This window comes from Melopsittacus undulatus, chromosome 2, assembly GCF_012275295.1.
Source record: "Melopsittacus undulatus isolate bMelUnd1 chromosome 2, bMelUnd1.mat.Z, whole genome shotgun sequence".
Lineage (NCBI taxonomy): Eukaryota > Metazoa > Chordata > Aves > Psittaciformes > Psittaculidae > Melopsittacus > Melopsittacus undulatus.
In genome coordinates this window covers 100,987,649-101,270,471 of record NC_047528.1, presented here as the reverse complement: position 1 = coordinate 101,270,471, position 282,823 = coordinate 100,987,649, and the positions used below count along the sequence as shown (strand labels likewise).

The 282,823-nt window shown below is 45.3% G+C and overlaps 10 protein-coding genes and 1 long non-coding RNA gene across 22 annotated transcripts; 7 read left to right on the top strand and 4 right to left on the bottom strand.

Annotated features, from left to right (window-relative positions):
- Window positions 1–4,417: 4,417 nt before the first annotated feature.
- Window positions 4,418–10,430, top strand: GTPBP8 (GTP binding protein 8). 3 transcript variants are annotated; one of them, XR_004550515.1, is made up of 8 exons: window positions 4,418–4,715; window positions 4,795–4,893; window positions 5,390–5,520; window positions 5,829–5,928; window positions 6,331–6,449; window positions 7,073–7,199; window positions 8,844–8,917; window positions 9,713–10,430. XR_004550515.1 is itself a non-coding variant. In XM_034072500.1 (7 exons), exons 1-6 carry the CDS (start codon window positions 4,431–4,433, stop codon window positions 7,155–7,157), a joined length of 819 nt encoding a protein of 272 aa, XP_033928391.1. In that variant the 5' UTR covers window positions 4,418–4,430; the 3' UTR covers window positions 7,158–7,199; window positions 8,844–9,036. The 3 variants fall into 3 exon arrangements, 1 of the variants encoding a protein (XP_033928391.1); XR_004550516.1 differs by lacking the exon at window positions 9,713–10,430 and having other exon boundaries at window positions 7,073–7,239; window positions 8,844–9,036; XM_034072500.1 differs by lacking the exon at window positions 9,713–10,430 and having other exon boundaries at window positions 8,844–9,036.
- On the bottom strand, window positions 8,114–12,117 carry LOC117437871 (uncharacterized). 2 transcript variants are annotated; one of them, XR_004550518.1, is made up of 6 exons: window positions 12,059–12,117; window positions 10,806–10,892; window positions 10,226–10,331; window positions 9,862–9,976; window positions 9,055–9,152; window positions 8,114–8,390 (listed from the first exon to the last, which is right to left on the bottom strand). It is a non-coding gene; the product is annotated as an uncharacterized lncRNA (long non-coding RNA). The 2 variants fall into 2 exon arrangements; XR_004550517.1 differs by having other exon boundaries at window positions 9,862–10,331.
- Window positions 12,118–12,256: 139 nt separating this feature from the next.
- TAF13 (TATA-box binding protein associated factor 13) lies at window positions 12,257–14,637 on the top strand. The gene is made up of 4 exons (XM_005151608.2): window positions 12,257–12,283; window positions 12,435–12,513; window positions 13,022–13,119; window positions 13,997–14,637. Exons 1-4 carry the CDS (start codon window positions 12,257–12,259, stop codon window positions 14,165–14,167), a joined length of 375 nt encoding a protein of 124 aa, XP_005151665.1. The 3' UTR covers window positions 14,168–14,637.
- NEPRO (nucleolus and neural progenitor protein) lies at window positions 14,575–21,435 on the bottom strand. Its single transcript, XM_005151609.3, has 9 exons — window positions 21,332–21,435; window positions 21,051–21,205; window positions 19,907–19,983; window positions 19,668–19,799; window positions 19,245–19,322; window positions 17,961–18,322; window positions 17,189–17,250; window positions 16,548–16,798; window positions 14,575–16,053 (listed from the first exon to the last, which is right to left on the bottom strand). The coding sequence occupies exons 1-9, from the start codon at window positions 21,420–21,422 to the stop codon at window positions 15,657–15,659; spliced, it is 1,605 nt and encodes a 534-aa protein (XP_005151666.2). The 5' UTR covers window positions 21,423–21,435; the 3' UTR covers window positions 14,575–15,656.
- A 1,529-nt stretch (window positions 21,436–22,964) lies between these two features.
- LOC101877629 (protein spire homolog 1-like) lies at window positions 22,965–39,087 on the top strand. The gene is made up of 16 exons (XM_013129710.3): window positions 22,965–23,205; window positions 23,981–24,012; window positions 24,501–24,665; window positions 25,309–25,434; window positions 25,699–25,761; window positions 28,068–28,229; window positions 30,299–30,364; window positions 30,794–30,923; window positions 31,374–31,495; window positions 32,814–32,889; window positions 33,423–33,574; window positions 34,668–34,799; window positions 36,133–36,197; window positions 37,016–37,043; window positions 37,454–37,596; window positions 38,687–39,087. Exons 1-16 carry the CDS (start codon window positions 22,965–22,967, stop codon window positions 38,856–38,858), a joined length of 1,875 nt encoding a protein of 624 aa, XP_012985164.3. The 3' UTR covers window positions 38,859–39,087.
- A 67,639-nt stretch (window positions 39,088–106,726) lies between these two features.
- BOC (BOC cell adhesion associated, oncogene regulated) lies at window positions 106,727–161,305 on the top strand. Of its 5 annotated transcripts, XM_031051325.2 has the most exons (20): window positions 106,727–106,743; window positions 107,220–107,323; window positions 138,052–138,219; window positions 138,418–138,696; window positions 145,371–145,517; window positions 145,997–146,140; window positions 146,558–146,851; window positions 147,667–147,939; window positions 148,616–148,914; window positions 151,571–151,739; window positions 152,666–152,776; window positions 153,927–154,133; window positions 154,942–155,123; window positions 156,299–156,404; window positions 156,595–156,717; window positions 157,369–157,590; window positions 158,003–158,229; window positions 158,786–158,865; window positions 159,842–160,035; window positions 160,604–161,305. In XM_031051325.2, the coding sequence occupies exons 3-20, from the start codon at window positions 138,141–138,143 to the stop codon at window positions 160,786–160,788; spliced, it is 3,321 nt and encodes a 1,106-aa protein (XP_030907185.2). In that variant the 5' UTR covers window positions 106,727–106,743; window positions 107,220–107,323; window positions 138,052–138,140; the 3' UTR covers window positions 160,789–161,305. The 5 variants fall into 5 exon arrangements, with proteins under 5 accessions (XP_030907185.2, XP_030907186.2, XP_030907184.2 ...); XM_031051326.2 differs by lacking the exon at window positions 106,727–106,743 and having other exon boundaries at window positions 106,913–107,323; window positions 151,574–151,739; XM_031051324.2 differs by lacking the exon at window positions 106,727–106,743 and having other exon boundaries at window positions 106,913–107,323.
- A 1,322-nt stretch (window positions 161,306–162,627) lies between these two features.
- Window positions 162,628–207,458, bottom strand: CFAP44 (cilia and flagella associated protein 44). The gene is made up of 34 exons (XM_034074656.1): window positions 207,443–207,458; window positions 205,264–205,356; window positions 204,210–204,381; window positions 201,611–201,773; window positions 200,561–200,663; window positions 200,030–200,246; window positions 199,009–199,123; window positions 198,294–198,458; window positions 196,467–196,622; window positions 195,331–195,378; window positions 194,461–194,560; window positions 193,154–193,248; window positions 190,003–190,203; window positions 188,629–188,739; window positions 186,798–186,950; window positions 184,508–184,726; window positions 183,880–184,022; window positions 182,761–183,031; window positions 180,663–180,718; window positions 180,088–180,250; window positions 179,060–179,190; window positions 177,494–177,708; window positions 176,944–177,109; window positions 175,816–175,993; window positions 172,420–172,923; window positions 170,858–171,061; window positions 170,269–170,458; window positions 169,167–169,298; window positions 167,605–167,735; window positions 166,389–166,505; window positions 165,292–165,493; window positions 164,437–164,597; window positions 163,548–163,682; window positions 162,628–163,010 (listed from the first exon to the last, which is right to left on the bottom strand). The coding sequence occupies exons 1-34, from the start codon at window positions 207,456–207,458 to the stop codon at window positions 162,873–162,875; spliced, it is 5,364 nt and encodes a 1,787-aa protein (XP_033930547.1). The 3' UTR covers window positions 162,628–162,872.
- A 580-nt stretch (window positions 207,459–208,038) lies between these two features.
- ILDR1 (immunoglobulin like domain containing receptor 1) lies at window positions 208,039–226,017 on the top strand. The gene is made up of 8 exons (XM_031051447.2): window positions 208,039–208,127; window positions 210,946–211,116; window positions 213,280–213,429; window positions 214,156–214,275; window positions 214,427–214,573; window positions 218,837–218,968; window positions 220,414–221,216; window positions 222,243–226,017. Exons 1-8 carry the CDS (start codon window positions 208,073–208,075, stop codon window positions 222,282–222,284), a joined length of 1,620 nt encoding a protein of 539 aa, XP_030907307.2. The 5' UTR covers window positions 208,039–208,072; the 3' UTR covers window positions 222,285–226,017.
- Window positions 226,018–227,789: 1,772 nt separating this feature from the next.
- LOC101880497 (apovitellenin-1) lies at window positions 227,790–230,627 on the top strand. Of its 2 annotated transcripts, XM_031051441.2 has the most exons (4): window positions 227,790–227,830; window positions 229,279–229,377; window positions 229,747–229,906; window positions 230,499–230,598. In XM_031051441.2, exons 2-4 carry the CDS (start codon window positions 229,317–229,319, stop codon window positions 230,596–230,598), a joined length of 321 nt encoding a protein of 106 aa, XP_030907301.1. In that variant the 5' UTR covers window positions 227,790–227,830; window positions 229,279–229,316. The 2 variants fall into 2 exon arrangements, with proteins under 2 accessions (XP_030907301.1, XP_033915974.1); XM_034060083.1 differs by lacking the exon at window positions 227,790–227,830 and having other exon boundaries at window positions 229,277–229,377; window positions 230,499–230,627.
- Window positions 230,628–246,097: 15,470 nt separating this feature from the next.
- On the bottom strand, window positions 246,098–247,213 carry GPR15 (G protein-coupled receptor 15). The gene has a single exon (XM_005151611.1). It carries the CDS (start codon window positions 247,211–247,213, stop codon window positions 246,098–246,100), a length of 1,116 nt encoding a protein of 371 aa, XP_005151668.1.
- A 12,983-nt stretch (window positions 247,214–260,196) lies between these two features.
- Window positions 260,197–268,405, top strand: CLDND1 (claudin domain containing 1). Of its 4 annotated transcripts, none has more exons than XM_034059971.1 (6): window positions 260,197–260,254; window positions 260,771–260,948; window positions 264,489–264,787; window positions 265,983–266,090; window positions 266,468–266,605; window positions 266,714–268,405. In XM_034059971.1, exons 3-6 carry the CDS (start codon window positions 264,499–264,501, stop codon window positions 266,932–266,934), a joined length of 756 nt encoding a protein of 251 aa, XP_033915862.1. In that variant the 5' UTR covers window positions 260,197–260,254; window positions 260,771–260,948; window positions 264,489–264,498; the 3' UTR covers window positions 266,935–268,405. The 4 variants fall into 4 exon arrangements, with proteins under 4 accessions (XP_033915862.1, XP_033915860.1, XP_030907201.2 ...); XM_034059969.1 differs by having other exon boundaries at window positions 264,486–264,787; XM_031051341.2 differs by having other exon boundaries at window positions 260,250–260,287; window positions 264,486–264,787.
- The last annotated feature ends 14,418 nt before the right edge of the window (window positions 268,406–282,823 follow it).

The window sequence follows — 282,823 nt, the reverse complement described above, 5'->3', positions numbered from 1 at the left end:
CCTGTGGGCTCTGGTACACGACTCTGATCTCTTTTATCCCTGATAGAGGATAGAGTGACTCTAAGCCGTTCAAATAGGAACTGCAACAAAGGATGTGAGATACTTTTCTTTCTGGATGAAAACCCGACCAATCTGGAAAAAGGGAAATGTAATAAGTAGAGCTCAACAAGAACATATCCTGAACACCATCAACACCAGAGGGCTGTTGCTAACCTAGGGCACATCTTTGTTGGTATCCATAAAATTTTTACTTGCCCTGCAGTTTGTGAAGAGAGAAAAGGAAGATGAGTCTTCCTCTGTGTACTCACTTCGTCTGTGACATTCTTAGTAGGAGCCAAGCAGAGTTCCAGCTTTGGGGATGGTCTCAATCTAAAATAAGATTGCTGGTGGAGCAGCTATTTGCATGTAGATTTGTATGTGTAGGTGCTCAATGCTTGCTTAGCTGCTGCAGAAATGAGATTGATCTGAGCATGACTTGCATGCAGCCAGATGATGTGCACTGTGGAAACCCATTTACCACAAGAGCTACAGATATCAAGTAAAGTCAGTACTGTTTTCTGCTTGCTAGCCTTCTGATAGATCAGTTAGGTTACCACAAAGAATTAGCAGTAGTTTCTGAGGGCCTACAAATTGCTTATTCTTCTAGCTCTCGTCTCTGCATTCATTCGCATTGTGTCAGCTCTGCAGAGTTCAGAATGTGTTGTGACCAAACAGTTGTAGGTGACAACAGATGGATGGAATGGGGCTGTGTCTATAAATGTGACAGGAGCAGTTTCATGGTGCTGTGTCAGCAGCTTCATTGTCTGCATTCTCCAGGTGTCATTCCGCAGCAACCATGCATGGCAGCAATTTACACCAGTTTATCTGGCTGCACTGGAAAGGATGAGGGGCAGCAAGGTAGAGGCCTAAAAGCTGCACGAAGGAGGGAGTGCAGCAATATGGCATTTCCTATAAAGCTAAACAACGTTTCTGCATGTTAGTGTGCTGGGACTGAAAAGTTTCTTTGGTTTGATGTTTTTCTTAATTACCAAAGTTTATGTGAGGTTTTGGCCATGGCTCCTTCAGTAGCTGGTTCAGATGTGAAATGAGGCTCACAGACCTTGCAATGTGGCCAGTGACAAGTAGAAGCAATCAATGAACAACAAAGATCAGGATCATGTTCTAGCTCTGTGGAAGCCATGGAGTTCCCTGCTCTCTACCATCTCCTCCTTGTACATGTAATGCTCTAACTCAGCCTTAGACAGGTTCTGTCCTGGGGTTGGGGCAGTCACCCACCTTGTCAGCCTTAAACCTGGTCCATGTGCATAAGGCACTACAAAGGTAATAAATCAGGCTGAGGTTCATTGATGCCCTCAAACCAGCTGAGGTTTGTGGGCAACTGTGTAGGCTTGCCCCCTCAGAGAGCCCCAGCACCCAGAGGAGTTTAGTGCCTAGTGCCTTGTCTTCTGTGTTTTACCTTCTCTATACCATATTAATGTCCCAGTTCTAAGCCCAGGTTGCTGGTGGAGAGCTACTATCAGCTGTGTAACTGACACTCTAAAGGAATCAAATAGATGCTATAACAGATAATGGGAGGGGGAAAAAAAAAAGAAAATTAAAAGAGAAAAGAAAAAGGCTGCATTTGGAAGGGTTGTGAAGTCTGTAGAAAGGCCCAGCAGCTCTGTAACCTGGGCATGTGAAACACAGACACAGGAAAGCATGCCTGGGCCTAGCAAAGCCGCTGCTGCAGTACCTTCCCACTTCTGCCCTTATGTAAGCTGACGTCTCACAGGAATATCATTAACATCTCATTGTGGAGATGTGGCAGATTGGGTGGGACACAAAGCAGGTTGTATTCGTCATGTTGCTGTCATAGAATCATAGAATAGTTAGGGTTGGAAAGGACCTTAAGATCGTCTACTTCTACTGCCATGGGCAGGGACACCTCACACTAAACCATGTCACCCAGGGCTCTGTCCAACCTGGCCTTGAACACTGCCAGGGATGGAGCATTCACAGCTTCTTTGGGCAACCCATTCCAGTGCCTCACCACCCTTATAGTAAAGAACTTCTTCCTTATTTTTAATTTAAGTTGAACTCAAAGGGTCAGCTGGGGGGGAGCACTGCAAAGCATCAGGAAGGGCTGCCTGGGCCCAAGCTGGCTCATTCATTGCTGTTGACTCTTGTTGCTGGAGCTGCACTTTCCAAAAGTCGTTTTATCAAAGAGTTCCGGACAGCAACCTGCACCTTGGTCAGTGCAGTTTCTGCTCCAGTACTGGGTTGTTTGCTGGTGAAGTGCAAAACAACCATTTCTCATGTTTAGAGACCTGTCAAGATGCAAAGATCACATTCAGACCACTGCAGTGTGAGGCTTACCATAGTTTCAGCCACAGAATTTGTGGGGGACATAGCTCAGCACTAAATGGCAGAGGCAGCAAGAAACAATGGTTTGAGTCATACAAATCAGAAGCTTCCAGGGTCCTAATTACTTGGGGTTTAACTGTGAGGCACCTCAAAGTATCTAGGGTCATTTTGGAAACTAAGAAAGGAAAACTCCTGATAAATGGGAAGGGAGAATTCTCTATAGCAACATGTGGTGCAGCCTAGTCCAGCTATATTTGGGGTGAGGCCTGATTTGATCACAAATTGTGGGTTTTATTTTTTTTTCTAAAGTTTTTGGGGTTTTTTTTGCTAAAGATTCTTCTTGCACTCTGACAGTGAAAATTGTGTTCATGTTTCTTCAATTAACTTTTTGTGTTTTAACTCTTTGGATTACAGTCTGTCACAGAGTACCACCACCAACTGCGTGATATCCTGTTTCCTCTGTGTTGGTTCTTGCTTGCTACCTTACTGTTTTCAGCCATACTGCAAGAGCCCCGTTAAAGAGCTCTATAGGTACATCATGCCTCTAGCAAAGGGGCTCGCCTCCCCCTTGTCCCCACCCAGTTACTGAGGTACCAACTGCTGGTTTTAGCTACCCTCCTGTGTGTTTCAGAGCGTGCTGATGTGGAGCTGCTCAGTGGTTCCTAACAGCTCAGCCCCTGGGAGAGCGCAGTTCTGTAATGCTGGATTTGTGCTGCTGCTGCTGCACAGTCCCTCTGTGCAGGCTTTTTGCCAGGGCCTAGGCTCTAGCTGCACCTTCCATCTCCCTGTTCACATCACACTCGTGCTGGAGCCCTTTTACAGGGCTAAAGCAGAGCATGTACCTGGTGAGGGTAACTACTGCAGGGTAATTTCAAGCAGACAGGTTCGCTGTCAGCAGCGGTGAGCTGCGTGGGCTGCTGAGGCGAAACACTTGCTCTATTTCACATGTCACAGTTGGCACAGAAATTGGAAATCTGCTTACCAGAGTGTTTACAAGCATCACCTCTGGCCACTGCGGTTTTTCTGTTGCTAGACTCACCACAGCTTTCAATAAATAGGAAAAAAAAAAATAAATAGCAGTGCTCCTGAAGGAATTTTTGACAGGTTTATCCTTCTGCTTAAAACCGCAACCTATGGCTATTGCACCACTAGGGATGGCAGGAGAGAGACCTGCTCTGTGGATTTCAACTGGTTTAGACCTAAATAAAGGTAATATGTAGATTTATTGGGGAGCCCTTTTCTAAGCATGCACATTAGCAGCCTGTGACTGTGGTCTGTCCTGAGCCAGGTGCATTTGAGTACAGTTTATTTCCCCTGTGGTTACACCATTAGCCTAATTCTCACCAGTAACTGCTTTCACTGGTGATGAACTTGAGAAGGAGCATATGTATCTCCCAGACAGTTTGTTTTATTCCAAAAGACTGGAAGCTATGTCTGAGGAACATGCAGGTTGCTGTCTGGCCTTTTCTTAGGGGATAGAACTTCCTCCCTAGAGCTTTGCAACCAGGCTCAGTAAAAGAGAAGTGGGATATAGCCTGTGTTATCTTCTAATGGTCCTTCCTGGCCTTAAATCTATTCACTGCAATAATTAAACCTGCCAAACTTTCAGGGCTTTATACAGAGGCAGCAGAAGAAGAATGTGTGTCTGTCTCAAAAGAGAGGCAGCGTCCCCGAGGGCCCTCAGGCTACCCTGGGTGCAAGGTCGAACATCAGACCAGCTCTTAGGCAACGGATCGTTGCAGCAGAGAGATGGAGTCTGCTGGAGGCCATTGCTGCTTTGCCCCCTTTAGTGGCCAACCAGGGCTCCGGCGTACAGAGCCCGCAGCAGCCCAGCGATGTTCCTGGGTCTGTAAAGAACAGAAGACGGGCAAGAGCCAGACACAAAGAGCCGAGCCTAGGAAAGACGTGCTGCTCTCTCGGAGCCCGATGAAAGAGCGCCGAGCGCCCAGGGCCCCGACCGCACGCATCACCAGGCCATTCCCGCAGCGGCCGGGCGGGGGCAGCCGGGGGCCCCGCTCCGCCCTCCCGCCGTCCGCGTTCCGTGCCCCGGCCGGGCCTGGGCCTGCGCCGCGCCGGCCCCGCTCGGGATGCTGCTGCCGCGGGCGGGGGCCCGGACCCCGCCGCCGCTGGCGGCCCTGGCGCAGGTGCTGCGGCTGGAGCAGGGCCGCCGCACCGGCCTCCTGTTCCCGCTGCAGAAGCTGGAGCGGTACTTAGCTCCCGGCACCGACACGGCACGATTCCGCCTCTTCCAGCCCGGCCTGCCCGACCTGCAGCGCGCAGAGGCGTTCTTCAAGTCCAGCCGCGACCACCCCATCGACTACGTGAGCTCCGCCGTCCGCATGGCGCACGTCCCGCTGCTCACCCTGCCCGAGGTCAGGCACCACCGCACCGCGGCCCGGTGGGCTGGCGAGGGGAGGTGCAGCAGTGTGCTCACTGCCTCTCCTCCCGCAGGTGTGCTTCATCGGCCGAAGCAACGTGGGGAAATCATCTTTAATCCGGGCCTTGTTCTCACTGTCCCCAGAAGTGGAGGTCAGAGTGTCAAAAACCCCGGTGAGTGACCTTTGTAACTTCCCGCACCCATGGTCAGCGGTTGGTGCCAGCCTAGAGGATGGGGCTGAGAAGGGCAGGAGGAACCAAGCTCTTGGGTAACTTGAAGCAGCAGGAGAACGTGCCAGCTATGCTGACTGCCAGCCTGTGGCTGATGTGGGCTTTGCTGTAGCAATGGAGAAGGTGGAAGGAGCCTAGTTTAGCCCTACAGCCAGGGCTGGTACATGTGCTGGACGGAAGAGTCATGCAAGCTGAGCAGAGGACTCATGAAGGCAGTTTTAGTCTCTTTTAAGGATAGAGCCACAAAGGATTCCTACAAAGGCAGGAGACCAGGCAGCTTAAGCAGCTGTAGTATTTTTGCAGCCTTCTTTGGCCAGGGGATAGTGTGGTGTAGGATATAGTACAGATGAGTACTATTTTATGGGACATCTAGTCCACTGCTTGAAGCAACTTTTTAAAACTATCTCCTTCCTTAACCTTACCTGCATACTCTCCACAGGGCCACACCAAGAAGATGAATTTCTTCAAAGTAGGAAGGTACTTTACTCTGGTGGATATGCCAGGATACGGCTACCGTGCCCCGCAAGACTTCGTGGAGATGGTGGAGGCTTACCTGCAGGAACGGCACAAGTAAGGGCCCTATAGCGCAACGAAAACCTGATGCGGTGTCGTGTAATTAGATGGTAAATGCAGGAAGAGCAGCAGTGGTAGTGTCAATTAGTTTTGACATTGTTTCCCTGGGAATCACTGTAGTGTCACTTATTCATGCTTAGATCAAAATAACAGAGATTACAGTACTGCTCCATGCTGGCCCTTGGCTCTTGAGACTGGCTTTTCTTGGCCCTTCCTGTCCCCAGATTCTGTATTACTTGTTCTTGCTTATGAATTTGGAAGTAGCAGAGCAGGCATGAAACAAAGATTGCTTGTGTTTCTGGCAGCTTGAAGAGGACTTTTATGTTAGTTGATGGTGTAGCAGGGCTCCAGAAGACAGATCATATTGCAGTAGAGATGCTGGAAGAGTTTGGGATTCCTTATGTGGTAGGTAATGCTTTGTTCTTACCTTAGTTATAAACTATAGATCATCTATAAAGGCGTGTACTCTCTACCTGAGCTTATCCAAGTTATCTTACCAAAGTAATAACAGCCCCCTTATTGTTAATAAATGTGTTGAAAGGGGTAAGTGGGATTTAAGGGATTTTTTTGCTTGATTTATTAAATGGACACTTTCAGTGCCAAGCTTGAGGAGCTCGAAACGGTCTGCTAGTTATACAAGTTAGAGAAGAGTTTTGGTGAACTGTACGGTACCATTTTTCACCTCAGATATGCTTCGGAGCTTTCAGCCTACCTTGGGGGATGGTCCAGGACTCTTAGCAGGTTTCAGGCTAGCAGCAAAATAATCCTGTTTTCCTCTTTTAATTTTCCCTTTCTGGATCCATGCAGATAGTGTTAACAAAAATTGACCGAGCTTCCAGAGGACTGTTATTAAAGAATGTACTGGCGATCCAGGAGTATGTGAAGGAGAAAACTCAGGGATGCTTTCCTCAGCTATTCCTGGTCAGGTAAAGTTCTTCTCCACTGCAGCCGTTTCCTGTCAGGTGATGATTTCAGTGGGGCACACTCCCTGAAAAGGGTCTGTATGCTCTAGAGGTGACAGGTTTAGATTGGACATAAGGAAGAAATTCTTTACTGTTAGGGTGGTGAGGCACTGTAATGGGTTGCCCAGGGAGGTTGTGAATGCTCCATCCCTGGCAGTGTTCAAGGCCAGGTTGGACAAAGCCTTGAGTGATATGGTTTAGTGTGAGGTGTCCCTGCCCATGGCAGAGGGGTTGGAACTAGATGATCTTGAGGTCCTTTCCAACCCTAACTGTTCTATGATTCTATGACAGCTATCTGTGCCCCAAGATGGAGGGTGGGCGGCTGATAGTGGAGCACCCCACATGCATGTGCATGGAGTTCAGTTTTCAAGGCTGCTTCTTCCATTGGCTTTTCTCCGAGGAGGCAGCAGTCCTTGTGCTGCATGCTAGTGGGCTTTGCCATTCTATTTGGAGTTAACAGTAGCAAGTTGTAGTTGTTGTTTACTAAGGTTGTAGTGCATTGCAGGAAATTACTTTTAATACAGCCAGTGGCTGAGTTTGCTTGTATTGCTCCAAGTTGTGTCAACATCTCTTCTTTGTTTCCACAGTTCCCTGGAGTTTTCAGGGGTTCACCTGCTAAGGTGCTTTGTAGCCCATGTTACTGGAAACCTGCCCGTGGCAGAGGCCAGCTGAAAAGACTGGTTCCTCACCTGCTCAGCACCTCCAGAACAACAGGTAGAAACCCAAAGGTCTGGATTGTTGTAAATAACCCAAGGTACTAGGCTTAATATTTTTGATAAATAGATATTCATAAAGCTGAGTTTTTTTCTTTAAGAAACTCATCACTTCAGGAAGTTTGCACTATGAATTTATCCAGGTTATTACGAAACTGTTTTATAAAACCTCTGTGACAGTGCCAAAGAGAAAAAGGGAAAGAGAACCTCTAAAGAGAAGCTAGGGTTTAATGCAGCGTTTCCTCTCCTTCCAACAAAATGTTCAAAAAGTTACCACTGCATGCCTAAGCTCTACTGTATTCAAGATATGAGAGATGATATAGTAATCCCATTCATAAAAAGGCATTTAGTCTAGAGAAGAAAAACTATAGCACTAACATTAAGCAAACTATACTTGCCAAGTTGAATTGGATGACAGAGGTTTGCTTCTCTGTTTATGTAGCAGGGGCTAAACCACATCCCCTATGCAACTTGCCTGCTTTAAGGTGACCTTGAGTAGAGAGGAACAGCCACATTCTTTGTTGAAGGTGTGTTTAGGAGTTCTCATGTATCGTATTTTTGTAACTCTCCTGCATCGTGCTGTCAATAGGTCCATTGGATCTCCAGCTTCCACGTCTTATCAGTGATCAAACCTGTGACTCTCTTAATATTTTACCTCTAATACTAAAATGCTCCAGAACAAACAAGCCGATGGGATGCTTTATCCTTGGGGAAGTGCAGTAGTATCTAAACATAAGAACACATGCAGGGCAATACTCTGGGAATAATCTTTTCTTAGTATCTTAAAATGACCATAAATCTTGCCAAGATCTCAGCCTTGACTGAAGAGCCTCTGAAGATAAGCCTGTATATATAAAAGAAGGTTAGTTCTAAACAAAACCCCTTAAAGTGCTAGGAAATCTTTTATTAGTCACTTTAATACAGTAGATGTGTCTGGTAAATACATTTATATTAAAAATGCTTTGAAATGGCAGCAGACTGTGAACTGGACCCCATGAGCCTTTCCTTGAGGTGTCTCCTTAGCGGAGGTCGTATCTTTGGCTACTGCTGTACTAGAAACAGTAGGTACAACCTTATCCTGAAGAACCAGCTTTACCTCTAGACACATCTCAGTTTTCTGCTGTGTTGGTCAAAAGATCTTCATTTACAAGTGCTTCAAATACTGGAATCCCTCTTGCATTCGCTCAGCTGCCTGCAGGAGGGAACACCACAGTTGGTTACACTCAGGAATCAGTGCCCCTTTCTTCCCCCCTCGCTGATCAGTGGTGGGCCTGGCGGTGTACTGAAGCAGTGGAGATCATTTCAGTTTTAAAAGCTTTTGATGTCCTAAATTGTTTGCAGTGTATACACCACACTGCAGGCACCCAGCATTGCCTTGTAAAGCTTTGCCTCTTCTGCAGCTCTTACTCACAGAAATGATGTCAAGTACCAGCTTCTATGGAAAAGGATTTCACTTTGTGCATCTTTTCTGCTCTTTCAGCTGTACTTTCTCCTTTTTCTTCCCCTGGTATCTGGTATAGTCTGTTACTATAACCCTGACACTACAAAGCTGGTATTTTTGCAACAGTCACTATAGCATAGAATGCATTTTAGTAGGGACCTTGACCAGGTACTATGTCAATAATTCTATTTATGCTTTTTACAGCATTCTCCTGCTTAAGTGTTGTGGAAACAAAGTAGGACCAGAACCCATTCACAGAAGAGTGAAAGGAGGGAGAAGTAAGTTGTGGGTTTTCCCCATCCTACAAACTGGGTATGCTGTGATGAAAGGAACAGAAATAAGAAAAGGCAAACTGACCTTACATTACATCCCAAAATAAAAATGACTAGTGAATAAATTACAAGGTGTGACTTACCTCTGCAGCCCTCTAGATGAGAAGCCACTTTCTCTGCAATATCTATAACCAGTCCTGTAACTTCCTTCTCATCCGATGCATTTACAGCCAGTTGGTATCTAAAAGCACCACCAATGAAAAGTAAAGTAGGCATCCTTTCCTCAGCTGTACAAATGATATTAATACTGGTTGTGGTAACTGCAATTTGATCTGCTCCTAAGAAACACCTGCAGCAGTAAGCCTGTAAGCACAGCTTTATTTTAACACTAATTTAGCACTGTCCAAGCACTTCTTGAATACTGGATCTCTAACTACTTCAGACATAATTAGTCTGCTTTTAAGCATTTCATATATAACCACAGAACACTGGTTTGCTCAATAAGGTAATTACTGAGACCCATCAAGTGTTTAGTTAAATACACAGCAGGTTATTTTCAGGAAAGGTAGCTCACATTTCTGTATTCTGATAACCTGCAGTGGCATTTGTGCACTTGTGACATATTTACAAAGTGTATACAATACAAGAAATCCACCACTTGCACAGATGCAGCTACATGAACCAGTATTTTCTTTGAAAAACACTGAGAATGATGGAGAACATAGTATGCCAAGCAGTAAGGGGGTTTGTGGGGCAGGGAATAAATCTTAGTACTCTTCTTTTGCTAATGCTGTTCTCCAGGAAGTTCTCCTCCACTGGATCTTATGTGATGAGACTGTTGCTCTCACTCCTGATGCAAGCACAGAAGGTGGTGTGTAGGGATGGCACCAGCTCTGATCTCCATCAGGGAAGGCTGTTGAGGCTCAGACAACAGAAGGCACTGTACTCACTTCTTTTGATTTCATTCCTTGGGATCCTTCACTGCTTCATCAAGACTCTGACTACTCTCCAGTATGTTCTTGTTTCTCTAATGTCTGCATCTCAGCTGCACCCTTCTTCAGCTTCCTAGAGAAAAAATGTTGCCCTGTGTGAACAAGTTTATTACCTAGGAGAGTGAGCCTCCTACTGGAGACGTAATGTATTTTTCTTTATAAGGAAAAATTAAGAGGAAGTTTTATCTTAAACAAAACCTCACAAAGACACAAGAAACTTATGTTTCTCAGGCATCAGCATTAACTGCTCACAACAATTTATGAAGGATGTAAGCTGTTGTACAGTTCAGAAGTAGTATTTAACAGGGCAAAACAAACACACTCGAATCAAGATCCATGCTGATTCAGCAGGATGTCAGAACCACGGCTGCCTTTGTACCAGGACATGATAAAAGATGCTGCACGGATGCTTGGAGATTCTTTTTCATCTGAAAAAAAAAATGTTATTCGCCCAAATTACAAAAGATTTCAGAAATTCTAGAAACTGGTGATGTAAAAAAAATAAAATACGGAACAATACCTGCCAATTATGATTACATGTTCTATGCTCACTTTATCAAGCAAGGAGGGGGGCAACTTATCCCAAATCATGCTAAAAATAACACAGAGAAAAAATAAAGCCTAGTCTTCTGTCTTGTCTAAGCCATACTGGTGCTACATTCAAGCACTAAAACTGCTTGCAGTTTTCTCCCCTTCTATCTATATTTACTTAGCCCATATTTAAAACCATGGCGTTTATAAGGACAATGAGAAAAAGAATAAAACCCCTACAAGTTTACTTTCATCTCTTTTTGTTTTTTTAATGGTCTAAGAGCTATAAAGTCATAAGTATTTAGAATTCATGCAGATTACAAGGACATTAGTTTCTATGGAGCCTGACAGGGCAGGCACCAGTATCTTACCTTAATATTGTTGAGTTTCATCTTCAGTTTCTCCTGAACAGACCTGGGCATCAGCAAAAGTGTGTTGTCTCCCAAGTCACAGAGGATCTGAAAGGGAAATTCCAGGAGTTCATTTGGCATCCTCTTTCCATAAGACCCTGTCACAAAGCAGTGTACCATCTTTCAACTTCTTAGTACCAGCGAAAAACCCCAAACTAACAGGCCCGCTGACTTCTGTGTGACACTGTAGCTGCTGTTTCTCAAAAAATGGAAGATACAAATTGAAATTTACTTTGAGCTTTGATACAGCACATGCACTGGTTTTCATGTTTGCAGAACACACACATTTATGTTCAGTATGTAAGGGCATAGGAACAGTCAGCCTCAAGTCACGAATCAACTCCCAGTGAAAGGCAAGGAGGAAGTTGATCTCATTAGCTGTTCCATAATTACCTGTTACAATGATTAATGTACCTTCACAAGCTTTGGGATGAGAGGATATGCAGTAAGCGTGACTACATGGTGAGAAAATGTAACAGACTACCCAACAGGGTAAGAAAGTGGATGGACGTTTCACCCTTTTCAAGAAACTCCACAAGAAGTTTCTGTACCAGACACCTCAAAAGGCCCCTTCCAAACCACATTATCCTCATCTGACATCCTAATAATGGCTATCATCTACAGATTTGGAGAGGGTTACCAAATCAATCTCTGAGTAATTAATTTGTGCCACAGTTCAAATCTGGAAAAATACAACTTTTGCTTTTGTAAATTAAATTACAAGAAAAGGATACTCATAGCATCTCTGCTTCTGCAGGAATATGATTTTACAGGCTTAAGCATGCTTATCTTTGCATTGTGGGCAAAGCTATTTGCTTTACAGTTGATTATACAGTCAGTAACAATAGTGATTGATTCAAGGTAAACAACCCATACTCCATCTTCTCCCAGTAGTCTCCAAATTACCCCCTTCTAGGCCAAGGCAAGTGCCTGTGTGTGCTGGGTCAGCGACCCCTCTGAGTCCTTATGCTGACACGGGCTGGTGTCAGAGACAGCAGCACCCCAGCCAGGGAGAGAGAACTCTGATCCTACCCCCGTGTTCCTTTGCATGCATCAAACCGTTTCTCAGGCAAGGCCAGCAAGTGTTTGCCTACACTGGGAAGTGGCTACATAGGTAGTTGCTGTAGCTAGAGAACTAAAACAAGAAACAAGGTCTACACCTACAAAGGGGAATTAAGCTTTGCAGGGTTCTTTTCCTCCTAAAGAAAACTCACTACGTTAACGTCCTTCTGACACCACAGCCGCCGGAAACGACACCGGCCTTGAAAGCAGCAGCGGCCACGCAGGAAGGTAGTGACCGCCCCCGCTGGGGTACCAAAGGCAGCTGTGGACGGAGCCGCCCCCACGGGGGCGGGGCTAGAGGAGCGGAAGCCCTTCCGGCCGCCCGGAAGTGCCCGGCACGGTCTGCCATCATGGCTGACGAAGAAGAGGATGCGCCGGTGAGTGGTGGGAAGGGGTTGTGTGCTTCCTCTTCCGGCTGGACGGGACCCTTTGGGTCACATCCCAGATGTGGGGAGAGGGGGTGGGAGGGAAGGGGTTCCCGCCTCCCCGAGCGCTGACCGCCGTCTCTCGTCCGCTATGCTCGTCTAGTTCGAAGAAGACGCGGAAGAAGCTGGAGGTGGCTTGGACGGTGGACAAGGCAAGAGGAAGAGGCTCTTCTCCAAAGAATGTGAGTCGAGCCGGGCCAGAAAGCCCAGCGCCGCGCTGACGGGTCTGTTGCTGCGGAACTTACTGCAGCATTGCTTTAAGGACGATGTCCTTCCCTCAAACACAGCTAAAACTCTGAGAAGGCAGCTGTGGAGTTACAAACTTGTTTTCCTTGACAAAGCCGAGACTTCCATTCTGTGCCCTGGCTGAAAGTGCACAAAGCTGTTCTGTAGGCCCCCTAAAAAACATTGCTAATTAATTATATGAACCAAAGTGCACCAGCTGTCAGTCACACTTGTCAGTACCTGGTAGGCTAAATCCATATTTAAAGGTTGTCATCGGCCATGCTTATGTATATACAGCACTGGGGTTTTGTTGCCTTCTGTCTATCTGCTTATTTCCTGTATGTTTGTTCAAGAATCATCTGGCCCCATACACAAATGCCATCCTGGTGCGTGTATGTGTGGGCTCTAAATGCATGCAGCTGAAATGGATGAAAGAAGCCTCACGCTGGGTGTTTCTTTCTGCAGTAAGATGCATGATGTATGGATTCGGGGATGACCAGAACCCTTACACAGAGTCAGTGGACATTCTTGAGGACCTGGTAATAGAGTTTATCACAGAAATGGTAAGTCAGCTCTAGACAGCTTTGTCAAAACATCCTCAACAAAGGGTTAATACCTCTGACTCAAATACTGCATTATGCCAGGCCCAAAACTCTGATGCTGGTAGGAAAAAGCTAAACTTAAACCTTGCGCTTCCTAGATTAAAGCAAAATCCATGCATCTTGCTCTATGTGGATTTAAAATGGTGTCTGAAGTGCTTAAGTTCAGTATTGGAAGGGAGGGGGGAAAATACACAACTGGCTTTGGGGTTTGCTGTGGCATCACTGTATATGCAGCTGACAAAAGAGAAGGCTCAGCTTTGAAAGTCTGTTGACTTTTTGTGTTCTGCCAGTGTCTTTACATGGACAGGAATGTAGCTCTGCAGTACAAAAGAAATGCAGGTGGGGCTTGAAGTTGTCACTCTCCCAGATAATTAGATACTGTTTGAAAGTTTGTTTAAAAAACAAAACCACACCAGTTATTCCAACTGTGTGCAGATCCCTTTTCTTTGCAAGGTTGGTCTTGCTTTCCCCACATCAAAATGCCCTAAACTGTCCTGTGATAGTTGCCTCGCATTGCTTCCACATTCTGCCTTCTGCTGTTCACCTTCAAGCACTCTTCAGGCTGGGAGTCCTACATATAATCTGACTTCAATTTTGATGCTGTTACTATTACATCTATATAGTGGTATGTGTTGGGTATAACTGACAGGCAGACAGGGACAGCAGAGCAACAGTAAGTTCATGTTTTACTGGGAAGTTCTCTTGTGACTATCATAGTGCCCAGATCCTGCAGTTGCTTACTTTTGATTATAAAGTGTCAAGAAATAAAGTGGAATTGAGAGCTTAAAAAAGAATTAAAGAGCAAAGGAACACTGACTCTCCTTTTTTCCTCTAACAGACACACAAGGCCATGTCAATTGGGCGGCAGGGTCGTGTACAGGTTGAGGACATTGTCTTTCTGATACGCAAGGACCCCCGGAAGTTTGCCAGAGTTAAAGACCTCCTAACTATGAATGAAGAACTAAAACGAGCCAGAAAGGCCTTTGATGAAGCAAACTATGGATCCTGATTCTGTGCACAAGCTGTACTGAGGTATTACTTGGGCACTTGCTGCCCAAAAGGAAGGAGCATCATGCATGTTGTTTGGAGGAACTCTTCAGGATAGAGGTCATTGCTGGGATGTTTGCCCTCACTCCCAGCCTTTTCTGAGAAGTATTCAAGCAGCTGGATGTTACCTGATTATATGTGGTATACTTGGGCATTTTTGTATTGGTCTAGGAGTTGAGAAAAGAGCTCTACCGATTCTTGTAATGGCAGAAAGTCCAAAGTAAAACTGTGTTGAATCAGATATCTAAAGGGCTAATTATGCATGATTCTGTACCACTGTTTCTTACTGCTGGGTATTCTTGACAGGAAACCCAAAAAATGGATCTCAGTTAACAAGACAACTTGTCTTCAAGCCCAGTCTCCTATAGGAATTCTGCTCTTTGCTCTGTACATGCTCTTTGAATAAAATATTTTGTTTGTCCCCACTTCTCATAAGTGAATTGATCAGTTCACACAAGGTCTGTAATACAGGGGCTTTTATCACTTCCTTGGGTAGGAAGGTTATTTTTTCTTCTGTCCCACACGGCGTAGCTCTTTTGTTTTCTAGCAATATTAAGCCTAGAAAATGGCAAGTAGCTCTGGAATAGGTTAACTTCACTTACAGCCTCTCCTTACCGCTATTAGACAGGTGCTCTAGAACAAAGCAGATTTCTAGTCTGCATTTGGGGACATTTTTTTCTTAGTATTTCCTGATGATCCTGATCTTGGGACCTAGTTACAAGAGCATGGCACAAAGCATCAGCTCTGTTGCTTGTTCTAACATTATTTAGTAATACATGTCAGAGTAGCTGTGCCTTACATTGCCAGGCAGGCAGAAATTGCACTTAAAAGGTTTTGGAACACATGCACTAGTCAGGAGGTTACTGCTGCAGGCCATGGCACATGGCTGTGCAGGGGAGACCCTGGTTCTGGAGCAGCTTGGAGGCAGGTTCAGTTAATGCCTCGTTTCAGGACAAGGACAATGTTGAACAACAGTAATACTGCAAGTCAGGGCTGTCCCCTAAACAAACAGCACAGAAGGAATGGTGTAAGACTGCTTTGTTGGAAAAGTGGCAACAAGTCTTTTGTCCTAAGCAGCAGGAAGTGATCGGCCACAAACTTCTGCCATGCTTAGTAATTAATTGTGCTGTGGGTTTCACAGCAACATTTAACATGTGGTTGAACAACAGAGAAGGGATACTGAATAAGGATAACAAACTCTCTGTTCCAGGACAAGGCTAAGTGAAAGGATGACGATTATTCAGTTTTTTGGTACAACCTTCCATAAAAAAACCCAAACAAAACAACGCAACAGCTGTTCTACAAAACTATAAGAAACCAGTTGCCACTTTCTTAGCAGAATTCAGTGTGAGTTACCAAGACATCATTAGGGTTCTGATTTTTTTACTTAAAAGAAAATTCATATACATACTTGGAATGACTTGACCCTTTTCCTCCCTGCATATCCAGCATCAGACACCTATTGTGGCAAAAATAGAATCAATATCCATGTTCTCGGTAGTTTCTTTCCACATAGGGCCAGGGCTTCCGTCCAGTAGCAGCCGCTTAGGGGTCTCTGCTGTGCTTGGTTTGACACAGCCTCTGTCAGCACTCGAACGTCCTGCCTGACTCCAAAGCCCATCCTGGTAAGATAGGAGAATGGGCGATGCACTGTGCTCACAGACTCCAGCAAGCTCAGGAGGTTTTTGCCAAACAGTCTTCAGAGTTCTCTTCAAACGTGCGGATGATTTGAACCTCCTTTGACAGAACCATGCCCGGAGGTGCTGCTTTGGCCAGTGTGCCTTCTGTGACCCATACAGGAGGTACTTACAGACAGATGTTTTGACACAGCACAGTTTTTTCTTCAAGCTTAAGGGGAGGAAGGTGCACAAATCACAACTTTATCAGCTGCTCAAATATTACTTCATTTGGAGTTGGAGAGATTTGGTTTATTAGCCTTCTCTACCATTTTCCCAAGAAAATACAGTAGCACCTTGTTGTACTCTTGTACAATAGGAGCCAGAGCGAATGCCCCTTGTCTTCATCTTCCATGAAGAAATATGACACCCCCTGTATCATATCACTGTTACCATTAAACATGCACATGTTTAATGGTAACAATTTAAGTTGCATTTTCATCCTCCCTCTTAAGTACTGGTGCATCTGGTAGCCTTTAAATCCTTTCACAAAGGACTGAAGCTAAACGCATGTTCATGTCTGAGCAAGCAGTAACCTGAACTAGCGAAAATTTAGAACTTACAAAGAATGGGTTAGACCACTGTATTTCCCTACGCTGTAGCAAAATACATAATATTAAAATGTAAAGTGTCAGACCCAGAAGCCCCATACCCATGTAAAATTACCTGCATCCTTGAGCCTCCACATGGTGCAGCCGGGTGCTTTTCAACAACTTGTTACGCAGAAAATAAGCTTCTGGCTTGAATTTATTGCCTTTGCACCACAGAATAACTTTTCTGAGCGCCTCTGATAGTTCACCAAACGACGTAGCTCTTTGGACTATCTGTACAAGAAACCCAACATGCTCCAGTTTTGCTATACGAGAGGAAAGTGATGCCGACTTTGCTTTAAAAGGTGTTGATGCGATGCTTATACCCTAAGATAAAGAGTAACAGAAATAGTTAAGTCTTCTAAAAACATGACATGCCTGACCCTCTCTGCTGGAGGGTTGTTGTGAGAACATTCCATACTTCCTAAAAAGTGTAAGAGTAGTCTTATTTTGTGGAATACAACAAGAGGCAGATAATAAGAATTTGTATTGTTGTCTACCACTGGCTTGCTCTCTGGTCATTTCTCTTGACATACCAACAAATGCCCAAGCTCCTAAGCAGAAATTAGTAGTGATTTTCAGTGCAACACTTCCATGCTGACCTGGCTTGTTAGACAAGCAAAAATAAGGCCGGAAAAGGGACATTTTCAATCAGGGATATAATTTTGACTGTTAGGGTCTTTCAAGTTAAAAAGCATAAAATGTAACCATACAAACCTCTTGCGCTGGAGGTCTGGATGGTCTAAGTAAGCTCTTCACATGAAGCCCCAGGTGCTTCCCTACAAAGAAAGGGGAAAGTTCCCATCAGAAAGTGAAGACCATTTTGTCTTTGCACAGGCACTGCTACGTTCTCAGCCCTGTTGAGCTCTCATACCTACTGCCACCTCATCAGCCTCACACCTGCACTTAGCACTTCAATGGGACTACACTCAAGGGATGAAGAGGATGCAAAGATTTACAGATGGCAGCAAAACGGGCAAAAGCTCCATGCAAACACCTGAATGCCTGGAGTCACTGCCCACAGCCCTGACTGCAGGGGAAGACTTGGGCAGAGCCCAGAAGCAGTAAGCACAGGATACCTGGATCCTGTATTTACAGCTTTATCTACTCTTGTATGAACTGCAGACAATGTTCTTGGCTTCCCTCACTACTCTTGGGCCCCACCTATGCAGAAGCAAGAAAATACAAATAAATATTTACAAGACCAGTATACTGCATTCATTACCTGCTTCTCTGCAAGCATTGCTATGAAACAATGCATCATGTTTAATAAACACAAAACCCCAAAACATCACAACACTGACATTATCCACAGCTTTAGAAGGCAAGAGTGCATGCAGCATTCTCCTCCTCCTCCAAGGACAGCAGAGGAGAGTTTGTACTAGAACTGCACTTTGTGCGTAGTAGCAGTGCTTTGCTCTGTTGGACCCAAGCTGGGGTCAGTCTCTGAGATGTCAGAAACCAGGAGCACTGTGGCACAAGGCTTTACCTCTGCTAGCTCCAGTCATCAGAACTGGCTCTCCAATGTCTGTGGGGCATGGGATGCCACCGTTTTTCACAACACTCCTGCAAGTTGCAGAACTTCTCTTTTTCCCAACATCTGACACTGCCTCTGGCATTGTTGGGAAGAACTTCTTCATCCAGCTGGTAGGTTTCTTTGTTGTAAGCATTCTAGCCTTTTGCTTCTTCATCTCAGAAGAAACATTAACTCCAAGGAAGTTACAGATGTCAGATGGGAAGGTAAAACCCCTGATGTAAGGCATCTGTTGGGTCTCAGATACCAGATGAAGTGATGTTGATAACATATCATACAAGGACACGAGGCTCTGCAGTACACACCTGTACTGAATCCTGAAGAGAAAAAGACAGAAAATATGGAGTCTCCTCCAGCAAAACCTTGTGCTCACTGAACAACTACCTTCGGCTCAAGTAGAGAGCTGATAGAAGAGATTCCAAGCTGCCCTTTCCCTATTCCCTGTCAATACAAGCTTATCTTGTATGGTCCCATACATGATATGGAACCACACCACACTTCCTTAATGTTAGCCTGACCATTAATGAACAGCTCAAGATCAGAAGGTAGAATGACTTGACTCATAAATTCCTGATCAGGAGCTCCTCTGCTACCCTAAAGCTTTGCTGAGTGCCACACCTAGAACTTATCAGCTAGTCAGGTCACAGCCAAATCATTTGACATGAGGTCTTCCCCAGAAGCAACCTGTACCACCTCGGGACAATGGTATGAGCACTGATGCCATACAATTGCCTACTTGATGTTTACTGGGGAGACAGATTTCTTGCGCCAAAGAACGTTTTAGCAAGTTCTTTACATAATGCTGTTACTCCTTCAGCTACAAACAGCAGTTACTTCCTCAAACCAAGAGACCGAGAACACTGATTTTGCTGGAAAACTCAGCAATATCATAAAACAACTTTATCTCAGCCTTTCCATTTCAGGTTGAGGCAGGACTTATGCCTGTTGCAGAGTACCAGATGTTAGCCTTTGTGGCAGGCTGGCATTAACTCTAAGATTTCAGAGGTGCTACATAACATTTGCCATGAACCAAGAACAAAGCCTTCTGTAACAACATATAAGAAGTCTCTCTCCATTTATACAATTCTTCAGATGCTAGAATCCAGTCCAAAAGGATAGAGGGACTCCCCTCCTCCCAACTGAATAAAGCTCACTCAGCAGCAAGGACTAATTACAAGCCCTCTTCCTGACAGGCACATCAAACAGACAGACAACAAACAGACTTTTGAACACACAAACCATAGCCGGCTCAACAACCCTGAAGCCACAGTGTTCAAAAGTATGAATTCTTCTGAGCAGAGATGTTTAACGGACAAGCTGAAGATTATACCAGTTAAGGATAAAAAACAAACAGCATGTAATGAAACTTACTGAACATACCAACCAGAGGCAATTCACCAGGCAATATCCTGGATAATCTGGGAGATGAGTATCCAAATTTTGGGTTCCTCAGGGCCAGAACAGCAGCCAGCCAACAGCCCAAGGTTCCTACATAATAACTTGAAAATAAGGTGTTTGGCTATCAAAGAAACTTCAAATTTCACACATGAATTGCACAGTTGAGTATATCAGCAATACAGGGCCTAAAGCAGACCTAGTTCTGGTCCCACGAGGTGCTGCTGGTGAACTCTAAGAACATTTTAACTGTGAAAAAAAGGATACAGAAAAGCTTTACAGCAACAGTCCAGTAGACGCATTATGAGCTTGCAACCTCCCAATACCTTCAGAGCCACTGTTTCCAGTATAGGCTGGCTGGGAACCAAGCACTCTGCATGGCCTCGGGATGTGTTTTTCCTGTATTGATACACAGACGAGGAGAGATAGTTATGGTCTAGTATCCCATCCCTTTAGCTCTACAGACTGTTACTGGATAGTACAACATAGGGGATCACAACACTTACTTGGGAACCAGTTCTGCTAGGGTTTCAATGCAGCCCACCAAGTTCATTTTCCATAGGCGCTTCAAGCATTGCTCTACCTAGAAAAAAGAAAACCCCTTTGACTGGCATTTTGAGAGATGAGAGTACACTGGCCTAAGAACTGTTACTCTGTCAAGTGACACTATCGGTTTAACAGAATAAATTGCAGGTTTGCATAATGGGATATTCTGGTATGTTCCTGTATCTGCACTATGATGAAAAAGTCCCCTTTACCACACCACTGTCAATACAGAATGAGGTGAAGGTTTGAAGTAGGCCACTGTTAACTGGTGCTGCATACCTTTGGTATTGTATACCCTTGGTTTTGGCTTTCAAGAATGAAAATGCATAAACAGAGAAGGTAAGTTTCTTCATCAGGGACTGTTGCAATAAGACAAAGGGTAATGGGTTTAAACTTAAACAGAGGAAGTTTAGATTGCATAGAAGAAGTTCTTTACTGTTAGGGTGGTGAGGCACTGGAATGGGTTGCTCAGAGAAGCTGTGAATGTTCCATCCCTGGTGGTGTTCAAGGCCAGGTTAGACAGAGCCTTGGGCAACATGATCTAGTGTGAGATGTCCCTGTCCTGGCAGGGAGATTGGAACTGTATAATCTCAAGGTCCTTTCCAATCCAAACCATTCTGTGATTTGATAATTCCTGTTCTACTTAAAACAGTTATTTGAAGATACTGACAGTCCCTTTACTACAAAGCTGGCAGAGTTCTTAAACAGAACATGCCTAACAGAGCAGCCTAGAATTATTCTCCCTCCTCCCCCTCCATTATTACAATTAATTGAAAATTAAATCACTATATTACTCTATAGTATCATATATTACACACAGCCTGGATTCAAATGTATGCAATTGAATACTTTAAGCTACACCATGGGTATAAAAAGACAAGTACTGATTCCAGAGACCTGTAAAGCTGAAATTGCACCGGGTGCACAGAGCCTGGAATCCCACTGAACTAAACGTGAGGAAGGACATCGAAAAGGCGCCTGCTCCACGACACTTTTCGCACGATGCGCCACGCATCACGCACTACCCCAGGCAACTGCTGCCTGGGGCCGGAGTGCAGTGACCAGCAGCCAGGTCTCCGCTGCCAGGCCGGGGCTGCTCCTCACCTGCTGCAGGGCCAGGTACGGCCGGTGCCGCAGCAGCCTGCTGTGGTAGACGTAGAGCACGGCCCGCAGCACGCGTCCCTCGACAACCAGGCCCGTCCCCGACAGCCGCTTGCGGGCGATGACACACAGCCGCCGCAGCGCCGGTAAACATCTCACTGCGGGCGGGACACAAACACCGCTTCAGCACCAACCGTGTAACAAAACAGCCCCCCCACACCCCCGGAACCCCGTGAGAGCAGCTTAAAACATCCCTCCCACCCTCCCCGGCCCTCGGCGGGGACCTGCAGGGTGTTCGGCCACCAGGGCCACTGTGGCGCTGCTCGCGGGCCACGGCACCTCCAGCCGGTTCCACGCCGCCTCGGGCGCCGCCATCTTTCCCCACACGGAGGTGGTGCCGCGCAGGGCAGGAGGGAGGCCGAACGCGGGCGGGACGGTATTGGCTGGCCGGGAAGGGAGGGTGCAGGCCGGACGAAGTCACGCAGGGGGGATGCTGCTTCCCGTCATAGGGCTGGGGAAGGGGGGAGGCAGACGGCTTGCTCGGTAGCTGTTTGCGGGGGCTTGCTGCCGGGGTCCTCAGTGCCTGGTGAGCTCTCACCCTCTCCCGCACAACGGGGCTGCTGGTGGACGGGCCCCTGAGAGCCGCGGAGGAGAAGCTCCCGGGCCTTCTGCCTGGCAAGGCCGAGCCGGGGAGCTCACCCGCTCGGCCCCACTACGCTGCAGATGCGGCTGTGCCATGCACCATGACCAGGCTGATGCCGGGTGCCATGCCATGGGTCAGCCCAGAAAACAGTGCCCGGCCGTGGTGGTCATTGCTACTCGTGAGCGCTCACCACATGGCCTAGTGACACCAGGACACACTGGCCTCAACATGTTTCCAAGGACCGGGGCTCGACTGTGACACTGCATTCCTGGAATGTCATAAGTGAGAAGGGAAAGAAATACGAAATAGTTATTAAACCTCACAGTTCTTCACAAGGCTCAAGGCCAGGCTGGTTGCGGTTTTGAGCAACCTGGTCTAAAGGAGGCATCCCTGCCCATGGCAGTAGGGTTGGAACTTAAGGTCCTTTCCAACACAAACCATTCTAGGATTTTGTAATTCAGTGCCTGCCTTCAGAATTCAGCTGTTCAGAGCCAGGGCAGCAGCACCTGAGGTCCTCACAATGTGCTGCAGGCACTCTGACTGCAATAGGGGATGGCCCTATCACAAGCCATACAGCTGTCCCTTCCCATCTCACACACACCCTTAAGTGCAAAAACCCTGTGTAACTTATTCACACCAGTAGCAATTCCTGTCAGCATTTTGAATTGTCCCTGCTCTCAGTGCTCACCTGGCTTGCCTGGTCCCTGAATGCACTGGTTGCTCCCAGCCCCAGCTGTTGGTGTTTCTTCTGGCAGAGCCAAAGGGTCAAGGCCAGGCAGGAGTGGGCCCTGTGATGGATGCAGGTGTCCTGTGGAGTTGATTGCTGTAACTTACTAGTTTCCCATTAAATGGATTGACTTTTCATGGTTTTCTGTGGGTTATTCTCTCCCAAGTATAAGACTAATGTCTTTCCTGCCTTCTCCCCTCTGCGTGAAGTTGAATGCAGTCTTTTTTTACTTGCCAGCATTAGTATTCCACTTAATAGATTTATTAGGAACAATAGAGTAAAAATTGAGTATGGTTTTTTTACAGTCTTATGTTTAGAGTACATTTGTTGTATACTTTCTGTTTTCTGTCGAGGAGCCTCATGCAAATGCAGATTAAAGTGATGTCCCTTTAAAGCTATAGAGCAAAATTAGCATTAATGGTCACAGCTGTAAGGGAAGAGGTGAGAGCAAACCAAACCAGGAGGCAAAGAGGATAAAAGGCAGTAGCCTGACCTGGAGAGGGGAGTGGTGGGTTTCATAGATAGGAGTTGAGAGGTAAAGATGAAAATGGACTTTCTGTGGTGTGAGCAGAGGTTTACAAAGATTTCTCTAGTTGAGATTCTGAGGTGTTTTGAACATCCTTTGAGTGAGGAGCAAGCCTGGGCTGTCTGCTTTCAATGTTGCTGTAAAATGATGCAGTTAGCCCAAGGGCTATGTCCATCTCTCCATTCTGTATTCATAAATGGTCCTGAAAGCATCTTTATCCATGCTGATGGTACTACTTCTTTCATGGTGTACCATGAGTCTGGTAAGTGTGTGTAAGGGCTGCCAAGGCTTGTTCTTATAATGGGCTGGCATGTGGGGCATAAAGGGGGGAAATATCCTTCCCTTCTCCCCCTTTTCCTCTTTAGTATATTGTCATGAAGCTGTTTTGCTGCCTGAACTTAATTTCAAAGGACCATAGATGGGTGATAATACACACATACAGCCTACTAGCTTTTCTGGTAGTGCCCTAGTGAGTTATTTGTTCTAGGGTATAGATGGGATAAAATCTGGTTACTGCTTATATTGTTTAAAATGAATAGTCTGAGGCTTTATTAAATGTCCTTGTCTGTTAATCTTCCAAAGTATGATTCCTTTGTTGTGGTAACTCTCAAGACAGGTCTATGATTGTCAGTTTCCCTTTTTTTGTCACATGTAGCCAGGAAGTGGCAACATGCTTTTCTTGTGCATTGCCTGGTTCCAGTACTGCACTGGTCAATGCTGGGCTAACCCTCTAGGGTCAAGAGTGGGTAATAAAGAATGAAGAAAAACATCCTTGGTCTTCCTTGTGGTTAGATATGTATTAGTTAGATAAGTATCCTGCAGCTGTTAGTTTGGGGTTAATGCTCCTAACAAGGAGAGTATCCTGTAATGCTTTTCAGGAGTCTCTAAATATATGCCCGCATTCCCAGGTGGGACTGACATTAGACAGATTTGTTTCCTTATTGCCAAGAATTCTTCTAGTTTTCCTCTCTTGAGAGGGATTCCAAAAGCTCTTTGTCAGTGCCTATGCAGTTATCTTTTCATTCTTTCCCTATCAGATGTTGGCAGCATTCAGCAGTCAGAGGACAAGGTAAGCCTGTGTCTTCATGTTTGTGTGTGCAGATACAGTGCTGCTGTAGTAGGAAGGCAGTTCGGGAGATGCAGATGTCTTTTTAAATTATGAAAGTGCTTAAATTTGCCGTGCCCTGTGAGAGTGAGCATCCCTTGCAACCTAGAAAATTAAACAGAATGACAGGACTGAACTCCAGCAAGACAGTGAGCTGGGAAACAATGTGGACAGATGCTGCCTACTGTGGAATAGCCCACAGTCTTTTTTGTCTTAATAATGTATAACTTAGAGGTGCTAGATAAGGCTGCTTTAAAATCTTAAAGCAGCTTATTTAGGTAGTATCTCAGACTATCCAATGAGTATCTAGCTGCCTTTTGGGGCCTTCTCATCCAGAGGGAGGTGCTCAGCCCTGAGAAGCAGTGGAGGGTACACTCATGGTTGGGAAGTGATAGCTGTGAAGTTTTCCACAACACTTTGTACTAAACTGTTTCCTTGGTCTCTGTCTGCAGCTGTTGGAGTACTTGGCAATGGTGATCTACGAAGCCCTGGACTGGGGAATCAATGACCAAGTGGAGCGAGAGCTCAGTGATCCTTTGGAGAAACTGCTGTACCTCATGTTGAAATTGGATGATAGGGCAATGAAACCAGAAGTCACCCTGCAGGATGTTATCAAGGTTTCCTTTTTCTCACTTAATAAATATAACAACTTTAGAAGAGTTGAGGAACCATGCTGTTAACTAAGGGCAAGACCACTTCTGGAAAAAGGCTCAGCAGCTTGCTGGAGGGCAGAGAGGGAACATGTGTCTTTCCAATCAGAGGAAAATCGCAAAACAAGTTTAAATGCACTCAAGTGCCTATGGAAAAGAAATAAGAAGGAAGACTAGATGTGGCTCTTGTACAGCTGTGTCTACAAAACTCTTCTGTACATAGTCTTCAAATTCAATACCTAGAAGACTATGGATGGGGGGGAGGGGGTGATCACTTGTCCTTACTTTTCAGTTTTTGCAAAAGCTGGGACTTGAATATCTCAATTCAAACTAATATTTTCCTCTCAACTATAATTTAAAGGTATGAGAAACTTTCCATCTTATGGAGAACAAGATAAATAACACAGCTACTTACATTATTGTACATATAAGATGGGACATCTTACTGCTTTGTTTCTCCTCATCTGCAGCAGTTGGGGGCAGAAAGGTACAACGGGGCTGTGAGGAAGATGTTTTTTGACTATAGATTGAGAAAACTGAATCCTGATTTATTCCATCCAAACATATTTTTCATTTCAAGATTTCTCTTAAATAGCTTCATTTCTTTCAGGCCTGTGAGGAGCACTTGTCCAGGTCTTCTGAGGCTACCAGCCACTACCAGATTACCTGTAGGAGTCTCTTTACTGGATATATGGAACTTAAGAAGCTTATAACTGTCATCCAGACCTCCAAAGAGGTACATTTGAGATCACCTCTTAGCTGCCTGTTCCCTCTGCATTCACACACTCACGTAGTTCTAAAGTAACCTTCCTGCTGCACTAAAAGCTGAGTACCTAGCTGAAGGGTTTTTTCACAATATGAAGGTCTACTGTTTCTGCCCCATGTCAATAAGTTGTAGCTTTTGAAAGTTAGGTGTCTGAGGCTTCTAGGCTTTTCAGATTAACATTAGTAATTTGTACTGAACAGTACAAGATCATGACTTCATGTGCTTCCTTCTCAGAGTCTGAGAAATATGGATGTGGAAGGTGTGGTGAAAAAGTCCCTTCAGAAGGACAAACACTGGGTAAGGGATCTAATCCCTTCATTATGAGGGGGTGGTTTTTTTTGTTTACCTTGGCTTTGTGGCTTTTTATTGACTCCTCTATGAAAAGCAGAGCATGAAACTTGTTAGGTTGTTCAAAGCTTTAGTAGCTACAGAGTTGTCTGTAAAACAATCTGGAGATTGGACTTGAAGTTAAACCAATTTGTGTGTTAATCTCACATGGATATTTATTCCTTACAAAGATTGTCTTTGTGCTTCAACTTAAATGACTTCTAAAAATGAAGTTTGAGGCAGTCTTTGGAGTAAGTGTTTCTTCCTGCAGATGAGCCTCCAGCTCTTGGCAGGGACTGATATTTGCCAAAAGCAATCTCTTCCTCCCTTGTAGCTGGACCAAAAATTCCCAAAAAACTGTTCTGTTGGTAGTAGCGCTGGGGTGGACTAGTTCACTCTCTGTGGAGTCTGTGCTGGTTCAGGGCTGGAGGGTACTGAAGGCTAGTAGTTGTTGTCCATCTTTGTGGTTGTGTAGCTCCAGCAGCTCAAACACAGGGCTGAAGGAGATGAGGTTGGAGATGTACCTCCTACCTTCTGCTCACTGCCTTTCTTGTCTTTCCATCGTCTCCTTCCATAGATCTGGGACTCTGTTTGGGGCAAATAAAGCAACTTATTCTTTTCAAGGGTCTGCACAGTCAGGGCTCAATCAGAAACAAATAGCTCTTCTGGCTGGAGCTCTGCCCAGCATAAACAAATGCACTGGAGTCTGTGGAGGCAAACGGCAAGCCCCAAGAGACTTGTGGACTTGCTCCCTTTGTCTAAATAGCACTTGCTTTGAAGCTTGCTCAAACTATTTGTATGAAAATGTTTGTGAAATGTGTGTTTGGGCATATTCTCAATTTTGTGATCTATTAAAATAAACTGGCAAGCTATCTGAAACCACAAACTCATCAACTGCTATAGCTCTTTTCTGCAGGGAATACATGAATAAATACATGGGCTTTGCCATGTGGCCTGAAGGCCAGTGTATTTGGCCTCTGCTCCTTCAGGAGTCATGAATTCCAAAGCAGGATGTCTGTTGCAAGTCCTCTGCCTCTAGTTTCCAAGTCCCTAAGCACCAGTTGGTTGCATTGCTGTGGCAAAATAACAAGTTTAAAATAACCAGAATGCCAACTTCACTGGGATCCCACAGATTAGAGCTGATGCCTTGAGTGGTGCCAAGAAGATAATGCTCTCTCTGGGCCACACTTTTGTGTGGACTGCTACAATACAGGCCTTCTGAAACCTAGATCACAGCCTGATAGCATGTAGCTTCTGCCGAGCTTATCCATATATGTCACAAGACAATCCTTGCCTTGAAACCTAAGCAGTGAGAACACAGCTGTCTTGCCACTCATCTGTTGAACTGAAAGCAGTGGGTTTAGAGTGTTGCAGCATTTTGTGTGTGACAATCCATGGAATGGCTGAAGGGTTTAGGGAAGATGCTTCATACTGGAAGTGGAAAAGGGAGAGGAGTTTAAGTCAAACTTTGTGCTGAGGCAGTGGTCTAAAATATTTTGCTTCCCTTTCACTGTTTATAATACAATCACTTGTTCTCGCTTAGTTTGTGTTTGGGATCCAGATAAGCTGTTGACTTAGCATTTCCATTACAGTGTTGTTTAAACATGCTATTGAGTTGATTTTTATTAATTTTTTTTCCTGCTTTTAACTTCTGTTGGGTTATACTGCATGCCTGAGCATCCTCAGATATTAATACAGGAACAGGATGAGCAGATGTCAATCATCAGGTTGTGTCTCCAACTGAAACTGCTAATGTAGGCTGCTGGGAAGGTTGAAGTATGAGATCCCCTTTTCATTTATTTCTTTGTCTGTGGATCCTTCAACCCTTGGTTTCTGAAAGTTCAGAGGACTTTAATGGTAAGATTAGGTATTTAATTCCCAAGGTTTTCTTGGATCAAATAACATGAAAAAGCTCTGGCACCTGGAGCACTAGCAGGAAGCATTCAGGTATTCAAGATAATGGCTCCAGCTAGCTGGCAGCAGAAGCTGTGTTTTGCTGAAGTATGTTCATGAAGTTAATGACAAAATTTGGGAATAAGCCTGGTGAGCCAGCTCCTTTGTTGTAAATTAACTTCTGCAAAGATAAGCAATTCTCTGCTGTGGTACTGGACCCTAATCTGGCAGCATGTTGAAAGTAGTGTTAAGGACACACTTTTGTATTTTTTAATTACTTCAGCTGCTAAGTGTGTCCTATTACATGGAGGGAGGGTATGGGATGGGTTCTACTCCATGTGTTCTAGCCAGCTGTTGACTAGGCCCTAACTGGTTTCTCTGAGGCATTCCTGTGGCGCAGTGTTGTTCGGGAGTTGCAGAATGGTGTGAAGCTGCGTAAAGCTACTGAGCGACCACAGCATCACTTGCCTCCAGCAGAACGTATCCGTTCTCCCTATGAATTGCTTTTGGATGATATTCAGCGCAAGAGGTTCACGCTTCGGAAGGTTAGTGACTGGAGTCAATGGACAACTTTGAAATCACCTGTTCTACCTCATTTCGAAACAGTATTTGTTGAGATCTCTCCTCCAAAAGACTGGTTTTCTCAAAGGTACTTCCAGGTCCAGAAGCATCTGGACCTGGAAGTACCCTCTCAGCTGCAGCTCAGCATTAATTCACCCTGTTTGTCCACTCAGGTACTTTATTTCCTATAACTTTTTAAGTTGGGGGTATCCACTCTTTCCTAAAGCTGGACGGTGAACTTTGTATCCCTCCAGGGGTCAGCGACTCCCTTTCTTGGAACAATTGTGTTGCCTTGCATGCAGCAGTTTCATGAAATGCTTTTGCCTACTTATGCTTCCCACTTCGGATGCTTGTGTCCTCCCAGGCTCCTTGAGCTGAGCTGTACCTGGCATCTCTCACTCGTTTCCTTGCCTTCCCAGATATGGGATATGTGCAAGTGCAAAAGCGCTTTTGAGTCCTTCGCTCAGCCTCAGCCAGAGGCCTCTAGGCAATGTACATGAGCTACTGCAGGAGTTTACCCAGGGTAAAAGAACTGATGATTCCCTTCCAGGGGCAGCTGCTGTGCTGACTCATGTGGCAGGGGCTTCCAACAATGTGGCTGGTTGGTGAAGATGACCAGATACAAAAATGTCTGGGATGTCTCTAAAGGCTTGTGATGCTGTTCACTTGCTGCAGCTTGAGCTGGGAATGATGAGCAGATCTAAAACATTGGCATAAGGCTTTGTGGCATTGGCATGCTTTGCAAACAGACGCCTTGGCAGAAGATGAGACAACTCTACTTGTAATGAAGAATATTTTTAAAAGTGAAAACTTTGCATGCAGCAGTAGACATTGAATTTTTTCTCCTTGTTGGTGCTGCTAGAGGGCAGGGGGTTTAGAAGTCTCAGCTAAAGCCTATACCTTTATAAAATCCAAGCTCTTGCTTGTGTTGACTGTGACTCCAGCCTCAGATAAAGCTATGACATTTCTCTGGAGGTGATACCTTCATTGATATATAAATGAATAGTAGTGGAAAGGAGGCGGTACATTGTAACTACTTATGTTCCTGCAGTGCACTGTGCAGTACAGAACCATAACTCAAGGTGGCAGGATGAGCTGGGTCTTGATTTTCTTTTACTTTTATTTTTTTTTCTCTGTGGTTGACAGAGAAGCACAAACATGCTTGAAGAGTAGTAGTCAGAAATGCTAGAAGAAAGCATAGAGTGCTACTGCTCAGGTCTTTGTGAAGGCTCTTAAGCAAGGATTTCCCCATCAGCTATTGTAAACCTTCCCTAGCAAACAGTACTCTAATTTGCAAATGAATGAAAACTACCGCTCGTATGAGAAGCTGTAGTGTTGTTCTACCTGCACTCCCACCTGTTGGGAAGCTATACGCATCGGGAAAGTAAATGGCATAGCCTCAAAGTAAGAATAAGTGAAATAAGGCAGCTAAAGACATGCATGTACAACTTTTTCTGTCAGCTCTCTCCTATGCAGCGAGCACAGGGCTTGATGATAAAAGACAGTCTGCCTCCTGTGAATACCTGCTCTGCAATTCTATCTTGCTGTTGTTCCTAGTTTACATAGGACTGTAAGCCAGTCTCTGGCTTACATATAGCTTATGTATACAGCTTATGCATGTATATGTAGCTGTATGCATAAGCTACATTAAATATGTAGCTTATACATACAGCTGCCTGCTTCTACTGTTCCTGTTACAGTCTTGTTAACCCATTCAGTTACTCTCCTCCCTGGAGGTGAGTTGTTGCTGAATGCGATCCTGCTTGTCAGGCTCATTCCTGGTATTAAAATTTGAGTACAATGTTATTTAGAGGCTTTTCAGGTCAGTTCACAAGCTAGAAGGCTGTATGCTTCTTGTGCAAGCCTCATAAATCTGTCTCTACCAAACCCCATGTAAGTTAATCTCATGATTCTTCATTTCCCAACTGAGTTTTGTTACGCCTTTCCCACCTCACCAATCCCTGATTTGAGCCATTCACTGTGCTACTGAATGGGAGTGTGTATCAGAAGCAGAGAAAGAACTGTTGTTTAAGCATAATTTTCTTTCTTTCAGGTGATCAAGCAGAAACACGGGACCCCCAAAGCTGATGTAGCTGTCCCCAAGTCTCATCTGAAACCTGTAGGTGACCTGGTGCTGCATCTAGTGATAGCAAAACAAGATGATTATGCAGCTGACAGGACAACTTCTAGGAATATAGAGTTACTGGTTTGGGTTTGGTAGGAGGGTATATTAATCATACTGAACTTTTGGGCACACCTTACTGCCAAAATATGTGGTTAGGAAAATGGGAAGTGACATTGGCATAGAAGAAAGATGATCAATCTCCCTAATTCATCCACTGTTTCTCCCATTTGGAACATTTTGTGGTCCTGAAAGTACTCCTGGAGTTCTCAGTTTCAAATTTGAAAGCTGCTAAAGTATTCTAGTATGCATTATCTAGAATTTCTCTTGTGTGCAGGGCCCAGGGAGTGAGAGGCACTTGTTAAAACAGTGCCATTGCTGAAGAAATAGTTCTGTTGCCACTTTGCTCTTGACTTTTGCTTCCAGGTGCTGGAGAGGAAGCTGAAAGAGTGCATGCCGCAGGAGTCCAACTGGCACGAACAGCTTATGGCGGAAATAAAACAACCACAGAAGCTTCAATCATCAGCAGCAAGGGAAAATGGGAGCAGGCCCAAAGGTACCTGCTAAAAAGTGACCTATCAAGTATGCAAGTAAAGTCAGTGTTAACTATAAAAGTAATAGATGGCTTTTGAAATGAAAGGCCACCCACTTATCTTTTCCATAGCACGTATAATGCAAGGGAGGTGGGGATGCAAATTTTATGTGATTGAGGTGGTATGGCATAAGAATGGCTCTTTCTAAAAAATCTCTTTGTGGCTTATTAAGTCTCAAAAGATGTTTCAGCTTACCCTTTATTAAGTGGAAGTTAAAATTTGTCTGTCCACTAAATGAAAGAGCAAGATTTTGACCATTACCTAAAGCTAAAAGATTGTTACTAGCATGACAAAGTCTAGCCAAATATCAAATTCTGATGTGTGAATATCAAATTTGTTATTTTGTCACAGCACAATATCTTTATCTTGTCTGTGTGTGTATGGGGTTTTTTTTGTTCCCTTCTCCCATGCAGAAATGCTTGTGATACTAAATACTGCCCTGAAATCTCCAAGCAATAGTTTCCAGACATTCCAAGATGACAGTACAGGGTTTAAAATTGTTGACACAAGACAGCAGCTGGGATCAGCAATTCAGGTAAGGCTTTAAGTGAAAGGAGTCTGGAGAGGCACTAGATCTGCACACACATGTAGCTTGGGACATCAGGTTCAAATCCCAGTGTGGGCAGTCTTGTCTCTCCATAGTGAAGGAATGTGATATTATTAGGTTCCCTGAAGTCCTTCCTGCTACAGAAGCTCATGCCATGTTTAAACGCTTCTTTCTGTGGCATGACAGCAGTCTGTAGAGCCAAGGCCTGCTCTGGTCTCTTAAAACTAGATCCTGCAGAAGTTTTAATGTTCATAGGAGTTTGGTCAATATGGGTCAAAACTATTCCCTGTCTTTGCTCCCAGTGAGGCATTTGATGCTAGATGTATTGGTATGTTTGTATTTCATGAGGTATGTCAGCTTGTGGAAGGAAAGCCTAATGATTTTTTTTTTTTTTTTTTCAGGAAGCAACTTCTGGTGAATTCCCACTGCCTATGGAAAAATTTTGGGAGCACCATTCTTCAGTAAGCTATGACACATAATCTTTGGGTTCTTTAACTCCTGGCTTGGTCGTGAAAAGCTTGACTGCCTAGTTCTGGGATCCAGTCGGAGCATATTCAGAAATTCTGTGGAACAAAACTTAAGCTCTAACACATTATGTCTAGCACAGATGCACTGGCATACAAACAGGAATCTGTTTTCTATAAACACTTCTGTCTGAAATGCAGTTGCTTAACTGAGGGAAACAGATATGAATTAAAAATTTTAGCTATATTTGCACAAGTCTGTGCTATTTGTAGCAATGTTCCACATTTGAGAACCCTGTGGCCTTATGTATTACTGCTAAACTAGAAGGACCTTCATATGGAGATTATAATATAGCTTCTGCTTTTCTAGAGAAGCTAGAAACAGTGCTGTTGAGATACAGCTTTGGGTTTGAGTAGGGTTAGTGCGGCACAGTCTCTTGAACTGCTCTCTAGCATTGCTGCATGTGAGCTGGAGTCAAGAACATGGTCCAGTGTACTCACAGTTGTATAGGGAGGATTTTGTGAAGTTGGTTCCTGAACAGATGAAACTTTTGACTAGTATCTGGATTGAACTTGGGTGAGAGAGAAAACAGATGAATTTGAAATTTCACTAGCTTGGCTGGAGCTTCCAGAGGGGTAATTAACTTGCTATTACCTCTTGGAATATAGACTTGCTAAATATACCACACTGATTTCTTTTTCCACTCCACTTTTGGCCAAGCCTTGAACATTTCTGGTCAGTCCTGGTTATCATGGGTTTTGTTTGGCAGCAGCACTTCTGAGGAAGTGGACTTGGTATCTTTTGTATGTAGCTTAAGATTGTCCTGTCCTCTGGCCTACAGGAAACCACTTTGAAACTGCCCTCCAGCTCCTGGCTTGCCTCAACTAGATCAGCAGTAGTATCCAGCAACAGAGCAGGTCAGTGTAAATCTAGCTGCACATTTAGACCAGGTGTCAGTGGCCTGCTGGGTTCCCAAAGCCTTAGGCTGGGCTCACTGTTCCCTTTGATCACCTGAAAACACTTTAACAGGAGAAGCTCCAATGCTAAGTAATGCTTCTGGGGAGGTGTCCTTAGAAAACCATTGCCCTGCAGTTGACTGAAGCTTGTATAGCTCCTGCAGCTTCAAAACAATGATAGCATGTCCCCAAAGGCCTAACTGGAATCCACAGTAGAAGCTAAATGGATGTTTTGAATGTTCAAGTAGAAAGTGCACCACTTGATATTATTAAACTAAATAGTGCTAATGAAACCTTGTCACTGCCTACTGACAAGCATAATTACTGTAACCTCTGCTTTTTTGTTATCTGAGCTAATGGGTGTTGAGGGAGAGAAATGTAAACCTTGCTACCTTAAGAAGGCAGTGTAATGCTCTTAAGCATTCAGCTTTTGGGGTGAATACTTAGAAACTGCCTGCTGGTTTTCTATACCCTCAAACTCTCTTCCTCTCCAGGTCTTGCTGCAAGTTGCACATGTCCTCCTGTGAGTGCACCTACACTAGGAGACGTTAAACCTAATGGCTTCCTGAATGCTGGCCAAATGCAGCTGCCTCCTTACAGAGGAAGGTCCAAATCTGTAGAGAGAGGCCTTCAAAGCAAGGAGCTTGTAAGTCCAGCATGTCAGCTAGCACAGCTGGTCTGATACAGCTGGTAATGACCAGAGCTTGCACCTTGATCTCTGTGCAAGCAGTAAGCATGTTTTGTGGTTTTTGTCTTGTACCATATTGCATACTGATATTAAGCTGATATATTATTCTCTCCTTGGAGATGCTTTATTGAAGACTGGCTGCTCTAGTGTCTTTGTGGAAGCTTCCCAGTTTGTGTGATAGGAAATAGAGTTGCTCCTCATACAAGAAGGGAAAAGTACCACTGCATTACTTGAAAGTGTCTGTCAAGGTTTCCTCAGGCAGACTGTAGTTGACAGTGGGGCTGTTTATGCTTTTTCCATCTCCTCTCATTTATTTTAGATTCTGATACAGTCACAAACTTTTAAATATATGTGGTACTGAAGTTATCAGGCTTTGAATGACTGTTTTGGGAGCAATTATGTATTTTGTGTGCACCTGTGCAGCCTTCTGAATTATGCCCTTACCTGATGAAGTGTGCTGTGCCCTTGCCTCCTTTCTTTCTGCATCCCTCCCTGCACCACCCTGGCAAGTCTCTAAACTGGCCATAATTCTGTGTGACCTCTTCGTTCAGTAGTGGATGCAGGTGGGCTGGGCTCCCCACCTGGGGATAAAAGCGCTGTTGTCTCTCTTTCCTGGTTAATCACCAGACCATAGCTGCCATTGGTGTGGGGCCAGCGAGTCTTGGGAAAGAGCAGGCAAGAGAGTGTTATGCTGTGGAAAAGGATCCTGTACCGAAGAGGGGCCAGGAGACCATCTATGCTGTGATCTGTACCAAAGGATAAAATTCCCTGAAGGCTGGCTCTCAACATATTAACTACTGTGGGGACCAAGTGACCTGCTTACCTAATGAGGTGTCAGGAAGCTGCTGTCAGGAAGCAACCACTAAAACCCCTGTAGTAGTCCCTTTGCTAGTAATGTCAAAGAGTCAGCTTATGTTCCTCATCACTGGCAAAGCTGAGTTTTGGGGACAAATGCTCCTGAGCCTTTTGGGACTGAGTTTTGAGCATGACCTCCTCAGGTATCTACTTCCTTCAGCTTTCTCTGAATGCCTAACTTCTGTCTTTTTGATAGGACCGTCCCTTTCCTACAAAGGGGCCAACACCTACCATTGCTGAGCTGATTGGAACCAGATATGCAATGGTGGTGCTGGAAGGGCAAGGCTTCTTCCAAGGAGGTAGTGATGGTGTCTTTCCAAGAGCAAAGGTATGTTTCTTCTCTTTGTGCTGTTCTTGCCTTTTCAAAAGCTGTCTAGCTTCAAGGCCTTTAGTGCTGAACTCTGAGGTGCTCTGTCTCAATATATCCTGTTCATACACCTGATCCATGTTTGACCCTAGTCTGCAAAAATCTTTTAAGACATTGTGTGGTAATGGCTTCTAATCAAGCTTAAGCTGTGTGAGTTGCGTAGAAAGTAACCCAGCCTTTGCTTGATACTTCTTGTACTATTATTTCCATGCTAGGAGAGCAGACTGCCAAGTCTGTTGGCCAGCTCTGAAATCACAAAGTAACTAGCTGGGGTTTGGTACTGCTAAACAGACAAAGGCTCTTAATTCAGGCTCCCACACTGACTGTGAAGGCAGCTGAATTTCTGAGTAAAAGCAGAGGTCAGTGAGATGAGAGGGGCAGTTGGGACAGATGAGAGGGACAGTCCTGTTGGCTGTCCACTGTGCTCAACTGCTGGCTTATTCACTGAGCCCTTTTAGACGGAGTGTTGTAACCAGTCCTGCTATAACAGATGTTGTGAGTACAAGCCCTTTACACCACAGATGTGAGGAAGTCTGTGCTACTTGGCTTCAGGGTCAGCTTCTTGCCCTCACTTATTTAGCAGTACAGGCAGAGCCAAAGGGTTCTACTAGCAGAGCTGTGCTACTGCCACAATCTGTCTGATGCTGCTGAGGCTGAATCCTTGTGCTCTTCTTGCCTAGGACTTACTAACCCTTCTTTAACTTGCCTGCTGCCTCCCTATTCTGAAATGGCTGTCTTACTCTCTTTGTTGTTGCTGCTGAAGTTGTTTTAGCTTTCTCAAGCTCTGCTTCTCAAGATAATATCACTTCTGACTGCCAGCTGTGTATGAATGTATTCCTTTTTCTACAAAGTTCAAGTGACTCATCAGCTTCCTTATGACTCATTTTTTGCTTCAGGATTCGATTGAAATTTGCCCTAACTTAATCTCTTTGGGACTGATGCAGTCTACCTCAAAGAATGTCTCTCTTCTTCTCTCTGTCTTAACTAGCTACTGTTACACTCTTGCACAATACAGCTATTGTTTGCTCAAGAGAGCTTTTTTAACACTCCTGTTGTCTGGCAGCTGCCCCAGACCTCTGCATCATAATAACACTGGCCTACAAGTAAGATCTTTTTTGCCTTTTTAGCTTTTATAGTTCTTGTGTCTTTGCTGTCCTTTATTAGATCTCTGTTATTGTATGTGAATCTAAAGCCTTTAGAAGGTTGGTTTATATGCTCTCTTTGGCATGCAGTGGATACTGTTGGCATGAAGATATTTACCATTTGCATTCACAAGTAACTTTTCTTTCCACAGATCTGTTTCAGCTGCCATAAGCAGATGTTCCTCAAGTGGCCTTACAGCTGTTACCTCTGCAGCAGGTGAGCTGGTACAAAAGGACTGAGTAAGGAGGGAGAAAAGAGTAAAGAAACAGTGCTGAAAAATACTCTGTATTCTAACAGTTGTAGCACTGGATAAGAGCAGGTTGCTGAGCCCTTCAGTTTTGTCTTAATGCACAAGCCAGGCTGAAGTGTCTACAGCTGCAGAGGATGTGGAAAAACTTGCCTCTGAAGTGGTATCTCAATTTTACCTCTTAATATTAAGCTAGCAGTAACCAAATATATTGTGCATATATTAGATTAAATTTCTCTGAGATTATGCTCTGCATTCTGCTCTAAAGCCTGGATTTAACTTCTGTCAGGGGCTTGAGAGGGTTCTGGGAGGGACTGCACCAGAATATTCTGGTGAGGACTGAAAAAGCGAACGTCAGACCCTGTGACTTGGGAAGGAGTTGGGCCTACTTGTATCCACTTATTCGTCTGAGGGGTTTTGCTCATGGGAAGGCAAAAGAGGAACTTCAGGCTCATCAAGGCTCATCTTAAATCTGTTTGAAGCACTGAACTGATTAGAAGCAACGAGTAAATAACCATTGGAAACTGAGTAACTTGCTGGTGGTAGTGCTGGATGAAAAGTAGTGAGTGTTTGCAGTTAAAGCCTTCAAACTATGTATGTTTCATTTCAGATCTGCATTTGTACATAATTTCAGGTCATTTTAATTAGTATAAATAGGAGGGTCAGCAAACTGAATAGTTCTAAGCTTGCTTACTTTGCCATCAAGTGATTGTGGCACAGTCACAAATTAAGACTTCCTTGGGAGAGTCACCCTTAGCTGCAGTATTGGTATCTGTTTTTTTCTTAGTGTTGTCTGCTGTGACTGCTGCATCAAGGTAAGTCTACTCTTTAAACAGCATGTGGATGTTCTACATTTTCTGTTTTCCCTGCACCTCACCTAGTCATAAGAAGCTTTCTGTCATCCCATTCATACCTTAGGTGTACACTCTAGCTTGTTTCTGAGAACAAAAGAGAGGGAATACTACAAGGTGCAAAAGCAGCCAGGGTGCCACAGACATATCTTGTCATATTTGGCTAACACAGCTCTGGTTCCTTTTTCTTTCATCCTGTGTAAAGTGGTTGGGATTACTCTGTGCTCTATTTATACAAGGGTCAGAAAGTTCACTGCATTAATGTCTATCTTCTAAGTGCACTAATAAATCAGTTTTATGCCATGTGAATTTTCCTGCTAAGGAGGAGCATATGTTTTCCCTGAGAACTCAGGTGACTTGTGTTGTGATTCCAGATGTCCATGCCCTTCAGAACATGTGTACATCTCCCACTTCACTTTCTGAAATTTCTGAGACTCTCCAGAGAGGAGGACCCAGCTACTCAAGAGCAGAAGAGCTTAGAGTTGCTGCATGAAATAGAGCACTGGGAGTATTTTGGGTAAGCTAGGATAGGGATGTTCTAGTTTGCCTTAAAAGATGTTGCCTGTATATGCAAGTCTACAAACATGCTTACAGCAGTATGTAGTATTGTGCTGGTCAGCTGAATGTTATGCTGAATGACTGGTTTAGCCACTCATCTTAACTAGTCTCCTGTTCTCTGGAAGTATTATGAATTTTGCGTGACCAAAATGGAGGATGTGTAGGTGAAATCCATTTTGCTTTGAGCTAACAGGCTTCTGACTTGGGCTCAGAAGTGTCCATACTAGTCCAGACACAGAAGGTTCCTTGTGACAGCTTCATTTGTATGAGAGCTTCCAGACCCTATTATACTCTATCCCCTGCAGAGGTCTGTCACTACAACCCAAGAGTAGCCCACTTCTACCTATTGTGCTAGGTAGACAACCTTTCCTTTTTGTCCACAGAAAGGGAACTATTTCAAAAAGAGCTTTTGACAGTTCTGTGTGGAAAAGAAAGACCTTGGGGGTATAAATGCGATGTCTAGGGACTGAAAACATGTGTTATCTCTTGTCATCTTTCCAAATCAGTTATATATTGTACTGGAGGAAGAGGAATCTTTTTTCTCTGAACCCATTCTTTAGTGAGTCAAAGTCACAGCAGTTTCTTGTTCAAAGGCTTATACTTCAGTTACCAAAAATCAGAGGTAGTGTTCAATACTGTAGTTAGCTATGTGGCGTGGTGGTTTCGTCTGTCTTGTAATGCAGGTGCTGCAGAAGAGGTCTGAGTGACTGCATTACTGCTGTAATTCAGGATGGCAAAAAAAAAAACCACAAACCCAAACATACAGGCTAAGGATGTGGCCATAACCTTGGGTCAACCAGATACCCATTACCCCTCAGCCCTTTGGCCGGCATACTGTCAAGAGAGAGAAGGTGTCAGTAAATTAACCTGTTCTGGTGCTTAGTAGCCTTCCTAAGTGAAACTGGCTGCTCTTTGGAACTCGTGCATCTAGCTAAATCACTTAGCAGTGTTGGACCACAGAGGGGGGGAAAGGGTGGAAGAGTGCTATGTCCTGCAACAAAAACCTGTGCCAGCTTTCCTGCTTTTTTTTCCCCCCTCTCCCACTCCAGTGTACCTGTTACTTTGGAACCCCGTTGCCTAGCACGGCCTCTGTGCTGGTACACAGGGTCTGTGGCAGAGTGGCTGACTGCAGACATCTGTAGACAATGTGAGCAGTATCTGCTGAACATGGCTTCCAGTCAACAGCAGAGCATCCCTCGCAGGAGATCTTCCTGTCCTTGAACCAAATTGGAATGAGTCTACTAGACATTTCTCCTGTCACTTGTTCTGTACCTGAAGTAAATGAAATGGCTTCATGCACCCACAGACAGGAAGGCCTGAATACAAGACCTCCCTGCTGGTTAGTCTAAGTGGGAAGCACAATTGGTATGTATGTATTGTGAAGTATTATAAAGCTTTGTGGCTTTTAGAACTGTTTTAATTCTTTTTGTGTTTTTGAGGAAAATAAAAGTTGAAGCACTGTCATGCCTCTAGCATTTCCTCCTTTGCACCTGCAGTTGTTATTGTTCTGTGGCATTGTTTACATTCATTGCTGAGCAGACTTTGTGCTATGTAAGAACTCTTAACTTGAAACTGTCACAGAGAGGCTTAAGAAGTGAAGTTCTTGGTTATTTGTTCATATTACCATGCATTTTGAAAACACTTAGTCCTTCCTGGTAACTCACTGGAAAGCACTTAAAATTCACTGCTCTGCATGTAACAATTCTGATGGCTGTCAAGCAGCCTGCTCAGTCTGCTTGCTTGGGAAGCTAGCTCTTGATTTGGTTTTTGTTTGTGTGCTCTCAGTGCTTTGCCACCATAGGTTTCCAATACATGTAACTGAATTACATAGTATATCTCAATGCCATCATCACCTGAGGGGTAGATTGTTCTCAACAGATTATTGCTCTCTTATTGGTCTTAAGCTTTGCTGTAAGTTATACAATTATGATGTATGACATTCTAGAAGAATACTGGTAAATTCACTGTGTGGTTGAAACAAAATGCGATATGTGATTGTCTGCTTCTCAGGAATTGCCTGTATGGAAGCGGTATAGGTGCTCAGATGGAGTTCTCCCTGGTGTCTTTTGCAGGGCCTGGTTAGGCAGTGTTGAAGGATACAATGGACTTGTAGCTGGAATGAGTCATGCTGAAGAAAATGACTGAGAAGGGCCAGTCCTTCCATGAGATGAGAAGGGAAGAAAGACATGTTTAAGCTGAGCCCAAGGTCTGCATCCAAACTGCCAGAAGGGTCAATACCTCCAGCTGCTTTGTGCTGGCCTAACTCTGCTTCCTCTAATCTGTCTGCCTGCAAGCTAATGCCTACTTGCAGGTTTGGGCAAGCTCAGTGAGTAAACGAATGCGGGGAAGCTGGAGCTTGTGCTTCCTTTTGGAGCAAGTTCAAGTGTTCCTCTTCCTTGAGTCAATTAGGAGGGGTGCAGCCTGCCTGCCCAGGTCCTCTCCTGCATGTGCTAATTGCTGCTGCTGCTGGGAGGCACATCTGTATCAGGCAGGTGGGCTCCTTGCAGGCTGCAGGGAATGGCAGCCAAGCCACAGCTGCACTTGCTGGCAAGATGGGTACAGCATGGGGCCAGGGGCAGGAGGTGCTCTTGGACACTTGCTGAGTGAGGTAGTTTAGGAGAGCTAGAAATAAGTCTGGAGAGCAAAGGTGGTTCTAGGTTCTGTTTCTTGCATACCTGCTGTGGTGCCATATGGGCTCTTTTTACTGGTTTTTCTTCTTCCTGCCTTGTGGCCATGAGAGGAGTGATGAAATGTCCCCACTTGCAGAACAACCAGGCAAAATGGGGTTGGAGGTTGGATGCTAAGGGACAGCCTGACCTTCTCTGCCCCTGGTCTAGTGAGCTGTCAGTAATACCCATGCTCCCATCATTCCTCTTCCACTATACTGGTTACACTGGCATGTAGTGGGCTAGTGAAACCTCTGTCCGCCTGTACAGGAGTGACATCTAGTCCTCTTTCAACTCTGGTGTGCAGTCATTGCTCCTGACAAAGGTAAGTAATGAGAGTTTTTGGGCACACTTATTGGAAATGTACCTATCTTTAAATACAGCTAAAAGAGCCGTGGCCAAGGAGTGCCTATTGCAGGGAGCGGAGACTAGCTGGGAGCTGTGGCGTGATGGAGGCACAGGCAGCCTGAGGCTGGGGTGCAGAGTAGGAAACTACCACATGGAACAGATCTGGGACTGAGCTTTAAAGGCACCAAGAGCAGCCCTTTTCAGGGATGCAGAAGTGACTGTGTAAAACCTGTTCTGTTTGGAGTCCCTGAAAGGTGCTAGTTTAGAGGACAGGATTTGGTCTGCTTTCTAGTCTTCTGTGGGTTGCTCTCATCATATGGGCTAGAGTCTTCCCTGCTTAAGAATCAACTGGTTGTTGTTCTTAGTGTTGTGTTGGGATGAAATCTCCCCATGGACATGGGGACCTTCTCATATTCTTCCACCACTGCAGGAAGTACAAGCTCCAGTGCTGGGTCCCATCACATGGCTCTCTGCCTTAAAGCATAGGTGCAGTTTTTAGTCCTATCCCAGTAGTGAGTCATGGCTGAAAAATGGGAGCAGAAGTCTAATTGTTATTACTGGCAATAGCAATGAGCCTGGACTGGGGCACTGGGAGCAGAGGAGGGAGATCTGGAAGCCGTCAAGGATGGTGCTTTGAGCAACCTGATCTAGTGGGAGGTGTCCCTGCCTATGACAGGGGGTTGGAACTACATGAGCCTTAAGGTCCCTTCCAGCCCAAACCATTCTATGTTCTGTTCTATGCTCTGTCTAGGCCAGCTTACTTCCACCTTGTTTCCTCCTCTGTTCAGCTCTCTGTGTTTGAAGGTAGGGAGGGGCAGCCAGGACTCAGCTGGGACACCTTTCATTCTGGCTCTGCGGGGCCTCCGAGCAGTGCCCCGCTGCCCGTGGCGGCTCTCCCGGCTGGGCGCCGGCCTACAGAGGCCTCATCGCTCCTGCAGGCAGCATGTGCGGCCCGGCCCCAGCCTCCCCGCGGCTGGGCGGCTCCCCCTCCCGGCTGCCGCGGGCTCCGGGCCCGGCACCAGCCGTGCAGGCCGCTCCGGCAGGGGGCAGCCGTGGGCCGCGCTGCCCGCTGGGGCCGGCCTGGGAGCAGGTGGAGGTGAGCGGTGAGCCCCGGCTTGCCCCGCAGTGCCGAGCTGCAGGCTCCGGTCCTGCCCGTGCCCCGGCTTTAGCTGCTTCTAGGACATAAGAGGGCATAATCATCCTCGTCTGTCTTTAATTCTGTCTGTCCCACGGCACTGTCCTGAGCCCGGTACTGGGCGGGTACAGTGGGCATTTCCCACTGGCACACTGAGCGTGGGCAGCCACAATGGCTGTGGTGAGGTGGAAAGTGAGGATACATGGTACAAGGATGGCTGGGACATGGACACAGCAACACAGAAAGGAGGTTTTAGGTAGAGGTGAGAAGCAGGGGAGGCCTGACTACAATAACGTTGTGTGGCTGTCACAGTTGTTTGGTGTTCAATGCTTGAAGCCAGAGGGGAAAACCTCGCTCCTGTAGAAGTAGGTACAAACCCATTTGAATAACCTCTCCCAGGATGCCACTGCCAGCAATGTCTTGTTCTAGTGAAAGGTAGTTTTGAGAGGGATTTCACCCTGCATCCCATTCAGTTTGACTTAAGTTTTGTTTTCTTTTGTCATAAAGTACAAACATAAGGATATAATCCTTTCCACGTGAAATAAAAGCGTAGATGTGGTGTTGGGAGGGACTAGATTCAAAAACTCTGTGAGCAAATTGGGGAAATGGTGTGGAAGAAAGAGGAGGCAGTTGAATGAGGGTAAGTGGAAGGTCGTCCACTTGAGCAGCAATATGAACTCCCCAAGTACAGAGGAGGGAGTGATGGGTTAAGTAGCAATTCTTCAGAAAAAGGATCAAAAGCTGTGCACGAGTCAGCTATGTCATGGTGTTGAGGTGATGGAAAATAACTTGGGGGGAGATGTGGGGTAATTGGATCCAGCCTGGCAGAGAGAACAAGCCAAAAATCGAGAAACCATTACCTACCCGGGAAGCCTGAAAGAACTGAAATTCTCTAACCCAAAGGAGGAGAGAACTAAAGTCTTTAAGCACATAAAAGGACATAATTGTTGCTCCTTGTCTGGGATGGAGAAGAGAGAGAAAAAAAAAGTAAAAAGAAGGCTTAAGTCACAGCAGGAAAGACTCAATTTAGATGTTAGGAAAAACTTTCTAATGACAGGGATAATAAAGAATGGACTGCCTGGGGAGTGGAGAGCTTTAAGATCAAGTTAAGCAACATCTGTCAGGGATGTCCGAGGTTTAGGTGATCCTGCCTTGGGTTAGCAGGATGGACTGGTCTGACCTTTCAAAGTCCCTTTCAGCCTTCATTTTTCAGTGGTTCTGCGGGCCAACATTAATCCTCTTAATGGTATTTAAACAGTCAGCAGCTTCTCATAAGTAACTGCTAGCAAGTCTCTTCTCTTGCCTGCGGTTTAAAATTAACTTAATTTCCATGCATCACTTTCACCCTCCAGCTCCCAAGTCCTGCAAAGTCAACCAGCAGCTGAATTCCTCGACTGCTTGTCAGTATCTTACTTGCAGCTCTGTAGCTATCCACAAAGAAGGGATAGAAATGCTGCATATGGGTGGCTATGTCACCTGTGTGAGGGTGGCCTCCTTTTCTGCATTTATACTTAGAAAATATGGTCCTCCATCTGTGACCTGGATCTCATGTGTGGTTATTTCTTTTTGTGCTCTCTAGGGACCTGCCTTTCTGTGTTGATTGCAGCTTTCTGAGGGAGCTGCTTGTGCCCTGCCTCTGGCAAAGGCTGGCCTGTTTCAGAAAGGTGTCAGGTCATGCCAATGGGTCTTAACTGTTGGTTTGTCACAGGTCAAGGCTTGAGTATCCAAGCCCAAATATTACATAATGTGTGCAACAGAACAACATTAATACCTTAATACAATGTAATTAATACATTGTCCATAAATGGAGAAGCTGGCTCTCAGTCTGGGGGTGTATTCTTCCACTCCTTGAAATTACTAATTAAGTTTTTCATTTGCCAACAACAGAATACAAAAGAGACAAAAAGCCAGACCGTGATGCACAGTATCTGCAATCCTTGTCTAGTGTCCTTGGAAAACAGGAAAGCCAGTGTGGCAGTGTCTGCAAACTTAGTTATTTGCTTGAGACAGGAAAGATAGCATTTCCATAGCTGGGAAGAACTGTCCCTTATGAAAGAGGAAACCATTGTATAGGAGTCCTCACCTCTGGCAAATAATTCACTGCCAGGTGCTGGGCTGCACGTATGAATTTGCGACTGTGGTGATACCACTCAGTGTGATCATGAAAGCTAGGTGGATGTGGCACCAAGAGGATCATTGACCCCACATCACAGCTAGGAGGTCAGGATAGAGGAGATACCCACAAACAAAAAACAGGTTATCCAAAGTCAGGAAAACATGAGGCTTCCAAACTTCCATTGCATTCTCTTTAGCTATTTACCCAAAACAGAAAAGATGATAGCTAGGGAAAATCCTCCCTAATTCGAGGGGGAACCACAAATATCTTACCTGCCCACAGAGAAGCAGTCACAATTTCTCCCACTAATGTTCTTCAGGGGTTTTAACTAGCCAAGATAATTGTGGGCAAGACGCACAGGTCTTCACATTTGCTTTTGTTAACTGAGCAAGCTCTGTCCTACCTCTGTGTGATGGGTAAGTATTAAGAGCATTATTTTATATGTGGGAGTAACATATAAAGAAACACAGGGTCCTTCACTCTCAGCCCTGAGGTCCTTCTTCCAGACCATGCTGGCAGCTCTGAGATGTGGGGGGGGGGGGGGTTGTTATTTTTACGCATAATAAAACACCACCTGAAGGCAGCTGGAGCCCTACCTTTGGGCAGCATTGACACGCTCATGACTTCATGTACAGCTATTTCACTTTGCCTCTCTTGATGCAGGGAATGAGAGTTTCAGGTGTGCTCTCGTTTTAAAAAAACACTGTGAAATATGCACGCTAAAGTCGGTTGTGTTTTTGTGGAGCCTATATCCCAAGCTATACAGTAGCTGCTTTGTGCACAAATTGCACACAGTCACAGTTCCACTGCAGTGAAAATGTGTTTGTCAGAACCACGACAGTATGAATCCAACTCATTAAATAAGACCTCAAATTTTTTAAGGCTATGTTAGGAATAATACAAATACAGCAAGCTTGTCAAGCCCTTACAAGGTAAGGGTGAAGCAAGCTTACTCTTTAATTACTGAAAACTGGGAGAGGTCTTTTGGAAGTGCTATAAAAATCATAAGTTTTCTTGAGACATTCTGAACACTTGCTGTATCCCACAGGACTGGGGGGAAGGATGAGATTAGCCACCCAAATGTAAGTTTATTTGAATGAAGCAATTTATCTAAAGTGCAGTGGAATATTTCAAGATAAGAGGAAATTGGGTTGTTTTATTTTGCACAGTCACCACCATCTGGGGAACTCAGGTCCAGCGACATTTGAGCATCCTGCGTTTGGGCATTGCAAACTCAGAAGTTTCCCATCTGAAGAGTGCTGCCAGCTGCAGCAAGCTTGATCTGTGCTTAGTGCCGGAGCTGGAGCCAGACTCCATGCTAACACAGTACGGCTGTAGGCCTTTTTGGTGTTTTTACTCTGTGGAGTTTTTATGAGACCATATCTGTCAAACGTATGTGTGAAGATAAATCAAACAAGCACAGCCACGGCTATTAAATAAATGTGAAATCTGAGTGGCTTCTACCAGCCCTCAGTCCCTCCCCCTCAGCTGCTGTGCATACTGAGTGTTTTACAGACACAGCATGGTGAGGAATGGCTGGTTATGAGAAATGGGAAGCAGTGGGGAGGCAGCGCTAGGGAAGGGGGTGATTTCCTTGCAGGGGGAAGCAGAGAGTTATAACATAGGTTTGGGGCTCATGCTGCTGAAATATTTGGGTCTGAAAAGAGTCTGGTTTGGGTCTTGGTGACTTTTGAAGAAGGAGAAACAAAAAATTCCATCAGGAATGCAGTCAGACTGCTGTCATGGCATCCAAAGTGCACTGAAGATAGGGACTCAGCAGAGGAGGCAAGAAAGTGCTGCATGCAGAAGTGTAATGAGGTAGTCAGCCTCAGACCATGTTTGGGACTAATGCTGTGTGAGTACCACGAGGTTTCTGCTCCATGAATACCAAAGCATGAGAAGGACATCAAGTTTCTACACGCTTCACAGTGTGCCATCTTCTGGGAAATAAAATAATCTTGACCTGATCACTGCTCAGATTTAGCCCCTATTCCTTAAACTGTTTTTCCTCCAGGAGAAGGGTGGTCCTTCCAAGGTCAGGGTGGAGGTTACTGACAGGTCGGGGAGGGCAAGGTCAGGCTTGAAGCTGACTGTCTGTACCAAAGCTGTCCCACGTAGGGAGAGGGCCTTGCACTTTCCAAAGTCATCAATCTCCTCCCCACTTTCACCAGCTATTCACCTCTCCCAGTTTTAAGTGGAAGAAAATACAGCCAACCTCTTCAAGCCCTTGTGTCGTGCCTCTGGGAGCTGCATTCTTGTTCTCAAGTGCTCAGTCACCGAAACAGAATAGCTAATATATCACTCTCAGTGTCTTTATTTGGGAGTTGAAGTTGGATCAATGTATTTGAAGGCTACTGTAACCAGGAAATGAGTCTTCTGATTTCTGACAATGGGGCCACTTCTGCCACCAAAGAAACATTTGTCACTTCTCCCTGACTGCACTGGGGTTTTACTGAACACACTTATTTACCCCGACATGCAGGGAGAGCATCCTCACAGAGGAGATGGGGACCCAACAGGAGTCAAAGTTAAGATATGGCATGGTAATAAAGTGCATGGTGCTGGTGCCAATGGTGCAACAGGAGGGACAGCACTATACCATTCTGGACATGGCCCATAAGGCAGGAGTGGCACAAAGATCATTGGGCCTGGCTCCTACATTTGTGAAATCTTTGCATCTCCATTGATTTTTAATGCTGACTGACACTAGGATTTGACCCATAGGAATATACTCTGCTGTGCACAGGGTGTCATGATGTCTCTTGGTCCTTCTGTGTATATCACCAGTGTTCAGCTGAATGAAAATACTCTGAGATGTTTTTTTGCCAGTAAATACATACAAAGAAAGAGAAGGCTAATGTACTTATAAATGCATTTCTGCTGAGATGCTAAGGCAATGCAAAATTATTAGTAACAATAATTACCAATGCATATGAAACTACCATTGAACAAGTGATCTGTCAACACCCAAAAGGCCAGTAAAACACTTAGAAGAAGTCTTTCTCTGAAAGTGAATAATTCAGATTGCATTCTGTGGGCTCACAGGGCCAGGTTGCTTACTTAATATGCTGGTCCTGTTATTTTCAATGAAATATAAATCAGCCAATTTACAAAAGCTGAAAATCTTATAATAAGCTTTCTGTTGATCATCATAGCCATTGTTAATGTTAAACATTTAAGAGGCTAGCTTTACACTGAGTGTTGGAGTTGGCTTTTTTAAGATTGTGCTGTAGGTGCTGCTAATATATATATTCAGTTCCAAGTGATTCAGTTGCCACTTACCAGCTGAAATGCTGAGTCTGTACCATTATGTTACTGGAAAATAATTTGATTCTGATCCCAAATAAGAGAAAGCACAATTCAGAGGTCCTGCAGTGTTTGGTTGTCAGGGCAGAGCACAGAGTGCAATCTGAGTTTAGAATGGGAGCACAGAGGAGAAGGTGGTTGTGACAGGCTATGTGCCTGTATCTTGTCTGTGCGTATAGACACTTAATGACCCCTACTCTGCCATCCAAGGATGATATGTAGGTTTATAATATGTTTTGCTCCTAAAACTGTGTTTCCCTATAGTACAGTTCCATTCACAATGCAGGTTTTTGTGGAACAGAAATAACACAGTGGGAACTTTCAATTCTCTGGTCTTCAGTTTGCCCCACCTATCTGTCCTGGGGCCACCAGTCATTTTCTGTATAACCAGGGTAAGAAGCTTGCTAAAATCAGGTTAGAGATGCAGATTGGCTTTGACATTTACCATACTGTCATTGTGAGAAACAATCCTTGTGCTGGGATTGGTAACATGCTCTAAGGCAAAGGCAATGTTGCCTTGGGCACCAGACTTGCAGTCTTTCTCTTTGATTAGAGCCAGAGGAGACAGGAACAGGTTGCTGCTGAGGAAGCTGAGAGCAGATGCTGGTTTTCTGATCTCTCCAGGACAAGGTTAGTCTGGACTGGCCCCTTCCTGCTCTTCAGGCATGCAGCAGCAGCTGGGGAAGCACAAGATCGGTGATACCTGATGCAGATAGGGGTCTACAAGGGGAGTAAGTGGAAACAAGGCCCTGTGCAGACAGGAAAGGAAGTTTTGGGGACAGACTGAGCAAGAGGGAAGGAGAAACATCCTAGCACTCCTCCCTGTCTCACTCAATACTCACCCAACCCAGCCCTCCACCTCAGTCAGCCTCCCCTACAAGAGGTGCTGAGTACCCCCCAAATCTCTGTGCCCCCTCCAGATCACCGAGGCAGGGTACATCTGTCATTCCTGACATCTGTCAAACCTCTTCTTGAAGCTCTCCTCTTAGGGAGGCTTCACACCTGGATACTTTGTGTATTGCTTCCATCTATTTGCCTTAATATTTTTGTAACGTAAGTTAGAATCTTTCTTACTGCAGTTTAAGCCTGTTATTAGTTTTTAACGTCTCCGTTTTGGGCAGGTAGAACTGACCAGTGCCTTTCTCCCCTTTGTGCAATTTTTCCTGAACTGAAAGACTCATGCTTCCCCTTGGTGTTCTTTTCTTAAGGCTAACCTTTACCAAATGTTTCAGATTTTCCTCCCAGATCATGTTCTCTAGACGTCTGATGATTATTCTTGTTTTCTTCTGGGCTGTATCTAATTATCCCACATCTTTTTTTGGCTTTTCCAAGAGTATGGCACTGATGACAAACAGTTCAGTTTTCAATCTGCACTAAACCTCAGCTCCAGTAGTTCCATATCCATATTTGTACAGTCAGTTATTCCTCAGTGTGGAGTCTTGCATGGATTCCTACTGTGTCCTTTCTTTTTTTTTTCCCCTATTTCTTTAATTTGTCAGGCTGTTGGGTTTGTTGGTTTGGGAGAGGTTTTTCGGATTTTTTTTTGTTTGTTCTGTTTTAATTCTAATCCTGTCTTCGATGTATTTGCAGATTTTTCCAGCTTTTGGCCCCTGCACATTTAAGCATCTTTCTTCTAGTTCACAGTCCAAGTCACTAATAGACTGGAGTTAGAGACAGAAATGAGAACATCTCCATTCAGTAGGTTCCTGTATGTGGAGAGTGAAGTCCTGTGTCTGCTCTGCAGTAGATAGACCACACATTCCTTGATGGTTTACGAGAATTTCAGGCAAGACAGTGTCAAAAGACTTGCAAAAGTCAAGACACTGACATCTGCTTCTCCTTACTGGTCTGCAAGGTCTGTCTCCTTGTTTCAAAAGGAAATTAGATGGGTTTGTCAAGACTAGACTATGAAGCTAATATTGGTTGTTAGTCATCCCACTACATTCCAGTTCCTTACAAATAGCTTTTTTTTTTATTATGCATTCCCAAATTTTTCCTGTAATTGAAATTTAATTCATTAGTCTATAATTCCCCAGCTCCTTTATTTTCAAAGACAATTTTTCTGATTTTAACTTTCCTTGCTTTTGCTATTTTTGTACAGTAATCCTCCATAATCTAGCTTAAATTTCATTCTCTGTACATAACCTCTTTATGTTCAAGGTCAACTGCAGCAGTCTAGTTCTTTTGTTCTTTTCTTGTACCCTTTTCCTTTCTGCACTGGTGTCGAGCTTGCTTGGGCAGTTTCTTGCTGCCTTCCTGTCCCAGCAACTAGCTGGGTGCAAAACAATCCACTGTTACCACCAAAGCCTGGACTGGGGTTGAAATCTGCTAGTTGCTTCCTGGACGATGGTTCACAGGAGGATTGTCACAGTGACGAGGCCTGTATCTGGTGATGTGTAGGCTACTCTAAGTTTGTGTTTTCTCCCTGAACTATATTAGCTATAGCATTTCACCTGGTAGATGTTCTGGGCCACCCAAGTCAGCACTGGTGCAACCTTATTTATTTCTTTTTTATTATTTTTATTCTGTCAAAAATGATTGGCATGAATGAGATGGCCACGTCTTCAGCCATGCCCAGCAACTGTCCATTCCAGACACTATGCAGGAGAGGAAAGGGATACTGAGCACCACTGGCAAACTAGATCCACCCCCTGCCATTACTTTTCTTAGTTTTGAAGTCAAGATTTGATCTGCATTACCACATTACCATACTGGCAGTGAAGTCCTAATTCAAGCCATCTTTGGATAATGTTTGCTCAGGTGTAGTATCTTGGAAGTGAAATCATCGCTGCTCTTTCCCCAGAGAAAAAATAGCCATTGTTTGCCACATTTAATTAAGTTTCCCCCTTTGTTCATACCACCTCCCACATCCAGATCTGAAGTTAGTTTTATAGTTTCCTTTCAGCCTTCTCCTTTGATCCTAAAGTAGCTGTCATCTCAGTACCTACAGCCCTTCCTTTCTCACCTTGGCCAGCATAAAATGTGTTTGTGTGTTAATGGCTCTCTCCTCAGGGGCAGCTGACTCTCTTTACTAGTCAGCTGGATGCTAGATGAAATCATTCTCTCTGCTGGTTCAAGTATGTCATATATATATATATATCCCATCCCATGTTTTATGTTCCATCCCAACTTCATTCATAGGAAATGATTCTGGTTTAGTTCATTTTGTTTTGGAAAGTGAATCCATTGCCAGGGGAATGTGAAAGATTTCCAGAGACGGGGTCCAAGTTTAATGCAGGAAGGTGCTGCACAGACTTTGCCACACACAGTCTGCTGCTCCTCATTCCTGCACGGCAAGAGGCTATTCCCTCTTTAGTGCCTCCTCAGCAGCAGCTATACTCAATCCAATGTGTCTTGTGTAAAGTCTCCATTCTGGTCAGCTGTGCCTGTGACCCGCTCTCTCCACCTTACCTGAATTCTGTCAGCCAATGTGCTCTATACCCAAACTAGAACCAAGGCTTGAACCCTCAGGTCTGTACACTGGGGAAAAATAACTGCTTTGATAACAGAGCCCCATCACAGCAATCAAAGCAAGGCAGAAGCAAGCCTTAAAGTTACAGTGAAGAAGGCTTAAAATAGAAAAAAATACCCCAACTCCACCCTCTCCCCCAAAAAAACCAAACAAACAAAAACCCCCACTTGACATAAGTAACAAAAGAACCCTGTGGTACAAGATGTAAGTGAAATTAGTGCAATTAGTACCATTTTTAGACTGTTTGTTGGGATAAAGTTCTGCAACAAAACTTATTAATAAAGTGCTTCACCACAAGTGTTGCTTCAATAGCATGACTTGAAAACCTCAATCTAATGACAGCTTGTTTGTTGTAGAGCCTAACTTGGATGCTGCATTCAGCCATGCCACAGCAGGCTAGATTCAAAATGCTCAATTAGTATGGTTAATCCAAATTATAAAGTAGACTGCACATTTTCTCCAGTGTGCCATCAAATCAATGCTCTTTAGCTCTGGTACTGAAATCAAGCAACAGGATCCATCTCACAGGCATGGTGTATGAAGAGGGCTAATGGAGGAGAGGGCTGATTTGAGAAGGGCCTGGAAGAACAAGTTCGAAGGGAGGAGTGATGGTGTGTGAAGTGTCAGAGATGTGTGCAGCTACATACAAGGACCTTAATCTGCCCCTCCTCTGCTCCTCAGAGGTGAAATCTTAAGCCACTGTAATCAGCGACAGATGCTTGCTGCTAGACCAGAGTTCTGCTCTGTCTCAGGAGAGGAAGGTGAAGAGGGCATAAAAGATGTGTCTCAGAGTGGTATGTGAGGAACTATTGCAGACTGCACTCTCCAAAATGAACAAATGTTGCTCTCTAGTGTTTGTTGTAGATTAACTTTTAATTAAAAAGTGCCCACATTTGTAAGGAAGAAGGTCTAGAGAAAAGGTCTGTGATTTTTGCTCTTTTTTTTCTTCTTGGTTTATTACTATGCAGTGAGCTTTTTAAATCTTACTCCTACAGATCATTTTCAAATTTATGCTTACATTACAGCCCAACAGAATAAAGGAAAAACATACCTCCATCAAAAAAAATGGCTGGCAGAGGATTAACAAAATGTCTGCTTTGGAAAAGAGCACTGTCTCTCCCTCCCTCTCTCATACATGTGTACGCATACCCTTGCTGGGCAGATCACTGCTAATCAGGGTTTCTGAGAAGAGTTAAGGCCAAATCTGGAACAAGGGAAAACTCTGTCAGTAGAAACAGCTCAGCAGATGCACATTTATTACGTTCACTGCAGCAGCAAAGAAAGCAAAACAGAACAAAGCCATTTCTTGGTGCCTGGGTCTGATTTGCCTGCGATGACCCCTCTTTCCTTCAAGCCAAGTCCTTTCTTTCTGCAGATCTCCATGTATGGTTGGCATTCCACAATTAGGGAGGCATCAATAAATCATTAACAGACAAGCAAGGACTTCAGCCTTCCCTAGAGCTTGCACTTCTAAAAGTTCATCTCCAAGTGCTCCCTCTTCATTCCAAGCAGCAGCGAGGGTGCTTAGGGTTTGGGAGCAGGAACAGTATGGGCTGAATGCTGGCCAGGCTCTGAAGATGGAGTTGGAGGGGGTGGGGATGTAGATAATGTTGGGTTGAACTGAATGCCGTTAGATATTGGACTGCACAGTGAGCCAAGAACTTGGGTGGTAGCTATTGTTGTGAATCACAGTCAAGAAATGTTGTTATTACATAGTCCTTTACAATGGGCTGAAGTCTGATACAAACAGTGGGGATCCAGCTTTACAGAACAGACAGACAAAAGAAAGGCTCATGAGGCAAAGGGACAGAAATGCATGTATGGAGAGAGTCTAGTGTGGCAGAGAGGATACACTGTATGAAGCATCAGTGGCAGGGTTCAGTTGCAAAGATGGCTCCTGTGGGCAGGACCTTGGCAGAGCTCCAGCCTCGGCCCTCACTCAGAACAAGGCTGCTTTTAAAGTTAGGTCATGTTGTTCAGCACTCTGTCCAGTTAGGATCTGAGAATCTGCAAGGGCTTCACAATCATTCTGTGAAACCTATTTTAGTGCTGAGACATCACAGAACTACAGAATGGTTTGGGTTGGAAGAAACCTTAGAGCTCATCCAGTTTCAACTCCCTCCCATGGGCAGGGACACCTTCCATTAGACCAGGTTGCTCCAAGCCCCATCCAACCTGGCCTTGAGCACTGCCAGGGATGGGGCAGCCACAGCTTCTCTGGGCACCCTGCGCCAATGCCTCACCACCCTCACAGGGAAGAATTTCTTCCTTATATCTAATCTCAGTCTACCTTCTTTCAATTTAAAGCCATTCCCCCTTGCCCTATCACTCCATTTCCTCATAAGAAGTCACTCTCCATATTTCTTATTGGTCCATTTAATTCCTGAAGCTGCTCTAACATCTCCCCTGAGGCTTCTCCAGGCTGCACAAACATCCTCACAGACAGGTTGTTCTCCTTAGCTCCAATGAGCATTTCTCTTGTTGCTATTTGTGCTTATTGTTTCTTATTCCCTCACTGGCCTCCACTGCGTGCAGTCCGGCTGTCTTCTCTTTAACCTCTTTAGATAACTGAAGACTTCAAGCAGATTCCCTGTTAGCCTTTTCTGCTCCAGGCTAAACAAGTCCCTTTGTCTCAGCTTCTGCTGATGGGCCCTCCGTAGCCCGCCCATCTCCCAGTGTGAAGTCATTTTCCTCTGCCCCATCTGTTTAGCCATCATGGTCTTTGGAATGGGTATCAGTATTTAGTACATATATGGCCACCTGAGAGCCCCTGGCTCCCCCAATAGGGTCTCACAGCTCAACTGCACACAAATAAATAATAGAACACAAATGGACCTTGGAAACACACAGAGAATTTGGGGTGTGCAGAGAGGCCTGGCGAGGTGATGAGTTAGAGTGGGGGCATGTCAGGGATGTGGGCTGGGGGGGAGAGGGGTGGCCATGAGGGGTAAGAGGAGATTGTGAGGGGTCAGGGGAGAGCAGGAGTGTCCATGAGAGGTGAAGGGGGATCGTGAGAGGAGAGCAGGGGTGGCCATGGCGGAAGATCATGAAGGAAGAGGTGGGGCAGTTGTGAGAGGAAAGCGGGGGCAGCCATGAGGAGTGAGGGGAGATCATGAGGGGACAGGAGGAACAGGGGTGAAGAGACATTGTGAGGTGAGAGCAGGAGCAGCCATAGGCTGTGAGGGTTGGCCATGAGGGGAGATCTTGACGGTGGCCATGAGAGGTGAGGGGAGGCATCTATATGGTATGGGCCACTATGAGGGGGGCATATGAGAGATGTCTGTGACTGGAGATTGCGAGAGGCAGCCATGAGGGGAGATCAGTTTGCCCTCAATGACATCGTTTTGTGGTGGGCTTGACAGTCCTGGGTAACGGTTGGGCTCAATGATATTAAAGGTCTTTTCCAGCCTCATTGATTCTATGGTTCTACAAAAGCAAGGGTGGTAGATGATTCCTTTATGGAAAACTTTCCTCTTGGGGTAACCCCATTCCCTTGCTTTCTAGAAGTCAGAAAGGGGTTGTTAGTAAAGCTGCAGGTTCACTTTGAGAGCAGGACGGTGAAGGAGCACACCACTAAGTACTTGGTTGTGGTCTTGTAGATCATCTTCTGAAGGAATATTCATTATGCCTGAGCCACCCCTGACAGGCATCTGTTCAGCCTCCCCTTAAATGGTGCCTGAGAAGGCAAGTCTGCACTACCCCTCATTAGATCCAAAGCCTCTCTATTACTGCTTTGTTGTCCTAAATTTCTGCTGCAAATTGACCCCAGTTCTCCCCATGCTCCTCCCTTGGACTCTGTACTGTTTAGGACAAGCCCTCATGTATTGAAAGACCATTATGTTCCCTCTCAGTTTTCTCCAGACTAAACAAACCTGATTTTTCAATCTGCCCTCACAGATTATTTTCTGAAGCTTTTATCGTGCTTGCTTCTTGCACCTTGGAGTGCTCCCCACTTTGTTTACCCAGTTTGGAGAGTGCTGTGCCCAGCATCCCCAGCTGAGGCCTCCCCAGGGCCAAATTCAGCACAGTCATTTTCTCCCATGCCTGGCCTATGAATCTGTCATTAATGGATCCCGTCAAGGGACTTGCCTGTTTTGAAACAGCATGGCAGTGTTGACTGATTTGTTGTCTGCGATCCCAGAGCCTTTCCTGAAGCAGTGCTCATTATCCAATTAGTCCTCATCTTGCGCTGAGTTCCAGCACCTCGCTGTGGTATTTAGCACCCACTCTTGTGTGATTTCCATCCTGCTGATTTGAGACCAATTCTCCAATTTATCTCAATTGTTTTGAAATCTGCTGGTGCCTTCCCTCCACACACACCCCATGGGTGTGCAACTCCTCACAGGTCAGTGGTGTACATGAATGTTGTCCTGGTTTATTTCTAATATCCTTGGTGTTGTGGCCCCTATTTTATCTACCCCTGTGGTCAGGCAAGCTGTTGAACCAAATGAGTCCCAGGGTAGAGCCCTGTTTGCAGCAAATGCAGTCACTAACCTTTCGAGACAGTGTTACAGTGACTTGCACACCTGCCTGTGGGATGATTTCATGCACCACAGGCCGCTGGTTGTTTATGAGGCTGTTTTCCAGCACACTGGAGGACATGGGGTATTGTGGGGCTGTGGTCTCTTCTGCTGGTCTTCTGGGAGCAGTACTGCTAAGTGATAAGCAAAGGACTGGTAAAACAAGCTACCAATGTCCACAGCTGTGAAGAACTGAGCTGTGTAAAATATCCAGAGGGAACTTTCAGGCAGAAGGATGCAGTGAAGGGTCAGGCAGACTTCCCTTTCTGCAGCTCCATAGATAGTTGAAATACCCTGGCCAGCTGGGGAGAAAGGGGTTATCCAGGGTGCATCCTCAGGACCTGAGGGCTCATGCAAACCCTGATTCAGCCCCATCTGACTCCAGGGCCCAGGAAGCACCATCCTCATGCCCTGGACCAGGGGCTTCCCCACGGGCTGAGCCCAGAGCAGGATCTGTCAGCACTGTGGGGGTTTCCCTGCACTCCCCTCGATGCCCGGCTGTCTCCAGGCCCAGCCGCCAGGCTGGGATGTGGGTTAGCAGATTTTTTCCACGCTGTTTCTCCGGGATCCCTGACAGAGCCCATCAGAGCTGCCTTTTATCAGCACTGCACGCCTTAGTGAGCCTGTCATGACTCACACACAATGTGCTCTGTGCTGGATTAATCCGGACGGCTTTCATGCTCAGGATGTGGGCGGTGGGTAGAGTGGGGGGGCACGGGGACAGATGCAGGGCCAGCGTGGGCCCGGAAGATGGGCAGAGAGGAGGACCCTGCAGTACTGGGGAGGACTTCATTTCAGAATGATCTGAAGGTCTAAAGAGAGAACAAGTCCAGGAGCACAAAAAAGACAGGAGAAACAACAGGTGTGTGTGCTGCCTTCCAGCTTAATATGCTTGTTGCTCCAACTGTGTAACTCGAGCCATGCTAGGGAGTCACATAGAGGTTTTCAGCCCCATCAGTGAGTTATTTGTACAGCAGCACCCTTAGCTTTGCATCATCCCCATTCCTGGGAGTGCCATGATTTGTGCCCAAAGGACCGAGAGGCAGGAGGCATCCCTTGCCACATCTTCAGTATCTCCAGCTCCTGATGCACCTCATGTTATTTCTGCTACCACATCCTCCTCTCAGACAACAGTACCCTATTCCCAGCTTGCAGGGTCACAGGGTGGTAAGCAAGGTTTGGAAGATTTCCTGCAGCTCTGCTGTTCCAGACACTCAATGTGTTCAGCCGGGATCATGCTTACATGTTGCTGCAGGTACATAAGAGTGTAGTTTGGTGTTCACCCAGTTAAAAGCTCTATCCAACCCTAGGAAAGAGGGAGAAACAGGTACTTGCAAACTCAGGTGCAACAGCATTCCTTAGACCTGCTAATACTTCTGATTTAGGTATAACATTTCTTTGATACATAAATACATCAGCAGAAGCAGGTTGCTCAGGGGGCCTGCACATCTGGGAGACCAGTATGTTTGAAGCCTTGGTCCATGAACTGAGGGAGGACAATGTTTGTAGCTTGCTTTTTATCTTTGGAGGAATGACATTTCAAAGTATTTGCAGTTCTCAAAAATGTACTGATTGTGAAATAGATGTCTTCAGAATGGGCTGCCATGAAGTCCTCCCTGAAATGTGAGACAAGCTTGAGGACAGCTGCTTGTTTTCACCCCAGAGTTACCTGCATGCTATGTAAATTTGGGATCTCTTGTTGCTTATTTTTGAAAGGTATTTGCCACTCAAATAAAGAACTATGATGCTAAGCTGAGAGAAAGTTATTTATACTAGAGGTAAAAAATATCCATCTATTTGTGCTCCCTGCATAAGTAATTTCTGTGAGTCCATCATCACAGGCAATTGCATCTCCTAAATCATGTCCAGACTGTGACAACTCAAGAGGAGTGAAGAGAAGCGTATCTGCCTTCCAGACTCTCTTTGGAGCAAGCATCCCCATGACATGAGCTGCAACTGAAATAATGCCTTTTGGTGACAGTCAGCCAGGTATGGAGAAGGAAGCCTGACCTGATACACCTTGTAGGGCAGTGCTACAGGCACTGCTGTTGCCTTCACTGCTGGCAGCTGCCTAGTAGAAATACCAAAAGTGGCTGGGCAATTATGCCTTGGAGTGCCCAAAGGGGATGCTCAGACTATTTTGGGAGTCCTCCTACAGTGCATCACTCCAGGGTTTGGGGCTATCAGTCCAGCCCCTGGCTAAATGGCTTGGTTGCTTTTTATTTAAAGAGGTACAAATTTGCTCAGAGAGCCCACCTCTGCACTGACAGCTTGGCTGATTGTTTAGAAGTAGGCTGAATTGTCAAACATCACCATGCCTTTTTGAGCAAAGAAGTGTGTTTCACAGCCTATTCAATTTAAAGAAAAAACAAGAATACACAGGAAAGTTTTAAGTATTTCTTGCCAGTTAAAGGTATTCAGTCACAGTGGAACAGTAAGGTGTGTAATATATCACCATATATCTCTTTTTCATTGGCTGATTATTCCATCTTCAGCCACCAAGTAATGGTAATTTTCATTCATCTCTAGTAAATGCAGGGTGGAGAACCTAAAATGGCTCATTTTTTTAAAAAGCTTGTCCTCTGCTTTAGCAGCTATTTCGTTTTGCTTTTCTCAGGTGCAAGGCCCTCATTTAGAAAGGTGTTTAAGCACCTCTTTAAGCTTAAACATGTGATTAAGTTTATTCCTACCTAGCAGCACCTCTAAGCATGCTCTTGACCAGTCGCAGTAAAGCTAGTAATTAAGCAGGTCTTTTGCTGAAGCAGAACCTAAATGACTACTTAAGTCATTTGCAAGAAGGAGTATAAATCCTCCTTCTGATAGGGGTGGGAGTGGGGATAGATACATGTTATTATCATCCTCCTCTTTAAAGCTTGACTTGGTCTTGCCGACTACTTGGGCCCTTCCTCATTCTGGTGACCAGCTGGTAATCAGCTGTCATCTCTCCGAGAGCTGCGACCGTGTATGAAGAGTTCAAATTTACAGCAACACTGACAAGATCATCATCCCCTTTACAGAAATGCAAGCTGGTGGCAAGGGAAGGGGGTGTTGGAAGCTGGCTTGTGTTAACCCAGGCAGGGAGAAGACAGCAGGGCTGCCCCAGTTTGCACCTGCTGAAGATGGGGTGGTGGAAGGAAAGGTTAGCCCTAGTTTTGTTTCACACCACATTACTGTCTTCTTGTGGGAGCCATGAAGCCCTTCTGCAGTCACTGTGCCACTTGGAAAATGAATACCATCTCTGTATAATTTTAATGCAACCCATTAACTAAGTTGCCTCCCTGCAATTTGTCCATCTGGGTCACCCCATACACACCAGAGTTTCCTTTTCATATTATTCCCTATCAATTCAGGAGGCCCTTTTGATTCACATGCATACATACACACACCCCCTCTCTGCAGCTCATCAACACTGTATTGCTGCAGCCCTTTCTTGCATCCCAGTGCTCACACGGAGAGGAACCAACCTGTGCAAAGGTAAGATGCATGCATGTTTCTCCCCCCTCAAAAAGCACTTGCTGCCATAAGAAAGGGAATAAGCACAATGGAGGGAGGGCCACAACTATAAGAATGCACACTTATTAATCAGGAAAAAAAAAAGGGTAGGGAGGAGAAGGACAAAATAGAGGATAGAAGCAGCAACAGCAGGGGCTTGGGTGGGAAGGGGGCTGGGGGCAAGGGAGGTAGCCAGACAAGTAGGGTCCCTCTACTGAGTTCATGAATTACAGAGCCCGGGGCCTGTTTGTTGCTGTTGTTGGTAACATGGAGGGATGGGGCTTTCTTAATTTTCATCTTTTATTTTCTTTTTTTGTTTTTGTGCAACTCTGCCAAGGAGGGGCTGGAGTGGGGAAGGGGTGAATATGGGATTTTGCCCAATCCACTGATTCTCAATGAAAGATCCAGACAACACTTGAGGGGCTGTGTGGCAGCACACACCCAAAGAAAGGGACCCTTGGGGGCTGTAGCAGGAAGGTGAGCAACAGCAGATATTGCCACCCCACTCCCATTGCCAGGTCAAACACTGGGGATGCTGCTGAGATTTTGGCCCCTGAACGCTTGCCAGGCACTTGTGCAGTGCTTTAAGACTGAAATGGGTAAATAAATAGAGTGTGCAGAGCAACCTTTGGCTGGGGAGATGCTGGTCTATGCCTACTGGAGCTATATGTGTGAAGTTACACGTATGCATATGTATGTATACACACATACATACATGTATATATAAAAAACACATTCCTGCACAGACCACGGGCTGTAAGACTGGTGCCGGTGTTTATCTCTCCAGCCTGGCCCCGCACAGTTCCTGCCCTGAGCCTGCCATCCCTCCTAGGTGATATCATCTCCTCCAGGAAAACATCTGGTCCTGATTTCAGGTCTGCTGGTGACTGAGCTGCCATTGCCCTTCTGTGTAATGTGCCCTACAGATTAATTACTTTCACAGTTGAAAAAGTGCACCTTGATTTTCAGTCTGAATTTATCCGGCTTCAGCTGCTGGCAGCTGGTTCTCATAAATACCCTTTTCTGCTGGATTAAAGAACCCTTTGATATCGGGAATCTTTCTCTCCCTTGAAGTGCTTGTAGATCAAATCGCTCCTGGGAAGAACCGGGGAGATCGTGCTTTTTTAAATTGCACACCATGGGGAGGGTTATCCAGACTTCAAACCCTCCCCCCACCCTGCTGAAACCTTTCCAGATTAAGCCATGCAGCATTAAATATCCTCTGTCCTCCACACCTGTTCCTGCATCCCTCACCTGCACTGTGGAGTGCAGCCTGCCAACCTGGGATGCCCAATGTGTTCAAGACAGCAGACACAGCCCTGTGTGGATTGCTGGAGGAGCAGAGGCTTTGGGGAGACCTGATGGCTGTGTTCGGCCACAGAGGAGCTGCTCCTCAAGTGCAAAATGAGCAAGCAAATGAAATTCACGGTGCACTGAGTGTGTTACAGCAATTGAGGCTGATCACCAGTCTGAGGAGATTTCTAGCTGGCCAGCTCATTGTGTACCAGCAGTCCTGGAGAAACAGATTAATCTCATAGATCAAAGGATGTTTAGCCACAATAATTGATACATGGAAAAAAATAAAAGGTTTACTTTCAAGAAAAAAGACTTTTGATTGTTGGTTTGCAACATTTTTCTCAGATTATAGCTTTTCACGACACAAAATTAAAAACATTTTGCTTTCACAAAAGGTGATAAAAGGGGAAAATGTTTTTAATGAAACCTCAAGCTCACAAAGTATGAGTAGCTTCCTGTCCAGCTTTGCAACAAAGAAGTGTCTGTATCAGAGAGAGGACCCTGCAGAAGTTCATCTTGCCTGAGATGCAAAAAAAAGCCATGTTGTATCCCCATGCTATTATGTTTTACATCTTTTGTTTGGTTGTAAGCTTTGCAGCCCAGTATCACTGCTGCATTTATTAAGCCCAAAACTCACGCAGAATGGCATTTCCGCTGTCCAGCACATGTCTGTTCAATTGCTGAAGTACCACAGTCTGCAATATAGCCTCGTTTAAGAAGCTCTACCATGCTTGCAACCACCTGGGGTTATGACCAGCTGAAGTTACAGCCAGTGGGGTATAACTAGCCCTGGTTACACCAGCTGGGGAACATCAAACACTGCGGTTGGCCAAAGCAGTTTGCAAAATGTCACCCAGGGCATCGGTTGCAGGGCTGGACCTGAACCCTGCTCTTTTACCTCTGCCTCCTCATCACTGAACCATCTCTCAGGTGGAGCCACTCAAGTGTTTCAGGTCAGGAGGAGCTGTTTGGGCAGCCTTTTGCACTAAACTGCTTTTATAAAGCAAGGGATTTCTCTCTCTCAGTTTTGTTTTTTAATGCAGAGCTACAAGTCTTGAAGTGAGGGCAAAGCAGACTTTTACTGCAAAGCAGACATGCACTCTCCACCTCCTGAGCCCAGGAGGTAAATCCACAGGGTATCACAGAGGGAGTATCATGACAATCTAATCCAATGCAGACTGCAAAACTTTCATCAAAAGCTGAATTCAGATGCACTTTTCAGAAAGGTTTAATTTCTTTACAGACCCAGTGTAGTCTCCAATTCTGTCTCTAACTGATGCAAACTGAAGCAAATTGTATAAATCTCTTTAAAGGACAAGTGAGGTACTCCATCCCACTGGGGTGTCTCCTGGTGGGATATTTCCCCTAGGTCTGTATCTCCATCAGCAAAACTAGGGAGAGAAGTTGTCTCTTCAATCACCAAACCTCTTTCTTCCTGTGTGGTGCTCAGTACTAATGGGAATGGAAAGGAGAAGAAAAATCTTTCTTGCCTCAAACCCTCCTACCCCCATCCGAGTCCCAGAGGTCCTGTGTGATATGAGACATGTGTTTTCCTTTCATCCCTGCCTGAGAAACTCATGTTTCTGCATTAGCATGCAGGATGGAAGAGAGCCAGCAGTTCTGTGGGGCTACTCTGGGAGGATTTCATCCTGGAGATCAGTTTTACCTTTTCCTGACTGTTTCCCCATGTTGCCTGCTGCAGGAAGCCCCTGTCAGTTTGTTACCCATTCACTCCTCGAGGTGGTGAGCTGGATCTCTTGACCCTGTCAGTGATGCACTTAGACATGGTGACAAGCACCTCTCACCGCAGGCTATTTTCGACAGCTCAGGTAGGAGATGTTCTATGGGGCGGGTGGCAAAGGAGGCGTGGAGAGGGGAGGTGGCTTCTTGTGTCACTCGGTGAAGAGGTGTTAATTAAAGAGGCTTTTTTGACTTTTTCATGCCCTGACATTCTTTGTCAACTTTTCTACAGCCCAATGAGAACACACGTGACCCAAGTGGCCTCCCAGCAAGTGCCCTGTGAGATCCACTCTCCTGATTGGCCACTCTTCACCATCCTCCCTTTGTCATCATCTCCCACCCCCCTCCTGTTCGGTGCTGCTAATGCATTTCCATTATTTATGAGACATCCCTTGGTGTTTCCAGTTCAGCTTTTCTCATTCTCTTACTGCTTTTTTGCTTGGCATGTTGAGGTCCATGGCCCAGAATCAATGTGGTTCAACACTCAGGTACTAAACACAGATCCCTTGAAGTTTTCCTTCTGGCAAGGTTTGTTTTCAGAGACATTTCTAAACAGCAATAGGTGATCATTGTACATTGTTGTATGAATGAAACAAAAGTGAGAAGCTCTGGATTAATGGCCCTGGAAGCCAGTGACTTCTCAGGTTGGCTGTAAAATATGTAGCGTACCAGCACCAGTAACATGGGTAAGAATCCTGTCAAAAGAGGGAAAAAGAGAGTTAATATTTTCAGGCCTTTTTTTTTTAATGATCTACCAATGAGGCAGCCAGCTGTTGCCTGTCATGGTAACAGGTTTCTTCTGCCTTGCTGTGCACAAGGAAATAACATGAAAAGTGATCAGTGCATTTCATACATGTGTTATCATCTGACAAATCCTTGTCCATCACCAATCCCTTGTTTAGGATCCAGAGCATTTTGTTACCAAGGGTTCTCTTTATGTGAAGAATGCTTAGTAGGTCTGAACTCATAGTGAGTGAGTTCACCCACTGCAGTACTGCTCTGCAGGGAAATGGTGAATATGTTATTCCTTTTTACAAGGCCTGCATTTGCTCACGGAGAGAGGAGACCCAGAGGAATGCTTCCTCACCAGACATCAGCCAGACCTTAGCTGTGTGACCTTACAGCTTGCAGACAGCAATTTTACTAGCATGTCCAAAATAAACCTATCTTTTGTCCTGATGAAGAAACTGCATGGAGGCTGTTTCATTTAGAAGCCATTCCTTGGACAGCTTACTTCTCCAGTGGCCTGGGAAAGCTGTCAGCCTCTCCTGTGAACTATTTACTACATCTGCCCTTTGTAATACTGAGTCTTATTGCTGCCTTGCTTGCTCCCCAGCATCCACGGCTTGTAAATAATAGTGCACACCCAATTCAAGCCATGCACAACTCCCCCAATATCCTTTGAGAGCCTTTATGGATGTCCATGGGTTTTTTCACTCCAAGAGAGGAATTCTCATTCCCACTGTAATAGCCCAGAGCTTGTCTAAATCTGATTTTGAATTAGGCAGGGGTCCATGGTTCCATGTCAATGCCAAGCTGTGGGTGGGAGCAAAGGGGAGGAATTTTTTTCCTAGGGACTTGAAATCTCTTCTTATGCTGTTTCTGAAAGATTTCATCTCTCCAGGAAGCAGAAGTCTCTTGAGATGAGCTGTTTATGCAAGACTCTGCCGTGTGGGCTTGAGCTGGAGGCTTCAGATGCAGCCAAACCAAAAGACTGCTCATTTTCTGGGTTGGGTCCAGTCAGGATCCAAATTTCAGGGGAGAATTTTTATCCAAGAAATTGAATCTGAGATGCTCTTATCTTCAAGTGTTTCAGATTAAAGGATTTGAGACCAAGAAGGCATGTGAAATGCAATCACCCCGTCTTAGCTGTGCCTCCAGGCGGGAGATAAAGCGGTGGACCAGTAAGTGAAGCTACTCTGGCTTGGGTGGGTGCTTGATGAACTGACTGGAAAAGGGACACACAAACAGCCTGTGGTAGAGACAAGGGGGGGGGGGGGGGGGGGAAATTACACACTGTTTTGTTATCCCTCTTTGATCCACAGAGACTACTTTGGGTGGGCCAAATACACAGCTGGCGTAAGAGCCTCCATACTATCCAAGTGTCAAGGAAAGACACAAATACAGACATTGAACTAGGGGTGAGCGAGTCCCATTTCTAACTGGCATTTATGACAGGAGCCAAAGCTAGGATTCACATGAAATGCATCCTGTTTCAGATCACCAAAGCCCATGCCTGGGTTGGATTTCTTTCTATACAAAATATCAGGGCTGAAAGCGTGGGAATGCCTTCTCTTAAAATATATCTTATTTCCACGGTTTGGCTAAAGAGGTCTCTCATTCCCAAACCATTATAGCCTTTGTTTCTTTCCTAAATCTCATAGCACCAACATTTGCCATGAAATCACTGGGTCAGCATTCCACTTCCAGCTTTACTCCCTTTCTTCTCTGCAACCTTGCCATGTTAAACTCCAGGTTACACGCAGAGAGGAGAGAGGTGAGTGCCTGACAGTGGTGGTTAAAACACCATTGCATGAAACCCACACTTGTTGCAGAGTCGTGTTTTAACCTCACCCCATCCCTCCCCTTCCAAAAGCCAGCCTGGGTGGGAAAGTCAGGGAGAAATAAGACGTTACACTCATCCTCGGGAGATGAGAGACAGGGGGATTTGTAAGCAGAGACCAGGGTGGAGGGCAGGGGGGAAGAAAGAAACACGCAGAGATATTGATGACCCCCTATCTCTCTCGGTGGCCCCCTTTCGCAGCATGTTTCACATCTCTTGGTGCCGTGCATCTCTCTATGTGCATGTCTCTGTGTGCATGCGCGAGCAGAAGGATGGAGGGGGGGCCTTAGAAAGCTTCGCTGAGAAAGGTATTTCTTGTGGGGAGAAAGATGGGGGGGTGGGGGAAAGAAAGAGGGCAGGCCCCTTCGCTCCCCACTGAGCCCATTTCTCCTGCTTTGCCGGAGCTGTCAGCCTTGAATCCCGGTGGCGTCCCGTAACTAATTGACAGCAATGGGGGCCTTTGGGAGCCGAAGAATACGCGTCCTTGCTGGGCGAGCGCTGAAGCAGGGGCTGCGCGGGCAGCTGTGGGGGGACATAAAGGGCGGCTTTTAAAGCCTTTGTGCCTGCCCGTGAGTGCGTGCGTGAGTGTGTGTGGCGGTTTTGTGGTGGAGGTGAGGGGATGCTGAGCAGGGCGGTGGGGGGAGATGGAGGGAGAAGACTCTGAGGAGAAGTGAGTTTACCCCAAAGAAAAGGGAAGAGGGGGAGAAAAAGCTGTACACAGCATGATGAGCAAGCTCCCTGCATGCTCAGATGCTGTTGGTGCCTCCAGGAAGTAGTAGAGTAGGATTTCGGTGTAAAGCCAAGGCTGTCGAGAAACTAGCTCTCTGTTTTTCATCCTGCCCTGGCCTCGACTGTAAAATACGACCTGCCAGCTCTGCCGCCGAGCTGCAGCTTCGAGAAACAAAACCCCCACTGTGCTTTTTCTGGGCTTGGGAAATGGGCAAAGAAAGTCTCCCCTCCCAGGTGTAACCTGCCAGCATTGTCTCTACAGTCACCTTACTCCTTCCTGAGGATGTTCAAACACGCACCAAAGGAAGGGCTGGATCTTTGTCGTTGTCCCATAGCCAGTTGAACAAACATGTACCAGCGTCACAGACAAAATAGTGTCCGGGAGACATTTTTATGCTTTTGGCTTCACTTATGCAAAAATGCCTCATTGTCTGTGACATTTAAAAAGACAAACTGTGATAAAAGTATTCACACATTTACAGCTGGAAAGAAAGAAGAAACCTCTTGCATTTCTCCTGGGTCTGTCACTGTGGAATTTAATAACAGAAGCAATCAAACTGGGACAAGTGTATTAAAAACAGCTCCTGAGGCAGCTGGGCAAGGGCGAGTCTACCAAACATGCCCAGCACAATGCTGCTGGCAACATGGGACACTTATACTTTAGACCTTATCTGCAACCCAGCTTTTGAGAGAAAATGAGTGAAAGATGGACATTGGTTCATCGGTTTGAAGACCAAAAGAGATCATTAGACCAGCTAGCCTGATCTTTTGTGTTATACAGACCCTGGGATGACACCCAGTTACCCTTATATTGAGCTAAATTACTTGTATCTGACAAGTAGCCACTTTTTCTTGTCACAGTTTCTTGTCTGTGGATTTCAAGTAGACCCTATGCAAAAAAACAATGGTGGATGGGCTTGACCAGTCAAGAGCCCCTAGGCATTTGGCAAACTGCATGCTTTTATTCTTCATTTGCCTCATTTTAGTAGATGCTGTATTTTTGCCATCTCCTGTGTGTGGTGATAAAACATGGAAGTCCAGATCCTCAGAGATTTGCTTGCCAAGCAAGGCTAATTGCCTCTCTTGGCTAATAGAGAGAGGTACCAACCTATCTCCCAGTTCAAGTCCAGAGGCCATTGGAAGTATCTCCATCCCCAGCTGCTGTGGGTAAGGCAGACAGTCCTCATTCTTTCTGTTGCCTCAGAGATTTACGTTGCTGCAAAACAGGAGCTGTCTTTTCCAGAGACATTAAGCAGGTTTTTGCTTGGCAAAGGTCATGGTGGCAATCCAGCTCCTATGCATCATGTGTCTGTTAAGGTTTCCCCATGAAGCCAGAGTGGGCATGTGTTTTGGTTTGAGCAGTAGCAATCATTTTTCTCCTTCTTGGTATCTGGTGCAGTGCTGTGTTTTGACTTGCGGGCTGAGAACGGTTGCTGATAGCAAGTATGTTTTGAGTTACTGCTCGGGTGTTTGGTTTGTCCAAGGCCTTTTCTGAGCTCATGCTCTGCCAGGGAGGAGGGGAGGCTGGGAGGAAGGAGAGACAGGACACCTGACCCAGGCTGGCCAAAGAGGTATTCCATACCATAGCACGTCATACCCAGGATGTAACCAGGGGAGACCTGGAAGGGCTGGAGCTCTGGGGGGACGGAGGAGGTATCAGTTGGTGCTCGGTCGGGCAGGGTGGGGTGAGTTATGGGTCGGTGACTGGTGAGATGTTGTATTCTCTTCGCCTGTTGTTTGCTTTATCATTATTATTTGTAGTAGTAGTAGCAGGAGTGATTTGTGTTATACCTTAGTCATTAAACCATTCTTATCTCAACCCATGGGGGCTACATTCTTTGGATTCTCCTTCCTAACTCTCCGGGAGTTGGGGGAGCAAGGGGGGGGGGGGGGTTGAATGAACGAGCTGTGTGGGTTTGGTTTTAAACCACAACAGCAGGCGAAATGCAGAGAGCAGGGCAAGCTCTGGTGGGCACAGCTCAGGGCAGCCAACCCCGCTGGTACCCATCTGGTGGCTGACTAGTGCCACTGCTGGTGTGAGTTAATACTATTAGAAGGCAGCAGGTTAATTTGTGCTGCTAAAAGAGGAGAATACCTTATCTAACAGATCCTGCTGCTTCAAAAAGTAGTTCCTCATGTTTGGTGTTTGGTTGGTTGTTTTTTTTAAGAAGCAGAGAAAAGCAAAAAAGAAGTATACTTATTAATATTATTTAAACTTGATTTCTTGTTTGGTTTTAGGTACATGGATGGTGCATGTTTCAAGCTCTTAAAAATGATGCTTGGTCCATCTAGCAGCCGCTGGCTTCAGCCTGGGCTCCCAATGAACTCAGTAAAAAGATTGACTCAGCTTAAAAAGGAACATGACCTTAGTCTGTACCCTGAACAATGGTTCAGAAATGCCTGCCTGGCCACAGGCTGCAGTGACCTGTTGCCACTTGTGATAGTTGCACTGTGAGCTCTGGGTAGCACCTTTTAAGCTCCATGTTTGTAGTGCACCCTGCAGAGGATCAATACCAATTTTCTGATGGGTGCTCCTGCACATTGCCACAGCAGATTTTAATAGCAGAGCCTGCCTGTGCAGGCATGTGCAGGGATGGCACTGCTTTCACCCTGCAAGCTCTGTAATCACAGGGAGCTGCACTGACAGCCGTTTTGTCCATAAAAGGGTCACTGGTTCCTGTGGGAAGAACAACAGGCTGTAATTGCTGGTGGAGGCATCAGTTCAAGCCTCCTGTTTGCTTTCTCTCAGCTGGCAGTAAAAATAATTCAGTTTTAGATAATAAGGTGCTGTTCTTTCCATGTGGAAAAATCGGAAAGGCATGCAAAACTCTCCTTCTTTTTTCCTGCTAATTGCCTTGATTTCTGCTTCCACACTCCCAGCTGCCTCTCCTCTTCAGGTTGCCCTTTTTGACTCCTCGATTAACTTCTTTGTCCACCCGTTTACCACTCAGGACATGGCGACCTTTGGATGTAAATCTGTGCTGACGTCTCTCCCACTTGTGTGCTTTTGTCAGGGCTGACATCTGCAAGACTCCTTGTGGTGGAGGCGGGAGGGAGCTGCATGGATGGGGGTACCAGGCAATGCCCTCCTCTGCCAGGACTTCTGCCCTCCTTCATCCTGTGCTGCCAGCTCCCCATCCCAAAGCTCAGCACCTTAGCCTAGGATGCAGAAAACACAGATTTTGGTCTCCAGCTACCAGGTGACATGAGCATAGATGTAGCCTGCACCTTTTGGGTGTCTGCTAGCTCAGGATGGACTGCCTGCTGCCACCTGCTAAAGCCGCAGTCTTTATTCATTAACTTAATTGGGGCAGGCATTCTTGGTGAGAAAGCAGAAGCTTGTGTATGGGTCCAGCCCACATACAGTGCCCTGTTTGAAATGGGAGGCTTGTTCATCTCAGGGTCTGGAGGGCTCCTCCAGAGCCAGAACAATGCATTTGGTTCTAATGTTACCTCATGTTGAAATAGGTCCTCCCTGAGCAGCAAGTCTCTGACAAGCCTTGCAGCTGGGAGGGGGCCAGAGACCACCACAGAGCCCAGTTGTGCACCAAACAGGTAGCCACAGGTGGCCACTGCATCATTTTCCAGGGGGGGCCTGTAGACTTTTGAAGGAGATACACAGCTCTTTCCCAGGTGATATCCCAGGCTACATTACAAAGGCATTATTTGCTCTGAAGCAAGCTTTATTCTGTATGGAGTCTGACTTTGCCTCCGGGGTCACTGTGATTTTTGGTAGTATCTCCCAAGTCCTGCTCTGAAGCCTTCTGCATACCTCCAGGCTCAGCCCAGAGCCTCTATGAGATGTGAGCTGCCAGTTAACATTCAGCTTTCTAGCACCACGTAGGGCTTTTGCCTTTAACTACACAGGCAGAGCCCCCCTTCCCCCAGCCTTCCACTTATCCCCAACACAATGAGTTCAGACACCTGCAAAACTGAACTTCCAGCGAAGTTGGCCCAGTGCAGGACAAAGGCATGAGGTGGGGGGACATGAGGGGCAGGGAAGCAGCTGCAGCAGAGGGGACACAGCTGGATCCCTGCACAGAGCGCTGCCTCCCTGCCTGCCCCTTCTTCATTCTTTTAAAGCCCATTAGCTGCAAGCAAAGTAGTTTCTTCTTAAACCCCATGCCTGGCACCACTGCTGCCAGGCTAAAGTCTCTGGACAGGCTTCTTGCTTGAAAGCCTCACTGAACAGTAAAGGGAAGTGGTCTCGTTTGATGTTTATTCATTAAGCCCTTTTCCTCTGCTCAGCATTATCCAAATTGAGCACGACAACTCTGAGAGGGTTGAAATAAATGAACTTTCCCCATTGGACCTGTGAACACCAGGAATGGGCAAGCTAAAAATCCCTGCCTTGTTTCACTGAGATCATGGGTTTTCTTGCTTCACTGGAAGTGGCACACAGATGACATTGCTGTCCTGTGGCCAAGCTCCTTGAAAGATTTGGTTTAAATACTTTCCTGTGCTATAGTTTTCTTTAACATAAAAGGAACCATGAACATTGCAACTGCACAAAGTGATATGAAGTTGGACCTACATGCTCAAGAGGTCTGTGACCCTTACAGAGTACTGAAGGCAAACAGTTTTTAATGAAATCATATGTGAGATGAGCTTCATCCAGGGTTTTGTTTGCCTCTTCCCACTCCAGTGAATGGAAAAAAAGAGGACATATTGTTTTCTTATTAAAAAAAAAGAGTGGGGGGTTGTGTTAAGAAAGAAGCAGAGCAAAAAGAGAGCCAGAGTAATGGTGACCTGTGTTCTACCTGAGACTGTCCCATGGATTAGCTGAATGGCGACTGTGATTTGATATGGGATCTTTTCTGTTCCTATCACTGATCTGCTCTGTATTCCCATATGTAAATGGGAAGAAAAACAATGAATAGACAAAAAAAGGTAGAGATGAGTAGAAGGATAATGAGTTAAAAACTAAACGATTAAAAGGGTCATCAATTCTCATGCTTCAGGATTCAGATCAATATTTATACATTAAGTGCCATGAGGAAATATACAGAGTTGTATCATTCAACTGCTTCCAGCAAGGTTTCCTGGGCTTCCTATTGACATTGGCAAGTGGATCTTGGGCAAGTGGATCTTGTCCAAGAGTACCTGCTTTCGACAGCACACGTCCCTAGGTAAGCAGAAACCAGTGTATGAACATTGTATTAATATCATGAGAAAGTACCTCTACTAGAGAAGACCAGTTGGAAGGGCCAAGTGAATTCTCCACCCCATAAAGCTCTACAGTGGGGCAGTTACAAGGCAGCCAGTTAAGCATGAGCTGGGCTGAGGACTTCCAGTTTAGGCTCCCTGCCCTTTAGAAAGCATCTGTTCTGCCCTGGGAGGAAGGGTGTTAGGCTTCAGGTCCCCTCGCTGTCACACTGTGGGAATGTTGCTGGGGGGGTGCAGTGCCTCCCATCCCCTCTCACGAGGTATGACCCACTGTGCTGCCGCCTGGGCTGAGTGATGGTGGCGAGGGATGGGGACGAAGGTGGGGGGAAGTTGGTGGAGAGGGGAAAGGAAGCAACTTTTTAAATAAAACCCAAAATAAGTGATGAATAGATCGGCTAATCCCGGGAAACCTTGAGAATATAGAGCAGCGTCTGTGGGGCCTCCCTTTTTTCTTTTCTTTTTTTAATTTTCTTTTCTTTAATTTCGCTGCAGCACGTATAATCAATTATGGCTTGAATCGGGGATAAGGGGAGGGAAAGTACTTCAATTCATAAATCAATTTTATACGGTCATCAGTCAGGTTGTGAATGCAAATACCTCTGTCGGTTTAGGTTATTCAGAATTAATTGACTCCCACCGGGCTGGGCTGCAGATGGATAGAAGCTTTCTCACAACGTCTGCTCGGGCTCAGCATGGGGGCAGGCAGGCGGGCTGGCTTCCTCCTCCTCCTCTTCCTCTGCTTTCCTCTCCTGGAGCATTATACTATTGGCACTGGGGAGAGTTCTGTGTGTGCGTGTATGTGTGTGTCCCCGTCTCCGAGAGGGAGAGATGCTTGAAGAAAGAAAGGGATATGCAAAGATTAAAGTCACAAGCCCCCTCTTCAGCCCTGGCCTGCGCAGACACTTTTATGTGATTAGGAATGCTTTGCTTTCAAGGGTTTGCTTTTAAGCCTTGAGCTTCTCTTGAACTTCTCCAATAAGAAAACAAACAGCAGTGTCAAAGCCTCCCCCTGTGCCTGGAATTTGAGCTCAAGTCGTGTCATTAAAAAGCCACTTCGCTACTGGGACTTTGGCATCTGAGTCACTGTTTCAAAGCCAGTCTGGGGCAGGAGGGATCGAAAGTCATTAAACATCTAGTGGTTGTTTTGGTGGCCTATTGAAAAATGAGGTTTGGAGGGTTTCAGGGCCACCAGGAGGACACAGAACAAATGCTGCCACCTGAATCCCCCCTGCTCCTGCACCTTCTCCCTACATGCCCAAACTATCCAGCAAGGGAGGCTGTTTGGAGAGACCCTGAGGGATGGATTTGCTGGAAGGATGAAGAAAGGTGTAAACTGCAGCACCTCCTGCCCTCCCCCATTAGCACTGCCTAGTTCAGCACACATCCTGTGCCAAATGGCAGGCTAGAGCTGATGCTGGTCCCCGGGGGGGGGCTCTCTCAGCACCTCCCTGCCCACTTCAATCCCCTCATGGGGCTGCACCCAGCCTGAAGGTTGTCACCCCACATATCACCCTGGGGCTGTTACCCCACTCTTCTCCTGGCCCTGCGACCCCTTCTCTCCTTCATGGTCATCTCCTTTGTCTTACTGGTTAGCTGATGCTCTGGTCCTAGCCATGAGTGCCCCCACCCAAGGGACAGTTGTCTTAGCTTTGTGCAGGGTCTCACCAACCAGCCAAGACTTCAGACTGGCTGGTGCATCCCTCAGGCCAACCCCCTGTTGCTGGAGGTTTATGTGTCTTCTGGCCCTTCCAAGACATCACACTGGCAGTGTCTATAAAATGCAGCATGGAGTGGGTGGGGAGCACCACTCCATGACACCCCATGGGAAAGAGGACATGCAACCCCCTGGCTTTGCTAAGCCAGATGATGATATTGGTACAAACACCCAGGTGTACACCTCTCCCTCTTTGTCTTGGCTCATCACACTCAGGGCTTTTCAGACCTGGACACTTCAGCTTCAGACTGCAGGAAGTCATCTAGAGAAGAAGGCCATCAGATATGCATCAGTAGATTGCTAATTGTGAGATCAGTTGTCAGAAGCAGTCAGAATATGTAACCCTACTTTATGCTTGGGGAAACTGAGGCACAGATGAAAATGTGTCTCAGTCCAAAGCATCATCCTCTAAAAAGTGGCATAGAAGGGAATAAAGCCTAGGTCTTATGATCTCTATTATTGTGCCCAGACAGTGGATCACCAGAGTTGAAGACAAGGGTCACATCCATGTCCACTGCTGTGCAGTGGAATGAGCACACCAGCTTTTGGTGGGGCTGGAGGAACTAGTGTATCAGTGGAGTGCTAGAGCTGAACTGATGGAGCTGATCTCTGTGATCCCAGGAAAGAAAGAGGTCAGAAATGCCAAAAGCTCGGAAGAGGCTGTGGAGGTAGCATTAACTGGAGAGGAAGCCTGGCTCTGCTTACAGTACCCTGAGAGGAGGAGGCTGCAAAGGAAGATGAAAATAGCTGTCTGTAACTGTCTGCAGTTAAATGAGGAGGTGGGGAATGGCTTTGCAGTTCTTCAGCAGGAAGAGTGGAGAGCAGGTCTTGGCAAGGGGAAGTGAAAAGGAGAAGCAGAACAAAAGAGCCATGCAACTTCCACTCAATGCTTTCCTCCATTTAGGGCAAATCTGCTATTCAAACAATAACCAAAGAGCCAGGTGCTTTGGATGGCCTTTCACAAGGCTCTGCCAGCTTCACAGCACCCTTTACCTACAAAATCCTACACTACTTTTCACAGATGCAATTTTATCAAAGACTCTTCCTGCAGCCCATGTTCCCTTTGTCTCCACTGTAGTCCTGGGCACCATACACAAGCCATCCTGCCAGACCAACAGCACAGCACCCCCATTTCCCCTCGGTGCTTCCCCTTCATGACAAGCAGTGTCAGCCTGGCACTATGCATGGCAACTGAATGCCCTCAATTCCTTGTCCCATATCTTGCAAAAGGAACTTGTGTTCTAGAGGAGGCAAAGTTGGGTTCACTAGCTCCTGCACCAACCTGGAAGCCACAGGGAATTTACCACCCCTGCCACATCCCAAAGTGCAACCCATTAGGAAGGATGGGCCCACTGTTTGCAAGCCTGTCAAGTCTTTCACACTGAAAATGAGAATTATGCAGACACTTCAGGCTCCCTTCTGCTGGGGTTGTTGTGCCTTGTGGGTCATCCACAGCCAATGTGGTGTCTCTGCTGCTCCTGGTCCGTATGGCAGCCCCAGTTGGATGTCATGCTCTGGGCCTGGCGGTGGCTGGGAGCATGGGATGGGAGCCTACCATGTGTTTGTATGTGGTGTGGGAGGCCTGACAGGCTCGTGGCAGTACCGAAAATCTTTGGACATATGGCTTATCACGTGGGAGCTGTGCTCTCTCTTCCCATGCCAAGTGCCAAAAAATTAACGCATTAGATAAAAAAGTGTTGTTATGGCCTGTTCTGTTCCTTGTGCATGTCTGAGTCCCATCTACCCAGCAGCCTGACAGTAACCAGGTTTGACTCTTGCTAAGCACACGTCCTGGGGGCTAAAAGCTGTCTCTACAGACCCTTGGTTAATTCCCTGCTGAATGCCCCTGAGAAGCTCTGCTTGGCATTCATCAGGTTGGAAACCAGTTCAAAAAATCCTAAACCACCCTTCGGGACCTTTGAGCAAAGCTGTAGTATATGAGAATTAACCTATTTTTAATGCACCGCCTGCTCACCCCACACTCCCTTACTGGCCTGAGGCTGGTTCATCTTTCAGAGCCTAACAATGTCTCGTGTGTTGCTGTTTGCTCAACATTTAGAGGGGAGGCCTCCCTCTCTTCAGCGCTTTCTTAGCATTTTTTAATCATGTTTATAAAGGCAAATACCTAAGTGACCAAAAGAGTGTTGAGAACTGCTTCTCCTCTCGGCAGGGTACTGAAATCTCTTCTTGAAGTCAATGGGGAGAGCCATGCTCCACTGAAATCCTGATCAGAGCTGGGGCTTTAGCCAAGGGGAGGAGCAAGCCCCTTATTTTACTACATAGCCCCTTTCACAGAGGCCCGGGGAAGGAAGGGAGAGGTAGGGGGGAATCTTTACACCCATGGTGGGACTTCTGAAGAATTTACAGTCATCTTTCCTAGAGACACTAAAGATTTTATAGCCTTGGTACCAGTGGTTACAATGCCCTATGGAGTGCAGAGCTGAGTGTATGCCAGGGACCCCTTCATCTCACCAGAGGCTGGAAGGTGGCCAGGAGCTTCACACGGGGAAGTTTATTTCAGAGAGAGAAGGGAGTAAGGAAGCGAGAGGGAGAGAAGAGGGGAGAGAGGCCGAGTGGAGGGGGAGAGGGAAGGGAAAACAAAGGCATGTGAGATGGGAGAGCAAGGAAAAGAGGCAGGATGGAGAGCAATGGTGGGGGAGCAGAGGCAGGCAAAGAAGAAGATGCCAGTGTGGGAGGAATAAGAGGAGAGACCCGGAGAGGAGTTAGAGAAGGGAGAAATGAAAAGGAGGGAGAAAAACATTTTAAAAGTGGCAGAAGGAGGAAATGTGAGAAGAAGGAAAAACAGAAAAGGATCCAGCAAAAGGGAGAGCAAGAAATAGCAAATATGAAGAAAGTTATAAAGCGAAACAGGATCTGAGAGCAGGTACAAGAGGGAGGCTCAGAAATAGTGCACAGCCCAGTTCCCCAGGCGAACTCAGCACAGAAAATGGGGCTTTTCAGTGACTGTCCCCATTCTCCTGCCAAGTCCCTCAACTGATGGAGGAGCCAGGGAGAGCTCTGCATACACAATTCTGCACGGACCTGTACGCTCAGGCTCCTCTTGGGCAGATACTTACAAAAATGAATACGTATTTATATAGGCATGCATGTGTGTATGCACCCCGGCACATACACGCAAGCATATCACACATCCAACTGTGTGACATCCATGCTTTCCCTCGCTTCACACTTCTGTGCACCTGCTATGCATATGCAGACTCTCCACGTACCTTCACCTGCCTCCCCAGCCACCCGCACATCCAGCTCGAGCCCCACTCCCTCTGTGGCTGGCTGCAAAACAAGGCTTACACTTTGTGAAAAATGCTGAGGTTTGGCCATTTGGGCTCATTCCATTCTGGGCAGAAAATGAGCCTTTTTTCATGGGGAAAAAAATCCAACAGAAAAATGAAGCCAGCAAGTGCTCCACCCCAGAAAATGAAACACGAACACACATTCATACAACCTGGTGGTCTGTGAATGCAGAACCCAGATTTAATCACAATTGTAGTGGTCAATTATAGCCTGGTTGTTTACAACCCTATGAGGTTATGCATAGGGCCACTAGACTAGGAGTTACAGCACTATCAGGGTATAAAGTCTCAGGTTTATGTTCCTGCCCTTAAGTCTGGCAAAATCAACATGGCGGCATGAAATGGATGAAATGGGGTGACTTCTATCATTACATCTTCTTGGCTTGCAGATGGGGGGAATGTTTGCTGCGGGTTCCCACACAGTGGTATTCCTCCTGCTAGTGGAGCCCTGGCAAACCAGGGTTTCTCGGGCCAGAGCAGGCACAGAGTTGATGCCAACTTCCACTGCTCTTCACTGCATTTCTAAAGCACAATATGCCAATTCACTATCAGGGAGGATCAGCGACAATCTTAAAAATACTTAAAGTGAGCATTGCACTCAACATGCTTCTCTCTCATCATAATGGACAGAAAGTGGTTTGTAACAGGGAGTTTTCTAGATTTTTATAGGTGTTGCTACAGTCAGAAAGGGAAAGGAACCAAAGGGTGAGAGACCTGGCAAATTGTACATTGGGATGAAGAAGCAACAGTGGCTTAATTTACTATTAAAATCCCTCTCCACAAGCTGTGCAAACTTTCTCATATTAGACAAACACTGTACAAAGGCCCTGGGTAATATGTAGGCAATGGGTCTCTTCTGTACTGATGGTAACCACAGCTCTATGCTGGGGGACTCACAAAACACCAAAGGAGGTAGGTTTGTGCACACCACTGCTGCAGGAGCATGTCCTAACATCCAAGTACCATAGTTAGAGTAATGAGGATGCTAGGGGAGCATCCTTTCCCTAACAGTGTTAATGTCAGACCTCCTGTGGGACACCTGAATGTTTTTGGAGGGCAATGGGCATGCTGTCTCCTGCCATAAACTGGCATCAGCAGAGTCACTCTGACTTAAGACAGATGAGATTTAGAGAGCTAGACCTCCAGTTAAACAGCTGTCAGGCAACAGCTCAAGGAAGGGATGTCTTCATTTCAAGTCCTTCCAGATGCACATTTCCTTTGGCTTGTAATTCAGACTTTCACCTGTTTGGGAGTGCTCACCTAAATCCACTGCCTTTTACAGCCTCACTGTGAAACACAACTGCACCACCAATGTCCCTTCCATCTTTCTGCCCTCATTTTCCTTGATTTCTTTTTTTGATTTCCCATAGAATAACCATGAAATGCATAAGGTACAGTGCAGGGGAGAGAAAAACATGGAGCAGGAGAACAGGAGTGCAAGCTAAGCACACTCTCTGGACCCAGCAATGGAATTTAAATGTATTTTTACTATTCAGGCCCTGTGTTTGTTTGGTCATCAGAGGTGGCTGTAAAGTCAAGGCTGTTCGCTTTGGAGATGTATGGTCCTTACTGCTCGGAGAGAGCACCAGGGAGCCTACATGTCAGGGCAGGAACAGAAAGGAACTGGTTCTTGTGCCAAGACTTTCTTGGTAATCCAAGAAATTCACCCACAAAAAATGCTAAACGAGTTCAAGCTACAGTCCAGAGGGGCCCTGGCGTCCTCAAGCCATAAACAGAGAAGAGAAAATGATCCAATAAAAATCCATATTTCTGGTAGGCTTGGAGGAATGCTACATGCTTTGTACATGGGAGTGGGATTTGGCATGGCTGGGCACAGGTCTTTACTCTGGGGCCAATGCACTATAGGCTCATTAAATCTTTTACCCCTGCTGGGGAATAATTATCCACCTGGCCCATTTCTCTGCAGGCAGTGGGAATACCCTATAAGTGACGTGAGTTCTTCCCCAAAAATGGTGGTGCTTGTTCCTTGCCTGGTTCTACTTAGCCTTTGATAATGATGCTTGGACCAGAGGTTTAAGTACCGGGTGCTGGGTGCTGCCAGGGAGGTCCTCATGTTCAGAAACTGCTGCAGGAGACCTGGCTTTTGAAGGCAGGGAGAGAGCTGGGCTCTTGTTGCCTCCCAAAGGAGGCACCTTGTGAGCTGTGGCTCAGGGCCTTCATTCCAATGTTATTCTGTTCCCTGATTTTGGAAGGAGCAGTGGAAACAATTATGTCTCTTAATTTCTCTGAGACAAGACCCTAATACAGAAAAGTATACATCTCCCAGGCAGGGAGAAGCGGGGAATTAACTGCCTTTTTTTGGATGAGATCAGAGAAAGCTGATTTATGAAGCAAAGAGAAAGCAAAGTGCTTTTATGGGTAAAATGTTCCCTGCTTATTTCCTTTCTGTCAGACTACGTTCCTCCCACGCTTCTGGCTGCGAGCTTGCTCCTTGGAAGCCTGTTTAAGCATTTCAGCATGTGATGATTTAACTGGGCATGGATTCTGACAGATCTTTGCAAATAACATCACAGGAGTTGCTGGAGGTGACTGCCTAATGCTGTCCCGGGGCACGTTCCGGAGGACAAGGCTGGCAAACACAAACGCAGCCAGCCCCGTGTGTTCACAGCCTCTCCCAGAGCACCTCTGAGCACCAGGCTCTCGGGAGATGCCCCTCGCCATCTGCCAAGGTGGGGTGCATCTCACAGCCTGCTCCTCCTCTCTGCTCCCTTGAAGGGATGGAGGCGAGGCTGGTCTATGGCAGAGATGGCTCAAGAGCTGAAGTCTCGCAAAGAGCGGAGGCGTTTGGTTACAGCTCAGGCAGAGCGAGGGAAAGAACCAACAGGAGAGAAATTCAGGAGGGTGGGTGGGGAATGAGAACGCTTCTGCAGTTGAATTTCCACACACAGGGCTTTCAGCTCCTGCCAATGTACATATAGGATGGGATGAACTCAGGAGAGCTCAGAGGCTTATGTCTAATAAGAAAGACTGTAGCAAGTGAGTAATGTTGAGTTATGGAGTACCAGAACTACATCTGGAATATCTCAAATGTTGATGATTGGGCCATGCTGTCCATCCTGGCCATGTGGTTCCTAGTGACAATGATGTCCCACCATGGTAGATACACGTCCTGACAGATACAGCTCCAAAGATTCATCTGCTGCATCCATACATCCACCCATGCAAGTAGAGCCTTGTTCTCACTTAGACAGGTGCAAGCATCAGTATTGTCTGCACTGCCACTTTGGTGATCTGTGGTGCACAAGTGTGAGGCAGTTCAGTGCATGAATGTAGAGTGTTTTGCACACCAGCCAGATCATACTGGAAGGTGCTGACAAGTTTTGGTACAACTGGCTGTCACTCCTGCTCAGGCATCAACCTGTTGATAACATGTCACCCAGAAAGGACTTCAGAGCACCCACAAGGACACCACAAGGTCCAGAGACAGGAACAGTCTAACACTTGACATACCCTCAAGAATAAAATTAGTAAAAGAAATGAAATTAAATTAACCCCCTATGAAGCTGGGCAAACCAGGAAAATAGAATTTATTAATTGATAATGATGCAGAGAACCCTCGTGCCCAGACCACAAACTGCGGTAGGTTTATGGGGCGGAGGGAAGGGGTGGGAGGTGGCAGAAGGGAAGAGAAAGCTGTACAGACTGACCTCTCTCCCCCCCCCCCCCCACCCCCTCCTCTTTCTTTAAATCCCCACCTAGTCAGGAGTGCTCATTAAGGATGTCTCGCGTTCCCCTAATGAGGCTGCCCCCTTCTCTTCACAGGGCTCCAGACCTCTGCCATTCAGCAATAACAAGAATAGCAAGAAACTCGTTATTTTACAACCTAGGCTGGGGAGGAGGGGGAGAGGGAGAAGATGGCTTTGTGATGTGCTGCTTGGAGCAAAAGAAGCTCGGAAAAACCTGGGTCAAGGGAAGAGTTGCTCCTGTTAGTGAGACCTTATCTGCTTAAATGCTGCCTTGCCCTTGTACGTGCCTACACTAGAAGTAATGCTGTAAGGAAGGGGAATTTAGGGTTTTTCCTTTTCTGCAGGCTCATTTTTTTAAAGTTGTTTTTCTTCGTAGGAATAACATGTATGTGCACATGCTTTTATGTGAAAAGCAACCTTTAGGGACTCTGACACAACATGGGCCATCCCAGCTCTGAACTTGGGAGGAGAAGGTGGCAGCGGTGGTTGTGGGATGCGCAATGTGTTATTGTCGTCTGTTTTAGGCATCCATCAGCTTGAGGGAGGCTGTGATGGCTCCCCTTGGAGATGGCAGCAGCAGTTCACCTCGTCTCAGCCTGTGTTTCCAAGTTCACCTTTCCTTTTGGATGCTGTTGCCGTGCATGCTCACTCGGCAAGTGAGCCCACTGGTGCCCCAAGTGTGGAGGGGTCACCTCTCAGCTATGCCACTCTCTCCGCTGTGACGGTAGCAGCCCCTATGCAACTTCACTGTCTCTGTTCTGCACCCAATGTGGCCCTGGCTGATGACTCCCTCTCACAGCATTCCAGCCAACCTCCTCATTGGATACTCATTTCATAAAGCTGCTGTGAAAACAAAAAAAGACAAAAATCCTACTCCTTTTGCATACCCACTGAGCAAGAGTGGAGGGTGAGTGAAATGAGGGCTCCCTGACAGACTCCTCTGCGTCCTGATTACAGGATCAAGTGATGATCTTTCCCCAGTTAGCGTGCCTTCCCTAAACATCGTGTTGTGTAGCGTCCTGCCCCAGAAGGGCAAGTGCCAAGTTCGCACGGCCAAACATGTGTTCAAGTGTTGCTGTGGATGAGAGGAAGAAAAATAAGTGCTCACCACCTTGCAAAATCAGAACCTCCCTGAGCATTTGGAATGGATTTGATCAAAACCATCTTATCATCTCCATAAACTGTCACAGATCCACTCTGCTTTGCAGGGCTAAACATTTCAACATTTTATCCGCATTACCAATTAAACCATCTTTGCTCAATTTATGCCTCATTTAAATAACTTATTACATCAGATATAGGGTTTTTTATAGTTTGGTTTTAAGTCTCTTTCTCATACTCTCCTTAAGACTTGCCTAAGTCTTTCAAGATGTTCTTTCAAGCCCTCAGACCAAATTAAAACATCATTCACTGCAGCTTCAGCGCTTAGCAGTTTCTCACAGATCTGGCAAGGACTCTTTGAAATACCTCAGGAGCAGAATAAATGCCGGATAATGTCTGCCTCAGCTTATACACTGACATCTGCAAGCATGAATGTCCAAAGTTATGCCTCAAAAGTAGATGCAGGCATGTAAGAAAGTCACCCTGATTTTTTTCCGAGGTGACAAATGTCCCACAACAATATCCTGAAGGATTTATGATACTAATTTGGATTTCGCCTCCAAGCCTTTCTTGCAGATGATGGGTCATATTGTTTTCTAAATTCATGTTCATGCCTTAACTCAGTTACATCTCCTAATGGGTTCAGATTGTCCTGATTGTAAGCAGACAAACAAATATGTATCTGCTGGGACTAAGATTCACTGTACCAAGCCCTCTTTAAACCATCTTCTCTCTCCTCCACAAAAAAATGAAACCCCAAAACCACTAACAATCCCCCCCCACACACACACACATTTAGAGGAAAGCAAATTGTTTCAGCTGGTAGGGGTTTTTTGTGCCAAACCCCCAAAATTTGGGTCACCTGACATATTTAGCAAATTCACATCAAATTTTGCTGAATTATTTTGACTGAGAGAAAAGAAGCCTTGTCTGCAGGGATGAGAAACAGCCACCCTCTTGCTTACAGCGTGGCCATATTTCTATAAGGTGTCCCAGCATGTCCATCAGTCTTGGGAAAGATGGTTGTTGGGCCTTTGGTTGTGATCAGCTTTCTCCCACCAAGAAACACTTAGCGAGGACACGGGCTGGAGAGAATGTGTGTTACAGCTTCATGGACAGCCTGAGCTGGTGGAGCCTCTTCCAGCCCATGGAGACATTCAGCATGTTCAGAACTTTGTCTTTTCCTGCTGGTAAAATATGGCTTTGCTTTTCCAGTTACCATTGCCCTCCTGCCAAGAGGGGAACTTCGATGTTTTGTCTATGCTGACCCTCCAGCTGGGGCCTGGAGATGTCTTTGCCACAGCATGAAGGAAGAGACTGCTCTGGATCACACATCTGGTTTTACATCTCCTCTCACTTCTCCTGTTTCAAGCAGAAACATATGGCAGGTATCTTTACAAGCACAATTATACCAAGTGCTTCTGCATTGCACTTGGACGGTGGCCCAGCAGTTGCTTTCAAAGTCACATTTGCTGTCTATATTGAGAGTGGACATGGGAGTGTGAGAAGGACCTGGTGTGCCCCATGCTGATCTGGAGGCATCAGTGTGGTTGCACAGGGGCTGGTGGATTAAGAGCACAATGTATTTGTGTATACTCTGGCTCTGTTGCATTCATTTACTCCTTAGTCCTCTCATTAACTGTGTTGCAGTCATGTCTGAGTGCGGTGGTCAGGATCACAGCTGCCGGAGTGACAGGTAGTCCCATCCTGGTAGAGCTCACACCTCGTGGAGGTGAAGGTGGACGTGGATGTAGAAATGGGGGAGATCTTGGCTTCAGGCAGCTGCAGAACTGGGGTCACCCGCACACAACGCCTGCCACACTCCCCTTCACACGTGTGAGCACAACGGGGAGTGAGGTGCTCCCAGCTGGGAAAAAGCAATTTGCAGCTATTCTGAGCTGTACTGGTTGGATCCCACTTGTGAAAACAAACAGAGAGACATCCCTCATCACTATTGACTTGCGCTGCTGGGACAACACAGGCGGCTCTATTTGTTGAGAGTGAGGATGGAGGAAAAAGTCCCAAGTATTCCCCCAACCCTGCCCCGTTCCACCCCTGCTGCCCTGGGGTGTATTGTCCCCTTTTGTCCCCAAGAAGCATGTGTGTCCGGTAGCACTGCAGTTATTTTTAGGAGGACTTGGCCAGAATCCACGCTGGTGGTGGCTTTGGTGAGCTGGGAGAAGCAGACTTTTCTCTCTCTGCCTTCAATGTTTGGAAACAGTGAGGCTGCCAAGGCAGCCTGTCTCCTGCTCCGCACTTCCAGCCTCTGGAAAGCGAGAGTGAGCCCTGAAAAGCCTGGCAGGATGAGCAGGAGAGCCTGCCAGGCAGCAGGCAGCACCCTGCCAACACCACCAGCCAGGGAGAGCAAGGCAGGGGGGATGGAAAAGGGGAAGCAGCCGTGGAGGGAGAGGCTGGAAAACTGCACTGGTCCCCTGAGGGAGAGCCTTTTAATTTCCTGAGCTGACTCTCTGCATTCAGTATGGATGCAACTACGGAGGGGGGGCAGAGCCCCACTGCTCCAACAGCACGGAGCCTGGAGCAGGGGGAGGTGGGGATGGGAGACTTTCATTGCAGCCCATATGGGATTTCTTGTATTTGAGACTGGGTTGGTCTTGCTCGGGGGAGGGAGGCTGCTGGCATCAGCCAGGCTCAGGGACCAGAGCGACTTGCAAGTGACAATATGCTGGCCTGAGCTGGGACACTTGTGGGGCTCCCCTGGCCTCCTGACCCCTGGTTAGCAGGGACAGAGGCACCCCTCAGTGGGTCAGAAATGAAGAGGCAAAGGACTGCAATACCAAGGGGTGCTGCAGACCAAGAGCAAAGGGTACAGGCTGTGGCCAGCCCAGCACCTGGATAATGGCAGTGGGGGACTTGATCCCCAGTGGAGCAAAGAGCAACTCTACGCAGCCTGTTGACACTGATACTGTTATTTTTGCCCCAACTATTCAAATCCCACCTCTCACAGAAAGCGATTCTCTCTCTCTTCCTACCAAAAGCACTGCAGATACCCTGTGCCACAGCAGGGAACACTTGGGCCACCAGCAAGGCAGCTGGGACTGGGGGACAAGTCTTCTGGAATCGCTGGCATCCATTTCACCACACAGACTCTTGTGGCAGGCGCTCACCATCAGACCACAGCCTCTCCTCTCCCGGCTGCGGTCCAGGGCAGCAGGTCCAGGGCAGCAGTCTGGAGCCCCCTTTTTCTCTCAGAGCCCCAGCACTCCTGGCTCTGTGCTGTGCCGCTGCCAAAAAGGCAAAGGGCTCCAGTGTGTGAAGGGGAGAGGAGAGGGAAAGAGGAGGTGCCAGCATGTGTGTGTGTGTGTGTGTTTGTGTTCGGGGGAGATGGAGATATCGGGTAAGAACAGACCAGCTTTCAGAGTTTGGCTAACACCCTCTCCAGCCTCTTACTCAGCATACACAGGGTCCCATGATCTGAGTAGCAGCCCCTCTCATGCTATTGTGTGCTTGACCTGCTTAAATAAACGGTGTTATTTTAAGCAAGGGCAGTCGAGCATTTGCCGAAGATCCTTCTCTTTCTCCCATCCTCCTTCCCCCCTCTTTCCCGCTGCTTCAGTTTCCCCTCCCACCCCACTTTCCTTTACACAGCACGATTAATCCATCAAACCGAATGGGGGGGGAGGAGGAAGGGCAATGAGCCCGCACTCCAGTGAGCACTGAAGAGGCCCCCATTCATAGGTCAACAAAACCAGGGAGGACTCTTGGACTTAATCAGCCAAGGAGCGCTCAAGTCCTGGAGACAATTAACATCAAAGCAGTGCAGGAGAAAGAGGAGATGGGACAGTCAGGAAGCCTGGAAACCCACATACAAATCCCGATTAAAAAGGGAGGGAAGTTAGGACGGAAGCAGCGAGAGGGAGGATGCTCAGCAACGTGCTAGAGCTGCTGATCCATGGCTGCCTTTGGGAGCGGGAAGCTAAGGAGGTGTGAGGAGGAGGAAGGTCTTGCTCGAGGCTGATGTGTGGGGCAGTGGCATGACCTCCCCGGGGGTAGAGTCCTGATCTCCTGACTTCTGCCCAAATGCTCTTGCTGAGGCTGCCCTGAGGTCAGATGCTCCACAGTCAGTGGCTGAGACATGTATCCCTTACGCTGGCTGATGTTTTATGAACATCAGTGAGACCAGGATTAAGAAGCATTATGTGGCTACGTGTTGCTAGCCTCACACACCTCACAGGTTGAAAGGTTGATTCCAACAGCCTTGTCACGGTATTGTCACAGTCCACATAACTGAGAAAGCTTAATAATACTTTATTACTAGCTTTGGGCACCACATCAAACACGTGTGCACCTAAGGACAGCAATCATATTTTGCCTTTGTAACAGATGGTCACCTGACTGCTAATGTAAGCTTGCAGCAGGCCCACTCAGTTTTAGGGAGCAGCAGGGGCTCCATGGCAAGAGCATGAGGCCCAGGCTGGACTGCCCCTGGTGAGGTCATCCGAGCAGGAAACCATCCCTGCACTGGAGCCTGGGGTTCATTTGTAGCTCCCTTTGGAAATAAAAGCAGCAGATGAGGTTATAGGCAAAGAGGGAGCAGCTCCTGCTCCTGTGGCTGTGGCCACTACCCCTTGAGTGCACTGAACCAAAAAGAAGGGGGGTGATGCTGCTGAGGGGAAGGGTAATGGCAAAAGAGCTCTGCAGGGCAGCTTTCCAAGCCTTTTGCTGCATGCTTTCCCCCTTCATGGGCCTCACTCTGCAGAGATCTTTCCACACCTTGAGTGCACCAGGAGGAAACATTAGGCTGCAAGTGAGCTGTTGCAGTTGCAATTTGCCATCTTCTTGAGTTACCGTGCAGGTACTGAATGGAAAATCAGATCTGTGACACAGCCTGCAAGCGCATTCCTTCTTCTCAGCCCCAGGCTGTTTAGACATCTCCTCCCAAGAGCTCTGTGACAGGTAGAGTTGTGGCCAGCCTGCAGCTCCAGTTACTGCTGTGCTATCTTGTGGTCCATGTCACAGCATCTGCTGCGACGAGGTTTGAATTACTTTCCCCACCATCACATTACCACTGACATAACATCACAGAGGAGCCAGACCCTCCTGGAGGACAGCGGGGTCTGCAGGCACCACCTGGTTAAACCCTGGCATCTGAGGTTCTCAGTGAGCAGAAGACACGGTATGCACAGAGATGCCACCTCTCCTCTCAGTGACCCCTCCATCAGCATTTTCCCTGCTTGTGCTTGCCTGTTTGAACCAGGGCTGGGACTTTCTCCTGTGGTGGAAAAGTATAAATCCTTGGAGCCCAGAAGTTGTCACCATAATCCCATTTGTTTAAAATATATAGGGAAGGGGGAGAGCACGGTGCATCACTTCTTATTTTGGGCTCATCTTTTTTGAGGAAACAGTTTACAGATACAATTCCATCAGGGACTGTGAACAGAAACTAGGGAAAACAGAGAACAAAAACCAGGAAAAGCTGGGCAAAACCACCGCCAACATGAGCTACCTCTTCGAGTTAAAAAAATGAGTTTAATATAAAGAAGAAAGGGAAAAAGAAAAGCTTATTGAAATACTAGGTAGCCCAGTGAAGCACTGTTTCCATATGTCATGGTTTAAACCCCAGAGTACATCACCCAAATCAGAATAACTTTTGGAGTATTTTGAAAAGCTTTTATTGTTTTTCAATGTGAAAACGGTAGTTCTAGCCTTCTATATGCTTGAAGCACTGATCAACACAAGCTTCACTGTTCAGGGACAGGCAGCCAACAAACTTTCCAAAGCTGTGAACTGGCAGTGGATAAGGGTAAAGGGACAGAGCTAAGCACAATCCTTGAAAAGCAGGACCCCAAAAGATGAGCTTGGACCAAGATCCTGTCTCTGGGCTGGTTCAAGCACTGGACCAAGCAGATACTGTAGGAGGAGAGGCTCCTCATGGAGGGGTTGGGGACACAGAGGCAGCAGGGCATTGGTCAAGTCCCAGTGTCTCATGAGCACATGGATGGTAGCCTGGGCAGGTCCATGCAGGTCCATGCATCCATGGGAAAAAGGGTGACTTGAAAGCAGTCCCCACCTCACACCACTAACATTTCCCATGCTGGGGGCTGCTCTGGCAGAGGTTGGCTGACCAGGCCAGGTTTAGTAGCTGTGTGGCAGCTCTGTAGAGGATGGTTCATGCCTGGGCTATTGCCATCATGGTCACACTGGTGGTGGTCGGACAGGAGAGGAGGAGGCAAGGGAGCACCAGCCCAAGGGAGCAGCTCTCAGTGTATCAGTTACATCTTAATTGCAGCTGTCTGGTTGCAAGAAGAACAGGAAAGGGAGCAGAGGGCCAGCCTTGGCTTTTGTTTCATGTGCTGAACTTTTGGGCTCCTCTTCCCTTTCTTACACCCACCTCCTTTTGCTCAGACAGAGTCACACACACACACCACACTTGCTCTTGCTTTCTCATATTGTCCTGTCATGGCTCTTCTCCAAGAGCTTGAAAAGTCTCTTGAAAGAGGGAAAGGGGGGAGCTGGGGCTGCATGGAAGTAAAATGCTGTGCAACACATTCCTTCACCTTCCTCCTCCTCCTTTGCGTCTCCTGAGCCTTCCTCCCTTTTCCTCAGCAGGTACCTGAGGAAAGTGACCCTGTCAACAAAACCCCAGCAGGATCAGCCTTTGGTCTTGCTCAGGCAGATGGTTCCCATTAAATGTTCTCAATCACTGAGAATTCTTTCTCTCTCATCTGAAATATTTTATTATTGCTTTTCCTTTCTTTCAGTTTCCTAAGGAGAAAGGAGAGAGGGTTTATGTGTGTGTGTGCAGTGAACTAAAGAAAGGGAATTTAGAGCTTGATCTTATCGTGCCCATACGGAAGGCTGTGTATTAGCCAGCTGCTGTAATATGTATTCCCTCTTATGCACCCACTGAATTACTGCTCATCTTTCCATTCCCCTGCTGCCTCAGGTCGAGTCCTTGGGGATGAAAAAGGCCGCCGTTCCTCTGAGCATGAGCCCCTCATCTGCTTAGCTGCAACTCTGTGAGGCCAAGATTTAACTGGGCTGGGTTACCCATGGTGGGAGGCTGAGAGCTGTGGCATTCTGGGTTTTCTCTGGTTTTGGAGAACAAGAAGAATTACTTGCCTGGACAGTTTTTCAGTATCTTCTCTCCTGGACAGACACATGTAAGACCACTGTCTGGTGACACACATAAAACCAGTGCCTGGGCTCTTCCTAAATCTGATGAGGACAGGATTGTCCATCCAGATGCGAACCGGTCCCAGTGTATGCCCCTTGAGTGAAACACACCTGGAGAAGCTGAGCATGGAGGTCTTGCCAAAGGCTGGGTGCTGTGCATAGCCCCTCTGTGTCATAGAACACCACTCTTGTCCCATCTGTGCAGAGATCCTTTAGCCCAGCAAGCTTTCACCTTCATGCTGGGTACAGATGAGTGATTTCAAGCCTGAGGTGGCTGCTTGCTAGCAGGCTTCTCCTTGCTGCATTGCCTTCAGATCCTAAAACTGTTTCTTCTCTCTGTGCAGCTCCCTTGCCTTGGGAAACTCCCTGGGTCAGGATAGGGGCTTCTCACCTCATAGCAGGGTTGGACCAGGCAAGATCATCAAAGTCTGCCACACTGCTGTTTCCACTGGGAGATGCTGAAAAGAGCAGGGGGCACTAACCAGGAGGTATGTAGTTTTGGGTGGTTGCTTGCCAGGGTGGAAGTTTCTCTCCTTGAAAAGTGGGTATATGGCTGCATAAACTCAGCACACTCCTGGCCTGGATGGCTCAGGTAATCCTATGGCTTACTGCAGAGCTGCCACGGCCCAAAATGACAGAAAGAAATGTAAATTTTCCCTGGTAATTGTTCAATCTCTGTTGCCTTCAAGCAGACAAAGAAGCCATGAAGCCCCCTGCTCTCTAACAAGCAAATGCCTACACTTGGTTTTCTCCTCTGGAATTTCAGCTCTTTGCCTCTGCTGTTTGTTTCTGCCCTGCTGCCTGGCTGTGGCCTGCGATGCCTGCAATATTCCTCCTGGGACAAAAGACACGTTTCTCCTCACAGCTCATTAGTAGGAATCGTCATATCATCTTCAGCCATCTGAGAAAGTATCCTCATCTCCTTGCAACTGGCTTGTGAACAGCTTCCCCACAGGGCTGGATGGCAAGGGATCCTGCAACTCTCCTGCCTTAACATGAGAAAGAAATCAATCCTGAGTCTTCGCAGTAGGGGTGTAGTGCTGGAAGGGATCTCCTATTTGACCACGTCTTGTGCCTTGCTATTGTCAGCAATCACAACGTGCAATCTTTTGCACAAATGTGAAGCTCCAAACAATCCTAACAAGTTTTAAGATTCTCCCACTGCCCCAATTAGTAGGCTTCTCCTCAACTTGACAGCTCTGAGGCTTAAACCATTCTTATTTCCAGTCTCAATTTATTCCTGGCTGGAATATGCCTACTTGTTCTTGCGCCAACATTGTTCCAAGGCTTAAATAGCTCTGCTCCCTCCCTGGTGCTTATGCCTCTGATGTGTTTACCAAGAACAATCATATCCATTCTCAGCCTGCATTTTTCTGGGCAAAATAAATCAACAGTCTCCTGCCCCACGATAGGCACTCTCTTCCCCTGACCATCCTGCTGCCCTTTGTCTGCATCCCCACTCTTCTCAAGCCTTCCATCTCCCGTGCAGAAGGTGAGAACTGGAGACCATTCTCCATCACCTGTGCCCAGAACAGAGTCCGAAGCAGTGCTCAGGGTTTTGATGGTGCCCCAGTGGCCAGAGAAGGTCTGAGTTGGGGAACTTTTACAGGCACAAACTGCCTCCCCCAGCTGATCCTGGTTTTGACCCTTGTGTGCTGTGCAGAGCACTGCCTCATCTCAGGGCAGTTTCTCAACACCACTAAGGAGCCAACAACCCCACTCTGCTCTGAAGCTTTTGTTGCTTGGCTGCTGGTTAAAGCATGCAAGTCTTGCTTGCCGAATCATAGGTATAAAGTTACTCTGGAGGTTTTGACTCATTTGGTGACACTAGCTGTTAAAGTTGGATCTCCAGTTTCACAGTGTAGCAAGGCACCCTGAGCTGTATCACTGCATAGCTTTAGCAGAAGGTTTTATTTATCTGGTGGTTTTCTTACAGAGCAAGAGGTCCATGTAGTTTTTTTTCTGCGATGCTTTCCTGGACACTGCATTCCTGTCAACAGGATATTGAGAGGCCCAAGTACAAAAAAAATAAGTGTGGGAGTGCTTTTTACATAATTTAGTATGTATCTGACCTGGTACCTCATCTACAACACTTAATTTTTCTCCTATGAAAGATGTGCAGGGTGCAGATGACAGGTTTTAAGCTAGGATACACTGCAGCAGAAAGAAACAAACAGGTCTACTTTTCAGTTAAGCCAAACCTGGGCTTCACGAAAGACCAAGCCAGTTTCAGCTCCTCAAAGAGCAGGAACTCAGCCATGCTCCTGATTTATTGGTTTTATAACTCTGTGACTCAACCCTTCTACACAGGATACTCTGTTAGTACAATACCCTTTAGATTTGGGAAATGCAAGCACGTGGGGAAGTACAGTGCTTTAGGAACTGGAGTTAGAAGAAGCGACTAGCGGAAAGTGACTGCACACAGGCTGCAGTCCTTGGGGCAGTGTCTTCCTCTGGATCCTCTCATCAGCTCTCCCTTGTAGCCTTGCATTATTCTTCTCACTTCTACAAGGATGATACAAAGAAATCTCTTCCCCCCCTGACATATTTTACTTTGGCCTGCAGTGGGCCGTTATGAGTACATGTCCCCAGGGCTGCAAACTTATGCAGATGTATCACTACACTGTTGGAGGTTCAGAAATAGTGGGATATGATACTATGAGATGGGTGTTAAAAGGCCCCCTTCTCCCTGCACCCTTTCTGCCACCTGAGAAGCTCTGAGTTACAGAATTATGTCTTCCCTACTGATCGGTGTCCATGACTTCCATTCAATCCTGTTTTGTACATCTGTAACACCACTTCTTGTACCTTGTATCTCAAAATCCTGTGTTCTGTCTCTGCTGGGTCCCAAGAACTCAGAAAACACCATGTTGCCTAGAAGCAGCACAGTGCAGAGATCTGTCTCTTGATGGACTGACTCCATGCTTGACCAAATTGGTCTTTCTGACAGGGCACCTGTAGCCCAAACTGGTTTAGGTCCTTCCCGGTGCCAGGCAAGTGCTGGTGCTGTACCACGGCATGCTTTGTCTGCACAGGGAGGCTGAGGTACAACAGCAAACAATCCTTAAAACCTCAATGGCTTCTTTCCCCCCCTAAAGTCTTTTGTTCCTGAAACCAAAGCACAGTAACTCAAGGGGTTCTGCCTTAAATTAACCAGAAGTGCTCTTTACTAAAAAAAAAAAAAAACCAAAAAAAACCCAACCCCAAAACAACCAAATCCCTAAGTCCCCAAGAGGAAGAGGAGGAAAAGATGGGAATTCAGAGAGGATTCATAAATCACATTGCAATGGACCTGGTACAGATGTTCCTGCATTCAGCCACCAGGCAAAGCGCAGCACCATAATGGGACTGATGGGCCATGTGTGAAAGCAGACAGAACGCAGCTGACTTGGAGGAGACGTGCTCTCTCTGGCACATGTAATACATGCTCGGTCCCTGCCCTGGCCTCCCTCAGTCTCTCCTGCCAACAAATAAACAAGCCAGATCAAACCTGTCATGGTCTGGAAGTCTTCAGCTATCCCTTTATTTTAACATGGTGCGCATGGTCTGGTTTTCCAGCACTTAACGCTTTGGCACAGAGCTGAAAAACCATTAATTCTCCAGTTCTTGGACTGCGGCTTCCCACCTAGCTGTGCAGGGAGTGCCCTGGCCCCACGCAGCAAGAAACTGGAAGGAGGGGAAGGAAAGGGCCAGGCATTTCTCCACAGCTAGACCCTTCCCAGCCTTTTTTGAGGAGACTCCTTTCTGAGTTGCCCAGGAAGCCCTAGCACTGCAGTACCCAAAGTCTGGAAGAGGGACCACATACCCTGATGAAAGCAGCCAAGGACTGAGGCAAGCACTGGGGCCCATAGGACAGAGCCCATGGGGTGGCTGTGGGGCTGGGGCTGAGCCAGGCATACGTAGCCCCACATGAGTCCAGAGGAGTGTGTGTCCATCTGCTTGGTGCCGCTGCCCTGCCTGCATACCAAACATGGGCACAAGAGCACAGTCAGTCCCAAAATCCTCAGTCCCTAAGTGTGCTCATCCACATCCAGGAGTTTCACAGCTCCTTCACTAGTTTTTCAAGCAACCAGAAGGTCAGAGAGGATAGAAGAAAACAGCTCATGCATCAGGCAGCAGCCATGCCCTCCACCTAAGAACAGGGGAAGCAGGTGGCAGGTGAAGTTTAAAGCTATGTATGTCTGTTGTTTGCCTTGGGAAATGACTTGTCCTATTGCACTGCAGAAGCCTGATGTCCCGTTGTCAGAAATGGCCTCAGGATATTCACTAGGGTCTCCCTCAGTGTCTTCTGGTGAGTACCCACAGCAATATGATTGGAAAGAAGCTAAATCTAGGTCTCCCCTGTGCTGCAACGAGCTGCATAGCAATTATGCTTGTTTCCTGTGCACCCTGCTACCCATCTGCCAGTATTTCAGGGCCCCAGTGAGTGCAGAGAGAGGCAGCCACCTTGCCTTTGGCCTCCAAGAGGCACAGAAGCAGGCAAGCACCATGTGACTTGGGCACGGGATGTGTTATTTTTCTCCCCCCTTTTTTTAATTCCTTTGATTTGACCTCATTTCAGGAAGAAGGAATCGCTCCCATTGGGACTCTTCTGTCCTTTGTGTAAGTGAAGGAAAAGACATGTAGGGAATTCCAGTGGGCTTTGGAGCAGCCAGCACCTGGGTGGTACATTGTGTTTAAAATGGTCTCCAAAAATAACCAGTACGCAAAATGGGAAAAATTAATATGGATAATTAACTGGTTTCCATCTCCAAGTGCTTTGGAGACATGAGCTAATCAGTCTGTAGGCACATACAGGCACACACAATGTCTGTAATTAGTTTGCTTTCCTAGTTCCTTACCTCTTCCCCGAGCAGATTGCCCACTGAGATCCCTATCAGAAAGAACAGGTCTCTTTCTGCTCCTTCTGCAGAGGCCTGACAGTCTTGCCCCTGCCCACAGTGCACAGTCTCCCTGTCAGTCTGTCTGTCTGCTTCCTTCCCCTGCTGGCCATGATCACATTTCACTAAATGAATCACAGTCTAGTGGAAACTCCCTCCAATCTTTGCCAAGAATTGCAAAGTTGATGAAAATGGGACTCGCAGCCAAAGGGAGGTTAGCATGGTGCCTTACTGGTTCTAACCAACTGCCTTCCCATTGCAGTTAGTTGCTTCTGATTGTCCCATTTCTGCTCTCAGCCTGGCACCCTCCTCCACCTGAAGCATCTTTCCCAGGACTATCATGTTGATTACCACACTTCCAGGGCCCTCCTGGCAGTTACAGTTGTTAGAGAGTTGCCTTCTACTGAGGTATTCCTTGTTTGCTTTTATTTTGCAATGAAGAGGACTTGTTGAGACCAAGTGCCCATCTATCCAGATCACCAGTGAGGGTCCAAGTATCTTCTCTGTTCTCAGTTATCTGCTGCAGTTTTTCCCTCTCTGATGACTTAATGGTTCTGCTGGTTCTTCATGCTAGACCTGCATGGTCTAGCAGAGCAGGTACCCTCTGACTATGGGTCTTCTCCCAGGTGGGACTTGGATTCTTTGCGGTTCGCTAAGAAACACTACTTTGCTTTTCTGACCTTCATTTTCTCTGCCAGTAAAATGAGTGTAATAAACTCTCTTTTGTAGCTGCTTTGGGGAAGATGCTGGATTTAGTGCTAGAGGGGTACCTCATGGTGGAAAGGAACCACTGTGTGGTGTCCTGGGGCCCTCCAGCACACAGAAGTGAGGTTGCTTCATACCCTCAAGCTAACCCCCAAGGACTTAGTACAAATCCCTTCCTCAGCCCTATGCTGATGATGAAGCAGAGGGCCTGGGGAATGTAGCACAGGATGTCTTCAGGTTCTCAGTGTAGACCAAACTGGGGTGACAGATCATTTTGAAGAGTTACTGAAAGAGAAAAGCCCCAGTGCTGTCAGCATCATCATGTCCTCTCTGTGATCACCAGGAATGGGCTATGGAGTGTCACCATGGCGTTGCAGGACAGGTACATTTTGCCAAAGTCTCTTTGTGGTGTCCACACATCCAGAAACAGACCCATACCTCAGGCAGTTCCTGAGAAGCCACTGAAGAGAATCGTCTGGGGGGTTGTCTGTTGATAGAAAGCTCTTGATCCCTGCAGCTCTGCAGTGGGGTCCCAGGGCTCCTGGGCAGGACAGCATGTATGGTCCCCTTGGAGCTCCCCGAGTGTGGGGTCTGTCTGGAGGCTGCAGCCCCACCTGGCTGCTAGCGTAGCACTGCGGGTGATGAAGGCTGCACAGAGGAAAAATTGACATAAGTTACCCCACCTTCTTGTTCTCCAGCCTTCACTTCTCCTCCTTGCTTTTTCCCTTTCTGTACCTCCTGTTTCCTCTCTTTCCTCTCTGAGCCTGTTTCATCTCTTGCCCTGCCTGCTCTCACCTTCCCACTCCTCTTCCCTCTCATTTTCTCTCTCCTCTGCACTTCCAACCCACCTACAATCCCCCAGCTGGTGCCTCTTCTGGGAGCTGGCCACGAGGTGTGACATGCCCCACATCAACAGGCTCATGCCCTGGCTCCTACCTCTTGGGTCCCAGCTTTGCATCAGGAAAGCCCAAGCCAGTCCAGGACCTGGTAAAGCCCAAGTGTGCCCCAGCTCTGTCTTGCTGCCCCAACATGAGCACCAGCCTCCCCACAAAGGCAGATCTCGGCAACGTGCTTGTGCTGCTGCCATCCCACACACGACCACCTCTCCCTGGGGGACAACCACAAGCCCTTATCAGGATTCAGCGCCTTGCTGTGAGAAGGAGGGATCGTTTTCATTTCTGGGTCTCCCTGCTCTCCCTCTAACCCTCTGCTCTCTCCTTCCTTCTCATCCATTTCCTTTGACATTGGTCCCAGGCCCACTGCCAAGTTTCAGATCCATTAGTGAGGTGCCTTGCTGACTGAAGCACAAATCAGGACAGATCCGGGTGCAATTAGCAGCTTCTAGCACCTCATCTGGAAGGCATTAGCTTGGCTTTTTTTTTGGAGGGGGTTATGGGTTGGGAGGAGAAGAGAGAAATAAGAGGGAATGGATATAGATGCCAAACAGAATAAATAAGCTATTTCTGCCACTCTTAGGAACCACCATCTAGCATCCAGCAGCAACATACAAACAGATGTGCAACAGCCGTCTGTGGGGGACATAGTTACTGTACCAAGTTGGTGTGATCCCTATACCTCTCCTCTTGGGAGGATACAGTTATCAGCTCCAAGAAGCCGATTAAAGATGGCATGAAAGTATGCAGTTAGCCGCAGCTTGTGAGCAATGTCCTTCCTGGTTCTCCCTCATAGACCAAGGCTTGTGGTTATGGTGTCCGTGCATGAACTTTGGTCTACCTTGCCCTTATGTTCCTTTGGTGATTTCCTCCCTCTGGCTCACAGTCACTAAAATCGCTAACAACACAATGATGCGGTATCCTACACATGAAGAGCCAAGATAGGCTAGGATGCACTAGCGATGGTGGCCCATGTGTGTGTCATAGGCACAAGGCCCGGATAATCAAGCCAGGATTCCACAAAATGTATTAGCCTTAGTTTTCTTCACCCAGCCTTGCAGATACCTTTGAGGAAAACCTTGATACTGCACTGAGCAGAGACACCCCCGCTCCACTGCCAGCCTGCTCTGCGCAACAGCCAAGGTACATGGATGCAAAGGAGCATGTGACTCTTGGGCAACCTCAGTCCCAAGCTAATAGGACAGAGCAAGCATACTTATAATGCAGCCCTTGTGTTCTCAGAAAGCTCCTGTTCTTTCATGGGCACAACAGTGACATGTCTCTGAGGGATTATGATATTGCTGACCATTAGCAAAGGTGACTGTCAGAGTGAGTTTGAAAGCGTTCTTGTGCTCCAGAACAAGGGTTGGCAACTGTATGCTTCTCCTGTCATCTCTGTAGAAAAATACGCTGTGCATTTTCTTTTCATTTGTCCTCCATTCCCTACCTTCTGGAAGGGGCCAGAGCCAGCCTGTTCATTCCCTCTGCTCTTCCCTTCTGCTGGATCTCAGCTCTGGGGAGCGGGAACAGGCAGGTGGGGGAGCCAAAGGCTGTGCTGGGTGCTGACAGGGCTGTCTGCTGGGAAGCAGGACCAAGGGCCATGGGGGGCTGCAGGCATGGCTCTGAATTGGGGTGTTCAGGGATAAACCCATCACTGACGGCAGCCTCCTCTTGCGGGAGAGCCCGCTCACCAGCAAAGCACAGGCTAGCTTTTATTTACTCATCTGGGTACCACCTCAACACCTAGAGGCGAGGACCCCCTTGCCAGAGCACTCACAGGCCATTCCTCTTCTTGGGGCCACCTGCTGACGGGCAGGGGCTGGGGGAGCCAAGGCTTCCTCTGAGCCAGTGATCTCATGCTTTTCCTGTGCAGGCAGCAGCTGGAAGTAGCTGGAAACATCTCCAAGAGTAATTTTTCCTACACTGGCTGTTGCCAGATGATGGTCTATGAAGCCCTGCTGGTTAATGAGCTCATGGAAAGTGACCTGCACGTGGGCTCAGGGGCCAGCCACCTTCTCAAACTGTGGTGACAGAGGTGTGGGGCTGCCTGAGGGAGATGCTGAGGAAAACACTATTTGTTTGTTAAAAGGTTTTGGGACATGCTGTTACATTCTGTGTTTTCTGTTGTTTTCCCCCAGGCAGGTACATGTAGAACAAAGTAAAGCTGGTGATGTTTTTTCCTGCCAAGAGAAGCAAGACTGGCAATGGATAATACTGGGATACCTTAGCAGGACATTGAACTGGCTGGACGGACCCTGAGACTGTTCTGATGGGTTTTGGTATAAGGAGGGAGAATTTCAAGGCACCAGAGAAAGCTAGCACCTCCTCTCATCCCCTCCATGCCTCTTGCTAGCAAGCTGTGACAGAAGACGCTGTAAATTCTCCAAAGCCAGCGCTGCTGAAGCACTTTCTACAATGTCAGTAACTGTGACATTCATCCTTTCAGCATCCTGTTCATCTGCTCAGTGTGGCAAGGAGGCAGCCCTGCGGTACTCAGTGTTTCCAAGCAGTCTGACATGCAACACACAGAGAAGGACAGACTCCTCCGGGTGAGCAACACCAAGTAGATGCGAGAGGGGCAGACAGGGGGGAGTGGGTGCGCAACGAGGGGCACGAGAGCTGTGGTGGCAGGAAGCACACCCCATACCGGGTGCTGCTGTGCAGTAGCAGAGGACAAGGGAGGTCACATGCCCCGGGGGCCACAGAAATAAGCGAGTGTCCTCCCTCTGTGTGCGAGTGTCTGTGCCTTGCCTACATGCTCAGAGGCAGAGGAGGACACCCGCACACGCTCTGCTGGTGGCTGCCTGCACGTACTGCCTTTTTTCCTGGCTGGGCTGGAGGAGAAGGCCTGGTTTTGGTTAAGCCCTCAGTAACACAAAGATGCCTTTCCTATTACTCTTTTGTTTTTCCTTCTAAGCAATGTTACAATTTAACTCTTCCAACTCTCCCCCATAGTGTAGGCTGCCCTGCCTGAGGGCTGGTCCAGGTCAGAGGCAATTTGGGAGCAAAGGGGAGGTGCTGGAATCCAAGGCTGGAAAACCTTCAGCCTTGCAGAGGGGCTTTGGGAACCTCAGCAAACGGGAAGGATGACACCATTGAGAAGGGCTAGGAGGCCAGGATGAAGATTCTCCAGTGGTGTAGAGCTGAGCATGGTATAAATACCTAAGGAGTCAGTCATGGCATTATCATGACTGAATTTGGCTCCAAACTTCAAATCTGCAAAGAGGGAGTGGGGGAGGCGGAAAAGAAAACATGCAAAGGCCTTTTCAAAACCCAAGACCACAAGCAAAAACTTCCTATAAACAAATCAAATGGAAATATTTTTTTTAGCTCTATAAACATTTTCCCTTGAAGCGTTCAACCCAAATATTGCATCACTGTGCTAAGACATAAACAAATCTTGCAGCAAAAGAGATGCACACCAACAATAGACTAGCCTGTTTGCTTTGTCCAGGCTGGGAGAAGTGCAAAAAATAAACAAACAGGGCAAAGACTGACAAGCAGGAGAGAGATGTCTGAGGACTACTTGCTTGAATATTCGAGGGAGGGAAGAAACACATAGCCCACCCCCCAAATCCCACTGAGGTTCAGTAAGGAAATTCAGGTCCTCCAGGGTCCTTAGTAAATCACAGCTCTGTCAGACTTGTCTTTCACAAAGCAAGGTAGCTTCTGGTCTTCCCCAAATGCATTATTTAAAAAACTTATCTGACACAAGTACCTCATGGGTAGAGAGATGTATTTATTTTTGCAACAATTATAATGGTGGCAGCAGGAACTAAACTGGCCAAGCTGTGCTGTGTTTTATACCAGTGTCGTGCTTCCCCTACAGGGAGCCCAGCCACTGACCCGTGGGAAGGCTGTCCTCTGAGCAGCAGTCAGCACAATGCCAGCAGGAGGCAGGGGTCTGGGGCCTGGCTTTTGGTTGGAGAAAGCCTTTAGAGGCACTAAAGGAGAAAGTATTTGGCACCAGACTGGAAAATGTGAAGTACCCCCTAAGAAACACATGCCCCAGTAACAGCAGTATAAGGTGACTTAGGAGCCTCCAGGCTGCCATTTGCTTATCTTTCCGGCATATAGGTACTCCTAATCTAGCTCTGCTCCCCTCAAGGAGAGTGGACAAGGAGATGCTGAGGTGGAGCAAGAGTAAGGTGAGGGATGGGGTGGCATGTACCATAGCACAGTTCCACCTAGCAACTTCAGTACTGCTCGGTATCATGTGTTTAGAGTCATGGGACCATGCTGGGACCAATATTTGGCTCATCCTTCATACAGACACTGTAAAAGCTGTGAGGAATCCTGTGTCTTTGTCTCTGCCACCAAGAGAGACAGGCGACGAGCTGCACAAGTCACTCTGGTGGGAGGGAATTTCACTCTTGTTCCAGCTCACACGAGAGACACTGAAGAAAGGGCCACCAAAAAAAAGCTGCTCAGCAGTTGAGTCCCACGGGAAAGTTTCACCACCAGAAAGCCAGTATAACTTGAAACCTCTTGGGCAGATAAACTGGCTCTGTGTGCTGCTGAGATGAAACAGAAATATGATTACGCTTGATCCCTCAGCTGGGGTCATACTGCTCAGTCAGTGCAATAAGCAGAAGTGACTACGATTTCTCTGTGGCTTAACATCCCCCTCCTGTGCACCTTCCTGGCGCCGGGCTGTGCGGTGCACGGTCCTCACGCTCAGCGACCCCGGCTGAGCTGCCTGCAGCACTGCAGGGGACAGCAAACCTCCTGAGACCATTTGATCTCCCTGACAAAAAGCTCTCCGTGCGTGTTTTGGTCTTGGGAAAATGACTTCAGGTGCTGCTGCAGGAGCTGATTTACGAGGGGAGACTGGGAGAATAAAGGGCCTCACACACTTCTCATGTTACATTGCATCTAGCTGGTGTGAATTCAGAGGCGTTTACGCCCGGCTAACTAAGGGAGAATTGGGCCCAGACCCACTGTATCTGTCTGACCAACAGAGAGGATCAAAGACCTGTAAATGCCAAGCAGAGGTTGTCCGAAATTATTAGACTCAGAAGTAATGGGATGAACTGTATCAGAGTAAAATTCAATTTGTAGAGAAGAGATTGCAGCCAGTATCCATTCCCTAAGCCAGTGTTCTGCTTTCCACAAGAGGCTTCTAGGTATGGTTTACATCAGTCAAGAAAGGGGATTAAACGGGTTTTGGGTTTAGCATGGTCTGGAATGCAGCAGGGCAGACTAGCTCGTGAGTATTCTGATGGCTTGCAAGACTTCAGAAGGTAGTCTGCAAGTGGATTACAGCATCCTTCTCCAAATTCCCACCCATGCACTCATGCCTCATGCAATATCTAACACATGCCATCAAATGAAATGGTGACAAATAAAAGCAGCTGGCAGAAATGAAAAATGCAGAATTTCAAAGCTTAGCCTGATTTTTATTTGGCTGTAACTGCAGGCTGCTGCATGGTATCATGCCAAGAAAAATCTGTGGATTTCTTTTTTCTCCCCTGAAAGGTTAGTTTGTTCTTTAGTTTAAAAAGGGATCAGAAACACTAACCTGTAGAACCTTTTGAAGTTCATCTAACCCTTGTCCTCAGAAACTGCAAATTCCTGAGCACCATGGCCTCCTTATCAGCTGTGATTCTGTTTTCTAAAAGGCGACCTGGTTCCTAAAGTTACAAAGAAATGACTGGAAGGTGCTATGCTACCCTGCTCTTTAAAATGCAATAGAAGTGTAAGTGTGCACAGCCTGATGAGAAGACAGATCAGGGCATATAAGCCCAGAACCACAGAGCTGCAAGAGCAGCTCTTTCTCTTTGTGCCTTTTACACAGTCTCCAGTCTGTGGCAGGATGACAGTATTCAGGGGAGACACCATGTAACAAGTAGAGAGGGGAGTATTAAAAGAACACAGCAGATAGGCAATGCATAACCAAATTGACTCAAAGGAGAGGGATGTAAAATGGTTCAGAAGTCAGCGCCTGCAAAGCTTAACAATGGAGAGTTGGAGATATTGCTGAGGATTATACAGTAGGATCATACTAGGAGTAAAGAACAAAGAAAGGGAAACTGCAGGTTGGGAAAAGAGTGATGTTTTGAGAGGTGCATCTCTGAATTAGACAAAAGTGCAGCAAGGAGCAGCCCCGTCTTGGGGCAGTGTCTGCTGCAGTCTCACTGATGGGGTAGCTGCTGGGGCATAGGTGGAGAAGGTAGGTTCAGGGAGGGTGACACCTCTGACATTCTTGGGAGGTCAGGAATGTCCTCTGGCCAGCTGGTCGTTCTGGGGAGAAAGGGGTTATCCAGGGTGCATCCTCAGGACCTGAGGGCTCATACAAGGCCTGATTCAGCCCCATCTGACTCCAGGGCCCAGGAAGCACCATCCTCATGCCCCGGACCAGGGGCTTCCCCACAGGCTGAGCCCAGAGCAGGATCTGTCAGCACTGTGGGGGCTTCCCTGCACTCCCCTCGATGCCCGGCTGTCTCCAGGCCCAGCCGCCAGGCTGGGATGTGGGTTAGCAGATTTTTTCCACGCTGTTTCTCCGGGATCCCTGACAGAGCCCATCAGAGCTGCCTTTTATCAGCACTGCACGCCTTAGTGAGCCTGTCATGACTCACACACAATGTGCTCTGTGCTGGATTAATCCGGACGGCTTTCATGCTCAGGATGTGGGCGGCGGGTAGAGTGGGGGGGCACGGGGACAGATGCAGGGTCAGCATGGGCCCGGGAGACTGGGGATCCCCAAGCTTTTCACTTGCTGGAACTAGGGACCTGTTTGAGAGCTGTTTATTGGGACAGGGAAGAACTAGCCACAAGCAATGAAAAAGAAAGAAGGAAAGGCAACAGGTGTGTGGGAAAGTGGTGAAGGAGAAGAGATTATAGGTAAATAATAGGTGAATAAATGGACTGCAACAAAGAGTGAACATGATGTAAAGGGAGATCTGAGTGCCTTAAAATGTAAGCTCCCTTGTTGATAGACATGACAGGTAGTTATTTCACATAGGTGTAATTACTCAGGGACTGTACCTCAGCTAAAGGGATCTTTTCAGACTTCAGCATTAACCTGGAACACCTTTAAGATCCCTCCATACCTAGACTGTTAATGTTTTTAAACCCTCAATAACTTACTTCAGAAGGGAATCAGCAAAAAGTGTGAAATCCTAAACCCAGTCAATTCAGTACTGATGGGAATAAGACACCCATTGACAATTGTAGCACCAGGTTTCCATGCAGTCTCCACAGAGAAAATAAGGGGTTCATCTAACATGAGAAGAAAAAAAAAAATGCTTTTTTCCCAACAAATCTGCAAGCTTCAAATGGGTATCAGGGGAAAAGGATTGTTAAAAGTCACCTGACCTGATACTGCACAAACGTCTCATACTCCCTATCATGATTCCTAGCTGAAAGGTGTGCACACACCAAAAGAAGCCATGTTTTTCTAGGAGCTGGGGATGTTGCAGACATGTGTATACACATAATGCGAATGCATATGCTAACACATCTATATTGCATATATGCACATATATGTATCGCCTCCAACTTGACACTCACAATGTTCATTTGAAATTACCCGTTCTACCTATTGCATTTTACCCAGAACACCTTATTTTCAGCATCTACTGCCTAAGTTCCCATCTCCACTTGGAAGGGGGAACTACTTCATGACATCCTATCCTGTCTATCCACTGCACAAGTGTCCTAAGGTTTCCAAAGAATTTCTCACTTGAGGACCTGCCTGCTGCTGAAATGTCACCTTCTCTGGGGTAAAACGCAAGACCTATTTAATAGCACATACCAACACTGTCATAGCAAAACATGCTCTTGTTTTTATGTCCTGTCCATCAAGGGAGCATTTCTCACCATTACCCTGAGATGGAGTTTTGGTGATAAGCCATGGAGGGCATGTACCACCTCTTCTTGCACACAGCAGGTTCATGCTGCTCTTATATTCAGTCTCAGGACTCCCATCATCCAGCACTGGTAGTGAGGTGTGTGGTCATAATCACAAACGTGGTTGCCTTGCCTTTCACTGCATGAGAAGTTTTATACTGTAGAAGAGTTGTTGTCTAAAGAAAGGAAAGCAGGATCCTGCGGGAAGCGGGGGAGAAGTATTTATTTAGGGCATTTCCCTGAGCTCCTTAATCAAGCAAAAGGGTTTACCCATTGCATTTGATAATTTCCAGTTAACAAAACATTTTCTTAAAGACCCTGTCCTCCACCCAAAATAGAGTGACACTGTAAAACACTCCACATACACAAGAGGATCTCTCTGACTGCCAATCCCTGAACATTTTAAGACAAGGAAGCAAATGGACCTGAACTGGGTCATTTCATACACCTGGGAGCCTACTGACTGTCTAAATATTTCCTGCCAATGAACCAACTACAAACAGAATGGTAGCTCTTTACAACTTCTCCTGTAGATACATACTACAGAGCATAGGCACAGCTGTACCCATCTGTAAAACATTTCATACGAATATACCTATCACTGCGCAGAAGCAGAATGATACCTTTGTGGGGATACCTTTCTTTTATATTGTTTTTACTGTACCAGTAATCCTATTGCCAACCCCTTTCCCACAGAAGGCAGAGCAAGCACTTGTTTGCTGAGATCTATTTCATTTCAGAATACATACATTACTCTCAGGCACATTCAAGTCTGCGTGTGAGGGTAATGTATGTATCCTGAAATAAAATAAACCTCAGTGCCCAAATGGTATTTCTGACATCAGGGTGAGCTTGTCACAGCCCAGTCTATGTCCCTGACCTGGACCCTAGTGGTAAAACTAAACTGGCATCGAGCTGGTATAGTTTACACCAGCAGATTTCCTAATATAGGCAGGACCCTACCTCTTGTCCTTCCATCGCACCCCCCACTCTTTAATTTGTCTCTCTTGAGTTTTGATGACTGAATCACTTCCCCCTTTGTTTCTCTGATTTCTTTCCTAATCTTCTGCTCCTGAAAGATGCTTAGTTCCTGAATCCCTCTACAAATACACTTTCCTTTCTAAGCTTCTCAACAGCCAAACAAGGTTTTATTTGTTTATTTAATTTGACATGCCGAGAGAGAAATGATCCCATTTCCTATGGATTATCGAAGTAGCAAATAGCTTTACAAGAGGGTAAACAAAGTAAGACTCATGTTGAAACTCCTTTGAACCAGGGGCTTCCCACTGATGTCACTCCCCAACATGAGTCTTTCCCCTCTCCTCCCCACTACACACAGGATGAATTTCTCGTCCCTTTGGCCCATGGCTGCTGCCCTCAATCCCATCCGCTGCTGGGGCTGAGGCAGTCATCACCTCCTCATCCTTGCTTTCACCCACCATCAATCTCCCACAATATGGTCACACAGTTTTGAGTTCACTTTCTGAATGAGCATTTTCTCCATCTTGTCTTTGGCTCCATAGCTCAATTTCCTCCATCAGTTTTCCAGTTTTGCAAGGAGTCAGAGCTAGAAAAACCTGTGGGTGAGCACAGGAGCTTCCATGGAGGCAGAGATGCCACATCGATTTTTGTTGGGAGTTCTGCCTAACTCAGGCAGCAGGCATGGACACTTGGTAGCATAACTCTGCCTGCACACCACCTGCACTGTACATTTCTGGAGTAAAAACAACAAAACAACAGAAAAACAGGCCTGAATGTGAGCTAAAATGCAGAAGGATTTGGAACCAGGGTGCCGATGGGCTCCCCCCAGGATGACAGATACCAGCAGTGTGCTGCTCACAGTTTTTTGGGGTGCTTAGGTTTGGTGGCTGGGGCTTAGCCAGCTCCCCCCCACTCCCAACATGCCTTTCTGTTTATTACTCCTGCAGTAATTGGGAGGCATGTGTGGATGAATTAAACATAGCAGGACAGATGAGAAAACTCTCCCTCTTAGCTGGCTGAATGAGCAAATTTAACTGAGCCTGTTACCCACTGAGTATCATGCCGACATGCCAGGGTCCGGTTTCCTTTGAGCTCGCCCTTTCATGCGGAGTCCCTCCGTGCCCCCTGCCTTGCTCCGCACAATATCAAACAGCTGGAGGTTTTGTGGCCCCAATGAGGAGCCTTTGCATTTGACGGCAGCAGCAGTGGGAATTTTGCCTGGGATCAGAAATGGATGGGGCTGATCCGGGCAAGCTGGTAGCTGAGGATCAGGGGGCTCTGGCACGTCCTGAGGGGAACAGGTCCTCCCTGCAGCCACAGGCTGTGCCTGGTCAATGTTCATGGTAAACTCTTCCTTATGGCTGAGGGAGTGGGGCTAAAGAAGGGGGGATTTGGCTTTCACACTACTCCTAGCTTCAGCCAGGCCAGTGGCACCTAGAAGTCAGTTCTCTAGGGTAGTTTGAAATAAATGAGAGCCAGCCTGGAGCCACCATCCCCAGTACAGTATTAAGGCAACTGCCTTTGGCAGGACAGCCACTGGCTTGTCTGGGGATGCCAAGGGGGCATGGCGGCATCAAACATCCTGCTTTGTCTCAAGGCATGTCTTCCAGCATTAACAATGGGGGCAGGTGGGAAGAGAAGCGCCCTGTTTCCCCTGCTCCCAGGGATAAACAGGGAATGTAATCCTGCAGGGCTGCAGTCTTATTTTTTTCCTCCCCTAGTGTTAAACAAGCCCCAGGGCACTTCTTTGTACAAGGTAGCTCCAGTTCTGCTCTCTCACCACTTTCTTCCCACCTCTGTAAGCCCCAAACTAGCCAGGGCTAATTCAATTCCTGCTTTAATTTAGGACTGTTTACAACTGCTCTAAATTAGGAAACCACTGTGTTTCAGACAAGGCAGGTGCTAGAGGTCTTGGCACTTCTAAAAATTAGGCCACTTAGTGAGGTGTCTACATATGGATTTAGCACCTGAGGACTGCATTACTGAGCAGCATGAGGAAAAGCTTGTAATCTGGGAAACAGTCGTTTAAAAGGTAATTAGACAGCAAAGTTAACATTGTGGAGGAAGGAAGTTTGTGTTCAACCTGATAAGCCTACCCATTCAAATGCAAGTTGAAGAGCCATCAATACCTATTTCCCTGGAACTCAAGAAACCCTGCAGAAAAAAAACGGGTTTGACATTTTCAGTATCCTTGTTATAAACCAAGGAAATAAGAAACCCAACTCCAAATATAAAAAAACCCCAATCCTTCAAATCATCCTTATGTGTGAGAAATGGGTAATCCAGGAACACCAGCCCCTCCTACATTGCTACTAAGCAGCAATAACCCTGAAAATTAATGATGACATGAGGATAAACTTCAGCTCTTTCACGTTCTCTGACTGAAGGACTTCACATTTAGAAACTACAGATTGCATTTACAAACTATACTCTGCATGGCACAGATCTGAGAACCCTATCCCAATCTTTCAGTGACAGCAGGTTTGTTCCAAAGAAACAAAGCCCTTTATTGAAAGGCTTTGAAAGATGGAGTATATCCTGCACCCCTGGGTAAATCCATGTTTCGGGACATATATTCATCCTCTGATGGGGGAGGAAGCAGTGAGCAGGAGCTGGTTTGGTTAATTCCAGAGGGTGGTGTCATTTCTTTTAGTGAAAATTTGCACCTGAGATGCTTTCCCTGAAAGTAAGAACCTGCCAGGAGGGATGGCTGGAGGAAAAGATCTTTGCCTTCTTGTCTCGGTTTTCTTCATGTCACCCCCAGAGAAGCTGCACACCTCATGGTTTAGGAAAAGGAATCAGCCACCTTCTTTGCAACTAGCTAAAGTCACACAGAGACTGTTTGACCTCTATGGAAAGGAAAAAATTAGCTCCTGTGCTTGGGGGGAAACTGCAATTTGAAAGAACTATTTGGACGCATCCTATTTAACCCGGATGCATGCAAAGTTCTCGTTATCACATGGTCATTTCTCTTCCTCCTTCTCTCCTTCCCTGCCTTCACTTTGCTTCAGGTGTCTTGATGTCCTGATCCAGATGGTTGAACTTCAGCCGCACAACTGGGGAAGCTGAGGCACATGATGACAGGACTTGCCTAGTCCCACCCAGCAGCTCACATATGAGGAGTACTGGTGGATGAGAGATTGGATACGAGCTGGCAGTGTGCGCTCGCAGCCCTGAAGGCCAATTGCATCCTGGGCTGCACCAAAAGGAGTGTGACCAGCAGGTCGAAGGAGGTGATCCTGCCCCTCTGCTCTGCTCTTGTGAGACCCCACCTGCAGTACTGTGTTCAGTGCTGGAGTCCTCAGCTCAGGAAAGACATGGACCTGTTGGAGTCCAGAGAAGGGCCACAGAAATGATCAGAGGGATGGAGCACCTCTCCTGTGAGAGCAGCTGAGAGAGCTGGGGTTGTTCAGCCTGGAGAAGGGAAGGATCCGGAGAAACCTTATTGTGGCCTTTCAGTTCTTCAAAGGGGCCTATACCAAAGATGGGGAGAGACTTTTTAGCAGGGCCTGTTGTGATAGGACACATACCATAGGTAATGGTTTTAAACTAAAAGAGAGGAGATTCAGGCCTGACATGAGGAAAAAATTCTTTACAGTGAGGGTGGTGACATACTGGCACAGGCTGCCCAGAGAGGTGGTGGGTGCACCACCCCTGGAGACATTCAAGGCCAGGCTGGATGTGGTTCTGGGCTACCTGATCTAGTTGGAGATGTCCCTGCTCATTGTAGGGGAGTTGGACTAGGAGACCTTTGGAGGTCTCTTCCACCCCAGACTGTGCTATGACTTTGTGGTTGCTCCTGCGTCCTTCCAGCAGGTGCCTGGCGCTGCAGGGACAGGCACACAGAAAACGTGTCTCTCCCTGGGAAGCTCCACGGGTGGCGGGAGCGATTTCTACCCAGCTTCCCGGGCTTGGCTCTTCCTGGGAAGGAGGGAAGGTCTCCGGGGCGGTCTGCCACAGGGTGATGCTTATCAGCAGCCCATTTCATTACAACTAACGGCTGCCCGAGGCCCCACCACTGTCCAGTTTCACAGCCAGGATGAGGCAGGGCGGCCGCCAGTACAGGGAGACTCGGGGGGCTCCGTGAGCCGCCGCTCCTGATGCGGTGACCGCTTCAGCCATAGGGGCTGGCGGCTGCCACCCCCCGGGCCCCGGGTCCCCACAGCGCCGGGGCCGCCTCCCTGCGCCCAGCCCAAACTTTCCGTCCCAACTTTCCCGCTTCCGCCTGCCGGGGGAGCATGGCGGGCGGCGGGGAGACGGCCCGGCCGCCTCCTCCGGGGGTACGGACCCGGCAGCCGATGCCGGGCAGGGTTCGGTGGTGCGGAGGTGGCGGACAGGGCACGGGGGTCTGCGGCTGCCAGGCTTTTGGGGAAGGGGTTTTATTTTGTGCTTTCTCCCTCCTCTGGCTCCTCCTCTTCTTCCCTCCTCCTCAGGGGGAGGGGAGGAGGGAGGCTCTGGGCAGGAGTAGCCGGAGCAGGGAATTGTTTGGGAGTTCAGTCATCCAAAAGCCGTCTCCCGTATGGAGGGTCTGGCTTCCCGCATCCCGGCGCCTCTTCCCTCCTCCTCCTCCTCCTCCCGCCGCGCCTGAGCTCAGCGCGGCCCCCCATCCCCAGCGGCAACCCGCAGAACAAACACAACCACCACCCCAAACCAACGTCCCCCCCTTTCCCCTACCCCAAAACCAGGCTTTCCCCCTCTCTTTTCCTCTCTTTTATTATTTTTTTCTCTGTGTGTGTGTGTGCTGAATTCCCCGCAGATCCGGCCTGGAAGTTCCCAGCTCCCGGAGTTAAGCCTCTTTGTTGCTTCCCTTCGTTTGGGGCATCTTTGTGTTTTCCCCCGCCTGCTCCGTTGGAGACCGCGGTGAGTGAACCGAAGGGGGCCCGGGGCTGGGAGGATGGCTGTGGTGAGCGGTGGGGCGCAGGGCTTCCCCCCCTTCCTCAGCCGGCAGTGGCCAATCTTTGTGTCAAGAGTTCGGGAAGTTGGTGTGGGGATGCGGGGAAATGGGTCTGCGCCGGGACGCGGGAGACTGACAAGAGAGTAGGGAAGACACGCTGGTCCCCACCAGCATGGGGCTTGTTTTGGCTCAGGCAGGTGAGATGTGGGGGGCTCGGTTGTTCCCCTTCAGCTTTTCCTCCTCGGTCGGCGTTAATGGAGGGCCCAGTGCATGCACACAGTCTGCGGTTGCCTGAAACTTGCCTGAAAGCTTGGTCCAGGACGTGACCCCATCCTCACTGCCAGCTAGTTGAGGAGGGATGGAGCGCAGTGGAGAGTGGGAGAGAGAAAAGTTGTTCAAAATAAGCCCCAGATTTATCCTCAGTTGCTCCAGCTCTTGTCAAAAGCCGATGGGAATTTGCAGGCAAGACCCAGCTCTTGAGGATGCAAAGGCACTTTGGTTTGTGCCCTGCTGCTGCCGCAAAGAAAAGCGGGAGTGAGTAATCAGCGAGTAGAAAACTTGTCTTCTTATGCAACTGTGAAGTTTTTAACCCTGCTACGATGAAGAGCGATTTGGGTCAGGGGAAGTAATTTTCTGCTGGGTTTGTGCATGCATGCCTTGCAGCTTGAATTGCAACTTTGGCAGGTCCTCTGCATGGTGACTGTAAATAGAAAATGTGCTGGGGGAAAGCGGGATGCTGAATTCGCAGCAGTGTCTGAATGAGACTTTTTAAAGTGTTCTGAAGATACTGATACTTTGAAAAATAATAATAGATTTGAACCAATATCCCTGGTTGGCAAAAGGTATTTAATACAAGTGCTGTATCTTCGGGCACTTTCCCGACGAATTCTGATACCCCGAGTGTTACTTCGCTGGCATTGTGGTATAGGTAGTTCAGGTCTATTAAAGAGGGGGTTTTGTCCTTGTTTGTTTTAAAGAAACTCTCTTGACCTCTCTGCAGCATTATGCAAGTGGGATAACAGGAATCCACACACACACTCTGCACCAGCACATAATTCCTGGCATGTCTGGAATTGATTGGTTTTCTTGGTGCCCAGTTCTCTTACTTTCTACATAGGTACTATTGGTGTCCTTTTGACACGTTCACTTGCAATCTGCCTTTAAAGTTTCTTTTCCCATGGGCTAGAAAACTACTGTGGAAAATATCAGAAGTGTGTGTGTTCTGTAAAGTTGGATTTTATCTTCGTTTTCTTTTTTTTGAAACTGACTGTCTCAGTGTGCATACTTTTAGAGGAGGGTTCTTGCATGTTTATGGATATATACATACATGCAGACACTTTTATTCAGTGGGCTAGATATTGAGGTTTATGGCTCAGGGAATGGTTTTAGCAGAAACACTGGGTTTGCAGTGAAGATTTGCTCTGTTTATTTAAGTGACCTAGAGAAATGAAGGTGAAATAACTGCCCATGCTAATAGGAGTCATCTTGGGATCTTCTGAAGTAAACAGATCAATTAGGGAGAGCTGTGAGCTCCCTGATGGGTGCATGATATCCTCTGACAAGAAATAAATGGAGTTTTGTTCCATGTACTTTTCTTAACCTGCCCCTTCAGATACAATTAGAGGGACTCATCCTGTGTGTGCAAAGCAGACAAGATCCCAGAAGGTGTTTGCTGTGAGGGTTGAAGTCAGATATAGTGCAGTTCTCCCTGCTGATGTAGTTCCCACTGGGGAAAATGAGGCAGGTTCATCAGAAGTGTGCACAAGGATCCTGTACAGATTTGAAAAGGAAGTTCTGTTTTCTTCCTATCTCATACACACACAAACACCTACAGGATCTTTCTTTGGGTGATACTCCAGAACAAGTAGTTGAATCCACACATTTCTCTGCTTTGTGCAAGGAAGTGTTACAGGTGAATTCATGTGCTACAGACTGGCATGTCTTATGAGTGCTCTGTAGCCCTACAGTCTGGAAAATACAACTTTTCTGTACCTTGCCCTGACATGATACAGAAGCAAATGTTCTCAAAGATTGCAAAGTGAATCATAGAAGGCCATTGCCTGGTGTTTGCAGGGGTCTTTCCAGTCCTGTGGGTGTGAGATCCCAGCTTGGAGTTTTGCTCCATTGAAGCACAGGTGCCTGGTCCCCTCACTCCTTGAAATCCAGCTCTGTCCTCAAAACTAACAGCACAGATCCCTTCAAACCTTCAGTACCAAACTGGCGGCCCCTGCAGTGCTTTCAGGATGTTGGTGTAGCCCCTTCCACCTGACCAGGTCTGGCAGAGTTGTCCCTTTGGCAGCCAGCTGGAGCCTCCTGCCAAGTAAGGAGCAGGCAGAAAAGACACTCTTCAGGTAGAGACATGGTTGGATTGGGAGGTGTTTGGGCTGTGTCCTCAGCCAGTGCAGGCCCTTTGTGAGCTGAAACAATTTCCTCTGCAGCCCTGTGCCTTGGTTTTCCCATGAAGAAAATGGGGCTAAACCCTGTGCAAAGGTAGGCTTTGCACGGGGTTTAGCCCCATTTCCCAGGCAAAGGCAGGCTGTCTCCCAAAACTCCCCCTTGTGAGCCTTGTGAGGTGGAGGAGCAGTGGCAGGGAAGAGCCCTTTGGGGACCAGTCAGTTGGCTGAGTGCAGGTTGGCCTGTGGGTGGGTTTTCAGATATGTCAGGTTCAGTTAAGCTCAGTTTAGTCACTCAGCCTGCAAGAGGTTACAACAGCAGTAGCCAGTGCAACTCCAGGTTAACAGAGGTTTATTTGGCAGTAAATAAAGGTGGCTTGTTTGTTTTAATGCCTAATGCCGAGTGCCTCAGAGATGATTCCTTGGACTTCTTTAATTTGCAGAGGTATTTTGGTGCTGCTGGCATGTTGCAGACCAAGGCTTGCAAATCTCTTGGTTTAAACTGTTGCTTCCCCAGCTAAAAACTTCGCAGTACAAAGTCTCCAGTTAGGATGGGATATCCCGCAAGGAAAAAGCTCTCTTGCAAAATCTTTGGAGACTTCCTGTTTCTGGTTAGACTGAAAACATCCCGAGGGAAAAACCTGCTGCTGTGTATTTTGGTGCTCCTGTGGTCAGTCTCTGTTTAAGAGGTTGTTATATATTCCAGTTCCTAGGCCACAAGAACAATTTAAGGTGAATGGTGACTAAATGAATTGCAGGTCCTTAGGTGGAACAGGGGTGAATATCTTCCAGTTTTCCAAATGTGCTTTGGGTAATTGTTCAACAAAAGGTATCACAAGCACCTTTTTTTGATTTCCTGGTGTTCAGTTTAGTTCCTCTTGGCCTCGAATCATACAACATTGTTCCTGGTGCTTCGTTGGCTGAACATAGCGCTCGGAGCTGATTTTCTGGAGGGAATGCTTGCAGGATGGGAAGCTTTCAAAATTTGCTTCATATGCATATTTGCACATAAGAGATTTTTTAAATACTCTCCACAGGAGCATGTGCTCCAGCAACACAGCTGTATGAGCATCTGTGGGAAGCTGAGACAAGAGGAGCATGGATGCAGTGGGAGCAAATCAGCTGAAGGGCTCAGAGAGATGCTTGTTGCAGGGAGGAAAAACTCTCAATGCTTACACAGTCCCAAAGGTGCCACAGGCAGTGCAGGATTTTCTACATAAACAGGGAGCAACAGATCCCTGCCCTGAGGATGTTGCATGCTCCTTTTATTAAAATGGCCTCTCTTCTTCCCTGCAAAAGGACAAATGGGGTGGGAGGCTCAGCTGTGCCTGATGGGGTTGTTAGCAGAGCACCTGGCACAGTGCAGACAGGGTGCCTGAGAGGGCTCTCAGAGCTGCTCTTGTGTGTTGTAGGAGCTCTTGAGCATGACGCAGTGCCAATTTATTTTGGCTCTGGTGGGACTGATGGAGGGAACTGTGCTTCAGGGAGCGTGTGGGACGTGCTCAAGCTTCTTTGCCCTCCTCATGGGCAGTGTGCCAGCACAGAGGTGAGAGCCAAACTTTACCCTTGCTTTCTACTCCACTGCTCTGCGGTGGCTGCTGCCCTGTGGCTGAAACCCATCCTTGGGCTCCCCTAAGATGTGAGGATGGTGACTGCACCTTGTGTCCATGCAGCATGTTGGAGGCTTGCTGGGCAAAGTCCAAACCACACCACAGCATGTTGCCTCTGAGAAAACCCACTGTTGTTGAGTTCACAGAGGTTTTGGGCTGTGGTGTCTCTATATAAGTCTGTGAGTGCCAGATGGTGTTTTGGAAACCGGTCATTTTTCATTAAGTTCTGTGCCTGGTGCAGGCAGTAAGTCTTTCACCCTGAGCCCTGTGGCAGTGCCATTTTGGCTCTCTAAGGTCCACTCTGGCAAAGAGATTAGCCAGCAGGTTGTACTCTTATGCAGAGCCACAGTCCTAAGGCCCTGCCAAATGCAAGGATGTGTTCACTGATTGCAGTGTCAGCGAGTCTGAACAAGCTTGTGCGTCTAAAGACTATGCGTCAGGACCTTCTGCTGTTTTTAAATCATTAGAGTGAAGAGGAAAAGCGTGTAAAGAACCTTGTCAGAATTGTGTTGTCAGCTTTCAAACACTGAAATAATGTTGCTTTTTATTTGTCTTTAACTAACAGAAGGACAGGGTTAGCAGAGCCCTGTGAATCAGTGCGTTGAGCTTAGTGTGGTTAGTAAAGCTTGTGGTGATATTTGAGAAATAAACCTCAAATCTGCATATGCTGGTCTAGAATATAGCTTTTCTATGCAAAACGTGGCTTCCTCCAATAATGTCACTGTAACTTATCCTGGTACTTTTAGGTAGAGCTGTTACCTTGCTTAATGATGCCAGTGCTTTAGGGCAGAAGCCTGGAAAGAGAGCTGGGTTTGGTTCTCTAGGTTGCAGATTTCCTCCCAAGTTGGGGCAGGTTGTTCTTTGCGTCCACTCTCCACCTGCCAAACCTTTAAGTGGCACTTCCCTGCCTCCTTGTGGTGTTGAGGATAGGTCTGATGGAGACCAGGAGAGACCATAGGTTTGCTAGCCCTTGATAAAGGCCACAATGGGTTTCAGCAGGGCATTGGCAGTCCACTGGGAGGCTCTGCAGTTGCCTCTGGGGACATCTACCCCTGCGTGCTGGGTGGATGTGAGCTCTGTAAGGGCTGTATGATGCTTTGGTTTGGAGGGTGGCTGGGTGTGAGGCTGTAGAGAAGCCCCTCTCTGAGTGTGACCCTTGGGGAGTCTCCTGTAGGTAGCAGCACTGCAGCTGCACCGAATTTATGGCTCCAGCCAGTGGAGGTACAGAGAGGCCATTGTAATCCTCTGTACTGTACAGTGTACATCTCAACAGGCAAAGTGGCTCCTGAGTTGCTTCCCCCCCCTCCTCTCCATCCCTTCACATCTACTTTATGAAGTTCCTCCCCTTAAATTGCGAATTTGGCCTTATCTTCAAAGAAGCCCTTTGGTGCCAAGCTTTTAAAGGTAGGGAGGAGGCGAGAGCAAAAACATCAAATCCATTAACAGCCCAGTTGCCAGAGAAAATGTTTTTTAAAACAAAATCTGAAACCTTAGTGTTTGAGATCCAAAGCTGAGATTGAATACAAGTATGGACCTTGTCCCCAGAGAGTCACAGTGCTGGGAATACACTGGCAGAGACCATGGAGCAAGGATTCTTGTGCATGCACGCACACAAATAGACAATTATCTGGAAGGCAGTAGTGTTCTGGATGGTGAATAATAATTTACTTCATCTAGTGCCTTCTGTCCCAAATTACTCCTTGAGCTGTAGCTGATGTGGAGAGCATTCTTGTTGCTTTGCTGGATTGCAGTCCCATATGGGACAGGAAGGTAGTGCTTGCTTGCGTGTTACTCAGCTGTGGGTGGTAAAAAGGACTAGCTGGCCCTGCTTCTTTAGAGCCTGCCCCTGTCCTTGAGAGGTCCTTTGGGCCCCCTGAATGGTGATGGGAATGTGATTTTTATTCCCCCCCTCCAGGAGAAAGCTGCTTGCTTAACAAACCCAAGCAGTGTCAGATCGAAGGGGTGGGTTTGAGACCTGGTGTCAGGTGATGCTTTCGGAAACATGCTGGGTGGGATTTTTCACAAACACCTGAAGCAACTTTAATGATGTGGTGGAAAGTCAATGAGACTTGTGCATTGAGAGACCAGGCAGCTCTCCCCTTGCTTTTAAGTACAAGGTCATGCCTGGTGGGTCTGTGGGACTCTCATTAGTGTGACAGCTGCCCAAATTAGTCTCGAGTGGAGGGGGACTCTTTATCTCAAAAGTGGCTATCGAATACATCTTGCCTTGCAAGTAGTTGAAGTGCAGCTTCTAAGACAGAGCCATCTGGGCAGATGGAGAACAAGATGGTCCAATTATCCAGCTGTAATGAGGTCTGAATCCAGTGAGGAACACTCCATCACTGGCTCCTCCTTGTGCCTTGCATCATGGCCATTCAGACCACAACAGAGCTATGGGACCCTGGCGGGAGGAGGGCTTGACATCCACTAGCTTTTGAGTCCCTAGGGGACTTTCCTACCCCTTAGCTGGCCTACCAGGGTATCTGGCTTGTAGCTGTCAGCCGCCTTGGAAGCTGGAGTCTTGTAGGGTGAAACAGGGCTATGAGAATCTGGAGTGTGGAGGTCTCTCCAGAGAGGCACGCCAGCTGCTCTGGGTGTGTCAGTCATCACTGTTCCATCATGCTGATGTTGCTCTTGGGGTGTCTGGGGCTGGCCTGAAGAGAAAAGGTCTTTGCTTCCCAGCAGGAGAGGAGCAGAGCTTATGGTTGCATGCCAACTTGCACCTGAACACTTCTGTAATGCTGTAGAGGGAGTCCAAGGAAGCACAAGAGCTAGTTGCTTTTGAGAACCTTGCTGCTCTGGGTGCCTGAGCTGCTGTGAATGCTGCAAGAGTAGTTCAGCACATTGACACCCCAGCTCCAGGTCCTTCCCAGCCAGCAGAGAAGAAGGTCTTGGGATCAAGGTCAGTGATGCTTGGTGGCCACACAGGCCATTAGCTCAATGATGGATACTGAGAAAGGGAGGTTAATACCAAAGGATGGAGCTGAAGCTGCTAGAGCCTGGGCATGTGTTTGCTGACCCTACTCCCCTCTTGGCAGGGAGGTGAGTAGCTAGTTTGAGGAAGCTACTTTAGGGAAGAGCAGTGTGGTATACATGGCTGCAGTGAGACAAGCCAGCCTGAGCCTGACAGGACAGGCACTGGTCTGTGAGAAGTACTTGCCTGGTAGGCAGTACAAGCTGTGGGATCCTGCTTATTGCATCATGAAGCTTGCTGTCTTTTGGCGTAGCAGGGGTCAACTATTTACATCACGTAGCAAGTTAGGAACATGCTTGCTAAGTGTACAGTTGTCCGGTTTTCCTCATGATTGCCTGGACTGTAGATTTGGGCTGGAGGGAAAAGGAGCACAAAGAGAATAACATCCAGAGCAAATTGGCAAGCCGTGTTTATCCTTGATGCCTGACCTGCACTCTACCCTATAATCTGTTTCCCTTGGGATAGCTTCGGACATCCCTAGCCTCTGAGCCACTTGAAAGGCCCCCTTTAAAAAAAATCCCCCAAACTAGTGACCAAGCAAACAAGCAAAAATTTCAGCAGCCACAGAAATGTGAGCATAACCCAGATTTTGCACAGCTCCAGCATTGAAGATAAGTGGAGGTTTCTTGGCTCTCTGGAGGGAGGCTGAAGAAAGACCTGTCATGCCATCTTCCCCCATCATCTTATTCCAAAACCTAAACTATGATTTGTATTACAGATGGGTCTAAAAGTTTTAACCAAGGCTAGGTCCTGGCTGTGTTAGACACCATGCAAACTTGTAATGGGGGATGGCTCCTACAGCCCCAAAGGGCACACAGAAGTCTGAGCATGAATAAGGGCTCATGTGCCTTGCAGAGACTCAGCAGGTCAGGACTAAAGCTTAGAATAGACCCTGTATCGCTTGACACCTCATCCCATGCTCCGTCCTCCTCCTCACTCTGCTCTTCAGAAGAGGAGGTCAAAAATTGAATGTTGCTATGGCTTGACTGAGAGTTGTGTGCCTCAAAGCTGAGAGTTGTCTATAGCAGAGTCTTGTCTTCCTTAGCTCTCCTCTAACATCAGTCAATAACGAGTGATGTGGCTTCATGTGCTCCAGTAAGTGGTTACCCAAATGGGGCAGTTGGCCCTGCAGATGTTGGTGACATCGTGCTGTGGTGGCATGCCTTGTGCTGGGCAGCAGCCGGCTTCGGAGAGCTGAAGCTCCTGCCTGTCCTCAGAAGGCAAGTAAGCAGGAGGTCTGTGGGGCACTGGGGAGAGGCAGGTGGAAAGCAAGAGCCCATGGCTGAAGGGGAAGGAAAGGAGCCAGTTATCACTTTGTCTCCTGTCAGCTAGTTTTCAGTTGCGGCATTGTACTTTGAAAGATAGCTGGGAAATCTGAGAACCAGGGTAATAAAGGTGTTTTGCTTGCAGCATGCAATCGTAAGTAAAAGGATCTCATTATGTAAATATTGTGTGCCTTCTTTCTTGAGGGGTCTGGGACTGTGCCCCTGTTCTGGAGGCACTGGCTTTTAGTTCAGAAGCCAAGGATAAATTCTACCAGTTGCTTCTAAGGCCAAGTCTATGGCTTGCACTGTGGCCAGGTGCAAGGGGAGCCATTGTTCACATCTCCATGGTCAGTGTACCTTACACTGTAGGGAGGTACAGAAAGAGGGATAATGAGCAGCAGGGTTACAAAGAGCTGCTCTTTGTGATTGCTGCAGGCCATGTTGAGCATGTGGCTGAATAGCCAAATGCTAACCTGACACCAGAAGGCACAGGTACCCCAGGATGGAGCAGCTGTGTGGACACCCATGACAGGACATGAGCCAGACCTGGCTTGATGACATACCTTGAGAATTGTCTCTCAAAGGGAATAGGATTGCTTCAGTGAAACCTGGGCAGGTTCCTTCACCTCTCCTTTCTTGTTTGCCATACAGCAGTTTCTGGGGAGCAGGAGGGGATGCATAAGCATCCTCTTCTGGCACCTGTTTGTTTGCAAAAAACTGTGGACAAACTCTCCTGGGGGACTGCTTGTGGCCATGCCCTGATGATGTCTGAATAACAGCCTGAACTGCAGTTGGAGACTTTTTGCTTAGAGGAATGCTTTGAAGCATATTGTTTTTAATGGCACTGCATTGCCGGGGACTCTTTGTGGCCGGATTGAAGAGATGACTTTTTGCTTTGCTCTGCAGGGAGAAGAGCCTATCTGAAGCATGTTTCCTTCATTTTGCAAGTGGGTTTGATCTGCCTTCTGCAAGCTAAATAATTTAATTACAGAAGAGATCTTAGATGAGGTGTTTGGGCCCTTACAGTTCATCCCTGGCTCAGTCAGTGCCTTGGGAGTGGGAGAGTGGTGGGAGATGCCAGACAGCTTCAGAGTTACAGCTTTTTCTTCTCTGTTGGTCCCAGGTCATTCCTTGTACATAAAACACTGAAAGGAAGCACCAACATAGCTGTTGCCTCCATTTCTGTCCAGCAGAATTAGGCAGGGTGTGGAATGGAGGAGGTGTCAAAAATGGGTTTGTACCACCCATCCCTCCTCGTGCTTAGTGAAAACAATCTCTTCCTTTCTCCTGGCATACATATGTACTTCTCAGTTTTACCAGGGAGGCTCTTTTATTTTCTCAGACCCCACAATGAGGAGGGAAAAGGGGATTACAGCTGAGGCTGCCAGCATGCCCCTGTTCCCTGCAGTGTGCTGCCTCCCAAAGGATGCAGGGTCTGCTGCTGGGCCCTCGCACCCCCCCTCCTCCCCATTTCTGTCTTTAATTTCCCCTCCTCTGCCTGAGGTCCCTGTGCTGCCAGCAGCAGTTGCTGGGCTGAGACAGGCTTGTTGGGCCATATCCTGGATGCCCCTGCCCTTACTTGTTTTGGGGAAGGCTGATAAGGAACAACTAGGTGTGCATCCCCAGGCACTGGAGAGGTGCTCCTAGCCCTTGCTGACCCCCCCAGGGTGAGTGCAGGGCGCTGGCGTGTTGGAGCGGGTTCCAGGAGCCCTTGCCCGGGCAGGGTGGCTGCCTGCAGTTGCAGGCAGGGCTGCTGACTCCCCAGAGGTTATTCTGGAGAAGTACCGTTCTTGAAAGGAGATCCGTGTCTTTCCTGCCTTTCATTCCTCCTGGCTGGTGGATTGAGGCTTGAGGGTTCAAGGGCAGTATTTCCAGATCTCCATCAACGTTTCTGATCTCACAGTGTCTTGCAAACTGGGAGGGTTTTGTGTTATCCTGTCTCCTTACAGGCAGCCAGAGAAGCAGCTCAGTGAGGCTGGCAGACATGGCATGTTCTGAGGTGCCAGCATCTGCAAGGGGCATGGAGGCACCAGGCCAAAAAGCTTCTGTGAGCTCTTAATGAGCCACAGATCAACAGCTTAGTCTGGGAGCTTCCTGCCTTGAGCTTCTAGAGCTTTCTGACAAAGAAATGTATGAGTAAAAGCTGATGGTAGATAAGGGTTAGGAAGGAAGACCCTAAAATGAAGATCCTTAGAAAGGCACATCTGAACTGAACCTCAAGAGATCACCTTGGCAAGAGGCACCTTGTGTGTTTTTTCTGAAGGTCTGCTCAACTAGTTGGGGGCTGCAAGGACATACTCATTTTCCATGGAGTGCTTTTGTAGTTGGTAGGTAAGACCAGTGGAGGTTCATCTGTGGGTTTTACTGAAGGGGCTCTCCAGAGGCTTTGCTGAGGTACACAGCCCTGGAGGCTGTAATGGATGTGTTCCCCTCTTGCACAGGGAAGGACGCTCCTCATAGATGTTTGTTGTCGGCAAAGCAAAGCAGAGAAGCAGACAAACTTCAGCTGGCAAGAAATGCAAAGGGAAATTATCCTTGTTTCCCTGTTGGGCTTGCAGAGGGAATTCTGGAAGCTGTTTTTTGTCCCACTGTTACAGTTTATGTTTATATAGCTTATCTCTTTCATGAGGGACTGTTAAATCCTGCGGCATGTTGTGGATGTTGCTATATGAGAACAGTTTGCTTTACCCATCCCAGGGCAGAGTGTGCCAGCTGCACAACTGGATTTAAAATCATGGAGTAGCGTTTCCTCAAAACTGAGAAGTATTTTCATCCTTAAAGAGTTTATGGTATTTTCCAAATTAAGGAATGGTCAATGATTTCTCTATTGGTAATTCTGAGATTGTATTTCCCTTACACAGCTGAGTTTTCCCAGTTGCTGCAGGGAAGGGGAAGTCCTTATTCCTTTCCAACTTCCAATATTGCATTTGTGGTCTGTAGGAAGTGATGGTATTTAACATAATTTGGAGGGTAGGTACTGACTGAGCTGGTCTACAGATGACTTTGCACTGAATAGTGAAAGTTTTTCTAGGGGTATTTAGTGCTACAGGACAGTCACAGACTTCCCTTCTCAAAGAAAGCGTTGACAGTCTCTGTAAGCAATTAGAGATAAATGTCCCTGAGGCAGTCAATGTCTTTTTATTGTGGTTTTGTAGAGTACCTAGTACTGAGGTCTTAAAGGAGTCTCTGGAAAATAAGAGAATTGAATACTCCTTCTGTTCCTTTACTGGAGAGTAACCTGAGCATCTCTGGAAGATTCAGAGAGTTTTAAGTGTTTTTTTATCCTGGTAGACAAGTGAGCAAAGGACAGAGGTTTGCTCTGTTCTCCCAGAGCACTGCTGGGTGAGGCTTTGGAGAGGGTGATCTGATCTTTTCTGTGAAACGCCATCTGACACATCTCCAGCAAAGGTGATTTTTTGCATTAAAAAGGCTTTCTGAATTAATAAAGCAATTCACAGCACAAAACCGTCTTAGCCCTTTGCAACAGAGGAAGAAGTAGACTTCTTGGCTTAGGCTATTGCTAGGGCTTTTCAGAATTTCTTGGGCTGAACAATATGTATCGATAGATAGAGAGTAGATTCACTTCTGTTCTGCTTCTCCTGTTGTCACGCTCTGAGGCCCAGGGGCTGATGTCCCTGTTTTTTCCTGGCCTCTTTACTGCTTACAGCTTTCTCCAAAAATGACTGAATGTATAAAACAAGGATTGGGTTTGGGGGTTGGGGTTTTCTTTTCTTTCCCTTCCCATATTCTATTGCAGACACTGACCACAGTTATGTATTTGTTTTTCTCCCTTGCTTCCAAATGCAGTCATATAACAATAGACTGAAAAAAAAAGTACTGGAAGCGATTTGATCGTGAATTTGTTTCCTTTTTTGGGCTTCAAGGAGCGGGTTAGCATTTGGGTGAGGGGGCTGGGAGTTCTAAGCCATCTCTTCCAAGACTGAAGGGTGTTTTAATGGGCATCATTCTGGTAAAATGAGAAGTAATGGAGAAAGGCAGCCTTCGGGAGCAAGCACTTCCATTGCTCCATGAGCAGAGCCTCACGCTTGGGGCCCTTTTTCTCAGCTGGCCCTAAGATGTTATTTGCTATTTACGTAATAGTAGTCTTGTGCAGACACTGCTAAACAGGCTTTGTCTGCCACTGGCACCAGGGACAGGCTGCAAGAGAAATGCTGCCTCCCGTATCAGGCTTCTTCAGAAGTGGGTGACTGCTTTCCTTAACAGGTTGCTAATAGAAGGTGGTGGGTGGTGTTGTCTTATTTATTTTATGTCGGATGTCTTGGCAGATAGTGATTTTGAATGTTGTCCACAGCTGTAGAAACTGGTTGCTTTTCTACACTAAGCTGACTAGGATGGAGACATGGGAGCTGATGAGACACAAGGGATGGTCTGCAAAACAGGAAAACCAGTCAGAGTACCAGTTGGCTGTGTCATCTCTCTCCTGAGGAGCAGAAAAAGAAGTATTCTGCAGATAGGGGAGGAAGATACATTTTCAGTACCTGGATCTTTGGGCCTGGGGAGGTGCTGTCACCATTTGCAAGGAAAATGAAACATCATCAGGTGGTACCAAAATTAGTATGTGATTGCTGCACTGGTCAGGAGGGTAGCTGTTAAATTCTCAAACAGTACAGACAGTGAAATCTTGACATTTTCTTGATGTTTCAATGGATTTGGTCCTTATGAGACAGAAAGCCAAAGCAAGTGGAATTTAGGCATACTAGAGAGAGAATACCGTTTGATAAAGGCTAGACCAGTAGGTAAAGTTCTCAAATTGCAGATTTCCTTACAGTCTTTATTTCTTTATGGCTTTGCCAAAAAAATTTCACCCAGATGTATTTAAAAATATAACAGTAATGAGATACTTAAAAATGGAGTTGATCTCTCCCTGTCTTTGACATGCTGCAGAGCACCAGCTGTGGCACAAGTGAGCCTTGTCGAATCAAAATGGTGTAGTCCTGCAGCCAGAGTCATACCCTGGGGAGCCAAACCCTGGAGAGAAGCATTGCCTTGTGGCAGGCCACAGGGATGCTGGAGGGGTGACCCTTTGGCCATCCTCCAGGGCAGCAGATTCAGCCTGCCCAGCTCTTTAGGGCTCCCCAGGTCTCCTCAGTTCCCAGAACCCCTCAGCCACTTGTCCTCAGGGCAGCAAGACCCAATTTGGTGTGTGCTGCTGGGAGGCCTTGGACTGTCTCTGACACCCCCGATGGGAAAATGCTGGAATGAGAAGGAGGGGAGACCAAGGGCTTTTGTACTGAGGGGACAAAAAACATCCTCTTCTTGTCCCTGAGTTCAGCTATTGCAGAGTCTCCAAACTGGGCTGGTTTTTTGGTTTGCTTTTAAATGCTTCTTTAGCCAATGTGATTTTTGTGTTTTGGCTGGAGGGTGTCTCTTTGGGAGACAGACCCAGTCTGGGACTCTTCATTTGGCCCATCCAGCTTATCCACAGAACAGTCACAAACCATCTCCTCTGGGCTCATTTTCTCTAGGATTTGCAGTGGTCTTTGTGTTTGGTATTGAAGGCGGAAAGGCCAGTGAGGGCAGCTGTGCTGTGTCCTCCAGCCCTCTGCCAACAGGGGCTCAGTGTGGGCTGGGGGATGCTGGGAGGCTACAGCTGTGAGAATGCTGAGAAATGTATGTGGGGATTGGCAGAAAACTGTTTTGAGGAAGAAGATGCCTCTTCTGATGATGGGGTAGCACATGGTGGACGGGAAGGGTAAAACAAGTTAGGTTTGCTCCTAGGTAGACAGGATTGCCTGGAGAAGTCTTGTCTCCTCTGGGCCTACTTGTTTCAGCATCAAAATGTCACAAGAGAAAATTCTCCTTCTCGCATTGTTTCATTTTTCCACCAATGGTAGCTAATCAAGATTCAATTTTAATGACTTCCCTTTACTCTCTCCGCTTCCTCTCCCCCTGCCCCACACATGCCTCTTTTTTATATGATTTTTTTTAATGCATTTCTTTTTGGCAGGAGTTGAAACGCAAGAAGCGTTTGGACCAAGATGAAACCAGTGGAGGAACATGTTGGGCAGTGCAGTGCTTTGTTCTGAGTTCAGGGGGAGAAGAGGGGGAAGTGAGGGGGGACGGGATGTCATTTTCCAGATGGGGACCCTGCCAAAGATGTTCTTGCTTTGGAAAGCAAAGAGCGATTTTTGAGGTTGTACCAGGTTTAACCCTTTATTGTCCCATCTCTGCCATGCAGGGAAACACCAAAGTCCTGGACCTAAAATGGATCTGTGCTCTGTTACATGGCCCAGGTGACCTGAATGGTCTCAAGCCAAAGTCTGCTGTTGTGACTAACAATTAATTTATAAATTTAATGAATTAATGAAAGTCCAGGATTAGTGTTGGAAACTGTAATGAATGGATGAGAAATCAGTGCTTCTTTATCAGTGAGGGTCCAGTACTACTGTGGTTGTCGTTGGAAAAACAAAATTAGCTTGTTTCCTTACAGAGGGTCAGGACCACTGAGCTTTTTTCTGCCCTGCCAGAAGTACCTGGTGGGATTTGGAATGCTGCTGAACTCTGCTTCAGCTATTCCCATTAGGGGGCAGGGAGCAATTTTGCCTTGTGATGCACAAGATCCTTGGTAGACACCTTGTCCTTTGACCAAAGGAGCCGTGCACTGCTGGGGCTGGGCAGTAGCAAGCCCCAGCACCAGGTAGCTTGTGGTTATGCTGGGGAACCACCGGGAGGTCCCAGCACTGGTTCCTCCTCTGTTTTGAGCCAGTCACTTGTGCAAGACAGCTGTGTTGTTGGAGGGTATGGGGGTTGGAAAACCTTTGTAGGCACACACTGCTGTATTTGTGACTGTCTTGGGCCATAAATACTGCATGGTGTGTAGGCTGCTGATTTAATTGCTGCAGGTCTGTTGTACAGTAGCAAACTGATGGTGAGGATACAGGAGGTGAGCAGAAAAGGAAAAGTTAAGGCAACTCTCTTCATTAAGACATCTTCCAGGTTGTAAATACTTGGAGCACTTGTGTCAGGACTCCAGAGGAGGTGATGTATCTATTTCCTGATTAAAAGTCCCCCAAGGGTTTTGGTCTATGGTGCTGGGCTGTTGGTATGAACATCCAGTCTCTTCAGTCTGGATAGAGTTCTGCTGGGAAGACCACCTTCTTGCCTCAGAATAGAGATTTTGTGCTGTATGCATAAAATGCATACAGTCCCTTTGGTAAACTCAGGCAGAGTCACTCTTCAACACAACTAAGTCTGCAAGCCCCTTGTTCATGAGGACCAGCAGTCTCTCTGGCCCTCCAGTCTCTCACAGTCCCTTTTCCGTAGCCAGGGGGAAAACGGCTTTCTTAACCCCCCTATGAACCTCCTGAATATAACCACAATCTTCAGATCCAAAGAAGATGTTGATAACTTTGCGCTGGAGACCACAAACTTTCTGTTACCAGCATCTTTGGCTGCAGCATGTGAATTTCTGATGACTTTCACAAAGTGCAGCTGGCTGCAAACATGCCAAGGGGTGGTTATAGCAGCACTGCTGTGGGGGTTGGTGGCCAGTGACTCACAGAGAAGTGATGCGTCCAGTGCTAGCCTTGAAACATGCCTTCAGTCTTGCATGCTTCTTTCTAGACAGCTGAGAGAGGTCTGGTCTGTAGGAAATGAATATAGCACCGCTCTGGTGAGACCCATTGGGTTGGCATGGGGAAGAATAGCAGCATGTGGACAGAAGATGTGTGTGCAGGATTGCCTGTGGTGGGTTTTTGGCTTTATTTTCTGACATGTGCAATCTCAAATGCGTTCCCATGGAGGTCAGTAGAGCTAGCTGGAAACTTCATATGCACAATATGCTGCACAGCATGTCTGAACTTACACATTTTTCACCCCTTTCCTTGGGCCCCTTAAGTTTTCCATGAACCCTTTTCAGCAGTCTCATGAGCCATGGGTGGGAAGCACTGACTGAGGGATAGGGACTTGGGTGGGAAGCAGAAGACCAATGTTTCTCTTCACTTACTCAGTGCCACCAAGCATCCCTGGTTTCAGGACTGGGATCAGCTGACTTGACCTTAAAGCCTGTGGTGTGTTTGGCATGGGTCTCTGACTCCTTATAAGCACAGTAACTACCACCACAGACTTCTAGGTAAAGTGGGACTAAAAATAAATTCATTATTATTGCTTGTTATCTTTCTTGGAGGACTCCTTTCAGCCTGGAATTTGGCTTCATTTCACTTTGCCCAGGTGGTTGTGTCTGTATGCGTGTGGTGCAGAAAGGTATCTGTTGAAGCCATGCAGACACAGTACCCACACCTACCCAGGTCTGGAAACCCTGTGACAGACTGAAAATGTTTTGAAGGTGTGAATTACTCCTTGTTCATCTAACCTGGTGGTCGGTCTTCCTGCAGGAGCTCAGCCCCTTGGCTTCACTAGTGCCTGCAGATGGGCTCAGCTGGCCTATGACAGCTGATCATGGGGCATTTCCAAATGTCACCACATTGACTCTGCTGCTTCTCCTTCTCTCTTTACTTCGTTCTTGGCAGCTGCACGTTTGAATATTTGCTTGACACTTTACCTGAGTCTCTGACAACAAAAACTTTAGTCTGACAACCCCCACTGAGTTATCCTGTTCTCTGTTGTCAATAATCTCTTGGTTGCTGTCTCCCTTAACACCATAGGTTGTGTGTGATGCAAGTTCATATTTTTTCCCCTTGCTGCTGTCAGCCTGCCCCTCCCTGCTTGGTTCAGTTACTGAGGCTGTATCCCCAGGATGCTGACATCTGTATTTTACGAATCCAGAAATCCTGGGGCTACCAGGAAGCAGTACAGATAATAACGCTGCATATCTGTGTAGCACCTTTCATCTGAGAATCTGAAATTGTCTGACTCATGTTCATCTGATTACTGCTTGTACCAGCTGGGGTTTGCTATTCCTGTTTTTGCAACTTGGGAAGCTGAGACGCAAGGTAGGGGTATATTTTTTCCAATGGCTATAGAAATAATTCCAGGAATATGGCGTCATAACCTCCATGCCCATAAGTTTCTATGCCTCTTTGTCTTGCAATACGTAATTTGCCCCCAAAAGGAAAGAAATCAGAGTGGGTTGGTTGGTTTTGAGCAGTGCTTCATTTGCAGTGATCCGTGGCTTTCTTTGTCCCAGGAACAAAAAGGCAGTTGCCTTTTTCTCCAAAAGTTTTCTCCAAGGTAAGTTTCCTTCCTTGGTTGCAACTCAGGGTCCATAATATAGTTCATAGGGAGAGCATACCCAAATATTGTCTCTTCTTGTCAGTTTGGTGTTGTGGAGCAAGGCTGAACAAGTGATCATGGTGGGCTCGGAGAGGGGAAAGATCTTGCTGGTTTTCAGGGGTGGTAACAGATTGGTGAAAGTATATCTGCAGGTGGTTGTTGGGTGGTCAGCCTGGACTGTCAGTCTCTCCAGCTGTTGGCCTGTTTTGGATGAGGCCCAGGAGCAGGTAGGACACTGCTGCTTTTCTTGCTGCCTCCAAACACAGCTGAGGACCTTCCAAGCAAACCTAGGCTGGTTTATGGGCTTTCATGGAAACCACAGGCAAACCACATCAAATTACTGGATTCTGCCCCAAACCAGGCAAAGTGTATGGGCTTCTGTTTAATTTCAGTTGGAGACAACTGGGAGAGGAGGGAGATGGAGGAAAACCCGTGTGGATCCAGCATTGACATAAGGCTGTAAGCGAGCTGTTCTTAAAGCCTGCCAGGTGCCATTCTTATGGCTAGTCCAGACTTATGAAGGGAGAATACCTGATCGCCTCTGAAAGCTTGGGTCTAAGAGGAGGGATATTTTGTCTGAAACCCTTCCAGAAAGGGACAGTTGGGGGTGTTAAAAAATAAAATAGAAAAATATGGAGGAGGAGGTTTAGTGTGGATTGAATGCATGCCCTCAATGTATGTAACCTCAGCCAAGGTGATGGGGAAGTTAGGTCAGGTCTTCTTGCACTGTGGACCATAGAGCACAGCGTGTGGGGGGAAGAAGAAACCCTAAGAGAGAAAGGGGGAGAACTGCAAGCCCCAGGATATAAAAGTGTATATATTTTTCATGTGTTTGCATGAGAACACACTCATTTTCCCTGGGACAGATGGCAAACGTGTGCAAAACCAGCCCTGTCCAGCTCGCTAGGAGAAGCATGATGTGGAGTAGCTCAGGGGATGTTGCCGTAGCCCTCTCTCTCCCCTCCACCTCCAGGAAGGGCACACGATCAGCACCCATATGTACAGACCTCCCCGCAGGCATGTGCCAGAGCTTTGTAACAGAGCCACACTCTCCCCTTGAGGCCAGGGCACCCCTGGCTCCCCACGCTACCCCCCTTATCCCCTTCCCCTTTCTCCCATGTGCTTTTATTCCTTTTGCAAACAGCGTATGCCAAATCCGACTTCACAGCTGGCTCCGCTCCACGTGTTTGTTTTCTATGCCTGCGCGGCGCTCGCCAGCTCCGCTTGCGCCATGGCTCAGAGGTGGAGGCAGCGGGGGGAGAGCAGGGCTGGTAGGGAGAGAAACAGGAGCAGGCTGCTGCTTGCCAAGCCCTTATTTGTTTAAAGCTTAAGCCTGTTTGAGAGAGCCTTTTTGGAGTGAGGGGTAAGTGGCAGGGGCGGGATGCAGGGAAAAGGAGAAAGTAAACTGTGTGTCAAGGAAAGCAAACTTTGCAGCTGGAATTGCTGCTGGTGCTTATTGTGTGAAAGGCCTGGGGAGGTGTCTCCAGCTCTGTGCTCGTGCTCTCAACAAGGGTGTGAGCCTAAATGGGCAGGGATGAAAAGCAGGGAGGCAGTGAAGGGTCTGTGCTGTGCGCTATCAGTGCAGGCATTGGTGCCTGGCAGGTGCGGACTGCGGCTCTCATCAGTGTGGCCAGGGCACAGGCAGGTGTGTCCCCTTTCCTAGGCTGTGGGGCAGCGGCATTTGCCATCCTCTGTTGTGGTTCATCCCCTTGCTCGGAGGGAGAAGCCAGGTGCTGGCTCTGCAGGGTGATGTGAGGTCTCGCTTCATCTCCTGCCCATGTTGTATTGCTGTCCTCAACCGGACCATCGTTTTTGGAGAAGCATATTTATTGCTCAGATGATAAATGGGCAATTAACACGCAGACACACTATTAAACAAAAAATCGAAGACACATGACTGTCTCTTCTTCATCTCTGGGGCAGGGGAAATCTGTCACCCACTCAAGACTCTGTTGTGTGTCCCCCATCATTTCACCCACCCCAAGACCCTGCTGCAAGTGTGTCCCCCATCACTTTTCCCCTTCAGGTGGGCCCTGTGGGGTTTTGGAGCAACATGGTGACTGCTGGTCACAGCACAAGTGAGGGCAGCGACTCTGTGGCTCAGTGGCTCAGCCCATCTGCGTTCTGGCCCACACACCCCACCTAAGCATTTGGCACCAATCAGAGCATTTTCTATGGGCAGTCATTTCTGTCCCTTTGTTTTGCTGGCCTCGAGCTTCCTCTTGTGTTTTTTGGAGTAGTGACATGTCTTCCAGGGGAAATCTGTCCCAGCAGAGAGTTCTAGTCTTTTGACCTGCTCACATACCCAAAATTATTATTGTTAGTGAAAAGACTTTAAATGACAGCTATGGAAAGTAAAAACTTCCATTTATTCCCTAATTCATAAAAGAGAAAAAAATCCCCAATTTTCAAATACCATCTTCAAAGGGCACGAAAAATGGGCTTGTGCTCTTTTGCATCCCAGCAACAAGCCATTGCTGAAAAGAGTGCAAACTAGAAGGCAGTTTCTCTTTATGGTGGTGATGGGGATGTCTCTAAAGCCAGCCATGTGGGGATTAAACTTTGTATTGACGTTACTGTCGAGTACTTTGTCCTGTCTCTTTTGTATGCTCTTCTGGATTTTGATGTCAGCTGTGTTAAACTAGCCTTGTGCTTGTAATGCAGTTTCTGGGCCTGCTCCCATTGAAGTCATGGCAAAGATCAGGCTGAGTTTTGAGGCAGCAGAATCAAGTCCTCTGTTACGATTTTAGCAGGTATTTCTGCTCTGCCACTACTTGTATTTAATATAAGCTCAGTCGGTTCTATACCGTAGCTGCTGTAGGCTCCCTTGCTCTTCAAATACACACTGGAAGAGGGCTTAAAACTAATAAAGTTACCCAAGTCTTTGCTCTGCTCCAACAGGAAAAATTCCCCATTGCAACTTCCCCCAAGGAAGGCTTAGGGTCACTGGCAGTTTCTGTGGGCTTTTCTGGCTTGGGTGTTTTTTTGTTTCTGTCTTTGTTTCACTCTATTATTGTCCCTAATTGGACATGGACAAGATTCTTCTATTGTTCCTAGACAAAGATGGCTTTGTGGTTTTTGGTTGATGGTTTGGGGGTTTTTGGGGAGGAGTTAGGGGGGTTGTTTGAGGCTTTTTGGAACTTAAAGGTAGGTTCATGTTTAAGCATGTAAATAACTAGGCTGCTCTCAAAAAGCACCTGCATTTGTGTCTCTGGCCTGTGATGCTCTGTGAACAAGAGCATCTGAGACCTGGTTTGGAGGTGGCCATAGCCTCCAGACACAGCAAAACACTCCCTGCTGCCCAGGCACTACTGCAGCACTTCATACGGGTGCTGACCAGCAGTGGCTGTCTGGTATACACTCCTCTGTGGTTTATATCATAGGCATCCTGCTTTCAGAGAGAGGAGTATCTCATCTGGGGGTTACTAGCCTGAATGGATTCTGTGAAATTTATTGTCTACCTTGTGCAGGCCTGACCCTGTCGTGTGACAGAAACAACAAAATTGAGATTGGTCTCTTCAGGATAGCTCCATGTAAAACCTTTGCCATGATTTGTGGTCCTCCTTCCCTGGGGCCCATTTCTGATCACTGGTACAGCTGTAGAGAGTCCATAGAGTAGGATTAGCTACCCTAGGATGTGGGATTTATGGCATTGTTGTCACATCAGTAGTGAAATGCCCATTTTGGTAGACATGGTGGTGTCCTGTGGTTGGGGGGTGAGGGTTGGATGGGTGCATGTGCTCCCCAAGAGCTGCTGCGGGAAGCAGTGTAGAGCAGAGCTGAGTGAAAGCAGCTTTGGAGGAAGGCATCCTGCTCCCCCTGTGGAAAAACGCTGTTTCACTGGACCAGAGCACACTATAGAAGTGCATCTGTTGATTAAACTTTTGGAGCAGGATGGAGTTTCTGGTGAGAGGAGTGGTTCTCCTGCTATCCTGAGTATCCCACACTTAAACAAAGTGAAAGAATCACAGCTGAGAAGGGACATTCGCTTGAGATGTGGTGGTCCTAAGTGACAACCCCTGATCTGAGAAAAGCAAGGCAAAGCCATGGCATTGCCTGCTCCTTGCCTGCCCAGCCCCTGGAGCAGTGGGGACAAATGCAGCATAAGGAAATTGGCCAAAGTCCCAACTCCCCCATTTCCCCTTCTTTCTTGACCCTCTCACCTCTATTTAATTTTACTTCCTTTTCCTGTCTGCCACCTTTATCACCAGCTTTCCTTTACTACCTTGGAAGGCTTTTGCACGGCATCACTTTCCCTCCTCTCTGACCTCTCCCTAACCCAAGAAGTGATCAGAGCCCCGACCTCAGACTTCAAGACTTCGTTTTTTTTAGTTTGGAAAGGATGAGAAGAGAAAAACAAAAGCAGTGCCCTGACTAATGTAAACTAGCCACAGGCACATCTGTGCCAGTGCGATGACAGCTCCTGGTGGGAACTGCCCATCCCTCCCAGCACTCTCCTCCACTGCAGTTGCTGACAGGGAGTGAACAACCTGACACCCAGCTTGCTCTGGTGAGGGATTCGGCATGGTTGGGCCCAGACCAGAGCCAGCAGCATTGCTCAGTGCTCACTGTCCATCCTGTGTGTCCCCCAGTGCAGCCCTCTCCTCCTCTTTCCTTGCCCAGGTGCATGCTCTTTCCCATGCCTAGCTCCTTGTTACAAGCTTTGCCTCTGGGCAACAGGAAAAGGCCTAGGTAGATGAACTGTTACTGTTTGTATAAAGCATCCTCAAAGGAGAAACTATTCTAGCCAGGGGTGTGAAGTCTGTAGGACATGGGACAGATTTCACTCTGTTTAGTACAGCATCTGGCCGCAGCTCTGACTTCACTGACACTGATTTCTGGCTTTAGCTGTGATCTGAATGTTAAAGCAGGTATAATTTTCATAGACAAGAGATAGGATGCTTCAGGCAAGTAATACAGTGCAGTAAGTTCCCTGTTTTTGAGACTGAAGATCTGTTTTCACACCACACTTTGTGTCAGTGAGTGACCCCTTTTCTGCTGCTTCCTCTGAAGTGATTCTCACTGTGGAGATGCAGTGTTGTCCCTCTGCAAGGCCTTAGATAAGCCAGACTTTCTTGCTGCACCGGGAGCTGAGTTTGTAGCAGGCATGGAACAAACTGAAAATGCTCCAAAGTGATTTACTGATCTCCTCAAGTGTGTGGCTACATTGATGTGGTTTTCCGAGGGGATCCTGATACTTTCTCCTGATGCCAACTTTGGAGGAGTAGGTTGACTTGCAACCCTCTGTATGCTTGGCTGGGGACTGACAGGACCTTGATAGCAGCAATTCTGCTGACTTTCTGACATTTGATGTTCAGGCCCCCCTCAGTAAGTGCTGCAGATGTGCACTCCCTCTGGAAGTCCTCAGCTGTTTAAATTAGAACATTAACTGGAGAGTCTGCAGGTGGACCAAGGATGAGACGGATGGGGAATGTGCAGGAAAAGTTGGTCTAAAGCCGTGCCAGCTCTCCCGGGTTGGGACTGAAGCTGGACTGAAAGGTTTTGACCAGAGAGGCATCCTGCTGCGGGGCCACTTTCCCCTGTCGCGCGCTTGGGAGAAGGAGCCAGAGAGCAGCCAGCAGCTTGGGGCTTGTTGCAGCAACAACATCTGTTTCCTAGGTGCACTTTGTTTCTGAAGAGGCTGTGCAGCACGCTCCATCTGCGCCCTGCTCTCGCTTTTCTTTCTTTCCGCCGCTTGGGCCGCGTTCGGCAGGCGAGGATGGAGGCTCCGAGGGGAGGCGAGCGCTTCCCGGCAGGACCCTGCGCCAGCCTCCGTGCCAGCGCTCGCACCCGGAACAGCATTGTCAGCATCTTGACAGCTGGCTGCCTGCATGCTTATTAGTTACTACTTTCCTCTTGCCCTCCACCTCTCCTTCGCCTCCCTAATCGCCACCTCCACCCTCTCCCTTCCCGCTCCTGCCCCGCTGGCCGGCCAGCCCTTTGGGGAGCCCCCAGCCTCTCCAGATTAGAGCTCTCCAGGGACTTGGTCCTTTTGAATGGAAGGGGAAAAAAAAAGAAAGAAGGGGGGAAAAAAAAGTAGGGGGAGGAGAAGGAGGGGAGGAAAAAATTTATTTAAAAAAAAAAAGAGTGAGGAAAAAAAAGAAAGAGGGGGAACAGAAGAATGAAAACAGACCCAAGGGGCAATAGTCCCTCGAGCCATTTCACTGCATTACAATGAATATGGACTCTATTAAGCTCCGTTCTGCCTGTTAGTGTTTCCCAGGGCAACACAGCTCCCATATGGCAAGCATGCAGCAGATTAGGGTAGGCCTCCGGGCTTCATTGAGGGCTCGAGGCTTGACTGGCAGTTGAACCCCGTCCTTCCCCCCCGCTCCTCACACTTGACACTGCCTGTGTTTATCTAAAGCAAAAAGGGCCGGGGTGGGAGAAGGGGGCATTTGGGGGGTTATTGTCCCGGGCAATGGGAGAGGGCAGGGAGAGGGACGGGGGGTGTGATGAGGGAGGGAGGTGGGATGGAGGAGAAAGGGGGTGGGGGGTGCATCCCCTCATACATATTCAGGAGGGGTCTTGAATGGGCAGAGGAGAAATAAAGCAGATGGAATTCATGTTAAAGAACAGCCACAATCGCCCTCCAAAAACAAGGAGAGAAAAGCGGGCAGCCTTAAAGGAGCGTAGGGAGCAGCGTTTATCCAATTAGCAGGGTTGTCAAATTGAATTTACTCAGAATGGAGGGGAAAGCCAGGGGGGAAGGAGGGAAATTAAGTGTCTAGGGCATGGGGGGAGCATGATATTGAAGAAAGGACGTGGGTTTTCTTTCTTTCTTATGCTTTAGCCTTGTCTTTTCAAGGGCTGGAGCTGTTTTCAAGGCACACCAAGGGGCAGTAAAAGCCAGCATATATACTCTGGTTTATAATAAGGCTCCTCTCCTGGTAGCTGCAGAAAAAGGGAGTTGTAGCTCATGGGGAAGGCCGTCCTTGCATCCCTGTCTTGCCTGCAGCAGGGCTGTCTCAGGCTGACAGCACCAGCCACTCTGGGACAACCATGCTGCAGGCATTGCCCAAGGCAAACCACACTCTGTCGTGCTACCACCGGGGTGACACCAGGAGGTCGTGGCCAGCGTGAGGATGGCATTTTGTTCTTCAAGCCCCTCACACTCGCTGGCTGAGGAATGCCAACCTGAAGGGGTTCACTGAGGCCCAACAAAGTCAGCCTGATCAATGCCAGCTGGAGAGTGGCGTTTGTTTCAGAAGAGCTGTCACATGGAGAAGTGCCAGAATCTGCAGGCACTGGGGCTGCAGGGGTACGAGCTGAAGTCAGACAGGCGATGAGCAGGCTTTGCATCCTGTTGCTAATTTGAAGCCAGCATGATCAGCTCCCTCCCTGGTAATACCACAGGCTGTTGTGGAAAGGGGCTGCCCAAGGCAGCAGCTTCATCTTGAGGAAGACAAAAAAGGACTCACAAAGATCAGTGCATGTTTTGCTTGGTTCATTGCTGGTTTGGTTTTCATGAGCAGTTCCTTTCAGGGAAGAAGAGCTGTTTTACCTGCAAGTTCAGTTTATTTTTTTGGAGAGGTGTTGCTACTGAATTGCTCAGGACTTGCCTGCAGAAAATCTGTGGTCCTTTTTTAAGGTCACCCTTGTTTGCAGGCGAGCTCACTCATCTGCATGGTGGTGGTGCCCTGCCAGGTTTTGCTGTCTATTTTTTCTTCTTTCAACTACAAGCATGAATTTATCCCAGGCTTTCTCAGTTGTGGCTTCTTTATGGACTGGCTGAGCTCACAAGTAGCCAGTAAGAGACTCTTCTTTGCCTAATCACTTTAAAAAGGGGGGGGGGAGGGGGGGCTCCTCACGCAGTTGATCAAGGACTATGTTAACAGAGCTAATGCACTCTGAAGTCAGGAGCTTTCAGTGCTATAGAGAGAAGCAGGCAAGCTTTTATCCCTGTTTGTACATACACTCTGCTACCTCCTTGACTTTAAGCATGGTGGTATAACCGTTGGATGCTGCCTCTCTCTGCCCCCTCCTGACATCACCCACTTCCCATTCAGCTCCTGCCTCTCCTTATAGCATTCACACCTCCATCCTCTTTGGATGCCTGTGCTGTTACTTGGGAAGGGGAGCATTTCTCCTGCTGCAAGCCTCTCCTTTTCCAAACCTTTTCAGAGAGAGTGAGTATAAGTTAACAGTGTGGAATTAATACTTTGAAGTGGGGATGTGGGTTGGTGGAGGTTAATTTTGCCCTGTGGGATGTTACTGTTTGATGGCTTAGGGAGAAAGTCAGGGGTGCCTAAATTGCTGTCCATGCCCAGGAATCATGTAGGGACTTTGCAGCTGAGCTGCTCAGGTGTCAACCTGGGCAGTAGTTTTTCCGCTAGAGGAGTCGTATGGTGACATTTTATTCAGACAGGATGAGAAAGATTTGGGACCACGAATGACTTGCCTGATGGGATGGAGGCCCCAGTTAGAGAGCTTCCAGCCCTGACACTGCTTTACTGTATAACCTTGAGCCAGGCTGGCTTCCTCTTCTAGTGCTCAGGTTTCTGCATTAGTAAAGCAAAAGGGTACTGTGGCTTTTTCCTCCTTTACAGTTTCTTTTTCAGTGCCTTAAGCTCTATGGAACAACAGCAACAAAATACTGCCTTGTACTAAAAACTAATGATTACAGAAAGTAAACTGGCTAACTGCACTAAGACAGTACTGCCTCTGAAGAGCTTAAGTCTGAATGCATAAAACAGAGAGCTGGGAGTATCACTGTCCCTACGTGACCTGTCAGAAATGGAGACCAGCTGCAGTGAATTCTCCAGTCACCCAGGGTGTCCCCAGCTGGGCCTGAGCTGCAGCAGCCTTTGCCTTAGTGCAGAGCAGCCCCTTCCCCTTCCCCCCCTTCCCCTCCTTCCCCCCCTGCAGGAAGAGGTGCTCAGGGTCTGGCTGCCTGAGAGCACCCCAGACCGTTCTCATGTGCATCGGTGAGTTTTCACCTTCTCCCAGTCTTCCTCTGCCTTCCCCCCAGCCTGCCCCCTGCACTGGGGTGTGTGGTGCAGGGACACTGCCCCGGAGCTGGGGCAGAGCCTGGTTCCTATTTGGGAGCCTTGTAAATTACAGACAGCGTGGCAGTAACAAGGGTTGGCCGGCCCTTGTTAAGCAGGAGGGGGCTTGGGGCTGTGAGCAGCATTTCCTCAGTAAAACCTTCAGTTTCTAATCAGCAAACACCTCTCCTGCTGCCTGTGCCTAATTCAGATCCCTTTTTCCTTTCGAGCTCTGTCACCCCCCTGCATGCATGCGGCCTTTCTTCCCTTTTATATCTTCACCTCTGGTTTTCTTCCCTGCCCCGCTGCCTTTGCAGCGCCCTTCATCACACTGGGGCTGCACAGGGGCCTCGGCGGGCTGAGGCGTGTGATGGGAAGCGGAGCCGACAGATTTTACACCCCCACCACCCCTCCCTAGCTGATGAAGCTCTTGTTAATTTTGTTCTCCTAATGGCCCCTCCTTTGATTTACTGGGCTCTCTGAAAGGGTTGCAGAGCTCCGACAGGAAATTGTTATTGTAACCTGGCAGGAAAGAATTAAAAATAAATAAACAAATAATTTTTGTTTTCCCTTCACCCCTTGAAGCTCTTTAAATTACTTTAACGCTTTGTTTTCCCACATAAGCAGGAGCTGTTGAAGCTGGGGGTGTCAGTGGCTGTGGAAGTGTCAGTGCAAGGGGCAACTTGCACCTTACCTGCCCTGGGGAGAGGAGGCAGCAGAGCAGGACCCTGTCCAGGACCACTGCCTCTGGGAAGGCAACCAGAGTGGCTGGAGCCTCCTCTGCTCCCCATCTCTCCCATTGCAGCCTGCTCTAGCGGTGCTTGCAGGACACTGGCAAATCAAGAACTGCCCGATTATTAAAGTTTCTTGTTTTGCACTACTGCAGGCTGCTGCAGAGCAGCATTTTCAGAAGAGGTCAGTTCCCATTTAGGCATCAAAATAAGTTGGTTGCCTATTTAGGAGAGCTCAGCATGGTGAGAACTGAATGCTTTTGAAAATCTGTCTTCAATTGTGGAAGCTGAGAATTTCAAAATCTGGCCCTGAATCCTAACAGTTCTTTTGGAATTGATGTTTTCATTCATTCTCCTCATTATTTTTATGCTGTCCATTTACTTCTTGTACTTCACTCAGCTGTGAAAGAAATGGCCACATGTCCCTATTTCGAGCTCATACTTTGCCTGGAGGTTTGGGAGGTACCATGCACTTGTTGTGACACACCTTCTCTCCTCAGTCTCTGCTCAATGCTGTTCAATCTGCCCAGCACCATGGCCAAATTTTATGATCTCCCCTTTTTTCTCCCCACCTACTGCCCTTTACAGACCTGGGGCAGCCAGTTTCATCATCTCATCCATGTGCTTAGATGGTCCAGGCTCACAAAGGGTCCATCACCCGTCTCTGCACCCTTGGCTTTGCCCTTCTGGCCAGAAGCACTGTACAATGCAGAGCTGCAGGGAGGTCTGGTTGGGAACGTCTCTGCCTCCCCCCTCCCTCAGCATGGGCTCCAAGGAGCAGCTCTTTTCCATCCAACATTTTTCCTTCTTGCTGCCAAACCCATCTAGAGAGGGGAATGACTCAGCTTCGCTCTGTGGGCTTCCAGCACTGAGGAGCAAGACTTGAAGTCCTACCCTAAATTGTTCTTCTGCATTGGTGTAAAATGTAGATTCTTACAGTGTGAGGTTTTAAGCCTAAACTAACTCAAAGTCTGTTCTAGATCAGTGGTACATCAACTCGCACATCAGCAACAGTGTCAGCAGTGCATGTTCTGGTATGGACAGACCTCAGGCACTTCTATGGCTGTGGTCATTGGTGGTTTGCATTGATGGCTGTGGCATATCAAAGAGTGCTTTGGTGGCTGTCTTACACAGAGAAGTGAACTTGAGTAACTCAGATGATCTCCAAGACAATAGCTAAAGGATTTCATACAACAGTATGTGCTAGCTGACAGGGAAACTCTTCAAAGATAAATTGTTGAGACTTTCTTCTCTCCTTGGGTGAGAAGAGTGAATGCCAAAAGGATGAGGTGCTTGGGAGGGAAGTTGCTGTCTTGTTGCTTTGTCACTGAAGGTTATCCACAGAGGGTTTTCACATATACAGGGCTGTGGGCTGCAGGAGGTAGAATATGAGTCTAGTTGATCTTTCTGGGTGCCTTCAGAGTGTGCTCAGCCTGACACCCAAAGGCCAAGCTCTGTCCATGCTCCTGGCTGCCTGGAAACGACATCAGGCCACGCCAAGTTTGGCCTAGTTTACCTGCCTCTCAGCAGGGTTTGTCATCTTGGCCTTAGGACCATTCTAACCATGACTGTGTGACTCCTGGGAAAAAGCTGCCTTGAGCACACTAGACAGGCCAGCCAAGTGAGCTCACATTGGTCTGCAAAGTGCCACATAATGATGCTCTTTGTGGCATTTGCAAAGCTCCGGTTGCAAGTTGCTTTACTTGCTGTTACTTCCTTTTGAAAGCACCAGCTCTGAGGAGGCTTTTCTTTTCCTTACCTCTCTTCAGCTGTATATGAATGTCTCCTCCAGGATTTCTCACCCAAGCAGTGCTCTGGGGCATGGTGTGGGGAAGAGGACAGCTTGTGAGGCTGTTGGAGGAACAGCCCAATTTGCAGAGAGGCATGCAAACTGGCTAGCTGGATTCTTGCTGTTGTGATGTGGAGCTCAGCACTGCTGGCGTTTGACGTTCCCCTGTACTGCACTCTTTCACCTTTGCTGCCATTAGAGGCTAAGCAAAGTCATTTAAGAGTAGCTTGGTGAGATTTCCCCAAATGTTGTGCTTCATTGCTAGCAGTAACCAGCCTTGCCTTGAGCAACTCACTGAGCATCTCATGAGGAGTCTGGCAGTCCTTACTTCAGGAATTAATTAGTTTAGAAGCTGAGCTTGAAGGGACTTATCCTCTCTTTTTGACTGAGATGGTTATGGAAAGGATATGCTTAAACAGGTGACTGCTTGAGCAGTGATTGTGATGGAAGTAGGAAATACTGCTCTGCAGAGTCCATCTGCTCTTGAGGATGGTGGTTGCAGCTAAGAAGCTCATTGTGTATCTGCAGGGAGAGCAGGCAATGTAACTGCTGTTTGGGCTGGCTTCCATAGCTGGTTTGGTCTTGGGCTTCTTTCCTGCCAATGTAGGCATGCCACAGGAGCGGTTCTGAAATACTGTTGGCACTTGCAGGTCATTTTCTTAGTGTTGCAACTGGAGAAAGCTCAATCCTGTATCTGTGTTATGATGTCCATAGAGGGAGGTCTCTTCTTGACTTCAGACCTTGGATGAAGCTGAATTCATTCTGATGTCTGAGATGCCTCTTGGAGCAGCCACTTATATCTTTGATCACCCTGACCTGGCTTGTCTGTTTGAGGGTTCTCTCCACAAGAGCTGCTGTGGTGCAGCTCTCTGCATCAGCCTAAGCTGTGGCAGGTCTTGGGCTTCAAGATTTGTGGAGACCATTGCTGCTTTTGACTATGAACCTGGTGGTTTGTCCAGACAGGGTAGTTCATCCCAAAATCAGCAATGTGTTTCAGGCAGAACACTTAATGTGAAATCTTTCCATAGGTTGGGTCTCTTGGTTTAGAATAAAGGTTTATTATGCCAGGTCAGTGTGATCTGCCATCAGCTCACTGCACTGAATTTAAGCAATTTAGAACTGGGCATTTCTTTCCTCCTGCAAAAATGGCCCCTCCCCTTCAGAATAATTCCTTGCAGAGGTGCCATGAAAATCTTTAACGTCTCCTAAAGCGTCCCATCTGGATTGAAACACAGGTATGCCCAGCAGCAACATGGCCAGTGTCCAGGAAAAGGCTGTGAAACTGCAGGATCACCTCTGTTTTCTCATAGCCTGGGACTTGCACTGCTCATTTAGTTTTGTGTTCAGGCTAGAATATGTTCCAGACAGAGCCAAGAAGTGGCAGCAACACTTAGTGAATATCGCCAGTGATACTTTGTCGGAAATGTTTGTGTTTTGATCCTGAAAATTGCCTGGTGTACATTGCTGGCACAGTACAGGCATTCACTGCACTGAGTCTGAAATGGGGCAGTACGTGTCTGTGCACACACACCTAGATTTGTACCGAGAACCGAGGATGGGAATGTCTTGGGAGACTCGCAGCCATGCTCGGGGGAGAGGCTGGAGAAGAGACTGCTTGCTCCAGTGTCTGTAGCCTCCTCAGGCTGCTGGCTCGGTGAATCTCTGGGAGTTGAGGGAGCAGAGAAGCCAGGCAGGGCTGGAAAGCAGAGGGAAGTCTGAGGTTTTCATCCATCATGTCTCTTGTAATTCGCAGGAATCTGCTGCCACACATCCATAGCATCTCCTGAGGCAGCTTATGGGACCCTTCCCTGGGCACCCCAGGACACGCCGCATGGGAGAGCAATGACACGTGGAAAGAAGAGACCCATGTTCCCCATCCCCTGCCTCATCCTTGCAGCTGCTAGCTGCTTTGCCAGACTGAGTGAGTCTCTGGGTTTACCCATTTGTTCTGTTTTTTGAATGTGTTTGCCTTGATGCTGCTTAGCATAGCCATGCCTCAAGCACAGAGCGTTTTCCAGTCTCCAATGCAAAATGTACCAGTACTGCCATTTTTAACTCTGTCCTTTCTTTTGCTTAGTCTCACTGAGCTTTCTTATTCCCATTTTTCCCCCCTGTGCAGGTGAATCTCTGCAGGTCACAGTGCAACCTGCCTCCATTGTCCAAAAGCTTGGGGGTCCAGTCAGCCTGGGATGTGTAGTGGACCCCCCCAGAGTAAACCTTACCTGGAGACTGAACGGGAAAGAGCTGGCTGGATCCGACAAAGTGCTGGGTATCCACATTGAGCGAGGGAAGCTCATCATCACAGCTCTCAACAACCACACCGTGGGGCGATACCAGTGCATTGCTCGTGTGCCTGAAGGAGTCATTGCCAGTGTCCCTGCAGTGGTCACGTTAGCTAGTGAGTAGCTTTCTTCCTCTGCCATCCCCTGCATTGCTTGGGCCATCACTCACTTGCTCACTCTGAAGGCAGAGACTGTGCTGTCCTCATTTAGTAAGGCGGGTGCAGAAGTGACATATCTAAAAGCACTCGTAACAAGGTTTCTGTCTGTAAGGGGCAAGAAGCTGTATTTATTACCACTGTGTGCTCCACCTTTCCAGGGCTTTGTCCTCTTCCTGTGATGTTGCAGTATCATGGCAGCAAAGAGCCCCTTCGTTTCTGAGCCAGAGCTCTAAGTAAGGGACTTTGCCTCTGTCCTCGAGCTTATGTGCTCCTCCTTGCTGCCCTCTGGCACTGGCAACAGATGAAAGAGACTTATATGTGTGTGAGGTGTCTTAGAGTAAGGAACTCCTCTTACAGTCACCTGGTTTTGGCCCGATATTATGCTCAGATGTGAAAAAGTGCTGTATTTGGGTGCATCTGAGAAAGAGCCACCCTCTGTGCCCTGCCTGGGGGTAAGGGGGCTCTGTGTGGACCACTCTTGCTAGGCAATGGTGAGTCTGACCTTCCCAAAGACCAGACAGTCTTTGGCAGTTTCTGGTAGGGCAAGTATGTGCAGATGAGCTCACCATCCCCTGGCAGTGGCAGCCCTGGGGCATGGAAAGGGCTTCCTCTTCCCAACAAGGGGGAGTTTGGGGCTAAGCCTTAAGAAAATGCAGGAGTGAAGATGTTTGTCCAAAGTGAGGGCTGGCTTTGCTTTAAAGCCAAGAGCTATTGGCTTGTCACTGCTACATTAATCAGGAATGAAATGTTTAGGCCAGGCTGGGTGGGAGGAGGAGGCGAGGGGAGAGTTGCTGGGCTCTGAGGCGGTGGGAGGGGGCTGGCGCTGGGCTGAATCTGTCGGGGGATTTGGCCTGAGCCCCTTGCTGAGATTAAATTTCGGAGAACACATTCCAGAGCAGAAAGGGGGCTGTGTGCACTGGTGGCCTGATAGAGGGAAGGAGAGCAGGGGAGAGGTGGATGGGATTACCAAGGGCATGGTTTGCATTTAGGAGAGCAGGGTGTGCGTAGCTCCTCAGCCTGATCAGTTCCTTCTGAGGCTGACCCCCTTTTCTTTGTTTTCCCCTCACCCCAACCCACCACCAACAGCTCTGTCTCCTGGGACAAAGCATGGCTGTTTGATCTATCTGTCTGCTTTGGTCTAGCATCAGTGGTGGTTGGGAGACAAGTCCTAGAGCACCAAGGTCTTACTGTGTCCCACAGGACAAATGAAAGCCACAGCTGAGTAGTCGTTCAGCCTTCTCCAGGAGCCAGCTGGGAACATGGGTGCAAAAGAAGGGGACTTGTCCATTGCTGCAGTCCCTGTCATGGCAAAGGCAGGAGCACCATTCAGTGGAGCTCACAAAACTGGAGCCAGAGGTTGGATGAACAAGCAGTTAATCCACCATGGAAAGCCCCTGTGCTTTGCTGTATGGGTCCCTTGTCCTTGAGGGTGACAGAGGTTGTGTCCAATGCACAGACAGCCTCGGATGCTAGAGAGTCCACAGGCAGGGGGGACTTGACAGTCAAGTGAAGAGGGAGAGTGGGGCTGAGCATGTAGCAGTGAAACTTTTTGGAGGGATTCAAATCACCAGTTTCCTGTTGGTGAGCTGGAGGCTGCTGGCAGCAGTGGCTTTGCAGTGATCTGAATTAACAGGGGGGCACCAGTCTGAGGTGGGACTGAGTTTGGAAGCTATGGTAGCCCATGTGCCAGGGGCTCTCACTCCTGCTGCAGGCCTCCTCCACAGCCCTGGCAGGTTGGCGCTGCGTGGCAGATCACCTGCTGGGCTGAAAGGAAACTCTCTGAAAGTCTCAGTCCTATCCAAAAGTTATGTGGAGGGCTGGGGGGAGAATGGAACTGGTAGAATGTGAATGAAAGCAGGGGGAGAGGGATATTTTCAAGGATTAGAGGTTTAGGTTTATACTGGAGGAGGACCTGGAGTCACTGGGAAAAGTCTTGCTAGTTTTGAGGGGTGTGGGTCAGATCATCTGTCCAGTTTCTAGGCTATTTCTATTCCTTTCCTCTTTAGGAGGAAACTTCCTCGAATGCCCCAGTCCCTCTGTGCCCGCTCCCTCAGGGCCTCGTTGTGCTTTGCTGACAGTCAGCAAGCAGATAACTATCACTGCAGTGCTGGCAGCCACAGTGTAGCCTTGGGACCGATACCTCCTTCTCCCATCTGTGCTGCAGCGCCGAGACCATCTCTGCTCTCCCTGGCTCCGAGGGCTGGTTGAAGCCAGCATTTCATTCCTCCAGCAGAGATAAAATAGGTGCTGTACAGACAAGGGGTGGAAGGAGAAGGGATTCACAGAGAGGGGAAGATTCCTTGAAGCAACAAAAGGAGCAGCTCTTGAGTTACTCACTTGGGCACCATGATCCCACATTCAGCCTTGGCAGCCCATGGCACAGCCGTGCAGATAGGTACCTGCTGACCGCTGCTAGCCTGGCCGTGCTGCACATCAGCCCTGCATGGCCCTGAGGCAGTCCTGGATGGCCTGGAATCTGGGATACCTTGAATGGGCAGCCCTCGGCTTTGTGGCAGGTTTGGGAGGCCAGGCCTCAGCACACAGCACTCACAGGCAGTGACCCTGCACTGGGTCGGGCTGGGCATCCCCCAGGAATTTGCAGCTGCTTTCTGAAGACAGCCCCATTCATTTTCCTGTGCCTGGCCTCTCCTCTGATGGCTCCCAGAGGGGAAGGCAAGAGGAAGGGAGGGAAGGGGGTGGCTGCATGCTGGAAAAGCATTTGCTGAGCAGTCACGGGGGCTCTGGCCCCGGGGGCAGAGGTGGTGTGAGGAGGGGAGAGAAGGAAAACACAGGTGGTGTTTGGTGAGCCAGAGGAGCTGTGGCACGAGGGCTGTGTGAGATGGGCCTGGAGCAATGATGGGGAATGGGGCTGGGGCATGGCGAGAGGGGTGTGCTAGGGCTGTGTGAACAGGCAGGGGCCTGGAGCTGCTCCTGTCCCAGTGGGGTGGGAGGGAGCTGGTGGTGACAGCACCAGTGCCTGGGCTGCTGTGGTGCTGACCGGGCAGGGAGCGAGGGCTGTGACCCCATGTGGCACTGACAGCAGTGGAAGGTGACTGCCTCAGGGCTGTGGGATCCCTGTCCCTGCCCATTCCCCTTCTCAGGCTCACTCCCTTCCCTCCCTCACCCTTCACTACAGCCGGGAGGACGTTCACCTTGAGGGCTGGCGTTTTATTTACTACTGCTTCTTCTCCAAAGTTATTTATGGTGTCCCATTCATTTAATCCTTTCTGTCTTGCCTTGCTTGGCCCCCAGCCCTGGGATTCATCTGGTTTCCCTCCCTGATGACAGCAGCACAGCTAGCTGCAGGGCTGACCCTCTCTGTGCCCCAGCTAACCTCATCACGCCTCGGAGTGGGGCACAGATGGACATGAGCATAGCCTCTGGTTGCGCTCCCTTCTAAACAACAAAGAGAAAAGGGAAAGAATCCGTGCTGTTTCCCAGCATGGCTCTGTCTGTCCGCAGCACCTCCCACCGGTGGCTGGTGGATGAGGACTTACTGCTTCCCTGTGGTCAGGCATGTCTTTTAAGGACAAGGACAAGGGCTGGCATGCCGGGCGCTGCCATATGAGAAGGAAAACTCAGCCAGTGGAGAGGGGATGTGGTTTTTCCCAGCTGCAGCTGGAGTTAGCTCTGGGTGCAAACAGCATGTTAGACACGGGGCACCGCTGCTGCTGGGCAGCCAAAAGGGTGAGCACTGGGTCCCCCTGTGCTGCCCCTCTCCTACATCCCCCTGCACTACTTTACCTGGTGGGGGTAGGTGTGTGTGGCCCCCCACATCCTGGGGACAGGTCATTTGAAGCCCCATGATTAAGCTGGTTGTCCCAGCCTAGCGCAGCACTGTCTGTTGTGCTGTGCTAGCATCAAGTGAAGAGGGGCTCATCCCATGCACAGAGGGAGATGGGGGTGCACCCAACCACCCCTTGCCTGCTCTAGCCAACCCATCAGTGTTAATAGACAGCTGTATGCGCCAGTACCAGCTGGGAGTGGGGCCAAAACCCAGTGGCAAATAAAACAGGCTTGTTTGCTGTGTGGGAGCAGGAATTTGGGGGAGTAGTTTGGCAGGAGGCTTGTACACTTGAGTATTGGAAAAGAGTTTGTTCTGGTGCCCACCTGATGTTTTCCTCCTCTCCCCTGCTGGTTTTACTCCACTCCTCCAGCAATGCCCAGTTCTTGCTCCCAAGGCCACCCCAGGATCCCTTTCCTCTGTCCATTCCCCCTCCATCCACAGCTTTGCACCTCATCCCCTGCAGTCAGGCTGGGAGGGAAAGGCAGGAAGGGCTGGGGATCCAGCTCGCTACCCTGTGGGACTGCAGCACTCACAGGCATGTGTCCCTGGCACAGGAACATCATTTCCATCTTCAGGAGCACGGTGCTCCCCAGTGAGCTGCAGTGTGCCGGGGCTGTGGGTCTGCTCTTCCTCCTGAGCCCCTTCTCCTCTGTGGGTCTGTGTGTGCGTGCACGTATGTGTGTGTGCAGATCCCTGCCAGCATTGCTGGAGCCTATGCCTTGGCTCTGAAATCTTAATTTAGCTGCGATGAATCCAGACCACCAAGGCGCACATTAATTTTCCTGATGCTCGTTTATATTTTGTTGATCAGAGAAATATGCGTGATGTGGGCAGGCAGGCGCTGGGCTCTCGCCTCTTCTCCACCTCTTTCCATTGCTGTGGCTCTTGCTATTTTATTCCTTGATCGAATACAAAAAGCAAAGAGGAGAAAAGACCCAGCAAGCACCTCTTCCCTCCCCAGAAGTAACTCTCCTTGTTGGAGGGGTGCGAGCCAGCTTCGCACAAGTGAAGAGTTAACCTTCATCTGGCTTTAGTACCCAGTGGAAACATGGCTCCCCTCCCCAGCTTGTCTTAAAGGATTAATCACATTTCTTTTTATTGCTATTATTTTAATTGAATGGTGCCAGCACATTCCAGCAGTATGAAGCATGTTCGCTGCAAATCATCTTTATGACATTGCAAAACCTCCCCTTTTCTTTTCAACCTCCTCCCCTCCACTCAGTTCGGGGCCCAGGACGCTTGCTCCCCCAGCAGCCGCCCGGCAGCCCCTCCGCACCGCACTCGGGGAGGCTCTCGCACCGCCCTGCCAAGAGAGCTGGTTCTTATTTAAACTCCATAAAGGATCTTGCTTTAATCAGAAAGTCTGCTTGAGAAACTTCATGTCACTTTTCCATGACTGTGGGTGGGAGAAGCTTGGAGCCAGAGTTGTCTTTTTGCTCTTGGAGCGCTGCTGCATTTCCCAGAGAACAAAAACACGTTGCTGCCAAGGGAGGCTGCCTGCCGTCCGCCCGCCGCCAGCCCTCCTGCTTCCCCCCCTCCAGCTCCCCACACTGCCCGAGGTCACGGGTGCCACGTCTTGGGATGGGTTTCGAGGGGTGAGGGAGCTGTTGACAGCACGTGGCTGTGCTGTGCCATGGTGATGGACGTGCCACACTGCCTTAGCTGGGGCTCTGAAAGGACGTGTGGTCCTGGCTGGATCTGGCAGCGCGTTGCTGGTGGGACATGTGCTGGTGCTGGGCCCCAGGGAAGATGCGCTGGCTTGAGCCTTGATGTGACAGTGTGACTCGTGACCAGCTGCGGGGTGTGCAGTTGTCACTGGTGGTCGCCTGGGCTGGTGCACAGCACTGTAAGAATGAGTGCTCAGTACTTTCTTCCTGACACAAACCTTTCCCCTCCCAGCACAGGCTGGCTGAGACAGAGTTTGGGCTTGCAGTGAGCCAGCAAGGTTTGCCATTGTGTTTAGGGGGAGCAGAGACAAGTTTTATTGTGAGGAAGCTCAGTGGGGCCAGGTTTGTGTGCTCCCTGTGGGGTTTCACCACAGTCCATTGCTCCTACTTTCAAAAGTAAGGAAAAGAAAACAAACAGTCAAGCACCCTTTCCTCCCCACCCCTGTGCTTCCAGTCCTGCTGCCTGCATCAGCCCCATCAGAGGAGCAACTCCTATTACAGCCTCATCATAGGGGGACACATGCTGGGACAGGGTATTTTCACAGGAGGGGCATCTGTGCAGTGATGACAAGGATCTGCTTTTTCTTGAGCACACACTTGTGCTTGGGCACACACAGAAGCATCATGGTTAACCATCCTTGGCCATGAGATGCTTGATGGGAGCAAGAGTACCTGCAGCAGAGATACTGATTGCTCAGGCTCTGGAGGAGCTTAGAGCAGCTCTGGGAGCACCCAGCATTCATGCACCTTCTCCCAGTGTGTCACCCAGCATCTGTACACCCTTGAATGGACTCCCTGAGTTACCACTACAAAGTCAGCTTCTCAGTGTCAGGACAGCAGCCGTGTTTGAAAGAGCAGGCAGCAGAAGGAGCACTTTAGGCCACCCTTCAGTGCTGCAGTAAGTTGGCTCTTCTTTTCTCTTGAACCAGGATTTTTTGCACCCAATTTCTCAGCCGTGGAGCAGGAGGTTTCTTCAGAAGCTATGTTTTAAGTTACCCATGTTGTAGCAAGGAGGAGGAGAAAAAAAGTGAAGCTCTGAAACCAGGCCAGTTTCCAACTGCTGGGGACAGAAGTGTCCTCTTGCCCCACCACAGTGAACAGCTGTGGGTCCGCAGGGGGATGAGCTGACACTGAGATGCTGAGCCAGCCACCCATGCCCTGTCATTTGCTCTCCTCAGATCTCAAAGATTTCAAGTTTGACGGCCAGCACGTGATCGAGGTGGATGAAGGGAACACAGCTGTGATCGCTTGTGACCTGCCTGAAAGTCACCCCAAGGCTCAGGTCCGCTACAGTGTGAAGCAGGAGTGGCTCGAGGCCTCCCGAGGTGAGTGCCACAGGGTCTGTCCCACTGGGTCCCCTCCCTGGACCCTCAGTTTTAGCATTCCCTACCTGTCTTGCTCTGCCTGCTGCCTCCTTGTCCTTTTGCTGCTGGTCTGAGCACAGGTTAGTCTAAGAGTCCCTGCCCGGTATCCTTAATATCCCTGCTGCCTAGGACTCTGGAGCTACATCTGCATATAGGCAAAATTAAGTAGAATTAGGTGATGCACAATGTCACTCTTCATTGGGCATCTCCATGTGTCTGTGAAGCATTCTTCTAGCCCAAACTGGATAAAGGCAGCTTTGGATTTGGTGAAATATCTTTAATTTGGATCTGAATTTTGCAGCTTCACTTCATCTGCTGCATGTACCTGTGATGAGCTAGCTTCACCTGAGGCTCTGTTCCTTCCATCATTGCACCATTGCTCCCAGTGATGTTCTAGGTAGGAGCATATCTTGTGACCACCTTCTCTTCTCTCTCTACAGACAATTACCTTATCATGCCATCTGGGAACCTTCAGATTGTCAATGCCAGCCAGGAGGATGAGGGGACTTACAAATGTGCTGCCTACAACCCCGTGACACAGGAGGTGAAAACCTCTGTCTCCAGTGAGAGGCTCCGTGTGAGACGTAAGCCACTCTCCCTTCACTGCATGTGTCCATAGTGCTTCCAGCAATGGGAGCACGTACCAGTGCTATCGTAGCTGATTTACTGTGTGAACCGGCATTATCAGTTGATGGGAAAACTTCCCAGCAGCAGAAGGCCTCAAAGCTCCTGGGATATGTGTGCAACCCTGGGATTGCTGCACCTCATTAGGATTTGTTCTTGGTGATGTCAATCACAGGCCCTTAGTCTTTCAGCACTTACTGTGTGCACGCATCTCTTAAGGAATGTCCCTCTCAGCCTGTGTTGCCATTTATCCACTGCAGTACAGGAGAGCAGTGGGCTTAGCCCTGTTATTACCCCCACCTGCACTTTGCACAGGGTGCTTCTCCACCAGCCACCTTCCTTCCCACCCACCTCCTTCCTCCTCCTCTCCCCACCAGGCTCTACGGCGGAGGCAGCCCGGATAATCTACCCCCCTGAAACTCAGACCATCATTGTCACCAAGGGCCAGAGCCTCATCCTGGAGTGTGTAGCCAGCGGGATCCCCCCACCGCGGGTCACCTGGGCCAAAGATGGCTCCAGTGTCTCCGCGTACAACAAGACACGCTTCCTGCTCAGCAACCTCCTGATCGACCCCACAAGTGAGGAGGACTCGGGCACCTACAGCTGCATGGCTGACAATGGGGTTGGTGAGACCGGAGCGGCGTTCATCTTCTACAATGTGCAGGTGTTCGGTGAGTGTTGCTCTGGCCCTTGTTTCAGGAGGGGCTTGGGCCTTCTTCCACTGCTTTCAGGGGAGAAGACTAGTGCTGCTGTACTCTTTCTCTCACTGGGCAAACCACCATGTAAAGCAAACCCCTGCTTGTGATTCCAGTTTCTAGATGAGACAGTTTCTTCCTAGAGGGTGATATTTCTTCCTTTCTGGCTCCAGCCATGGTCTGGAGATGCTGGATCCTCCCTTCCTCTGTGGAAGCTCTTCTTTTGTCATTTGTAGCACTGGTTTGCTCTAACGCTTTCCTGTGGAGGACCGTCTGCTTCTTAGACATGTTTGACATTGGCATAAAGAAGACATCAGAGTGTATTGCTTTCTGTTCTGTTCTATAGGGAAGCTCTTTATGGGGTGAGAAATGTATGGGGTATGACACCATAGGTATTTCTGCTGTGCATTCTTCCCTTTCTCACAAGCATTAGGGAGGCTAAACCCGAGTTTTATTGGATTGCATTTCACCCAGATGCTGACATGCTGTTTTGGCACAAGCACAGTCTTTGCAGAGTAGCACTTCAGCTCAGAGAAATGGGACTTTTAGGTGGCTGCTGTCACCTGAGGCAGATGGCCTTGGGCCACCTCTCCTTGCAGTTCACATGGATGCTGAAGGAGAGGTGCTGTGAAGCAGATACCTGTGGGCTCCCTTAAAAGGAGTGGGATTTGGGGGTGGGGTAAAGATGCACCACTCTGCCCTCATCCCTGCCACAGAGGAAGGTGCAAAGCCATGACCATGCCATGCTCTCTGCCAGATGGCACTCAGCAGCTGTGTTTTGCCCCCCCCAGAGCCCCCGGAGGTCACCATGGAGCTGTCCCAGCAGATCATCCCCTGGGGCCAGAGCGCCAAGTTCACGTGTGAGGTGCGAGGGAACCCGCAGCCGTCGGTCGTGTGGCTGCGCAACGCTGTGCCCCTGTCGGGCGGCCCGCGGCTCCGGCTGTCCCGCCGGGCACTGCGCCTGGTCAGCGTGGGGCCTGAGGACGACGGCATATACCAGTGCATGGCGGAGAACGAGGTTGGCAGCGCGCAGGCCATGGTGCAGCTGAGGACAGCCCATCCAGGTAAGTCCCTCTCTCCAAGCTGATGACCATTCAATTCCAGAGCCTGACATGCAGGGACAGAGCAGAAGAAAGTTAGTGTGTAACCCTCCCACTTGGTTTCAGCTGCCTTGCTCTTCCCTCCCTTTTATCCTGCACAGCGAGTGCTTTTTTGACTGGGATCTCCATATCTCCCTGTAGGAACAGATGGAAGTGGTTTTGCTTCTAAGAGCAGTGCCATATGTGCATACTTGAGCTCTCTCTACATGAGAGACATGGGACATCTGGGTGTACTGCCTTACCCTATGGTTTACTCAGCTCTGCTTCTGACCTTGCACTGGGCAAGAACATAACCACCAATGTGGTTAGATTCACTTGGGATAAGAGAGGTACCACCTGATTCCTTGGTCCCTGATGAACTTACCTAGGGGCTTCAGAGGGGGGCTTCAGAGAGGGAGAAAGCCCCATGTGGCCAAGGCCTGTGCTTGGAGAGGCCCCAGTAAGGTTTATTAGGCTTATAGCTGAAGAAAGAGATTGTTGTCAACACCTTTTAGAGTGGCTCACCAGGCAGCACCACCTGGGACCTGTGCTGCAGTGGGTGTATAGCACCAGCCTTCTGAGAGGCTCAAGGGGCTCATAGCTCTGCTTTCATCGCAGACTGGAGTGGGCATTTACTCTACCTCGACACTTTGTCTTTCAGGAGCTACACTCAACCCTGGGCGAGATGCTCAGCTGGGTTCAGCTCAGCCCCCAACACCACCTTCCAGGGACAGTAACTTAAAGCTGCCCCTGGATAAGGCTGGACTGCCAAAGACTGGGACAACCCCGCTGACGGCATCTCCACAGTGTGCAGCCAACAGGGAGATGGTGTCTCCAGCTGAGGCCCCCATCATCCTCAGTTCCCCACGGACATCCAAGACGGACAGCTATGATCTGGTGTGGAGACCCCGGCCTGACAGCAGAGCCCCCATCCTCTATTATGTGGTGAAACATCGCAAGGTATTGTTGTTTTGCCCTGCTCCTATCTTTGCTCTGCATCATTCCACACGAGGCTGCTGGCCTCACTGCAGGTTTTCACACCTCATGAGCAGGTGCATTGTGGCAGGGACACCCTGGTGACACTGGTTGGTGGGGCCTCCTCAGCTGCAGCCTGTTAGGGTACAGGCTGTGAGAGGAGGTTTGCCAGTGTCTACCAGAAGGGCTCATAGTGGTGCTCATCTCCCTAAGTATGCAGAGGGCATATGCACACACATGGATTTCCAGTTTGAAGAGTTTCCACTTCTAATTCCCAGCTGTGTGCTTACACAAGCAGGAAGTCCTGAGGGCAGACTGTACAGTGACTTGCTCTGTGATGCTTTTGTCACAAGCCATAGGGACACTTCTGCCTTGAAAAGCTTGAGCTGCAGGACACAGGGCAGCAGCGTCTCTCTGCTGTGCACACCTGCCCAGCTCAGCAGCACTGAAGCACCTATGCCCAGTGGCTGAGGAAACAGCAGAAAGGCATCATAACCATGCTGAATCCTTTGGGAAGCTCCTCAAGCACTAGCTTCACTGTGGAAGCTGAAAGGCAGTGCAATATTGAGCATCTCTTTGCTGGTGGCACAGCATGAGCACACAGTGCACTGTGTGAGCTCAAGGGCTCCTGCCTTCTGTGGTGCTTCTCAGCATCACATGCACAATGGGGGCAAAGCTGGAGCCCAGCAGTTTCTCTAAATAGCAAAGCATTGTTGAGGTAAAAATTCTGCTTTTGATGTGTAGACCATCTCTTCCCAATTTGTGGGGATAAGCTGGGAAAAAGTAGCTTGAATTTATCTGTTTGCTGCTTGTATTTCCCTTGGGTACACAGGGAGTTGCAGTAGAGAGGCAGTTTTTGCTTTGAGGTTTGAGTGCATTCTAGGTCTGGTATGTTTTGGATTCCCAGCCACTGCAAGGCACCGTTTTCAATTACATGTGAATATATGTGTCTGTTTTCCTGGAATTGTTTGATTTTTATGAAAATATATAGGTATGACAGGAGGCTGTTACAATCCCTACACATGCTTGATTTCTTTCTAAACAAAACCTCAGCTAAGGGTTTCAGCTAACTATCTCTTTAAAGAACCCTTTAAAACAAAGGCAGAAGATGCCAGCACAAGAACACAATAGGGCAAGCTTAAATAAAAACCAAACGATGCCAAAAGCCTCACCAGACTATTGGCTCTGGTTGTCTGCCAGGAAGAGATTTGTTCCCAATGGTGTATCATGTAACTACCAGTTCTGCATGCTATTTTCACTGGCAGGCTGGAGTTTGTCCATATTTTATTTGGTTTTACCTGGAAGGGGCTGTAGGGCAGTGGAGGTCACCATGGGTCACTGCTGTTCGCAGTAATATGTTTTCAGTGTAGTCCAAATTCTCAGCTGGAGACTCTTTCTTGGGATGCTTAAGGATTACATGGAAAGGAATTAGTCCCAATAACCCCTTAAACTTATTTAGAAAGAGTCTCTCTCAGAGATCCTTAGGATCAACTTATATAATGACCTGGTTTTGACAACTCAGACTGGAAAAGCATGTGTGCAGAGAGGGAAGGAATCGATTCAGCAACAAAAGAAAAGGCTCTTTGTGTGGGAGATGGCTATAGGGAAGTAAAACCTACTGACAGGAGGCTTACATTTGTAGTGGGCAAGCTCTGCTTCTCCTCTGGAAAATACCTGCGGACGCCTCTTTTCCCTTGCTGTTACGCTGCCCCTGAAGCCTCAGCAGCCAACAGGCACTCAGATGCCACACAGCCATCACCTTTGTTTGTTAAGAATGTTTCTTTCTGTTCCCTGGGCAGTAGCAGTGTCCAGGGCTCCCCTCCCTGGCCTCACAGCTCTGCGGGCCCAGGAATCAAAATAAAACGAGGCAGGCATTAATCAGTCAGTGTCAACCGCTTGGAGAGGATGAATGATACGGCAGAGCCCTGGCATTTCCGTTCTGCTGCGTTGCCTGCACTGCTAATGCTCCTCTCGGCACCGGGTCACTTCAGTGTCCTGCCTCTTGGCCTGCAAAAATATTATGCTTGCAGCTGGGGAGGAGGAGGAAGGTCCCACCTTCCCTCGGCATCTGCACAGGGCATTGGGCATCACTGAGAAACAGGCTGGGCTTCCAAGCCTTTCTGGTGGCCACAAGCATACATGGCCCCTTTCCTGCAGAAACCTGTGCTCAGATCTTAGAATCAACTAGGTTGGAGAAGACCTTTAAGATCATCAGTTCCAACCAGGACTGCCAAGTCCACCATGTTACTGAGGGCTTCATCCACACGGTTTTTGAACACTTCCAGGGATGGTGATTCCACCACTTCCCTGGGCAGCCTGATCATATGTTCCAGTGCCTGATCACCCTCTCTATGGGTAATTTCTTGATATCCAATCTAAAACTTCCCTAGCACAGCTTGAGGCTGTTTCCCCTTGTCCTACCACTTGTTACCTGGGAGAAAAGACCAGCCACCTTCTCTCTCCATCCTCCTTTCAGGCAGTTGTAGAGAGCAATAAGGTCCCTCCCTGAGCCTTCTCCCTCATGTGACTGCAGGGCAGGCAGCCCTGGTTGATACACAGCCTGCCATGACATCTCCTGAGCTTGGTGCAGGCAAGAAGCCCAGCCTGCCCCAGCTTTGTAACACCCACGTTGGTCTCTCAGCAGGTTGCCAACGCCTCGGACAGCTGGGCAGTGAGGGATGTCCCAGCCTCACAGCACCGCCTGACCCTCACCAGGCTGGACCCTGGCAGTCTCTACGAGGTGGAGATGGCCGCTCACAACTGCGCCGGCGAGGGACAGACGGCCATGGTGACCTTCCGGACTGGTAAAGGTCGAACTTTTCACTGGCTGTTCTGCTGGAGTTCAGGGCAGGGACCCTCTGAGAAGTCCCATCTCAGCCCTGAGGCACCAGGCTCAGGACAAAGGGGCTGTTCCTGTTCTGGAAACCCATCTACCCTCAGCTTAGAGCAACTCTGTCAGAAGGGAATGTGGAGGGTGGGACTGAAACAGGATGGGGAAAATCAGGTTTCCCCTCTGCCTGGAAGTGCCTTGGAGTAAGTCCCTTTCTCCCTTGGAGTCTCAGTTGGACACCTGCAGAACCATAGACAATAAGTCTGGTGGGGATGTCAAGAGGTCATTTAATCCATCCTCTGCCTTGAGATGGGATCAGCACATAGGGGTTATTCCTGCTAGATGTTTCTCTAATCTGTCCTTAACAGCTTGCCCTGCACCAAAGGGAACTCCAGGCCTTCCCATGTAGTCTGCTTGGTGCAGTTGTCTTTGCCACTGAAAGGATGTTCCAAATGTCTACACTAAGTCCCTCTGTCCCCTGGCTGCCTTTCATGTCTCCAGCAGGTGTGGGGAATGGCATTCCCTTTATAGCAACCTTCCCCATGGCAGTGGACTTGCTCATGTCTCCCTTCAGGCCCCCATCTTGTACTCCCTTCTCAGACAGAAATCTAGCAGTGTTTCAAGAAAACTAATTAAAAGTTTTAGACAATTAAGTATGGGGGGAACCTATTAACAGATTAACAAACCTGCCCCTTTAGCTTTAGCTCCTGCCTGCAGGTTGAGTGCTTTGAACCCCTCAGTTCAAAGAACTCACCCTGGGGTTCAAAGGTTCAACCCAGGGCTGCTACAGTCCAGGAGTACTTACCTCAGCATCGTGGTTGGGAATATTGTCAATGCTTATCACAGCAAAAATTAACCCTGATCCACACCTGCATGTCACTAATGCCACCTCTCCCTTCTGCACAGGCCGGCGCCCAAAACCAGAGATTGTTGCTAGCAAAGAGCAGCAAATCCAGAGGGATGACCCAGGCACAAGCACCCAGAGCAGTAACCAGTCTGACAACAGCCGTCTGTCCCGTAAGGCCCTCCCTCAGCTGGGCAAGGAGGGAGGACGAGGGGTGCGGGATCTCTTGTGGATGGTAGTGGCCAGGCCATGCTGGGGTTGAAGTCTCCACTGGGTCTCCAGATCTTGACAAGGAGAGGTGCTTCTCGGACACCCCTGCTACCGCATTGACAGGCAGTCTGTCTTAGGGCTGATCCCACTGCCTGTCCCCACCGTTAATGTAAGGATTTGTCAGAAACTCTGTCCTGTGGTGGGTTCCATGTGGTGGGTTCAGAAAGCCCTGTGAATGTGTGGGGCACAGCACCAGTGAGCTGGGGTGCATCAGTGGGTGCTGGGGGAGTGTGAGACAGGAGGGACACCTGCAGGCAGGCCCTGCAGGCCCTGGCATCCTCCTCCCAGCCAAGTCCTGACGAGGGGCAGTTGTGCCCATTCTAGGGGTGCAGGGTATTCTGCTGCATAGGAGAAACATCAGCTTTTTACTGGTTAATCCAATTCATTGTTTTTCCCATCTTGCATATGCCATTACTGTTATTCACCAGAGCCACTATCTTTTTTGTGAAATGTTCTTCAATCCTTACCCTTTCTTGTGAAGTCCTTTCATTCAATTACCCACACTCATTCATGTGTTGCCTTTTCTTTCATCTTCACAGCTCCTTTCATCTCTTTCCTCCCAACTTTTGACTGTTTTCCTATCAAATTTCATGTCTGTAGTTCAGAACTTTTCCCTGTTTCCTCCTCAGCTGGTCTTCTCAATCTCTCCTGTTTTCATCTCCTACACTCACCTGTCCCCACTGTCAGTCTCCTCTTGCTCACTGCTCCCACATCAGCCAGGCCTTTTGCTCTGTCTCCAGCTCTGCATTCACATCTCTCACTGCTCTCCCTCCCACGATGGGTGTACACACTTCAAATCCTACTTGAGTTGGGAGTAGAAATGGAGGAAGATGCAAGCAGGAGTAAAAGATGTTTGGAGGGCACAAACTGAAAGGAGTGAGGATTTGGGAGTGCCAGCTCTAAGAGACAGAAGAAAGCAGGCAGGACTTAAGAGCATGTGGGTGGGCGCAATGCAGGTAGACCTTCACCCACATACTTATAAGATACAGCATCCTCCAGACAGGGCAAGAGAAATGTGTTTCCTGTCCTGATGTCCTTCTGTGCCCCTTGCAGCTCCAGAGGCACCAGATCGTCCAACCATCTCCATGGCATCAGAGACATCTGTGTATGTGACGTGGATCCCCCGTGGGAATGGTGGGTTCCCCATCCAGTCTTTCCGTGTGGAATATAAGAAACTGAAGAAGTTGGGAGACTGGGTCCTGGCCACCAGTGACATTCCTCCCTCTCGCCTCTCTGTGGAAATCCCAGGCTTGGAGAAAGGTAGGCAGGTGTTCTCCTCCCTGCTTCCTGGAGGTCTGTAGGAAGCTGTGCAGTCCCTGTAGGATGGGTAGCCATCTGTCATGTCCTGCTTAGCCCTGACACGTACAAGCAAAACAAAGCTGCCCCAGCTCCAGCCTTACATGATGGGGAAAAACTGCAGATGCTTCTCCAATTTCTCCAGCTGCAAAGACCAGCATAGATTTGATCTCCCTCAGGGAGGCTTGTGAATGCTTTTCTGTATTACAGGATATAGTTACTAAAGGCATTTGGTTTTGCCATTTACTAGACAAGACAGAACTTTCTTTAGCCACAGGCAAGAGAGATGGGTACACAATTCCCACTGCACTTCACATGAGAAAAGACAGCATCACTGAGCTGGACAGTTTAAAAGGGCAACACATCTACCCCAAATTAAAGACCAGTAAAATCATGTTTGGCTAAAAAGTTATTTAAGCCTTGAGCTTTTAACTGATGTTTCTGTACTTAATTTCTGTGAGGTAGAGAAAGGACACTTTCCCATACCTGCTTTTGGGTCAGGACAAATCAATCCACACACACTTTCCAGAACTGCTACTGACCTCTAGACCATCCAGACAAGAATTGGGGAAGGCAAATAAAAGCAGGCTTCATTTAGCACATGGCTGAAATCTGGCCTTTCAGTGCTTCTACTTTGATCAAAACCTCTGTGTAGGTCCTCTGCCTTTTGGAGAAGGTGTAGCCTCTCTCCACAGTCAGGCCTGTGCTGACAGTAGAAGTCTTGGAAGACTCCAGTCTCTGTAACTCTTTTATTTCCCATTATTCCCTGTAGGCACATCCTATAAATTCCGTGTCCGGGCACTGAACATCCTGGGAGAGAGTGAGCCCAGTGCAGCATCTCGGCCGTATGTGGTATCTGGGTACAGCAACCGAGTCTACGAGCGCCCTGTGGCAGGGCCATACATCACTTTCACAGATGCCATCAATGAGACCACCATCATGCTGAAGTGGATGGTAAGGTTTGTAGGGGTGGAAGTTACTGAACGTGCAGGAAGCAGGGGTGTAGCAGGTGCTACTTGCCATCTTAAAGGTTACCACACTGGAGGCTGTCACCAGCACAAATGCATCTGTGATCCAATAGCTCCCTCCACCAAAGGAGGGTTGGGCTTGGGCCATGTAGATGTGGGCAAAGTCAGAGAGCTTCGGAAACCCTTTTTGTCTGAACCCAGTGCTGTACACAGGAGGCATTTCAGCAGATAATCTCAGGGTCTTGACCATTTTGTTCAACAAGCACAGTTCAGCAATGCACAGGATAGCTGCTTGCTCTCCCAGCCAAATTCCTGGAATCCATTAGCACCTCTGTCTGACACATCCTTCACTCTCACTTGCTGGGTAGCAGTCCTAAGTGTTGGTAATCTTTTTAGGAGTGGGAAGGATCTTTTGGATCACAAGTCCAGATCCAAGTGTTTCCAACAGTTTAGAGTTTCTTCAGAGGGATGCATTGCCCTCTTCTCTCCCAGCAGCTTCTAGACAGAAATTGCTACAGGGTAGGATGCACACTGCTGTTTATTTAAACACAAACAGAAGCTCCTGTCCCAGCTCCATGTGTTATTGCTATCTTTCACCCAGTGTTTTATCAGCTTCTGGGTGAAAGATAGCAATAACACATGGAGCTGGGACAGGACTGCCCTGGGTGGAGGAGGAACAGAGCTGTCTTCAAAAACACGGGACTCCTGAGGTCACTGGTTCATGGAAAGATGCATTTTGTTTGAAAGCCACGAGCCTGCTGGAGTCAAAGTGAATGTATGCCTGCCTGAGTCAAAGTGAATGTATGCCTGCCTCAGTCAAAGTGAATGTATGCCTGCCCGTGCCCAGCCTGAGATGTTGCTGTTTGAGGATTTTTTTCTCTGAAGCATTAGTTGTAGTTGCAGAGTTGTAGGGAGCAGAGTACTGGATGCTTGGGGTGACAGGACCAGACTCATGGCTTGTCTGTTACTTGGGAAGCAAGGTGTGAGAGACCACTGAGTTCTTGAAAGGAAGCCCTTACCACACAAACCAATGGCAAAACAAGGACAATTCCACTTCTGGGACTTCCTTCTGTCCCATCCCATTTATGGCAACTGCTCCTCACCTAGTACAATATGGAGCACAGATATGTCTGCTAATTTCTGCTCTCCTATTCTCTGCAGTATATCCCAGCCAGCAATAACAACACTCCCATCCATGGTTTTTACATCTACTACCGCCCCACTGACAGTGACAATGACAGTGACTACAAGAAGGATGTGGTAGAAGGTAAGAGACAGTGAGAGACTGGTCCCAGCTGCTGGATCCTTCTGGAAGAGCAGACAGCCAGAAGGAGCCTGTGCACAAAAGGCTCTGCTGCTGCTGTCCAGGGCTGCTTTACCTAGTAGTGCTGCAGGACCGTGCCAGCCGCATGTTTCCTGAGGAAGCCAACAGCACAATGTGTTTGTTCCCTCCTCAGGAGATCGGTACTGGCACTCCATCAGCCACCTGCAGCCAGAGACCTCATATGACATTAAGATGCAATGCTTCAACGAGGGTGGTGAAAGCGAGTTCAGCAACGTGATGATCTGTGAAACCAAAGGTAACCAGCTTCACAGGACAGCCCTGGGAGCACTGCATCCTGCCTTCCCTGCCTGCAGCTGGCGCAGGTACTATCTCTGCCTGACTGTGTGGCATCCAAGCTCAGGCATGGTGATGGAGGCAGCACTGGGGAGAAGTGAGGCAGAGGTTTGTTGATGCTGTTGGTGGGTATATGTATATACCCCATGCCAGTACTCACAGATCCCTTGTACAGGGGCCATCACTGTTTCCCTTGAAGGAGTGGTTACCTTTTGTTTCCCTAAGTGTCACACAGATGGTGACTGGAATCAGAAGGGCTAACTTACCCTTGCTGTGCCAAACTCCTGTGTTTGGTTATATGCAGGTCCCACATTGTCTTCCAAGAATCTGCACTGTCATGGTAGGAACAGCATGAAGTCCAGTTGTGTGTTCTGGAGAAGCTATTTCCCTTTTCCTTTAGCAGCCCAGAAGTCTGGCAGATCTGTAAGCCAAGCACAGATTTGCCTGTACTGCAGTATGCAATAGCCTGGGAAGTCCTCTGACATACAGGGGCTCTTCTTTAAAGCCACCACAGAAGTCTTTCCCTTTCACAGCAGCACAGACATGCCTAGAGTGGGTTGCTATCCCACTTGCCTTGCCTGTGTCTAACGCTCGTTCTCTCTTCCTTTTGCAGCTCGGAAGTCTCTTGGTCTGCCAGGTCGTCTTCCACCCTCCACAGTGGCCCCCCAGCAGCATCCCCCACTCAGTGGTGGGCACAATGGCCTGGGGGCAGGAGCCATGATGGCCCGTTCCAGCGACTTGCCATACTTGATTGTAGGCGTTGTGCTGGGCTCTATCGTACTCCTCATCGTGGCTTTCATCCCCTTTTGCCTTTGGAGAGCCTGGTCCAAGCAGAGTAAGAGTTCTTTCTTGAGATTTACAAGATGTGCTTTTCCTTGTGGGTTATGTTTGATCCTGGGTGTCATTGGGTCAAACACCCAAATTGTGAGGCTGCACACAAATTCTGGGTCGTGGAGAGAGGGTGGTCAGAGGGCAGTCTCAAATGTCCTGTGGAACGCCATGAAGACAAAGCCACTGTTTGTCCTTGTCCTACTTACCTTGCTGGGAAGTACCCCTGGGACTAGAATGGGGGAAAAGGACACTCCCTTTACTTTCATGTAGGCCCCCTTTCCATTCCTCTCCGAGGATGCTTTGGGTGCCAGAATAGTTGCCTGATAGGACAGCCTAACATTAGCCCTGCTGAGCTTCAAGAAGCTCAACCTTACCTCTGATTTTGGCCTCAGAATTCCTCTTTTTTCCCTCTGCAGAGCACACCATTGACATGAGCTTCCCAGGAGCTGGGCTGCTGGTCTCATCCTGCCAGTACACCATGGTGCCTCTGAGGGGCATCTCTCCTCCTCGTGCCAATGGACATCCTTATGTTAATGGGCAGCCCTACGCCAATGGGGCACATCTGAATGGCATCTGTACCTCTGCAGGAGTGGGGTATGCAAGCACCAAGCCCCGAGAGTACAGTCCAGATGAAGTGCCACAGGTAGGTCCATACCTGTGGTTAAAAGTTGGTTTGACATGAGCTTGGAAGTTGCAGTGAGAGGGCTTTTGCAGACAAGTCTGGCACCCTTCAGAGCATACAAGTGGCAAGACTGGCTTCTTAAAAAAGATTTCCCCTTTGCAGTGGAGTCTGAGACATGAGAGGAATGGAAAGGTCTCCAAAACACTGGTGAAAAAGTGTTCCTTGAGGCAGTAGGCTCTAAGTATGGAGGAGGCAGTGAGCAAAGGCTGCTCTTACAGGAATGGTTCCTGTTTCTCCTGAGCAGAGCTCACAGGGACTGACAATGTTGAGGACTCAGTGTGCAAATAGTAACACCGGCTAAGGCAGTGCCATAGCAGAGACTATAAATTGGTTATCATCCCCTTTGATTCAGCAGTAAGCATGAAGTGAGTTTTTCTGTGCTTAGCTCCACTATCCTCTGTAGCAAAAGAAAGTTACAGCTTTCCCTGCCCCATGGCTCTGGTTCCCAGATCAATACCTGCTTCTTAATGCTGGTGTGTGGCATTGCTCCACTGAGAATCCTTCTCTCTCCTTCCAGTCACACGAGGAGACCAATGCTTTGCTGCAGGCGAGAGTGCTCCAAAATGGGAATGTTCAGCAAGACTACCAGCCCTCCAGGTTAGTCCTAGCTTGTGGAGGGGGAGTGTGGAAAGATCCAGCAGGACCCACAAGACTACATGGTTGCAAGAGCTTGCAATTACCACACTCCCATCTGTCCCGGTTCACTTGGGCATCAAGTCCGTGCTCCAGCAGTAGGCCTTCTTGGTCTAAATCCTCTTCACAAAGCTCATTTCTCTTAGTGTTTGAGGGTGGAATAATTTATTTGTACAGATCACAGAATCCCAAGGGTTGGAAGGGACCTCAAAAGATCATCTAGTCCAACCCCCCTGCAAGAGCAGGGTAACCTAGAGTACATCACACAGGAACTTGTCCAGGTGGGCCTTGAATATCTCCAATGTAGGAGACTCCACAACCCCCCTGGGCAACCTGTTCCAGTGCTCTGTCACTCTCACAGTAAAGAAGTTCTTCCTGATGTTAACATGGAACCTCCTATGCTCCAGTTTACACCCATTGTCCCTTGTCCTACCACTGGATGGCCAAGACATACTTCTCCCTGACTCTTTTTCCTCCCTCTGCTCCTAAGTGGGAGACCGAAAAGTAGAATGAGAGAAGCTAACATCTATGAATGGATGCTGATAAGAACTGGATGCTGCCCCTGCCTGGCCAGGATCCAGTTGTGGGTGCTTTGTGTCTTGTTCCGACATCAAGTCATTATTCCCATGCTCCCTGGAGGAGGTATTCCTCCCAACTCCTGTGGCGCTCATTAGGTGTTGAATCATGGACAACAGGTCCCATTGCCTCATTGCCATCCCACAAATACATCCCAATTTCTCCTTTTCCCTCATTAGGAACGCTCTGTTACTGCATTGATGCGGCTGGCAGAGATGTTACACAGGTCTAGCTTTCAAGGAGGCAAAATCCCTGTCCATGGCAGTGGATTTGGAACTATATGATCTTTAAGGTCCCTTCAAACCCAACCATTCTATGACTGTGATCTGTTAACAGTGCTGAACCTCTTTGTCTGCCTCCCCAGATTGCCCAACCCAAGAACAGAAGACAGCTCGTTCCTTTACAGTCTCCCAGATGACTCCACTCACCAGCTTCTTCAGCCGCAAGATGACTGTCCTCGCCTTCAAGAGCACTTTGTTGGTCTCCATCATCCAGCCATGGGCAGCAAAGCGGGAGGCCCCTGCCTGGATGCTCGGCGGGATCCCCTCTTCCACCAAGGTCAGTGGTCTGGAAAACTGTGTTTGTTTCATCTCATTGTTTCAGGCTGATCTTGCAGAGAAATCTCACTGCAGAGCCTTTCTGATGGCTCTGTTCATGCTTGCTTCTGCAGAGCAAGTACAGTTTTAACACAACAGCATGGAAAGACTATACTAGCAGCTGGGGAGTGTAAATTACCCCAGTCAGTTTTAGAGGACACATTTCTCCAAAAGCTTGCACTGTAAGCTGCTTGGAAGGGCATGCACCCAGCTCCAGTTACAGAGCTGCTGTCCTTTAGTCCTGAATTTTGCATTTTCCAGACTGCCAGTAAAACAGCAAGGTCCCTGAAAATTTACATGAATCCATCTCCCTAGAACATGATCCATTGATCCAGCCCTGTAGTGTGGATCAGACCTGTGGTGTGCAAGCGCAAGATCAAGGTCCCATGTAGCCAGGGCTTTCAGAATGCAGCTCTTCCTCTTTGATCAGAGTACCTGTCCTCATAGAGTGGATTGTTGACAAGAGAGCTACCACAGCATGTCCCATTTCTTTATGAATTATAATAATTTCTTGCTCCTTTCCCTTTCAGGAAGCCCTTGCTGCCTCAGCCTAGTGCCAGTTGAAGAGATAGAAAGACTGGATTGCTGCCAGCCCAGAGGAGATCTCCATCCCCAGAATCCAGTGATCTCATCTTTGGGTCAGGACCTACCAAGACACCTGAACAGCAGCCCACCACCACTGAGGCCTTTAGAGACTCATTCTGCTGCCAGCTAGGGACCAAGCTGCCTTTTGCAAAAGATTTATTCTAAAGAGAAAAAGAGAATGGGTATTTATTTTTGTATAACGCCCCTATTTATATATTTATGCACTTGTATATAGATGTATATGTGCCTTTTTATAATGCTATGGAGACAGAAGGCATCCTCAGCAATGTCACAGGAGGGCCCAAGAAATACAGCAGCAGCTCTCCTTGGCACTGGGCTGTTCATCAGAGCACAAGATGGAAACAGCAGCACAAGAGACGTTGCAGGACATAGGTGCAAACAGAGCTGCCACCACCAAGATCTAGCACCCTCTTGGATGAGGGCTTCATGAAAGATAATACTGTCAAAAAGGTCTTTCCCCCACAGGGAGGTTTGTCCCAGTAACCCACTCTGTGGATGGACTGAAGTTGTGCTCTCTGCCTGCTCATCTTAGACAACCCTTCACATACACTCCATCTGCAGACGCCTATCTGTAAAGACAAACCCACGCTTTAACATCTAAAATAAAGGCTTTAGTCTTTTCTGTGGCTGGCTGGCTGCTAAATTCTGACACAGAATGAACCTGCTCTTTTTCACTTGCAGACATACAGCAAGCAGGACATCTGGGGAGAGAGGATGTTTCCTGCTGCTACAGTTTTCCAAATAGCCACAGATAAGAATGTTCTTAATGTTGAGCTCAGGAGAAGAGGGACGGCTGCTGCCTGCACCAGTTAACTGACATGGAGCTCCTAGTGAGGAGCACAGCTAGAGGAAATTTTCATGTGTCTCCAGGGACAGCTGCATGAGTTTGGTGATGGGGCAGACAGACAGAGGCAGATAGACAAGTAAATCTCTGCAAATGTTGTTTCCTTACCCCCCCATCCTGTGGTTTTCGAGCTTCAAAAGCTTTCAGCAACCCAGCCCTGTGGACAAGGGTGGGTTTTCCCCTGAAGGAAACAGGGGATGCTCAGCACCTTCACAGGGACCCACTGGAAAGGCAGGCTGCACAAGTGCCATTCATGTGGTTGTGCTGGAGCCAGCAGGGGCAGTTCTTGTGCCTGGCTGGGATATGGTTGGATTCTGGATGAGTGTACACCAGGGAGAGGAGCAAAAACAGGGGAAGTGGGGAGGAAGAGCAAGAGCAGCTGCAGGTTGATCACTCTGTTTACTTTAAAATTAGCAACAACCCTCAAGTCTCCCTGTGTGCCTTGAAAACCTTTGCACTTGGACTGAGTGCAACACAACCCCTCTGCTTTGGGTGAAGGAAGTTTCCACGGTAAGACAGGGTAAGTGCTGTAACTGATCACACACTGCTGCCATAGCAGATGCCAGAGGTAAAAAAGAATAAAACCTGAAACCATACACTCTGATCAGGCTCAAGTCAGTGAAATTACAGGCTGAGTTTGCATTTGCTGTACCCTCTTCCTGCCAGGCAAATATCCCATCCTGCACTACAGTGCAGTTTTCCACTTCTACAGAAGCAAGTGGGAAGGTATTCAGTAGCATTATAGAGCATTATAGGCCCTGAGGATAAAGGTCCCTTTGCTTTCCCCCAAACAAAGGGCACTTCTCTTGACCCTAACCCGCTCAGTCAGCAGAGAAGTACCATTGCTGCTAGGATATTCAGCAATAAAAAAGGCACCCTTAAGGCAGATCTCTCTTACCATTTTTGAGGACAAAAGTACTAAAGCTCTATATGCCCAAGCAAAACTCATATCCAGCCTTCAACAGTACTCATGTGAAGAACAGAAATATATATACACAGACAGGGCATCATCCCTGGGCAAATCTCTGCAATAGACCAATAACAGCCATTAGTAGTTGTATTTCCACTTCTTTATTCCGTGTGTGTCACTAAAGTCATATTTTTATTGGAGAAACAAACATAGCCATTAAAACTAAACCCCTGCATAGCCAAAGGAATTAATTTCACACTTCCAAGTGTGACTACTGCCATAGTTAACTACATCCATTTTTAAGGGAAAATAATAAAACTTAGAAAAACTAACAGTTTCTGGTGTAAGAACAGGGAATGATGCAGTTGGTGTCTCAGGATTCTGTGGTTAAAAAGGTTGTAGAAAGAAGCACTCATCCTTTCTGCTGAGGACAGTGAGTTCAGTACCCACCTTTTCTGTTTAGAAGACTGATTTCTTGTCTTAGGAGGGCTGTGTCACCAGCGATGCGCTTGAGCCGTGACTCCAGCCTGGCCTTCTCTTTGATGTCAGTAGTTCGGGTGTGCTGAAATTCTATTCCCTGTAAGGAAAGAAAAAAAAATAGCTCCTATAAAACATAATAATAAATAAACGGTAGAAGTTATTTCAAGTGGGAAAGAGAAGCTTCCCAAGAGGCAGCACAGCCCCATGACTTCTCCACTCTTCAGTCAGAACTACTCATAAGTCAAAGTGAGGGAACACTGACTTGACTCAGACTGTCACAGGTGGCTGCCCTATTCCCTAATAGAGACCAAAGAAAATACTTCATTTGTCCATTTCTTTGAAACAAAGGGATAATTTTGACTAGCCACAAGATATTTTTTAATTAATTTTGATTAGAAGCAAAATGAATTTGTTTCAGTATTAGAAAGCAGCTAAGTAGGAAATTACAGAGAAGCTAAGATAAGGCCTGCTTTAGGATCAGTTAATTCATCTCCCTTCCTACAAGACCTGGGACAGTCATTCAGCCTGTGCAAGTAGGCAATATTAGCCCAAGCAGAGAGCTGGTGAAGGCCAGATGATCGACCCCTTTACCCATGTCTGAACAGCCCCAAACCTGCAGTGGTTAAAGGCTTACCGTATCATTCTTCAGTGCAGCCAGCTTAGTTTCAAGTTGATGCTTTTCAAAACAAAACTGGTTCAGCTGTTGCAGCTTGCTGCTGTTTTCCTTTGTCAGCTTCATTAGCTGCTGCTGCAGGTGTGAGATTCTTTTCTAGAAAGATAGGTTGAGGTAGGATGAAAGAGGACAAAAAGCATGAGGTGAGGAAGAAATGCTAGGCACAATCTAAGTGTCACACAAATGAGGCGAACAAGAGACTGATCCTGCATACACCATCTGATCACACAGTACCTTCAGTGCAATCTGTCACCTATTTATTTTTTTTTAACATTGCAGATGCCTAAGTAGGTAAAGCAGTTGGGCAAAGGTGTGGGAAAGAGAAAGCCACTAGGTACATTGTACTTCTGTATGTGCCCTTATGTAAAGGCAGCATAAGAGTGTTGCCAGCTTGCACCAAAGTAGCTGAGCCTTAGGCCCCCCTAGGTAGAGACATGAGTTTTGTAGACTGTACAGACTAGTGCCCCAGGCACAAACCAGGGCTGCCCTGAACTCAGTTTGTCGATGAAGGTGGCAAGAGGAGGCAGTAGGTGGTGAATGGCAGGTGAAACCCAAAGGAAAGCACTCTGGAATAACTTCATGTAAGGGACTGAAGCAGAAAGATACATTTGAGGAAAGTAACATAAAAAGATCATCAACTACCTTAATGAAGAATAGAATGTCTGTGCATCAGCAACTGGAGCAAAGGTAGGAATAATAGAAAATGAGAGTTGGACATTACTGTCTATTAATGACAACTGAAAAACACCTCAAACACGAACATGTTCACAAAAGATTTTAGTATAATTATTCAGTCCCGGAGAAATTAAACCTTGACAGATCATCATAACGCTCTTTTCCTGCTCCTTACCTCCCACTCTTTGAGCTCCTGGGAGTGCTCATATTCTTTCTCCATTATTTGCACTTCCAACTCTTCCACACGTATGTTAGCAGAGTATGATTGAACTGCTTCAAAATCAACCAGCCGTCCAAACTTCTTCATCATGAGGTAATTGCACTTCTCTTCCAGTTCTAATAGAAGGGGTAGGGCACAAATGGCAGCACTGTCTTTCATTGGTTAGTAAGAACTTCTGCATTATCCCCAGTTCTTTGTCTGAGCTCTTTGGTATTTGCTCTGTAATAATTAATTCACGCAAGCCCACAGAAAGCTCACAACTGAATGTTGCTGCCTGTCCCTGCCCATGACTGTATGTGTCACTAAGTCACACTTTAAGCCAGTTCTAGTAACCTGCTCCCACATCAAAGGCCGTACAAGGCCTTTGGAGGTCTGGTGGTGCTAGACACATCTTTGGGTTTGACCCTTGGGAAAGTGTTTTGATTAGAGCTTGTTTCATTCTTCCTGTGTTACACAGAGGAGGAAACTGCCAAAAAAAGCTTTGCGGAAAGTACATTTTTCCTAGCAGTTCTGGTTTACAGCCAGAAATAGCAATCATGTGTCCTGACTTCCAGTGTCTCTTCTCAGTCAACGCGCCTTATACCAAGTTCCCAAATGATTTCAGAAGCCTAATGACTGCAGTGCTGGAGAACTACCAATACTTCATCAAAACATTCCACTTCATCTGCTCTTTCTGTTTGATTTTCTGCAGTAACCAGCTGTGACATCTATGTGAGTGTAAAGACAGACATCTGGTGAGTTACCCACACCAAGTGAGGGGGACAGAATGAGCATTAGTATGCTGTGCTGTTCAGAGTCTCTGTTACTCACGTCGAATTGTTATCTCCATCTCCTTTTTGTCCTGGATAAGCTGCTCATGTTGCTCCTGAGCTTCCTTATAGATCTGTCTTTGCATTAACTTTTCTTTATGTAGGTCCACAATTCTCCTCTGCAAATACTCTAAGGACTGGTTGGTAAATACCAAAGCCTGGGAGAAATCATGGGGCATCTCCCCATTAATCAAGTACTCCACCTGGAAGAAACAGCCATAAGCAAGGCTGACTTTACTTATGAAGGGTGTTGGTGATCTCTCTGGATAACAAAGGTGTAAGTGTTAGAGAACTAATGAGTGAGGTAATAGTAAGCTTGGGCACAGCTCACATTTTGGGTCAGGGAATCACTATGACTCAGGAAAGCTCAAAGACTACTGAGAGCTGTGATGACTGCATAAAGATGTTTACCCTTCTATGGCACTTGGAAGAAGAGGGGAATAAGGGACTCCCTGTCAACTGTACTTTTGAATGATCCAGGAGCTGCAGGATTGTGTAGTCAGGCCTTAGACTTGTATGTCTTAATTACCAGCCTTTTAATGAAATAGAACACACAGAGAACTTAGCTTGCCTGAGAGGTATATAAGCCAGAACAGGCTTGTTCTCTCTCTGAGGACAAGATTCAGCCTAGAGGAAATAAGAGTTTTCTCATTATCCCTGTGTTCACAGGGATGTGTAGATGAATGCATTGCATCCAATACAGCATTACTAATTTGGCAATACTCACAATAGTTTCAATAGTCTGGGGACTTCTTTGGTTTGTTTTTTTGGGGAGGTGTTTTTTTTTTTCCAAGAGAGCATCAGTGGGTATAGACCTGAAACAAAATCCCATGACTAACCTATAAACCACTTGAATACAATGCACATTTCAGCAATGGGCTGACCTCTCTGTCCTTGCCACTTTTCTGTCAGTATAGGAAAAGGAGAACGAGGAGGAATGAATCTAGAGGAAATAGCAGCATGAAGTTCAATTAATGGCAATTCACTCCCAGGAGACTATGGTGATTCAGGAACTAAGGGCCCCAAAGTATAGTAACACCATTGTTCAGATGTACATTGGCCATCCTGCAGCTGCAGATGCACAACATCTTGAATTACCTGATGGAGTTTCAAAGGCACAGTTACGTATAGATCATTCATCCTCTGCTGCTTTTCCCGCTGGAAGGTATCCAGTTCCCTGTCTGCTGTGTCCAAACTGGTTTCCAGTTCTTTTGCCTGCAGAAAGACAAATTGTGGACAAACAAAAATTTTGTGGTACTCAAATACTCAAGGTTCTTGTTAAGAGTTCCTGATCCAAAGGGAAAGAAGCATAGGAAAAAGATTATCTTTTTTTTCCCTACATACTCTGATAGATGAGTTTCACAGGCAGACCCAAGGCTTATCAACATACTCAAGCAAAATTCTACTCTGAGTACCTCTGCACACTTATAATGTCTCTTTAGTAGAGAAGCCATGTATGTATCAAGAGACAGCTGCTTTGTTTAGCATCTAAAACACTTCTAGATCTACAGTCTAAAAGATATTTTTTATTAGGTTATGCCTGAAAATGCTTATTGATTCTGCATGAGAAAAGAACAATTCAGACTCAAATGTCAGACCCCAGGGTGAGTATGTGGCAGCTGGCACTTAGAAAGGCTTTTAAAAACTAAACAAAAAACATTGTAAGTTAAGCATATTTGATGGAATATTTTTGAGACACAATAAAAGCAAGACTTGCATAATGCTATTTTGGCAGAACTCTCTCTCTCTATCCCGGATAACCCTTCAAATTAAGATATTTTTGAATTAATATAAATCAAATGTCTTGATGAATGCAGGAGCTCAAAAAAAGCTGAAAGGAAAACTTGCACAGAGTTTATAGAGTCATTACTATGACAAAGAGCAGAAGAAAGTAACTAAAAGCAAAAGAAATAAATGGAAGAATAGCATTTTTATGCATTTATTTTAACCTGCATATGTGTTAGGACAAGTATTCTTTAATCTCTCTGTCCCCATACACATGCATAGAGGGTATGCTAGGCTACACCAGGGGTTTCCTCTGAATCAGAATCTGTTTCCTCTGAATCTGCTGCTTCATGATGGACCCAAAGCCTGACTCCAGCCTCATGGTGGCTAAGGCCAGATCATCTTGATTTACCCTTTTCAGGAGGAAAGGTGACCCATGCTGAGCTGCCTCCTGCCACAGACATCTCTACCTAAACTGAGGCCTCTCAAAGGGTTAAGATTTTGTTTTAAAATCTTAGCCAAAATGGTTAACACATTTTCACTGTAATGGAGCCAGCTGATGCTCGCTGAGAAGAAAACACTACAATACCTTTTTGGCCAAGGCATTATATTTCTTTCTGAGGTTAGCAGCAACTTTCTTCTCCTTTGCTAAAGCTTCCTCAATTTCTAACCTCTTCTGCCAGAGCTGGATGGTGTTTTGGAAGAGTGCCTCACTGCAGTCTGAGAAAGAAAGAGTCAAAGAATAGCTTAGTTTCATTAAGACTGGAGTATAGTTGCAGGCTTGAGCTATTGGCTTCCGGTACTGTGCACATTGCCGAATGTTACCCATAATAAGACCATGCTCTTGGGTCCCTAGAGCTTTCTCAAACATAAACCATGGGAGCCACGTTGCTCTGTGAGGGGGGGAATGTCTTGGACAGATATTTTTTTCTTTACAGTCAAGACAGCGTGTTTCCAGAAGACTAAAAGCATCAAAGCCAATATTAAAGAGGAGTGCTCGAAGGTTAGCTTTTCTAAGTAATGCAGTCCCAGTAATTAATACAATATAATCTTCAATTATGTGACCAGGTAGTTGTTTGTCATAGCACCCTCCACCATAAATGAACTGCCTGTAGGCATCGTTTATAGCTCTATTTGTAAACCAAGCTGAGGGTTCATAGGACCTTTTTTATTTGTTTCATAGAAAGGAAGATCTGTGAACTTCTATCTAATTGCAGTGACCAGTCTCACTAATAAAGTGCATAACTATGCCCAAATAAGCAGGCATAATAAAAAGAAGAAGAAAAAAATAGTCCGATAAAGGCAAAACAAATGACACATAAAGAAACAAATAAAGAGGCTAGTGCAACATGTAATTTCCCTATTAAATTAGTAATATGGACTTTTTTTAATAAAAAGTAAAAATCTTAATTTCTTCCCAAGATTTCTTGAAAAGGAGATGAATCAAAAATTCAATTTGTCAAAATGATGCTAAAATCCAATTGAGAAAAATATTATAAAGTAATTTCTTGCTAAGTTCTAGATGAAAATAAAGCAGTGTTGTTACATGGCCATATCACACAAAGATTTTTTAAAACCCCAACACCCTAAACTAGTTAAAGGGGGTGGGCAGAAGTTACTTGCCTTTGTTGAATGAGTGAATAAAGAGGATTTTGCAGTAAAGCTCTTAACTGTTCAGATACTCATAAGAAAGCAGCCTAGCAACAGGCTGCATAAATCCACAAGGTGGTAACGAAGAGCTTAAATTAACAGCACTGTAGGGTCCTGCAGAGTTTCCCTAAACAGGGATACAGCTAGGCCAGGAGGCAGGTTCCCAGAGAACAGCTACAGCTCCACTCCTGAGAGAAGCCTTTCCCCTCTAGAAAACAGCTGTGAAATGGTGAATGGTTCTTTACACAAAATAATTAATTTTTAGTGCTTAGTCAAGTTCTATTTTCCCAAACTCTTTAATAAGGGTACCCTATACTAGCAGTGGTTTCACTATCATCTCCCCTGAGATTTGCTGGGAAGAAATGCTGCACTCAGGAGAAGTACACACATTCTGGCCATTAATGGCATTAGTATGCAGTGAATTATGAAAAACGCACAAAATTCAAGATTGCCCCTAAAGCTAAACAAGTGGTCAACCCAAGGAAATGATGGCTTAGGTACTCTCTGGGCAAACAGAGTCATCAAAGGCTTCATCTTCAGATACAGAATTTTCATCAGTCCCCAAACTCGACTCTCCATCATTCTCTTCATTCTCATCTTCTTCATCTTGCTCTTCATTCACATGTTCTTCGCCTGGAAGAAAAGGACAATACTTGCAGAACACCCCCAAACCCACTAGCTGTGCATTATGCCAATGTGCTGGTGAACAGTTATACAATTATCCATGAAAGATCATCCTGGTAATATGTGAATCCAGGCACTTCGTGCCTATTGCATCTATCTGATAATTTCACAGAAAGAAAATAAAAGAAGAAGAAAAAATGAGGGAGATCACCTGGTACTGCCAAAGGCACAGACACAGGCACATTTTTGGGACTTCCTTCAATAATGTTTCCTCTCTTTAGATGAGCTAGGAATTTAAACATTATGGGTTTACCATTCTACTACAGAGATTAATCAACCAAGCAAAATACGAAGGCACAAAACTGTCACAAAAGCATTACAATTATCTGCACTTCTTGCTAACCGTGTCCCACATGAAATCAAAAGCCAAATCAGAGCAAGAGCACAAGTATTTTAGCTCAGTAAGACCTCCTAGCCTTACCAGTTTAAAACAGTCACTAAGATAAATGAAATCCTTTCATAATGTTTTTAGTCCTGTGAATAATAGATGACTGCAAATTAGGTCTCTGATCTCTCATTAGACAATGGACAGATTAAAGGAGAATGTCATGAATGTGAGAGACTCATCACTTATCTATAGTTATCATTGGTACAGCATAGGAAGTACCTATTTAAAGCTTTGCCTCTTCTTCATACCCATTATCATCAGTCCTCAAAGACCTGGGTTATAGGAAATAAATTGCAGGAACTGCCATCAGACCAAATGTAGTCATGTTAGAGACTGAATTACATCATCGTTACCAGTCAAGATGGCTGCTACAGAACACGGGTCCGTACAGAAACAACTCTAGGTGGGTCTGATCTATGACTCTTTGAACTGAGTTCTGTGTTGCATGCACTCAGGGCACCAGCTAGATTGACTCAATCACATGGAACTAAGTGTAACAAATCCATAAAATGAAAAGAACAGTATTCCAACCTGCTTCTCTTTCTCTTTTTTCCACGCACTTGACTTTCTTCATCAGAACCTTGGTCAGAAAATCAGCAAACTCATTGTTCTCTCCGAGGGATGCTTGGAAGTTGGCATAAAGAGCTTTCTCACATTCCTGAAGCCTTATAATCTCACACTTTCTATCCTCAATCTGTGCAATGCAGTCATTCAATTTTGGCTAAACAAACAAAAAAACTTAGTTAAAAAATTCAACCTATGTGTGTGTATATATAGGATGTATTTGTGAAGTTGTGGGAACGCAAAACTTGTCTTTCTCTCTTTAAACCTATTCTTCAATCAAGCAAAACCTAGAAGTATGTTCTTCAATTTACACATAAGATTTGTCACTTATTCCGCATCACAAAGTACCTATTAAAATACAGCTGTTAAGATTATGAAAAGATTAACTTTTGGAAGGTAAAAGCGACCATCCTAGGCTGATCATCAAAAGTTTCTCCTCTTTCAAAACTTAACACTGAATCAGTGCTAAAATAAAGAGATGCCACGATGTACTTGCTTTTGTTTTGAGCTGTACATTAGTGGTACTGGTAAATCCAGAGACACACAGCCTACTTACTTGCATGGCCTCCTGTTCACCGATGAGGGTAGTAATACGTTCCCGGCGAAGGTTCTCGTGTTTCTCAAAGTTCTTCAAGATAAGCAGCTCTTGATACCATGTGACGTAGCGCAGTTCAGCATTTTTCATCTGCACATCCAGCTTCAGTTTCTTGTGACGCAGAAAGCGAAGTTCAGCATCAAAGTTGATCACCAGTGCATTGATCTGGAGCATACGAGAGTCAGATGAGGAACAGGAAAAGTATTAGGAACTGAGCTAAATATGTAAGGCTAGAGAAAGGAGCACAAGAGATCCTCTCTGCCAAATCAACAGTTCACCCATGCTTTTTACTGATTACTGAAGCACTTAGATAGTTAACCCCAAATATGTCTTCATTCTAGCACAATAGTAGAAGAATCACCAGAACTTCACAGGAATGTTTCACTGCATCCCACTGCAGCCTGGAAGTATTTTACTCTTCAGAGAATGTTTTACAGTAGCCTAAGAATTTCATGTAACAATCCCAGATGCAGCAATAAATATGGCTTCTCCCTTGGCTGACTTCTTTCAGAGCACCTCCCAGCTCTTCCCTTAGACATCTGCAGTTAAATCAGTACTAGCAGTTGCCAGCAGCATCATATATATCTATATGCGATAATTACAGCAGCATTTGGCTATTCTCTCAAAACCTTCACACGCATGAACACAAGGGTGTCTGTACTGGGGTAGACCAAAGAGTCATGGCTGATAGAGAAGACAGTAAGAAACAGAGCAAACATGTGAACAGTCATACACATCTGGCACATTCTTCTCTGTATCCTCCCAAACTCTGACTTAGGGATATCCTGAGATGGAAGCAATATGTTTGCATTCAACAGCTTTGACTGGATTTTTCTTCCAGACTTTATCAAATTGTAGCATCCCCCACATCCTAATGCTGAGTTCCAAAGCTTAGTTTGTTGGATAGGAAAAACTATTTCCATTTGAATGTTTCAGGCTTTCTATGTGACTGTTTGATAACTCTCCTCCTTTTAAGAGATGATTTCCACTCTTCTATGCTATTCATAATTTTATCACCTCTGCTACAACCCTTTCAGTCACCCCTTTTCCAGGCCAAAGGTGCTTTATTAATTTATCTTTTAAAGAAGCTTTTCCATGACTAAGGATTTTGGCTACTCTCTTTTATACCTTTTCCAATTAAATAAAATTTTGAGACTAAAGGATTGAGTCTACAGTTAAGAGCTGAGAACATCACGAATCTACACAGTTGTAGTGATGCTCCTTTTTTAACTCTTTGTCACTTTTAAAGTAATTTCTAATATTTTACTTTTTTTTGCCTCTAAGCTCATAGATTCATAGAGCAATCGATAAGAAATCTAAGATCTATTTTGCAAGTGATAGTAGTCAGCACACAGGTCACAGCAAGACTTCTAGCGATATACATCGTAAATTTGCACCAGCTAGCATTTTCCTAAACTCCAGAAGACAAAAGTAGCTGCAATCCTGAGGTGGAAGATGTTTTGGGTTTATTTCTCATGCAGTGGGATTGTTCAATCTGACAAAAATAACTTTTGATTTCCTACCTTTTTAATCAAGGTCTCCTGCAAGTACAGATTTTTTATCTTCTCTCTCTTCAGAATTTCCAGTTCTATTTCTGTTGGCTCTGCCTTCTCTGTCTCAGAAACCCTTTGCTGCTCTGTGACCACAGATGAGGCTGTTTTCATCTGGTGTGCACCTGCAGCCTGTGTCATGGAGTCAGCCTCTTTAATGGACGGAGCTCGAAGAAACCCTTGCCTAAATGAATGATATGAAGGAGACCCTTCCAATTGTCCCTGGGGCTTTGGCTTGGCCTCCTGATCCTCTTTGAACTTCAGGAGGATGTCAGTGTTGTACTCAAACTTTTTTTCAGGAACCTCATCTGGGTGTAACTGAGGGATCAGGGGAAGAGGGAGGCGTTCTGGTAAATCCAAGGCTGCTTGTATGCATTTCAATTCTTTCACAAAACACTTGATTTCTTCAATGACAGAAACCTTGAGATCCCGCAGAGACATAATCTCCTTGTTCATATTTACTTTCCTCTTATGGATCTGCAAAGGAAAAACAGTTTTAGCAGGATTCTTCAGGAACATAGCACATAGTTTTGCTGACACAAGTAATGGTTAAGAGGCTTGTCATATTGACTGACTTTCCTTCTTTCCATACTAGCTTTCTTTTCTGTACCATCTCCACACATTAGCATTTTTAAACAGCTGTCTTTCAGTCTATGATTTTAAAATCTTTGGAACCACCTCTCTTGTTCACAGAAAAATAACAAAGGTGTAAAAAGGGAAATGAGGCTTCCCCATTCTTAAAGTTATTGGCATGATTGTGAGTTTCTTGACAAGAGATGTTGAAGCAGTGCAGAAAGCAACCAGAAGCTGTGAAAATAAGCTGTGGGTGTTAGAGGATTAATCATTTGTGCTGTCTCATTAAATAAAGAGAGTATCTCAGCTTTGATATATGGCTCTTTTTTGGGCATACAGTACAAATAATACCCAAACAACAAGAAATTTAGATATTTTTTTAGTATTTTGTAAAGCAAGCTTCCATTCACAAAACTAAAGAGGTCCCAAGAGGATCTTTACTGTACACACTACCAAATGTGCATCTATACAGAAATCTAGACTTCTTGGAGACAGACATTGAAACAAAGCTGTTATCTCACATAACCTCAAAGATACTGAAGCAGTCATCCACAAATGTAGGCTCTGAAAAGCAGATGAGATTCTTGTCTTTTATATGTGATGTTGAAGCTGAGACCACAGATACTGCAGGTGGTTAGAACTGGAACAAAGTTCTGAATTTTCAAAGTACAGGAGACAGCAATATCAAAAGTAGGAAAGAGACATTCTGTCAAAGGCTTTTGGATTTCATGCAAGCTCACTGCCCTGGACTTCAAGAGAGCAGACTTTGGCTTCTTAAGGAGCCTGCTTAGTAGAGTTTCCTGGGACAAAGCCCTAGAGGCCAGTGGCGCCCAAGACTGCTGATATTCAAGGATCATTTGCTCCAAGCTTAGGAGTGTTGCGTCCCAATAGGAAGGAAATGGGGCATGAAGGCCAGGAGGCCTCTATGGATAGCTAAGGAGCTGCTGAGAAAACTCAGAAAGAAAGCAGAAGCATATAGAAGGTGGAAGCAAGGACACGTGGCCTGAGAAGAATTCAGGGACGTTGTCCAAGAAGCTAGGGATCAGGTCAGGAAAGCTAAGGCCCAGTTAGAATTGAGTCTGGAAAGGGATGTGAAAGATAACAGGAAGGGATTCTACAGGTATGTAGCAAACAAAAGACAGACTAGGGATAATGTGGGCCCTCTCTGGAAACAAGCAGAACTGGCTACCCTGGATTTGGAAAAGGCTGAAGTTCTCAATGACTTCTTTGCCTCAGTCTTCACCAGCAAGTGCTCTAGCCACACTGCTCAACTCTTGGAAGACAAATGCAGGGACTGTGAGAATGAAAACCTTAGGCCCACTGTAGGAGAGGATTTGGTTCAAGATCATCTTAAGAACCCGACTGTGCACAAGTCCATGGGACCTGATGAAAACCATCCATGGGTCCTGAAGGAGCTGGCGAATGAAGTTGCAAAGCCACTGGCCATTATACTTGAAAAATCATGGCAGTCAGGGGAAGTTCCTGACGACGGGAAAAAGGGAAATATAACCCTCATTTTCAAGAAGGGGAAAATGGATGACCCAGGGAATTACAGACCAGTCAGTCTCACCTCTGTGTGTCACAGGATCATATTCTCCTGGAAAGCATGCTAGGGCACATGAAAAACAACGAGGTGATTGGTGACAGCCAACACGGAAAGTGTTGCATGGAAGGGCAAATCATGCCTGAACAATATGGTGGCCTTCTACGATGGGGCTACAGAATTGATGGATAGGGGCAGAGGAGTCCACATCATCTACCTGGACCTGTGCGAAGCATTCGACTGGGTATGTGGTAATATAAGCACTCTAATGAAGTACTGGAGCCCAAGCATGAGATTAAAATGATCCAGCAAATCCCCAAGACTATAGCATTGTTTCTGTAACACTTAGACTTCACTATCAAAGTGACCCAGCCTAGAGGGTGCAGAGATTAGGCAACAGTTCATGAGGTTAAGACTGGAAAAGATTCACAGCTATTGAGAGTATAACTTACACTTCTCTAAAAAACAGATAAACCATGCAGTGAAGATGCTCCTCAGTAAGCATGTCAGTAAGCAGGGCAGAAAATAGGCCTTCCTACCAAAAAGCAATTAGATAGTTCCAAGTTCAATAGATATATTTCTTCATAGTTCTTTCAGCTAAAGAAATTTGTCACTCTTTTTGACTCCAGTCAAATAAAATTAAAAACAGTTCCTATGAGAAGAAAGATGAGGGAAAAAAGTTACAAAGAAAGCAATAAAAATACTGCACAACATTTGAGCCTCTTGTGTCTTTGTGGCTAAAAGACATGTAGTAGCTGTAGGAGTCCTGGTGCAGAAAGGTGGTTCCAAAAGACCTGCTTTCTCAGGAAGATTCCAATGCTTAGTACCCAGAACGAGTAATTGCCAAAGTGCAAATATGGAGAAGCCACACTAGAAACACCTGTCCTTGTTCATATCCCTGTTTTTGTAAAGGTGTTTCATGGCAAGGGTTAAGTCAGAGTTTTAAGGAAAGCGTATCAGTTACTTGATTATAAGACTTTTTAAAGAATTCAAAAAGATGGATGTTCCTGCTGAAGTAAAGAGCTAGCTGAGAGTTATCCTGGGTTGATGCAGGTTTGAGTTTGGTGAGTTCCAGCAGTTCACAAGAGAAAGGCTGATTTGTAACTAAAATTGGCTCAACACTGCCTATCCTTCAAGGACTTTTCCCACATCCACTTTGATTTCCTTTCAAAACAATTCTTCAGTGACTAATACACTACCCTCCCTCCCCACAGAAGGGGAAAACATACATATCACTGCATCAGTCTACATACCAACACTTCCAGGGATGTAAGCTGTGTCACCTTCTTCTCAATGTTCATAAGCTCTTGTTCAGGGACTCTGTAGTTAGGGGCAGACTTCAGCTTATAACATCCTATATTTTCCTGTGCCGCTTTGATCTCCTCAACATCTTTGGGACTCTCATAGTCATCACTAGGTTTGCTCTTGTATCTGGTAGGTACAAACCAAAGCTTTACTTTCTGATGGAAAGCATAGAGGTGAACAAACCCAGTCTTTTCATATTTTCTGATTTATGCAACAATGCTATAGAGGCAAGCTAGGGATCAGGAATCACACAGCCTCTTTCAGAAAAGAACGGCTACTTAGGAAAGAATATCCTTGCACATCTAAATTAAAACCTCCGATTATTTTTTCTCCCCTAAGAACTCTTACAACAAAATGCTACGATGGGACAGGTTAAACCTTTACACTGAGTTCTGGGGTTAGTGTGTACACACTGCTCTTAATCTCAGGAAGCTGTGTGTCAACACTCCACCAGCCTGTAGCACAGAATACCTGATTCTACTCTATATTGTTAGACAATAACCTTAGAAGCCTTGTATTCTGACTCTACATTAGTCCTATTCCCTGTCATTCATTTCCTAATGAAGAACTTCAGTATTTCTTTGAGCATTCAAAGATGTATTGTCCACCTTTCTTGCCTCGCAAGATAAAGACCAGCACAGAGCATCACAGACACTCACATAGTGGCTGTGATGTTAGTACAACTGACCTAACACAGCTGTTACAGCATCTGCTCTATGTGGTGCTAGCAGAGTTAACCAAAAGTTGATTGTAATGGTCTAAGTGTACCTCAGTCATGGTCGATTTAGACATCTTTTTACACCCTATTTGAAGATGCAGCTACCTAGCTGAATCCAAGATTTTTAATATTTTAGAAGAACCAGAGAAACTAACTAGAAGTCTCTTGAGACGTTTATTCTTGAGTCAGAGTCTCTTGAGACTCAGAGATATATGAAAACTCATCTATTTTAACTACAATCATTAGGAAGACAAAAAACTAGGGAGAGAGATTACAGTGCCATGTGACAGCTAAATAACATTACTTGACCTCAGACAAGAAGCAGAACTAAAAGGGCAGAGTCTAGTTCAAGACTCACAATTCCTCCCACTCTGCTTTCCTCTTCAAGATCTTAGCCTTCACCTTGTCAGATTTCTCAACAGATCTTCTGACTTTCTCACGTCTGCTTTCTATATAACGGGTTGTTGGCTTTTGGACCTCTGTGAGCTCCACAATTTCTTCCTCACCCTCAGAAATTCTAGTACCTGGACCAAAAAATAACCAAGTGAAGATGTAAATACCATGCAGCACAGTGCAGGCCCAATTAGTTAGACCAACCCTGGGACAGCTCCTGTAGAGCTGGTGTCAATTAGTATAGTTCCAGTATAGTGGAAGTTCTGAAAATATTTGGGTTCTTTTACTTGACTTGGTCACATTCTACCCATGGGGTTGAGAAACAATCACTGACATTGACCTAAACATTGAAAACTATGTATGTGTGTTACTAAGTACATGGGTACTGAAAAAACATGCCACAGTTATAATTTCTTTACTTATATCTAAAGAAATTACAATTTCTTTAGCTTGGACTCAGGAAAACAAATTTAGATGAGAGACAGAAACCATATTGCTGATAAGATTTAAATGGCCATTATTAGCCCTATACATACGCTTTGACTCTATGCTGATCTGCTTCTTTTCTGGTTGTTTCCATGCCTGTTTGAGTACTGTCCTTTCCCAAGATGGACGTTCTTTACCTTCGTAGTATTTATGAGACATTACTAGAAGTCTGTAGGTGGAAATTTGATGGTTGCTTTGAATAGCATGAACAACAACAGTGTCAAATTCAAGTGAGTCCCGAAACCTGAAAAGACAAAATCATCTGATGTAAGTAGGCACAACCTACCATTTTGCCTTGACCAAAAGGACAGGAATAATGTAGCTTACTTACTGCACGTACAGTCATTACATGTAAATTCACAAGTCACTAAATAATAGCATGACAAGGATTATCAGGGAGCTGAAGCCCCTCCTGTATGAAGATAGGCTGAGAAAGTTGGGGCTGTTCAGCCTGGAGAAGAGAAGGCTGCGTGGAGACCTCATAGCAGCCTTCCAGTATCTGAAGGGGGCCTACAGGGATGCTGGGGAGGGACTCTTTATTAGGGACTGTAGTGGGAGGACAAAGGGTAAGTGGTTAAAACTTAAGCAGGGGAAGTTCAGATTAGATATAAGGAAGAAATTCTTTACTGTTAGGGTGGTGAGGTACTGGAGTGGGTTGCCCAGGGAGGTTGTGAATGCTCCATCCCTGGCAGCGTTCAAGGCCAGGTTGGACAGAGCCTTGGGTGATATGGTTTAGTGTGAGGTGTCCCTGCCCATGGCAGGGGGGTTGGAACTGGATGACCTTAAGGGCCTTTCCAACCCTATCCTATGATTCTATGACATCAGACACTATCTATTGACTTTTTCCAGTCTAGGAATGGAGATGCTGAAGAATGAAGACCTCTCCTAACATATAAACTTACACCAGATTCTTCAGGAGAATGTCTTTTATCTTCCATTAAGGACTGATTAAAACCATGGCTTTAATCAAGTCTTTTTCCCAGTCATACACTCTGTGTGTGTAAGGTGGGGTTTTTATTGTTTATTTTGTATTGTGTATTTATTTTTACACATTCATCTTTCGCTATATATTTAGATTTAAGTTCAACCCAAAATGTATCCAGAACTTAAAGTTGTGTTTTTGAGACAGTTAATTTTATAACTTTAATTGTATAGGGAGCATTATGTTAGCAATAACACTAAAATATCTGACAGACATGCAACATGCCTGAAAAACAGGGGTTCATATGTTGTTCTTCAAAATTTCAGTAAGAGTTCTTGGTTCTTGGTGAAATTACTGCCAAACTCCAGGCAAACATAGTCTTAAGAGCCCGACCCCAGTTTCCTTAATGTAGAAGTAAAACAGAATGAAGCTACTTTCTTGATCTGAATATTTGAAATTTTACCAAAGATGCAAAAGTAGTAAGTAAACCCAAATATCAATATATAGTCCTGTGTATGTTCCAAGTAAAAAGAGAACAGAATCAAAACAGAAGAAATATTAACTATATGAGGAAAAAAACATCAAATTCTTTTTCCTTGTGGCAGGTAAAACTTTGTAAATGATAAGGCCCTTGAAAAGTCAGAAGAAGAATTAGAAGAAAAGTGGTACTCACTGTTTTCGCAGTTTCTGCAGTCCAATTGAGTGTTTCTCATGCTCCCAAGCTAGCTCATTTTGCACTAACTGGATTCTCTGTGCTGTCTGCCTATCCAGTTCCTCAAAGATCTTACGATCCATCTCAAACTGCTGCAGAAAGGCAAAAAACCCAGTATCACATTACCCTGGCAACTGGGTTTTGGTAATAAATATTTTTGTCCAGGTCCCAGAGTTCCACACACATCAACACAATCCTTTATTTAAGAAGCTATTCAGATCTCCAGAGAGAACTACATTTTTCCCACATGCTTAAATGGCACAAATCCTCAGCTGTGATTCAGAAGTCCCAGCAAATTATACTGTCCTGACTTCAGCAGTAGCAGTCATTTTTCTCCTTCTTAGTAGCTGGTGCAATGCTGTGGTTTTGACTTTCAGCCTGGGAACAGTGCTGATAACACTGATGTTTTTAGTTGTTGCTCAGTAATGTTTACTCTGACCAAGGACTTTCCAAGTCTCATGCTCTGCCAGGGAGGAGGGGAACCCGGGAGGAAGCAGAGACAGGACACCTGATCCAAACTAACCAAAGGGGTATTCCATACCACAGCACGTCATGCCCAGTATATAAACTGGGGGCAGTTACCCAGAAGGGTTAGATCACTGTTCAGTCAGGCTGGGTATTGGTCAGCGGGTGGTGAGGAGTTGTATTCTCTCCCTTTGTTATATCCCTTATCATTATTATTATTGGTGGTAGCAGTAGTGGTTTGTGTTATACCTTAGTTACTGGACTGTTCTTATCTCAACCCGTGGGAGTTACATTCTTTCAATTCTCCTCCCCATCCCTCTGGGAGCAGGGGAAGGAAGTGGGGGGAATGAGCTAACAGCTGCATGGTTTCTGAGTGACAGGCTGGGCTTAAACTATGACATATATATTCAGAGAACTACCATAATCCAAAGGGTTGGACACCTTTCGCCCCAACGCATTGGGTAGCAACATTTTAGAAGAAGGTGCCTGTAAAGGTAAATGACCTGTGTATAAACCAGATGTACCTCTCTGTGCAGTTGCATGTGCTTGGGCAACTTCTGATTCTTTTGAAGAAGAAGAAGAAACTCATGCCTCAGTGCTATTAACTTCTCTCTTTTCTTTTGCTTTTTCTCTTCAACTTCCTTCATTTTCCGGTCATGCTCCTGTTTCTGTTTGACTTCCTCAATGCTGAAAATGCATGATAAAGGAAGCAGTGTTATTGCAGTAGAAGAGAGGAAAGATACAGCCTTAAACTCCCAATGAACTCAACGGTTCTTGAGGTAACTTAGAAAAGAATCTTCTTCCTGTATATTTGCACACTCCTGACATCCAGGGGCTTTGACCTTGACCTTTTCTTTGTCTCTGAAGTTAAGAAATTCTCAGACTACTATATTTGTATTACTACCACAGAAAAGTAAATTAAATCAACAGAAAGGCTAAAAAAACTTTGTGTGTAACAAGGAAATGACCCAAATTCAGCATGATCACCTTCTCTTGGGAGAAGGTGATCACCTTGTTGGGAGGCAAAAAGAAGTATGTGGTCTGAAGAAAGAGCTACCAACACTTGAAAATCTCTTATCATTATCCAAGAATCTCTTACTTGTAGGTATTGGAATCCTCAATGTCTTCAGCAGCCTTCTCCTTCTCAAGACCACTCTGGAATAAAAATGTTGGTTTGCCTTTAAGTAAGCAGTAATAGTTTCAACAGACAATAAAGTTTTTACAAACATTACGACAGAGCTCCCATTGCTTCTCAAAAAAAAAAACAAAATAAACCCTCATGAACAATATTTTTATATTAGCCTTAAATATCAGATTTTAATGTTTCAAGAAGAAAAAGCAATACAGTTGGTTTATATGTAAAGGAAATAATGAAGCATAATTCTTAGAGACAATGAATACAAATCCTATTTCCTTACTATCAACATTAACCATTACATTTCTTGTCCTAACTTCACTAATATCTTTAGTTCTTTATCCCCCAAACTCAATTCTCTTGTCCCCCCTCACTGCCATGTTGACAAGAGACAACATATCCTGGGCTAATTCCAAGTTATATGTGTAATTATTCTGTTTTGCTTCTGCTGACTGCATAATGGGTTCACAATTATTAGCTGTGAAGAATGACAGATGGTTGGACACTGCAGCCACACAAATCTCATTTCCCTAGGCAGTCATGCTCTAGAAAAGGAAGGGGGCCTATCACCCTACAGTAAATACAGTCATATTAAACTGATCTGTAATTTAACTCAAACAGTTTCAGAGGATTTGTATTTGATTCTTTAAGAATCTCATTAAGTTTAATGAAGATGGAATTTTTAAAATCTTCCACATGACTTAAAGCTAGAATAGATACTTAAGATACTTTGATAAGGGAAAAACTATTAGGATGGTCTTTAAGTAATGTTGCTAGACTGAACAATAGAAATTGACCATTAAGGTCTTTATATAAAGCTACTGACATACTCAAAATGATAAAACTATATATATTCTTTTATAATTGTCTATTAATCACTATTTGTAATACTAGAGCTAGCAAGGGTCTGATATCGGAGGTTCCAATCATTCACTTAGTTTAAGAAAACAGTTTTGAGTCTCTTCTTAGTGCTGCATGTTCTTGTGATACTGGTAAAGAATTCCAACCAGTCATGAACAATTTAACTAAATGGCCAAAATTATAATTTCCTCAGCCTCCCTCACCCAGCAGCTTTAAAAAGGTAGTTACTAACTAATATAAAAATATTTAGAAGTTGAATTTGTTTTATGTTGACACTTTCAGTGTTTTTAAACTGTAATGAATTTCTATTTCTATTTGAAAATTCATTGTGCATGAAAACACTTCCTTACTCAAGAGGCCTCACTGCTGCTTTCAAGTTATATTTGTTTAATTCCAGCACTGAAGTGATTTTTTTAAAAATCAATAAAGTCTGAACATTTTCAGTGATGGAGTTGACACCTCTCTCTTCTTGTGTAATAACAGTAGAACTGTTACTGAGTTCCAGTATCATCTATTCAAACATGCTAAAGGTGATGAGCTCTACACTGAATACAGAGCACCTATAGAATGATTACTACTAATGCTGTCCAAGAGTGGCAGAGCAACAGGATTGGCATCATGCTGTGCTATTTTACAAATTTTAAATATCCAACGTGTGGGTTGTATATGACTGGTACTAGATGCTCTGAGATACTACACATTTGGTATTCTCCAAAATTATTTTGGCAGTCCTGGGGCAATGGTTGGACTTGATGGTCTTAAAGGTCTTTTCCAACCTAGTTGATTCTATGATCCTATGACTCTACAATTATTTGTAGAATACCCAGCCAGAGCAGAATCATACTTTATTGGAGTTAAATGCAAGACAAGTATTAAGTATGACAAATTCTTGTGGTTCTTTCATTTTAGGAATGTGCACAAATACACCTTTGAGTGGGAAAAGATCAGTAGACTATTACATTTGAATAACACATGCTATGTTTATTTGGAGAAAACCACAAAACATTAAGAGGGAAGAATGCAGACATAGTACCTGTTTATTAGGGAATGTTTTGCAAGAGCTACTCTTCTAAACTGGGAAACCTCAGCCTTTGCTATGAAACATCTATGATGCCAAATAACTGAACTGCATTTTGCCTATCTATCTGGAGTATTTTCACAGTAAATAGGCCTAATTCCGTGAAAGAGGGTAGCAACTTACCCTAGGAGAGGGGATTTTGGCTTTTAGCTCTTTCTGAACATCCTCTGGAGACAAGATGTTGAAAGTAAAAATGTTTCCATCTCCACCGCAGGTAATCAGAAACCTATCATCATAACTAGAACAGATTCCCCGGATCTGGCCATAATCATTGTCGTGTACACTGAAGGACCAGTATTCCTTCAGGGTATCTGCTGAGAGGTCTTTTTCTTGGAGAGAATAAGCACGCAGTGAGCCATTCTGCATCCCACAGAACATCCATACTCTGCTGGTACTGTCAAATAGGCAACGTAACAAGTGAGGGCACAGCTCAAAACATGAAACTTGAAAAGAGCTAATCTAGCTTAATAAATATAGCTTTCCCAAGTCTGTAAACTAGGAGGAAAATATTTGGATCACTTCAAATATGTGTGATACAACTACGAATTTGTTTCCCAGCTGAGTGCTCTGGAATGTTTCAGCACTTGGTGGGTACTGTGGAACTGATCTCAGCCCTGAGTTGGGCAGGGTAGCAGACACCAGGTTCAGAAATAGAAAAGCAGATTTCCCCCCATGCTCTCCACCCATTAGAGATGGTGATGAATGCAGCCAGCTGTAGATTAAAGCCTGAACTAAACCTACCTCCTTAGATACAGAATATGCCTAGCCTTACAGGCAGCCTAACATTGGGAGTCTGAAAATTGTTCAACCTTTTCATCTGTACAGTTCACAGTGTATTCTTTGCACAAGAGAGCTGGACTGATCCCTCCTTGTTATCCTCAAGGGAGAACTGTGTCCTCTCTTTGCTAACCACTAAAAAGACTTGCTCTTCTGGTGATCACAGTTTGCAGAGACTAATGGTTCTCCTGAAATTATACAATCCAAGATGTTTGAGTCCTAATCAATACTTAATTAGAAATCAGATGTTTGCATCTCTGAAGGACTTTTTAAATTATTCTGTCAGACACAGTGCCCACTGTGTCCATTAGGAATTTTAAGTGAAACTCAGTGCCTGGAAAACCAAAGAAAGTTCCTGCATACTAGAGTTAAGCCACAGATAGAAAAAGTGACAAAGCAGTGTACTCTTCCTCCCTTCAACTTCATCAAGCTTTATCACAAAGCTGTTGCACTACAATGTTTTACCAGAAGAAGATTTGGTGGATGGGATTGTTGTCGGTGTCCTCCATAGGAATCACTTCAAAGGGTTCATCTTTCCTATCTTCAGGGTCTTCTTGGTCATCATGTGAGAATTCACAATGATAGAGGAACCCTGAGTCATACCCACCCTGAAGAAGAAAAGGACCACAAAGAAATGGTAACAAAAGAACACTACACAACTGATCAGGTAAATTCAGTTTTCAGATGAATTCTTCCTTTCTTAAGGAGCTACAATAGGTTAGAAAAAGTTACTTCCAAACATCTAGAGACCCTATTTATCCACAGAGAAAAATCTATTGTGATCACTGGCATTACAAGTCAGCCTATCAATACATTAAAATTCTACCTCTTATTTTTGAGGGAACAGCTTAGTCTTTTTGCCCATTCAGGCATCACCAAGAAGCATACCTATAGGAAATTTACTGTACAATCTGAATTGGAATGACACTATGGGATTACTTCATAAAGATTGCTGAATCTATCAAGTATGATGGGTATTCAATGTCCTAGAAATGGCAGGTTTCAAATAATCAGTTTTCTAAGTTAGCCACATGTGAAGGGAAAGTTGCCACATCTTGCAATCCTACCAACATGAAATAAAAAATTGATTTACCAAGGAAAGCCAAAATTTTCCTGGTGCTGAATAAAACCCACAGAGAATGGGACTGGGTTCCTCTGGTATGTAGATAGGTGGCAATGGCTCTTCCTTGGGTTCCTCTTCAGCTTCTTCTTCTATCTTGTTTCCCATCTCCTGTTGCTGCCTTATCCATTCAAGTTTTGCTTTCTCCTTCTCCTCCCTTTTTTTCTCTCTCAGTGCAATTTCTTCTTCCAGCTATTTCAACAAGCAGAGAAACACAGAGAGACAAAAACAAGGCACTTGATGCATTACTGACCAGAGGAGTCTCATAGATGAAATCCAAGCTGGTTCTGGCATTATATATACAGAATATCTAGAGAAATCTGTTTTCTATCAACTAAGTGGACATCAACCAGTCTTCATGCAATTCTCCAGTGAAACATCCCCATTTTCCTCCTCCAAAGTATTTTAAGCTCATGGTCCTTTGAAGCAGAAACCATTCTGCATAAGAAGCAGACTTCATCATTTCCTCAAAGAGATTATTCCAAATATTAACCACTACTAGCATACTACTTCTACAGAACTCCTAAGCCCTGTCCTGCGCCTGCCCAGAAGACAGTAAAACACTGGAAAGCTGAACTCAGATTCCCAAGTTCTAAAGCGTCATTGATGTAGAGTGAAAGAAAGTTGTTACAGACTTTGGCTCTTCTGAAAAACGAAGGGAAGATATTTGCAGATGTATAAAAATTTTTAAACCCCCTTTCCATTCATGCCTACTTTAGCCTTAACAAACACCAAACATTCTCTAACAACAGGATCTTCCCAAAAAGACATTAGATGGAAAAATCATCGAGAAAGGTCTGGAAAGGATCTTGAAAGAGCATTCTTCTGCTTGAAAGTAGAATCAGGTGAACCTTAGGACTGATCTTCTAAAAATCTCATGCTCTGGGGACTCTACAGCCTATGCAAACTATTTTAGTGCTTCACTACCTTTACTGTAAGAAATCTTTCATAGAATCATGTAATCATAGAATGGTTTGGATTGGAAGAGACCTTAAAGATTATCTCATTCCAGCCCTCCTGTCATGGGCAGGGGCATTCTCCACTAGACCAGGTTGCTCAAAGCCTCATCCAGCCTGGCTTTCCTTACACTATCCAAAATATCCATGTTGTGATTTATTAATTACTGATCTATTCTTAGAAGAAAAGGAGAGCTATTAATATTCTTTGTCCCTGTAGAAGCCTTTTCTATTTTTAAAATGTTTAGTGTTTCCCAAAAATATTTTCTTTTGACTGAAAAAGAAAAACCACAAAAAAACCCACAAACAAACAAAAAAAAAACAGCCACAAAACCTCCTACAAAACTCCATGCACATGTGTTCATTCTTTCTTTATATATGTATGCCAGCTTTGTGATCATTCTTGTGGTTCTTTCTGTGAGGGAATCCCCAAGAAATCTTTCCCCCCAAATGCAGTTTATAGAGAAGGCAGAGAAATCACAGGTTAAGAACAAAACCAGAGAGGCTGTTGGACTGTGATGGACTGAACACAGGACTGACAGCCTACTCACTGGATTTCTACTCCTGAGCCTAACATCAGCTTGCTTTTTAATTTCACAAATTTAACTAACTGAGAGCTGGCATAATTCATTTCTTTTTGTCCCACATAGAGTCATGGAATCATGAAATGGTTTGGGTTGCAAGGGACCTTAAAGATCATCTAGTTCCAACTCCCCTGCGATGGGCAGGAACACCTTCCACTAGACCAGGCTGCTCAAAGCCCCATCCATCCTGATCTTGAACACTACCAAGGATGACCTTCTAAAATGCTAGTTGTCATACAGAAATAAAACACACACTTTTAAAATTATTACAACATTTTAAAAAATCAGAAATTGCTGAAAATAATTATATATGTTTTATATTTGCCTCAATGTGATCACATGTGTGTTTTATGACTGTTCAAAGGAATTTCATACAGGGCTAACATCAAGCAGAAGAAACACACTTCTTGTGAAAATCACCAAATGAAAACATTTTGAGAACTAATCTGCTGTATTGTTTTTCTTTTTCACAAATGTTATTTTCTAATTATATTCAAAATTCACATAATGTTCTCAGTGTTATGTACATTCTATTTGAATAGATAAATAACAATTTATTTCACATGTTGAAACACAGCCAAAAATGGACTCTACCTGGCCTTCACCTTTAAGAAGCTTAGTAAAAAAACCTATGATGAATACAGAGACTAAAAACTTTTCTGCATAGTTTTGTCTTCTAGCACAATGAAGAACATGAAATTCCACCACAGGAGATTTCTTTACCTTGATTCGGGATTTAATACTATGAAAATGGAAGTACTGCATCGGCAGGTTCTTTAGTTGATAGGTGGACGCTGTATTATGTTCACCAGGGACCGGGGCAGGAACCTGAAGAACAAAGCCATTCTCACAAAGGATGAGCAGTGTGCTCTGTGCCTGTACAAAAACACAAGTACAGGGCAGATGTATACATGCAATTGAGAGAAATCGGAAAAAGTCAGAAGATACAGAGGCACAAAGCCAAGCTCCAGCCAGGAGGCATTAACTTTAGCTGTGCTCTTATTTTAATGGATACTTTTGCATAAACATTAGAAATCAGGGAGCTGCTTTTATGCTATGTGTTCTTGGCAAAGGTAAGGAATTGAAGAAGTCCTTGCCATGTACAAACAGCTACCATTCTGACATTGCCTAGCTTGGAAGCAGCATGATGATGTTTTGGGAGTTTGGTTAAACTAAAAATGGATCTGACTCAAGTTAGAAACTGAGGGTTTGGGCTGATAATTGTTTGGAAGTTCATATGTTTCTGTAGTAATAAATCCTTTATATCTTCAACAGCGGGCTCAAAATCTTGTCTAATGCTATTTAACTTTGAGTTTGTTCTTTGCTGGTACCTGCAGGGCCTTTAAAATGCAAAGTTACGAAGTATGTGTGAGGAGAGGGTAATATTTATCTAGTGTTTCGAGCTTTTAAAAGGCAGGTCTGTAGTTTTAATTTTCATAAGCTATCTATCTAGAGAATGAGAGGCTTATTTTATCTGACCTATCACTAAAAACGTGCAAAGGGGGACTATTACGAGTTGCTATGGAAACCTTAACTAGGAATTATATAGGTCTTGTGTCTGTAAAATCTCAGCCTCACAAATGCACTCATTAACTGCATTGTATTTAATCACCAAGGTGCCTTTTTTAAAGAGAAAAAAAGTAGTTTAACACTAAGATGCTTGTACTATGTTTAATAAGTGTTTACATTTAGCAGTGGAGACCAGATACTGGTAGACAAAATTACTCAGGCAGAATCTAACATACCAAAGACATGTTCTTTTTCTAGTTAGTAGAAGTACCTTGTCCTCAAGGAAAGGACTCAAAACACAACTGTCAGATCAAGAGCTATCAATCCTGCAGTAAGACAGAGCTCATACCAGCAGGAGTTTTTTGCTAACAGTTTTTATCAGTTCCCATGAATGATGAATCATAGCTACACTTTGCCACTGCACACCTTTATTTCATATCTTGCTGCCACTTGTCAGCATCTAAATATGACGAACAATCTCCCCTCAAAACAAGAATACTGGATCAACCAAAATTTGAGGTGTTACTCTAATCTTATAAAACTTCTAAAATATTAAGAATCTACTTGAATACATCACTGACACACTTCAGAGTGTGAATTCCAAAAAGCACCTAAAAACTTTCTTGATGTGGTCCAGAAGCTTTGCAAAAGCCTGTTTTAATACAGGCAGGAGGCATAGGTAATAAAGCGCGAAGAATTCTTTTGTTAAAGAAGACTAAGACCTTCCAAAAGCTAAGGCACATGCCTGTTACTTCAAGGCAGGAACTCAAAAAGCTGAATTAAACTTTATGGTTTGCATATGTTTCTGCTCTTTATTATCCAAACTCCAAAACAAATCCGAAGTAACTGAACCAGATATAGCTACACAGAACCTATCTCTCATGCTGTAGCAGCATGAAGAACAAAGTTAGCAAAGCATCTTTTGCAATGTCTGTAGAGAACATGGCTTGGGTCATGGATCTTCATCTATTTTCTTTTGAAGTTCTTTTCAAAATGATGTTTTAATACAGTAGGGAAGGAAAGAAAAAAAACATGCATTACTCACATGAGAAGGTGGAGACCACTGTAATGCCTGCACAGGCCCAGGGACACAGATGAATCCAATTGGCTCATATTCATCTTCAACAGCAAAAAAGAAAACAGTTTTGTCTTTACTCTGAGGAAAAAAAAAATCAAAACACAAAAAAAAAAATCAAAACACAAAACAATCATGACTGAATCAAAGTTTGACTAAAAATTCAAAAGACTGCAAGCACTTTATGACAAACACATACTTCCAATGTTTTGTAGCTTGACAGGGATACTTACAGATGCCTTGGAACTTAGAACTGGGTTTCTATGATGATTACAGGGAGGAAGTAAAAATCCTGCCCACCTTGCTCCAGGACTCTGAATGCACCCATAGCACTTAAATCCCCTTGACAGGACAATGGGGAATGGATTTAAGCTGAAAGAGGGTAGACTTAGATGAGATATTAGGAAAAAAATTCTTCTCTGTGAGGGTGGTGAGGCACTGGCACAGATTGCCAAGAAAAGCTGTTGCTGCCCCATTCCTGGAAATGTTCAAGACCAGGTTAGATGGGGCTTTGATCAACCTGATCTAGTGGAAGGTGTCCCTGCCAATGGCAGGGGACTGGAATTGGATGATCTTTAAGGTTCCTTCCAAGTCAAACCATCCTATGGTTCTATAGCTAATTACCCTCATGGGCTTCACCTGGCACCCCCAGATATACGCTTTCTGTCCCTTGTCCAGGGAGCTCCTTTAAAGCTCAAGCTCAGGACTGCTTTTTCAGGTAAGACAGTGCAAGCTGATTTCCCCAGATAACAAGGAATCCAGAACTGGTGCACAAAATGATGCATAGCCGTGTAAATCCTGCATTAAGGGAACTGCACGGTCATTCAGCTCAAGGAACATGTTAATTGCAAATGCACTGAGCATGGCTAAAGTCTAGATTTTAAAGAGAGAGACCACATTGACTGGAAATCATCTCATAGACTAGCAGGCACACTGACAAACCAACTGGTTGATCCTCTTGTAAGACCAAGCAGTGCTGAGTAGCAGCTGGATTGCAGTCAAGGTGGTGTACAAACCAACTTGGTTATACTAATTTCAAGGTACTCCTAAACTAATTCCAAAATGAACAAAATCCATCTTCAAAGGGGATTACAGAATTCACACTAAACAATCCAGTAATTCACAAAACTAATTGCATGGATTGCATGGTCGCTTTCCTTTGGAAAACAAATGTGAGAGCAAACAGATCCTTCTCTTCCCCCAGCACTGCAGAGAACTTAGAAGCAGCAATCAACATAGTAACAGAAGTATAACGGTGTTGTCAGTAAACAAACTTTACCTTATCCTTTAAATAATCTCTATGTTTGTGACCTAATAAAAATAACCAAAAGAACTAATACATACCCCTGTGGCAAGCACAGCTCCATTTCGTTCATATGCCAGGGCTGTAACTGCAGCAGCATGAGGTTTGAGAGCTTTTCTCAGATTTAACTCTGCAGTCCCTATTCCTGCAATAACGGGCAGTCCTTTGGGATCATAAACTTCAATTATGCGGAAAATGCCATCTTCAAACCCCACAATCATTAGACTTCCTTTAGGATTTACCTTTGAGTGGAAGAATGAAGAAAAAAATCAGTCTACATCCGAAAGCTTAGAACAAGAATCTCAATGGCACATGCTCTGGTGTTAACCTGTAACTCATATGGAAGTGTTGCTAAAGCACAAAGGTTGTCTCATGCGTGGGCAATGTTCTTTATTCTCTGTAATATACTACTGTAAATGGAGTTGGAGGACTGGGAGTTATTTTTTGGTTTGGATTAGTTTTGGTCTTTTACTGATAACATACCATTGAAACTGGAACTGTGAACAAGGATGTGACTGTAATCCATACTGATATACAAATATATACATATATATATATATATATATATATATATATATATCAGAGTCACAGAATCATTAGGGTTTGAAGGGACCTCTGGAGATCAACTTGTCCAATCCCCCTGTCAAGGTAGGGCCACTACAGGAGGTTACACAGGAATGTGTCCAGGAGGGTTTCTAATGTCTCCAGAGAGGTAGACTCCACAACCTCCCTGTGCAGTGTGTTCAGTTCTCTATCACCCTCAACATAAGTTCTTCCTTATGCTGAGGTGAAACTTCTCATGGTTTAGTTCATGGCCATTGCTCCTCCTCCTGTCACTGGACACCACTTGAAAGAGTCTGGCATCATCCTTCTGGCACCTGCCTTTGAGATATTTATATACATTAATGAGATCCCTTCTCAGTCTCCTCTTTGCCAGACTGACTGGGCCAGCTCTTGCAGTCTCTCCTCATAAGAAAGATTCTCCAAACCCCTGATCATCCTTGTGGCCCTTCACAGGACCTTCTCCAGTAGCTCCTTGTCTTGTACTGAGGAGCCCAGAACTGGACACAGTACTCCAGATGCAGAACTCAAAAAAGGAATAATTGTATTACCCTGAATATAATACTGGGCATTGAATGTGGGTATGATTTTTGAAGAGGTGAGGAGGCAGACTTGGGTCTGGCTGCCCTATGTATAGTGCAGTTGTCAACAGGGACAGCTAATTGAGATGGAAAGAGGAGGCTATGGAGTCTTGAACATAGACCCTGTAGGTAAGGCAATTGCTAAGAGTGTAGACAGGCTTGAATTGAGAGAAGAGTTAACAGAAATAGGCCTGTGTTTCAGCTGGGCTTGCAGATTTAGCTGATCTTAGCCATACATGGTACTCTCTTGAAGTGATTTACAAGCTGAGCCAGCTCCAGACATAGCACTAATCAATATTAATGAACATCACAAATGAGAACAGAATGAGATTTCTCTGTGAAGAGACGAGAGTGAATGGTTAATTGGCAAAAGTATGATCTTGGGGTATAAAACAGGTTATTGTTCAAAAGGGATCTGAAGGTAACTGTCTTCCTATTATCTGGGGATATCAGACCATGATGTCTTATCTTAAAAAGCACCTCTGTAATAAACAAGTGCATGACAGCATTGCTCAGTAAATGACCAAGAGGAGTCACTCACAGACCCCAAGTTTACGGATCTGCATTTGACACTGTTAATTCTGTATCCCTTTACCAGGGAGCCAACACTCCGTGCCTTCCCAGTGCTGAGTGAAGAGGAAGGATTGCCTCCCTCAAGCAGATGATACTACCCTTCTCTAATGCAGCCCAGGATGTTGTTGGATTTGTTTGGGTGCATCGCTGGCTCATGGTTAGCCTGGTGACTCCCAGGATCCTTCTCTGCAGAACTGATTTCCAGCTGGTGGACCCCCAGGCACTACTGGTACCTGGGATTATTCCTACCCAGATGCAGTACTTCACGTTTTCCTTCACTGAAATTACTGAGATTCTCCTCAGCCCAATTCTCCAGCCTGTTCAGATCCTCCTGAATGCCAGCACAACCCTCTAGAGTACCAGCCTCTCCTCTCAGTTTGGTATCATCTGTGAACTTGCTGAGGAACTCTGTTCCACTGTCCAGGTGGAATGAAGAATATTGGCACACATCATCACCCCTAGCGTATATCACTACAGACTTGCCTCTAACTGGACCCTGCTGAGTCACCACCCCCTGAAGCCCAGCCATTTGGGCAGTTTTAAATCCATGTCACTGTTCACTTATGTAGCCTGTAAGTTGTTAGCTTGCCTATGAGGACACTGTGGTATACAGATGCTTCAAATTATGTTGGATGAATTTTTCTTATATTTCTTATATTAATATCACAAATTTTCAAATACATTTGAGTACCTTAAGCTATGTGTAAGTATCTAATGGGATCTTAAATGCAGCTAGATCGACTTTTCAGATTGTGTTTAGTGCCAGCTTTTTTAAAAATGAATTAAGTCAGTTTTGTAATGCTGTACAATTTACTGTGGCAGTCAGCTTACTTCTTGAATGTATAGGTCAGCATCCCTGAAAGTCGGTATGACCAGAGTTATAATTCTAAGAGCACTGTCCCAATGCTACTCTTACTTCAGAAATTCAAGTAAGCACCTTGCTCCATGAATTTGCTTATAATGAACCAAACAGATTTCCTATGTTGCTTCAAAAACATAACTAGACATTATTTTAATTAAAATTAGCAAATATGTCTGAAAGTGATAGACTCCACACTCCACGAATGATCAGTTCTGGCAACAGTTTCTTATGATTTATCTCCAAATGTTTGTGGATTGTCTGGGCTGTCATTTCAAAATGTGTTACTAGCTCATGTTAATTGACAGTTACTCTGAGTGGGTTAAACAGAAGCTGTTAGTCTTTAAACTATTTCCTGGGACTGCACACTGGGATCTGATTTTCACATCTGAGAAAAACACAAAATAGGATACCTGATAATCCACAGTAAAGTCAAACTGTACACATACTATATACTTTCATACTACTCCACAAGCGTACATATACATACCACTATAGTAAATTCCACCACAGCCTAACAGTGACATCTTTAAGGTCTTGTGTAGCAAGGCACTTTCTTGCTGCTGGCAGGCTCATAGGCCCCTAAGGGTTTTTGTTAACACACTAGCAAAAACTCACAACACGAGGTGCCCATGTCAGTGCTGTTCCTCCTTGTTTGAACTTCATTTCACTCAGTTGTCTGTCGCTGATGAAATCATAGATACGCACTGATCCTGTGTGGAAAGGAGACACCTGCAATGTCACTTACATGTTAAGATTTATGAAGAAATGTCTATTCATTTGAATTCAAAGCTGGATAAAATGTTATTAATTTTTCTCTCCAACTATCAAATGCCCTCCTGGAAGTACGTGATTGATGGTTACAGAGTGCCAGAGCTCATGAATAAAACATAAGGTTTCTTCACCCTTTAACTTACGCACTCCCAAGAGTCGTCAAGGCTAAGAGTTGTAATGAGAAGTCCCTTGCTGACCACCATCTGTAATTTTCAAGTAATCACAGAACTGTAGCATACTGTAAGGAAAATCTGTACTGACAACACAGGAAAAGGTGATATACTACTATTTGGTATTGCTCAGGGAGGAATATATTTAAATGGATGAAAATGGGAGATTGTCCAAAGACAGATTTCACCAGAGGTGAAATTAATAGATTCATACACACACACTGGTCTGTATGAAATTCCATTCCAGCTGGCATATAGCCTAAGTGTCATTCACTCAACAGATAGGAGTTCGTCTTCAAACTAGAAGAGCACAGACATTGCACAATACAGACAAATGAGGAGCTACTGCTAACAAGAATTAAGCTAAAGATCTTGTAGCATGTTCTGAGAAGTGTAAATAACATTGTTAATGCTCTGGCCAGTGACAGTTCTCTCAAAGCATGATAAAGTTACCTGTGAGATGGCTACTTTGCAATATTTGTATGTTAAATAAACATGTCTGTAACTATGTTAGCTGTTGTTGAGAGCATGATAGCTGTGGCATTTTCTAAGGAAGCCACAAACACCAGTATTCACAGACTTACACAATGCTATAGATGTATATAATTCCTTACATAGCAAAAATCCCAACACTTATCGATCCAGAGCCTTGAATACAAATGCAGTTATTCAAACCAAATGTCTCATCTTGTAAGCCATTCCCTCAGAACAAACAGAACTGACAAAGTTTCCCATTAAAAACTCTTGTTTAAATGCCAGGTTTTTACAATTAAGCAGCCTTAATGAATTATTTCAAAACATTAATGATTTGTGTTAACTAGAACTGATCCCAGGAATAACAATTTTCTGCCAAGTGACTTTTCAAAAGCAAATACACAACTTCAATTCAAAACAGAATAGTTCCAAACCAAATATCATTGCTCTTCAAAAACAATAATTACACTGCTATGAGAGGAAAAGAGTAGTGTACTTTTGACTTACCGTCAAGAGCAGTGGTGGCCAAAAGGTATGTGATGGGAGAGACACTAATGGCTTCAATCCTTCCAGAGTGAAAAGTAAACAGGCACTCTGGATCTTGGGTCTGCAGTGCACAAGAAAAGAACAGAAATTCTGTTACATTCTAGAGCTGATATCACCAGCTATAGTATTACCAAGTAAACGTGCAGCAAGCCTGGAAAATCTAGGCAGGTGCTGTTTGTGTGAACAAAATCTGGCATGAATAAGGTACCTATATGTAATTTATGCAATTCCTGTTTGCTTTTTTTTTTTTTTAATTACATGTTCATAAGATTATGAGAAAAACTAGCATAGGAACATTAAGTTATTTTAAAATTTCATCACTTTATGTGCAAAAATAAAGGGGAATGCCTTTCATTAAGAGGTTTCAGGCTTGGAATTAGTATTTTTAACAAAGAGTTGTTGCTCTGAATGCAAAAAAAAAATGGTCTAAAACCTAGGACTTGTGCTGTGTGGGAAATAATTTCATCATTCAAGGAATTTTAGGGTTTGTTATGTAATTTTGATACTAGTTTTTAAAGTATGCTTTGTAAATATTTTATGTATCATGAAATTCTTGGAATATGATTTTACCTGTTGCCATAGGCAAAGTTTCAGGAATCAAAACTCAAAATTATTTTTTATAATCCTCCACAATCATTATCATAAATAACATTATGAAAATACATTTTTAAGGGGAAAAGAAAAAAAAATCTGTTTGAATGCTAACATTTTTAACTGTGCACCTTCATAAAACACAAACTTCACTGCAGATGTATCCAGTATAGTTAAAGAAGTTACTGCAAAGGAATTGAAGAAATCAAAAGAAATTAAAAAACAAACCACTAAGCTTACCATATTTGAAAAAGACAAATCCAGCTTCCAGATTGCTCCATTGTTATCCTGAAGAAGAAAAATCAAAACATGTAACTTGGATATTCCCAGACTCAATGTGGAAATAAAACTGCCCACAGCAACTCCTTAAAAAGTCCTTAATGTTTATCATTGCGAAACTGAAATGACTGAATGTGATGACATTGGTCCTATCCATCAGTCCAGGATAACAGAACTTGGACAATACCTTTTGACGGCATCATAGAATCACAGAACAATTTGGTTTGGAAGGGACTTTCAAAGGTTATCTAGTTCAATCCCCTGCAATAAGCAAGGACATTCTCAACTAGAGCAGATTGGCCAGAACCACATCCAGCCTGGCCTTGAATGTCTCCAGGAACAGTGCACCCACCACCTCTCTGAGCAGCCTGTGCCAGTATTTCACCACCCTCATTGTAAAGAATTTTTTCCTCACATCCAGTCTGAATCTCCTCTCTTTTAGTTTAAAACCATTACCCCTTGTCCTATCACAACAAGCCCTGCTAAAAAGTCTCTCCCCATCTTTCTTAAAGGCCCCTTTTAATAACTGAAAGGCCACAATAAGGTCTCTCCAGAGTCTTCGCCAGGCTGAACATCCCCAGCTGTCTCAGCCTTTCCTCATAGGTGAGGTGTTCCATCCCTCTGATCATTTTTATGGCCCTCCTATTCTTATGTAGTTCTGGCTCTGAAAGCCAGAGTTTTACTTGTTACTATACACTAAAAATATAGCACAGCATAGCATAGTTCAGTTAAAAGTGACCTACAATGATCACTTAGTCCAATTCCATGACCTCTGCAGGGCTGACCAAAAGTTAAAGCATTTTTTAAAGGCATTGTCCAAATGTCTCTAAACCCTGACAGGCATGGGTCATAAACCACCTCTCTAGGAAGCCTGTTCAAGCATTTGAAAGAAGAAAAAATATATATATATGAAAATATAGATTATATAAATACAGATGAAGAATTTTTTATACACATATATATAGACCTATATCTCCAGAAGAGGACCGAATCTACCAAAGAGAAACATGCTGATTTGTAATGGATTCCTGCTCTTAACATCACTTCCCTCATTCTATGTTTCTCCACAGAGCTGTATGTACCTGAATGCATCTTACCTGAGCATACCAAAAGGCCTGTCCAGAGTCATGAATTTTTGACATGAAACTCAGGCTGACATTCTTGCCAACATGAAGTTCTTTCATAGGCTCCACCTCCAGTAACCCTGTGTCATCCACAGAATCAGCAGCATCTATTGTCTCAAAGTTCCACAGCTTCATGGCATTAGAAGCATAAAAAACATAAAACAAATGGGTTTTTATAAATCCATGTTATGTTGTCATACAAAATTAATATGAAAATTCAAAAGTATAAGAAACCAGGGGAGTATAGATTCTACAGGTAGAGTATGAAACCTGCCATATCTGCCTCACTGCTTTGAATATAACCTAGAACAGTGACCACCACCAACTACTATCTAATACATTTGGGTGCAATGCAGAGTATATGTGAAAGTTCTCTGTCCAACTCTGAAACAACAGTAGCTTAAATTCAGTCCTGGCACTAGCAGATCTATACATGGTAGCCTTAGAAATACAGAGAACAAATGGCATCTGCCTGCCCTCAGCACTACTCATACTGAAGCAACACAGAAGAAAGAATGGGAAATTTAACACATTCATGTTCTGCTCTATGGGATAAGGACAAGACAACAGTTGGCAACCTTATAACTAAGAGAATTTTCCTAATGGAATTAATATCAATTTATAAAACACAACAACAAAAACTCCAGGGTGTCTGAAACCCTCCACTGTCTGTAACAGTCAGCTTCCCATTCGTTTTCTAGGTTTTTTCACATATCAGCAGAAGACACATCATGTCTTCCCTTAAAGAGCAAGCAAACAAGACCGTAAAATCCTTGATAAATGACAGATGAGAGCAGACTCTGGTAGCATGGATAAGGAAAACTTTTTGACCTTAATTTACAGAATTATGTTTTAACTTCAGGATGAGAGCACCTCCCATATGAAGACAGGCTGAGAAAGTTGGGGTTGTTCAGCCTGAGAAGAGAAGGCTGTGTGGAGACCTCATAGCAGCCTTCCAGTATCTGAACGGGGCCTATAAGGATGCTGGGGAGGGACTATTCATTATGGACTGTAGTGATAAGACAAGGGGTAATGGGTTCAAACTTAAACAGGGGAAGTTTAGATTGGATATAAGTAGGAAGAAATTCTTTACTGTAAGGGTGGTGAGGCACTGGAATGGGTTGCCCAAGGGAGTTGTGAATGTTCCATCCCTGGCAGTGCTCAAGGCTGGGTTGGACAGAGCCTTGGGTGACATGGTTTAGTGTGAGGTGTCCCTGCCCGTAGCAGGGGGGGTTGGAACTAGATGATTTTAGAGTCCTTTCCAACCCAAACCCTTGTATGATACTATGTTTTTTCTTTTAATTGTTCCTCTATTTCAGTATATATACATCTCTGAGATGTTAATTTCCATGTCATTTTAATATTAATAATCTAGCTTTCAAATACATCAAAAATTAACTTCAAATATTGCTGTAGTTTATCCTTTGAAATAATACCAAGTGCGTTAATAGGCCTAAAAATTATAAAGATTAACCAAAACTACACATGAAAAAGATGTTAGAATGCAGGAAAAAACAAAGCTATTACAGAATCACTGAAAATTATTTTGATTTACTAGAGTAAAGGTGACTTATTTACTACTATTAAACAGAGAATGTTTCATGAACATTCTCTAATTCACACATATACACTGTGATGATGTGATCTTACTCTGTTTGTTCTACAGATTCATTCTCAGAAAGAAACTGCACAGCAAAATTGCCTCCACAGATAATCCTGGGTAAAGGAAACATTTAACATTTACCTGCTGACCACAAATTTGCACACTCAAAGGCACGAAAGAAAAGATGAAAAACTCACCCGAATGAAGCCATCTTTTCCAACAGTGAGAAGTTCTCCTTTCTCCAAAATTAACTGGCTGACAGGGCCACTGTGACAGGGCTTTCGTTCACCTCGACAGAGCTCTACTTTAATGAGGGCCCCTTCCCAAAGCAGCAAGTTGCCCCACTCAGTCCCTGAGATAACCTCCAATACAAATGAAGATAAGCACATGAGCACCTGCACTTAACCATGCGGAAATATTGGCAAAAATCTGGTTAACATTTGTGGCTTCCTTCCATGAAAGCATTAAATTAATAGCAATGCACAGATATTTGCAAGAGAAGGCGTAAAGGATGAGAAGAGTCAACTTTTTACCAATGTGACAAAATTTACATGGACTGAAATGCGTGTAAATGTATTTAAAATCCATTTACATGCATTTCATGCATGTAAAGATTCAGGCTAATAGTTTTTGTATTTCTTTACTAATGTTTTCACTACCCCATTAGAGGACCCTCAGCTCTAAACCAGAGATCTTTTGTCTGGGCATTACAATACTAATCATACTTTTCGATTACTACAAAGCAAGCCAGGGTTTTGGCAAATGAATGTTAATGTTAGCTTATCAGAGCGGTACATCGAGAATGTAACTCAGGTCACTTTGAAGCAAATAGTAACTCTGCAACTTACTCAGCAGACCTTATATCAAACCCTGAGAGGAAACTTTAAATCAATTAAACTTTTTCTTATTTACCTTCCCATCAGGCAGCTCCACATAACCTATAATGTCGGACACTGCTGTTTTTCCAAATCTGCCCAAAGCTCCTTGTAACTTGAGACCAGTGAATGTGAGAGCCATCTTCCAGAACCTGAGTATAGAAAAAACACCCCTCTCTGACACAAGATCTCCTAAACACACTCTCAGACATTGTAATAATCTTAACAGGGATGATGCCTCTGAGGTAAGGGCTGCTCATTTATTATTCTTTTCACAAGGGACCTTGGCATTTTCTTTTGAAAATGAGATCAAGCTTTGTAACTTGAATGTAATTTGTAGATAAATCTCAGATTTCGACCCGATTCCTCTGTTAAAATTCAAAGAAATGCTAGATGTACTATAACTTTAAAGGTATAATTTAATCTATTTTAGATATTTAATCTATTACAATAGCATCAAAATCATATCTTAAGTCTCTGCTGTGTTAACACTGAACACTGGATAATTACAGAAGAGAGAACTAATCCCTGTCCCAAACTGATTAAAACTGTGGTTTATTTTTTATCACAAAAGGATCCATGAACAAAGAGTGTACAGAGGCATAAAATTTGAAGGCTTTCTTGCAGGCTTTTGGTGGTATCAGATTGTTTCTGATCCATGACTTGGCAACCAGTACTAATAGGTGCCCAAACAGCAGATGGGTTCAAGAAATCAAAGGTAGAAAGCCCAGAGGGCACAAGAGGCATATGCTATGATACCAGCTAAAAGACATGTGTATATAAAATATCTTGTACTCTCCCCAGTGCTTGTTGAAATTACAATAATGGAGCTAGTGGTACCCTCAGTCATCATCAAGCATCACCCTTTTTGGACACCCAAGGTGACAAAAGACTTGGCTGACTAGCTGAAGGACTTGAACTTTCTCATTTCTGTAATTGCAATGGCCAAGTAGCACTCCTTATTGATCTGCGTTTGCTAATGATACATTCTTATTAATCATCTTGTACCTGTTATGACTTCACAGGTGATATGTATTAATCCTAATCAGTAAACCTACCTGATGTGTCCTACTCCAGATGTAGTCAGTTGTTCTTCATTATCAGCAGAAAACGTGACCTTGTAAACATCCTGTGAAAAAGCTTTCGACCTCAACACAATCATTTCTTGTTTCCAGTCCCAGATAGTCAGCATGTAGTCAGGGCTGCTCCCAACACTGGCCAGCAAAGTGCCATCATGTTTGAAATCACCAAAAACATAGGCTTCCTCTGTTCCGTCTGAAGAAACACACAAGCATCAGTATGCACACATGTAAAAGAGGAAAAAAACAATAGGAAAATCTACTTAGAAGGAGATCAAGTTTCACTGCAATTACTGTGCACTAGGTAATAGCTTTCAGTTGGCTATTTCCAGTAAATAAGTTTCCTCCCATGCAGTAGTGAAAAAGCTTGAAACCAGTGTTTTCCATTTTGCTGTGAAGGACCAAAGGTTGTATTTCCTTCCAGACTTACAGTGGCTCACTACTCCATCTGCTGGGATCGACAAACAACAGCCCATTTGTACAAAATAAAAATAGAACTTTTTACACTACCTCGCAGTATTCTGTAGGGTCTCAGTGAAGGATAATCGTAGATGATGAGGTTTGGCTTCCTTCCTTTTTCTCCTACTGCAAAGTACTGCTTAGTAGGGTGTGCCTTAAAAAAGCAAAAGTCCCATTGCACACTGTAACGACACCTTTGTCTCTGTGCTGGTAAATATTGAGTAATTGTATTTATTCATTAGTCAAAAGATATTGCCATAAATAAGAGGTTGCATTTTTCTGTGTGTTAATTCTGAACTGCCAATCTATTGCTCAATATCAGAGGAAGCCACCATGCACATAAAATGGTAAAACCGTTATGCACACAATTTATTGCGTATATAATGCAGAACCATGACAAACTGTGAAATGACTGGCTTTATTAAGCATTCTTTTATTATTCCTACCTCACTCAACCACTAGCTGATCTTTCCATAAAAGCCTTTGCAACAGCAGCCATCTACTTCACCAGACTGCTGCAGAAGAGCCATCCTGAATGACACCATTAGATGTACTGTAATTCCCCAGAAAAGGCTGCCTATAATGGAGCACAATAGTGTGACGCTGGTATTCTGCAAGCCTTGTTGATGTGGGATAAAACTGAGAGATGTCAGTCATTCACAGGGTAAGGTGCTTCAAATACAGAGATACCATTTGAGAGTCTTGGTAAGAGTTTATTAGAGCTTTTGGTAAGAGTTTACTAGAGTGAAACAAGATACTTTCTCTCTTTGTCTAGGAACTAGAGTCTCTAAATTTTAATTGCAAGCAAACCTCTATACTAGTATCAACTGTGAATAGGACAGCTGAAGAGTTAAAAAAAGAAAAAAGAGTCTTTTAAGGCAACCGAGTTTGGGATTGAGCTACATAGATTATTCATCCTCTGCCAATTATACTGAAGGGATGAGTAGCCCACATTGCATGGTCCACACATTCCTTTAATCAGTATTATACTTTCTTATGTATATGTACATGCAGCTGTAGAAATCTCCCATCAAGCAACCAAGTGAATATTTTGTTTCTAGAAAGTGATTAGCATCCTAAAACAAGAAACAAAAGCAATACCAGAATAAAGCCAATTCCACCACCACCACTGCTCCGGACATAACGATGAGATTCAGTTTTCAGGTCTAGGAGTACCACGTAGTTGCCTGCTATATACAGCAGTGTTTGGCTATCCATCATCAGCAGGTTTGCCCTTCTGGTGCAGTCATATCCAAAAGAATGTCTGGGAACAGTTCAATAAGGAAAAGATTTGATACTGCCTTTCTAGAAAAGTTTACTAAGCAAATAGAAATGCTTAAACCAAAACCAAAACAGGAATACTGAAACCAGTGACTAAGAGCCTCATGGTACGAGACAGTTTTGTTCAGTATGCAGCAAAAGTAAAATGTATCAAGCATCTACAACTGAGGAAAATCACATGACCTAAAGTTCATATTTCATTCTATCTTCTCCACTACAGGGCACAATGCTTGTCTCTGCTGAATCCTTTGAGGCTGCAAGGAATTCGTATTCTGTCAGTGTTCACTTTTACAAAATGTAAGAGATGTGCATCAGAGTACTAGGAACTGTTCTACAGGCAAGAGATCAAACCAAGGATGACTGGAAAAAGGGAAATATAACCCCCATTTTCAAGAAGGGGAAAATGGATGACCCGGGGAATTACAGACCAGTCAGTCTCACCTCTGTGCCTGGCAAAATCTGGGAGCAGATTCTCCTGGAAGGCATGCTAGGGCACATGAAAAACAACAAGGTGCTTGGTGACAGCCAGCATGGCTTCACTAAGGGGAAATCCTGCCTGACCAATTTGGTGGCCTTCTCTGATGGGGCTATGGGACTGATGGACAGGGGCAGAGCAGTTGATGTCATCTACCTGGACTTGTGCAAAGTGTTCGACACTGTCCCACACGACATCCTTGTCTCTAAATTGGAGAGACATCAATTTGATACACGGACCACTCGGTGGATAAAGAACCAGCTGGGCAGCTGCACACAAACAGTTGTGGTCAATGGCTCAATGTCCAGCTGGAGACCAGTAATGAGTGGTTTCCCTCAGGGATTGGTGCTGGGACCAGTCTTGTTCAACATCTTTGTTGGTGACATGGACAGTGGGATTGAGCAGGTTTGCTGATGACACCAAGCTGTGTGGTTCAGTTGATATGTTGGAGGGAAGGAATGCAATCCAAAGGGACCCTGGCATGCTTGTGAGATGGGCTGATGCCAAACTCATGAAGTTTAACCATGACAAGTGCAAGGTCCTACACCTAGGTCAGAGCAATCCCAAGCACAGCTACAGGTTGGGCAAAGAGGAGATTCAGAGCAGCCCTGTGGATAAGGACTTGGGGGTGTTGGTTGATGAGAAAATGAACATGAGCCAGCTTCAGTGTGCGCTTGCAGCCCAGAAAGCCAACCGTATCCTGGGCTGCATCAAAAGGAGCGTGACCAGCAGGTCGAAGAAGGTGATCCTGCCCCTCTACTCTGCTCTCGTGAGACTTCACTTGGAGTATTGTGTGCAGTTTATGGCGTCCTCAACATAAAAAGAACATGGAACTGTTGGAACAAGTCCAGAGGAGGCCACGAGGATGATCAGGGGCTGGAGCACCTCCCATATGAAGACAGGCTGAGAAAGTTGGGGCTGTTCAGCCTGGAGAAGAGAAGGCTGTGTGGAGACCTCATAGCAGCCTTCCAGTATCTGAACGGGGCCTATAAGGATGCTGGGGAGGGACTATTCATTATGGACTGTAGTGATAGGACAAGGGGTAATGGGTTCAAACTTAAACAGGGGAAGTTTAGATTGGATATAAGTAGGAAGAAATTCTTTACTGTAAGGGTGGTGAGGCACTGGAATGGGTTGCCCAAGGGAGTTGTGAATGTTCCATCCCTGGCAGTGCTCAAGGCCGGGTTGGACAGAGCCTCGGGTGACGTGGTTTAGTGCGAGGTGTCCCTGCCCATAGCAGGGGGGGTTGGAACTAGATGATCTTAAGGTCCTTTCCAACTGTAACTATTCTATGATTCTAAGTGCTCAAGCTCTATTGTTATATGTTTACAGGCAGATGTAGAGAAGGGAAAATTTAGTCTTCAACAGCAACTCAACTGTGTCTGCAGAGAAAACCACCAGCACATGTGAAAGTCGCATATCATATCCTACTTGACCATACCTGAAAAGGACTTAATGTAGCTCTTAATTGATGGGCATCACTTCCTCTATTTTACCACTTTAGATCTTCTGAGCACCAGGCTACAAATCTATCTGGTTTCTTCCCCACTTAGCAGCACTGTGAGGAATTATGAAGTACACAGCTGCTCTTTTCCTGCTCTTGTCTCAGCTTCTCGAGTGTGGCTACACAGAAAGGGTAAACTTTGCAGGGGATATTCTTACATTAGTCTTCTGTCTGGTCACATTAACTTGCCTATGATTTAATTCTACAAGAGCACTTATGACAGTAAGCATTATGCCCAGTAACAAATGCTTACGAGGTCAAGACAACATTTAAGATTAAATTCACCCAGAACCATAACTCGTCAAGTTTTTATCTGTGTCTCAACCAAAGGTGTCCCACTAATGCCACATAGGCCACTCCAAATTAGACAAGTACAATTTCAAGAACACATATTAAATAACCTTAGCTTTAAATCTGCACAGCCTCAACAGAAAGGATACTTAAGAGTAAGAAGGTTAACAGGTATCCCAGAGTTTTCCGTGACAAATGGCCGTGAATATATGTCTTCATAATTATAGAAGAAAGTTTCTGAGATTTTCTTTTCTACCTGGTCAGGTTTTGTTTGTGCCTCCGAGAGTTCTTCACTATTATCTTGCTCTTTGAAATCACCTTCTGCACCTCAGAAGTGGGAACGTGACAGAAATTTATATTCAACATAAATTTTAGGCTCCTTGCAGATATTTGCACCTAACTGCAAAAAGGAAGGATTCACACACTCCTTGCCTCCTTTAACAGAGTAATAAGCACTCCATAGCTCAAAAAAAGGAAAATATCTTAGTAACAACTTGTCCTGGAGCAGTCTGTAACAAGTTCTCCCTTGGTCTTTTAGAAATATTACTGTGTATATTCAAAAATGAAGAATTTGAAGAAGAAAAAATTTGAGACTGTTTTAAAAACACTGATTTTAAAACTCAAGACTTACCAAAGTACTTCACCTTTGCCTGGTGTTTAGGTCTCAGCTTTAGAAACCAAATAAAGTTTACAGTGCCTATTTTTTAGTAGCTATTGAATACATATCATTATTCAAAACAATTAGTAAAAATTATAAAAAATGCACATACAACATACCACAAGAAGACACCACTGTTCTCAAAAAGGCATATTGCTAGTGTGTGACCAAGTGTAGTTCTTCACTGGACTGCAAGGCAGAATACAGTCAACTTGACTTCCAACTGGTCACAACCACTTGTTAGAAGCACTTTTCAGTCTGATGCCTCAGATGAAATGCGCTTTACCTATCTCATAAGCTTTTCACCTTGTCTTGATTTTTTTTTTCTCCTAAGCATTCTGTGAAAAATAATGAAAGGGGTCATGAAAAGGAACAAAAGTACATGAGGTAAGCCAACTAAAAGAGAGCAGAGAAATTCAGTTACTGTACTTTGAGGCACTGATCTGAGATGCTGTTCATAACAATAACAGTGAAAAAATGAAAACTAGAAAGCACGGAGTTTTTAAGTTTGTGCCATCATCTCTTCAGTGGAAAGCAGTACTCACCAACGCTCCCATGGTCTGATTCCACTTGTTCCACATCTTCCTCTTTTTCCTCTGCAGCTGGGGATTCCTCTGGAAGACTTGTTTTGTTTTCTTCTGCAAAGGACAAGTGGGATGACTCTGTTAGGTATGAATACTTTTGACTAATTTGCTCATACATGCTAAGCAGTAACTTTAAAAAGTCCCTTTTGTCCAACAAGGGACTTTCTGCTGTTTAGCATTAAGTGTAGGGAGAATTTGCTTTCACAAAAACCCTGTGATTTAAAACAGAGGAAGGAAAGAAACACTTCCTATAAGAGGAAAAAAAACATATAATAAGAAGATCAAAAAAATGCTGAAAATAATGTGTCAATATAAGCATCAAAAAATCCTTACAAAGTTCCAAAGGAGACTCACAGTGTCACTCATTCTTTACTTCAGGAGAAATTGTCTTGTGTTAGTCCTCTGCTTGTCTTCATTTAACATGAAGGGACTCAGTTCACCCCACAACTTTGTTTTGCTTTCTTGCTTCCAATTCTGACTCATCTTAGTACCATACTATGAGCCTTATAAGCTAGTCTATGCTATCTTTCTGGCCTGAGGTTAGCAATGCCCTAAAATAACAACTGCGAGGTCTGGCTATCATGAGGGGTGTCTGCCATGAAGAATTACATACTAATCAACTGTTCCAGGCTGTGGCATCTTCTTCAAGTTTAAGTTGGATTAACTTTGGATTTCTTCCCATCTGCCAAGTTCTGCTTTTTAACTCGTCTTCAGATGCAGTCCACAGATACAGTCCCTTCAGATACAACAGGTTTTACCTGAGCCTTCCTTTTCTTTATGAAAAACAGCATGCCATTGAACAACTCTCTCAGCATTGTTTTTAGCCTTCAAATGACATCAGAGAGTATCAGCAATTTACTGGGCTGCAGATGACTGCAACATGGGTAAGCAGCGGAGTTTTGCAAAACTTACTTGCATTCAAAAAAAAAAGTCTTTCAGGGCTTCTATACACAAAGCAAAATATCCAAGTGTAAATCGGGCACAGCTATCCAGTGCTGTCTGTGTATCGTTATCAATCAGCATTACAACAATAAAAGTAATAATAATAAAAGTCAGTCTTAGGCAATAAATCCCAAACAAGAGGTTTTTTGTACTAAAGAATATTGCTGTCTCTCTTACAATAGCTACAAGACTTGAGAGCAAGGGGAATAACAGAAGACACCAATTCTCACAGCAGTTAAGTATATAAAATATTTACTAGTCAGGGACTGAGACATAAAAGATAAAGCTACAAAGCAGGGTCTAGACACATAATCTTTATTGCAGCTCCATTGTCTCTTTTTTCCCCTAATCAGAGAACAGGCATGGACAGAAGAGCCCTGCTTAGAACCTGAACCTCATTTCCAACCTCACAACTAAAGTAGTCCTCTGTCTGATTGAGATGTCCTAGCTCTGCCTCATGCAAGCAAAAGTTCCAAGTCTCCAAAAGTCTGCCTTATGAGTAAGGGTTACTACATTTTTATTGAGCAGAAACTGTGACATCAGCACAGTTACTTATTAACTTAGTGTAAAGGAAAATCATAAAAACGAACATGAGAACACTGCCACAATATCAACAGTATTAGAATCAACTGTTTCACAAATGGTAAAGCAAAACCAAGTCCCACATTTCAAACAAAGTACAGGGTGATCTATCTCAGCCGCAGATAATGTTCATTCCTGTTTCATTTTTTCTCAAGCTGAGCAGTATTCTTTTATTCTCTGCACGAGCTTAAAGGCTTTTTTTTTCCTAAAAGCCTTTGTGTAGGAAGACTGGTCCCACATAAACTCCAGCACACAAGCCTGATAGCACTGGCCTCACAGAGGGGTGCAGGCCCTTCCTCTTCCAAAGCCGCCTTCCAGCTGGACACCAGGAAAAGGTCACAGCGAGGACGAAGCCCCCCATGACAAACTGCTTTGTGGGGGGCATTAAAGGGCAAACGGGGAATCCCTGGAGCTCCACAGAGAGAACGGGAGGGAGCCTCTGAGGGGCCGTGGGGAGGGTGCCACAGAGGAGAGCAGGAAGCAGATGCCCTGGTTGAGAGGGACAGGTCCATGGGACGCGGGGACACACAGGGGCCTGCGGGCACCCCGAGGGCAGAAGCGAGCCCGTGTGGGGCCGGAATGGGCCCGGGCGCTGACCCTTCCCACCACCCCGTACCTGGGGCTGCCTCCATCGCGGCGTTACCGGTTTCCACGCAACCGGTGGCGCAGCGCCCAGGGAGGCACCTCGGCAGGGCTGGCGCGGAGGCGTGCGCGCATGCGTAGATCCTTGGGTCCGGCAGTCGGGGGTCGGCATCGGTTTCCCCAGCGGGGCTAAGGGGGCAGCCGTGGTCCCGACTCTACCGTGCATTAGGGGACGGTCGGTTTGCTTGTTTGTTGTTTTTAACAACTCTTGGCACCGTTGTAGTCTTTCAAAACTCAGCTGGAAAGTGAGACGAATCCCCTGAAGTTATGTCCCACACGACGGAGCAAGTGCTCCCGCGCTCCGGCTGGTCACGGCGGCAGAGCTCGGTGTCCGTACCTGCACATACACCTGTGCGCACATTACATACATACATACACGTATAAAACCAGTTTCTGAAGCTGGCAGCTGGTATTTGCCTGGCTTTGCGGCGAAGGGTGCAGGTGTCGGTGAGAGGCGGGCGGGCACTGAGGGGCCGCGGAGGGAGGGGACTGCAGGCGGCGGCCGCGCCCTGCCCTGGGACAGGTGCCACGGGAAGGGGAGGGCCTGTGGGCGCGGCAGGGTGGCCTGGCGCGACGGCCCCGGGCGGGCAGAGGAGGCCCCGCCATGTCCCCGCGCGGGCGCTACCGGTGGGCGCTGCTGCTGGCCTGGCTGCCGGCAGGTGAGTGGGGCCAGAGGGGCGGCGGGGGCACGGCACCCTCCGGGGACCCACCCGCCCCGGGGCACGCCTGGGGCTCCGGGGATGGGAAGGCGCCCTCGGGTTTTGCCCGGGGTTAACGTGGTGGGAAGCGATGGCGGCCCCGCGGTGAGGGAAAGGGACGGCCTGGTCCGGGCGGGCGTTGTTTGCCCCATGGTGACCTACGCTGCCGGGCGGAGGAGCGGGGTTCTCCCAAACTCAGTACAAAAGCCCTCCAGAGAGGAGTTTCGTTACCCCAGAGGTGCGGGTACCTGGTGTGCTAGGAGGAAGTGGCCGCCTGCTTCCTGGCAGCCTCCGGTGTCGCTTTGTGTGCGGCCAGCGTGGTTTGGACCTGAGCACAAAAGGCAGACAGGAGGGGTTCCCCTCTGGCTTGTCACAAGCGCCCACCCCAGCCTCTATGGGCATCTGGTGTGGCTGCAGTGCTGCTGTACCTGCTAGGTACATATATGGAGAACAGGAGCTCACTTTCGTGTCCACAGGCGGCCTTCGGCAAGCAGAGGTCTTTTCTGGCAAGCTTTGCACGTTGCCCAACAGCTTCTGATCTCCTGTAGGAAATAAAATGGTCTGTTTGCTTCTTGGATGCCTGGGACTTTGTTGGTGATTTAGATTTAAAACTAAAAGTTAGCTTTAAAACCAAAACCAACGTTGAGTTTTTCACAGAGAACCAGTAAAGAAGCAAAGAAATACATAGGTGTGCTTGTTGATTGTCTTGCCTGACAGCTGTGTTCCTTATGATGTTCTGGCTAAAATTTGGCTTCACTGGCTCTGAAGGTTAATGTCTTCAATGCAAAGCTACAGGCCTGAGATAGCTGTAACTTTCAAGGTTGGTAGTGTCTGGTTTTGCTCTTTCCAGCCAGGGTAACAGCATGTGGTAGAGTAATGCAGTCCAAGTTTAGAAACCAGCCTTAATGCCACAACTTTTCAGTTTTCTTGGAGGAGGTTGTATATGAAGCATCAGATGTGCATTGACATCAGACTATCCTCCGGTGGGAACAGAAGGTTTTTAACCTCTTTAGAAAATAAGGAACTTAATCTTTCAACTCTGTCTCTTTTTCAGGTCAGGTTTCTGTAAGTGAAAAGCATATAGTGATTTGAGTATTTTATTTTTTGCTGGAAGGATGCTGCTGTAGGAAACCCATGGATAACCTGTTATGTTTACATGAGCCTGAACAGGTCAGATAGAACTCATATCAAAATTAATTTGACTGACAAGGAGATAAAGGTTTTGTCAGCCTTGAGAGTTTCATTTTGGATTGACTTCTTGTGGTTTCCACAGTAAGATCCTATGGGTCAGCTGTTTCACAATGAAAGCTGAAACAGGATCTGTTGTAGCACAGTGCTCTTAAATAAGAGCAACTGTAAACACCCATTACTAGTATGGAACTTTGCTACAGCATTGTAAAAACTAGAGATCCTTTGGGGTTTTAGAGGTTTGCATGGCTGCTAGTACTTCTGTGTTTAAGTGTGTATATTTTATTTCTCAGAAAAGCCTTGGACTCAGAGTTTACCATGGTCCTCTGTTTGTGTGGTATTTTTAAAGCAAATGAGTTCACTCTGCCTGTGCTTTTGAGTTGGCTGACCAGCTGCCTATTTCAAACCAAAACCTGAGCAAGTACTGCATTGATAACATCCTACTGCAGACTTACTTGTGGCATCAGTGTTGCACCTCTGCAACATGTTTTCCACCAGGTGCAAACTGGGTGAGCTTGTATTTGCCTGGAATGTACTGCAGAGGTGCAGCCCAAGAGGACACTGAAAGAATGATGCTTGCAGTTGCAATCCAGAGGTTATTACATACTTCCTTGTTCTCTTGCTCTCATCCTGAAACATGGAATAGAGGGAAAATCTTTGAATAGCAACAAAAAAAACACGTATTGGTTCATGGAGACCCTTTCAGTTGGTACCTTCCAAGCATCTCCATTTCCTTCCCTCCTTTCCTGCTGCTGTGTTCCCCAGTTAAGAAGCAACTAGCATAGCACTGCAAACTCTCACTGTTCTCCTGGGTATATTCCAGAGAGGGCATCATACATTTGCTCCGCACTGTTTGTATTCCCTTATCTAAGGCAACTGGTGATAACTTAGCTATTGTTAACGACAAGTGCAACTTACTGTATTATCGAAGTTTAAATAAGATAGAGGTGTCTCTGAGTGTGGCTAAAATAAAGCATAGCTTAGAAGAAACTTTGTACAACTTTCTTCAGTGGTTGTAGCTGCTGGGTGTGTGCTGTTCTGAACTAGTAGAAAACAGATTAAGTTTAACTGATGCTACAGCCCAAAAGTTGTATTGTCTTATTCCTGGTCACATTCTGATGACTGTCATAGCAAGACTGTGATAAAGTTTATTTGGTGTTTTTATGAAGGGATGGCACTGCAGAACTTTTCTGGTTAGGATGACAAACCAAAGCAATCCCATCCTGTGTGCTTCTGGGCTCAATGAATGATCTTCCTCAGCTTGGAGGGACAGTTTTCCTCCTGCAGGAGAACACAGGTTCATGTGATACATACTGGCTGCTAATAGTCGCTTTGGAGAAAGTAATTTAGACCATCAGGCAGGGCAATGCAGCTGGCTCAAGCTGCCTTCTGTCAGGGAAAGATGGGACCCACATTCTAACCAGGGTTTGTAACTCTGGATGGCTTCACCATAGAGACCAATGAGGTCCATAGCTGCAGGTCCTGGATGAGGCCGAGGGAGATATACTTTGACTGTTGGTCTGGTGCAGTGAAAACTGTGATGTAAGGTCAGTTCTTGCTGGCTGACTGCCTTCTCTGTTCTCATTTGCAGGTTGCCTCTCCCTCCTGGTGACAGTGCAGGATGCTGAGCGTTATACCACCTTATTTGCCACTGTCATCCTCAAGTGTGACTATAGCACCTCAGCTCAGCTGCAGGATGTGGTGGTGACCTGGCGCTTCAAATCCTTCTGCAAGGACCCCATCTTTGACTACTACTCACCCTGTAAGTGTTAGTTTTGTCCTCCAAGGTGTACTGCTACAAATAGGCAGGAAGGGAAAGGTAGACTTCCTGGATAATACAGGCTTTTGACCTCTTCCTGCCCACAAACCAGGTCAGGTGGTGGTATTTCCCTGTGCTCCAAGAAAAAATATCTGTGATTTCCTTTGCAATGTGAAAGTTTTCTGATATGATGTAGAAATCCCAGCCAGAGCAGCTCATTTGTCCTCATCATCAATTCAGACAGCAGAGAGTTTCAGCCATGTCGGACACATGTCAATCTTGCCAGCTCCCTCATGCTTCAGCCTGTTTCAAAGCAAGGGTCCTGCAACAAGTGGACTTCATGATTCTGTGGGGGACCCCATGGTTGGAGCTAGATACCAGTGACCAGATGTTACTGATTTTAGAAAATATAAGAAATATATGCATTTTGGAGGGCAGAAAGACTTCTAAATCATAACATTTAGTACTGGTGGCAGCACTTTCATGTGCAGGCATTCTGGTGTGTGCAGCCTTAATTCAGGAGTTTAATAAGATGGTTCTTAAAAGATGGTATGCAGACTGTATCCTGGGGTGCGTCAAACACCATATAACCAGACGGTCAAAAGAGGTTATGATCTCACTATATTTAACATTAGTGTGGCCTCACCTTGAGTATTGTGTGTAGTTCTGGGCTCCACAGTTTAAGAAGAATGTTAAGATACTTGAATGCAACCAGAGGGTGGCAAGAAAGCTGGTGAAAGGGCTGGAAAGCATGTCCTATGAGGAACAGCTGAGGACTTCAGGTTTGTCTAGTTCGGACAAAAGGAGTCTGAGGGGCAACCTTATTGCTCTTTGCAGCTTCCTGGGCAGAGAAAGTGGAAAGGGAGGCGCTGAGCTCTTCTTCCTGGTATCCAGTGATAGGATGTGTGGGAATGGTTCAAAGCTGTGCCAGAGGAGGTTCAGGCTTGACATTAGGAAATATTTCTTTGGCTTCCTAGAGAGGTGGTAAATTTCCCAAGCCTGTCACTGTTTAAAATGCTTTTGGACAATGCCCTTAATAACATGCGTTAACTTTTGATCAGCCCTGAAGTGGTCAAGCAGTCAGACTTAGATGACCATTGTAGGTCCCTTCCAGCTGAAGTATTCTATTTCTTATAAACCCTGCAGTCTGTTTAAGCTGGCCAGCCTTAGATTAATTGCACACTGAAGAATGAGCTCAGAGTGGGGAGCCTGGACGTTTGGTGTCTTGGTGCCCAAACTCTCCTTTATGCAGTCTAGATGGTTTGGGTAGTGCTCTACAGCCTACTCCGCAAGCACGTGGGTCCCTGGCTTTGCTGATCCCAGGATAATGTGAGTACTTTGGGCCCAGGTTTAAGCTAATAGCCTCCAGAAGGGACAGAAAGCATGAAGGTCACAATGTTTGCTTAGTTGGGTCTGTTCTTACTGATCCATTGGAGGTACAGCAATGGAGGAGCCTTTGACAAGCTTTGTCTTTTCCTCTTCTCATTTCAAGCCCTTTACAGACAATGCTGACTGTATCAGTTGTCTTCACAAATCTCAGCTCCCAGATACCGGGAATTTCAATGTTAGTTTATATTGTAAGTCTGCCATAGGAGTATTGCAGAAAAAAATGCCTCTTGTCCTCCATTAATTCTGTTAGGTATCTTTACACATAATTCTTAGCTGGAGTCAGATGATGGATTCTTTTCTGCCTTTACAAACTCCACAACATCTAATGGGATACAGCAGGGAAAGGGAGACAATCCCTACAGCAGTTCATGTCTGTCTGGAGATTTTGTTTGGTAAATAATCACACTTTTGTTTTAGTTCCAGTACTCCTGGGAGTCTTATGACTTTTTTTCCTTGCAGTTTATCTTCATACTGGGAGCTGCCCTCCAGCCTACCACCATTAGCTTCTTTCTACTGTTGTTCTTTCAGCTGTGAGTAAAGGAGGCATCTCTTCTGCAGCTCCTGTATTCTCAAAATCTGTCATTCCAGTGGCTGTACCTCTCTGCTTTTGAGTACTTCAAAGCAACTTTTCTCTGCTGGTCTGAAACCATACTTGCTTTAACTAAACCAAAGCAAATGCACATATGTATTCAAGAGTTTCTCTGCTGCTCACAAGGGGATAGAGAAATAACTTTTAAAGAAATAACTTTTGGCATCTTACTTGATGTGTGTTTGTAGCATACCAGGCTGGTTTAAATCTTCACCAGGACCCATCTACCGACTGCAATGACAGCCAGCGAAAGGTGCGCATTGTCATCCAGAAATATGGGCAGAAGGAACCTGTGCTGGGTGTTGACTATCAGCAAAGAAAGATCACCATTCAGAACCGTAAGTGACTTCACCTCCAGGCAGGCAGCAAACTCAGTAACTATCCAGTATCTGGGCCTGTTAAGTGAAGAGAAGCATAATCAGGGCTGATGTCATCTGTAGCTTACACATTCTGTGAGGTGGCAGTGGAATAAGAGCTGTGAAGGGCTGGCCAGAGGGTATTGGAAGCACTACAAGCTAAGGCTGAGCTGAGGATGCCTGCGCATTTTGCTGGAGAGCACAGAATTAAGCTAAGGAGCCCAAAGGCTAGAAAACAGTTACTTTTATGAAGTACTGCATAATTGTCCAGGTGTATTATATGCGCTGGGCTGTCCCGGGAACAATAGCTGTTACTCCTGCCAGAAGAGTTACTGGGATGGCTGGCCTAACAGGGACAGTGATTTGTGTTCCAAAACTTAGGGCTGGCAGTTGGCAGCAGCCAGTTATCTTAACATCCATCATCCAGCAACATGCTGGTTATTTCACTCCACAGGGAACTAGTCCCACTTCTAAGTAGTGTTTGCCTTCCAGCAACACCAAGGAAAAAGGGACTAGCAGTTAATGCTGTTTACAGGAGTTCTTAATGGACTCAAATGGGATTGTTTGAAGGTGATGTCTATGCTTGGGAAGAGGGGAGATGCAGTACTGTATGTCACATGCAGGCAGAAAGACCTCTTAGAGTGGGGCCTGAAAGTAGTATCTGTCAGTGCCAAACAGCCCACTGATCTCTCATCCTCTCTCCCACAGGGGCAGACCTTGTCATCAGTGAGGTCATGTGGTGGGACCATGGCGTGTACTACTGCACTGTGGAAGCACCAGGAGATACCTCAGGTGACATGGACAAAGAAGTTAAGCTGATTGTTCTCCGTAAGTGCCTTGTGATTTTTTGCCTGGGTGGTAGATACCTCCTATTCTCTTCCTCCCCATCCCAAGATGTCTCCAGCAGAGGAGAAGTGCTCAATAATTTGCTATGCCCAGGTACATCAGCATCCTCTTTCTCTCTCTGTTTTACCCACAGACTGGCTCACAGTAATCCTCATCGTTCTCGGTGGCCTTCTCCTCCTTCTGCTGATTGGAGTATGCTGGTGCCAGTGCTGTCCCCAATATTGCTGCTGCCACATCCCGTGTGTCTGCTGCCCTACCCGTTGCTGCTGTAATGAGGAAGGTGGGGTTCAAGCAAATGTGTATCCATTCACAGCTTCTGTCAAGACAAAAGCTTGACTGGGATCTTGCTGAGGTCCACTTTTTTCCTCCAGTTCAGCATCCATGTAGACTGAGATATTTCTTTGGCAGTGTGACTGCTATGACCATCTTATCTGAGTTTAGAGGATGGGAGCTAGGTAGGATACATGGAGCCCATCTTGCTACTTTGTGTCCTACTTTAAGAAGTTGCTGCTCACTCACACCTTCCTTCCAGGTTCTCTCATGTCATCCAGGGCACCATCAGCTCCCTTGTATGCGTAGCTCAGGACTTTTCTTCCCTGTCTTGTGGTTCATATGCCTGTGCATGTGAGAAGGACAAGCAAATGCCGTGGTATTACTCTCCAAACCAGCATAACCTACAAGTGCGTTGCTCTGAGACAACTTTACGTGAAAAGTTGAATTTTCTATTTGCATGCTATTTCAGAGCTGCTTCTTCCACAAGAAAAAGGGTTGGGTTGGTTTTATTTGGGGAAGGAAGTGAGGAGAAAGAAAGATGGTCTCTCATGGTGGTCAGCCATGCAAATGCATTCTGAGGTTCCAAGGGTTGAGAGAAACTCTCTTGTGTGTCATTTTTAGCAGTAATAAACATTCTGCAGCAAGACCCTGTTCTCTTAATCAGGCCACCATTTTAATTTTGGCTGCTAAGGTCATAGACCCTCTGTGTTCCTGTAACTGACACTTCGCAGCAACACAAAGCAGACTAGTCCCTCTGCAGCTTACACAAACTGACAGCAACAAATTGCAAAAAACACATTTATTTATCACTGAAATCACCAGGTTCTTCCCCAGATGCTACAAGAAGGGGATTTATGAACAAGGAGCTCTGTTTCTGATTTCCTTTTGCCTGCAAAAGGGCTAATTGCTGTACCTTGAGTGTTTAAAAGTAGTGACAGTTTTAGATTTAAGCTTAATTTGCTTAGCCTTTGCAAAGAGCAAACAGAGCATCCCTCTTACTGCTAAAAACAAACCAAAACACTTTCTGGGGGCTCTGCAGGCAGTCGAGTGAAATGCATAGTGTTGAGGAGGGTGTGGAAATCTGACAGAAAAATTAGTCGCTCTGAAGGGAGAGAGAAGTGATGGAGATGAAAGACACGTATCTGCAGACTTCTAGTTCTCATCAAAAAAGGGATTCAGAATATGTGTGAGCTCCTTTTTGGTTTTCTGTGTTGTAGGAGATGATAATGTACTCCAGACTGCTTCTGTTGTCTTTCCTGTCTCCTGTTGAGGATAAGTAGGAGGGATTCTTATGCGGTTTCCTGCTCACAAGTAAAGTGCAGACAAGTCCAGTCTCCTTGATTGATTGCTGGATTCTTTGACTGTAATTTTTATTCTAGCTGCCTGCCATCTTTATCTGGTTTGCAAGGAATCCCTGTGCCTGCTCCCCTCCTGTAGTGTACCTTCACTTTATCCTGCTTTTGACTTACTTTTCTGTAAGTCACTCAAGAAAGATTGATACAGGGGATACCTTAAAAAACAATCCTGAGGAATAGCAGTTCCATATAGCTGAAGAGAAGGCAGAAATCCTAAAGAAAGTCTAATGAGTTACAGTGCGAGCCAGGTATGGGTGATTTCTTCCCAATTATTGTCCACTAGAGGGTAGCCTGGATCTGCTGAACAGTCATTGATGGCCTCAAGGCAACATAATTCTGGGTGGTTTCAGTCAGGTCATTAACTAACATGATTTTGAACCTAGCAATAAAACAAGTGCATTGTCTGGGTAATTCGGAATTGGTGTACAGAAATACTAAACATTTCCCATGGAAAGCTCTGAGAAAAGCTCACCAGGGTAAATGACCAGGGTATGCCCTCCTTCTGTTCTATTAGTTTATTTTCTACTGTGAACTTCTTCCAGTAATGAATTGATGTAAAATAGGGTATACTTGCACCTGGGTCTGACTAGGTTGGAAAACATTGACATTTTTTTTATATAATTGGTTATATAGTCCAGCAGCTATAAAGCTTGTCAAAGGTGAAGAACAACCTCTCTCGGGGGGAGTAAGTGGAGGGAACAACATGACATTCTGCCAAAGTCTTACAGCAGTAGGTAGATATAGATATATAGGTATCAATTTATAAGTATCAATTTTGGAATTTGGGTAAATCTGACTTTCCACAGATAAATATGTGCACTTTAAAAAAAGAGATCTATAACTTTACTCCTGTTTTTCAGGTAGAGACCAGAGTATATATTGTTTCAAACTGGAAGGCAAAGTATCTGTGGAAGGAGGAAAGGATGAAGGTAGTGAAGGAGGTCTGAGAGTAATACTGCACTTGTCCAGCTGTAGGAAGAGATCAGAGAGTTACAGGGACAGGATGACTTTGATTGTAGTGACTGTCTTCATACCCTAAGGAGGGGAACCCTAAAGTAGATTTGCCCACAGTTGCTGAGCCTTTCACTCCTTGGGCAAAGACTATGGTCAGCAGGTTCTAGGACATTCTCAAGCTGATAACTGGAGGAACAGGAGATAAAGAGATAAGGCCTTTTCCTTCTTTTTATCCTTTTTTATTTTCCTTTCTCTCTTCCTCCAAGTTTGAAACCAAAACTGAAGGGAAATCCAATGGGGAAGAAAAAATAACAATACAAATTTGACATGCTTGAAAGCTGCTACTTCAGGCCACACAGCTTTGAAGAAAAATCAAAGTATTAAGATTAAACTCTCCAGAATTTCCAGCTTTGCAATTCACTCTGGTTGGAGACAAGCTGGGGAGAGAAGGGGATTTTGGAGTGGAGAATGAAGTGGAGCTGCATGAACTGTGGGGAAAGGGAAGAATGTGTTGAGGGGCATAGTTGGTCGCTGTTTTGCTACAAGAAGTGCTCTGTATTCAGTGAACTGGCTAAAGGAGGACGTTTTTAATAACTGGAGTGCTACCTGAAATGAAGAGCTCAGTCCCAAAGAGTGTGCAGGTTAAATGCTGCCTGCTGCAGTTGAACCCAAGGGACAGAATTAACTGGAGCTTAGCTGTAGCCTGGTTTCTCAAGGAAGCAAGGCTTATGCAGTCAACCTGTCTGTCTACCCTTCCTGTCTACCCTATTTCTTTCCTTCCAGTAGCTTTTAATTTCGTCAGCCAGATTTATCAGAGGGGTACAAGTCTTAAAGGCAGTTATGCTCCTATCTGTCTGCTGAACTGAATAGCCAGGAATTGCCTGACCAGAGAAGAGACTGCAGTAAAAGCCTGCCACTTCTAAAACTCCAGAGGAGGCATATAAAAGAAATGTTGCAAAAGCCCAAAAGCTCTGTTGCAGAAAACCTTCACCCAGTAATGACAGACAAACCATGTAAAGTCAGGCTTTGCAAGGTCTGGAACTTGCAGAATTTACTTGCTCAGAAACTTAAATTTGGTTGTCTGTGCTAGAAGTAAGTTTCTGTAAGATGTTTTTAGGTATTCCCAAAAAAGGAGCAGCAATAAGTGAAGACTGGGATGGTGAGGTTGTCTGTAGAGGAGGTGAGATGGAAATGCTGCAAAAAGCGAAGTGGAATTGCAGCCTGACCCCACAAGTAAGGGTCTGCAGTTAGCACTAGTGGGCAATCTGAGGGAGACAAATTTCCACTGAATTTTCTCGTTTGGCACACTGGCCATTGATGTTGAGAACAGGAAATTCAGTTTGTTCACCAGTTTGACCATACTTTCATAATTTTAGCAGTCATGCTGAGGTAAACTACAGAGACAAGAGTGGTTGAAAGAGTGAAAAGGTAGAAGCTGGACAGTGCATGTCTGAGTGCCCTGTTTGCGGAACAGAGAAGAAATGATGGAGTATGGTGTGGAAAGTCTGATCTGGGCAGAGCCTACATGAAGGTGGCAAAACAAAGATCGTGTTTAGCTTAAAGCCAAAAGGGGAAAGGACCAATAATGAGCTGAAAGAGTTTTAAGAGAGAGAAAACTATAGCCTTGCTGTATGAAACATTATTTCCTGCCTTTCCACAACTACTCATAATGACAGGGCAGGTAGAAATCTTGCCTTTGGTTATGTGCTACGTACATAATCATAATGCCATTTGTTCCCAGTTGCTGGAACTGTACCCTGAATGTCAGGTAGTAACCCTTTTCTTCTGTATTATATATCTTTTTGAAGCTGTACAACTTTGTATTGGCATTCCCTGTACTCCACCTTTGTGGGGTGGAAAGATAACATCCAAAGGCTACAGTCTTCATGCAAAATGGTGTGTGATCTGCAAGCTGTGCTCTCTGGGCAGCTACTGTAAGCTTTCTTCTTCTTCATTTACAGCACTGGAACGGTACCGAATCATGAAGCAGGCTCAGGCACTTGCACCTTGGATATCACCCAACATGTTCTTCAGAGGTGGCGACAGGAACTCACAACTTTCTTCTTACCAGCTGAACCCTCTACTGCAACAAGGTGAGACCGTGGGTGTCATTTCAGAGGCAAATTGGGGTGAGAAACAGGTAACTTTTTGAGGAGGTTCAGTAATGAAGCTTTAGTCTCTCTATTACAAGCGAAAGGTGTTCTTAGCATGACTGCGTGTCCTAGCATGACAGCTCTGCTACATCTGAGTGTACTATAGACTTGCCTGGGTGAATAAATATGGTCTAAGTCATCTTAAGTGTCTTGCTAGGCTCAGTGCTTGGTGAAGTAGTTTAATGCTAACTAAAGTGTATCTGTGCTACACGCTAGTGACTGCAGGGTAAATATACCCAGCTTATCTTGCTTCATGTGGTAGAGGAGGGTACTGTTTCTTTGTTCTGCTGTACTGGTCACGGTCAACTCCTTATAGCCAAAATTGACATGACAAGTGAGGTGCAGTTTGTTTGAGTTCTTATCAAATATCTAGTCTTCAAATGATTAAGGGCAAACTGCCTTCTGTGCAATAGATCTAGCTAGCATGCACCAAAAAATGAAGAACTCTTTAATAAGCCAGGCAGAATTTTCCAGTTCTTCTGCCCCAGAATCTCTTGTATTTGTGTATTTGTAACTTTAATGGAGGAGGGAAGATGGAGTCTCTGAAGTCCCAGAGAAATAAGTAATAAAATAATGTATTACCAGTAATATTATTTAATCACCCAAGGAAAATGTGGGAATTTAACATAATAACTTCTCAAATAAATGTAACATATTTTTCATCTGAAATCAAGCTTTTGATCACGATACAGCAGTCACAGATTTACTTTGTGTTTGATGAGTCTTAACTGTTGTTTGAAGAAATAGTTTGCAAACATCTTAAATATTAGATTCAAGATGTCTGAGTATACACTTTTTTAGCCCACTAATTTATTGTACAGTTACCACTTTTCCTAGTTAGGGCACCAGATTTTCTTAAGGAGATCTGGTGACTGAGCTACCATGATTTAAGACAGAATACACTGAGTCTTCTTAAGGAAATCCATGCTGGCAGAAAATGGGCGAGTACATTCTTCACAGTTTCTTAGCCCATGTTTTCCACAGGCCTTGAACCTCCTGTACTTAAGTTTCCCTTAAATTTTTTCAAGTCAGCTTTTTACAGATGATGGCTAGAAGAGACCTCTAAGGTCATCTGAGCCTACCTCTTGCTCAGAGCAGGACTATCAACAACCTGTCACATTAGCTGTGGCTTTGTCCAGACGAGGACAGGTGTGCTGTATAACTCATGTCTTACCTTTGCTGGCCAAGAGACAGATCATGCTGCAGCTTACTAGTACGATTCATTGCACCTTACCTTGTGTGGTCTGGATGTGCTGGTTGTAGTGCCTGAAACTCATGCAGCTCTTGCACTGAGGAGGAGCAGGAAAAGAGAGGCTCAAAAGGGACTCAGCCAGGATCATTGTTTCCCCTTGACTTTCTGTGTGCTTCTGTGCTTTTATCCTTAGATGTGTCTCTGCAGAACAGTCTTCCACTGGTGCAGCCACAAGCTCAGTTTTCTGCTAACAAGGGTGTTTTGGACTATCTGGAGTCTGAAATCCAAAACCTTAACATGTCACAGCTCCAGCCACCCTCCCACCAGCAGCAGGCTGTGCATCCCAGCCTGCTGTCCTCCCTGGGCTCTGAGATCATGCCACCTATCACAGATCATATCTCCATCCATGGGAGCAGCAATTCTTCACGGCCACAGAGAGCTGCCCGCACCCCCAGAACTTGGGACTATGCAGCAGAGGACAAGAGGGAAAACCGGAGGTGGCCCTTGCCTTCCAGTGGGGATTCTCATTCCAGCTACAGCCGGGAGCCCTGGGACAGGCAGCAAGAGGACCATCCTCAGAGGCAGAGGATAGATGGCTACAATGGCAGGCCCCTGCACTCCAGACGGGATGCATCACCACCAAGCCAGGCTGACAGGGGCAGGGGCAGCAGCAGCAACTGCAGTTTCTATCCAGAGGAGGCCAAGGAGCGCTCCGGCCATCATCGTGGTGGGAGGCAGGAGCCCGCAGGGAGGCGAGACTACCAGCATCACACCAGCAGAAGCAATAGCTCAGGTCAGAGGCGGCACAGCTACTCTCCCCCCTCTCGCAAAGGGTCATGGAGCTCCTCAGAAGAGCAAGTTCATCTCCCAGTGACAAACCGCAGGCGGCGGTCCCGGTCTCGGGAGTGGCCAGAAGATAAACCCCCCAGTTACCGCTCCTTAGAAATCATCCCAGGGCAGGACAAGAAGCACAAAGGCAGTGCAAGGCCACGCTCGGTGAGTCAGCTGCCTTTTCACTTTCTCATCTAAGGGAAGAGATGGATTCTGGGGAGTAAAAGTGAATGTTACTTTATGCAGTCTGTTGGCTTTTCAAACAGAGGGTAAGGAGCACTGGGTGCCCTGCGCAACTTGCCTATGAAGAGACATGTTGCAGGCTATAGTGTGTTCAGGGACAAAGTAAGCAGTCAAAGTAGGTCCCTTATCACGTCCCACACTGTGTGACATGTTATACACTCTCACTCCTGTCACCACCTACAGTCATTTGGGGCTCTATGTATGTGTTGGTGTTAGAATAGCTGTTCTGGCACTGTCTGGGGGAGAAAGCACTTCCAAGTAGGCGGCAATACCGAGTATCCTCTGCAACCCTCACCGGTGTTGGTTTACTTCTGATGCCTTCTAATAATGTGCATGATTCTCCTATTATCTCCTATATCTCCAATATTTAATTTCTGTAGTATGTTGGTGATATTTCCAAGATGGTTCATATGAGAAACTGTCCAGGTGAGATGCCTGAAGCTACATGATACAGGCTTTAAGATCATGAGAGACTGTAGCAGTGCAAAATATGCCATCCTCCAATCCAGATGGAAGAGGATGGCTCCTGAGAACTGAGCATGAATTATATGGGCAGTGAAGAGCTATTTTTCACAGCTCATATTGTCAGTTTACACTGGAACTAGATTTCAGGTAGCAACCTAAGTGTGAGAAGCTTCATATCCAATTGCTAGTCTCTAAGTAAGACAGTGTATTCCACCTTTAAAAATTAAGGGGTTTTAAAATGAAAAATGTTAAGTGTCCCTTATCACATATATGTAGAATTTTACCAGGTGGGAGTCTTCTCAGAGGGCTGTATTTTGCACATTACCATTTTCCCTTCCAAGTTTTGGAAGGAATTGCAGTTCTAGTCCCAGCTAGGATGTGTATGTACATGAATGGGTTTGTTATGGTGATCAGAGCAGGTAGAAAAACATAATACTTCCATTCATCCTTCCTTGTTCCTGAACCTTTTCTTTTCTCTTGCAGGACAGAGGAAGTTCCCACAGTGGAAGAAGCATAGTCATTTAATGCCAGTAATGAAAGAACTAAGATTCTCACTGGACTCCTCTTAGATCCTTCTACTTTGTAGGTTGGAATGCTGCTCTTGATTGAACAGACAACCAGCAAAAAAACCCAAAAAACTGATAAAGCAGCTTCCCCTCAGATTTACAGCTCCAAAGGATCTTCGTCTAGTGCCCAGGAAAGCAAGACATAACCCTTTTTTGTTTCTATGACTTGGAAACTTAGGTTTGCAATGGGCTATGGTCTGTTGGAAACAGCAGGTATTTTTCAGTAAATGGTATATCCCCAGTCTTTAAAGAGAGATATCAATTGTCTTTATTAGGTGCCCTGACACTGCAAGGAGCCCACTCCATAGAATGCTGGTCCTTTGCACACTGGTTACTGGAGAAGAGCTACAATGATCAGAATTATGAATAGAATAATTTAGGTTGGAAGAGGCCTCCAAATGTCACCTGATCCAGTCCCCTGGGAGTTTGGTGTAGGAAGGCACAGCATCTCCTTTGTGAGGTCCTGTTGTTGTGCTTCAGAATATGTAATGTTTGGTGCTTTTGCTGGGCTGCTCAGCATAGCTGGGGCAGTTGCTTCTTTTTCTCTTCCAAACACAATGATCACTGAGTTGGAAGGATGTTTGACTGCCTTAATAAGGGCTCACTAGCATGTCTGCAAATTACCATCTTATCTGCCTTACGCTGACTGAAACAACCTGCCCTACATGAAGTTTACACCTTAGGGCCTTAAAAATCACTTATTCACCAAGCTTTTAAACCAGGCTTGAATTTATTTGTAAACTTAACGAGCTAAATTGACCAAGGTTTGGCCATCTCTACAGGAGCTGAGTTTGCTCAGTACTGACTACTGTCCCTCACACTATAGACCAGAATTTCCTTCAACTCTAGGAAGCATGGCTTTGGTGGATGCATCTTGCCTAAGCCATGTACTCTTCCATGCTCTATATTCTCCCTTTGTTCTCTGTGCCATGTATCATATACATGGGGTGATATAAAGGGCTCAGAAAATGTTTTACAGTCACCTTTTTATTAATATCCTTGATCCTTACTCTTCAAGCAACTCCACATATGTTGTGCATCTGATGTGTAGCTAGACTGCAGGGATTTCTCATCTCTCACCTTGCAAATAGAACAGAGAATTTCTTTATACTCTTAAGATCAGTTGTGAAGGAGAAGAACTTGCCATTTATCCTTGATGTGATTCATCCACTGTTTTCATTTAAAATGTGCTGGAAAAGGAGAGGCTCTCTGGCTGCTGGCTGCTTCCACAGGAAACTGGCTTGCCAAAGGCACTTCTTAAGATTCAAGAGACTCAGCTGTTGTCAGGGAGCTTTTGGAGCATCTTGTGCATTATTTTGTAACCCAGAGGTACTAGAGATTGGCCATTATCAATGACTGCATCTCCTACCTTATTTCCCAGCCAGTGCCACATGGGACACTTGCTACTATTTGGTCTTTAATGTCCTGATTACTGAGGTGCTTATACTTCCCCGTGGAAGACTGACAGGGAGAGGCTTTCACTTTGCCCACTTCCTTTTTTTCTTTTCTTTGGACAGTTATGGGAAACATCATGCTTGGAGCAAATGCTCCTGCCTGAATGCTCTGATGCAGTTACTGGTTGATCAAAGGCCACTACATACAAAGAGTGCTGATTTTCCTACAGTTTCTTGGCTGACAGTGCTTATATTTAATTGTGTGTATGGAGGTAAAACAGGAGGACCCACTAGTTCTCTGGTTGACTTTGTTTCAGAACCAGAGGCTTACTTTTGAAGACAGAGGGGCTGTTCACCAGTGAGGGCTAGCACAAATAAAAACGAGTGGAAACTCTGAAGTTTGAATTCAAGAAAGGAAGGCTGTATTAAGTGTAGTCCTTGTCTCCATTAAACCCAAACTATGAATAATGTGACTGACCCATGAGTTACATCTGAAATACGGGGAATTAAGTGTGTTCTCCAAACTTGCAAAGCCAGTATCACTCTTGAATCTGGTTCTTAGCCACTGGCTGTCAATCATTTTTATTCTTATTTAATGACATGCTGAGGACTTCATGCACTCTGTCTTCTATAATGTGCTAGTATTTTTATTAGTTAGTAGGAGTTTATGGCGATGGAATAACAGAAAATAATATGGACTCCTTCTCCCTAAACTATCATTCTGATCTGACTTTAGCATTGCCCTGTGGCAATTTTTAGCAGATACCCAGGGCCCTGCAGATTCTACCCTTAGAAGCTAAACTGAGACATCAGATGAGATCCCAAGATGTGTTCATTTTCCTTAGCATTCAGTTGTGTATAAGCCAACATATATCCACCAAGCTTTCCCAAGAGCAAGAACTCCCTCACACAGCAAGAAGACTCTTGAAAAGAAAACCCAGATGACTGTGTAACAGTAGGAGCTGTTGAAGCTTGCTGTAGAATGAGCACACTAACTGTAGAGGTTGTGGGTTTATCCAAATGCTATGAAGGAGCCCTCCATCTTTATTTGTTCCTCTAGTCTCCATCATTGAGTTAGGGTGACCAGTTGGAGACTGTGTGAACTTGGTTTGTGCTGGGTGAAGTCTGAAGAGTTTTATCTTTATCATACCGGAGCTCCTCTTCAGTTACCTTATTCATGTTTATAGAAACATTAAACAAAAGTCTTCAAGGAAAATTGATTGTATCTCAGTCTTACCTTCTTAAATTGTGTTAGAAGTAGATTAGGTTATGCAGCAAGGAAGCAGAAATGGTACCAGGTTTACTGGTTTACGCAGGTTTACACAGACCTACTGCGGTTTGTAAAACACCAGCTGTGAAATAATGACAAGGAAATGTTACACATTAGTGCTTTACAAGTGCAAGCAGACAGAAAAGTGGGAAAGAAAAAATTAGTATGTTTCACATATGGGAGTTATTGCCATTCTAGACTTCTAATCTTCCTGTCATGCACTTAAAGGGATATACCTTACCCCCAAGAATGAATTTTCTGTCTCAGATAAAGTGCCTTGATGGCCACTGGAGTTGCGCTAATTTAAAATGAGTATGTAATGATTGAGTAACCATGCCACATGGGCAGATAAGGATGCTCGTGCTGCTCCTTGTCAGCTGCTTTCCACCTCAGACCAGAGATTCATAAGAGAGATAAAAAATCATGTCATTTTAATTTGATCAAGAAAGGACTTGCAATATCTGGCTTTCTTGCTTATTTGCAGAACCCACTATCATTCTGGAATGCCATTCCAGGAATGGAGGGCAAGGGCTGCTTCTTGTGCAATCATTGATCTGATCTTGGCAAGTGCCTGTTTGGCAGTAGAAAGTGCTGAAAAGCCCAGTTGCTATCTCCGGGATTGTATTTGTGATAGCACTAGCTAAGGTTAGGCTAACTTCAGGTTGGGCGAAGTTACCTGGTGTGATACCAACCACAATGCAAAGCTCTTCAGTGGTGTGTATTACTACATAAGAGTAGCTAAGCCCCCTTTGTGTTACTACCTCCAGCAGCACATCAGTTTAAAACACCCACTCAATATGCTTAGTGCCTTCCATTTGTCGACCTGACACAGGAGAGAGATGACACTTGAGGTTGTATTAAATTAACCTCCACAAGCAGTGACTGCTTCTTGCTATTTCTGCTAAGTTTAATGCCTATAATGTGCCTTGTGCTGGTCTTCTGAATATTATTCCATCTATAAAAGCAGATGGTAAGTGTGTAGATTCTTTTCAATGACTGTCAAATGTATAATTAAAGAGAACTTTCAACTGGTTGCTCTTGTGTGTTCTTCCTAGGCCATAAATTGCTTTCTAGTGTTTGCACCATAAGTAGAACTGAAAATTCTCTGTTCTTACTTCTGGAATTAACCTTGTTACATGTTGGTAAGAATTTTCTATTATTTTTAGAGCAAAAATGCAGAATGGTTTGATTGTATGGGGGATTTTTTGTTCTTATTTCAGGATACTTTTTTCTTTGTTTTTCTAAAAAAGAATGTAGTTTGAATAAATACCAAGAGAATGGAAAAATGTCTGGGGAACCATTGGCAACTCTCTAATGATGTGACCAGCTGTAACAATCACTGACTTGGTTGCTATGTCTGTAAAAGAACACTTACTGTTTGGTGCTAAAGTGGTCTGAACTCCATGAGAAGAAATGTCTTCTAGAAATTTTGATTGGTTGATAAATGAAGATGCTGGTTGAGCTTTTCACACTTCCCACATGTGACAGTGACCAAGTAAGTAAATGGCTAACATAAGAATGGAGGTCTGTTTGGTCTCACACAGTAGGCTTAATTTATGCCTCCTGTCCTCCCCATTCCCCTTTGCTACTGCCCTATGGGACTTAGTGTTGGAGCCTTTCTGTCTCTTCCACCTACTGCTCAGTGGTTGCATGTGCCAAATGCAGATGGTTGGCCAGACTGAAACGCCAACAGGCACTTGGAACTTGAGCTCTGGGAAAACGTCCTACATTGGCAATGTAGCCACTTTCTAACCGGGACCAGGGAGCCTGGGGAGAAGCTATCATAGAACAGTTTGGGTTGTAAGGGACTTCTAGTGATCATCTCATCCATTCTGCCCTTGCCTTGGGCAGGGGTGTCTGATTAGATCAGGTAGCTCAAAGCCCCATCCAATCTGACACTTGAACACTTCCAATAACAGACTTATTGGACAATCTGTTCCAGTGTCTCACCACCCTTATCATAAAGAACTCTTCTTTATATTGTATTTAAATCTATCCTCTTTCAGTTTAAAACCTGCCTCCCCTTGTCCTGTCACTAAGGCCTTGATAAAAAGCCTTTGTCTTTCTTATATTCCTCCTTTATTGAAAGGCTGCCTTAAGGTTTCCCTGGAGCCTTCTTCAGGATAAGTAACACCAATATTTTTAGCCTTTCTTCATAAAACAGGAGCCCATCCAGCCCTCTGATAATTTTTTGTGGCCCTCTGGACTCACTCTAATAGGTCCATGTCTGTCTTGAGCTGGGGGCCCTTGAGCTGGATGCTTCCCCTCGTAGGCTTTGATAGCTGGCTCAGATGTGTGCCCATCTTGTCGGTGTGTGCAAAAAGACTTGCACATGAGGAAAATAAATAAATAAAAGAAATGTGAGTTGGGTGCATACTTACCTCTGTGCACTGTTTGGTCAATGCATTTGTTGGACTAGCCACACATAAGTTCCATTCGTCAGAGCAGTGTGGTTAGGGCACAAGCCTTCCCATAGAAACAGTGTGAGGAAAATTGAACACAGTTCTAGCCATTATTAACATTGAATTTGGTCAGCTTATGAAAGGGGCCTCTATGACATGGCTGACTGCAAAAGTAGGGGACTCAGTGACCCAGGAGCTGCCTTCCATGTCTCTTAGGCTCAGGTCAGACTGACCATTACCAAATCTCAAAAACAGGTCCAGAGTCCTCCACAGCTTCTTGCCTGTCCCACTGAGTTGGATGTGTTTGCAAAGAGCAAATGGGGAAACAAAGCAGGACCTTTGACCCCCTGCTATGGCTATATTAGCTCTGCATAAATGACAGTGTCTCAGGTGAGCATCTACCTCAGCTTCAGTCTGACAAAGAGAGAAAGCAGGACAGGTAAGAATGGAACTCTCTGATCTCGGTGCTATTGACTTTGTGACAGTTGTATTTAGGATATAGAGAAGTAAGTGGAGGTGGTCTTCTATCTTTTTATTGCAAGCCAAAGTGTGGGCATTTCTCATGCTACATAGCCAGGAATACTGCTGAAATGGAGGGTGGGAGTGCTTGTGGTGACCTGGACTGAAGCTGAGTGATGGATGCTCCATAAGACACTCATAGGATGGTCAAGCCAATGATAGGGATTTCAGTTTCAGTGTTGGAAGATACATAACATTTCCTTAGCTGCCTTCAAAACAGGGACTACAGGCTCTAAAGCAGGTAAGATCAACTCCTTATGCTTTTGGGAAGCGAATTCACACTTTTTGTCTACAGAGGGGAGCACTGACTCTAGGATTAAAAATCAAGGAAGGCTGGTAATGGAGCAACTGCTGCTTTCAACAAATGTTTAGTGAATGGAGTGGTAGCTTTTGGAGGTAATCTGTAAGAAGAAGGAAATTAAAAATGGAAGCAAATTTCCATACTGCAGGAGAAGAAGGAGCATTGATTTGTAGCTACCTGGCACAGGATTTAGCAAAGCAGTCACATGTAATAAACTTGTAGCCTTTTTTGCCATTGCAATTCCTAACACTGCAATGTTTTCTTCATGTTGCTCTGACTGATCCAGCCTTCTAATTCAGGGTATAAACTTTAACTTCTAAACATGTTTTTAAGTTTAGTATTTTTTAAATGCTTGTTTAGATGCAATGCCATCTTTTTAATGTACCAAGTACACATTTTCAAGAGTTCCTCCAGTTCTGACTGTTTTAATAAAATAAAGGAGCTAAAGTTTGGACTTACTATTCCCTTTTGAGAACTTCTTCTGCCTCCTACCTGCTTCCTTAATCCCAGTGTGGAAAAGACAAGAGAGCCTAGTTGGGTTTTTGGGTCTCTCCTCAATTACAGCAAGACAAAATAATCAGATCACTGGGTCACTAAGATGATCATTCTATGTGATGCACTCACTGGCACAATGCTCTTTAGAGCAATTTAACAAATTTTAAAATAAATAAATAAAAACCCACAAACGAATAAATCCCTTTTTGTGATTTTTTCAGTTGTATTTATGTGTGGAGTGACTCAGTTCTGATCTCTGCCAGTTTTCGTGGTTTGCTCATGTGCTGAAACAAGGCATATTAGCTCTTGTATAAAAAAAGTAGCTTGAACTGCCACACATTTCTTGGAGCTCTGAAAGCTATCGTTCATTATGGACATTTATGATCATACAAATAAAAGGACGCTTTCATTTTTATATTATCTTTACCTCACTTCTTCAGAGGAAATGCACCGTGATCTTTCCTGTTCTCTTCTTCATTTGTTGGTTAGGTTTGTTGCAAAAACCTGGTGTTTAACTTGTAACGCTTTATTTCTCTGAAAACAAACAAAATATTGTATGCTGATTCCAGCAGGTCTCTTGGTGTAGAGAGCAGAACTGCTGCTGCAAATCATGCTGCAATCCAGGGCATTGGTGATAGCTCTGATTCTGCTCCTTAGCACGACTCTCCCTGGTGAGTCTAAAAAGCTTTTCTGTCTGCCTGAGACAAGGCTCAGCTCTAAGGGTGCTCACTTGCTTTAGAGAAGTCTAACCCATCCATAAAGTAGGACTCAAGTCCAATAGCACAGTTCAAGACCACAAACATACAGTGCTTGGCAGTGTGAAACAAGCTGGCAAGGGTATGGCACAAAAATTGCCCATACCTGGTGCAAGGCTATGTAAAGCCTATGAGTGATAAGGTGCTGATGTATGCTGTGAAAGCAAATACTGGGGGAGGCCTGAACCTCAGAATTCAAGTCCTTTCCCATTGTGCTTGGGGGTAAGATGTCAGAGACACAAGTGGCTGGAGAAGCCTCATGTTTTTCTGCTTCCTGTTTCTCAGAAGTGCATTCAAAGTCCATCTTTGAGAAAGACCGTCGTGACTGGTTGGTCATCCCTGATGCAGTTGCAGCTTACATCTATGAAGCTGTGAACAAGATGTCCCCTAAAGTTGGTCAGTTCTTGGCAGATGCTGCCCAGACTCCAGCAGTTGTTGTGACCAGGTATGGAAACTAACACTTTAATAGCCATGGATAAATAGGGAGACAAAGCAGTGGGACAAAGGACAGATTAATCAAGTATCTATATGGGGAGACCCAATGGTAAATGAATCAGCAACCAAAGCCTGGTGTGACCATAATGGGAGTGGAGTGCTGGAAGGTGGAGTGGGGCAATATGGTTTTATGTGAAAGTGCAAGCTGTTCACAGGGATGCACACTGAACATGGCAATGCTTGTGGGGATAGCAATTACTGCTCTTCATACATGGGTAGTGAGGGAGGGGGCCACTGTCTGGTGGGGGATCAGTCCCTCTTGGGAGGGTGCTGGGAAACACTGCTGTCACTGAATTCAAATCACAGAATTTACTCTAGCTGTGAATGCATATTCCTCAAAGAAGGGAACAAGTTTCCTCCCAAAAGCAAAAGCATGATGACCCTAGAGATACAGTTTTATGTAACTCATACTGCCTAGTCCTGTATTCTGAGGAAAACCCCTCTAGGACTGCTGACAAGCTTTACACTCTCAGTGACAGGCAGTGTGATAACTAACATCATGTATTTGAGTATCTTACGACATATACTGTCATCTCCCACAGGAATTTCCTCATCAGAGAAACAACTAAACTCAGTATACTGGCTGAACAGCTGGTGGAAAAAATAAAGAACCTGTGGTACACAAAAGTCCTAGGCTACTAGCCAGATGAAGACAAGCCAGTGTTTCTTCATGTAAGTTGGTAACACCCTACAGTCTCCTCCTTCCCCCTGCCCCTACTATGGACCAAGATCAGCCAGCAAGACAGAATCGATGCTCTTCTTAATGCCACTAGAGGAAACACAGATTCAAAGACTAAAGGATGGAAGGCATCTGCTGAAAGCTCTTCTGAAAACAACCCCACAGCTGGGCATAGGGACAGCAATGAGATTGTACTGCTCTTCTGTAGCCAAATCCTGAGAATTAATTCCTCCTGAATGGCTTGGCCATTGTCTCTCTAATAAAAACATGTTGGTTGTTACACTTCCTTAAGTTTCCTGTTTGTACTGACTGTTATAAAACCACATTCATCTTGGCATCCCATTCTGCTGAGAATGTAGCTGTGATCAGTAAGTTGTTGCAGACAAAGCTAGCAAACCCTGACTGTTCAGGCATTTTTAACCTCACATTGGAAAGACCATGAAATTTAAGTCCCACTGATTGTGCTCCTTAATTAGGTAATAATTAAGTAGATTTCAGATCATCTGGGAAAATAAGTGCCAGTACACTGAATTGTGCATCAGTCTGGGGAGGAATACAAGAATATTGTGAGACAATGCAGGAATGTAACTACACAGGCTAAGGTCCATTTGGAATTAAACCTCACAAGGGATTCTTCAGGTACAATGGTAGCAAAAGGAAGACTAGGGAGAATGTGGGACTGCTGCTGCACGAGACTGGTGCCCTGCTGACGAAGGATACAGAGAAAGCAGAGTTAGTGAACACCTTTGCTTCAGTCTTTACTGCCAAGGCCAGCCCTCAGGAATTCCAGATCCTGAAGACAAGGAAGTCTGGAGAAGGGAAAACTTTCCCCTGGTCAGGGTTTGAATTAGAGATCATTTAGGCAAACCTGATACCCACAAATCCATGGGCCCTAATGGGATGCACCCACGATTGCTGATGGAGCTGGTAGATGTTATTGCTAAGCCACTCTCCATTACCTTTGAAAGGTCATGGAGAACAGGAGAGGTACTTGAGGACTGGAGGAAAACCAGTGTCACTTCAGTCTTCAAAAAGGGCAAGGAGTACTTAGGAAACTACAGGCCAGTCAGCCTCACCTCCATCCCTGGGAAGGTGATAGAACAGCTCATCTTGGGTATCATCTCTAAGCATGTGGAGGAAAAGAAGCTTATCAGGACTAGTCAACAAGGATTCACATGGGGAAAACATGCTTGACCAATCTATACCAAACTAATGACTTCTGTGATCGAACGACTGGCAGGGTAAATCAGGGGAGAGCAGTGGATGCTGTCTACCTTGACATCAGCAAGGCTTTCAACACTGTCTCACATAACATATTCATAGGTAAGCTGAGGAAGTGGTACACTTGACGCCCACCATTAAGATATTTATAGGCATTGATAAGATCCCCCTCAGTCGTCTTTTCTCCAGGCTAAACAGGACCAGCTCTCTCTACATGGGCAATCAGAATAAAATCAGTGCCGCCACACAGAGCAGAGCATCTAGCTCTTCCATCTCTGATCACTTCACCACTTCTGCGGAGCTCTTTTGCACATTTCTTAATTGCTGCCTGTTTTTTTCAGACTGCCTGCACTTCCTTGGTCACACATGAATGCATACATGCATACGTATTAAGTAAATGCATAGGTATTTAGAAGGCTTAGAAAAGCACAGTTTGAGCTGATAAAAGCATTTACCACATGAAAAAGACAGGATCTCTAGCTCTTTCTGCTACAGAGATGATTTCCTACCCGCTTGCTTTGCATCCGTCTGCTCAGTCCTTCTCTTTTCCAAAATAAAACCCTTGTTGGAGAAGATCAGCAGCTTAAATCCCCTCTTGACCCAGGCAAGAATTCAACATTCCAAGTTTTCTCAGGCTACAGCTTGGGTTTTTGGCATTTCAAAAGTATTTCTTTCTGAAAGAGTAAAAGTCGTGAGTCATATGAAAGAGCCTGAATGTGCCCTTAAGAGTTTGTCCTGGAAATTGTTTCTTCAATGTTTTCAATCTATTTGCATGCACTGCCAAAGGGTAGGGAAAAAAAACCTGGAAAGTATAAGGGGTTCATGTTGTATTTCGAGCCTGATATGTGAATTCATTGATGCAACCCTGCAGCATTTCTGTACTGCATCACTACACAGCTGGAACAGAGCTGTACCTACTATGAATTCCATGCTAAAACTTAATACAGTTTTGGTATTTTGTTAAGTGCATTTAATTATAACCCTCTGTTCTTCTACTATGTAACCGCCAGAAAAATCCAAGCTAGGTACCTGCTGATGAGGTGCTTGATATCTGATTTTAGCATACAGACAAAGCTGAATCAGCCCATAGATCTCTGTATTTGTATGGAATTTCCTGATCATGTAGTTATCCGTGCATTTCTATGCTTTTAAAGAAGGAGGCAAAAAACCTTTGAGATGGCTAATCTGTTGTACAATCTACAATGTACGGCAACCTACGAAGAGCAAAGTAGACAACCTACCACCGCCACTTCTGACTCTGATGATACTGGCATCACCCTTTGCTGAGTTCCTCAAAGGCAGATACTAGCAGCTGAGACAGCATTCAGGCTGGGATCAGCTAGGGGGAAAAAAGCATTTTACCCCAAAATGGATCCAGGGGCAAACTCATGGGACAGGTAATGAGGGGTGCATATATTTTACTCTCAAAGTTAAAATATTTCACATCTATTCCTACTTTTCAGTAGGAATAATCAGCTTAAACTGTAATGGGGATGGAAATCACTTCCCAAGTGATGTCTGTGTGCCCGAGTGCTTCTTTATTCTTGGAGAGTCTTTGTAAGTGAAGTATTCACTTCAGCAAGATTCGTGTCACAGAAGCTTTCGTTTTGAGTAATCGTCATTTACTCAGCAGCTTTGGGAAAGCTTGTGGTGTAACCAGTTCAACCAAGTTAATTGAAATGAAGTCTTAAGAAACGTCAGTTTTTTTGTTTCTGAGATGGATGAATAATACCTTATTGTGTTCCCAATTTCTGCAATAACACCCTTTCTCAAAAAAGTATTTATTATGGTGAATACTTTGCACCATTTTCAGTGGCTCACAGTGTTGATGGCAAAAACTGTTTGGCTTTGTACACTTCCAGTTCCCCCCACCTCTTAATTTAACACTCTAGAAAAATCATTAATTAATACTGAAGAACAAGAGCCTTAGGCTCTGTGCTGCTCTGAGCAGTGATGCCTGTCCTTGTCAACAAGCAGCCCAAGTCCTTCAATAGCAGAAACCCCAATGCAAGGTGTTTCCTCCTTCCGAGGAAGAATGACAATGACTCTGAGGTTGATGAGACACTGGCACAGACTGCCCAGAGAAGCTGTGGCTGCCCCATCCCTGGCAGTGCTCAAGGCCAGGCTGGATGGGGCTTTGAGCAACCTGGTCTAGTGGAAGGTGTCCCTGCCCATGGCAGGGGGTTGGAAATGGATGAGCTTTAAGGACCCTTCCAACCCAAACCATTCTGTGATTCCGGGTGACTAGGGTTAGTCATAGAAACATAGAACCATAGAATGGTTTGGGTTGGAAAGGACGTTAAGATCATCCAGTTCCAACCCCCTGACATGGGGGTTATTATCCCTGTGTAGTGTCTGAAATTTATGGCTGGTAATCACATTTGAAGAGCTATGCAGTAACTTCCCCTCCACACACATTTCCATCTACAGGTTCTGTATTTTGTTGTCCTCTGGCAATGGCAGCGCATGGCTGTGCTGGGCAAGCAGGGACCAAAAGGTGCTGCCGTCGCCGTGAGGGAGCAGACCAAAGATGGTGGATGCCCAGCTAGGTACAGAGCTGATGCTACCTTCTTGCTGATGGTTCTGAGCTTCCCACATAGAATCATAGAATAGTTTAGCTGAGAAGCTTCTTCTGATTTTAAAAGTAAACACCAAAATCACAAACGGGACTGTGTGTGAGGGGGTATCTGTGTGTGTGCACATGGTGCCATTAACGACACCTGTCACCCACAAAGCTCAGGTGGTACCCGGGGAGGCTGAGCGGTGGCCGAAGGAGGAAAGCGGCCATCAGTCCTCCCGCATGGCCTGGGCTAGCCGGCGGGGGCAGGAGAAGCGTCTCAGGGGGGGCCGATGAGAGTGGCCGGGGCGAGGGGACGGAAGGCGGCCGGGCGGGGGGCAGCGGGGCGCGGGTGGGTGCAGCAAGGCTTGCGTGCCAGGCGGCCCGCCGGCGGGCGGCAGAGATCAGTCAGCGTCTGTCGCCCTTTCGCTCCCAGCCCGCGGCCTCCGCCGCCGCTGCGAGCACTGACTCAGAGCGACACCGCCGCCGCGGCCCGCTTCGCACGCGATGCCGTCGGCCTCCCCAGTACCCCACCACCATCACCGCCCCCCGCCTCGCCCCCGGCCCCGCTCCCTGCCGCGCCACCGCCGCACTCCTGCCCCTCTCATGGCCGGGACAGCGGCAGGGGCGGGAGCAGCCTGGCGCGCAGGTAGGCTCTGGAGCGGGCCGGGAACCTCCCCTCAGCAGGGCACCATAGGGCTCCTCTGGGAAGGCCAAGGGGATCCCCAGCCCTACTTGGGGCGACTCGGGGAGGCGGGCAGGGGTGCTTGGGGGAACGGAGGAGCAGTGTTATAGCAATAAACCCACCTTTTGGTGCGGCTGGGATGGGCAAATCACTTCCTCCCAATGAGGGAAGGCTCAGCATAGAGCCTGTGGAAGGGGAAGGGTGTCTTAGCATGGGTTGAGTTGGGGTTGAGGGGCTGCAGCTGGGTGGTGTTGGGTGGGGATGGTTTGAATGTTGTTTCGGTAACGGGTAGAAAGACGTTTTTCGCTTATGTTTGTTGCTTACCTGTGTGCTTACCAGTGAAGGGGGAGTTCCTGTAGCTTGGGTGTATAATGACTATACTGTGCTTGCAGACCCTTGGTTTTGGGGGCAAGTAATGTTGTGCCAAACCAACTGATGCCGTATTACAGAATTCCTCTTTACACTTAGATTTGGGGATGATATGGAACTCTGTCACTTCTCAAAAAAAAATGCTTTAAGAAGCATTCTGGATTTGCTATTCAAAACCCTAGAAAATTGCAGCACAAATGCAAAGTAACTGCCTTGACAGGAGCTATGATAAAACTGTTTCATTAAAGTTTTCCAGTGTCACAAATGTGGCATTTGAATGCGTGCCACAGCACTGGGACCATCCATATTGTGTGGGAGTTGGTTAAGTTGCTTACTGCTGTATCTGGAAATAGTTTATAAGACAAGTTACTATGAACCCCCAGTTTTACTGATTACTGAATATCTTAACAGAAGAATAAATACAAGTACAGCTGTGATATATGGCAGTGAAGAGCACAGATCTTTTATTTTCTGTACAAAACAACTTCCTGTCTCTAGGTTTACAGTAGCATTCTTGTCAAACAGGTTCAGATATTGGGTGAGAGGATGCTTCATTCAGAGTCCACTTAAGAGGCGAAAGCTGCAGGTGCAAGAGAAAATGTGTAACTCAGTGTTAGAAAACAAGTGGATTAAGGTTACTGCTTAGAACAACCACTTAAAGATGATTTTTTTCCCCTAATTGTAACATTTTCTCTTCAAAGGTTCCTTTGTATCTTGCCTTTCTCTGGGGTATGACGGTGAAAGTCCTGCCAGTAGAGGACTGCTCTCTTTGGAGTATGGACCCTCCCAGGTAACTTTACCCACAGAGACATCTTCAAAATGGTGGGCTCAGGTCAGGTTTGCTGCTCAGGGAGCACGGAACTGTAAACCAGCTGGTGTGGCTGCATGATCTGCAGGACTAACCTGTCTTCAGTTGTGTCCATAAAGCACAAAGTTTGGGCTTTTTTTAAGAAAAAAACCCTCACAAACCAAACCTTGTCGTAGTTACAGGCTGCTGTAACATTAAACTGTAGTTTAATGCTCTCTTTGGTCAGTTAAACTGCCCCTGTAGCTGTTAGCTAATTTGAGCATTTTAGGTTTCTCATGCTTCTGAGCTGCTTTGCTTGGCCTGAAAGAGGGAAGTCTGATATTTGTGGTTTTTGGGTGTCAAAAATTGTTGGAGCTACATAGTTACAGTTATTTTAGCAACTTAAGTAGCTCATCAAGTCTTTTTTGGCAGGTAAAAGCTTGCAGTAGTTGTAGATTTAAAAGGGGCTTTTAGTATTATAAGCTTGACTCAATAGAAGTCATATTCTGTAAAAATAACTCTGGTAGATATTGCTGGAGGGAGAGAACGTTGGTTTTATTTGGACTTGTCCGTTTTCCCAAATAGTACTTTAATACCTCAGAAAAATAAAGATCTGCTATATGAAATCAGTACACATATACACAACATGTAATACTTTAGTATTGAGAAGCTATGCATCCAAAACAGTAATTAATCTGATTAACTTCTGTATTTGTAAAAATGCCCTTTGTACATAAAAATCTGTCCTTCTTTTGAGGACTTCTTATTAATGGTTTTGTTTAAAATTTTTCCACTTCAGAAAGTGGAAAATAGTCAGATAGTCAGGAAATACTGTCAGATAGTATTATGGAAGGTGCACTACATGGCTGAATGAGGGAGGAAAAGAAATACTTCTATATCAAATTGACTCAATGTAGGTCAGTGATTTTTGCCAGTTCATGTGCTGTGTTAAAAATACTCTGCAGGCAGTTGTCATCTGCCAACCTGGAGAAAACTGCTTGTGGCAAAAGACAAAAGTCAGAAATACCTGGCACTGTCAGAAGTCTTTTTGGGCAACTCATTGTCAGCTAGCCACCGTAGAGGGCTGGAAGGTAATGCAGACATTACTAACTGATGTCATAACACATAGAATATGGAGCATGAATGCAGAAAGTTCTTCAGTACTCCACAAGCACTTGCTCCCACAGTGTACCAGGGCTTATGTTTGACTCCCTTGATGGAGTAAATCACAGACCTGGCTTTAATAACTGGGTAAATATAAAAAAAAAAAAAAACAACAGTTTTTGAAGCATCTAAACTGTTGGAGTGTGTCCATTCCATGAGTGACCCAACAGTTTGGTGATGCTCATAAGTGGCTATATTCTGAAAGCCCATCAAATTTCTTTGTAAATGAAGATCTGTTCCCCCTCCTGTTTGCAAAGAAAGCATGTGGTTAAACTTAAGAGTCCAAAAGCAATTAGAAGGATCCTCTGAATATATTTGCATAGCATCTCATAATTTTCAGTGGATTTTGTGAATTCTGAGGATAAATGGTGGCCTACCCTTTTGTTTTTTGACAGATACATGTCAAGGATAATCTGTATGTATGTGCTTTTAGTTAGTGAACTAGATGGTTGCCTGAAGTATTTTACAGCTGTGCTGCACTTGTAATGCCACTCATGTTAAAGCATGAGTCAGACTATAAGTTTGCTTTCTTAAAATAAAAAGGAAGAAGGTTGCATGTCACTATTTGTCCGTTCTGTGAACATGAGACACTGTATGTTAAAATCCAGTAGTACTGTACTACTGTACTACATCTCAGCCTTTGTGTTTTTACACCACAGTTTATCACCTTCACTCTATGTGTGTTTTGCAGAGTCGTCGATTCATGCTCACTGTTGTGGCAGGAGTCATTGGTTTGTTTTTCTGCCTGCTAAAATGGTGGACACTTCCATGCAAAGGCTGAATTCAGCATAAGATCAACTGACAACTGGTTTTTGTTGTTGTTTTAGTTTATAAGACTAATCATAATAATATATATCTTGTTCATCAAGGCCCTCCTGGACAAGTTCCTGTGTGATGTACTCTAGGTTACCCTGCTCTTGCAGGGGGGTTGGACTAGATGATCTTTTGAGGTCCCTTCCAACCCTTGGGATTCTGTGATTCTGTGATTATGTGCAGCGTTTTGGAAATCCTGTTTTTATTGTAATCTTTCTTTTTCACTTCCTCTGGACCTTTTCACAAGACTTGATTTAGGGCACATGCTCTCCTATCTGGTCGTGAGGCAAACACGGATCTATTTTGAGCCACTTAACCTCGCTGTCCACCTCTTGACTCTTAGGTATGGCAGGAATGGACATTGTCTGGGAGGCATCCAGAGGTAGAGCAGCACACTAATTGTAGCCCTGTGGCCTGTTTGGCTGTGCCAGAGGTCTGGTGAGAGCCAGACTGGTGGCTGTGGGAAGGCTGGGTGTACAGGGATGGAAATACTGCTGCGGAAGGTCAGCCTTCCTGCAGGAAGAGTGGAAAGCTCACCTTCCTGGAGGGAGTGCTCCCTCCAGCACTTTCCTAGCTGGGTCCCTTTCCATGGCAGAAATCTTGTTTCATCCTGAACCCCACGCTGGAGGGTGGCAGGCTTGGTTTCACCTGATCTTTAGGGGATGTTCCCCAGAGATGCTTTGTGTCCAGCTGCTGAGTGCTGGAGGAAGGCACTAGCTTTGCTGTATAGAACAGAGAGGGGACTCAACCATCAAACCACTGTTTTTTCACTGTGTGATGCACTGGTCTACAGTGCAGCCAAAGCTGTTAGCCGCATGGGTTAGGATACCTGCGATACTTCTATTTGACTAGTTCACAGGTTTGTATAGATGAAGAAATGGCAGCATGCATTTCAGTGTCAGTTTGCAAGCCAAACAGACAGTCCATATTCCCTGAGGCTTGTTGATATTCCCATCACTGTATCTTTGCTGCCCTTGCCTGGAATCGATGCATTTGGACGAGGACGTTCAGAGCTTTCAGTGTTGCAGTTACGAGTTCATGCTCTGGTATAAATGAAGTCTAAACCACGCAGAAACTACAGAAGGATCTACAGTGCTTGCCTGGGGGAGGTCCCTGTGTCTAGCACTGCTCCCTGACAATACTGGCTCACCTTCTTACAATCTCACTGAGAAGAGCATGCATGCCTTAGGAGAAAACACAGGTGCCTAGATTGGCATGATCTTGCCCTACTTTGTCCAAGTTGCTTAAAGGCAATTTAAGGAAGGTGCAGCTAGTACTATCAGAAAACCTAGTCCAGCAGCACAGCTGGAAGCATCTATTCAGGTGGCTCCTCTAAATATGGATGAGTGAGGCCCTATAATCATAGCAGTTTCATGGGTCTTCAGACCTTTTGGAGGTAAATCATTATCATGAACTCTGATAGAGGGCACACTAGTCCAGTTGGGTTCACTACTGGTTAGGTAGACTTTGGGTTAGTTAGGCTTTCTGTCTTCTGGGGAGCAGAAGACAGTTGCTCTTCTGGAGCAACGTGATCTAGTGTAAGGTGTCCCTGCCCATTGCAGGGCAGTTTGGAACTGGATGATCTTTAAGGTCCCTTCCAACCCAAACCATTCTGTGATTCATCCAGACCCAACTCTCGTGAAGTTAGTTGTATAAAACTCCAGTTGATTTCAATAATACCAGCAATTTCCCCACTGACTTTAATTGGTATTTACTTGGGTGACAGTGGAGGTAAGGACCTATGAGCATCACAAGTCTAGTTGCACAAGTTCTTAAAAATTAGAATAGTAGGAGGATTACATCTCATTTCATGAATCAGACATTTTAATAGCCTCAGGATGACTGCAATCTCTAAAGCGGCTATGTAAATTGTAAGCGTTCCACAACACCGTTGATTCATGCTGCCAAAACATTAGCCCTAGAAGCTATTGGATTGTAAGGCTTATTTATTCTCTCCCTTTCTCTAGCTAGATCTAGTCTTGTCTTTTTATTTTTCCTGTGTGGCGGCTCTGCTTTGAAATGTGCTCACCAGCTTAGTTTCTCATGGGTATTTTGTATTAGCACTTTTTATATCTGCCATATGCTCTTTGTTCTGCTGTTGCCTGAGCCTTTTTCTCTCTCCTGGTGAGATGCCCACAAGGGTTTTGCAATTACTTAAATGTTCCTGAATGGTGGGAAATACCATAATCTTTGACTAGAAGTCAGAATATCTGGCACCTTATCTACAGCTGAGCTACCGGGAGATCATGGACTTGTCATTGCACTTTTCAGTGCATTTGTATCTTTGCTTCTTAGTATCCTTCCATCCGTAATGGTTAATTATGAGGAGAGTGGATATTTATACACCCATATGTCATTCTTGAAAGCTATCAAGCTTCTACTCTTAGCTGCAACATTTCCTTAAGTGTTGTGATTGTACCCACAGGTTCAAAACTATGCAAAACCAAATATGCACCTCTCTCTCTTGCTCACTTTTTTTTTTTTTGAGTCTTTTCATAATGGTTTGAATGTTTTGCTGCGTTTGAGGTGTGGGTGAATGTTTCTGTGGTTCCCAGAGGAGGGAGGGTGAGGAGTAGGTGACAGGGGAAATGGGTGTTGTGGTCATGCAGGTGCTTAGGCAGTGCATAGAGGGAAGTTATGTGAGTGGCCAAGTCAGGTGCATGGTACTATATGTGCTGGGTATTTATTTATACATTGCGTCCCTCAGTGGAAAAAATGCTCTTTGCATTTTAAGTCTGACTTTCTTGTCATTTTGCATGCCAGTTTTAAAGCAAGACTGAAAAGTTGGATTGATTAAAAAACCACTGACCAAGTTTCGTTCTCTGAGCAGAGTGCCACACAGTTTCACAATCTGGTTTTCTTTGCCTCAAATTGAAGGTAAAACAAAGGGCATCCTTTGAGGAACTGCTGTTCTTTTATATTCATATAACTAGTTTTATCAGTTTAGAAAGAGAAAGGGTCCTCAGGTTCTGGGTCTCCCTTTCACAGTAAAAGACAGAGATGATGGTTTTTTTTCCAGAATAGACTAGGGACTTTTGGATGCATGATTTATTTTTGAAGAACCTGCTGTTCAGAAAGCAGGTGCTTAGCCCTTTTTGGGAATCTTTTCTTTGCAAAGGATCTGAAACTAGGCATTTACAAATGAAAGCCTCTGAATTTAGTAATCATTTTGTAGGAAGCATTTTCTTTGATCGCAGATTCTTACCTTACTTCCCCTGTCCCCTTCTCTAGTAGCTAAATGCGGTCCAAATTTTAAGAGAAACATGGATCTCTTCTTTTCTGAGATCTGTTGTTGAGATCCCTCTGGTAAAATCCCATGTGCTCTAGAAAATGTGAAAAATAAACAGTAGAGGAAGAATGTTCACTAACTAGATTTAGTGGGAACTTCTGACTAAAAATCTGCTCTCTTACTAATAAGGAAACTGTTTTGAAGTTTGAAAATACATGTTTTGGTCACAATGCGTTTAGATGCTCGATACTGATAATGTTGTATGCTGTCAAACCATAACTTGTGGCTTCTATTTCCAAAGCTGCTGCAATCTGTTACAAAAGGTAGCAGAAGTGAGCTGGGAAAATAATACCTACATTTTAATTTATATCTAAAAATAAGTGCCAACCCAAGCAGCCTACCCTTTGGCAAGGCTTTTTTAGTGAGTCACATGTGGAAGGCTGCCTTTCTTCTTGAAGGCAGTTGGTTTCCAATCCACTTGCTTTCTCATCTCCCATATTTTGCATTCTTTTACTTTATTATAAACTCCAGTTTTAGCTGCCTTAATCTTTACAACCAGACTCCCTCTGGCTTTTACTGAGAGTGGGATAGTCCAAAACTCTCTGTTACGTGCAGCAAGTGTGAGCACCTGTATCTGCAAACTGAGCAGGTGCTTGGGTTGTTATTGAAACCTAGAGTGCACTAATTGATCTCTAATGAACTGATCTCTCTTTCTCTGGTGACATGCAGAACACTGGCATATTTGGGAAATAGCCTGAGTGGATGGATTTCCCATTGAGGATGGGCTTTAGGCCATTTGTGGTCACTGATTCCTGTTCTTAGCTTACCATGAAACGTGCTCCTTAACTGTGTGAAGGCTTCTAAACAAGAGAAGAATCATACAATTGTTTAGGTTGGAAAAGGCCTTTAAGATCATCGAGTCCAACTGTTTCAGTTAGAAATTTTCAGATATATAATGATTTGTGCTCGCAGCTTGCAAATCTACTCACAAGTCCCTCTTAACCTTATGAATATAAGTAATCATACAGGTATAGATAACAATTTAGTATTCTAGAGGTGTGTAACTGCTAGAAGTATTCCCATCCCTGGGCTGACATCTCTTTGTACTATTCAGCAGTACCTTACAAGCACCTGAAAAAAACCCTTCTTTTGTCAAGGACCTTACTGTGCCTGTGCAGCAGTGAACATATGTATCATTGCAGCATGTTTGCAAAGTCAGGAAATGTTCTTACTGTAATTCAGCCTATTCCAAACCTGAGGCACAGACACCCTATGAGGGGCTTTACATCCCACCAGTCTGATAGAGCCAGAACAAGAAGCTGCAGGTGACATCTTGGTGCACCTTAGTCAGTGCAAGTTCTCCTCTTAGCTTCCAAGAGCCAGCCTTTACTGCAGTACTTGTTAAATATCAGTCCAGTGCAGTGACTACAATACTTGTCTTAGTTATTGGAGGGCAGTAAGGATCTGAAACTATTCCCTATGAGACATATTCCTCAGTCATCTGCAACTTGAAGTACCAAAATTAGAGGTGGTACACTTGTTAGTGTTAGCACATCTGGTGCTGAAATGAGGGTTACAAAAATTCTTTGTCCATTTAAGTAAGCTTTAGATCTGGGTGCAATTTTTCTCTCTATTGAGATGAAATAGTTTCTTTATGAAAAATATTGATTTATCGAAGCCAAAATGGAGACCCAAGTGATGCATATAAGCAGGTCCTGATTTACAGCAAGGAGCAGAGGCACTCCAGTTTTGATTGTGCACATCTGAGGAAGATGCACCAATCTCTAGATTGTTGGGGGTGGTGCTGGTGGTGCAGTTGTTTTCAGGCAAAACCTCAAAAAGTCTTGATTTCATTCAAGGCATACAAAAACATCTCCAAAATCATGAAAAGGTTTGTGAGATGGGCAGATGAATGTTCTCCATCCAGATCTACTAACAGATTTCCTAGTAATGCTTTGCTACCTTTTCATGACAATGAAAGGATATGCTAGACTACAAAAATCCAAATCATATTCCTTAACTGCAACCATATTGGACTTATTTTAAAATAATAAAAGTGGAGGAAAAAATAAACAGTCCAAATGACTAAACAAGATCTTTTGCAGGTATTGTACCAGAATTGCATTTATATTTCCCATAGCAAGCCACTTTACAGTCATTAAGTTCTTTTAACACAGATAAAACAGGCATCCTATTACATTACACAAATCCACCACATTAAATACTTAAAGTCACCATAAGTTTGGTATCATTCTAAGCTGCGTGAGTGCTAACAAACAAATAATTAATATTAACTTGGAAAAACGAAAATTCCAGTAGTAAGTTTGTTCAAGTATAGGCTGCCTTTTCTTTGGAAAAAAATAATGTAAAATAATGTTTACACTGTTGTGGGAATGTCAAATAGATGTCTTGCGGTTTGCAAGAGCGAAATAAGCACCTTCATAGGGTGCGGTCTTTTGGATAAGTGCCTAAAAGCATCCAGAGAAGTTTGCTTTGTTGAATTAGTCGCCCCTTCTGTATTGTTTTCTCGCTCATGGGGAGCATTTGCTGTGGAATTTATATATAATTCTCTTCAAACCTGGCAATATTTGATCAGTTTGGGTTTCTTTTCCCCAAATGCCTGTATTAAAGCTTTAGGCAATGGAAGGAGACCTTGGTAGATGTTCCTTAGTCATTGCTCCAATTTGATCTGGCATTTTGAGGTATTAAATTATTGAAGTATTAATTAGTGAAGTAAAAAAAAAAACACAAACAAACAAAAAGAACAAAGCCGAAAAAAGAAAATGACAGCCCTCACTTAAATTTATTTTAAGCCTTGTAGACTGATTATATTCCAAAGATACAGTTCTTCATTGGGTGGGGATTAAGGGAATAATGAGTGAATCATGAGTTAGTTAAAATGCAAGTGTTAGGCTTTTTGTAATTAAAATAAGTTTCATGTACTAGTAAAGGTGAAGGGAGGCTAAGAGATTGAGAAGAGGCTATTGAGACAGTAGTTTTTGAGGGACACTGCAAACAGGATTAAAATTTGAACTTGACACTGTTCTTATTTTCAGACACTGAAAGGTCTGAAAACACAGTTGATGTTCTTCATGCGTTTGTAAACCTGAAACAGTTTGGTTGTTAGGTGTGGGGAAAAAAGTCTGTCACGTGGAGGAAGGCAACCAAAATCTTTTAGAAGAGGGGAGAGAAAAATATGCGTGTGGTGAAGGGAGGGGAGAGCAAAAAAAGTTCCTGTGTCTCTGTGATGCCCCCCTTATAGTGCAGGCACATATCCCAGTATCTTTCTGTGTGCCAGAGAGCACACAGCAGCACCAGGAATTGCTAAGACACTTTTGCCTCTTCTGACCCTGCAGTGCCAGCTCTCTACAGCTCCAATGAGGGTTTGCTGTGTGAGCCTGTGGGCACACCAGGGAACTGGCTGGGGAGCTGGGCAGGACATCCATGCCTTGGTTTCCAGGTTTGCGCTGCCGCTGGGTGAGGTCTGTTTTCATTTCTCTGCCTACATTAAACACAACTGCAAAGCTCAAGAAAAAAATGCAAATACCAGGATTTATTTGTAACACCCAAAACAGTCATCTCCATTTACAGATGTTTAGAAAATACAGAGGTGTGAAAAGAAAAGCTATACTGAATGCACTCATGCTGCAGGTACATCAGAGAGATACCTCTTCCATTGTTCAATTCACCTTTTCTTTTCCCTGCTGTCCAGACAGTAGCCAGATCTTCAAGCTTTGCCCATTGCTCTCTGTTTCTTATGAGCTATGTTGGCTGGTGTAGCTGTCGTCCATTTAAAACCTTGTAGCAGGCCTGCAGGTCTGTTACACCACTGTATGAACAGCCCAAGCAGTCAGAAATTGTGTCAGAACCTCAAAAATTCTCAAACCCCACGAGTCTTTTTTGTTGTTGTTGGGTTTTTTGCCCTTAAGAGAAAGGTTAAATGAAGTATTGCTTTTGCATCTTTTCTAGCTTCTCTGCCTTCAAGTTAGCTTTTTTATGAAATCCGAAATCGAGCTGAAGATTTAATGCCATAGTAAGAAGCTGAGACTTAAAGAAAAATGCACAGGACTCAAGCTGCAAGAGCTAGTAACACACAAATCCATCAAAACATTAGATTTTTAAATTCAGAAAACCTCCAAACCCCCAGAATGTATCAGGCTGGTTTGAGGCCACTGTGACATGTTTGTTGGTGAGCTAGGAACCAGAGAGAAGAAACACTTGTGTTGTTTTTCTTGCTCCGCACAGAATAAAACCCTATATATATACATATATATATATATAAAAGTTCATAGCTTGCCTCACAGCAGCTTTGTCTGAATCACATGATTCTTCTTAGTTTGTAGCACTTGTGCTGGGGTTCTGGTATAAGCATTTGTGCATATTTCTTGGCATGATGGTTTCAGCTTTACACCATTCAACGACACAGCCATCACTGTGAACTATAATCTGTGGTTAACGTTTCCTATTCCATCGATCTGCATTTAAAGGGAAGCAGTTCCTCCCACCTGAAGTACCAGCTGCATTACATTTGCACCTGTGTCGTTAATCTCTCCTTTTCTTTCCAGCTTCTCTCACTTTATTCTTTGCCTGCTGTCTTTGGAGAGAGAAGTTCCTTCCTCTGCAGTCCCAGCTCCCTGTCAGAGGGACACAGAGCGCTTCCTCTTCCTAGCGGCATTCTCCCCGGCAATGAAATTGGATAAGGAGTGGCTCAGGCGAGTGTCCTGAGTATCCAGGTTGCTGCCGCTGCTCTTGCTTTTCACCCATGGGCAGAGGCACCGAAGCATGGCTCTGCGGATGTAGTTGTCAAAGAAATAGTAAATGAAAGGGTTGGCACAGCTATTGGCAAAAGCAAAAGGGCTGCTCACCTTCATACCCAGCTGGGCAACCATGTCAGGAAAACAATCAGTCTGCTTCATGAGTCCCAAAAGGATGGCCATAAGCTTGAAAAGATTGAAGGGAACCCAGGAGATAACAAAAGCTGCTACTACAATGGAGACAATCTTGATGGATTTTCTGAGTTTCTTATCATGTTTACCAGTTCTCTGATAATGCACACAGAGTCTTTTGGTTATGGAGCAGTAAAAGGTTAAGATACTCAACAGTGGTAAGAAGAAGGCCAGGATTAAAAGCATCAGTGACATAATCTGCTTGGCTTCTGTCATGGCTTTGTCTGTGCAGTAAGTCTTTCCATAGTGCTTCTTCAGTTCTCTGGACAAAAGGGTTGGCATTCCTAAGCAGCAGGATAATAACCAGACACAGATGCAGAGTCCACTGCAATAGGATCTTGTTCTGAGCCGTCTAGCAATAGAGGGATGCATGATAGCAAGGTACCGGTCAGCACTCATACAAGTGAGGAGGAGGATGCTGCAGTACATGTTAACTGAGATGACATAGGAACTAGTTTTACAGAGGAAAGCTCCTACCCTCCAGCTCCCGTCTGATGCCTCCTTGTCCACCCAGAGCGGAAGTGTAATGAGGAAGATGAAGTCAGATGCAGCAAGGTTGATGATAAAGATGTCAATCAGCCTCTGGACCCGTCGCTTGAAGACCAAGGCTGCTATCAGGATGGAGTTGCCCACAATGCCCACCAGGAATAGAGCAGTGTACAGGATAGGGAGAAAAGTAGACATATGTTGCAGGTTCTGATATGGGCAGTTGTCATCATAGTAGTAGTAGTAGTAGTTGTAGCTGAAAGTGACTGTAGTCACGGGGGAAAACTGGGTGAGTTCCATTTCTGGCCAAGCTGTCCTCATCCCCGCTCTGACGAAGGTTCTGAGCTTCCCCTAACCTCACCCTCAAGGTCTTCCTTAAAAACATGATAGCGAGTGAGGGGGGAGGAGTGCAGAAAGGGGGGAGGAGAAAAGTGGTTTTGGGGGGGGTAATTTATATACTTTTACACAATCACTTAGGCAGCGGACAAGTGATGATAGTCTCTGATTAGTCAAAAACCTGTCTTAGAATAAACGCTTCTTTTTTTTTAGATCAGGTTAAGTTTTACTGATTGTATCTTCATGTTGCATTTGCCTGTATAAGCAAACCAGGCTTAGGGTTTGCTTTTATTATGGTGGGGGAGGTAAGATAGTTTTCAAGATTCTGAACTTTTGATTTTTTAGGACAGGATATTGCTAGTTTGCAACAGTTTGAGATTGAGCCAGCTCAGAAGAAGACAGAGAATTCAGGTGCCACATTCTTTATTGTTTCTCAAAACATTTAGTGTAAATTGTTTTTTGGAAAAAATTCAACTTTTCTGAGTCTTCGAGGGTTTTGTACTTTCTTTCTCTCTTTATGATTGTTGTTTCCTGTTGAAAGTAATTCTCTTGTATGAAAATATTTCAGGGAAAACATTTAAAACTATCCTACCCATTCTGCCCTGTAGTGAATTGTTCTGTATCAGTCCACAGCTCTCCACTGCTCTGCCAGCACCCCCTGCCTGCCCTGTAGCTCCTTCAGTTCCCCCAGCCCTGTGCACCCCATGCCTAGCTTTATGAATGGATTAGAAACATAAGAGGACAGATTTCATGTGTGTTACATACTCTGCAATTCGAAACGTGACTTGCCACCTCTGCCATTTCCTTATCATCCACAGTCCTGGTCTCCAGAGCAATTTCTGTTCCTTATTGACTGACTGTGAAGCTCTCATGGCTCTTGAGCTGTTGTTATGTATAGTGCTTGCTTCTCTTAAAGAGCTCTGATTTCCTTCATCTTTCATTTACAATATCAATATTTCTCTATCTGTGGTTTACCTTATAAACAGCTCTCTCAGTGGTCCATAAATCAAATGAGAAGTCTCACTTTCTGAACTACCGAATTCATTATAGTTTTGTCAATGCATACCAATGTGAAAGAAATTTCTACTACCAGTCTTCATCATCCTTCCTCTATTCTGCAGATAAATTAATTTTCTCCTTCCTCCCTCCCCCTCCCACCTGCAAGTTCACAGACCACGCATATCTTAAAGATTCTCAAAGCTTTGAGCAGATTGCTTACGCAGCATGCTTGAGCCCTGGGCAGGTAGAACACATCTATGTGTCTCTGCACAGGCAAACAGCAACTGCAGATTGCATGGAGAGTAAATTAACCCCTCCAGTTTATTCTGGGTGCACACAGATTCACTCTGCTGAAACAGGGAAGTACAAAATAAAATACACTCTTTCGTACAGAAGTAAATTTAGTTCTGCTTTGTAACTAAGCAACGTTGACCTTGATGGCGAATAATAATAGCAAGAAGGAAACATTTTGGATAAATGTTTCACAATGACAAGTTAGAACTGGTGGGCAGCTTGAAAATGGGACTTTCTAAACCTGAAGTTCAGCCAAAGTGATGAAGATATGACCACCACAGGTCCCAAAGACCACTGCCACTTTGTTGTGCACATATGTGAAGTAGTTCTGGGAAATGTTATGAATATGTATGCAATTTACTGGAAATTTAATGAATATGTATATTAAGAAACAATATAATCACAGCCTGACTGATGCTGGGACAAGGCACGTTAAGAGGAGCTATCCCCCATGTCTCCTAGCACTGCAATAAAGAATAGCTGCTTGCCAACTTTGTTGGTGAGTTCTTGACAAGTTCTTCAGATCAGTTTGGTACCCCAGATGGGACCCTCTCTGCTCTGCTACAGGATCCGCTGAGGATGGGACTCCCTAGGGCCTCAGGAATTTTTCCCGGAGGGACCCCTCAACTCATTTGGATCCCTGCAGGAGCAGACAAGAACCATCTTTAAGAAGGTATTAATTTGTAAGTATGATTTTGTTTTGGTTAACTTTCCTTAAGTTGTAGGAGACAACTGCACAGGAGTTTGGTTGAAGTTTGGATTTTGATGGGTTAACTTTTTGTTTGGAGCCTTCTGTAAATCAAGATATAGAAATCTCATAGGCAAGGCATATACATGGCTGCTAGCGCCCAATTGATATACATTTGAATTTGTAGCCACTGCAGAGCTGGGTGAGAGATGTAGGGGGGAAAAAAAAACCCAAATGGAGCAATAAAAAAGGCACAAAGGCAGTGGGGCCCTGAGTCTGTGCCCTCGTATCTGATCCCAACTGGGATCCAGAGACATGGGATGAAGTAGTGTACGCAGATATATTTTTCAGATTAAGAAACCACTCTGAGTGGCAGAGGGAATGTGGGATTAATGTAGCTCTGCCAGACCCCTTAATTTTAGTTTTGGAAAAGGACAGGGAAAAACAGGGATCTAAATTGGAGAGATGTTGTTCAGCCTGTGATATTGGAGAAAGATGTTTAAAGTTAAGAAAAGAGTAAACAGGAAGATAGGGTGGAGGACTATGTGTTACCAGTACTTCTGAGAGGAGCGTGCCCTGGCCCGAATCCCTCTGATATTGACAAGGAGGAAGGGGTTGCAGTTGTGGATGATAGAACAGAAGGACCTGAAAATGTTAACTCTAGTTGCCACGTGTGTTCGTAGCAAAACAGGGCTGGTAACTCAGGCACCTTTAAGACAGGCAATGGGACTGGAGGGTCAGACAAGAATAAAGGTGAACTTTTCAATGGGAGATTCAGATGCTTGGAAGTTATCTGCGGAAGAGTATCGGGATGATCCTATAGTGGCAAAAAGGTTTGAGTTGATTGTTAAAAGCCAAGATCCTGACTGAGGGGACATAGATGTAATGGATTCATTAACTGAAACAGAAAAACAGTATATAAAAACCACCTGTGCTCATGTATGTGGTCAGATTACTGCAGGAGTATTAGCAAGTAAAGTGGAAGATCATATCCCCACTGCAACACCAGACTGGGATTACGATCTGCCCAAGGACTATGCTGCTTTGAAAAGATATCAAAATTGGATAAAATTTGGATTGGAAAATGCGATTCCAAGAACAGTAAATTGGTCAGCCCTGTTCGTTGTAAAACAAGGGCAAACCGAAACACCAACTGAGGTTTTGGACAGGTTGAGGGAAGTGATTGTGAAAGTTTACTATGTTAGATCCCTCCTCAGAGGAAAGGAAGTAGCAGATAGTTAATCTGTTTTTAGGACAATCATCAGAAGATATTAGGAAAAAGTTTTGGAAGTTTAAAGAGGCAGATAATCGTGATACAGAAAAGTTGACAGAGGAAGTGTGGAGAGTATATAGAAATCGAGAACAGGTAGAGAAGAAAAAGCTGATTTGTACCATAGCCACAGCTACGGTGGCCACTTTGGGACAAGTAGGAACTGGTAAAGGGACTAATATAAGAGGATGAGGCAGAGATAGAGGAGGAAAGTCAGACAAAGATAAAGCAAATCCTTTGTGGGACCGGATCAGCATGCATACTGAAGGAAAATTGGACATGAAGCAATATTGCCCTAACCTAAAGCATCTGCAGACAACTCTGGTGACTGAATTGGAGCTAGACTAACGGGGACCTGGGGAATCTACCCTAGCAGATCCATTGATTAAATTATAGCTAGGGATCAGAGAAAAGGAGGCAGAATATTTAGTGGATACAGGAGCAACCTATCCGGTGTTAAATCAGAGTTTGACTCCATTGAGAAAATAATTTGTTACAGTTGTGGGAGTTACTGGCCACCAAGAAAAAGCATTCTTTCTGAGACCTGTACAATTGGGAAAACAACTTTTCCCAATTTGAGTATAAATTAGGAAAATAAATACGAATGTATAAATGTTTATAAATGCCGAATTCTCCAAAGTCTTTACTAGGGCAAGATCTACTACAACATTTGGAAGCAACCATAATGTTTAAGGAAGGAGAAATGGAATTAAAAGTTAAAGATGAACAATTAATTGAAGTCCTGAGTTTAATTCAACAGAAAAGTGGAAGGAAAGACCTCCCTGAAACAAAAGTCTTTACTCAGGTATGTCCAGGAGTATGGGTATCTGAAGTTCCAGGTAAGGCTAAAAATGCTTTATCTGTTAAAGTAAAAATAAAAAGAGGGGCCCACCCAGTTCGGATAAAACAATATCCCTTAAAATTAGAGCATCAGAAAGGAATCTAAGAAATAATAGATAAATTTTTAAAATATGAATTGCTAAGTGAATGTGAATCAGAATATGACACCCCTGTTTTACCAGTAAAGAAATCAGATGGAAGGAGTTACAGGTTAGCTCAGGATTTAAGGGCAATCAGCAAAATTGTGGAGGATATTCATCCAGTAGTAGTTAATCCATACCCTCAAACAATAACAAAAAATGGTCTACCATCTTGGACTTAAGGGGCGCATTCTTCTGCCTGTCTTTAGCCAAGGAAAGCCAAAATTTGTTTGCTTTGGAAGGGGAAAACCCCAAAATGGGAAAAAAACCCTCAGTTAACTTGGACAGTATTACCTCAAGAATTCAAAAATAGCCTGATGATATTTGGAAATGAGTTAGCTTGAGAACTAGAATCTAGAACTAGAATACACCCACTCAGACAGGAATTTTACTACAATATGTTGATGATTTGCTAATTCCTACTGAAACTAAAGAAGAACATGTTCAATGGACTGTTGAATTGTTACATTTTCTGGGCCTAAGCGGATACCAAGTGTCCAAAACAAAAAGCACAGCTAATTCAAACATGAGTCTCTTATTTAGGATATTAAATAACTGGAGGACTGTGAGAGATTCAAACAGCCCCAAAGGAAGCCATTTTCCAAACTCCAAGACCATTCACAATCAGGGACCTTCAGACATTCTTGGGTATGACTGGATGGTGCCAACTTTGGATCCATGATTATGGAATAGTGATAAGACAGTTATACAAACTATTGAAAGGAAATCCTTCTGGTTTAAATTGAACTGATCAAGCCACGGAAGCGTTCAACCCCTATGAAAGGCAACAGGTAGCTCTAGCGGTCCTGACTCAGAGATTAGGATCCTACAAAAGGGCAGCGACATATTTTTCAAAACAGCTTGATGTAGTAAGTAGGAGGGTGACCAGGTTGTTGATGACTCAGAGTTCTTGGTGAGTTCTACGAATTACTGCCATTGCTCAGGTTATGTTCTCCTGTGCAGCAGGTGCCTGGGAGAGTTTCAGGCACTTGGAAAAGCAGCCAGCCACTATTAACAGCCAGCTGCTGGTTCAAGGGGTATTTAGGTCGGCACTCTTTCTTGTGTAGGTATGCTGATGTCTAGTAAGAAGCTAGTTATATACAACTGCCTTCCTACCTGTAAGGCACTGGTGGACTCTAGCTGACTGTTGACATAAGTGTGACATAAGTGTGATCCTGTAAGGAAGCTGTCGTGGTTTAAACCAAGTCCCCCAACTCCCGGAGAGTTAGGAAGGAGAATCCAAGGAATGTAGCCCCCACGGATTGAGATAAGAACGGTTTAATTGCTAAGGCATAACACAATAATAATGATACAGCCAATAACAAGCGAAAAGAATACAACATCCCACCAGCCACCGACCCGTAACTCACTCCACCCTGCCTGGCCGAGCACCGCGTGCTCCCTCCTCCATTTTCCTCCAGAGCTCCCCCCCTCCTGCTCTCTCTCTCCCAGTTGCATCCTGGGCATCACGTGCTATGGTATGGAATACCTCATTGACTAGCCTGGGTCAGGTGTCCTGTCTCTCCTTCCTCCCGGCCTCCCCTCCTCCACCTGGCTGGAGCATGTGCCTTGAACAAAAGGCACTTGAACAAGAACAAAGGCCTTGAACAAAAACACCCTCAAAACATGCTCACTATCAAGCAACTGTTCCCAGCCCAGAAGTCAAAACACAGCACTGCACCAGCTACAAGAAGGAGAAAAATGACTGCCATGGCTGAACCCATGACAGAAGCACAGGCTAAAAATTATCTTCTTGCCATTTTAAGAGGGGTGTAACCATTCACTGTAGAACTTGCTGTGTCATATTAAGTAAGAGGCAGTAATTCGTTTTAGTTAGACCACTCCCTAATTAGAATAAAAGTAATTTTCGTAGATTTGTAAAATGTCTCATTGTAACTCTATGAGTAATCTCCTGCGTCTGACTGCCTAGCAGACAATTCTTAGCTTCAGTGAAATGTGAATGTCTCTTCTACGGTGATTGAAGTGATCCAGGGATTACTGCTGTAAGTCTTTGTGAGAGACTTGGCTCAGAGTCCCTTTAATTAGTTACAGAATGGATTTGTATTCCAGCTTATTTCTTCCCTGGCAAAGCTGGGAGATGGGAACACAGAACTGAAGTCAGCTGCTGCTCAGTAAAACGATGTGGGGTTTGCTCTTTAATAGATTGCATGCAAGCTGTTATCAGCTTATTTCTTAATAAATAAACTCAGAATTATACATTTGCTAACTCCTTCTTCCATTGGCAATGTTGAATGTGCTTTATCTTACCAGAGTGTGAGTAACATTAAAACTCATATTGCTGTTCAAGATTTGTTTCCATGCATTTTATCGCTTACTGATAAGGTGACTTCTGCCTCTAGTCAGCACCTCTGTGGGTGTCATGAAAGCTAGTTCAAAAGCTTCAAAGGCTAAGTGCAAAAGAGAAGACAGATAAGAATCTTTAAAAATCAGGAAATACAAAGGTTTCTGACAGTCGCTTGAATTTATCACATTATGCATCCTGGATACGTTATGGTACTGACTTACTATTTTTATGACAAGCAGTATTATGTTAACATTTAACAAAAGAGATGACAGAGTATGAGATACTGCAACACAGCCAAGGTATCCCAGTGCTGTTGGAAGTTTTTAACTGTGCACTTTAAAACATTTCTATCAATCGTTGGCATTTAGAATGATGTGAAATACTTAATAAAATGGATGTAGTCAGCTTTATAAAAGTCCAGTACCAGTTTTCCAATGAGCTGCTTAACTCCTTGCTCCACATTTGTTCAGTTTATGAATCCAGGAGGTACTACAGTTGCTAAAAAAATCAGAGCTTTCTGTTTCCCCACCACATTTGCTGCCAGAGTTGACACCTGTTGGCCAAGTGATATCTTTGAGAACTGATAACACAAATTTGTTAAAACATTCGATTTCTAAATCCAGAAAACCTCTAAAAAAACCCAGAAATGACCAGGTTGGATCAGTCAGATCAAGTGAGAACATAGCAATTTGTATGCCATAGACATATGAACCTCCAAACAAGCACAGGCTAAAAATCATTGTTTTGCCATCTGAAAATTACAGAAGGTATGCCCACTTTTCATCCAAGATTGTGTATGCCCAAGTATTTTACAGATTACAAAAATGCTTTTTATGGATTCAGTGCAGAGATGAATTTTGTCTCATCTTTGCTTATTTCGCCTTCAAAGAATGTATTTCAGGTTTTCTTTCTTCCAAGAAGCACTAGGACATTCTCTTTCCATCTAGAGTAGCAGATCACCTGAACCCTGCAGTCTGAGACATAGTAGTTCTCTCTTCCAAAGAGGGACCTATGTATTATTTTACTCTCCACTTACCTCCTAGCAGCTTACATGCAGTTGCAAGCTTTACAGATAAGGCACAAAATTCTTTGCCTCCACCCCAGACTACTGCATACTCCTTGAAATTCACTCCCTTCCTCTCACCATCCCAGAGCAGACAAAGAAGTGAGTAATTTTTTAAGAAGCTTAATGAAACCATAAAGCTTTTTCATATGCCCATGTATTCCTGTGTTGGGGGCTCCTCAGTTTGTTGTCTCCCTGTAGTTTAACAGCCTTACTTACTAAAATAAAAAATTAGATAGTAAACCTTTTCCAACAGGTATCAACTCTGTTCTCTTGAGTTTGCTCTGTATTTCTTGAATGCTCTTGTGGATGTCGTTGAGTGTTGCCATTTTATAATGTGACACTTCCTCATCTGGACGGAAGATTTGCAAAGGTGGGATGAAGCATTGTCATGAATAGTAAAGCAATCTGTAATTGCCCAAGTGAAGCAGCAGCAGATGTATTTGTCAGTAGTATTAAGCCTTGTGGGCTTTTTACATGCTATTGATTTGATTGGGACATCATACAGGGTCTTTCTCTTCCCAGAGCTCATTTCCCTGAGCCAAAGTCAGAAATATTGAGGATAGGGAAATTCCCCTTATAACACTTCTGTATAGATATTCCAGACAGCTCAACACATGAAGTGCTAAGATCCAAGAGATGTAGTGAGGTATTTTGTCATCAGCAGGACAGCCTCCACACTTTCCTCACCCCTTCCTAGATCTCCACAGCACTTTCCTCCTCCCACACCTCAACAGATACATGTAAACCCTTTTGCCAAACAACATTTCCTGCTGGAGCAACAGCTACTGGCATGGCTTGGGTGTATGCTCTGCCATTTGGGCTACTCTTTGACACACCTCTGAGAAGATGCAGCCACTGGGTGCTGAGTAGTTCTGAACCTGAGAGTGAACCTGGAGCCATTGTAACCACACACTCACAGCAGATTCTGTAATCATGACTGTGTATTTGGCCAGTTAGGCTTTAGAGCGTGTGCTTCCCTGATAAACCTTTCTCAAACGCACTTGTGAAGTTTGTCATGTCAGTGTTTGTACTGTTCCTTAAATATTCCTCACAGGAAATGCTGAAGTATTTCCAGCAGTACCAAGGGGAAATATTTCATGTCTTTCTTCACAGAGATACATGTATTATGGTAGCCTTCTAATGTCATGTCAAAATTAGTGGAAGAGATGCACAGCAGGACTGTCTGCACAGGAAGTATGAAGGGTTGTTGATTTAGTCTGTCACACACTCCTTACAAATTTCTGCAATTGAAGCATTTCTGGTAGCAAGGTGTGGGTTTGGGGTTGATTGGGTTTCTTTTTAATTTTATTTTTTTACATTCTCTACTTTACTAGTACCTTAAATGTGGTTTTAGTCCAACTTGCACATCTGTTATATAATCACAGGCATTTAAATAAAATGAGCTACGTATCTCTAAAGTATTAATGATTACAGATTCTGAGAAGGAACAGAGGTTCATTTGGCCGTAAAAGAAAGTGTAGTAGTTTCTAAATGACTGCACTTCAAAAACCTTCTGTAAGGAACAGAGATATGCAGGCCTAATTTAAAGAAAAACAACCAAAAACCTGTCACCAAATTGGCTGAAACTGCCCTACTATGTGATAAGTAGGTGAAGGCAGGCTCAGAGGTAATCAGATGAATGCTAACCAACAGAAGTTTTACCCCTGCACAAAGAGGAGCAGGTAACTGATTCAAGTAAAACTGTGGGCACTGAGACAATGCATTGGGGTAGGTTGAAATAGTTTCATACCAGAAACAGTAGTCTACAAAGTGTAGCATGGGAAGAAAATAATTTTTGTACACTTAAATATTTTTAAAGTGGTGTTTATTTCCTCTTTAGCTCATCCTTGTTCAATTTATATTTCTGTGTATGTTTTCTAATGTATATATTAGTGCAGTAGTACATGTATATAATAAAAAACACCCCACCATATAATAGGGATGCATGTTCAAAATGTCTTTACATGTGCATGACAAAACATTTTGGAGACAGCTGACTTAGAGGACAAGTGGGCATTATTAAAGCAAATCTGTTCTATTCATCATATTAGGAAGAAACACATCTAGAGGGTCTTCTCTCTGAAAAATTATAATCAGGGTAGAGTTTTCTTAGCCTAACATGTTCTGTGCCACAGACAAAAGAATATAGAAGGCAGAAATAAAACCAGAGTGACTGTATAAAGAAATCTGAGGGGAATTCATGGGATTTTCTGTTCATTCTGGCTATGTGAAATGCTCACAGATGGTAACAAAACACAAAACCCGAAACTGCCCTTTTTATTATTGCAAAGAGCATATTTTGGGGAGAGGAGAGGCAATATCTTGTAGTAAATTAACTAGTAATATTGGAAGAAAAATGCAGACTTTTGAACACCTTTTTCAGGTATGGATCTGTCACTTGCGCATATGATGTAAGAAGAATGTTTTTTCATTTCTCAATTCTCATCCTGTATAAACTTCATTTAATATAGTTAATTTAATATGATGCTGCCTCCTACAAATGTTTTCTTAATTCCTTAGGCTGTGAGAACTCAAATGACACAAATTTTGTATGCCACATTTTTTTCCAACATACTAAGGTTTTGTTTCTTTGTTTTGTTTGCAGCACTCTGGTGTTAAATTCTCTGTCAGTGCCTGAGAACTTCAGCTAAAGGTACTAACTAATGCATGTGACTCAGCTCTGCTACCAAACAAACTTCAGTTCTGCAAAAAGCAGGAACAGCATTTAAGGTTTATTTCCTCTAGGGGTTATTCCCTTTGTGCTTCCATGCACAAACTGGCACCATTTCTGCACAGTAAAGCAAATTTTTACTTTAAAAACCTTCCCAAATGACCCTGTTATGTAGGTGAACTGATCAGCCAGTGGTTCCACTGAGGCACACTGGGGAAGAAGAGATAATGAAAAAATACAATTGCTGGCAATGAATGATTCTGTATCTTCATTTGTAATGTTTTCATTGGGTGATTCTTACCCTATGGAGAGGTATTTTCCCAGGGGAAGAAACAGATGCAGGTGAAATCTGCAGAGAGTATTTGAAATTATATAAATAAAAGGAAAACACATCTCTTCCCTCTGGCTCTTTACGAGTAGCTCACACATTATATTGATCAGGGCAGATTAGAAAGAGGTCACTATAGTCTAATTCAGTAATGGAAGGAGCAATAGCTGCAAAATTTTCCAGAACTGATTCTTATTTCTACAAGATTAAATCTCTTAGGAAAAAAACTTATAAACTTTCCAGCATTGGATAATTCACTGCAATCTATAGTAAACAATTCCAGTTCTGCTTAACCAGTGGTTTAAAATACAGAGGGAGATTTCTGGTTGTTTGTGGGGGTTTTTTTGTTTGATTGTTTCATTCGGTTTTGTTGTTTGGGTTTTTTCATTTAACATTTTATAGCTTCAATTTCTGATAGTTTTGCCAGGTATACTAAAAAAAAACTATTACTGACTTTTTTGTTTCCTATTGCCATTACGTGTATTTTATGGTCTTTCAACTCCTTAGCTCTCTCTTCAGTAAAATAAATTGACTGACCTTCTGTGATATATTTCACTGAGAGAGGCTTTCTAATTGCTCAGTGATTTTCATGTCCCTTTTCAGGTTTCTCTCAACCTGTCAAAACTAGACATGCTATTTCAGCAACCAGCAGCAACTCTAGATGTGATACAACTTCTTTCCTCCTTGTGATTTCTCTGTTTATATATCTGAGGTTGCAGGAAAGCTGAGGTTTTCGGCCACAGCACCATCCTTGGTAGCTGGCAATCCTCTGTGACCCATTTGTACTTTTAATATTGTGCTTCCCAGGATAAAGCTTTGTATCAGGTAAGTATAGCCTCCACTTTTTCCTCTTAAATGAATGAGCTCATCGATGACCTTCCTTACTGAAATGCATGTTTGCTTGTCCCCAGCTGTCAAATGATCAGGTCACCCTGTACCAGTGCTCTCTCCGTGTCATTATTTACCCTTTCCTCAGGCCCTATGTCATCTGTGAAGTTTATCAGCGATGCTCTGTTTTCTTCTAGGCCATTGATAAAGGTGTTAAATATTTTAGTAACTAGCATAAATCCCAGACAGACCCCAGAATACATCCTTGCAGACAGCTACATGATGAGGTGTTGGTGAGATGGTTCCATGATCTGGAGAAGTGGGATGTTTAGGCAGAGGTTTATTCTTTACATATGATTTATAATTACTTTTTAATAAAAATATTATTTTCTTGCACCAAGTCAGAGAAGTTTGTTGTTTCTCGTATCACTGCTTTCACCTCTGCCATCCCAGCTCCTTACCTTACTGCAGAAATGCTTCCTGGTGCTCTGGGAGAGGAGTTAGTTGGGCTTGTTCTACAGAAGCCCTCAGCAACATGAAAAACTCAGGTGCAATTGTTTTCCCTGAGTATGTGTTCGCTAGTTCAGAGGTTGGTAAAATCAAAACTGGGTGCCGTGGTCTCTCAGCCAGGGCAGTTGTCAACTGCTTTTAAGAGTCCTCATGTAATTCACGTGGGTACCTGTACCAGGGATGTGGGGAATGTCCAGTTTGGGTCATGGAGCCGGTCTTCACAGGTTTTGCAGTTTTTACCAAGTATTTTCTTTCTGTTACTCGGTGTTTTCCCAAGCCATTCAGCCAGGAAACTGTTACCATTTCTACAAGCGATCAAGGAAAAAAAAAACAAAATAAATAAATATGAGATTTATGGCTGCATGGGGAGACAAAATAATTGAAATTCATAGAGTTATAGAATCACAGAATGGTTTGGGCTGCCACGGGCAGGGACACCTTCCACTGGACCAGGTTGCTCAAAGCCACATCCATCCTGGCCTTGAACACTGCCAGGGTTGAGGCAGGCACAGCTTCTCTGGGCACCCGGTGCCAGGGGTTGTGTTTCTGTAAAACGTCCTGGTTATCCGAGCAGGTACAGGACGCTGGGCCCATGACTCCAGATCCCCAAGCACCCATGTCTTGCAGGTGTGCAATTATTTCAGCATGAATGAGCGCTGCACCTCACGCCATGAAGGTCTGTGCAAGCTGCGGTGCTGAGGTGTGGAGGCACGGGCCTGGGCCGACACAGTTTTGGCTCTGGGGGCTGCGAGTGCCAGGAGCCCGACAGGCACCAGCGACCGCAACGTGGAGGAGGCGAGGTCGGTGCCCACCAGTGGGCACTGGGCGTCGGAAGAGTGGCGGCCCAGGAGGCGGTGGGAGCCTACAACTCCCAGCAGGCACCGCGGCGGCGCAGGGACGGGGCTACTTGGACTACAACTCCTATGGCGGCGTTGGCCCGGAGCTCCGCGGCTGTTCTGGGAGGGCGGAGAACTACATCCCCCAGCGTACCTCGCGCGGCGGGGGGAGGGGGGAGGTGTCCCTGGCTTGGAGCGGGACGGAAGCTGCGCGTCAGGGCCGGGCCGGGGGCGCGGGCCGGCGATGGGTGGTGGGTACAGCGCCGGGCTGGCGGTTGTCGAGGGTAGGAGGTGGCAGAGGGGTCGAGGGCTGAGGTGTTCCCGTTAGGCCGGCTGTCCGCCTGCCGGCCAGCTGCTCCCTCTCACGGGGCTGTCTCCTCAGAGGCCGGAGCGCCCGGCAGCGCGACCGCGCTCTGTGGAGATGGTGCGGGCGGCCTGGCCCGTGCCGCGGCCTGGCAGCGGAGAACAAAGCGTGTCGGCACCGCTTGGGCGGCTGCGGCCCGTGCCGGAGCTCGGCCCCGGTAACTGGCCGGCTGCGGGGCTCCGGGTTGGCGAGGGGCGAGAATCCTTCCTGCTGCCGCTTACCCCGGGGCTGCTGACCCGCCCGAGCGCTGGGTGGGTGTTGGTGGGGCAAAGCGCTGTTGGCCCGAGGGCTTTTGAGTCATTGCTTGTCTCCTTCTTAATGTCTTCGCTTAATGAGAGTTTTGTGAAATAATTTCCAAGTGAAATTATGATCTCAGTCTATTTGGTTTGCTTTCTACTCCTAGATCATGTTTTGTGGACTGATGGTGTTGAAGAAACTGAATGAATGGAACAGCTAGGGCAGTCAGGAAGGTTGTATTTCATGCTCTCCACTTGCCACATGTCACAAATCACGCTGTGTCTCTGAAGTAAGGTAGGATCATTGGAGCTGTGCGTCCTGAGGGACCCTGAGGACCTCTGAAGGTAAGAAAGTGTTCCATAGCATTATCTCCTGTTCTGTTTTTTCAGTTCTGCTCACTTGACCTTTTTTTTTCTCCCTCTTCAATGAAGTGCATGCATCTAGTCTTTCCTTTGAATGTTGCTATTGGTTTGGCCTTTGCCTTCTCTTTTATGAGCTGCTGCTTTAACTTTTTATATCTTACTCCTTTAAAAAATGAGCATAGTTATAATATTCTCTGAAACGTTTCTGCTTGAGTTCCTGTTCACTACTGCCTTGGCTTGTCTTATATTCACTGCATAGCTTAGTTTCAGCTGTAACTTCTTTGAAATAACTTCTTCTGTTACAATAAAATGTAGTGGCAGTGTCATATGGACAGACCTTTTGTAAAAACAATGAAGGTTCTTACTGACAGTCTATAAAGGCAGAGTATTTCTGTTATCCATATTTTGTCTTTGTAATGTCATCTCTGGTAGTAATAATGTTATTTTTTTATAAGTAAGTTTATGTTAAGGCACCTTCTACATATTCTGCATAGAACCTTTTGCAGTGTGGCATAATCTTGTAAGCATGCAGTGTCTTTCTGCGTGGTTTTTTCTGGTAACTATTTCTTACTGACTGCTTACTACTCCTGTTGAGCTCTGCTGGGGGCTGGAAGGATGGTTCTCCCTTTAACAGAGCAAAGGACAACCTTTTGAAAGTGAGGGGGTGGTAAATGAGGATGCAGTGGATATAGGTAGTGAATGGGCAGGGTAGTCAAGTCTGCTACACTAGCAGGAGAAATGTCCAATGTAAAAGTTGCCTAAAGTGCCTGAAGTTTTTTGGGTTTTTTTTTTTTGCTAAGTAGTTGAAGTGTTAAGCAGAAACATTGAGAGGACCTTTATTACAAGGCATTGGGGGTGTGCTCTTGTTTTGGCACTGTCTTGTCTGTCCTGAAAATCCATGTGTGTTCTTTCTGGGGTAAAAGCCACACAGCCACCTGCTACATCTTGGGGGCTGCTGGCTGCCTATCCCTGGAGCTGTGCATTACAAGGATCAATTGGCAATAGCTGGCTGTGTCCCTTTTACCCAAGTGGGTAATGGACACTGGACAGTGCCTTAATTTACTGTTTGATGTTTAACCCTTCATTTTGCCTGTAAACTGCTCTTCATTGCAAGCTAACATCAAATCTCCCAAGTCTATTGTATGCCAATGCACAGAAGGCTGACCAGAAGTGTGTGGTTGCCTTTCAATGATGCTCTGAAAGAGGTACCTCCAGCACCAGTGTTCTGCACCTGGTAGTAGGGATGCTATATCTGAAAGTAAGATTTTTGAGCCAATTCTTTCTCTGTATTAGGTACAAAGTTGATAGGACTTTATTATTATAAGCATATCTATTAAAAGTCAGTGGCAGCAAACCAGTGTCCCAGTAATGTCCTGCTTACATTCTTAATTAGAGCCAGACACTACTCTGAGGATGAGGTTGTAGGTTCTTGTAATTCCTTCTTTCAAAGAGAGCCCATTTTTAAAGAGAGGAGTCTGTTGCAGAGGGTTTCTCTTGCAGTGAATGTGACTGCAATATACTTGAAAATCCAGACCAGCCTGTTCTGCTGCTTGCCTCAAGAGTTCCCAGAGGATCTGCTCAGCTGCTGGGTAGCAACAGCTTTGGCCCTGGAGATGCCACGGATCCTGTTTGCTTTGTGAGATGTTTGTGAAGGAGAGGGGATCTCTCAGTGAACTCACTGGGGATAAACAGGGATGTCATATCTATACAGGAGCTTGCTTTCTCCCTGGTCTACTCATCCAGTGTCCTGTGTACCTTGAGTGAGATGCTGGGATACCACTGGAGAATGGAAGTGTGTAACCAGGAATTAAACACTGCACAGAGAATTTGTTTTTAAGTCTGAACCTGATTCTATGGACCAGATATGATGTTTTGCCTCTCAGTATTTGCCCTAGCTTATGAAAGTTCATGGCTTGTGGATTATTACTTAAATACAGTTGTGGCATGCAAACTTTGCATTATTTTAATTAGGTGCTGCTTGTCACTTCACTAAAACTCAGCTCTGCTCCTGATGGTTGCTAAGGATGCAGTTCAGGGTTGAATATTGCAGAGCTTGTACCTTATTTAATACAGAAATTAAGCATAGGGAATGATATGGGTACACAATATTTCTGCTCCACAACCCTGTTAGCCAGTTTCAGCCAAATAGAGGGAAAGGAAATAAGAATGGTGTTGTAAGCAGCAAATACCACTGCCTTTGAAACTCCCTGTTTTAATTTGCATTGTCAGGTCTGACTTAAGCTTTCAGATTTTCCCCTGTGAATGTTATGTTTAAAGACATTTACTGTTTCCAGTTGCAGTTTATTCAGTTGAAAGAAGTTAGACCAAAATATTTTGATCAGCGTATGTGGGAGAAGGGAGGTGGAACAAACAAGAGACAAGAGCTGATTAGACAGCAGCTCATGTCACCGGAGCAGCTCTAGCTGCTGAGTTAACTTCAGTTGAGCTCTTTTTTTTGGTAAGTGCATCAAGCCTGATTCATCATAATCCATAAATGTAATCAGGCACAGAAAACACATAATAACAGGCATCTGAGAGAAGCCCTCTGACGTACTGCACTATCTGCAAAACATCCCATGTGTTAGCAATCAATTACTCATTAAAGTCACATTACTGTCATAAGGTAATCATGCATGATATCTGTATTTCCTCCATGCTTCCTTTGATCCTGAATTTATGTCACCTGAGAGCATGACCCTGCAACAAGGGTATGAGTGACCCCTAATACAGGGAGTCAGAGCAAAGTCCCCATGCCAGCACATGCAGGCCTTTCAGTTTTAGAAGTCTTATCATCTAATTTCCATGGAACAGAGCACCACCACCAACCCCCGCCCCCCCCATTGTTTTAGTTCTTCAGAAATACTGCTCTATATATTGTGGCATTATTGCAGCATTTGTCATTATTTCCAAATTGGCCTTTCAGTGCTTCCTTCATGTACTGTCTCTAGCACCTGGATACATTTCTCTGCTTCTCTGAAGGTATTCTGGCACCTTGGCATGGCTGCCCTTTGTGAACAGCCTGGAAGAGCTTTTTTTGGCATGCTTGTGGTTCTTAACCTTTAGTGTAAGCACAGGTTGTGAAAGCTGTATGGGATGGGAGTTTAAAAATAACTTCTACCCTTGCTAATTCCTTAAGGAAAGATAAGTCTTCTGCCTGGGTGCTGTGGGTGGATTCTCTGTGATTCCCTACAGTCGGGATCACAAATGGCAGCGAGCTGTGCTATCTGCTCTGGGGACAAAGTTGCTGTTGCTCTGTCAGTTGGTGTCTCATGGAGAGCAGTTAGCACAGTGTGGTTGAGAGAAGGGTGATACCGGTGTCTTGAGCTCACAGGTCCAGTGGATGCTGACTAGTACTGTAGAGTTGCTCAGTGTTCCTTTGATGCCAGCACATTGGAAAATACATGCATATCCTGAGGGAAAATGGCATAAGAGGAATGATGTCACGAGTTTGACACTGCTAGGATAACTTTAGGTTTACTGTCAGAATAGTTACTCACTTGACTCTCTCTTTCCCTACAGCAGCAAGGGCGCAATGATGGACAACCGTTTTGCTACAGCGCTGGTCATTGCTTGTGTTCTCAGCCTCATTTCCACCATCTATATGGCAGCTTCCATTGGCACTGACTTTTGGTACGAATACCACACCCTTTACCCAGCTGAGAATGTCAGTGAAGCAGGTAGGAGCTTCTGGGATGAATTTGTGAGTGAAGAGGCAGATGAGAAGACCTACACAGATGCACTCTTCCGGTGTAATGGCACAGTTGGATTGTGGCGGAGATGTATCACTGTACCCAAGAACTCTCACTGGTACAGCCCACCAGGTATCTCCAGAGCAATTAACACTTCCCTAGCTTGCCTGGGGTGGTATGTGCGAACTTCCTCAGAACGTGTTCATGCCACTTTCTTCCTCCAGAAAGCTTATTTCTAGCTTATTTGGCTTTGTGGGTTTTTAGTAAAGACAATCTGAATTTTTAAAGAAGCAAAAGAAGCAGAATGGTCTGTAGCTGTCAGTGCTGCAGACTCTGGATTTGACACATGATAGTTGATCTAAATGAAGTCTGGTATAGCTTGGATTTCTTTTCTTTTTTGCATCTGCTGTCCTAATGGGGATACAGTTATAGCTGCTCTGCCAGTGACTGTCTTTTTAGGAGAGGTCCTGGGACCCAGCAATGGAGTAAAGGTACTGCTTTATCAAGGGAGCACTTCTTTTATCCAGCCATTTGTTTTGCTCACATCACAAGTGTCCCACTGTTGCATCAGCACATCTTGAACTCCTTGTACTGTAGTGATGGAGGTAGAATGAAATATTTGTATTCTTTTTCACAATGGTTGGGGTCTAAAAAAGTGTGGTGAGCAATTATTTTAATTGCTTCAAAGTAGGTTTTTGAAGACTTCCTCTGTGTGTGAAGCCCTTCATTTTGAACTCTTAAAAATATACTTTCAAACACTTTTTTTTGCAGAAAAACACAACATGAAATACTTATTTTCTTTCATGAAAATACTTATTTTGGTAGACATTAAACCAGCTCTGCTCAATAGTGTTCTCAAAGCCAAATCTGAGACATAAAAGAGGAGAAATCTATTGCAAAGAAGCAAGTATTTTCTATTCTTTAAATAGTCCTTCCTGTCCCATTTTTGAATGAAGTGTTTAGTACAATTCTACATTCTGCACATGGAGATAAGCACAGCTGACTACAAGAATATGTAACAGCATAGTTGAGCATCATGTGCCACGTTTCTTTTCCAGTCTGCCAAGCATGGCACAGTTCTCTCTGGATAACTTGGGTAAGCTTGAAGATTCTGTGTGTTTAAATGCTGACTGTAGTAACTACATCATAGTAACTACATTGAGATCCTACAGATCTGTTGTCATCCTGCAGATCTGTTTTGAGAGGTTTGTTTTTTTTCTCTAAATGGAACTCTAAGGAGCTTCCCAGCTCAAATGGTTGGCAAATGAGGAACTGTAAGAGGGGTGGAGGGAAGGCACCTAATGGTAATTTTTTTTTTTTTCCCCAGAAACAGATATGATTACAAACTGCATCAGTTTTTCCCTCTCTGACCAGTTTATGGAAAAGTACATAGAGCCTGGAAATCACAATAGTGGCACGGATTTAAATCGGACTTGTAAGTGTCTTTTACTTCTGGCAGGTAAACAAGTAGGATGGGGAGGGGAAAGATGTTTCTCAAATACAAAATATAGTCACTAGTGAGGAAAGCGCGTATCTTGTTCTGCATTTCTTGGTTTTTACAGTAACACAAGCAACAGGTCAAAGTTTAAAAGGACAACTTAAATGTGTTCACAAAGGTTTTGCTCATGAATGCAGTACAGGAATCTGCAAGTTAACAAATCTTCCTACCTGACTGGAGTCTTTGGTCCTTTTTAGCTATGAATGTAAACCATCTGATGAAGCAGAAGCAGCGTGGGTAGAAGGGAATATAAGACAGATCAGTTTCAAGCCCATCTTCAACAAACTTGTCTTGTGTGTTTCTTCCATGTGCAGATCTCTGGCGACTGCAGTTTCTTCTGCCCTTTGTCAGCCTTGGCCTCATGTGCTTTGGGGCTCTGATTGGGCTCTGTGCTTGTGCCTGTCGCAGTCTCTACCCGGCCATTGCTACTGGAGTCCTCCATTTCCTAGCAGGTGGGTCTCCTGCCATCCACCACTTACCCTCCATCCTCCAGAAGCTCATAGTGACAGTCAGAGCCCTTCAGCACTGAGCTCATTGTCCTTTCTTACTTCATTCCACAGGACTTTGTACGCTGGGCCTTGTTGGCTGCTACGTAGCTGGGATTAAGCTGCTCCACAACAAGCTGCCCCTACCTAATGATGTGAGGGGTGAATTCGGCTGGTCCTTCTGTCTTGCCTGTGTCTCAGCACCTTTGCAGTTTATGGCAGCTGCTCTTTTCATCTGGGCAGCTCGTACCAACAGAAAGGAATTCACTCTCTTGAAAGCGTACCGTGTAGCATAAGTGCTGGTGCTGAAGTACTGGGTTTCCATGTTACAGCCCCTGCTGTCCTCAACCCTTACTACTTTTTTCTTTTAGTCAGGATTTTACCTTGTACTCTGTGTGCTTCTTGCCAGTTGAGACAATTTAGCCTACAGGCCCTGAAGACAAAGACCTCTGGGTTAAATGACCAAACTCTGCCAGAAGTCTGCAGAACTTGAACAGGTTTTTTAATTGTTGGGGTTTGCTTTTTTTTTTTTTTTAAGAATTGCTATTATTTTTTAAGCTCCAATTGGTTGCTGACTATCCCCTTGGTTAGGTGTACATGCCCCTTCCTAATTTTATTACCCTGTCAGCCTGGAGGAAATAGGAGTGGTGGTGTGGGATGGAAGAGACATAGGAAAAGATGCAGGTATAGGAAGAATGGGAACCTCGGTGCACAAATAATAAATAACCAGGAGCTGTCTGCTGTGTGACACAAGCAGGCAGGACCTACAGAAAGCACTCAAGAGACATGGGGGAACTCGTAAACCTCTGTTCTGGAAATACTGTAGCTCAGTCAGTCCTGTAGCCTAGCTTTGGGTCTCTTATTCCCACTAGTTAGTTACTTCCTGTGGCTTTTGCCAGAGCTGATGGCAGGCAGAGCAGCTGGCTGTGAGAGAGCCTGCCCAGCACAGCATGCTGAATGCAGGCTATGTGCTTGCTTGTTCCAGGGAATGGGATAACTTGGCCCACATAGAGCTTTGTGCTGCTCTAGCTACACTACTTACAGGACCCGGGCTAGTTTGGTATCTGCACTACCTGTGGTTGTACGCTCTGATCTTAACTTGTGGTGCTTTTGCTTGTTGTGAAATAAGGTTTTCCTCTCTCTTGTGTTGAAAATGACCCCTCACGAGTTTTATTGTTTTAATTTGGTTTAGTGTATGTGTGTAAATGTACATATATAAACTTCACTATTTTAAAGCTCACCTGTTTATAGCACACAACAGATTTTTTTTAAAAGGTGCTGCTCTTTTCCCATCTTGCCCCAAAAGTATTGTTTAAATGAAATAATAATAATTAAAAGAAAGACTCAACAATTTTCCGTGTTGCATTAGTCTGGTGGGAGGATGAGGGAATGGTCTGGAGTGAATTTCACTTGCAGAAAGAAAAGCCAATGTCCAGATCATTCTCCGTTTTCAGGGAAATGACACCAGAAACAATGAGGTTAAATTTTATTTTTGTAAATGCAGTTCTTGGGGTCCTGCTAACTTTAATTTTCTCCTGCTCGGTCACTGCGGAATGAGCATCCCATAATCTCTAATTAGCTCACAACTTCTGCGCACATTTCTTCTAAATCACTGCAACTCTAGCCAGACTGAGTGGCATGTCTTATCTAGAAGACAGTGTTGCAAGACTGAACTGTTTAATTCTGAGGCTTTAACACGCCTCAGTTCCTTACTGCATCCTTAATATAAGAAGTATATCTTACAAGAAATAAATCCTGGCAGAATGAGTACTTCTTTGATGGCAGGTGTTTTGTGAAATACTGTTGATGCGAATGACACAGAAATAGGCATTTTTGTCTCACAGCTGGGGTTTTTACTATTTTGTTTTGTTCTGCTCTCCCCTTTTTTTCCCCCAGTAAGTGTTTCTACCCAGGCTGTTTGCTGGGTCAGCAAACACCAGATCAGGGGTATCTGCTAGTATCATTTCTTTATTTTTTTTGTCATGTGTGATAGGGATCAGCCTACTTCTTTTGTTATCGTCATTGGAATCTTTACAAAATGAAACAAGGGTGGTGATAAAAACCAGGTTCACTGAAAAAGCAGCAGTGAGTCATTCAAGGTAATCCTCTTTCTCCTGCTGTTGAGTACTTCTTTACCTTTCCTCCTAAACCAGCTTTCCCTCTGTACAACAGGCCAATTCGAACCTGGTGAGAGGGGTGTGGTACTTTTGTGCAGCATCTGAGAGTAAGTGAAAGTCTGCACTGCTGCTGTGTACTAATGGGGTGCTTTTTCAGAGTCATTCTTTATTTCTGATTTAGGTAGATAAGGCCTAACTGCTCATCTTGTCTTGTTCCTGATTTGTCAGAAATACTAGGGCATGCAAGCTTTAGGTGAGGTCAAAAGGACTGAATGTTGGTATTCTGCATTGGAAGAGTAAACACAGGTGCTTGTTTTATCTACTACGGTTGGGTGGTTTGGTTGGTTTTGTTTCCTTTTTTCAGGAGCTGACAAAACAGTGTGTGATGTTAATCTGAGTGGTGGGACTTGTGCACTTGCTATCTCCTCATGCTTCTGACACCTGTTTTTCTGACCTGTAAATCTTGGTTTTCCAATGTTAACGTTCTTCCTTCCAGAAGAATGATTGTTATAGAGAGAAAAGGGAATGTTAGAGGCACTGTCTGCCCTTTCTTGGTCATTTTAAGTATCAGAAAAACCAAGATGGCCTGCTTTTGTCTGTGGTACAGATAAATGCTGAAATGAAGAAAACAGACTTTACTTGATCCTTGATTTGTACCATTTTACTAAAATGAGGGTCACCTTTCAGGATTTGGTTTGTTTTTTTTTTCTTCATTCTTGTGTAAAGAGTTATTGATTAGAATGGATTTCAGTGAGAGGCAGATTGCATGCAAAAAAGAGGGCTAGTCCTCTCTGCTACCTGGGGTGATGGATCTGTGTATTCACTGTCATGCCTCATAACTGTGCTTTGCTCGAGGTGTAAAGGGAGTAAGTGTTCTTGGGCTGCTGGCTTGGGTCCACTAAATACTGTTGGAGGACAGAAAAAGAGTATACACTGAGCATGGGGTAATTCTATAAAAGAGAGATGATAAAGCATATTAACAGATAAGGAGACTCCTTCAGCCAGAGCGTGTGTTACAGGTCTTTCACACTGGCAGATCCACATTTAAGTGCTGGCTGCATTCAAGAGGTCAAAGCCTTTGTGTACATTTGTGATCATGTACATGTATGAAAATGCAAACACCCTTGCTCAAAAGAGTGAAAAGTGCTCCAGCTCTGGAAGAAAGAGGTGAGACCAAAGACTGATTGTGTTCCTCAGTAATTTATGATCTGACCATGAGAGAGGTTTACTGATACTGTTTCAGTATTGGAGATGGGGAAGAGGCAGATACACACAGATCAAAATAGACGAAGAAAAGGCATTCCTTGTGTTTCTGTGTGCACAGAAGAAATGGCACATATCTCTAATGCTGTTGTATGGGCCAGTGAATGTGAAGAGAAGGCATATCAAAGGAAAAGGAGAAACAAGAGAAGGAGGAACTCTGCCAGACTGAGGGTGAGAGCTGAGGACTCTTGGCACTTTGTGGGAGCAAGCTCCCAGGGCTCCAGCATGACTGGTATTGTGCAGCCCACCCACAGTACCCTCACAGTGGTGGTATAAGCCAGTGGGTGAACTCTCTTTATGTGCTTATGAGAAGTCCCTAAAGGTTCTGTCTGCTGAATCTTGAGCTGAGCAAGCTGCATTTGTGCAAACGTGCATTGTGCAAATGTGCCCCTGTATGGCAATATTTCTTCTTCATAGGCTTGGGCTTGTTTTCCTGACAACACTGTGGAACCTCTAGGAAAGCAGGACTAGCAGAAAGCTGTGCAGAGCAATAAAGTGTTTAGCCTGGGTAGCAGCCTCTTCTTATTTTCTTCCTTGAAGTGATATTTTCCCTGTCCTCTACACCTGCTCCATAAAGGTCTGAGAAGGGGCTGGTCAGTGAAGCTGCAAAGAGGGGTTTTCTTGTGACTGTAAAGACAGCTTCCACTGATACTAGAAGAGAGATTGCTGAGAGTGGGAGAACAGTCAATCCCATGTCCTTACTTTAATACAAATGCCATATAGTGCCAGCACAAAAAAAAATAGCTGTGTTGTTTGAACTGAGGGGACAGTTTGCCACTTATGAAAGAAGTAGCATGTTGTGGGTACGAGCGATAGCACAGTCTTCATGACCCAAGAGGCCTTTCTAAATCTGTTGTCATGCTAGAAACTGTGTGGTAGTCTAGTTTTCCTTCCAGACTGTGTGCTGGCCATCTGGTCCTTTCCTCATGGAAGGTGTGTTGTGGTCTTTCTGCTTACAGTGGCAGTGAATGGCTCCTTTCCCCTCATCTGAAGTGCTCTGAAGTGTGTTTTAAGAAAGGTGCTTGGTCTGGGGGGGAGGGATCCTGTTCTTTGTCACTTATAGTTGACACCAAGTTATGTACAAGCTCAGTCTTGTCTCCTGCAGTGCTGTCATTGTGGGATTCATGGCAATGGCTTCCAAAAAGCTCTTTCCTCCTCACTAGGTTAGTTTGTACTCAGCCAGCACCTACTGTTCAAAGAGAGATTCTGAATTGTCAGCAGCCTGTCATCATTGTATCTCGGGTTGATTGTCCACCTCAATCTGTGTGTATTTCCTGTGTGAGTAGATTGTGTATCTCAACATCTTGAAGTGGCTTCCACCACCCCTGTAGCTTTGTGCTATAGAGCTTCTTTATAACCTGGTTTCTAATAGGAAGAGGTCAAAAGTTTGCATGTTTCCTACTAACTCTTCTGTTGCTGTATAATATTATCCTTGCCCTATATTTTTAACTACAGCCTCGAAGACTGCAGAGTGCAAAGCTGTAGCCTTTTTTCAAGTTATGGTTCAGATCTATTAATTTAGTGGAAGAATGACTAACTGGAAGACTTGTATAGGTGTCTGGATATGGCAGTAACAGCCATATGCAAAATGGTGCTTCACAAGCACCTGTCTGCCTACTGCTAAGTGCCAAACCTTTATACAAATTGATGACCACTGACAAAAGGGACAACCATAATGTATTCCACTCCTCCCTTCTAAAATTACCACTCTTAAAAATAACCTCAGGGACAGTGTTTTATGCATTGATCAGGTTAGAGCTGCGAGTGTCATGTCTCTGTGCTTCATGCTTTCTGTGTACAGACAGAGGGTGAAGATAACATTTTTTGCAGAGGATCTGAGCATCTCTCTAGCCTTGGGTTTTCTGAGGTGAAGATTGAAAATTTTCAAGGAAACTGCAATCTGTTGTGTAATGAAAATTGTTTTCATTAATCAGAACTCTCCTAAAAAAAAAGTGTTTTTTTAATGGCCTCTTCTATTTTTATCTTCCATTAAACAGTTTTAGAGAATTATCTTTTTCAGCTTAATGCTTGCAAAGAAGATCACCTGTTGTTGTATTGTATCACTGTCTCAGAAGTGGAAATCTTTATGTATGTAACTTTTTCATAGACCTACCCATTACCTCTGTAATTTGGGCTAGGTCTCAGTATCAGACAGGCATGGGTTGTTTGGGCTTTTTAAGTTTGGAGTACCTATTGAAGGTAAGGTGGATCCAAACATCCTCAGTAGCCTTTCAAAAGAGTGTCTGTGGAGGACCCAATGCAAACCCTTCCTTGTGAAGGGAGTGCAGGTCTCTGCCAGTGCCCCACCATTTTGCCCTACTCAGTGGTGGAGACTTGTGTTAGCTCTAAGTGTTGGTATTGGGTATCCTCTGCAGTGTGTTGGGTGTGATTAGAGCCTTTCCCAGCAGTGTCCAACTGTGATGTGCCATGACTAGGCTCGGGCTAAGCTCCTGAATCACTACTGCCCTGAATTATGGGCTTTTTTCTTCTGAGGCCAAGTGCAGCTTCCAATTTGATTCTTTGGGAGATTTCTCTGCAGAGTCTAGTCGCTGACACTATTGGCTAAGTATGGCAATACCTTTTCACATTAAATGCTTTCTATGTAAATTCACCAGGAAACCTCCCTTATCATCAATGGATTTGCATGTGACAAACTCGTAAAGAGCATCAAAACAGACCATCCGATACCTTTACACCCATGTAGATTTAATTGTGTATTGAATCACCAAAGTGATGTGTGTTTTGGAGCCCTGGCTGGATGAGACCAGGAGTGTGCTGGAGCAGCAGTGCAGAGCGGGTGCTAATTTTCTGTGATGCCTCAGCTCTGCCGGAGCCTTCCTGCCTACGGTGATATTGACAGAAGACAGAGAACTGGTTCCACAGCCTCTCCAGATCCTTCCTGGGTATTGGCCCTGCACTGGACCGTGCTCCCTTACCACTGCTGATTCCCTAATCTAAACAAACTGCTTGTGTGTGTAGTTAGTTTACTGAAGTCATTCCTCCAACCCTCATTAAATCACCTTGGTTGAGAAAAGAGTGGGGTTTGTCTTCACCAGAATTAAGCTCTGCTTTCTGAGTGCTTTTTGTGGCTCTTGCAGTTGTTTCTTTTGCAAACAAATTGCTTTTGTCTTGCACTCAAGTGTCCCATTTAACTAAACTTTTGATTTGCATTTTGATATTTACTTCCACACAGAACAGCAGCAGCAGTATGAAACCACAGTGTCTGCCCATGCTGGAACATCTTGGGTTCACAAAGGGTCTTCAAGTTCTGGAAAGTGATTGACCACAAATGATGAGGAAGGACATCATGAATGGTGTCAGTGGGATGCTGCTGGCAGTCACCCCTGCCTCCCACTGCTGAACAGCGAGGTGAGGCAGCAGGAGCTGCTGAGTCAGATACCAGCTGCAGTGGGAAATGAGAAGTCCCTGAGAGTGGGTCACAGGTTCTGGTGTGGCTTCACCATTCTTGAGCCACTGCAGGCCTGCCCTTGGATAACTATCAGTGTTGTAAGGGACAGCATGGACAGTACTCTGTGATTTCCCCTATAGGCCCGGGGCCACAGGGGAGGCTGTAGCAGCCAGAGCTGTCCTCTACAGGGAGCACAAGGAAGCACGTAGCATTATGCAGAGAGGAAGCCAAACCTGTTTTAGAGCAGGTGGGTGTGTTTTACCTCCTGACATCTTTGTGAGCTGAGAGGAATGTCCTCATCCAGGTGATAGACTCGTTATTCCCCTTCTGCATCTCCTTGCTTCCTTCTCCCAGCTGCTGCGCTGATTCTCCCCTTTGTTCTCTCCTTCATAGCCCTTTTACCACAATCAGTAAACCATCTACTCACTTCAGAGGCATGTTGGGCCATACTCTAGAGGATCTGAAGTCTGTCCACATCCCTGTTACACACCCAGCTGGGTGTGTCTGAACGCCTGATATCAGGTAATTGGAAATGCAGTGCACAGCAACATTTGTTAGGGCATGCAGTGATGACCTATGAATGCCTTTAAAGCACTGGCACCCTTTTTAACTTAGCCTGGATGCTGTTGGCTCTGCTATTCCAGGTGCTTGGCTTATGGTTTAAATTCTCTGCATCCTGTGTTTACAGAATGAGAGATAAGACCTTAATTTGCAGTAAAAGAGTTGAGTAGTACAGTCTGGGCTAAAGGAGCTCCTGTTACTGCCAGTGGTCTGCTGCCATTATGCTCCCTACCCTGGGTCATCTTCACCCGGAGAGATGCCAGCAGGGAGCTCAGAGCTTCTTGATATTTGGGCATTGTTCGTGTTCAACAAGCTGGCAAGGAAACAGGGATCAACTGATAGAGCAGTAAAAGAAAACCCCGATGGTGCCATCATGCACAATGCAAAGATTCTGGTCTGCAGGTAAAGACAGTTTGTGGAGAATCTTTCCCCCCATTTTTCAGAGGAGGTATCCTACATTCAGCTCAAGCTTTTCCTTTATTGATAGTAATTTTTAGATTAACTGCTAGGGTTTCTAGAGATCATGGGAGTCACCTTTGTCTTCTCACTGGAAAGGAAGGTTTTCCACAAAGGTGGTGCAGAAGTCACGCTCCCCTGCCCAATGGAAAATCCTGAGGGATACTTGAAACGGTGAGAAATAAGCAGGACAAAGAAAGTCAATGATAATGAAGATTCAGGAAGATGAAATTCAGACAAAGGTCGTGTTCTCTGTAGGTTTCCTATTCTGGGATATAGTAACTTGGGATATGGGTAAAAGATACAGGAAATAATTGTTTTTCTTCACTTGACTGTGTTCAGCCTTAGCTGACACGTGTTTAAGTTGTAGATCGTTGGGATTATCCTGAGAGGAATGACCAACACCTCTAGAATGTCTGGAAACTGTAACATACAGAACAGGGGGCAATGGAGCCATTTTGTGGAAAGGACTCTAGGTGGGGCAAGTCCTGTTTTCCACAAAAGGAATTGGTATGCGCAATGGCCAGTAGTTCTCCACAGACACTGGTGACACTGCAAGGGGTAACCAGCTGGGCTTGTAGTGAAGAGCAGCTAAGCCAATGGGCAGGAAGAAACATCTTGGTGTAGGCGTGCTTGATCCTGAGCTCAGTGATTATTTGCCCCTTCAGCCCAACACTTACATTCCTCATCCAAGTCATCTTACAGAAAAAGTATCACCTACCCAAGAGTTCATCAGCTGAGTGTTTCCAACTTCTGTGGGACATTCCTGGCTCATTCTGTCACAGAACTGGTTACCTGTTCTGGTATTTGTATTTCATAATCGAACACAGACCCTCAAGTGAGTTTTGTCAAGATCCAGTTATTTATTTTGCCTGAGACATTGGCTCAAGAGGTGTTTCAAGAAGTCACTTACATAGATTTTTCCTAAAATTTTCTTTTATTGTGGTTGGTTGAGGTGTTTTTTTTGGAGTTCATCTAATCAGGTTTTTCAGTGAGACAAGCCTGAGGAAGCTGTGGTATCTATGTATTTCTGATGGTTGTCCTTCCTTCCCTTTAAATCTTCAGAATCTATTTGTCAGTTCAAGCCTGAATTGCTGAAATATTGATTCTTACAAGTTGCCTGTGAAGAGGCCTTTCAGAAGGCATGGGCTCTGTTAGTGCCTCCTGAAGGGAAGCATTGCCACCTGAGTGCTTGCTAAACAGAGTAGTCGTTGTCTCCATTATAGTTCATGGCCATCTTACCCTTTTTTTTAATCATCGATGTCACTGTTATACAATGAATCAGAGGTATTATGCATCAGGACTTTTTTAGGTGATTTTTGCGAGGTATGGATGAAATGCACTGGGACTTGATCCTGCTTTTAGAGCAAACAAAAGACTTACCTTGAAATCCTGCAGATGCTTTCGTGATGCCATGTAGATCTGGTCTGTAAAATTCATAATCACTTATATGTATACACATATGTATGTTTTGAACCTTGGTGCAGCATTCTAAAGGAGTCTGTCACTTGGCTCTGGCTCTTCATGATACAACTCACATTATGTTCCTGTCCCATGTACAGGATATTTCCTGTAGGAGCAAGATGAGACCACACATAGTATTTGTAGCCCAGCACTGCTGTCTTTTAGACAATGATGAATTATTTCATATGGAGTGACACTAAAAATTGTCACAAGTAGGAGAATAAGGGCAGATGTTTGTGCATTGAGACTTCTTTTTGATGTTTCTCAGGCTGATATGAAAGTGATCAAAGGAAAGCATCAGAACTTAGAGGTGAGAAAGTGCTTGACAAAAGCAAGGTTTGGAAAATAAGTCTGAATTGCAGATAATAAAGCTGATATTCCTTCTGGCCTTGCAGGAAAGAAGATGGCTTCATATTAGTGATATCTTAATAACTGTTCTGAGGTAGTGTTTTTATTGAACTTGTTCACACAGAGATATTCAGTCAGCTGGCTCCCTGAAAACTTCTTTGAAGTTTGCCTCAAAATGAGGTTAGTTCAGCAAGACTTTTCCATGTTACTGACTTCCAAGACAGAATTATTTATCTTTCAAAGAGGAAATATTTGTTTCTCATGTTGCTGTTCTTCTGGCAGTAGATTCTGCCCTACCTGAGTTCATTGTGTCCTACCAGAGGTGCTTCTTTCTTGAGCTCCCCTTTGTTCCCTTGTCTCTATTTTCTAAGTGAAGTTCTTCCTAAGCTGTGACTGGCTTCTCCCAGATGAGTTCTTTGAACTCTTTCCAGCTCATGTGACTGAATGCTGCACAAATCTTATAGTGAAAAATATACGAACAAAAAGAGAATAGGAAAATCATGAGCAGTTAAGCCCAGGAAGAGGAGAGTTGGGTCCAGCTAGAAATAACCACATTTGAAGAGAATTCCTGGCATCTCCATGTAATGATGGTAGGCACTTTTTGTGCTCTGTGTGTAGATGAAGCTGATGTAGTAGCTCTCATATTCAGAAGTTCTAAGGAAATGCTGCAAGTTCAAGTCTGGTATGACCAGATCACCCGTTTAAGGGCTTTAAATAAAAATCAAAGATTTTAGTGTTAGAGGTTAATTTTGTTTCAAAATCTTGCCCAGAGTCTTACAGAAAAATAAGGACAGACTTCAGGACTTTATTGTTTACCTAGGGTCAATGATGTGGGGAAAAGGGGTAATGGGTTGAAACTTAGGGGGGAGGTTTAGATTGGATATAAGGAAGAAATTCTTTACTGTTAGGGTGGTGAGGTGCTGGAATGGGATGTCCAGGGAAATTGTGAATGCTCCATCCCTAGCAGTGTTCAAGGCCAGGTTGGACAAAACCTTGCGTGGCATGCTTTAGTGTGAGGTGTCCCTGCCCATGGCAGGGGGTTTGGAACTAGATGATCTTAAGGTCCTTTCCAACCCAAACTATTCTATGGTTCTATGGAATTTGTTTTGAAACCATATTTTGGTTTTCCAGGTATAGGGTTTTTTTAGTTTGAGATTTTGTTTGGTTTTGAGACAAAGAAGATCTTAGTACTTGGTTCTAACTAAGAGAAATGTCTCCCCAGAGATCACTGTACCAATACATTTAATCCCTAGGATTACATTGCTTTGTAAATTGTCATAGTGCATTGGGGCTGACAAATTTACCTTGTCTGAGGCAAGGTAAGTGTCAGCCAATTGAACATTTCTGTTCCTTACTTTTTCACAAAGCACTCTGCCATTAGCCTGTTAACATCAGGCTTTGAGTTAAAGCTCTGTGTGATGGTATAGACACGTGTGAGCAAATAGTACAAGAGAGCCCTGAATTTACAATGAAAAATAAATGCACCAGTACAGAACTACAGCTATGGGAAAACACTTGGACTTGATGCCCTCTCCCCAGTCCCACACAGAGATAGTAGGAAATACGAATTCAGAAATGTTCTTTTACTAAGAACAGTGACTGTAGCCAGAAAAGGCATGCAAAGAAGAAAATGTAAGAACCCCCTTTTTAAAGGAAGTACGTGACTTGGAAAACAAGTTTTTGGTCATATCTGGTGTTAACATAGTTCAGGTAACCAAAAATGAATACAGGAGTAGTCTCAGAAAAAATGCTCCCAAATAAGAAACACACAATTTGGCAGTGGCTGAATGTGTGCAGATGTGCTCAGCTCTGTGCAGGAGAGGACAGCAAATTTGCCAAGCCAAATTCCAACTAGACAGTGGCTTAACTATCCCTCCATCAGGGAAAGCCAAACTGCAACACCAAGGAAAAGTATGTAAGAGTTAAAATATCAGGACATAGAGATTACTGAGAAATAAGTTTTGATTGATGGATGTATTTATTTACAGTTAAACTTATTAAACAAGTGTCAAATTATACCTTCAGCAGATCTGCAAGCAAAACCAGTGCTGGAAGAGCACTCATGTGGCTTTTCCATAGCAAAGCTGCAAAAAAGAATCTGAATGTTTTGGAAAGAAAACAAGTAACATCTTGTGGATAAGTTACTCTAAGAAGCAGCCTCCTTGTGTCAGTCCAGCAGGGCTTTACAGAGTACTGACTGAAGAAAAAATCCCACAATAATTTGTGCTTCTAGTAAAATGGAAGCCATTAAGCAGATAGACAGAATCCTTGTCCCATAGTACATAAAGGCAGGAAAGCAGCTCTGACAGTCCTAGAAGACTCATCCAAGGTGCATGTTTGCCTTGGCACAAACAATTTAAACAAAGCACCCTGAAGACTTGACTGCTGGATGCATGCAGCAAGATGCATATAATGTGATTTGGGGAAAAGCAACAATATTCTTACAATTTGGTGCCAAAAATTCCTGTCAGCAATTTGGACAGAGTGTTCCCTTACCATGGTAAGAACACTAGTGATGGGATAGAGGGGTTGAGAATGCCATTAAGGACCTGATTCAGGAAATATGTGAACCCTCACAGCACAGTAGCTGTCCTACTATAATGTCATCTACTGATAAAATTCCTATGACTCTAAGTACAACTGATAGAATGATTCTTCTGTCTTCCAGAAGGAGCCTAAAAAGCAGGACTAAAACATTTAAGGAATAAGTGCAACAGCATACGTGACAGATCTGCTCACCACCAGGGTCTGTGACACAAGTCTGGAGAAGCCACCACAAAAAGCCCATGCTTGCCAAGCTCTTGTCATATTGTAAAATGCTGCTTGCCCAACAGGAGAGTTTGGGAACCAAACAAATCTCTGTCCTCAGACCAGTAGAAGTAGGAGTAAAAATCAAGTCACCTGTGAGTTAATTTCCAGGCAGAAGCCAGGAAGAAACTGTGCATAGGCAAAGTGGCATGAACCTTACCAGGGTTCACACTTGTTCCTCTGACTGGAGAAAAGAGAAGCCTCATCTTCTTGTCATGTGTCCCAAAATACCACTGTGAATTGAGTGTTCAGTATAGTATTGTTTATGAAGATGCTGAAACCTTTAATGAATCTTATGTCAGAAAGTTTGGGAGCTGACTGCAACACATACCAGAGCTGTTTGGAATAAGAAGAATCTCTTCAGGCAGAAACATGCTGCTTGCTGTGCAAATAGGGCTGTGATAAGAGATCAGGTACTCGATGTTCAGTGGGATATATAGATGGGGACAAGATGCAGAAAGTGCCAATGAAAATACAGAAATTCCAAACATATGATGGAGCAAAGTGGGAAGGATGAGCGGCTTAAATGTAGAAAAATGCACTGAAGCTGAATGTAGCCATCTTAACTGGGGCTGTACAGAGTTGACCTACTCTTCACTGCTCAGCTAAGGCAGCCAAACACCTTGCATGAATTTACCCACTTCTTGATCACTACAGATCTTCTCCTGCCAACTATACAAGCGTTCAGTCTTATTGTAGGCAGTTCCTTGGTGTGCTGGGAACTGAGTGACCTCCTGAGCCCTCAGGTTGTGACTGGCATCATGAACTGATAAGGCATTTCAGCAGGCACAGCCTGCATGGATCTCATTCCACCATGTCACAACCATCATTTTAATGAAAATCAACACTTAAAATTATTATTATTATGCTATCTATGCCCTTCAGTGTGGTCTTAAGTTTACTGTAAGAGCTATGACTGGTATGAGAAGCAGGCAGGAGAGCCAGGTAAAGGTTGATATTTTCCTCCACTTGTAAGCAAAAGACTACATGAAATCATAACCAAAATTCCTCATCAGGATTACTTGCTCAAGGTAAAAGAAGCAGTTTTACTGGCAATCGAAGATATCTCTATGGGTCTGGGAGCTTCCCATGTTGGTGGTTCCTCGCTGTGTCTTCAGGGCTGTTGGTCACAGGAGGCACCCACTTACTAGGTATTCAGAGCACAGCAGCATCCAGCCCTCACCTAACCTGTCCTTGGGCACAAAGGTACAGGCTTTGATCAGATAAATCCTTATCATGTAAGAGGGACAAGGACTGGCACTGGACCTGCAAATATGGTGATTTATCTGCTACAAGTACAAAGCCTGAAGATGAGGTGTAACACATGCAGCATGCCCTCGACTGGGCGCTGATCAGAGAGAAAAGAAACAAACCAACTGGGTGACCACAATGACCAGCTCAGAGCTTTGCCTTCCCAGCTCAACAGAGTTGTGCCCTCTCTTCCTCCTGAAGGGTGGGGCTCTTCTCACTGTTCTGATGGCTTCTTCTTTTCTTTTTTTCTAAACCTTATAATTTACCACATATGAAACCCAGGAGACAGCAATTTCCACAGCAGTGAAGAGGTGATGAGTCATGAAACAAAAACAAGGAAGCAGTGGCAAATGTGAGTGTTAGTGCAGGGGTGTATACACGTATAGAAAGAGAGAGGTTTTGGAGAGCCTGTGGAAGTAACAGTACTGTAACTGGGTAATTTACAGTCTTTGAACTCGAGCTTGGTAATTCAGACTGTGGTTGCCAAAACAGTTTCCCAGTAGGGTCTGTTAACCAAGATAAGCTTAATCACGGCTGGGCAATGTCAAGGAAAGAGAGCAGCTAAACTTTTGTTTTCCAGTGCCTCTCCTAATGAATCTACAACACTAACACTGAGCTCATGGACAACCTTCAGAATGGCTGCAGGAAAGCAGATTGTGAATCATCATAGTACTACCTTCAGGGAATGCTTATTTTCACATTTCCCATAGGAATAGCAACACCCCCTAAAATTTAGCCCATTATTGGCTTTTTTCTATATATACTCAGATACCAAATAGAAAATATATTAATCTGTATCTTGGATGCATCCTAATAAAGCATTCCGGATAACGGAGTGAAGATAGTGTAACAGATACCTTCTTTTCTTCAGAAAGAGTCTGATCACCTATCCTCTTAAAGAAAGATTCAGAGTTCCCAAGTGCTTCATGATCTAAACAGGAGCAACTGTTGTTATGAATGGAGGCCTTCAATAAAAAGCACTCTTCTGTCTGGGTTGGTAACTGAACCTTGAGACAGTACCAGTGTGAGTCTTCGAGGTATTTATGATGTTGTAGGTGAAAGTGATAGGCTGGGACAAAAGATGGAAGGAGAGAGGTGTGCAACGGCAAGTGCAGAGGCAGGGGAAAATTCAGCAACTGAAAAAAAGGAAAGTGAACTCTGAACAATAGGGAAATGGGAAGCTAAAGCAGGCAGCATTTAGAGGAGAGAGTGGACAGCAGACTACATAGATAGGCAGCACTGGAATGCACTGGAAGTGCTGAGTGAGGATGGTGGTCAACAGCTGTCAACATTGAAATATACTTGCAAAGGTGGAATAAGAATTCTATGTGCTCCTGATCTGCATTATGCCTTCTGCATCCAGACCACCCCTTTCTGTCTCCCAGGAGGAGCTATGGACGCACCTCTGTTTGCATTACCTTTATAACCAGGAAATAAAAGTGTGATTTCGCTCTGTTAAGGATTTTTCATCAATTTAAACAACAGATTTCAAAACTCTGACGTGTCAGAACAAGCATTTTAATGGGCTTCAGAATCTGGATGAGTATCAGGAATCTTGGTGACATTGGTATGAGCAGGTCTTTGTCTCTGACAGTGGTTCCTGTTAAATGGACACAGACATTTATGTTAGCCATTCCTTCTCAGGAAACTCAGAAGCATTTCAGGAACTTCAGGATATTACAGTGTATATTTATCTCTGTGTGTTTGTGCTCCCTGGGCTTCCTATCAGATGAAGCAGCCTAACCTCTTGGTGGTTCTCCTAAACTAAACCACCTGAGGTGGTGTCAGTATTAGAATAAGACTTCTTTATTCAGCCTGTTCCTGGTTTAGGTATCCCTTAATTCTGGTGATATCTCCTCTCTTTTTAAGTGGGAAATGTCACCAGAGCTCTAAAATGAAAGCCAGCTGTGCACAGGTTCTCTGCTGATAACATACATAGGCTTTTGCTATAGGCAGTGCTCAACCTGCACCTTTGAAACTGCTGGGAGAAAACTGCAACAGCAAAAGCCTGAGAGAGGTGGCCCTTACTTCTTCATCACCTGAGGTATATGTGTGCATGGCTGGCTATAGGCAAAGCAGGCACTGGCTTTGAGAGTGTGCTGCAGGCTGGTGCTTCAGCTTCACTCTCCAGAAGTGCCACCGCCAAGGTGAGGCTTGGCACACAGCAGCAGTGAAGCTCAAGGAGATAGATACATACTGGACACAGCTGAACCAGAAGCCACCTTTAGAACTTTCCTTCTGGGGCTGAGTTAGAAAACAGAAATAATGCTGTTGTCTTTTCTCATGAAGTCTGGCTAAGTTGTGTCAATACTAAAGCACAGACAGACCTTCCATGTAAGATGATATTAAATAAGTCTGTTTACTTGTTATGTTGCTGTGTTAACTCCAATGCATCTGTAACTGGTTATGTCACCACAAATCATGTGGCAGTGTTAGATTTTGTTTTTGTTTGTTTTCTTTCCTCTGCACAGGTAAGGTGGGTTTGTTTCCCTTTAGAGAGTTTGTTTC

Bases quoted from the DNA above. Each gene is read 5' to 3' on its own strand.
- NEPRO (XM_005151609.3), bottom strand. From the start codon at position 21,422: ATGGCGGCGCCCGAGGCGGCGTGGAACCGGCTGGAGGTGCCGTGGCCC. The intron at 16,799-17,188 runs GTTTGTATGGTT...TCTTTATCTTAG, and splicing joins CCAGACCTCCAGCGCAAGAG to GGTATAAGCATCGCATCAAC. The intron at 16,054-16,547 runs GTAATTTTACAT...CCTCCCCTTAAG, and splicing joins GTGGAGGCTCAAGGATGCAG to CTTGAAGAAAAAACTGTGCT.
- GPR15 (XM_005151611.1), bottom strand. From the start codon at position 247,213: ATGAGGACAGCTTGGCCAGAAATGGAACTCACCCAGTTTTCCCCCGTG.
- CLDND1 (XM_034059971.1), top strand. From the start codon at position 264,499: ATGATGGACAACCGTTTTGCTACAGCGCTGGTCATTGCTTGTGTTCTC. The intron at 266,091-266,467 runs GTAAGTGTCTTT...TTCCATGTGCAG, and splicing joins CACGGATTTAAATCGGACTT to ATCTCTGGCGACTGCAGTTT. The intron at 266,606-266,713 runs GTGGGTCTCCTG...TTCATTCCACAG, and splicing joins AGTCCTCCATTTCCTAGCAG to GACTTTGTACGCTGGGCCTT.
- LOC101877629 (XM_013129710.3), top strand. From the start codon at position 22,965: ATGGACTTTCTGTGGTGTGAGCAGAGGTTTACAAAGATTTCTCTAGTT. The intron at 30,365-30,793 runs GTAGGTGACCTG...TTTTGCTTCCAG, and splicing joins CCAAGTCTCATCTGAAACCT to GTGCTGGAGAGGAAGCTGAA. The intron at 30,924-31,373 runs GTACCTGCTAAA...TCTCCCATGCAG, and splicing joins AAATGGGAGCAGGCCCAAAG to AAATGCTTGTGATACTAAAT.
- CFAP44 (XM_034074656.1), bottom strand. The intron at 193,249-194,460 runs GTAAGTCAAAAG...CTTTCCACACAG, and splicing joins GGCCACCACTGCTCTTGACG to GATCAGTGCGTATCTATGAT. The intron at 170,459-170,857 runs GTAAGTAGGCTG...TTGTTTGTTTAG, and splicing joins GTGAACAGGAGGCCATGCAA to CCAAAATTGAATGACTGCAT.
- ILDR1 (XM_031051447.2), top strand. From the start codon at position 208,073: ATGTCCCCGCGCGGGCGCTACCGGTGGGCGCTGCTGCTGGCCTGGCTG. The intron at 208,128-210,945 runs GTGAGTGGGGCC...TCTCATTTGCAG, and splicing joins GCTGGCCTGGCTGCCGGCAG to GTTGCCTCTCCCTCCTGGTG. The intron at 213,430-214,155 runs GTAAGTGACTTC...TCTCTCCCACAG, and splicing joins AAAGATCACCATTCAGAACC to GGGCAGACCTTGTCATCAGT.
- LOC101880497 (XM_034060083.1), top strand. From the start codon at position 229,317: ATGCTGCAATCCAGGGCATTGGTGATAGCTCTGATTCTGCTCCTTAGC. The intron at 229,378-229,746 runs GTGAGTCTAAAA...CCTGTTTCTCAG, and splicing joins CCTTAGCACGACTCTCCCTG to AAGTGCATTCAAAGTCCATC. The intron at 229,907-230,498 runs GTATGGAAACTA...CATCTCCCACAG, and splicing joins CCAGCAGTTGTTGTGACCAG to GAATTTCCTCATCAGAGAAA.
- TAF13 (XM_005151608.2), top strand. From the start codon at position 12,257: ATGGCTGACGAAGAAGAGGATGCGCCG. The intron at 12,514-13,021 runs GTGAGTCGAGCC...TTCTTTCTGCAG, and splicing joins GAGGCTCTTCTCCAAAGAAT to TAAGATGCATGATGTATGGA. The intron at 13,120-13,996 runs GTAAGTCAGCTC...TTCCTCTAACAG, and splicing joins TAGAGTTTATCACAGAAATG to ACACACAAGGCCATGTCAAT.
- GTPBP8 (XM_034072500.1), top strand. From the start codon at position 4,431: ATGCTGCTGCCGCGGGCGGGGGCCCGGACCCCGCCGCCGCTGGCGGCC. The intron at 5,929-6,330 runs GTAGGTAATGCT...GGATCCATGCAG, and splicing joins AGTTTGGGATTCCTTATGTG to ATAGTGTTAACAAAAATTGA. The intron at 6,450-7,072 runs GTAAAGTTCTTC...TTGTTTCCACAG, and splicing joins CCTCAGCTATTCCTGGTCAG to TTCCCTGGAGTTTTCAGGGG.
- BOC (XM_031051325.2), top strand. From the start codon at position 138,141: ATGACACGTGGAAAGAAGAGACCCATGTTCCCCATCCCCTGCCTCATC. The intron at 151,740-152,665 runs GTCGAACTTTTC...CCTTCTGCACAG, and splicing joins GACCTTCCGGACTGGTAAAG to GCCGGCGCCCAAAACCAGAG. The intron at 154,134-154,941 runs GTAGGCAGGTGT...TATTCCCTGTAG, and splicing joins AATCCCAGGCTTGGAGAAAG to GCACATCCTATAAATTCCGT.